The sequence below is a fragment of the Centroberyx gerrardi genome, chromosome 18 (genome assembly GCF_048128805.1).
Source record: "Centroberyx gerrardi isolate f3 chromosome 18, fCenGer3.hap1.cur.20231027, whole genome shotgun sequence".
Classification (NCBI taxonomy): domain Eukaryota; kingdom Metazoa; phylum Chordata; class Actinopteri; order Beryciformes; family Berycidae; genus Centroberyx; species Centroberyx gerrardi.
In genome coordinates this window covers 873,545-1,125,835 of record NC_136014.1, presented here as the reverse complement: position 1 = coordinate 1,125,835, position 252,291 = coordinate 873,545, and the positions used below count along the sequence as shown (strand labels likewise).

Below are 252,291 nucleotides of genomic sequence, written 5' to 3'. Positions count from 1 at the left end.
CTAAGACGGAGTCGGAGACGATATTTTTCTGAGGGTCCTAATTTTATATGGCAAACTCAAGCCATATGGAATATGCATTAATGGATTTTGGCAGAAACTCAGCCTGAGGCAACTGGTGCGTGAGAACAGAAACAGTCTTTATGTGGGGGAAAAGGGAAAGATGATGACAAAACTGAAGTTCCTCCCAGTCCAGGGTATCAACACAAGGCAGGCGGGGCAGGTGCTCAATGGGTCTGGGAAACACAGGGGGGAAAAGACACTTTTTCCATTCAAAGTCTGTTCGTCCACAATCCTAAACCAGGGTCTAGTACAGTCCATGTTCTAATATCCGTTATTAACAACACGACAGCTTTCTCACACACGCTTTTGCTCTCACCGCTTACCACACTAAGAGAGTCAGGCTCCTAGACGACCTCCACCTTTTCTCTCTGGCCCTGGCACTCTCCAGTCGGCCTTCTATGTCAGCCGGTCTGATTAGTTGATTGCTATCAGCCGTTGTCTCCCTCCACGTCTGCAGCATCTGCACGTGGAAGTACTGTATTTGCCCTCCCACACTATGCCCAGGGGTCTCCTTGTGGAGCTTTTCCCCTCTACTGCTCCACAGGATGTATAGATAGGTTATCCTGTAGGATTATTTGGTTGAAAGCATCCTACACCAACAGCAACCCCAAAACCATTGGAACCTACTTTGTGGAAGCAATAGAGCACCTCAGAGGTTACCGAGGCTTTTATGTACTGACAGGCACCCCAAATGTCTTACTCCACACATCTGCATATCAACTGGTATTATTATCTATTACACAAAAATAATATTTTTTGCTACTATCATTGCTAAAATCTAATAACCAAGCCAAGCTATCAAGCCAAGAACACTTTTAAAATGCATTTAACATACATTCAAACAGCATTATAGGAAATTATCAAATTTTAGTTTTGATTATCACGTGGGTGTGTAGCACATTAAGGCCCCGTGTCCACCAAAGACCTGTAAAAAAAAGTGCTGGCGCTGTTTTTTAATTATTTCCTATTGAAAAGTTGCGCTTTCAGCACTTACGACCCAAAACAGGCACCTCACCTCTTTTTAGCGCTGAGCGCCGTGAGCGCTGGACCTGTTCTCAAGTTGAAACAATTTCAACTTTGTCTGAAACACACTGTTCATCCATGTCACTTCAGAGTTCTACCAACCAATGAGGATGAAGCAGGGGCGGGACCAAGAGCCAGCATCTTGCCGTTTTGTAGCTAACATTGTAGCTAATACTCTCTGAGAAAAGTTGAGGTGCTGTCTTCACAACATGTAGCCTATACCTAGGTATTTTACAAATATCCCTCTCTGTATTTTACACTGTCTTTGATCTGAATACCATGGATGACCTTATCATGGGTCATAAAAACAGACTCGCATTTAGAGTTAGGACCAGCCCAGAGGCATCACAGAAACACTTTATAACAAGAGCTGTAGGGATTTGATCCTTGTTTTTTTAAAAACAGTGTTACTTATAGTTAAGCAGCCTGTCATCCTGCAGAGAACTCTCCGTACCAATGTGGGTGAGGACTGTGTGACCTTAACTACAAGTGCGATAACCTGAAAGCTAAATCATCCCATTTCCAGTCCTAAGGACGGTGAAAGGATCAGCCTTGTCAATAAACCATAAAACACCAATAGCCTACTCATCCCTGTTTCTGGTAAGCCTTAAGGCACCAGGATGTCTATTATAAGACACATTGGAATGTGCTCAAAATCATATGAAATCTTAGATAAAGACTCATGGGACCTTTGGGGATCACATTGGGCTTCATTCACAAAATGTGGCTTTATTTTTTCTTACTTTTGTTCTGAGGAAACATGCCTATGAAAACCAACATGGGATTAAGAAAACCTGTGTAGATAAATGTTTTTTGTGTATCCTAGGTGTATGTGATGATGAATGTCACTTGTGAATTTAGACGCGTGCTTGTTGATGCTGATTAGCATAGGTGGATGCCCTTGAAACTTCATAAAAGGCCTACTGACTTGAGGGTCATGTGCAAATGGAAAGCACTACTGGAAATGAGAAAGGAGAAAGAGACCCAAGAAGAAAAACTCAAATTCTGAAATAGAAACTGTTGTCGGGAGTGGGAGAAAAAAAAATATATAATTTTTTTAAAGTGTAAGCAATGGAGTGATAGCACACAGTCGGCGGTCCAGCAGCAGCAACTAGTATTTTGCTCTTTGGTTTTCTAGCAGTCCACCAGCAGTAAATCGCTTATCAGACAGATACCCACTGGAATGCCAAAAGACCTCCACTGGTAGTCCAATTGGTCCACTGCCCATATTTATCCTATTAACGTTATCCAACATTATAATATGTTCAGCATTTCTACACAATTACTCCAAAAAATTGAAGTTAAATTTTAACAATGTTCAACTGTTATTGCATCCATTTTGTCATTATTATTCAAATATAGCACAAAGCAAATTTTCTCATGGAATGATTTGTTTCTTCATTTTCACAAAATCATTGAAAAGTATAACATTTAAAATGTATACAAACTACATATAAATACAGCAAAATGCAATATCAATTATAACATATATAGTATATACAGTATATTAAAATAAAAACAAAGATAACAGATTGATGACATGAACTATAATATAAAGATACAGTATATATATAAACAAATATACAAATAAATTAATACAAGCGATATGGAGTTAGACTATGGAGTTAGAACAGTGACAGTATTATTGGAATTGAAAAAAAAAATCTTGGCATTGAAAAAAACAAAAAAACAAAAACAAACTGAATGTAACACACTTGGACTTTTTTGGACCATGCACTCAATCTCTTTTTCAAAGTTTTTTTCTATTTTTCTTTTTTTTCAATGACAGTTTTCTTGTCACTCTTTTGACGGCGAGGGGAGGTGTTTTCAGTGGAGGGGCGGAGGAGTGTGATTTGCATCTAATCTGCATATTTTGGCAAGAATGCTGATGTTCATTTTTGGGGGTTGAACGAGAAACAAGCCTGGTTGGTGGTGACTTTTAGACAAGCTCCGCTCTCAGCTGGGCTGGTCAGTAGATGCATCAGTGCTCTGCCCCATGAGCCCCCTTTCCACTGAAGGCCAAAAGCCCAAGAACTTTGGCCCAGGAACTCTAGCCTGGAACTTAAGCACTCGGGCTAAACTTGTTCAAGTGTTTCCACTTGTAGGAGACAAGCCCCTCTGTTTCCAGAGCAGGAAGACATCCACATTCCTGAAGTGGCACAGAGACCGCCTGCTGTGGCAAACATGCACCACCCCCCACCGGAGAGACCGCATCCGCACCTGGGCAAGGCGCCGGTTACAACAACCTCACGTCACACCAAATGAGCAGGGTCTCATACAGCTGACCCGGTTTTCACCCCAAGTGAGACCAAATTAATTGGTCCTTTCACCTCTTCAGTCCAGCTAAAATCAACAATGCCGGGTCTCCTGATCAGCTGATGACTGATAAGCAATCAGCCATCCCAGCATGACTAAAGATAACGAGTCACCAGACACTCAACACTGGCAATAAAAAGCTGCCATAAAACACTTTGACATGCGCACTCCGTGTGACCGCAGGACCCTCAGGAATCCCATCATTGAAACAAAGGACTGCAAACTATATGAACTGAAATACAACATTCTTAACTTCTTTTCCATACAGGAACATGATTATTTTATGTTGTCTTACTCTGTGGGTGTGATAGTCAACATCTTGTCCTATTTGTAAGTTCATAAAGTTAGAATTTATTAAGTTAATGAACAAAACACTATTACTTCACCAATCTTGACACTACAGGTCCCAAGTTTGGTATCAACTTGTTTATTTTGATCATGACTTGTCAAATCTGCCACCAGAAAGGTACTATGACCAAGTGTACAACTTTGGTCTTTGTATATTTAGGCATTAAGCCCACACCAGGTACTAAAAAAATTATGCAGATTAACCTTCAACCTATTATTCACAATATCCAGGGCCTTTTACAAAATTGGATCAAATTAACGATATCCCTATTGGGTAGAATTAACTTAGTAAAAATGATTATAGCTCCTAAAATTAACTACATTACCTATATGCTGCCACTTACCTTTCCACCATCACTCTTAAAAGAGTACAACAAATGTGTGGAATCTTTTGTCTGGCAGGGGAAGAACCCCCTCTTTAATCGTACAAAGCTCTACACAGCTAAGTATCAAGGGGGACTTTCCCTTCCCAGAATAGATTGGTATCATTGGTCCTTCTCACTCTCACAGCTACCTGACAAAGCCCCTGCTTGGGTTAGAATCGAAGAGGAGCTACTCGACCCCTTCCCAATACAGGCCCTTCTACTAGGTCGACCAATACCCCACCAAAACCCAGTTCTGGAATTTTTAAGGGAAAGTTGGAAAATGGCCCATCAATATACAAAAAGTAACCCTTGGCTTACAGCGAAGGCCTCTATTTGGCACAATAAAAAACTCAGAATAGCTAATAACTCCTTCTGCTGGCCCGATTGGGTTAATGCAGGGATTTTGTTTTTAGAGAATCTATGAGGATGGTCATATGGTCTCCTTCAATTATTTGAAGCGAAACTACAATCTGTTACAAACAGACTTTTGGAAATACTTACAGCTTAGATACTGCCTCGTTTCAATGATTAAGACCGAACCTAACCCATCGACGCGTATCCAAGACCTGTTAGTAGCTGTCTCTCATAGAAAAGGCGGCACATCAATATTCTGTGACTATATTAGAGGTGTTAATGCACCTAATCTAGGTGTATTTAAAATTATGTGGGAGAAGGATACAGGGAGAGAGAATAAAGAGGAATTATGGAATGAGGCTGTGTCCTGCTGGCATACCTCAGCCCGAGAAGCTCAATCACAACTAATCAACTTTAAAATTCTTAACCAATGCTATTGGAACCCAAGCAAAATGGCTAGGCTCAAACTAAGAGATAATGACACCTGCTGGCGCTGTACTAATGAAGTGGGAACAGTGATACACGTTTTATGAATGCGAGAGGGTAAAGGAATTCTGGGAGAAAATAATATCCTTTGTAAATAAGGTACTTAACCTGTCATTAATTAAAGATCCCGCACTGTGCATGCTAGGTATCTTACCTGAGAATCTAATCATACTCCGGCGACAGGAATTATGGTGTCCTTTAGCCATGCTCTCTGGCTGCAGAATTATTTTAAGATAGTGGAAGTCAACAACGTCCTCCCCATTTGAGCATTGGCTAGAGCTTATGTCTAATATTGCTAGTTATGAGCAAATGAGCAAGTAGCATTCAGAGTTTCAGGGAGACATGAAAACATGGAGTCCTTTTTTTTTTTTCCCTTTGATGTATGTATTTATGTGTATGTATGTGTGTGTGTATCTATCTGTGTATATGCATATATGGATATATGTGTGTATGTATGTATATATATATATGCATGTTTATATGCATATTTGCATATTAATTATCCTTTTTTTTTTTCCTTTAGTGTCTATGTGAGGTTAGGGATGGAGTGTATGAGGGAGGGGGGTGAGGCCTTTGTGTGCAAATAAAAAATGTATGTAAAATGTATTAAAAATATATATATATATTACAAAAAAATAAAAAAAATAAAAAAATAAAAGATCAAGAGTTTCTCCACTCACCCGGTCCAGTCCGTCCAACTTGGCTCCAAAGACTCTCTCTCACCATCCAAGTCCAGCAACTCGGCCACAGCAGACTCCAGGACGCAAGCAAGTATCACAGCACTCCATTCTACTTTGCTATAACCTCCTGGTGCACTGTTAGAGGTCCGTTTATCAATTGGCATAGCCTCCAAAGCTCCGTTATTTTGAACTACTTACTCAACTTTTTGTTTCTCAGGGAACGATCTATAGGCCTGGTTATCTCAGTCTGTCCATATTCTGATGTCATTTTCATTCTAAAACTTTCCCAATGTTATACTGCTTGTTGACATTTTCCCTTGCCCTCTTGTCTAGACTGTGTTGTGTTTTTCCCTTTTGTGTTGTTTCCTGTAGTACTGTTTAGTTGTAGTTGTAGATATAACGGTAGAAATAAATGTGTCTGATACTAAAAGTAACCTGTTCTGTGTTTGTTTGCTCACAATATCAATCCCTAAACTGGAAAAGATCTGTGCTGCCCTTTTATAAACAATTAGTCTGTAGCAGTAATAATAATAATCAGTTTCAGTTTCAGTTCAGTTTATTGTCATTCCTCTCCTTACAGGTTATGCAAAAAGCAGGAACGAAATATAGTGCCCCCGGGGCCATAGTGCAACATAAAAACAGTAAATTAAAACAAAGCAATAAAAACAAGCATAGGACAATGAAACATAAAAGCAGTAGATTAAACGAAGCAATATAAACAATCATAGAACAATAGGAGCAGCAAATTTAGGAACTACACTTAAGATTAAAGCAGGGACGGACTGGGACAAGAAAATGGCCCTGGACTTTTTGACCAGACCGGCCCACATCCAGCCTGCTAATATTCCATCATCCCCACCCCAGTGACGCATACATGAATACAGCAAGACTTAGTGTCACTACTTATAAGTATATACAGTATGATGATCAATATTGTTAATTTAGTGTTAACCAAAAGTATAATATTGTATTTTAATTGAGATGAACTATTAATATTGAAATTTCAATAATAATTATTTAATTGTTAGTTAATATTTCCAATTGATAGTTAACTTTATGAGACTGATATGAGACAGATTTTTAGACATTGTAGGAATATTTATCTTACAATTTGTGCCACTTTATGAAAATTGACATTCCCTACAAAAAGTAACACAAGTTGTATTCTATTCTACTCCATTTTATTCAGCATGAAGAAGGATGTCATTTTCACACATCTGTGTGTCTTGTTTTGGGACAATGCACACTTTGGCTAACCCAACCCCTCATTTTGTATGCCTCAGCTTCACGGGCCTTCATTTTTTTATTCCTCAATTTCTCTGCCCCACCTTTTCGTTTTTCGGAAGGTTCCTTTCCGTTTTGTTAAGTTTTTCTCCAAAATACTACTGTCTGATCACGCTGATCAGCTCATCTGACGCTCCGTTCGTGAGGGGTGGGGGCATCGCTCACTCACCGCTCTCTCTCTCTCACTCTCTCTCTCTCTCTCTCGCATCTCTCTCTCTCTCTCTCTCTCTCGTTTATGAAATAGGCGGCTCAAAGTGCCGTGGCCACCGACCCATAAAGCGAGCGGCCCACCGGGAATTGTCCCGGTCCTCCCGATGGCCAGTCCGCCACTGGATTAAAGTGTAGAAACATCAGAGTGTCCGAGTGCTAGAGTGCTGAGGTGCTTATGTAAGCCTATGCCCCTCCCTCCTCCCTGCAGTCAGGTGGGACAGTTCAGGAGACAAACAGCCTGTGGAAAAAAGCTGTTTTTGAACCTGGTGGTTCTGGACTTGATACTCCTCAGCCTTCTTCCAGAAGGCAGCGGGTCGAATAGACCTTGAAAGGGGTGAGAGGAGTCCTTCATGATGCTGCAGGCTTTTCTTTTACACCTTTCTGTGTAAATGTCCTTGATGGCAGGGAAACTGGTCCCAGTGATGTGCTGGGCCATCTTCACAACCCACTGCAGGGCCTTCCTGTCTGCAGCTGAACAGTTCCCATGCCAAACAGTGATGCAGCAAGTCAGTATGGACTCTATGGTACATCTGTAGAACCTGGAGAGAATGTATGTGCACAGACCAGCTCTCTTTAGCCTTCTTAGGAAGTACAGGCGTTGCTAAGCCTTCTTCACTAAGGAGGAGGTGTTCTGGCTCCAAGAGAGATTGTCTGTGATGTGCACCCCCAAGAACTTAAAACTATGTACTATCTCCACAGTCTTACCATCGACCTGTAGGGGGGGGTGAGTTGCTCCAGCCCTCCTGAAGTCGACAATCATCTCCTTCATCTTGTCGACATTCAGAGAAAGGTTGTTGTCTCTGCACCAGATCTCAAACTGTCTCACCTCGTCCCTGTAGGTGGATTCGTCGTTGTTGGTGATGAGCCCCACGACTGTGGTATCATCAGCATACTTGATGATGTGGTTTATTATATTATTATTATTATTATAATCATAACAATAAAAGTTATAACTATAATAACAACTTAACCTCTTGTGTTTTGCCAACCTAGAGGGCTTTTCCCTTGTGTTATTATCCGTCCCTTTATAGAAATTGGTTCGCTAGACGAATAATTGTCTATTTGGGATATGTCTAATAACTCATAATTTCCCTTATAAAATAATATAATCTGTGAGCTATGATTTCCTACACACTGAACAACATCATCCCTGCGTAACCACAACAACTAACTTACACAACTGCTTGTCATCAAACATGGCAGACAAGGCTGCTGTCAATTTTACAGTATATGCGTTAACAATTACTTTGTGAGAAGTTTTAAAAAAGAGAAAAAGGTTGCAAGATGAGGCCAACATCAAACAAGAAAGAAAACAGTGTCATCGCTAGGCAACAATTTAAACGCCTACTGAAGGCACGCAGGCAATGGCAGTTTTTTCCTTTAACGTTTGTTCCTTTGAATGTTAGTCCTTTACTACTGTGTGTGTCAAACTTGCAAAGCGAGTGATAGTAATTGGGGTATAGACAGCTAAATAAGGCCAATACTGGTATTAATATATGGTATGTGTCTAAAACAAAAGATGTTTTCAACTCGTAACAGTCTTACATAAACAAAAGCATGTGGCAGACCAGCCTCATTTGAGACACAGGGCAGAATTAACATGCACACTGGGGCGTAATTACCACTGGGGACGGGGGGGACATGTCCCCCCATCTTTTCAAAATCCCGTTTGTGTCCCCCCCCCCACTTTTTTAACCGCAAAAATCGTGCTTAATACGCTACTGTTTGGCCAGCCGTCAGATTCTGGCTGAGAATGTGAATTGAGCTACTGATTGTAAGGCCCTGATATACTCCAAAAAAATTGCCACGGACGAGTAGCGGCCACAGACAGCCTGCCTACGCGGTTCTATAGTACATTTTGGCGTCTGTGGACCAGTGTTGCCAACTTGGCGACTTTGTCGCTAGACTTAGCGACTTTTCAGACCCCCCTGGTGACTTTATTTCTCAAAAGCGACTAGCAACAAATCTGGCGACTTTTTCTGACCATGGGAAACAATGTTAATGTGTTGAATCCCAAAGCATTTGGCAATAAATTGGTATGGCTGATACCGGTTTGCTCTACTTGCTTGTCTAATCCAGAGAGGTCTGATGATCACAGCGCTTCCCATACACAGTGTAGCCCCCTCCCTCCGCTGAGAGCAGGGACTGTAGGATAGGGTCCACTTGTAACTGCTACCGGCGTACGCCGAAACTGGCCCGGGTGGGCGGAGTCAGCACTTATATTAAAACGGGCTACGCTGTGGCGTGCATAACAAGTGCAGCATTATATATTGATATGCAAATTATCGTATGACATCATCTGGCGACTTATAGCGACTTTCTGAGCAGCCAATAGCTACTTTCCTTGGAAAAGAGTTGGCAACGCTGCTGTGGACGTGGATGTGTTCCACGCATGCGCACTTGAAAAATTGTTCACTGCATGAGGCAAAAGACATATTTTGAGTGACACTGTGAAAAGGTAGAACCAAAGCCTATCTAATCTCAGGTATAACCAATACTCATAATAAAGATAACTACACACTAGACTTACATAAAAAAGCTAACACATTCATTGGCAGTGCTCATGTGACTTCTAAAAAACTTCTAAAAAAAAAGTTTCATATTCTTTGATACATTTTGTATATATTTGTTGTGATTGAAGTTGCAAATTACACATTATCTATCGATAGTGCCACAATAATGTACCATAGACCTGTCAGTCCTATTCTTCAAAATATAGATATATATACATAATTGAATAACTCAACATGTGAAGTTCAGTAAAGTTGTGGGTTAAACAATACAGAAAGTAAGACAGTTTTTCTTATGCATATTTAGTACTATTCTGGCAGAATTTTGCATAATGACCAATTAAATTATTTCCCGGATTTTGTATTGGTTACCGTAGTCTCTAAATGTATGTAGAAATGCAGGAAATGGGATTGGACAATAAAACGGGGAGTCTGGGGGTACTCCCCCAGACTTTTATTGTGTCCCCCCCGCTTCTCAAACCAAAGTTACGCCCTTGCATGCACATATATCTTACTACTCGTAAAAAGGAAATATGCAAAGCTCACCTGACTCCAACGGTAGTTGGCTCGAGTGCGTTTTTTTAAACATCAGACCCGTTTTCGCTACCATACTCTCACTATTGGCTATCCAGTAGGCTACGAATCAATCAAACGTCCTCTCAACCCTGTGACCGCTAGGTGGCCGATAGAGAAAGTATAGTAGAGAGACAGATGGGGCTAATCTGAAAATGCTATCCAATTTAATACAATTACAATCTTTACGTTTTTACATTAAGTTATTATATAATTTTTTTTAGCTCCTATTATTTGTAATGTTTATCTAACAGCTAGATGCTCATTAACGTAGGTACGGCTACGAACGTTACTAAGCACCCCTGGTTGAAAAAAAAAAAAAAGATTGTGCTGACGTCTAAGCACCTGGCTAACAACTTTAGCCCTGAGGATTTGGAAGGGGCTTCCTGGACAAGCCCAGTTTTGGCCTAGGCCCAGTGGAAAGGGGTCAGGAACTCTGGAACTAAGTTCAAGCACCAGGTTTGGCCCTCAGTGGAAAGGGGGCTATTGTTACGGCCTGGAAGCTATAGGCCCTGACACACCAGGCCGACGGTCGGCCGTCGGCCAATGTCGGGCTGTTGGTAAGCGTCTGTGTCCCTAGTTTTTGCGGTGCACCGTCGGCACTAGTCGGACCCCTGTCGGCGGCTTTTCGGCCGATTGAGCATGTTGAATCGGCGGCGGAGCCCGTCGGTGAGAGAGATCACTCTGATTGGCACGAGAAGAGAAGCGGAAGTGATGAAAGCAAAAGCAAACGACGAAGTCACAAGCCACAACCAAAAGACCAAGGGCTGACAACGCCAGTGCCATTTGCAACTTCTTATCAGACATATTCTCGATTAGAAGTAGCGAAACCGTCTGTGATGAGCGAGAGTGGTGTGAAAATGGTAAGCAAACGCTGCTTTGTTTACGGTTTGTATATCTGCAGTCCTAGGTCTTCCGGTTTCCCTTTTTGAATGACGAATACAGATTTCCCCTCACGCAGGCGCAGAACGTACGTGCTAGTTGGCCGTCGGCTGTAGTCTTTGCGGTGTGTTCAAGTGCAACTTTTTGGACCAGACGCAGGCGACGTGAGGCGACGCAACAGTCAGCCTTCGTCGCCGCTGGTTCTTTGACGTCGGTTTGGTGTGTCAGGGCCTTATGAGAGAGTGGGCTGCTCTCACTATTTGACCCATGTGGCCGGTGGAGAGGGGCTTCAGGGAGATGCTAAACCGGGAAAAAAGCCTGGCCGGCAGTGACTAGTTGGCGAGCTCTGCTCTCAGTTGCGGTTGGTACAGTGGTGTAGTCTACGTGATACGCAGGTATACGCCGTATACCCACTAAGAAGGCTTCAGGATTTCCTTATACCCACTTAAAAATGCGCAAGGATACGTAACAATATAGTTTTGTGACAGAACTTTCGCTTCAGTGATTTTGTTTTGCAAATACCGGGTAGAGTATAACTGCAATAAAATAAGTTTTGCAGGGGAAGGCATCTCCTCCATTCACACTTCCATTCATAAAATTCACCCTCACTCTGTCTGTGTTTCTGTCGCCTCTCACCATCCACACTCCATTGTGAGCGCTGTCTACAGAGATCTGCCCGCACAGAGTGCGGGGTAAATTCAAGTTAGTAGTCAGAGCGGGCCGTTTATTTTACGTGAGCCAGCTTTAAAGCCCGGCTTTGGGTGCATCGAGGTACATGCCGGGACACAAATCGAACTCACCTGTCGCTGCTTGCTATGTGTGTCTGTTTGGTAGGGGGCTCTGCCAATCTGTCATCGTGTAGTTTGAGTCGAACTAAAGGAATCGGTCCTAGTCTAGGTCAGAGAAGGCAAGGTAGGCTACAGCCAGGAAACACAATGTCAGGAAAAGACAAGACAGGTTATGGATCTTCTTCACGTTTTCAAAAGAGAAAGAAAGGTAAGATATGTTATAGGTTAGTTTAATCAAGTGATTGATTATCCATATCTGGAAAGACAGCAAAAATCAGGCAGCTGTGTGGTGGCGAGTTGACTAACATAGGCGGCCAGATGGACACTGGAGTGTTAGCTTGGAGTGACACTTGGTTGATAGCTTCATGGTTAGATGCCTACAAGCTACAGCAGTTTTTTTTTAGCTCAACATCTTCAATATAATATTGGATCACTGTAAACAAAATGTTACTATTTCTCTCCAGTCAGCTGGTTAGTCAGTTAGTTACTGAATCCTCCCATTCAGGTCTACTTATGTGGGCTGCTGAACATTAAATGCAAAAACTAATTCTCTTCACATGAAACATCTATATTATTTTCAACTTAAGACATTGTTTCCCTTAAACGTGAGAAAATGTTTCAAAATGTAATTTTTAATTTGTGCCTCCAGCCATCCTCCAGCCATTCAGAATGGATTAGGCTTTTCATGGTGATCTTTGATGTGGCATTGAAAATATCAGCTTCCTAACAGAAGGACATCACAGGTTAAATAATTTACTTCTTAAAATGAGTTATGCTAAAAGTTAAGTTTCCATACGTAACAAACAAACCAAAGTAGCTCACTATTAGGTTGTAGTAATATAGTGATATAGGTAGTGAAATATATAGAAATATAACTTTTGATTAAATATAACTCACTGGATTACGATTGGATTGGATCTTTTTTTTACAGTAAAGAGACAGATGAGCACATAGCCTATAGTATATCATATATATTTAAAGTTTTATATATTAATTGATAACTGTGTCTCTGTTCATTTTTTGCAAAACCTGAAATGAACAAGAGAGAGGAGACAGAGACAAAGAGAGATGAGGGGAGGAGACAAATAAGTGTCAAGAGAAGAATTCAGGAGGCAGGCCTGAGGAGAGAGACAGACAGACTACAATATACTGTATCACTGTTGGCCTGTACAGACTGCTGCTCAAACTGTTTACTATGCTGCTTCATTTACACCCATGTTCATGTCAAATTACACCAGATTGATGCATTTTGCTGCTTAAATTTTAAAAATTTTCTCCGGGGGGGGGGGGGGGGGATGCCCCCGGACCCCCCTACTATAGTTCTGTGACTTCCTCTGGGCTGAGCCCCAGATGTTCTGAAATCCTAACAACGCCCCTGAGAATCACTATTCTATTCTATTGTAGCATATACTAAAGGAGATATGCGTTTGTGAGTGCGGTGGTGCTTATGGGGTGTCGCTCCGGGACGTGTGTACGAGGCTGGGAGGGAATCATCACAGTATACCCACTACAATAAACTAGACTACACCACTGGGTTGGTAGATACATTGGGGCTTGAGCCCACTGCTCTCACTACTCAACCCATGTGGCTGGTGGAGAGGGGACAGGCTGATGGAGCTTGGAACAATACGCTATTAGGACAGCTAATGAAATCTACCCCACGGCAAATCATTATAAAGAGGCGGGGCATAAAAACCTTGACTCCCTTAAAGCCACAGTGTTGGAGGTGGTGCCAGACAGGACAGTCCTAAACAGACTGAAGTGTTACCAAAGAGAGACTTTGGGATGGTTAGGGTTAGGGTTGAGAGACAAGAGTCCCTTCTTGTAATCAATGTAGACTTTAGCCCTTTTTTGTACATTAATGTGTCATTGTTTTTGGATTTGTATATGTTATTTGGATTTCCATGTTGTATATCCCTCTCTTTTTTTGTTGGGGGATGTCACATGCATTTCCTACTGAATATACAGTAGCTTAGACAGGCAGACAAGACAATTGGAGACTGATTGTCTAAGTATATACACCTGTGTTTGTAGCCGCCTGTATGTTTCATTGTTCTCTACACCCTGAAGAAGGCCGGGTGGGGCCGCAACACTTTTTCTAACATTTTAACATGAACTAGCCAAGAATAATAAAGGCTTTTATACAGAGGAGAGTGCCTTGGATTGTTTATTCTTTTTTCCTCTACATATGGACTCCCCATATTTCCAATGAGCACCTCCAGTTTGAAGCCCATGCAGCGTTCCTCGTCTAGTTTATTGTAGTGGGTATACTGTGATGATTCCCTCCCAGCCTCGTACACACGTCCCGGAGTGACACCCCATAAGCACCACCGCACTCACAAACGCATAAAGTATGTGACTGTGTACCGGAGCATAGAACATGCCACCACGGGGAAAAGCCCTGCTGAACTGCTCTCCAATCGAAAAATAAGGGGAAAGTTACCAGACCTCTGTGAATCATACACAACAGCACTGGAGGTACATGATAGAGATGCAGAGCAAAAAGGAAAGGCAAAATTATATGCTGATGAACGAAGGGGAGCTCAGTACTCAAAGGTGGACATTGGAGACACAGTACTCGTACAGCAGGACAAAGTGGACAAGTTCACCACACAGTTCAATGCAACACCACACAAAGTTGTGAGTAAAACAGGAAATCAAGTTGTGGTCGAATCTCCAACAGGAGCATGCTATTGGAGGAACAGGCCTAAGGAAATACACAGTACACAGGAGGAAACACCGGGATCTGAGGACAGTGTACTTGACGCGGACACACACGCACAGACTAATGTCACTCAGACATCACACCAGGACACTCAAATATCAGACATGCCAATGGCCAGACCTCAGAGGGATAAAAGGGCACCGGAAAGACTTTGTGATTTTGTATTGAAGTGAACTGAATATATTGTGTGGATGTATTGTGAAATAGTTGTCTATTGTTGAAAAGACACAAGCTAAGAAAAACAGCTGCTATAGAAAGCAAAACAATAAGATAATAGCCACTTATGTACGGTACAGTGCAGAGTTTGTTTAAGTGGATAAGTTTATTTCCAAGAAAAGGAGGGATGTCATGTATTGGGTTAGATAGGTCACATGTCTAAAGAAACAGGAAGGATCTGAAAAGGAAAAACAGAGATCGCCAGGAGGCATGTTGCGGTACGACCCGCTGTTTGGACAATAAAGCAAGTAAAAGCAGAAGCTCCATGTCATGATTTAATTCAGGATGCACTATCTAATTAAGTATTAAGATAGGCACACAACAATGTCAACAAATATTTAGCCAAAAAGCCAATGAAAAAACGTTGCACGGACGGTTCAAACTTTAGTCCCACCTGCAAAGGCGCTGATTGGCTCGATTGTTTCTCCGAGCTAGAACAAGCCCTTGACTAGAGCAACACCAGACTCTCTTGGTGCATTCCATTGTACTCGGAACTCTGAGAAAAACGACTTCCAACACGGAAAAAAGTGCAACAGAACGGTTGTTTAAGTCGGAATTCCCAGTCGGAACTTCGGGAAAGATTCTTTCCGCCCGAGCATCAATCTGTACTTAATAAAACTTGATTTTACTTGATATGTAGTTTTTGTGTTATGAAAACGTTTTGTAACAACTTTGTAGTTTCCATTTGTAACGTAATTCAGTTGACTTGTGCTTCGTTAGTAGATAGAAGTCTTTGCTGTATGAACTCGCCTGCTAACGTAACTAGAGCTGTCAGATAGCTACCATTAACGTTAGTGGGCAAAGGCTGTTGCGTCCATGTTTTCCCGAGAAGACGCACTACCCCCTACCTGCCAGGGACGGTCAGCTAGGGGTGTGGTTCTCAGTGGTTCTGGTGGGTCGGGTCTGGCTACAATTTGACATCCATGACATGCCTTACAATATCTCTCAGCTGCTTTATCCATGCCAGGCCACCAAACCTTGGTTCTGAGGTGTTGTTTGGTTCCTACTATTCCCAAGCGTCCTTCATGAGCTAGTATAAGTGCTCGTGCCTGTAGATTTTGTGGCAGCACTATGCGATTTCCCCGTAGAACTATGTATCCCACTACACACAGTTCATTCGAAATTGGTGCATATGGTTTACAGTTCTCAAAGTGTCCATTTGTGATTGCCTTACGTACCTCCACTAATTCTGGGTCAGTAGCAGAGGCTTCCTCCACCGCTCGGGTAGTAAGTGCTTTGGGTGTAGCACTTATTGCTACAAATCTCACATATTCCTCCGATTCATGTTTGTGTATCTCCTTTTGTGCTGTATCCCCCAGCAGCCGTGATAGTGGGTCTGCTATGTTCTGTTTGCCAGGCACGTGCACCACTTTGAAGTTATACGGCTGCAGTCTGAGGACCCATCGCTCTATGCGTGCACATGGTTTAGATCGGTGACTGTATATAACTTCCAATGGCTTATGGTCTGTGACTAGATCAAACTTCATGCCATACACATATGGATGTAGCCTCTCACAAGCCCACACCAGAGCTAAGGCTTCACGCTCTGTCTGAGAGTACCTCCTCTCACAGTCTGTCACTGAAAAGAGCGGCCGGATACGTCAATCACTAGTGATTGGTTAAGGGGAAATCAACCCCCCCTCTCAATGGCTCTGGTACTAAACTGACAGAAGCTCCACCCACTTGGCTCACCTGTTGGAAATAATTAAGCGCATCTTGAAACACCTCTTGAACTCCCCCACATCAGATCGACATTGGTGCGTCCCAAACTGTTAAAAGTCCTCTGAACCGAAGAGCTGGGCGGGCGGCAGTACTGGGCATGGCAGGAGCAGGAGCAGGAGCAGGAGCAGGAGCAGGAGCAGGAGCAGGAGCAGGAGCAGGAGCAGGAGCAGGAGCAGGAGCAGGAGCAGGAGCAGGAGCAGGAGCAGGAGCAGGAGCAGGAGCAGGAGCAGGAGCAGGAGCAGGAGCAGGAGCAGGAGCAGGAGCAGGAGCAGGAGCAGGAGCAGGAGCAGGAGCAGGAGCAGGAGCAGGAGCAGGAGCAGGAGCGAGTGGCTGGGAGGATGAGCTGCAGCAAAAACTCTCCCTGATGTCGACCTCCAACCATGGCACAGAGGAGAGTCAGCTGTGGGATACAGGAGAAGGTCTGGACACTGGGATCCTGGACGTCAGCGATGAACTTCTCGTTCTCATTTTACGTAGACTGGATCCGACATCGCTGCTGAGAGTCGGGTCCACCTGCCGCACCTTGTTCCGGGTCTGTTCCTGCAACTCTCTGTGGACCAAACATTTCCAGGTAGGTCACTTCTGGTCACTGCAAGGCCAGGATGGCTAGAGACGCTTGTGTGGACGATGCATTTGATTCAGTTGGAAAACAGCCATCAAACTACTTTTTATTTAATGGTATTTCCGTCTTCATGTTTGATGCAGACGTGTGCAAACATTAAACTATCTAGCAGATAGCTAGGTGATAACTGAATTTCATAGTAATCGATAAAGTAACTCTACAAAAGATATTTGAAATATTATTTTAGTTATGAAGCTACTTTGATAACATAACTGAATTTCCCGTCATAGTGATCGATAAAGGAAGTCTGCAAGCAATTTTTTTTTTTTTTTCTGTGGGAAGGTGAGAGCTGGTGTATCAGTAGCCTAATTAGCTTTAGGGGTAGAAAAATGATGATGGAAAAATGTACAGGTTTGATATAGCCTAAATGCCTATAGGTCAGGTCAGACCCCTAATTTTTTTCACACATAGCCTAGTAGATATGGGCTTATAGAAAATATAAAAATCTTAAATGACAGCACAGTTAATAATGGGAAAATCACATTGATTGCATAAAGCTTAATCTTTCAGACGCCTTGTGCTAGAGGTCAAAAAACAACAAAGTGGAAGAGCAAAACTTCTGCACACTTAGATCCATGCAAGTGTCTTTATTGAACCAAGCTTTCGGTCAAGTAGACCTTCTTCAGGGCATACAATACACACCATGAACTTGGCAAGGATATACAAGAGTCCCAGCAGTGTAATCAGTAGTATGCAGAACACCTGTGCTGCACCATTCTTGTGGCACCCAACATGTCACAGAGGGAAGTGTAGTTCTTTGTTTTCAATTTGTAGTCCTTTTAGATATCCATCCTAGTGCACAGATTAAAAAACTCAGATGCACATTAGCAGGATAAGATGCATATAATTCTATAAGAAGGGTGTGGGGCTACATCAAAGAGCACAGCGTGAAAACAAATATAATAGTAAGCAATCAGGTAATAATAAAAATATGTACAAATATACAATTAAGGGGGAAGAAACTGTACAAACATCAGGTGAGGCCAATCACAGAGTACAGTTACTAAACCCCTAAATAGATGACTTGACCTCAAGAATACTCCCTATTATATCATACCTTACCTGACTTGAATTTGAGTACGCCTTTCCCAAAAACCTAAATAAAAGCGTATACACCATGAACACTACGTCTGAATACATGCATTTACTAACTAGTGAAAAGACCTGAGCACATTAAGATATATATATATATATATATATATATATATATTTTTTTTTTTTTTCTTTGCTCTGAAATAAACACTGGGGACATTCCCACTATTGTGCCAATGTCCTGTTTAGCTTTACCAAGTGATTTTTATTGTCTGTATGGAAACTGCACATCCATTACCATGTATGGTTTGTTAGGGCCACTACAGAAACGTTTTTATGTATGGGTGAAATGACGATTAAAAATGCAACGCAACCCATTTAAATATCAAAGGTGAGTGTGCAGGATGTTCTGTTTTCCACAAAGCAATTTGAAATTAATGCAATAAAGCCCTCCCCCACAGTGAAAACATCCCTAACCTAACCATGTAAATGTCTAGTGCTATTCCAAGTTGAGATTTTTGTTTTTAATTATTAGCTTATTAAAAAGTTAAAAGATTTTTCTTGACACGCTTTGGGGATGCATCCATCGAGTTACAACTATCAGGGAAAAAAAAACAGCCCTGCAAATTTGACCAAACTGGCCCACCACAACTGACCCACAGATACTCCATCCACTGGCCTGCTTCTCACAACATGGACAAATGCTGAACAAAGTAGTATTAGAGAACAAAGTATTGTTACAAACTTTTTTTTTAAATTTGTTTTTTAGAATTTTTAATTCAAAATATAAGAAAAACATCACTTTGACCATCAATTGTTGACAAGGTTTCCATTCTCTCTGCGAAACAGCATATCTCAGCAACTTGGGGATCACAGAAAATCCCAACTCTCCCTGTCATATTTACCCTCATGCACGATCAACGCGTAATTCTGCAATTTCCTACAGGCACCTGAAGGCAGCATAATAATTTTCTTAGGTCAGTTTGGTCACAAATGTATGCACATTGTCAGCTCAGCATATGAAAGATGGAATGTTCCAATTAAAAATGTAAAGTTGGCAGAGGGAGAAAGATGGACTCATGACAATCACCGCAGAAAGCTTACCTGTGTGCAAAGTTTTAAGATGTAGCCTAATTCTACTTTGACTGTTCTTGGAACAGCCACAAATGCAATGAAACATAAGGAAGAACAGCAGCGCCCTTATTGATACCCTGTTTGCTGTTAGTAGATCAGAAAATAAGATTTTTGTGTCCGCTATTTGATTTGTGCTTGTGCAAACATTTAGTTGATCCAAGCTAGGGATGTTAATGATTAATCGATGAGCGATTTAAATGCACAGTCTAGTAGCATTGTACTCAATCTCCTGTCCTGAAAACGTTACTGGAAAAAAAATTCAATTTTCTTTGCATGCGTTGGTAACTGTATTTGTAAAGAGCAACTTGATACTTTTTAATCTGAGAATTCTAACACTGCTCAACACTCAGAAATTTGAGTGCAGTGCAGAGACTTAATTGCATATTCCCTCTGATCACCAGTTGGGTTCCATTGGACACAAGGTAAAGACAAGGAATTACCCCTAAACAAAGTAGGAATTTTCAACCTGTGGGAAACCTGTGGGGTCTGTTGTCAGGAGTCAGGATTTATTTTTCAAGTTACTATAGGCCTCAGCTGTTAGACAGCTTTTAATAGAAAAATGTATGTTTATTCTGCATGTTTGGCCTCATGTTTAATGTTTACATCCTCTAATTAAGCCTATAGGTTCTGCAGAATTATTAATTTTGAATCTTGCTTTGTTGATTAACTTGAGTAGGTCTAAAGACGGGTAGAAAAACACGCATTTTGTGTTTTCTATGTTTAAAAGCTGTTTTTTGTTTTTTTACATAAAAGCCCATAGTCTTTCTGCCCATGATGCCTTTCATACTCGGTGTTGCCCCATACAGGCATCGTTTGGGGTTCCCTTTGCCTCCGCCACCTGCTTGATCCAGGCCAAGGATTCCTTTCGCCTGGTGTTCATGTGGAAGACACTGTTTACAAACCTGCACTGTAACCAGTTGCTCCAGGAGAAACTGTTCGCCCAGATCTCATTTCCACCACAGCGGTACTGGATCCAGTGGCTTGTCCTGGAGGAGACTGTCCCGCTGCCTGCCGTCAAGCTGCCCGCCACCGACATCCAGACACTCTGGGGTTTGGAGATGGAGGTACTAGAGGCAAAAGTTCAAGGTATGGTCCGACCGATGGGTTATGGTAAATTGAGATCGTAGTTGTAAGAGAACCTGCTGTCCAAACACTTTGTGACGCACATCTTTTCATTTAGGTGTATTGAGAGTGTTAATTCAAGTTAATTTATTTTGGTATAAGTTGGGATCAGCCTTAGCCAAGGTCCAAAATTTACTTTTTGGCCCATCTTTTTTTTTTTTTTTTACCAGCCATAAAACCGCATCATGCAATATTTGTTCTTAGTATGCAAATTCATGTTAAGCCTTACAACTTTTATTCAAATCTTTTTCAATGAAAAATCAACACTAAATAAACAGGCATTACTTTGTTGCACTTTTAACTCTACTACTCTTCTACTTTTCCAGTGCCACACACAGGGCTCATGTACTGTTCAGACGCCACCTCTCGCTGAAACGCAGATCCCCTCCGTACTTTTCTCGTTTACCTCTTTGTTTTAATTTTTTCTTTTGGTGATTTAACACCGGCTATGTGTCGCCACATCTGTAAGGTAACAAAGTGTAACTAACGCTAGGTGTTTTAGGACTAAAAAGATAGACGGACGTTGGTACCGTAGAAGTCCAGTGTTTCCCCTATGGATATTCTACTGTGGCGGGCTGCCACGGTAAGATCATGACATGCCATGCTAAAAGTATTTTCAAAATTTAGTTTTGGCTCACTTGGTAGGCTAAGCCGCTGTTTGAACCAGTGTTTCTAGGCACCACTGCTGAAAATGTGCAAGGTTTTTTTTTTTTTTTTTTAATCAAATGTAGCCCATTTCTGCCGAGATGCACCTCCATGGTCAAAATGACAAATGGCAACGTGTAGTTGCTGACAGAGCGAGAGAAGCACACAGACACACTGCTGCCTGTAGTGTTTCTATAATCATTCAGTCACTGATTAACTGCTGCCTATAGTGTTTCTCCCCCGGACCATGCCGCCGCTGCAAGAAACAATTCTTGGGGAAACACTGAAGTCTGCGTAATCGCGCTACAGAACAACAGCCAATCTTTTGTTAGTAGGCTGCTTTTACTCTTTGATTTGCTAATGTTATGATAGGTATGGCACAGTGATGGTCATATTAGTCTCAGCTGGTCTAAGCACATAAACACAGCAATGTAAACCTGGCAGTGTGTTGTGATTCCAAATAATTTACCGGCCAACTGGCTAGTGATCCCATGTTATTTTTCCGCCAAACCCAAAATTTACTCTCATTTGGTGGTTGGTGTTAATTTCGGGACCCTGGCCTTAGCCTATTCTCTAAATGACTTGCATGTGTGAAGTAGTCCAATCTCACTAACAAAAGACAAAACAACAGCAAATTGGCATGATCAATGAGTTTCAGTGATGATGGAGGTGTCAGTCTGATAGAAAAATGTAACCAAATGCCAGTTTGTGAAGAACTTTGTTTGGAGAAGGTGGCCCTGAGGCTACAGTAAATGGATTGTGTAGCACATTCCGCACACAACAAACTTATTCTTGTTATTGTTGTTATCTTAAACTTTAATGTTGCTAAGCGTATCAGCACACATGCATACCTTGCAGAACATCACATAAGACATTTACTGAATAGTGAGGGTTGACTTGTCAATTCAGCATGCATACGATCTGTAAAATATCAGTTCAATAAATGTCAACTTTTATATAACTAGTTCTCTTGTTACTGTTATCTGTACAGTTTGAAATTAACCCAATGCCCTTGCTTTACAAAGTATAATCGGCTAATTGGTGATTTCATGGCCATTATTATGAATGTATAGCAGATGCTGCTCTGTTTGACAGATGAAAAGGAGGGGAGTGATGTTCTGAAGTTTGAATGGAAGGAGCTATATGCTCTAGCTGTGGAACAACATGGAAGTGTTGGGAAGATCTTTCAATATGTCCTCAACCAGCAAGAGAGCAGTGGTAAGTCATTGGAATACATCGACACTGATACCCAAAGACAGACATACAAAATTGAATGGTTTTAGTTCCACGTCAACCCAAAAATCATGTGTTCCTGAGTGCTGAAGAGACTGACACCCTGTAAGAACAGCTAACCGCATATTTGCTCAACAGCTAACAGCTCAACTACATCAGACGCATTTCTGTTCCGTCGGAATGGTCGGATCAGATACACAGCCATTTACATACAGCCTGCTCCAGTGGCTGCATACGCAGCAGATCTGAAACAACTGGATCAGAGCCGCAACTCTGAAGATGTGCATGGCTTCTATTTTTGTCGGGTCTACGCAGCAGTCTGTTGTTTATTTGAGGCATATAAATGTGTATAAATGCCAAGAATTTGCTTAGCATAGTCATTCGACACCATATCGTACCCTACTCATACCCTATATGGTACGAGTTGTTTATGGAACAATAAGTAAAACTAGATAATTGTGTTCACTTACCCATAGGTAAAATGTAGATGCAACACAGCAGACCATGGCGGAACAAGAACGGACCTGGTGTAGCAGCTTAAAATGCCATGCTGCAACTGGGCCGCAACAAGTTCAGATAAGCAAATGTCACGTATGCAGTGTAGTTTAGGTGTAACTAAATCAATATAGGGCTCATTATTCAGACGGTAATGACTGATTACTCATTTCAAAATTAATATTATTTTACACTCTCTATATTATGTTGCACTCCCAAAATTAGTGATTATATCCTTTCTTTCCTTAAAAAATCTGAAAAACTCAATGGCCTGATTATCAGATAGTAGCCAAATGGCATTGATGTCTAATGGTCCTTTCATCCTTTTGTTAAAGTCAAAAGTAGTGAGAAGACTTTTTCATCTAGGCTAGCTTATACTATGTTATTAGTAGCATAAGCCCACCTATTGCATCACTCATTCTTGTTTTATTTAAAAAAAAAAAAAAAAAAAATGCTGGGGGGGGGGCACCCACATACAGACACACAAACTCGCTCAATTATGTGCTCATGTCGGGGATACGCATGGTAGGGAAAACTCTGGTAAATACACAATGACAATCGCTCAAACGCTTTGTTAGCTTATTATTTCTTACAAAAATGATAATGAGTGTGCCTTTGTGACGCCACAAAGTTACGGAAGTCCAAACAGCTCATTTAGAGGCTCGCTTTTCTAATATGTATTGTGTGTATTTAGTTGGCGACCGTGCATTTTGATACTTTCACGATGTTCAGACAGCACATCCAACTCCTTTATAATCAAAGAGGCAAGGGAAATCCTGTTTTACACGATATGGGACCTTTTAAAAGTGAATATTTTCCCACAAAAAAGTCAACACAGAGCTTTCCACTGCCCGAAATCTTTCTCAGTCTGAGTATACATGTAAACACAAACAAAAAATAAATTGGCACTCCTCAGATAAGGCAGAATGTATCTGGCAGACACACATTATGGTTTCACATTATGTGAAGAAAATGGACAGAACAACAAGTCTGTCCCCGCTTCAGTGTTGAACTTAAACATCAATAAAATAAACCAAACATAAACTGTTTTTCAACTCTAACACTGTTGGTCCCTTCAGATTAGGCAAAATGTATCCAGATGGCATACATTACAGATTGAGATTATGTGCTAGGAATACAAGCCTGTCCAGTGATGCTGGCTTTAGTGCTGACCTATTGCAGGTTACTACATTGTCGCCAGTGCTCAATACCCTCTGAGAGGGGGCACTAGTGACAGGAATGCAGAGGTATTTTTTGGCCAGTTGGCTGACTTTGGGAAAGTTGACCTCATGCAGCTTCCACTAAGTGAGGGGGTCACTCTTGCTGTCTGCTTTTGGAACCTGCAACTAGGCGTTTAGCTCGGCCTCAATCACATCTGTCTTGTCGTGTTGGTTTGTGCTGTCTTGAGAAAGCATCCAAGGGTTATCTTTGCTTTCTTTGCATCAGTTTTGATTTGTGCCTGCAATAGTCAAGGAAGGTGATTCTTTATCATTTTACAGGAAAATTATAAAATATAATATTGATAAATATATCAATACATATTATACAAAATATCAATTGGTAAACAATATAAAATGTTGCAGTGTCTGGAGTTGGCGGTAAACCGCAGTGGGGCGTTACTTTTTCACCGCGGTTTGAAAATTTCAATACCCTCACAGCCCTAATACCAACTACTGAGCTGCTATGTTGCCTAGTTCCCATTGCTGTGAGTTAGTATCTGTCATGGTTCTTTTGTCATATTTTTGGTCATGTCTTTGCCACTTCCATCCGTTCCTCTTCTTGTTTCTTCAATGCTGCGTGAGAAGAGCACTGACTCAAACGCATCGCCAGCTATGTGTGCATGAAGCCAGTGTAGTGCTCCACAGCAAGCAACATGACTAAGCTTTGCTATTTTTGCATCTTAGTATATTTCAGAAAATTTGGGAGCCCTTTTGTGTTCCACCTCTTTTTGTACCTTTTTGATCTATATAGTTCCAAAGAATCTAGCGTAACATAACTAACATGAGTCAATGAGGACAACTTTTTGTTCAATATCCTAATCTGATGAAATTACTCAAAAGACCCTCAGGTGCGGAACTGTTTAACAGTGTGCACAATGTGTTAGATATGCAGTCAGCATATCTCGGGTCTGTGAGAGAGCCTCGCATAACTTACTAGTGTTTTCCACTCATATATTAACCAGGAAATGTACATTTGCCAGATTTAGAGTGTCATAGCTTTGATGTGGTGGTGGCAGTTTGGACAGAGCAGGGATGAGTGTGCGTATGCAACGCAAAAGCACTTATCAGTTTGAGGAATCTTGTTGTTACACCTTCTGTTTCTCTTTCCCTCCTAGACCATACAGAACTGGAGGCTATGTTCTGCCAGTACACACAGTGCCGTTTCCAGTGGATTTTTTCTTACTGGCTCTTCAGACAGCCAGCCCCCTTCAATCGCCAACTGCGTACCCTCTTCCTACAGTGGCGTAAACACAGCAAGCGGAGGGTGGCCAACTGGGGTGGGACACTGTGTGATGTCAGGTACCTGGCTTTGCTCCACCCAATCACAGCAGACTATTGGAGAGGAAAATTGGCTAGTGGAGATGAGACTGTGGGTGAGTCAGTAAATTTTTACGTTTACTCTTGTCTGCGGAAATGGTGCATAGGAGACACAAGTGAAACAGTACTGGTACTGTGACACAGTTTATGTTTAAATCAGACTTCTGGGCTTTGCCCCCCTTGGAGTGTTCAAAACGCACTCTGGCCAAGATGAGGTGCAGCAGAGCATTCAAAATGGTTACAGCAGTACTGAATGCAGGGTTTTCCACACATAGATTTATCTTCCTCACAGTACAACTGGAGTTGTTTATGGAACAAAATACAAAACTAGCTAACTGTGTTCATTTACCCATATGTAAAATGTAGATGGGCTCACCACACAACGGCCAGACTGCGGATGGAACAAGAATGGACGACCTAACAATGATAGGCCATTGCGGTCGCAAAAAAGTCAAAGTGTTACTGTTCCAATTTTCTGTTTTTATTTTTGTACTTGAATTGAAAGCTCACATGGTCCTTTTTATATGCTTAGTACATTTTGTTACCCCTGGACATGATCAGGGAACACAGAACAGAAGACTCTGAGCTGCTTCTTCTTTCATGTCACCTATACTCGCTCTCTCTCGCTGTCTCTCAGGCATTCAGGTGGTGGAGAGCTATTTTTCTATGTGCAAGTCTCTGGTGGCCTGGATCCTGGGGCGTGATTGGGGCAAGCTGAAACGCAGGAAGGTAACACACACCATCTCCTACCTTGTCCATATGGTCTCTTATATATTTCTTAATACTATTACTTACTTTAGTAGGAATCATACTTTGGTAGCAAGCTCGCTAAATTGGGATTAATGTTAGCAAATGTGTTACAGCTACATGTACTAAATTAATATAGTTCAGTCAGAGACACCTATGTCAAAGGAATTTGGACCATTTATTGCAACTGGTTATACGGTTGTATTTGGCAGAAAAGGCTCTGCTCCTGAGGATGCTCCCTAATGAATCCAAGCAGCGTGCATGAGATTCTGTGGGGAGCACAATTAACCCCCAAGGCATAGTAGACATACTGTACATCATTTAATATATGAAAGCCATAACATACAACCAGACATTATTCAGAGATAGCTTGCACAACATCCTATGTACAATAGCAGGAGGAGGTTGGAGAGGTGGAGGGAGTTTTGCCGCCAAATCTGGTCCATAGCAGCAGTGGCATGAATATAATCTGACAGCTCACACTTTCACTCTGCTGTTTATAGACCACCTCATTGACTTGTATGAATGTGATTGGTAATTGACAGTCAGCTGATACTGATCAGCTGGAGTGTAATTTTAGTGATGCCCACTATATTACACAACAGCGAACCCTGGGAGTCTCCGAGAGTCTTGTGCCTGGGACAAATAACTTGCTTCCTAACACAAGTTTATTCCAGTTCCATTATTATCGTTATTCAGCTTGCATTATGACAAGTTCACGTCATAATACAATGCATTATGCAAATCTGTACACATTATTTGTCTTCTCTCTGCTGTCCGAAGGGCAGGGTGTCGTCTTTGCGATAGCTGATGTAAAATACTACCACTAAGGGACTCAAGGGGTCGTTTAGCCAAGTGCTTTGTAATATTATATAATCAAGTAGTGGCTACACCGTTATTTCCTTTGAGCATTAGGTTATTAGATGGCTGTAGATGCTGACATTAACTATAACTTTGTGTGGTCTATTGGCGTGTTTACTTGGCTGGTGGAGGGGATTGAAAAGTCTAGCCTTTCTAGTGGTTAATTGATTGAACAGCAGAAAGGTGGCTGTACAGGACTATAAGCATAATGCACGTTATTAGTGGTTTTAATAGGCAAAACGTGCAACAAACCAGAAGAGTGAGGCCAAAAATGGAATATATTTTACAGTGGCTGTCCATTGAATGCAAGTTTTCAGCACTTATTACACTTATGTTAATAAAACAGTCAGACACATGGCAAAGACTACACCATGGGCCTCATGTATAAAAGTCTGCGTAGACTTCACACTGAAACATGGCGTACGCACAAAACTTGACAAGTACATACACACAGAAATTTTCAGATGTATAAAACCTTGCATACGTGGATCTCTGCACCTCGGCAATACAGTCCCTGATGTGCGTTAACACCTACTTGAAGCGAGCCTAACGAGAGAGAGACACTCATTCACACATACAACGCAGCGGTATAGAGGGTTTTTATGCAAATTGAAAAAAGTGGCTGTATCTATTTCCTAAGTGGCTTTTTTAGAATTACAAAAACAGTTATTTATTTGTCATATTCAGGAAAAATGTATGGAAGGAGGAAGAAATTGCATTTCTAGTGTTAAACATTATAAATAACTATTATGGTTATTATCAATGGAAATAATTCTGTTTTTTCATGGACCACTTCATAGATGGAGCACAGTGAATTGTGAGACTGTGATTTTAGTGAGAGTTTCACTACTTTGCCATTTGGCTTTGCCAACTGACAAAACCAGAAACATGTGCATACACATGGTCTAAAGTTTGCGGGACGGCACGCACAACTTTATTTTTATGTATATTGCGACGTGTGCGTAAAACCTGGCATATGCAACCTTTTTGTGTGTTTATACATGAGGCCCCAGGTGATTTCACTAATTAGCACACCTTCAATCAGAGAAGGGGAACAAATCGGTGAAATCACCTGGTGTAGTCTTTGGTTGAAACGAAAACCTGCACACTCTCTGCCTTCCATGGCACATTGAGAGCCCTGGTACAGAGGGAGAACAGGGGTGAGGGGTGGATGAGGGGTCTGTCTTGAGTAATCGGTCTCCTTAAAAGCTTGTGCAGCTTGACAGAGGGGTGAAATCTGAAATCTATAAAAGCACTAAGCTTTAGGGTTTGATCAAGAGAGATGTAAAAAAGAAAAAGTTTTATGCCATTCAAATCCTGTGAAATACTGCTTTTGACTTTAGCTTCTGTGCAAATCAGATCTGTTAAGACAGTAATGGGCTATTGTTAGGATGCCTGAGTTGCAAGTGGGTCCATAGCCCACCTCAGCACCCTCTAGACCCAGGCCAGATTGTACATTACACACTGTTCATCCACTAACATTTGTCTGTCCACAAAGACAATCTTTACAGCTATTCAAGATTTAACAAAAACAGAATGCCCAATGGAGTGAGAAAAGTATCCTAGTTATCTTCTAGTTATCATTCTCCTGAATTCTGTGTCCTATGAACTGCTCAATTCCCAGGTGTATGAGGACACACTAGATGGAGTGTACCTCCTACTTCGCCAAGAGCTCCAGGAGGGGCTGGTGGACCACCACAGGTTGTGGCAAGTGGCCAAAGTTCAGATGGCCCGGGTCTGCACCCTGGAGGAAACCGCTGGCAACTATGTCAACTGGAAGATGATTGAGAACCTACCCTACTACAAGTAAATCTTTAATATAAAAACCTCATTGCCCCATTTACTGTCTAAATGCAAGGGTGCATTCACAGCAAGCAAGCCTTAAAACAGTTTAGTTTGTTGGCCAGGTAAGAACAATGACATTTGAACTCGGGTGGCACCAAATAACCACAATGAGATGACAAAAATGTGTGCCTCGGTTCTCTTCCAAGAGAACTGCAGTGCGATTTTGTTATGAGTGAGAACATAAGCCGAACAACCCACAGCTAACCCTAGTATGCAAGATTTTATGGATATAAGGTACGGTGGCCAAGAGAGACACACTGCAAATTAAAGAATGTGTTGCGAATCGAGAAAACATGCATCAACCTGACAACACATGCACTACATTGTAGAAATGCGCTGCAAATTTCTTAGATGCGATGCAAATTCAGAAAATGCATGCAAATACAGAAACGCTGCAAACACAACATTAGTGTTTAAGGGAGGTTTAAGACATGTTCCAAACAATAACAACATTAAGAAAACTTAAACTTAAAAAGGCAATCGTTTACAATATAATAAATTAATTTTGGTGATCAGCAGACATTGATATTTAACTGTTTAAAAAGGGTAGTTGAATAGAAAATTGAAGTCAGCTTGCAGATCACAAACTCTGACTTTGCCCTTCTGTGATTTCTGACTGCTTGCTAGTTTACAGGCAGAAAAATGTATGTATGTTTCTTGTGTTGGTGTTTCAATGTATCTGTATGTTTCATCTGTACTGGCTGTGGAAACAAATTTTGACTGGAATGAACCCAATCATGCCAATACAGCTCAGTTAGCTAATTTGTGAGGACAAATTTGGTACACACTCAAATTTTTTTTTTTAACATTTTTTTGGTTTATGTTTTTGTTTGTTGAAATCAACCAACCAACTAAAAAGTACATAAGCACTTAGTTGCATTCAAACAAAGAGATTTACTGGAAATACTTAAATATATCAGTGCTCTTTTCATTGTTTTTTCAATACTGTTAATTTATTGTTAATTTTTACTCACTTAGCATTTAAATCTTGCTTATGGCTTATTTTACATTCTAATGATTTCATTTTAATTTTACAATGCTGTGTAGTAAATTGGTTAATGCTGATAATTGTATGTGTGTGCACTTCAGGCTCTACATGGTATCAGGGAACCCCATTTACCTCAGCCACCTTCAGAACTTTCTTCAGAGGAAGCGTCTGGTCCACAACTGGATCCATCTAGAAGACAATGGTTGGCTTCGAAATCTGCTGCCTGACGAGCTGTACACACTGCTGGAGTACCACAGCAAGATCAGCCAAGGTGTGTGTGTGTGTGTGTGTGTGTGTGTGTGTGTGTGTGTGTGTGTCTCAGACACCTTTTTCAGTTGTCTCCTTGTACCCACCATAAGCCAGAACACTAAGACTCAGCTGGACAATCCTCTTACAAAGTTGGCCATTAAATCTATGTAGATTGGTAAATCCTCAGTCCCTGATGGTTTCCCATTGAGTTTTTTAAAACCTTCTCTAACATATTAGTGAAACCTATGGTTGACATGTTAATGATGCTCTTGATAATGGTATATTGCTCCTATCCCTCTGCCAAGCCTCCATCTCAAGGCCGGATACAGCAGGGGGATGCTGGGTCGACGCCCGTACTATGAATACGGGCGTCACCAACAGCTTCTGGGGTGTGTGTCTGTGGATGTCCTTTACACCTAGCAATGCATTCTGGTAGCGGCACGGTGTGTTTCGAGAGAAGGCGCGTGACATTGGCCGCTCTACATTTGCATCTTGTTGAGGTCTAGGCTACTTTATGCAAATCAGGGGCGTCCAGCGTGACTCGCCGCCTCTGGAAACGTGTGTACAAACTTTTAACCTAGCCATTAAAATGAAGACAGATTCAGCAATTGCATGGCTTATTTCTCACCTCAAATGTTTTCAGAAACACATTTTGGTGACCTATTTACGTAATATAAGAGAAAGTTTCCAAACGAGCGCCATGTTTTTCCAGTTTGAAATCCGGCGGCAGACAGCCCAACGAGTGACAGCGTTCGTCCAATTTATTTGTTGTTCTGTAGATAGAGGGACACGCCCATCCCTCGCGTGAAATGACGACCCTGTGGAAACAACGCGATATCACGTATACCGCCATAACTGTGTAGGTCTTGACGCCACATCTCGCACGACTTTCAATGCCAGCCAGCCAATACTGAATAAAGACGAAGACCCACTTTTCTGTGGTAGCTTAGGCCATAAGTTCCCAAACTTTTCAGCCCCCAACCCCCAAAATAACGGTGCCAGAGACTCGCGACCCCCACTATCCCCGGAGGTGGTTGAAGCATACAAACGTTCACGCGCACACACACTAATATAGCCTAACAACCATAATATTAATTTATATAGTAATTTAATTCAGTAACGTTAAACTTACCTAATGAGATGGGTGGGCACTATGCTTGGAGCACAACAAGTCCAGTCTGGGTTTAATTTTGGAGACTGCCACTCTGAGATCATCCTCCACGTTCAGTCGCGATCTGTACTTAGGTGACCATAGGTGGTGATCTTGACCTGATGAAGACCTATCGAATGTTGTAAGATAAATAAATATATAGGAGCATTGGCAGCACTGTGTGGCGTTCTTTCTTAAATACTTTAGCTCTACTACACTACCTGCTAAAAAGTTTATGGGAAGTGCGTATGATCTTATCATCTTCTCTCTTTTTTTTTTTTTTTATCATGATAAACTGAATCAAATCAGAAACTGGCTTTTATAACCGCAATCAGAGCGGTATGTTAATAATTGCAAAGACAGTGTGTGTGAGTCGTATTAAACATTTTCATGTTTCCAATGATAATTAATGCCCTGGGACATAATGTAACTTTATATAATAATTAAAATTTGTTTTCATTAGTTAACATTAATTTCTACTGTCTGACTAGAGCAGGTGGTATTTTTTGTAGCGCTGTGTGCTTTTAAGAATAGCTTTCACAATATGTAAATGATCAAAAGGGGGATGGAAGTACAGGGAAAAGGGTAACGCTAATACCGTCCTGGTATTTCACATTTATGAATGAGAAAACGCCCTACCGTGATCGTATCTGCCGCTAACGTCACGCTAAACCTGCCGGTAAGCTTTATGAATAAGCCCCTATGTGTTTTATTTCAAAGGATTGAAAAGTGGGCTTGAATTGGTCAAAAGTGCAATGCAATTTCAGTCCAGTTGGGAGATTGTTTTTCTTTTTGTTTTAACCTGAAGTCTTAAAATTGTGGTTTCTTCTTGTGCCGGTTTTTCAGAGAGTTCTGGCTGGCCATGAAGACCTACAGTGTGTCTGATAGCTCTACAGTTGTTTGAATTTCACATTATTTCGATTGCAAAAGTCTTATTACATTCTAAATGACAGGTGTGTGTGTGTCTGTCTGTCTGTCTGTCTGTCTGTTTACTATTGTCGTCCTCAGACAGCCTTCATGGTGATGGTGTATTGGCCCAGCTGAGCAGGCTGATCTGGCTCTATCTAAACTCAGGACAACAGCTCTACCTGGAGGCCATTAAAGGTTTGGTGCTGCAGTTTGCCCAGGCTAGCCTGGTCTACTGGGGAGGACCACTAGCCCCACTGCCTGGACAACCTCAGCCTAGGTAGCTAACCAGCCTGCTGCATAGGATTACTGGCAGAACAAGCAGTTCTGGGTCAGCAGCCTCTTCCCATCAGGGTCTGGTCAACAATTCACAACCTGACCTGCATAATATTTCAGAAAATGGCTTGCCGTGGACTTTAGACTGACATACTTCTAAAACACGTTTAACCTTAGTGTGCCCAGGACCCTTTTAAGGCAGGTTGCTATTTGTACCACTTGTACCTGCTGCCTTCTTAAATCCAAATTTTAATCCAAGTAGTCTTGCAGGACTACAGTTTTCACCATAATGTTTTTAGGAAACAGCCATGGAAAGTCAAAGTATTTTTATACAGACATTTTTACTATATTTTTACATTATTGAACCATGCAGTTGTGCAATGCACTACCATGTACTTATTAAGTATGGCTTTTTTTCTTTTCTTTTCTTTATTTTTTAATCTTGCTTGCAGTTCACACAAAGACTTTCTCCAGTGTTCATTTGAATAACTTTTCAGTGTGCTTGAACTTGCTCAGTGCAGATTAATCAGCATTGCCCATTGGATGTCGTATTGCAGTGAATCAATGTAAACTTCACAAAGGTTCTTGGTTATCTAACATCCAAGTTCAGGAGCCTGCAATAGTGCTTTGCCTGTGACTATCCAATAAAGCACATTTCACTTGCTGGAACCAGTTCTATGTGTTTTTTTCCTCTTAGTTGAGACCTTTTTCTCTTAGTTGAGACCTGTTTGTATTCTAAACATGGTATATTACTAGTATTTTGCCACCAATACCCAATAATACTCAAAAAAAAAAAAAAATTAGAAAAATATGTTTTATTTGTCATTTGAAATAACAGATCAAAACCCTTTTTTTAAAATGGAAAAATACATGTTAATACTTTTTAGGAACATCATTGTATATAAATATACCTTTGGCATTCATAAACTCTAGCTGCAAAACTAAAAAGCTTGAAACATGATCAATACTATAAACCAAATAATTATTCCTTTATACAGATTAAGAAGCCATCCAGTGGCTTGTTAAATCATCCACAGACTGACTGACAACACAGACAGAGAACCAGCCATGACAACCAAATACTTTCCCTTTTTATATTCTACAACACTTCTACCGTTAAATCCACTCAACTGTTATCCACCACATGAATCATGCAGACAAAGAAACTTGATGGATTTCATTTGATGGATCAGGTCTGATGATGGAGGGTTAAAATCTGATTTGTGTGTAAACTGCCACTGGTTACGCGGAAGGCAAAATCTATCCAACACGTACTGTTTCAGTTTGGTCACTATGCACATTCACACTAGTTTTCTAGCAAGGGGTTCTTTGTCTCCAAGATTCATTGGACCCTAGGCTGTTGCATCCCATAATTTACAGTGCATTTACAGTAAGTACATTCTTCAGGTTTCCACGGAGACCACTCTGTCCTGTGTAGTTACCTGAGTGTATGTGTATGCATTGTTTGTGCCTATGGCTTAGCATTTGCATCAGTCTCGCTCAATGTACAGTTCATGTTTCACACTGGGCTTATACAACTGACCGATAAATTCATATACTTAATTTAGTCAGATACAGTATGTTAAATATTCATATTCACAGTAATGTTAATGTTTTTCCACCACTGGTGTGATGAAAAATCTACTGTACATCCTCAGTGTGTCTTGGACAACGTTAAAACTATATTACAACATTCCCATTGTTGAGACATACAAACACTGACATTGACCTGTTGACTCACAACGGAGCAAATATTTTGATGCCAAGATGCTGTTGGGAACCCAGGCTGAAGTGAGGAGCTTCATTACAATTAACGAATAGTTAATGACTCAACTCTTAATTGCAGACATGAGTTGTGTAGCCGACTGCATAGCTTATGAAAGGCACAGAAGAACAATACCTTACCATACTCTATCGGCCGATTAGTCAACATGAGCTGCTGGTATGTAAGATTGCATAGATAAAAGCACATTATATTTTTAACATTTCACATCCCTCTCAGCCCCTTTTTTTGCTAGTCTTAATGTGTCTTAAATAGTCCATCTTATACATGTAACATTGGTAAGACAGTGCAGATACTGGGCAGGCTAATCATGCTATGCTAGAGTTTGTTCTAAGCACGACACCAAACCAAGTCTACAGTAGAACATATTAAGAAACATGCAAAATATACTTAAATCAGGATCAAAATTAGTATTGTCAATTTAAACACAATACTGATATAAATGTAGCAAAGAACGTAGCACATTCACCATATCATAGCAAACACACAAATATGTAATGTTATAGTTGTCATGACTGGCTCTTATTCAGTTCAGCTCAGTTCCCTCAGATTCTGAGCCTGTATCCATGACGTATTAGAGAACACATGACCATAATAAATCAATTGTCACTACTGTTCCTATTTAACTTTCTGTATATAGGAGCAGTTTTCCTGTTGAGGTGAAACAAAACACCCAAACACTTGAATAGAGGTGCATTGTGAGGCATCAAAAACACATTATCAGCATCTTGTCAGCATATAGTGCAATAACTATTCTTACATTATAATCACCACAGAAATGTACATGCATTATAATACATTGACATGCATCATAATGCATTATGAATCTGGTCTGACTTATAGGATTATTAGCTGTATACTCATACTGTATTCGAATTATGATGCTTTTATTATGTGCTTTAAATGTACTTGTGATGCCGTATGAGAAACAATTTAAGTTTTGACAAAAAGACAACAGGGAAATGTTCACTAATCTCACTCCATAAACTCATCTGACTCTGTATTAAGATAATTTTGGGAAACCCATACAGAATTACAATGTATTTGTTCATTGTTGATTACATTAGACTGATACATTTGGGTAACCCTTCCAGGTCCTTTATTAAGGTCCGTCTAATATTTATTGGTAATGATGTCCTGGAGCTCTGCATGCTGTCCACACAGATACTGAAAACTGGCTTAACAAATGACACACAAAGTTATGATTTCACCAAAGAAATAAATTCTATTTATCTGCTATGAGAATAACTCCTGAACTGTTCTTTTGGTTTGACAGACACCTGAATATTACCTGACACGTCATGATTGAATTAATTATATGCTAATTAATTATCAGTGACTCCTAAAGAACCTGGTTAACAGCACAACTGGAAAGTTAATATTGCTTAAAAAGACAAAAATATTCAGGTGGATGATACAAGTTTGTCTCTTATTTTTTCTGCCTCTGTATTTTACCAGGTTTAAATTTTTCTAACATCAAAAATTGGCCACATGTTTTACACTGTATTTTACATTAGCTCATTCATACACACAGGAACCAGAAAGATGGAATTATGGGAGGAGAGGTGTGATCAGTCACTTTGAGAAGGGAAGTGCTGCTCAGGTGAGGTTGACCTGTTTTGATTTCTGAATGTAGCATACGCTCCAATTGAATCTGAATATGAACATACACAATTTGTGATACGTATCAGTTGCACCACGTCCGGTCTGAATGTGAATTTGCTAATTTGAAGTAATTCTTTGCATATTTGGGCAAACAGAATGGCAAAATAAGCCAGCATTATTTATTGAAACTTGTCTGTTCAGTCAATGATATTATTTAAATCATTTTTTGATCATGGCAAATCAATCTACAGAATTAAATGCGGAAATAGGCTGGCCTAATGTATAATTTCGCTCTATTTGGTTATACTTGTAGCGGCTAATAATGTAATAACTTACAGGTATTGTAATAACTTGTTACAATGTCATAAAATGTCCTTAAGTTAAAATGGGGTAAAACCTGTCAATGCAATAAATCACTAGATGATGTAATAACATCTTCACCCTGACACTGTAATAACTGAACCAAGTTACACCCCTTATAATAATTATCAGTTATCCATATTATCAGGAAAAAATATTATAAACTCAGGTTGTATTGCATTTTTGACTCATTCAGAGGGACATTGTATTACAGTTTGAGTTATTATATTATCTCACTGTTATAAGTTTCTACAAGGCTTCAAACATAAAAATGCATCGTATGAGAAGCGAACGAGACGGAACTTAAACTACAGTATTGTAGTGTGGAAATAAATCTACCTCCATTAAAACCATTACCTCCTATTACATGGACTGGTTACAAGGCGTTGCCAAATATGAGCGTCTTTCAAGCTGGATCAAATTAGAGCATTAAGAGATTCATAAATCAAATGGAAAAAGTTCCTTGCAGTGCTGAATCTGTGATCATTTCTGACTGCTTCATAAATGAGGGTGGATGTCTTGATGGAACAGATATGAAAAGGAACCTTGGTTTCAGATGCAAGTAGCTGATTGGTGGAATCAGCTGTCACTCAAAGAGGCACTTTGACATAGCAGCAGTTCAGTCGTTTTCCTACTGGCCAATGGGGTTGGGAGGCGGGACATACTTGTGTTCTGACTTTTTGTACATAAAAAAATATACTCACAATCCCTTTTTTTTAAGAGCAGACAAACCATGACCATCGTAAAAGCTGATTCTACAACAAACTGGAAGCCTCACTGATGACTTCCTCACAACTCAAACTCTGACATACATAAAGAAGCCTGCTTCACGTAAACTTGATTCACAGCTTGGGCCTACAATCTGAAATCCCTTCAACGTAGAGCTGCAGTAAAATAAAACAACTCTACTTCTCTGTACCTAATTGTTAAGAAATACCTTTATAAAACAGTTTTTTTTTTCTGGTTATCAATTAAGCTTACTGAGGCCTCAAAAGTGAAGAGGACTCAGCGGAGATAGGGAGAAGAAGAGATGGGGGCAAGAAGAGTTAAAAAAAAAAATCCAGGGTCAGAGCAGCGGTATCAGAGCTGGAGGGTGATGGGCATCACTGGGTGACACAGTTGTCTCCCATATCCTGAGCGTAGCGGTCTGAGATGCTTTTCCTCAACTCGTCGATGTCTCTCCTCAGCTGCCCAACCTCCAGCAGCTTGGCTCTCAGCTCGTCCTCCACCACCACCACCCTGCTGTCGTTCTCCTCAGCAGATATACTCATCGCTAGAGTGAAAGAGGCAAGTTATCACTAAGTAAGGGGAAATATACAGTGAGCCCTAACCCTAACCCTACAAGGGTGAATCAAGACCCTGAAGTGAACTGAACTTACAATTCTGGTGAGATTGCCATTAAGCATCGAACCAGCAATGAAAAGTTTTGCATTCTCTGAATAAATTAAAACTAATACTGGAAAAATCTTTCTAACCTTGGTTAGCCAAGTGTTGTCTACTGTAACCAAGCAGTGACGTCTTTTTGGCACAAAGTGGCACCAGTTAATTTGATTAGAAATCAACAAAAACAACCAGACTTCTTGACTGTGAACTAATGGGATTAGATGTGAAACAGTGGTCTGTTATTCAGAAATAAGACTTCAGAATGCCTTCATTGGCCAATAAGAATTGACTATTCGACAGAGCTGTATAGTAAATGAAAAGCAAGGAATCAGTAAACATGTTGTCCCCCACTAATGATGCAGTCCCCCTCTGTGCCAATCAGAAACACCTTGTTCTGACCTGTAATCGTAATTTTGAAAATATTGCAACATAGTGGTGAGATGCATCATTCTCCTATTCTCCTGTTCTCGATATTGTATAACAGAGGGATGAATGAACAGAAAGAGACCAACCCATAATCCCCGCCACTTTGTTCATTCATTTGGGTTTGTTCATTTGTTCAGTTGGTTCTTTCAATCGGTTAGGGTTTGTCCATTGTTTCCTTTGATTGGTTTGTCGATTCATTTTTGTGTGTTTGTATGTATGTTCAGTTGGTTTGTTCGATTGGTTGGTATATTTGTTTGTTCATCTGACAATAAAAACATGTGCCAGGAGGTCAGGTTGGTCACCGGGCAAAGAGACAATCATTACAGAGAGAACAAGGTAGAGGTAGAGGATGTTTATGTGTGTGTGTTTAAATTTAATCAGAGGACAGGCTAGCCAGCACATATTTTCAGCTGTTTTATAACTAACACACACACAGCCTGCCTGTGCCTATGTTCAAAGCCTTGCACAAACAGTGTCTAATATTCAATACAGGAAATACAATATCCTGGTGTGTGTGTGTGTGTTATCCACATACATTTGATGCCCAGCAGCAGGGCCAGGTTGGGCTCTTTGCCCTGCGCCCTCTGAGCCAGGATGCTGCACAGAGCCTGGAGGTCCAGCAGACACAGCGACATCTCCTTCAGTAGACAGCCAGCCTCCGGCATCTCCACCTGGGATACGGGATGTGCCAACACACCCTCGTCCGCCTGCTGCTGGTTCTTAGTGGGAGACACAGAGGGAGTTTCCATTAACTTAGGGAAACAAGCTCCAGGAGTGGACACGATGAACCAACAGACCAGTACACCATGATTCTCTGACCATTTTTCGAAGTAATTTTTATATCCACCTCTTCCACTAGTGCTGGACAAGGATTAAACTGCAAAGCTCAGAGCAGGGACTAGTCTAAGACTTTCTGTGCATAAATATTGAGACTGACTTATTTTGAAGTAGGAAAGTAGGCCCAACTGTCAGAGTGTTAAGTTATACTGTAGCTATTTCATACACGATGGCAAATCTTTGGAGACCAATGCAGATGTCAAAAGACAGATGTACTAATCCACAAATGGTGACAATAGAGGACATCAGGCTATGCTGTGTGAGTGCGGGTATGTCACTGGGGTTATTAAGTGGGCACCTCCCATCACAGATGCTTCCTTGAATTTGCTGAATGCCCATGACACCTCTAGAAGGCTCAACAGTGATTTCTGGCATCCCAGAGCCCCCCCCCTCGACAAATGCTCTCAACACCACATACAGCTAAAGTCGCTTCCACTACCCTGGACCTACACTTATCCCTAGTTCTCAACATTACTCAATAATTTCTGAACTTGCTATTGATTTTGACAACAGGCAAATGGGACGGCTGACACCTCTGGTTTGGAATGGCCCACTTAGAAGTTCAGAAACTGAAACGTATCAGCAATTATGTAATGGAGAGCTGATTCGCCTGGCTTGAGACAGCCCAATCAGCAGATCAGAATCCTCAGCAAGGATCATCAATTGTATCAGGAAACCAACATATCAACACTAAAGAATAAATATACCAATAATCTAGAAAAAGACATAAAAATTACAGAGAATATCTTTAAAACCAATATGTCTGATGCCAATCTGAGAAAGCTCACTCAGTTACAGTATAAGTACAACACTTTTATCTTAAAAAAAAAAAAAAAAAAGTAGGGGTGGGAAAATAAATTTTAATGTTTAACACGTTAAAAAAATTGACGCAGCATTGTTTTTTTTCCCACGGCGCAGCTGAGGACAGAGGGAATCTTTGGCTGCAAGATGCAGTGTCTCCAATAAATAGGCAAAATAAAAAGTATGTATAGAAATTGATCTAAATCAATGTCTAATGCCCTGATGTCACATCATGTCATGTCTGTCATTTGGCGATGACCAGTAGACCAGCAGCATCAATTCAGAGTCTCTCGTTGTGGAAACAAATTGAAACTTAACATTCCACAATCTGTTGGTTTTTAGCAGGATCTGGGCTTGTTTTCCCACAGCAGCATGAAGAGGCATTTTCAGGTCAGGCAAGTAATCAGTCTGCCATCCACACTTTGTTAATAGGCCTCTAGAGGACACCGTGGGCCTGTACAAGATCTGTTCTGTTTTTTTTCAGTTTGTTTTTGCTCCGTTTTGTTTACTTCCTGTAGTGGCTGACCAGCTAAGCCATCCTGGCTAATGATGGAGAAGGACAGGATGGGTTGTTTTAGGCAGAAAGTCTCAGCTGGCACTTGTAGCTTTTGTTATCATTTCAGTTAGTGCATATAGACTACAAGATTTAGTCTTAAGAAAAAACAAGACTAAGAGTCTAACAGCCCCGCGACGTAGAATTTTGTGGAAGCATCTCTGCCGGGAATCGAAACTCGGGTCTCCCGCTTGAGAGTCTGCAGTCTGTGGTGAACAGAGTGATTGACCAACCGATAATACCATCCATAGAGCCCCTGCTGTCGCGGGGCTAAAAACAAAAGGCACATTTAGGATACCTGGGACACCCGCAGCAGTCTCATCTTCCTCTAATGCCATATCGGTGTCACCCTGTTTTTCTAACACAGTGCCACTAAGTAGGGTTTTCCCCGTTATCAAAGTGAGATGTCTGTCAAGAGGAGAGAGCTCTGGTGTCCCCTTGCCCCCTCCAGTGGCTCTGACACTCAGTCACTCAGCAGCAATGCGCTTCTATGCACAGTCTTGGCTTTGTTAGAACAAATTTGAAAGTAACATGTTCCAACCCCCCCCCCCCCGACAGACAGACAGGCAGACAGACGTGGATGAGGAAACAGGCTTGACTGATACCTCTTGGAAGGTTCTGGATAGGGTGGCGAGGTCATCCTCCTTTTCCAACAGTTGAGACTGTAGCTGCTGAGAAAGGCTTCTCTCCTTCTGCAACCTCCTCTCGGTGGCCTACCACAGCACAACCACGTAATAATTAAGCCTGATTTATGTGTCACGTGCATGTGGGCAGACAAAGTAGGGTTTTCTCCATCAACGAGGATGACATCCATTGCCCAAACTACAACCAAATATGAACTTTGCCAATTCTAAATCTCCCTATACAAACTCCTTTGCAGCTGAAATGACTTTGGACTAAATCAACAAGGAAATTATGACAATTGTGCACTGTCAAGAGAATATCTTGCTATGGCAATATTTTGTCAGCCAGAGGTTGTCTTAGTGTGTAGATCTGGTTATTACCATGAGTTCCTGGGTCAGTCTCTCAATCTGCTTCTTCTGATACTCGACCAGCTGATGGAGAGCAGAGAGGGCATGTTAATGGCAATGCTGTGTGTGTGTGTGTGTGTGTGTGTGCGTGTGTGTGTGTGTCTGCGTGTGTTTGTATAGCCTGCTACCTTGCTGCTGTCATCTTGCTGCTCCAGTAGTCGAGTGTTTTCCACCTCTAGCTGCTTCAGCTCCAGCATGGGCAGCCTCACCCCGTCCTCCAAACACTGCTGCACCTTCTGCTGCAGGCTTTACACAGGGAGACAGAGAGAAAGAGAGACACAGAGAGTGAGAGATACATCTGAGACCATTTTAAGCAACTCTGCAGTCCAATGTAGAAAAAAGTAGAGACATTACGAAAACTAACCATGGACCATGGACATGACTTCATGTTGAAGCTAACAGTAACTAGTTATGAGGGACAGGAGACAGCAGTAGTTCATCATGTACCTGTGTACAGCTGCTACCAGCTCCTTCTCCCTCTTGGACTGGGTCTCAATCAGGTCCTCTTTCTCCTTCATCAGCGTGCATCCTTCCTCTAGACTCTTTTCTAGCCGAGACACTGTTTTTTCCAGATCCTTGGCTTTCTGCTGTACCTCCTCCAGCTGAACGCACATACAGACACAGACACACACACATTATCAGTATGGCCACTAAGAATATCATAGAATCAGCTTACAACTGTACTATAAAAGAACAAAATTAATCAAAAACAATAAATCAATATTTTCTGGGATTACCGGAGGTTTTTTCAGCAGTATTCTGTTTTACTGGTCAATGCTCATCCTTGTTACTTTAGCTGGAATTGTGACATAAAACATACAAAATCTGCAGCAAAACCAATTATATGACTCTCTACTTCCAATCTTCAATCTCATTTTGTTTGCAGTGTGAACCAGGACATTCACGTCTTTCATAACATTATTTTTTTTATATGATGACCTGTTTCAGTTGCCAAGTTGTGTCTGCGATTTGGTATTTTGTTAAGTATTTTACTGAGACAAGCTATTCTACTGGATTATGATTTCTTACCAGAGATTTATAACAGCTAAGATTAGGGTTTATTTAGATTTTTTTAAGCCAATTACAAATGTATCTGGTTTTATTTATTTATGAATTTGGTAGTATATACCTTTGGAAATTAGTTATCTGGAAGTGAAGTTGTTCTAGGGGGTGAGTAACTAGTGATGTGCTAGTAGTGTCTTGTACTGGTAACATGGTTAGACAGGTTTAAATGTTCCTCAAACTTTATTGCTATGATAATAATAATATAATATCTGTCTTACTTTCTCAGGTGTGTAATGAACAAGTACAAAACATCTACAAAAGGGAACAAAGCCCAGGGCCTGATATTTACTGACCACTGGTGGCAATGGGAGGTATTGCACCATTCACAACCACCAGTATGAATGTCATTACTATCATTAAGTTGATGGCTGGTCAATCCAGTTAACACTATGCTACTTACACAGCAGGAAACACACTGCTGTCTTCTTCTAAATGGTAAGGAATGGATGGAAGTCAAAACCCAACTGACTTCCTAACCCTCCTTTCCTCCTCTTTCCTCTCCTCCCTCACCTTTCCACCTGTCCCGCCTTTTCTCCTCTGCCGCCCTTCCTTCCTTTCCATCTCCTCCTGCTCCTTTCATTTTTCCCTCCATTCCTCCTCATTTTCATATAGTTAGTAAACAACAATATGTAAATTGATTATAATCTGATCATCAAAAAAAAAAGTAAAAAGTGAGGGGAAGTGAGATCTACCAGGTGTGTGTGTGTGTGTGTGTACCTGCTGGGCCTGGGCCTGCACCTCGTCCAGCGTCGGCAAGTCGGCCAGGTATTTCTCCAGTGTTTCGATGCGTTGCTGTTTCTCTTGGTTCTGCTCACTCTCTCTCTGGCATTTCTTCTTCAGACTACTGATGTAGCGATCCCTTGTCTTCATCTGTAGACAACGAGCCTCATATGAGTAATATAGTGACATTAAATATTATTATGGTGTTGAATATAATCACCTATTGTTTGCCTACCAAGAATGCCCTGTGGCGATGGAACTGAATAGGAATTGATACTGGTTTAGAAAGAGAGATGCTAAACCGAGTCTACCAAATGTAGTGTTGTTGAATCTTTGTCTGGAGGACTAGTCCGGTGGCTTTGTATGGAGCCTAGCCTGGCTGTCCAGTAGGAAAAAAAGTATTACGTGGTAAAGTATTAACTCTGTGCACACACATTATATTGTGTGCATATGATATATGAAATGTGCACTTAATTTGCATCAAAAGTGTGTGAATGGATGTACATCATATGCATGTAATAAGTTAATATATACTGTAGATCCTTTTCTGAGATGTGGTGTTGGAGAGCTGTAACACCATGTTCACACAGCAAGTAACATGATCAACAAGAGAAAGAGAAAAATTGGCCACAGCTAAAATTTTCACGGTCATCAGCCATCAACATCCAATCTGCTTCGCATGCTTTCTGGTTTCCCTACTGATGTGATTTTGTTCCATCAAGAATAGTTCTGCCTAGCACATGCACAATGGACAGCCATTCAAATTTCCCCAGTGTAGCTGCATGAGACCACTACATAGATGTAATCAGAGCCTCTTGCACTGACCCATCAACAAAGTCACTTGCAGTGTGTACACTCTGTCCATATTGAGCAATAATAATCCTTTGTAGCAGGGGTTGGCAACAGGCGGCCCGCGGGCCATGACTGGCCCACCAGCAATATTTTTTGGCCCCCCATAGATTTTAGAATTCTTTAAATTTTTCTGCCAACTATGAGAGTCCCCAATATAATGTCCAAATAAAGAATTACCCCCACTTAAAAAATGCTCAAGTTATAGGCTATTAAATTTATGATGAGGCTGGATGACGGCTGCGTTTCACTGAACAGGCAGGCGGCACGACCATGTGGTGCTGATACTGTAAGTACTATCAATAGCTGTGGACAGCGCCCGCCCGGTGCTGAAAATTAAATGATTTAACGGTAACAACAATAATGACATTTTCTTCATGAAATAAGAATGCAATTTAATAGTTTGATCCAACTTATATTTCAGCAAAACAGAAGCACAAGAACTAAATGCAAATCGCAGGAGAGAGCAATTCGCTCCTGTGGCTGGGTGCCACATGTCCTGACCGCAGTCACAGCCGGAGAAGGGCGTTTTGTAAAAATAGCCACAAAACTCAAATATCTCTTTTTCTAGGTCTATATTACTTACAAAACCACATTATGCTTTGCAGTCTGTATATTTTTAGCAAACGCTATTAAAGGAGGAGAAAAATAAATGACAAAAATAAATTCACAACGCCCAGGCCGTGTAGTGTTAATGTGAAAAATTGCATCTCTCGTCGGTCACAGTTTTCTGGATATCCAGTGAGATTGATGTTAAGTTTGATGCGCAGGCAATTCTCCACGTTTTTGTTTGTCAGCCTTTTCCTCTCACGTGTCTTGCATTCATGGAGGAGAATGCAGGGACCAAAATATTTTATAATTTTCCATCTAGCAGAATGTTTCTAATAAAAAAAAAAAAACATAATCCAATCAGAGATTCCAATCACTATCCCTTTACTCCCATTGACACACACCTCATCATAGCCTAGTGATAACACGGGTAACTTTTTTAAATCCAATGTCTTAAATTGAGCTTTTGTTTCTAGTTATGTTCTGGCCCGCCATCTAATAACCTAGAAAAAATTGTCCCGAGGCCAAATTTACTTGCGGACCCCTGCTTTATAGTCTATAACATCCCTCCAGTCTGCATATTGACAATGGTAGACCCAATCAGCAATAGTTTCTTACTGACAATAACTTGCCAATAAAATGCCTTGATAACCCATCCTCTGAGTTTTTTTCCCCTTTTCTCCCTACTTTCTCCAAATGTTGTCATTGCCAATTCCTAGTGTGCTCCCAAATGGATGGAAACTCCGGTGACTGTTGTACCTTCTCCTCCAGTTTCCTGATGTCTTCAGTGTATTTCTGTGTGTTCTGTTTGAGGAACTCATTCAGATGGAGGACTTCCAGTTCAGCCGCTGCCAGTTTCCTGCCGAGCTCCTCATTATCACAGCATGGATGCCCTGGTGGGGCTCCCGCTGCCGAATCCTATTAGATAACCAGAGCTTTTGCTTTAACTTTGATAATTATTTAAACATTTTCCATATATGTGTCAGTTTGTCTATGAATTTATATGCAGATATCTGTGAAGTATATCACTCATAGGTATCTGCTTAGTGTTACCTTAGTTTTGAGGATGTAGGGGTCATCAGAGCGTCCCCTCTGGCTCTGAAGGACCTGCTGTGCTCTGAGGTCGTTCTCTCTGATCCGGGCATGGAGCTGCAGGATCTGCTGCTTTTGTCTGGAAGACAGAAACCATTGCTGGCTACAATCACTGTGATCTGCTTTTCCCTAGCACAAAAAACATGTTTATGTTACAAATACATGATAAGAAAAGTAAAGAATATGATGCCTGCTGAATAACTGTTCATGGTCATAAGGAAGGAGGATAGAGTCATATATATGTTTAGAATCACATACGGTATCAAAGAAGGGACGACCTTTGTGTTAATCAGCTAGAAGAAATATGGACACAAGTACAGCTGCCACATCAATCACCTATTCTCATTTGTTGTATTTATAGACCGCCAAATTCTAAGATTTATTATTAAGATTTACTGTATGTTGCTGTAGACAAAGCTACAGATGAGAACAAAAAAATCTTGATCCTGGCAGATTTAAATATTAGTTAGAAAATTTTTAATTTATTGTCGTAAATAGTAAAAAAAAAATTTGTTTTTTTTTTGTTTTAAGGATTATTGTCATTTTACTGAAAATGTTTTTAGGTTGTTTGTGTGATGTTTGTGAGTGTGGGTATGAGTGTGTGTGTGTGTGTTGTTGTGTTCTTGTTTTTGATTAAAAATATGATTTTATTGTACTGGACTCTTGGAAGAATAGCCCTCTTGGCTAAAAGAGATCCTAATAAAATCAAATCAAATCAATCAAAACCACCGATGATCTTCGGCACTCCCTATTTTCATACCATTTCACCTGCCGGTGGTGCCTTATGTGTTACGCCATTTCTGCAGCGTGCTCTCGCACACATGCGTGACTGAAACTCAAATCTCTTAGCAGACTATATAATAAATACAAGGTTGCAGTTACGATTTTTGACTGTTAGTTTTGCATGCCTATCACCACAAATTAACAATCATTTTACTTCAAAACACATTAAAAACTGAAAAGTATTAAAGTATTTGATTTCCGTACCATTTACTACGAGTCAGAACTCGTCATTCATCCAACGCACCAAGCAGCTCTTGTTTAAATAAAAGGCACCTGCCTGAATTCCCTCTTAGGAGAAAGGGCCCATTAAGCCTACATAACCAACATATGCCTGCATCTGTCGGTCTTGTCATCTTTTCTCGTGTCACACTGCAGCCACTCTGTCGTGTTCTCGTTGAACACAGAGTCCTTTGGGAGAGAACAGTGTGTGCGGCCTCTACTATTTTCATCATGCTCCAGCATGCTGTCTGTGTGCCCCTAGTGTGCCCTCCCTGATGCAGATGAAAGACAAATGAGTGACCACCACCTGCGCGCACACAGAGATGACTGCCTGAAAAGTCAAAAGACGGTAAGAAGAGTCATTAGCCTTCACTTCAAAATAGGAGGGAGGAGGCTGCTGTGAATTTGATAAGGGACATGCAGAAACCACAACATCTCCTGCATGATCTGTTGCCACCAACGCGAGGCAGCTGTACTGCCAGAACATTAAGAAACCAAAACAAACTGGCGGAGTTCAGGGCCAAAACAAACCTACTGAAAAATTCAACTCTGCATACTGCAGTTAGGCTAATTAATCAAGCATCTTAAAAGAGCTTGTCAATTTTTTTTTTTTTTTTTTTTAATGAAGCAGGTGATGAGAATTTTGTTTGTGTATTCTTGCCTCTTTTTTGATAAACTGTGTAGGAAGTAACTATTTCAATTTGTTTACTTATTTATGTTTTTGTTTTATCACTTTGAACAGCTCTCTAGAGGCTACATTGTCATGTTTTAAAATATAGTCTGAGCTCCACTTATTCCTAGTAATCTTGTATGTAAACATATTTCTATTTTTATTTTTTTTTACCTTGTCTTGTTTCACATGTACAAATGTGTCCTTTTTATGTCCATGTTTTATGATCTTAATGTTATTGATAGATTTTTTCAATATACCCTACTGCAAGCATGAATTAATAAAGTCAAAGTCAAAGTCATAGCCTACATGATGTTTACTGTCGTTGACATGAAGTCTGTTGAATGAAATCGAGCAGTGGTACTAGGCGCCAGGTTGTTATTACCACCAAGTTAGCCAGTCAAGTCGATAACATTAGATAGTCAGGCAGCTTGTCTACAAAGCTAGCTTACTTCAAATAATTTTAAACTAAAACTACAGCTAGCTACTCTAGGTAGACATCAGTCACCAAGTTTGTGGTACTGATAATGATGATGAAGAAGAAATATGAGTAGTATGTATTAGGGAAGAAAGAAAGAAAGAAAGAAAGAAAGAAAGAAAGAAAGAAAGAAAGAAAGAAAGAAAGAAAGGAAAGAAGCTGAATTGTTCTAGACAGGACATCAAATTAGTAAAATGGTCTTTGAATGTATTTGCTATCAGAAATGATTAAGTGTGCCTCAATAATTTGTGGTTTATAATTTAAGTGCTCCACAATAACTGCTAAATTAAGTGCACTTCTCAAATTTTACTTCACCAGTGAGAGGTGCTAAAATGGAAATGTGACCAAATGTGACTCTCACTCATTAAAGTTCCCATATTGTGGAAAACGGGATTTCAGTTCAGTTTCAGTTTTCAGAGTGCTATCTAAACATCGTGAAAGCAACAAAACGCACTGTCGGCAACTAGAGTTGTCACGGTGGTGCCATTTTGACACCAGTGTTGTTTCCCTGCGGTGTCTCATGTTTCACTCTTGAAACGGTTAACAATTCAGAACAGAGGGTCGTTAATATTAATGAGCCTTAAAGACACAGCGACAAAAACAGCCTGTTCTTGGTAAGGCTCAGAGAGATGCTGGAAAACTAACGTGTAAAAATGGATTGAGAGTGTTTTTGGTACATGACACCAAACACACAGCTTTTAATGGACCTCAAGACATAAAATAAAACACTGGAAAGTGTAAAATATGGGACCTTTAAATCAAGTGATATTCCAGATATCATAGCAGGGACCGCAATTCTGACCCTGACTGTTTAACAGAATGTCTAGGATTTCTAGAGGCCTTTTGATCAGTATTAGTCAAAATATCCAATATTGTCCTGCTGTATATTTGGCCTGGTTGTGATGCCATTGTAAAATATATGTGAGCAGCTGTAAAGACACACCTCAGTTATTCCATGTATTCCGGCAGTGACTGGGCCCTGGCTGTCATAAAGTCAGTGTGACCATTTGTGAAGTAACTTGCTAAGTTGTTATGAGTTGTTATGAGTTGTGCAGCTGTCTGTTGCACATCATGTTCTTTCCTTCATGCATATTAAATGACACAGTCACTCCAGCCACTCCAGTGTGTGTACGTCCAGCAGTACCTATCTATCTCCAGTTCCCTCTGTCTCAGCAGCCCCTCTTTAATCTTCACCAGAGTGTTGACAGGTAGGGAAGTCCCCGACAGCATCTGTAAACACACACACACACACACACACAGAGGTTAGCTCACACACAATGGGTCTCAATTATCACTCATTTTGTAAATATGTGTGTTTCCTCGTACAATTTTACGAACTAACAACTGCCGCCGTATTTGTCAAATGTTCGAGTCACATGATGTCCATTGTATTCATGTGCCTATGTTCCCAATCATTTGTAAATGGAAAGCGCGTTCACAAGGCCTTAATTATCATGAATTAACATTGGCGCCAGCTCAGAAATGCAACATAAGGTATAGGAGAACACCCACATTTACAATCTTCCGGACCAAAATGGCATCGAAGAAAGTGAAAAAGAAGAACTTCAGCGGTGCAGAAACTGAGGTAATACTCACTGTCTTGAAAAAAACAAATACTATTCTGCAGCAGGAGCAGTGGGATTATGGCTCCACAAAAAATTGACATATGGAAGGAGGCTGGTACATCCTCGTAGAGAACCATGCAAGAAGTTAATAGAAAGTGGTTTGATTTAAAATTGTTCACTACAAAGTGCATTGCTGCCAACCAAAGGAATGTCAAGGTCATGGGAGGAGGCCATGACCTTGACAAAGTGCATTGTTGCCAACCAAAGGAATGTCAAGTTCATGGGAGGAGGCCAGGGAATAACTGCTGGTGCACCCTCCCAAACCACTGATTGCATCGTTGCCATCATTGGGGATGTGTCAGTCTCTGGCACTGTTCCAGATGGGAAAAGCGACATCATGCCCAGCACTGAAACTATCCACCAGCCGAGGGGCTCAAGGGAACAGATGACATCGGATTGTGATTGACCAGTACACAAAATATCTCCACCCCCCTATCTGCTTCTCCCTTCCCTCTGAGTCCAGATTATTGGGGGATTTGCAGTGTTTTAGCCCTTTAAATAGTCTCTCCAATTGCGCAATATCGATCAGTCATTTTTTGAAATCGCATCTAGGCCTACAACAAATTCATGTTGGTTTCTTTAAACTATTGCTTTCTTTCTGGCTTTCTTCTATGTAATAATTTGAGAGAAAGTATAAGTATACGTTCAAAGCAGCCAATTTACTGTCCATTAATAAAAGTGAAAGACTTGAGATAAAAGACAAACTGTGGCGTTTGGATGTACAAACAAAACAAACAAAACTTTGATAAATCCTGATTCCATGTGTAAAGGTGGATACAAAGTATTTATAAACAAATTTGTTCAGAAATTGCATGATAAATGAGGCCCATTGTGCATAAACACAAGTTTATTACCACTAACATAAAGACCAGTATCTTCTTGCGCGGAGCATCATTGTAGTCACTGTCATATCAACACTACCATCATCATCATCACCATCATCACACCGAATGGGGAATTGCGCTTGCGGTGACCAGCGGCAGGTGTTCATGGTGTCCGTGTTTGTTTTTCAGACTATTATTTAAAAAAAATAAAAAAATCAACACGGAAACACGGAAAGGCCAGCATTCGCCAGTGTACCAGGGAGCAACAGCGATATAATTACATTCATCGCCTGCCTTCTATGATCCTGGCAAAAGTACAGTCTGTCTTGTCAATCATCTCTAATAGTACAGAGAAGCCTGTCTAATGAAAACCTGGCTTACTTACATGGACACGGATTCGGATCTGGATATTAATGGATTTGGCGCTCCTCTTCACTTGGATCGGGACAGTGAGGTAATGGGAACTTGCAGGGAGGGTTTGTATGCCTGTACATTCATCGCAGATGTTGTAATAATGTCACTGTGCGTGAGCAGCTGTGTCTGCTCGATATTGGGTTATTGTCTGTATCAATTTGACTTTTTTTACCTCCCGAGGGAATCCCCCAATTATTAATTATCGTAGTGTACATACATCCTATGGCTGATGCCAAATCTGCTGCTGACACCATTTTTAAAGTGACACAAAAACTGTAGTCAAGATCACCTGAGGCCCCAAACATTCAACGCAATCTCATAAAATAGCATGAATTAGACACCTCATTTTCACCCGTTTATCACATGAAAAGATTAGCCAACAGTTACATTTAGGCAAGTAAAACAACTATTTAAAATTAGGGTAAAGGTTATGGGTAGGTTTAGACAACTAAAACAATTTGGTTACGGTTAGGGAAAGGAAATAAAATGAAATGAAGTCCTTGTAAGAAAATTTTGAGGGCTGGGTTGTTTTCTACTGAAGTAACAGTGAGTTCCAGTGTTTTCTGTCCTGAAAGCCACAACCCCAGGAGACTCATGACTGTGTTTGTCCCTTCTGTCTCTGAGGGAACGAAAGGCTGAACAGAGTCCTGCTGCTCCGAAAGGAGTTTGACCCGGAGGAATTATGTTAATAAACCTACAACAGTTGTTTTCAACCTGCTGATCAGCATTCCCTTGTTGATGTTGAGATGTTGATGCTGATAATACTACATACATCAGTACCCTAACACTAAATACCTAAATTCAATCACTTCATCGGATTTGGCAAAAATGGTAGTTACCATCAGACCCACCAGACACATACCAGACACAATTCAATGATTAGGCTAGATGAACATTTTATTATGGCTGTGGTCATCTCATTATTACAATAGTTGTCAAAAGGGCTATTAACGTACTTTTAGTGTTTGAGTCGGGCTTAGGTTAAAAAGATATTGTTAAAATACTATTATTATTATTTATTTAGCTGGACAATCTGGAGACAGTGGCAGAGAGGAGGATGAGGGGAAAGATCAGCGGCATACTGGAGAACCCCTTCTACCGTCTCTACGACGAGCTCAACCTGCACAATAACTTGGCTCCTGGACCATCCCCCCTCCAAAGATCCCAGACCCTCACCCCCATCCAACCTGCACAGTAACTTGGACCCCTCCCCCCTCCCTCCCTTTGTCTTTTTTCCCCCTAACTAGCACTAACAACCTAACAACTTGAACTTGACTATGCTGCACAAGGATATTACATTCTCCGGAATATATCCATAGACTTATCCGTTATCCGGAATTCTGCCATCATTTTTATTTGCATCTTTATTTGCATTTACCTGCATTTATTTGCACTGTCTGCACTGCACTGTCTCTATTGTTGTATATTGTTGTATATTATGTACATTACCTTATTATCTTATTTTAGTACCTATTTCGTCTATTACCTTGCTGTACTCGAATCATATCATACTTGGCATTTCCTTGGCATTGTCCGCCACTTGCTGCTGTGACACCTGAATGTCCCTAAGGGGGATCAATAAAGTGCTATCTTATCTTATCTTATTTACAAACAATTAAAGTTGCAATAAGCGATTTTCCGACCATTAGAGGGTGACAGAGACCTCAATACATTTGTAAGTAAAGCACAGCAAAGCTACGGCACTACACAGGCCTGTATGGACAAACCTAGCAAAGCACCGTGCATAAAGGCTAATAGTTAAGACATACCTACCTCTTTATTTTACAGTCCATGGTACCTATGGAGAAGTGTCGCCAGTTACCAGTCTCACTTTTGCCAGAACTTTCTCCCACTGAAGGTTACATGTCCCACAATGACAAGTTTACTCGCTCGCTTCATCGATTCCGCCATTACGAGAATTATTTTCAGGAATGGGAGGGGGTGAGAGCCGCCTTTAAAACTCCTGAATGGACCGGGAGGAGCTTTGTTCCAGAGCGGAATGTGACCACAAGCTTTAGAAAAGAGGTGAAAACAGCAACACACCTGGCCCGCGTGTGTGGATATTAGTTTATATCATTATGTCTCAATGAAATCTCCACATAGTACACATTAGTTTCAGGATTGGTTATAAGGTCTGATATCGCCTATTGCAGGTTTAAAAGGAAATTGAAGAATTCACAAGTTTTATCTCTATAGGTGACCAGTAGGAATTGCAACTACACTGAGAGCTCTCTGTCAAACCTTATGGTGGCCTGTGATGGACAGAAATAATATAGTCACATTTTCACAATGTAGAGCAGTAACCTAGTTAATTACAGGAGGGACCAAACTAGCATCTAGTGAAGAGGTAATGTATTACCATACAAAATACTGGAATAATAATATTGCTTTGTCATTTGCCGTTTTGGCTTTACAATGAGGTTTTTTAGCCATCGAAACCGAATTATGTTGCAATGTCAGTCGCTCGCTTGTACCACAGTTGTAATTACCAGTAGGTGGGGGGTGTGGTGAGCACCCAGTGCGTGCGGTGTACCCACTGGAGTTTTGAAAGCCAAAGTGAGTTTTGAAAGCCATAAATCTCAGCACCTGGCCAAGTAATGGTTGACTCACTGGTATTGATCAAAAACCCCATCATCCCCCCACAGATATATTATGGTCATTTTGTTCTTTGGGCCAGTAAAAAGCTTATTTATTGCACCTTTAAATCCATGTTTTAGTCTGGTCCTTGATAAGATTCATATGGGCAACTGCTGACTGCTGGTATATGGCAATATGTTTTCTGTGCTGAGCAGAATAACACAACAATACAGTAGCCTTCCATTGACTACCGCCCCTACTCTCCGCCCCTCAGTGCTTCCTCCCATAAACTTTAGCAACTTTGTTCCCTGCAGCAGAACAGACTGCACTGGGCTGGGAGCTTCAACAACATTGACTTTCATCACATCTCCAAAGCAGGTAAGAGCTACAATACATTACTCACCACCTACAATATGGAAAGGGGAATACCATGCAATTAATATATGTGATAGTGTAGCTTGAGACTTCCCATTTAGTATTTCTGAACAAGTATCAACTATCTCACAAAGCTAGACAGAAAACCAATACTGTAAGTCTCAAGAAAATCCCACTGGATGGTCAATTCACTTTCCTCGTCCATCTTCTGTAATTCATTCTCAATGGAAGTGCACATTGCTATCACAATTTAGGGTATAAACTGTTCTGTCTATCTGGCAATAAAGTAAATAGGTAAATCCTCACTAATAAAATCTAAATTATGACATAGGAAATACATATGGGGGGATATAAAAGGAAGTGTTTCTGAAAATGTACATTACTCCTTTTAGTCTCCAAAAAATAGAATTTAATGACAAAGATTTTTTTGTTTACTGAAGGACAGAAGCCAGTCCCATAGAAATCAACCCAGTTCCGCTGTCAGACTTTCAGTATGCTTATCATATTATAATAACAAACTGGAAAGACCTCTATGACATACAGCACAAAATTGGTAGAACAGGAGTTAATACAAGAAAGTAAAACTAAGATAAGGGGAAGCAGCTATATACAGTGTTTGAAATTGATAAAAAAAAGCTGAGGGTTTTGTATGTATGTATTTATAAATGAGCAGTGCCCTGTGTATACACACAAACACACACACTTACAGTGACAGCCCTGACCTATAAATATCATAAATATTTGCATCCAGACAAGCCTTGATATTTGCAGGGGTTTAAATCACATGGCTGCAATACAAAAGAGACTATGTGAAGGGCTGCTAGAGCTACTACCTTTACTATCAGCCTCTCTCACCTCAATCGAAAGCATACACAACAATAACTGATCCTGATCAACTCAAAGCAGCCTGAGCCAGAAACAGTACAGTAATGTCTGCTCTTCTCTAAAGTAGATTAAAATAATTGTGTACAGCAGCAATTGTTATCCAAAAATGTCAAATACAGCCTTCAGCTTTCAGAAGGCCAATATCAGGGAGGAAAGTATGAATGGATTTCCAGGAATAGGACCTGTTCAACTTGTGCTGTTCAACCCAACATGTTCATTGGGGCCAAAGATAGAAGGGCTTAGGTGTTGGCGGGTCACTTGATGCCCTTGTCCAGTTTGTATGACTGAAAATTTAAGGAATAACAAATGACTTTAGTCAGGGAATGTTGGGACTGGAAATGTATCAAACACCAGAATCATCCAGTTCAGCCACAAAGGACCACATGGTCTGCTTGGCCTTGAATTTATAATGAATTTATAATGCTCACTGTGGCCAATAACCCCGCCCCCAGCATACACACACACACACACACACACGCCCCCTCACACACACACACACACACACACACACACAACTCCTTAATGCCTGCCATCATGGAAAGTCCAGACCAGAAGCCAAGCCTAATCTTTGCCTTCTAGAGTCTATAGGCTTGACTTTGATAGACAGATTTCTCCCTGGATATCTCCCTGTATGATTGTTCAATGTCGCTACAAAACAGAAAAAAAGGGTTTTCAGCTGCTCAGAGTTTTACAGTCTCGCAGCGTTGCTTTTGCTTGTCTGTTGGCCTCTGGGTTCAGTAGGATTTTGTCTGTTGGTCTCTGGGTCCAGGAGGGTCTTGTCTATTGGTCTCTTGGGTTATTGGGTTATTTTTGTATTCATATACCAAATCTCATGACTGTATTCCCATAATTATATATACTGTACATTGTATAATAAATGCCTATACAATAAGCTCTCACACATACTGACATTCAACAGACATACTAAACTTCCCATCTACACATATCCTGTCTTAGTTTTCTGACAAAGTAAACAATAATATAAAAATAAAAACAAAGAAAGAAAATCACCGAAATATTTGGCCAACAAACTCACAAATAAACAATTGTATAGGCACAATAGATGCCTATACAATAAGTTTAGCCTATCATTATCTAAATCCCCAGATAATCCCATCTTGTGTTCAAATACCCATGTTCTTTTTTCAGTAATCCAGTAATTATTACTATTAATGTGTATTTATATTATAGATTTAGTGCTGTCTTGATTTTTCCCGTCTACATTTGAAAATTGGGTTTTGATTCCAAATATAATGACAAATTCTTTCAATAATATATATCTCTGCAATTTCAACTTTCCAAATTTGCCTAGTGCAGCTTTAATGATGCTATGAAGTGCAACCACAGGACAGAAGGCTACATAGTGACATGTTTAGTATCACCAGGGGGAAGGGCTCATAAACCAACTCATCACTCCCCGGCACAATGGAAAATGTGTGTGTGTGTGTGTGTGTGTGTGTGTCCCTATACCCATACCCACTTGACTCCAAGAACCACTGGAGCCTGTGGTGTGGACAGATTCTCCATAGCCACTTGTCAGCAAAGCCAGTGTGTGTCTGTTAATCAAACCCCCATCATGTGATCATGGTGAAATCTCTGGTGGGCCATCAATTGGTCACTGATATTCACTACCCTCTTTACCAGCAGTGTTCTCTGTACTTCAAACCAAATGGATGATGTACCACATGCTCAGACTAATTACCATTAGGGATGGGATGATATAACGAAATTCAATATATTGCAGTACAAAACTCTGACAATATGTATCGTAGGGCAAAAAAATTAATTGTGATATTAGCTACATTTTATTCTGCTGTAGTAATCACAAATGAGATGGCTTGCTCATCACAATTTCACAAGCCCTCCATCCAAATTATATTATTTGCACTTTGTAATGACATTTTTAAATTGCTGTTTACATTCTAGCAAGCCAATGCCATTGCTAGAAAGATTTGTGGCTCTGAAATAAACATAAATCTGCACAGTCATACTTTGTTGCCATTGAACTTTTATTATTATTTTTATTATTATTACATCGTATCGTGGTTGTATTGAATCGTGAACCCCATGTCCCGTATTGAATCGTATTATCTCACATCGCCCCATTCCTAATTATCATCCTTTTGAAATCTATGGTTGGGGAGTGTGTGAAAGGACAATAAAGAGAAAGTATTATTATGGTCTACTTTCGGTAGGCTCAATAGACAGATTTCGCCCCCGGATATCTCCCTGTATGATTGTTGAACTTCGGTGCAAAATAGAAAAAAGCCCCTGCTCTTTGATTTTGAGGGGCTGACAGAAAACCTGACATTTACCATTGATGTTTTAGATAGCTGAAAATTTTTCTGCTGTCAAACTCCATTGTTGCGCTGGAAATATCTGGACGTGGCATCAAGTTGGCTAGGTTTGGGCTATTATCCACGGGAGTAAGAAAAGTACACCACCAAACAACAAAAATGGATGCAGAAATGCAAGGTACACTGCCAATAGCTATATTACAGTGTTTTAGGCTGGATTTTTCCTTTAAAAAAGGTACACAGTGGGTGAACTGTGAGTCATGTAATTCAACCGATTCTGAGCGGCAGTGTACTGGATAGTACACTGGTGGGAAACAGTAGTGTTGCACGTGAAGTGATGCGTTTTACGTAACATCCGCGTACTATGTCAGTAGACGCTAATGCTAACTATCGCAGCCGCGTTAGCTTTTGTGGGTAGTATTCTTCAACGGCAGACTTACATCAGTGAGCTACGAGCTAATGGAAAATGCTACTGCCAATGAACTAGACTAAACACAAATCAAGTATCATAATCGGAGTATGGAGTTGTATTAAACCAGACGGCAAATGCAGACTATAAACGACGCAATTACAACCCACACACACTGGACAGGAGGAACGGTTTCTTTCCCTTCTGTAGCCCAAAGGGCTCAGTTTAATCAGTTCAAAGTATTGCGAATATTTCCCAGTGCTGAAATTTATTGTTGTGTCCATTCTGAAAGCTAGTCGGAGGGGAGCCTACAACCTCCGCTGCGCGCCAACGCAGCCTACTACATACTCTGCTTTTAATAATATTTTTGTCTTCTTAATTTGCAAATTTTAACCATTTGAAAGGAAAAGTAACGAAATGCAAGTTTGAGAAAGTAACTAATAACTTATTACATACATTGAAAAATGAACGTGTTAAGTTACTCAACTTGGATAACATGTTACCGCCAACACTGGCCAATTGTTTTTGTTAGGCATACTTATCTCTCCATTAGTCTCTCTATTTGTGTGCCACCCTCCTTTCTCATCTGAAGAGGATAGCTCAGTAGAATTAAAGTGAACTACAAGCCACCCACCTCATCCCAGGCCTACAGCCAGAGGTCAGGGTAAGAATAGCCTCTAGTGCACAGGGTGGGGGTGATGGAACAGGGGCTATGTGGCAGATCAAAGCTGTCAACATACTGTCATTTAGAAAGCCTGCTGTCAGCCATTCTGCTCTCACACACACTGACAATCAACAGACAGACTAAACTTCACATCGCCACATTTCCAATAAACCCTTTGAGGCCAGTGTAACTTGGGTCAGTTCAAGAGAGTTGATCTACCCCGAGACAACCAAGCTGCAGATAAAGCAATAATTGTCTTCCAAGCACATCATCCTTGACCTCAGAACAAGTCCTGATTATACCATCTCAATTCACACTGGACAGGAGGTCAAATCTGTATAGTATGTTTAATGTAATTTTCTCTCTATCTGAACTCCCCTCCACTATTTTCTCCTTTCACAGAGCACTGGAATCTGCATCCTTACCGCCTCTTACCACTCCCACTCTATCCTCTACCCACCTGTTTTCACCATTAGAGTGTGCTGTTGCAGCATCACTCTGTGACTACTACAGGCTGTAGTGGCTACCTCTGGACAAAACAATATCAGCCACATACATTAGTACAGCCCTACATCCAGCCTTGGGCCAGTTGGAGGCTACGTTCTGGACCAAAGTGAAGATTCAATCTTGCACTGCTCACCACAAAGCTCAGCCTGGTCCTGGCCCATGGAGAAGGTGCAGCTGCTGACCCGCTCGGCCATGCGCCGGGCCTCACAGGCCGTGGAGGTTCCTCCTCAAGCTAAGCAGAACATGCAGGAGCTGTTTGTCAACTTCTGCCTCATCCTCATCTGCCTCCTCCTCATCTATATCATTGTTCTCCTCATGTAAGGACAGGGAGGAGAGGGGGAACTGGGAAAAAGGGGCTAAGAACTCTATTTTTTAAACAAAGATTACTTACAAACTAGATTATATTGTAGCAGTTTTAAAGGTGCATTAAATTAGGGTTAGGGTTATCGATTAATTTTATTAACCTCTATCAGTGACCAATAGGAATTACAACAACACAGACAAAACTTATCTCACAAGTCTCTGGCACAGATTCCCATCCCTCCTACCCCCTTGAGCTAAGGTGGCCTGTAGTGACACAAAGACAGTCACATTTTCACAATAGAGAGGAGTACACTAGCTAATTAGAGCAGACATCCAACAGAAATGTCTAATGAAGAGGTAATATATCACCATGCAAAATACTGGAATAATAATACTGCTTTGTCAATTTGGCTTGAGAACAAGGCTTTATAGCCTTGAATTTCCTATTGGGAGGGGAGGTGTCCAAAACAGAGTACAGGCTGAAAAGTGAGTTTTGAACAACAGAAATCTCAGCACGTGGCCTAGTAATCATTGAGTCATTGGTATTGATCAACAAAAACCCCCGCAGATATATTATGGTCATTTTGTGCTATGGGGCTGTAAAAATCTTACTTATTTTACCTTTAAATTTAAAGAATGAGTGAAAGTGATTTTCAGCAACAATAACTGTTTGACTGATTGAGATGCATGATTGTACAAGCATTACCATAGAAACACCACAGGATAAAGTGAAGGAGCTGGAATGTAAATGCTATTGATGGAAGTTATGGTATTAATCAATGCTGTATAACTTGTAATGCCCACTGGAGGGATGAGATCCACTCATTATAATGTGCACTATGACAGTCGTACATACAGTGAACACTGATGAAATAAACTAATGATGGAAACTAACAAGAATCTTTGTTTTATCATTTGTAGGCATAGATGAATGTGTTTGTGTGTGCGTGTGTATGTCTAAATCACAGTCTTCCTGCCCTGTGTCCTCCTAGAAGACCAATGTAACTGAATCAATTCCAACAAACATCATCTGTGAAATGTCAAACTGAGTGCAATGGAATAAAATCATCATCCAGGGCCTATATATGATCATTTTCTCAGTGTAATCTCCAGCCGAGGCTCCTGGCTCACAGAACAGCCAGAAATCCACCAGCCAGCCCTCAGGGTGTCCATCAGTAGCCAGACCTTGAGGCACCTTTCCAGGCCTATGTGATCTGACTACCCAAAAGAAAATCACCCCCCACCCGAAGGTAACAGGAAGTTCCCAGCCTGCACAAGATCATATATAGAACAACCTCTGACCTGACCTGACCTATGACATCACAGGGTCCCAACTGGGCCCCCTTATTATTATTAAACCTTTATTTAACCAGGTGAGTCCCATTGAGGTTACAAGATCTCTTTTTCGAGGGAGTCCTGGCCAAGATAGCAGCAATACAGAATTTCAAACAACATACAAGCAAACATTAAAAGCACATAAAACAAAACATACAGTAGCAACTCACAGAATCATATGCCTAAAAGACAGACAGGAGGAAACGGGTCTAGCTAAGGAAGCAATTACAAATTCCAATTGAACTCCCCTCCCCTATGATGCAGTTTGATGGATTGCAGAATTAATGCAGAACTGATCAATACTGCACTGGTTGTCTGTAGGAAACCTTTAATCTGAATTGATTCTAATAAGACTTTGATCAGATTCCACTAGTGTGGATGAATATCTATTAATTTGTTATTTATATGTAATATTAATTTTAAAGAAATAAAGAAATATTTTTGCATGAAAATGGTGAAATTTAAAGATATTGAATATCAGTACAAAATACCTGCTATTTACGATCTTGGTTTAGCATTCAGCCAGATTGTACAGCTTCTGTGTGTCACCAGATGTTCAGGATGAGAAAAGCAGAAAAACATGCCTACTGCAACAAAACAGGTAAACCTCAGGATTAAATTGAAAAGCTACTCCAACGGTAAAAAAACAAAATTAATTATCTCACACAGCAATTTGATGCAACTACTACCAACTAATTGTGCACAAAAACTTATAAAAAAAAAACTTGATTAATTAGGGCTGACGGGGAAAAATCTTACAAGACAGAAGTTAACAGACAGAAATAAACTTGCTGAGCTGGGATCATTAAATATGTATGACTGCCGCAGTGCTGTTGAGCTGACTAGCAAGCGCTTTAGATTATATTCTCTATTATATACTGTACACTGAGTGATGCCAGCCTTTGTTAAAGTATATGAATGAAACATAGATGAGAGGCACAACATGAGGAACATGCGCTGTCTTTGTTTTCCTGTCATAAGCTTTTAAAATATAACATGTACAGGGCATCGGGTTAACCCTAACCCTGGGCTCCAATCTGGCCCAGGACCTTTGTTGCATGTCATCCCTCTCTCACGTGTACAGCATTCTTTGGAAATCATTTTCAAAAATATAGCCACAAGCAGCGATTGTAGGGGTCTAAGCATAAAAAGGAAACAGAAACAAGCACATTGTATAGTTAGCAATCAGCAGTATGGTTCCGATTTTTCAAAATAATAGCTGTTTTAGTAAACTCACTCAGGCAGGCTCATACCACCACCTAATGCAGAGATGATATTATGTGAATACTGCAGCCTGTGATTAAAAGCTTCACACATAATAGAACTCTAATAGAACTCCACATTTATCAATTTCATGATATCGTTACAGTATTATTCATTACTTTAATGAAGATTGATCAAACTATGTAGAACATTTGACACTGTCAATTCATTAGACATTTTGATCTACTGTACACTTGTACTGTATACTTTTTGAGATATCATTACAATTTTTTATCTTTACTAATGGCATAAATCACATGTTTTTTTTCAGCACTTTATAATCTAAGAGGGCAGTGCTATGGGATTATAGTTTAATTTTGCTATAAAGGTCAACTTTTGTGAAGATTGCGCTTTGTGTTCAAGTTATGGCTCATTTAATTCCTGTAATAATCCTAAAAAATTCAATAGAGTTCCCAGCACTATGTGCTTGGACACCTAATAACCCAGCACTACATGATTGGACCCCTAATAACCCACTACAGATCACATGTGCTTTACCAAAATACTGTATGTTTGGCAATGTTCACTGCTTATAGACTGGACTATACATGCAATATGGCACATCAGACAGTAGGGTGAGACATAAACACATGTAGGGGGAGCGATAATATAATACTTCCAAGAGGGGGAGACACACATGAATGATCCTACAAGCTACTTCCTTTCTTCCTTTCATCTCTCCTTCCATCATTCCTTACTCTACCTAGTTCCTTCCTTCCTTCCTTCCTCTCACTCCTTTTTCCTACCTCTCCTTCCTTACTTAGCCTCCCTCCATTCTTATTTTCCCTCCCACTTTCATTCCTTCCTCTCCCTCCTCACATCCTTCCTTCCTCCTTTTCCCACCTCCTTGTTAATCGTTTCTCACCTGGTTGAGCTCTGCTTCTTGCCGTAGCCTCTCTCTCTGCTGTGGCTCCTGTTGCCATGACAACAACACACCTCCACCGCAGCCCTCTGCTCCAGTCCCACCAGTCCGACCCAGTCCACCTCCCTGTTCCAGTGTGGGCCTGTACTCCATCTGCTCGCTCAGCCACATCTGGGTGCGGACAGCAGGCTGGATGGGGGAGCCTCCGCCGGCCTGGTGACCCAACGACAGGCCTCGTTGGTTGTGTAAGCCGAGGCCGGAACCCCCCCCTGCCCCCGGAGGCAGCCTGCTCTCTGGTAAGGCACTGTAGCTCAGGTCCAAACTGTTGGGTTTCATAGGGGAGGACAGGGCTGAGGACCGGAATGAGTCTGTTCCCAGACCAGCGGGTTTAGTACTCAGGTTGTAGCGGTAGCAGGGCTCAGCGCCAGGCGAGCGCAGCAACAAGCCTTGGGAGAGCAAGGAGGAAGAGGATGAAGGTAGATAGGGGTCCATGGTTGAGCCAAGAGGGTCCTGTTTGTACCCATATAACAGTCCTCTATCTAGGGAGCCATGTGGGTCTGGGTTGCTCTGATACCCTGACTCCCTAGTGGAGCTCTTATCGGCCCCGGCTGAGAGCCTGGTGAGGGAGGACCACCTCCGGATCGGCCGGGGGTCCTTCATGTCCAGACAGCCTTGTGCACTCAGAGGAGACATGGCTGGCATCAGCAGTTGGCAGGAGCTGCTCCAGGGACTGGTGCTGCTGGGGGAAGCCGGCATGCTGAGCCTGGCAGAGCCTGAGGAGGATGGAGAGGGCATGATGTGGGCTGTGGGGAGGCCACCACTGACCCCCAGACTCTGGCCAGTGCGATGCTGGGTCAACGGCTGGAAGGATGAAGGGGTACTTGAGCTGGACTGGTCTAGGGAAGGACAGACAGATCATTAGAAGCAGAATAATCTGAAACAATAAGGCACACAATATACACACATGTATATTGGTTAACATACAATATTTTATGTGAAAATGTGGTTGTATCTTTCTTTGAAAATAAAACTATAGTTTTGAAAATAAAACTGTAATAAATCATTCAAAGAAAAGAGAGATGCAAATACATATAATAAGGTGCACAAACAAAGGAGAAAGATGATAAGAGAGCAGCATAAGGAGCATTTGCACTTTGTCTAGAATGGAATCTATAATAAGTGTGCTTGCTGTAGGCAAAGCACACTATTAGTATTGTCTTTTTTCTGGCAGACATTTTTTTGGCACCTTTCTTCGTCTACAGTTTTTACGTTACATAGACATATCATACATCAAAATGTGCGTTCTATGTCGGGCGAGTATGCGTGTATTTTTCTAAGAGATCTGTCTCGAGGTTTCGGAGATATTAACTATAAATCTAAGCTGATACTTATATCTGATCTGGCAACCCTTAATGGCAGCACAAGTTCTGCTACAGGAATATGGTATGGCTATGGTTGCAGTTCTGCTGAACTAGCCTATTCTTTTTGGCTGAAGCATATAGTAAATTGCTTTACCTTGCAATAAAATAATTAAATATTAATATGAAAACAATAAAATCAATATTTTGTGTCAAATGGTTTATGTATTATAGCTGAGTGTCAAGTGGGATAATGTACTCCGCTTGGTGTCAGGGTCTTGATTCACCCTGTTGTGGCTTATTTTGTGATAATGACCGGCTCACTGTATATTATCCCTTACTGATAGCACACACATTAGGCTACATAAAATGCTAACACATTTTAGCTAATTTAGCTTTCATCACAGTAGCCTATATGAGTATTAACAGTCAGAAATGTGTGTGTTTGTGTGTCTGTCTGTCGACATACTAAACTAAACTCCGACAAAACCAAAACCAAAATAATCCTCATTGGCTTCAAGTCCACATCCGATACAGCCAGAAACCTCTGCCTCTCCATTGATTATACGACAGTCACACCTTCCCTACAAGTAAAGAACCTTGGAGTCATCCTGCGTTCTGCACTTTCATTTGAACCCCACATGAACAAAACCAGACAGTTGGCTGTTTTTCGCCTCCAAGACATAGCCCGGATCCGTTCATACCTCAAATCCTGTGATGCAGAACGTCTAATCCATGCCTTCATCACTTCAAGGTTGGATTATTGTAACGTGCACCTCGCTGGCCTCCCTTCCCATCTCCTCAACAAACTGCAACAAGTACAAAATTCTGTGGCTCGACACCTGACATCCACCTCACTCCAATCCTCACAGACCTCCACTGGCTTCCTGTACATTATAGGATAATCTTCAAAATGATGCTCCTCACCTTCAAGGCCCTGCACGACTCCGTTCCAGACTATATATCAGAACTCATCTCTCCCTACTGCCTTTCTCATTCTCTTCGATCCTCTAGCTCTATACTTCTGGCTCTCCCCAACACAAGGCTCCGCTCCTTGGGAGACAGAGCCTTTAAGGTAATAAGATACACACACACACACATACACACACACACAAAATGAAAATTTAAATAAATATTACCATGATTAAATATTCCACAAATAAAATAGTACTGTAATGTTTCTCTTAAATTATACTCTTAAATCACTGTTCCTATTATAGTTATGAGGCTCCTGCTACTTTTTCAAAATAAATTATACAGTATCACTCAAGATTTATTCCATTTATTTTGATTATCAAATTGGCAATGCTATTACTAGGAGGCATCAGGAGGAGAACTGATGATGGTTTGGACTCTACCTGTTTAAACCAAAAGGGACATCAACATATTCACATAAATAGCACTTAATGGGTAATGAGGACTAAATGACAATTACTATTTTTAGCAATGAGCCCTAACACTGATTGACCTTTGTGTTCCTAATCTTAGAGGAAGCCTCAGACTTATTGTCAACATACAGATAAGTGTCTAGCTGAGCAATATTCCAGCTGATATTATGCCATGGTTTTTTTTTACTATTTATTTATTTTATTTTAATTTATTTTTTATTCATTTATTCATATTTATAATTATTTATTTATTTACACCTGCTCGTGGTTTAAAATTCAAGAACAGTAAGTGACCCTGTCCAGAAATAGACAAAAACCATAGATTCAAAGCCTTCAGAGTGGTAAAAATATGAGTCTTTCACATCATGATCTGTCTCCATATTTTATGGTGATATATAGTATATAGTATATCATAGTATAGTGAAAATAATGTACTAGGGAAGTAGGTCATAATGCCTTGTTTTTATCATTATCAAAGCCAAATTGTTGCTATATTGTCTCATGTCCGTAGGTTGCATTGCCTCCCTGCCTGATACACATTATCAATATGTAGCAGTACATTTCTCACTTAGGAACATTATGAGCTGCTACAAATGCAGCATGCTAGCGTTCCTGCCATGTTAGCTCTCCTGTCTAGTTATCCTGTCTCGCGCTTTTCGTTCACTTCCGGATACCCTGATAATTGTCTATGCACTGCTTACCATAAGGTGAAAAAATAGACAGCAATTGTTGTCTAATACTCAACAAAAAACTAAAAAGACTAACATAATAATGACAATACAAATAATAATAATAATGCATTTTATTTGCACTGCACTTTTAAATAAAAAATGAAATCTGTAATGAAAAAACACTAAGTTAGTCAGAACTGATGTATTCCAGGACAAAAAAAAGCATTCATTAAAGGGTATTTCCCAATGCCCTTCAATTGCACTTCATGCAGTACTGTGGTAAAATGCAATAGGTGCATGCACTTCAAATAATGTGTTTTTCATACTGAAATGTCCTTCACATCATATACTGTACATTGGGAAAACCTCACAAGCCTTGAAACCCCACATTGGTGAGTATACCATCAGATTTAGTAGAGGCACAAATCTCCAAAAAAGGCTTTAGTTTTTGAGATACCCCTACCCGAGGTAGAACAAAGCACAACCATGTTTTTTCATAACTTTAATATAGTTTTTGAAATGGATGGTTGTATAAAAATATTTTACTGCAAAATCTGTTTATTTGGTTGATCCTCCCCAAAACCGAAAATAGTGAAAATTTAGGCTTCTCCAAAAGGGACAGCGTCTGCCTTATCACATGTATCTCTGGAAATAATGATCAGAATGTCACAAAATTTGGACTGGATCTTCACAGACAGTTATTGCATACAATAAAGCAAAGATTTATCAATACCTTTGTCCATCTTTGAAATTTATACGCTTAAACACACATGAATTTTAGGCGGAAATTGAATAGGAAATTAAAAATCCAAAAGGTATGTATATATATGTCTGTCATTACTAAAGTAAGGAGACCAATCACCAAAAAATGTCATTTATATGTACCAAAGACTGTTATCTTATCATAAAAGTAGGTTATTTGACTATTCACTTCACCCTTTGATGTCACTAGCCCCATACATTTATTCTTTCTATATATTTTAATGTTTTCTTTGAATAACACTGACAATATACTGTATGATGATAATATGAGCCAACACACAATATTTTCCAAATGATTTAACTGAAACATTTGACTGAATGAATTGGAAAAATCAAAGATGAATCATAAATTAATAATCAATTATATACAGTATAGAAATACACTGGGGTCCTCCATATTATATATAGCCTAATGTTGTTTTTCCATTCAAATCAGTGATATAAAGATGACATTTAGCCTACTATTTATCATTCCTACTTTTAAGATTTACCTAGTTTCTCCATAGGATACATTAAATGTAGTGATATTCTTCATACTATCCTAAGTAGGATACAATTAACATAAAGGTTACAGGGCTTTAGTTTTAGCTGGTGTCAGTGACCTCTGTCTACAGTGTCCTATACATTTGAGAAGAGTAAGACTGCTAAAAGTGTGTCTGCTTTATTGACATACTCACAAAAAAGGTGGAATCCTTCCAGAGAAGAAAAAAGGTAAGATCTGCTTTTAAGTATTGAAAACCACAGAAAAAGGAAAATGTTCCCATGGATTAGCAACTAACAGTAAGCGAATTAGCTAGCTAGTTGGTTCCCAGCTGACGGTATATCAACAGTAAACCATAGTAGTTGTAGACTGTGTGCATTAGTGATGCGCGGATTGCAGTTATATCCGCGGGCACTGCGGTTAATCCGCGGATCGGGCGGGTCGGGTCATAAAAATTAACATTCTGATTAATAGCGGATGGGTTGCGGGTGGGTGAAATAATACATCATTAATGAGAAAAATATTAATTCATTAAATACCTGCAGCGATCCCACCGCAGCAGAAACGATAAGTGCGTCTCCCCATTAAGAGAGACGCTGTGTAGACACTAATAACAATTATTTCTATTATACAAGAGAGAAACGGGACCGCAGCATAAATATGAAACTGTATTGGAAAAGCACAGTTCACCATGGAAACGTTTAATTACTGAAAGCACTAGCAGCCTCTCTAATCTTTAAAGTAAATCGTTAAAGAAAACACTCATACATCAATACAACGAACACACAATAAAGAAATCACATAGAAAGCTTGCGCTGCTCGACATAATTTAAAAGGCAATATAGAGGTGGAGTGAAATGTCCATGCGGGTGCGGGACAGGTGCGGGTCTATAAATCGTAGAAAATAATTTGTTCGGGTGGGTGGCGGGTGGATGATTTATGCGTACATGCGGATTCAGATGGCGTCAGAGCTGATCCGCGCATCACTAGTGTGCATTCTAAATGTCTCCAATGATGTGCTATATTTTATGATACTTATCAGGGAAACATCAGGAATTTAACAGCCAAATCTTTGATCAATTCACCCACATAACTAATCATGTAATGGCAAAGAAAATGACAGATTATGGATATCTGGCTAAGTCTCATGAAAAACACTTTGAGTGAAGATGAGAGCCGTCAGTTATCGTTATCCTCCAAGGTTAGTAGTAGTTACCTAGCTATAACTAGCCAGGACTATCAGCACATATATTCATGTCTATAGTCAAGCTCTCCCATCATTGATAGCCAGATACTCACCAACTACCATCTAGTGCAGACCTGTCTCAGGATACTTTCATTTTAAATGTTGGTGCAGTGCTACTGTAAAAGGCCATTCTGTTTTAGAGAGGTTACACTCAGCTTTATTGTTGGCTTTAAATTTGAAATATTTACAGACTTTGTTTTGAAAGTCACAGTCTAAATATTTGTAATGTTGCTTAATTGATTTTGTCAATTATTTTGACTAATCGTTGCAGCCCTAATGTGCATGGCCATTGGCTACATGCCAGATTCACAACCCACTCCAAACAATAATCTCTGCTTTGGTACATGTTTGACATTGATTTTGGATTCAAAAGCAAAAGGAGTGAAATGAACTTAGTTAAAGTAATGTCATCTTAAGCTTTGAATTTAGACACCTGACTAGACACAACCCGGAAGTGAAATCTGATGGAACTGTGCCCATTTGCTACTATTTATATATTTGTTTACATTTACCTCCAGTTCACCTCACTACAGAACAAAGAGTCTTGTAATTATGTAAGCTATTTCAGTGTTCTGAAGTACACAGAAGGGGAAGGAATGGAAATAGTACATTCAGAATTTGGCTAAATTTGGTCCATATCAATCTATATCAATAAGGCACATAATCATACTGTGCATCACAATACTAAAAAGATACTGTACAGTTCGTATCAATTCACTGCAAATTTCATATATACTGTAGGCCTATATAGTATTGATCCTGTGTGAAGTGTCAAATCATATCATATTGTGACTCATAGTATTGAAATCAAATCTTATTGTGAGGTCCTTGACTATACCCGATAGCCACACTACCATGTTACTACAACCTTGCTTCAGATGTTACGTTGGGCAGACCTTTAATGGTATCACTTGGTGCAACTTTTTCTCCTAGATGGGTAAGCGCAAATTGCATTACCCAATGTTTGGTATCTAGACTATTGCTGTCGGGGAAACTAGTCTATCCCTACTACCTAGATATAATACCTCATACCTCAGTTGTGCAGGGCTGAGCCTGATGAAGGCAAAGGCTAGTTGGTTTGTAGCGTGTTTCGATTATGTACAAAGCTAACCATACTAATGTATGAAGTGGTTTGTCTGTCACACATACGGTCGTTACTGAACTTTACTACATTTTCTGGCATTTTGACACCGGCTCCTTTTCACACGACGGCGTGCCGTTACATTTACAGAACAGGCTGCCTGTGTGAAAGGGGCTATGTACTGTTTCGATGTGCCATAGCAAAATTATTAGCCTTGATGATAATGATCTCAAGCTCACAAGCCCTAGAGTGTAACCCATGCAGATCCCCAGCTATTTCCAGGTTTCACTTTAGCTGAGTTGCACTTTGCACCATGTGTCTAGTAATGTTATTACAGAAGTCATGCTACATGGCCATGAGTACTTTCTGCATGTCCTGTTGTAAATATACTACTGCTAACTGACTGGTGTTGTTAGAAGTTATCGCATTAGTGTTGAACCGTTTAAGAATTGATTAGGCTACATTTGTTTTGCTAGGTGAGGGGGTGTGTATGCAGCACTGTTAAGAGGGAGGCAGGGTCCTGGGAGCAGGGTGGAGGCTGGTTCTTCCTTTTTGATTTAGATTCATCGTTCAATTTTGCGCCTGCAGGGAGTGCTACAGTATTTTGCATACATCTTACACAGTGTACCTTAAGCACCCTTAAAGGGTAACTTCGGTATTTTTTAACCTGGACCCTATTTCCCCATCTTTTTGTGTCTAAGTGACTAAAGGGGACAACAATTTTTGAAATTGGTCCAGTATTGAGCGAGATCGCATCGCTGGCAGCCGCGAAACGAGCTGTAATGTAATCCGACGGGGCAAATCGCACCGTCAATGTACGTCCACTAAAAGTGCTTGTTTTTGCCACTGTCCAAGTCTCGCGAGAGTTGGGTTGTTGCAGGAAGTTACACACAGACCGGATCAAGCGAAAGGTAAAGAAAAACGTTTCATTTCTCTGTAGGGTCCTTTCCATAATGTTGTCAGACACTTATAATAACAATCTGAGCCTGTCAGTGGCAAAAACAAGCACTTTTAGTGGACGTACATTGACGGTTCACATTTGCCCCGTCGGATTACATTGCAGCTCGTTTCGCGGCTGCCAGCTGACGCGATCTCGCTCAATACTGGACCAATTTCAAAAATTGTTGTCCCCATTAGTTACTTAGACACAAAAGGTTGGGAAAATAGGGTCCAGGTTGAAAAATACAAGTTACACCTTAAATCCATCAAAGTGCACCTTTTTTTAACAGCTTGTTTTATTATGTGAAACTTTGTTTAATTTAATTATTAAGTACATTTTACAGATATGGTAAGAGCATAAAAATGCATATTTTCCAAGGAAAATGTTGTTGACATGCGTTCATTTGCAGAAGCAAATATGTTCAAATGCTTGCATTTACACAAGGTATCAAAAATGTATTTAGTTATTAGTATTGAATTCAAAGTCATGGGAAATTTCAAACATTACTCAACCCTGGCCAGAACCAATGCATTGTTTTCTCTCAGATCCAACGACAGCATATTCCTCACCTAATTTCTTAATTCATTAATTACAGGCAATACAGTATCTTACTGGACAACATATTCATGTGTGTGTGATGCAGTCTCCAGATCATTTCCTGTTGACCGTCTAGAGGGGGCCAGGTTGATGACCTCCAAGATCGTCCTGGCTCAAACCGCGTTAGCCCGATGTGTCTTCTCTAGCTACTTGTATGTATTGCACGCCTCTTTGCCTGTCTGATAACCTGTAGTTTTCTTGCCCTGGATTGCTGGGCTGCATAAATGGGATTGCCTAGGCTTTGCTAACCAGGCAGTGGGTGATTGGTGGCCAGTGCACAGGTGGGGATGTATGTATCCCTCTAGGGAGTGAGGCACGAACAGCCTGCAAACAGACCCAGCCCGCTATACTAATAATAACAGAACTGGAATAAACTTACGTATGTTAGGAGGCAGGTTATTTTTCTCACAGCACAAGAGTGTTCAGCAGGAGTCAAGCTGCAGGTCAGTCAGTCGATTAGTCAGTTAAACGGCTCTCTCTCACCTCATATTGAGTGATGCTTGCTTGCCCAGTGTTATAGACTTGTGAGGATTTGCAACTATGGTGGCTAATCTGTGTGTAACAAAAAAAAAATGCCGGTGAATATTTTAGTTACAACTAGATTGAGTTAGCAATGCGGAACATTATTATTATTATTATGTGCAATGCTAAGGAAACGGCGCTCTTTCTCTTTGTTCAACAGTTTTGCGTAACAGCCATGGAATTTATAAAGTTTGGCCAATGGCACTAATGGCACTAATGGCCATGACGCTAACAGAGATTACAATACTTGTAAATGTTAAATTATCATTTCATTTATTGTTATCGAGGTAGATGTGACAATATTGTGATATGGATTTCAGGTCATGTTACCCATTCCTCTGTTAGCATAATACCTCAAGTTGTGTTTCTAAACTGTTGTAAAAGCTCTCTCAGGGTAGGGGTCTGTTTTATAACATGTCTTTTACCCTAGTATGTTCTTATGTCCTCTATTAAAGCCTGGTAAAGAAACTAGTTTTGCGAAGGCCCTATTGGTGGTTAAAGCTTATTCTGGTCTCATGCATCTGGATTTATTTGATGTGTTGGTGGTAAGTGGATTGGGCTGTTTTGTTGGCATCTGGTCACTACATTGCAGTAGTTAGGGGTTCAAGCCCATAGGGCTGAAAACTTGTTTTTGTCTTAGGTTTGTCTCCTGTTAAAAGTTAATCACTTGAGTCAAGTGGTCTCATTTAATAGTCCTTCGCTTTCTTTTTTTTACAAAGGATATGATGCAACTATCTTTGTGCTACTTTGGGAGAGCACTCTTGGAGAAACGTGTGTGTTCGTGAACTGTGGTTCATTAGGAGTGAGAAGGTAGTCTGAACCAACTACTGGAAACAACCCCAAAACATGTAGTTTTATGGGTAGAAGGAGATGGGCGCTAACATCTGAAACCCAGCAGTTACTCATGCTTGGAAAGCATAGCATAACTGGAATCAGATGTGTTTTGATGCAATGTTGGTGCCATACTGATATCACCACGGGAAAAAATAAAATTTTACACAGCGAAAAAATCTCTAATAAATTAGAGTAAAACAGTATGACATGCAACAACTGTGTGATTGGCAACCATTATATAGACATATAGCTACCATTGGCAACCATTATATAGACATATAGCATATTATATTGACATATAGCATTATATAGACCATTATATAGACATTATATAGACATATATATACATACCTTTTGGATTTTTAATTTCCTATTCAATTTCCGCCTATAATTCATGTGTGTTTAAGCGTATAAATTTCAAAGATGGACAAAGGTATTGATGAAATATTTGATTTATTGTATGCAATAACTGTCTGTGAACATCCAATCCAAATTTGGTGACATTCTGATCATTATTTCCAGAGATACATGTGATAAGGCAGACGCTGTCCCTTTTGGAGAAGCCTAAATTTTCACTATTTTCGGTTTTGGGGAGGATCCAAACATCAACCAAATAAACAAATTTTGCAGTAAAATATTTTTATACAACCATCCATTTCAAAAACTAGACATATTAAAGTTATGAAAAAACATGGTTGTGCTTTGTTCTACCTCGGGTAGGGGTATCTCAACTTTTAGGGGCCTTAGTTCCTCTACTAATTACAGGATATCACTAATCTAGTAGAGGTCCCACAGGTGGGACCTCTACTAGATTACTCTACTAGATTAGATCAAATAAAATACAAATAAGATTAGATTAGATTAGATGTTAATAATCCCTGTCAGAAAACTGGATTCCTGCAGCAGCAAACAGTAACAGGATACAGCAAAGAAGAATAGGATATAAATAAGAATAGAGTAGATGGGGGTTGTAGAAACAGGGTTGTAGTACACAACAGACAAGTCCACAGTGGGACAAAGTGATATTCCGCAAGGTTCTTTGTATTTTAATGTATTTAAATTCGGCAACAACTTTGGTAAAAAGTGTTAATTGCATTTCCCAGGTAACACATGTCAACAATGTCTCTAGTACTTTGTCATTGCTGGACTGCTACACTATGGAGATATACAGTATATTTATAACAAATCAAACCAAGACTGCGAAATGGTTCAATCGAGCAGGGAGCAGTCCAATGTGAGCGGGGAGTGCTCTTTTTCAAAACTGGCCCTGGTCAAAAACAGACTGAGGTCAACAATGGATCAAAAGAGACTGATTTATTTAACATGGGTCTTTGATTTCACACAATAATTTATGTGAAAGCTACATAGTTGTATAGAGTATGTGGCTAGTTATAGTTGATTGAGAAGCATTTTGAGTTGTTAACAATCCCCTGAAAGCGAAAATGCTTGGTGTTATGTACAGTTTTTGAAGATGACACTGAGAATGTCAAATGATATATATTTAAGCATTCACTGCATATATTGTGATGTTAGGTTGACACAAACAAGATCCATCATGTTGATTTTTTTTGGGACATTTTAATTCTTATTTGATCAGCTCACACCGATATCAGCTGATGGCGATAGGTGGAGTTAATAGATTTTTTATTTATTCATTTATTATTATTTTTCCTCCTACTCTTTAATTTTCATTTATATATTTACTTTTTTCTTCTAAGCCATTATACTTTTCACTCACGCACACACACACACACACACACACGCACTGACACACACCTCACTCAAACATGGCCCACAGATACACTGTTAAACCCCCCCAGTCTACCCTTCCCCTTTCCTCCCCTGTTCTTCCCTCCCCTGAAGATCCCTGTGGAGACTCCCTGGGTGCGGTGGTGTACACTGTACACTGTACAACACTGTATATCTAATACCTTACAACCACAGCAACAAAACAATAACAATTATTTAAGCAGTACGATCTGCAGTGGGCAGGCTCCCTCCTTCGGGTCTGGGGGCTGCCCAGAGCGGAATCAGCTATTAACACTGCCCCCACCAATCACAATATGGTAACAAGCACTCCCCTCTATTATTATTAGGGGGAAAAAAAGAATAATAATAATAATAATAATAGAATATAATAATAATTAATATAATAATAAAGAATAAAAAAAAGAATAATAATGGGAGATTTCCTGATCTCTAATGCATGGCCCCTCGGGCCTCTGCGCACTGCGGCCGTGTCCTCTGGGCTCGCCCTGCGGGGGCACTCGCTACATGCGGGGCGTGGAGTTGGCCTATCTGGCAATGGCCGTGACCCAGGGTGACCCTCTCAAATGTCAAATGTTCAGTTGTTATTATTTGTTACTGTTTCTTGCACAGTTAAATGAATAAAAAACAAAACAAAAAAAAACATTAGGCAAGTTAGGCAGATGTCCCTCCACTTGGAAATTAGGAATTAGAATTATTATTTTTTTTAAATCAACATTTAGTAAAAATCGAATATTTAATTTTCAATCTCTCAATCTTTTCAATCTAATATTTAATTAAAGACTAAGTAAAATATCTGCTCTGTCTGCATTTAGATAGCATAGTTGCATTTGGATTGCTACACCCCCTTTCCAACCCAAGTGGTATATTCCAACCTGCGCTAAAAATAGCCTGCACTACGTACCACAGACATGGGACAATGCATGGAGTGACAGCAGCATAATTGTTTGAACCATGAAACAACAGCTAACATTGCACAATTTATGGGCAAAGAAAAGTTAAAAAAAACAGCACAGGTGTGTTTCTCTGAAGACCTTAACTGTGTAACCACCAGAGGTGAATGGCAAAAATTACGTGACCTACATTTATCTAACTAGCTAACAACTGTTGTTTTTTTTAGAGTAAGCTTAGGTTGGCTAACGTTCCATTTTGTGTTCTGTGTGCCGAAGGTCTCTCTCTTTCTCTCTGAAACTGTGTTTAACATTTGGCAAGCAATCTAGCAAAGCTATAGTGAGATGTTTTCAACAGATTATTGAAGATGATAGCCTACTGTTAGCACAGCAGAGCAACAGCAACAGGAACTATGATATTCAAAAAAAATATATAATGTTTTCATGTAACTGGCTTATTTGTCATTTTGTGCATTATAGCCGTAGTATAGTATGAATTATGTTAGTTTACCAAAAAATAAATTAAGCCTTTGTAGACACCTCTCCTGTGTTTATAGCATCTCTTTAAATGAATTGGGTTATTTAATGTAGCACTGAGAATCAAGCATCACAGTATACGGGTTCGAATCCAGCCCGCGGTCATTTGCTGCATGTCGTCCCCTCTCTCTCTCCCATACCTTCCTGTCTCTCTCTCACACTATCTCTGTCAATAAAGCATAAAATGCCTAAAATAAATCTTAAAAAAAAAAAAAGCATCACAGTATACAAACCAAATGTATAAAAATATATATGTAAAATTGCAGGAAATGGCGTGTTTAAAAAAAAAAAACAATTCTGCAAATTTGACCCACTACAACTGACCAGCAGATACTCTACCTACCGCCCTGCTTCTCACAATATGGACACATATAGAACAAAGCATTATTAGAGATATAGCCTAATGTTTCAGAATCTTTAAAATGAAGTTGGGATTTTATATATGGGGTGATATATTTTCATTATGGATTAAAAAACATTACAGTTGTTGACATGGTTTCCATGCTCTCTGCTCATAAACGTCATATTACGGGATCATAGAAAATCCAGACTTTCACTGTCATATTTACCCCTTCGTTTCTATCATTCATGTGCACTCAAATCGTGATTCTGATATTTCCGATAGCACCTTGAGGGCGGCATAATGTTCTTTTGTTAGCTTCACTCGGCCGCAAATTTATGCACAACACAATCACTCTGTCATGCTCAGTTTAGCATATAAAAACTAGAATACCGTACCAATACCGATTTACCAAGTATCAGTTGGCAGGAGGGGAGAAAGATGGACTCTGGATGGATTTTTTTTTCGTATCGGTTTCGTATCAGTTGCTGATTCACCGCTGACCCCACCGGTCGACTGGCCATCATAAAGAGTTGCAAAACCTGCTAAATGTAACGTAAACTGATAACAAGATAGTCAGCCTCAGGAACATAATTGAATGCACTTAGCTGCCATTGAAAAAACAATGTCAAAACACAGAAAAAATGTAATCTGTTTTTAGCTTCTCTAGAGACACTGAGCATCTGACCCTCTAGGCCACCCTGCCTCTGATATCTTCACCTTGCTGCCCTCTGGTGTATGATATCGTACTATTAAATGCTTAACAAGCTGTTTCAGGAATATATTTTTTAAGTGCTACACGCATTTTAAACAATAGATCTAATGGTTAAATTGCCATTCCCCTGCACTTTTTGGACTGTTTTATGATATACTTACTGCTTTCCCATCATCGTTTCTGTCTATTTGCACTTTGTTTGCATGTATGGATGTACTGTACTTTCATGTCCTATATGTCATGAGCTCTGCACTTTTTAAATTCCAATGTGGCTGGTCCACAAATGGTAAATAAACTTCAACTTCAACTGTAGGTACACGGACCATAAACATTTAATCTAGTGTTTCAACAGATTTTCAATCTACTGCCTAGAGCGAGGCCAAAACATCCTCCATGTTGTACAGGATGTAAACTCATGTTGCTTCTGCCTCACAGTGAACATCCGATTAGATCCCTCTGACCTATATTTATCTCCAATCCTTAACCAGATATATGACCCAGACACTGGGCTGCACTGGGTTGCACACACATACAGACAGAGACACACACACACACACACATACACACACACACACACAGACACACACACACACAAACACAGTTCTCCACCAGAATTTGAACCAAAAATACATTTAATCAACAAGCAGCCTACATTTACATGAACCAGTGTACAAGTTTAAGGCAGCGATGATCTAGACAGATGTTTTGTGTTTTTTGCTTGAGGTTTATGCTACTGAATACATGAACTACATAAAAATATCCCTTTTCTTCCACCACAAATACACAAAAAGGGCAATACTTTAATTTGGAACATACATTTACAGATTTTTAACCTGGAGATCCAGCTCAGATGTCTCATATGTGGGACAGGAAATGTGACTTGGATGCAGCCAGATCCCCCAGGCCTTAGCTCAGTCTAAACCATGATGAGCTCCAATGAACTAAAATGAGGTCATGCTATTGCCTTAGCTCTACCAGTAAATACAATACACTGAGAGGAGAGGAGAGGAGAGGAAAATGACTTTCAACCTTACCATCGACCCCAACAATGGATTCAGCCGTTCTCAAAACATTGAACAGATTGGTCAATTTTTATGAAAATTGGCACATCAATAGATGTCAGTCCAAGAAATGCATGTACTCATTTAGAGGGCAATACAACAATTGCTCTAGTGCCACTATCAGTCCAAAGTTCAACTAAGTTTTTTACCTGTAACTCTTGAACTGTTTTGCATATCAACAAACTTCTTTTTTCCCTGAGTTCCTTGGGTCAAAACAAGTCCAACCAATCGGAAATTGGCCATATCTCCGCAATGCTTTGGCCAATCATGATCAAAATTGGTCAGTTCATAGACAAGTCCCTAATGTATGTGTGTGCACATTTACATCAACCCTCTAGTGCCACCATCAGGTTATAGTCAAGGTCACTTTATGGCCTGTAACTCTTGAACCATTTCACATATCGACAAACTTCGATATGACCCTGAGTTCCATGGGTCAAGATAAGCCCATCAAATATAGTGTGGTCAATTTCAACCAATTAATATCTATTGTTTTATTTTATATTTGGAAACAAATTTTGGCAGGTTCGTAAAAGCAAAAGGACAAATTTGTGGAAAAATTGACAATTTGACTTTGTTTTCTGTAGTGTAAACAGGCTTGCTGGCAAAACTAGTTGAATTCTTCACATACCCCACTGTGTTAACATCTGCTGTTGGTCTAAAATATCACGATTGTTTGTGTTACCTTGTGGGAAAGCATTGTAGTATGTAGTTGCACACCAGTGATATTTGTACTGTTATTGAAATTGCACTTTTTTTATAATTTGTAATTTATTATTTCTGAATTCACATTTGATTTGGCCAATCCTGCTTATTGACCCCTCATAGAAGTGTGTGTGTGTGTGAGTGTGTGTGTGTGTGTGTGTGTGTGAGTGTGTGTGTGTGTGAAATATACACTCACCGGCCACTTCATTAGGTACACCTTACTAATACTGGGTAGGTATCAGCTTTCAGCTCAGTGTCAACCGGCTACCAAAGTGACATCTGCCCCAAGGTTAGACGTGTTGCATTCTGAGATGCTTTTCTGCTCACCACAGTTGTAAAGAGGTTATCTGAGTTACTGTTGCCTTTCTATCAGCTCGAACCAGTCTGGCCATTCTCCTCTGACCTCTGCCATCAACAAGGCATTTTCGCCCAGAGAACTGCCGCTCACTGGATATTTTCTCTTTTTCGGACCATTCTCTGTAAACCCTAGAGATGGTTGTGCGTGAAAATCCCAGTAGATCAGCAGTTTCTGAATTACTCAAACCAGCCCGTCTGGCACCAACAACCATGCCACGTTCAAAGTCACTTAAATCACCTTTCTTCCCAATTCTGATGCTTGGTTTGAACTTCAGCAGATCGTCTTGACCATGTCTACATGCCTAAATGCATTGAGTTGCTGCCACGTGATTGGCTGATTAGATATTTGTGTTAACAAGCAGTTGAACAGATGTACCTAATGAAGTGGCCGGTGAGTGTATTTAAATACAATATAATAATATATGGTATATTCTACGTAATTATGAATAGACTTACATGTGAGTGTGCCTTGAGATTTGAGTTTGACCTTTGGTGTGTCTAACCCTAACCCCAAAAAGATTGAAAACCACTGAGCTTGACAACTCAGACCAATACTGTTCCAGTTGTAAGCAGACTGCTTCGAAATTCGCACTTTGTGCTGTTTCTCCAGTCTCGGGAACATAACGTTCAACTAGTGTACAATTTGGAGACAATCATATGCAGCACTGGTTTCAATGGCATCCATGCACTTTTTAAGGACTAACCTAAACTAATAAAGAAAGGTAAACTGACTCACCACACGGCTCATGTCAATGCTTTCACTTTCTATGTGTTTGTCTGGTTAGGACTCTTAGGAAATCTACTGGCCCAATTGTGCAACGCAAAAGGTTAGTCTACTGGCCTGGACCTCTGCATTCAAACAAGCTCAGGTGCTCTTAGATAGGGATAGAACATTTAAAAAAATGTTTTTAAAATGTTCTAGCCCGTTATAATTTTTAAAATTTTAATCCAATTTTAATAAAGGCTTTTTAAAGTTAAAACCTTCATGAGTGCCTTCCCATTTTTTTTTCATCATTTCAATTTCAATTTGTGGATTGTTTTCCTAATCCTGGCTTTGGGTAAAATGGTAAAACAATGTTTTAAAAACATTTCACGGGATTGCAAAGCATGATAGTTGCCTACCAAAAGTAACCTACATAGTTGCCTCATAATGAGCAGAGATCACATTTGTTTGTGATCTTATTACCTCAAACTACAAGCATCCATTGATTCAAATTTGTTTGGAATAAATAGAAGAAAAATTGGATAGTTTGCATGAGCAGTAATAGCCACCATGACTGAACAGAAACAAGCGGTACCTACAGAAACTCTAACTTCATCAACAGAAAATCCAAGGAATCACTTGTTATTGACAACTGATCTCTGGGAAATGTAGTGCAAAAACAACACAGCAATAACCACTTAGCACGAAAAATGGCAACAAAATAAAACAACAAAAACAAAACAAGAAACTCACAGGTTATCACTTACTGAATGGTCTGACTACAATGTACTCCAAAATCTTACTTTAACTGCCTTTAAAAGGCATACTGAGTAGGATTTTGCTGCCTGTGGCTTGTAAACACAACTTTCAAAAAAACGGTAAAAACCTGTAAAAAAAGTACAGCGAGGCAAAACGCCAAGCAGACGAGGCTTGTTCCAAAACGAGAGTGAATCTGGGGTTGGCTTTCACCAGTTGGAGAATATTTAAGGAGAGGATGGAGATGAAGAACGACACGGAGTTGGCCTGTTTTCTGTTGGACAGGTAGGTGCCGGTTAGCTTAGCTATCAGCTTTTCTACTACAACAAAGCTACGCTAACAATACACACTAGCTCTGACCAGTTGCTCTGTTTTAGAGTTCGAGACTGCTACCGCAGCCAGCATGGCTTTTAGTTATAAAACAATTTAGCAGTGGTTTTGGTTGCAGGCAGACACACCTGCTGCAAAAAGGTTGACGCCCAGAAACGTCCCTGACTGATTAGAAAAACAAATTAGAAAATCCAGGCAGAAGGCAGGGTCTCTGCAAACGCACACACTGTCACAGACTAACAATGGACCATAAGTAATGATTGAGTAGGATAATTTTTGGATGAGTTTATGCTATTTCAAGGGGGAGAATCCTGCTCAGTATGTCTTTAAGGAAGGAAAGATTGGAAAGCAACTGAGAAAGGATGAAAGGGGAGAACTATGTAAATGAGGTGTAAAAAAGGGAGAGGAAGTGAGGGCTGGTTTAACTATGTGGTGTCTGGTGCTTTGGAGGTAATGTGAGGTGAAGCAGCCTTGTTAAACTCAGACTCTCTAGTTAACCCAAGGGTGTGTACAGTAGGGTTTCAGGGTATAGCAGTACTATAAAAGTACCGAAATGTCAAAATTTTAAACTATACCAGCATTTTGCAAAATACTTTCTTTTCCAAAGGATGGCGTTCAGAAAGACTAAAGAATAAAGCCTTCATGGATTCAAGGGAACGGTGACATGGTGGGCGTGCCTAGTGGCCTGTGTCTGTGTGAGAGACCCGTCTCCAACTTATGGCAGTATTTTGTCTACAAAACCAGTGATAAAGGCGAACCTGAAGATTTTACTGCAACCGTTTGCGAAAGATGTTTAAAAGTTTGTGTCGCCAAGGAGTCAACACACCTAATTTAGCGAAACATCTGTCTAACAACTATCCCGATCTCTCCAAGGAATTCTAAGCCCGACAGGTGTGATAATAACAGATAGATACACAACAAGAGTAGATTAAGGTATTTTACACATAAGTTAATTCAGACCCTTTTCCCCCAGTCCCTGACTAACACAAACTGTATACAAACACAAATACAATAATGTACCGTGTAAAGAATTTTGATATATCTTTAGTAGTCAATATGAGAATTTATTAATGCTTCATAGGTGCCAGAAAATAATAAAATAGAAGTGCACCAGATGGCACAAATGAACACAAAGGGCTTATCTAATACACGCAGCTATGCAATGGTTTCAAGCTTGTAAGCTCTTTCTCAGGCAGGCTGAGGAAGAGGCAGGCTGTGTTTTGTGTGTCAGATATTTTATTAATAAATAGTAAATCAGTGATTTACTATCAATTTGGTACTGAGGTACCAAAGATCGCATCAGTAGCAAAGTCAGATTTTTGGTATCGAAACAACCCTGGTGTACAGTGATCTGCCCTAAACTCCAAACCAGACATATCATTACAGCCAGACAGACAGATAGCTACTGGAAGAAGAGGGAATAGGTCCTGGTTATACATTTGATATCATCCACAGTCCATAAAGACACAAATAAGAACAGGTTAGAGAGCAAACATCTTCCTTGAAAGCATGACATTTTGAAAGAAACTACCATACCAGTTAGGAGGAGGGGAGGAAGAGAGCGGTAGCCAGACCCACTTGGCTGGTAAGTCTTTTCTAAACCTTTGGCTGTAGTTCATTCCACTGTGCCTGCAGCCATACTAATACACACTGTAGCCATATGAACATGCCTTCGGTGTTCCTACCATAAGGGATAATGTACAGCGATTATCACAAAATAAGCCGCGACACCAAGCAGAGGTTTGCTGTACATTATCCCATTTATTACATGGCTGCTTACCAAAGATATCAGGGTTTCCCACACATAGACAACTTTGTGGCAGCCCGTCACAATATCAGCATTGACCGCCACAATGGTATTTTTCACTATTTAATTGTAGAACTGCGTGTAGCGCATTGATTTGCTCAGCCCCTAATTGCTCCGCACACTAGGGATGGGAATTGATAAGATTTTATTGATACCAATGCCATTATGGATTCTGCTTATCGGTCCGGTTCTTTATCGGTTCCCTTATCGATTCCCTTTCAATTTTCTGTGTGGAAAAAAAAAGTAGGCCTACACAGGTTTTCAGCGTCAACACAGCTGTTTTATTATCTCTTGAGTCTGAACACAGTGTAGAATGTCTGCCTAATAACATTTGAACATGTTAAAATAAATTACAATGCTCCTTTTCTTAAAATGATATAACTTGGAAAACAAATAAGATGGTTATGGTTACCCTAAGATGTTTCAACATATTGCTGGTGTTTCCACCCTTAAGGCTGCGTTCACACATAGCGTTTTTTCCCCAACCGCCAGCGCCCTTTTCTCATTAAAAGCAATGGGAAGTGGCCCGCGGACCCGTCTGTGCGCCTCCCATTGCACACGTGGGCATGAGGGATATATTACGGGGATATTTTTTTTCCATGTCAAGAGGACGGCTGGCTGAATTCCCGAGAAGAAGAACTAACAGTTAACGTTACTCGGAATACAGCTGGGTTTCCGAGATTAGCACACGGTCTAGCTGCTAGTCAGTGTTACGTTAATATTACCTTTTTAACTCTGAATGTTTGCTCCCTCATTCCAGATGAAAATTGAAAAATATTTCCAAAGAACGAAAAGGACTTGTCCTGAGGAGGAGCAGGGACAGTCTGGACCAGAGGTGCTGCTAAGCAGTAAAACAGAGTAGATAATGTCACAATGTTAAAGGCTAGTAATTATATCCCCGAAATGAGTTTCGGGGATATTATGGATTCACCCCACCCGCTGCCGTGTCCGCCGTCTTGTCCGCCACCGCGTCCGCCGCAGATCCTTCGTGTGAACGCGATAACTTGACCCTTAGAGGAAGAACTCAATTGATTTTGATATGTTTATGATTATTATAACTATTATTAATTAACTGATTAAATTAATCTCTATGCTATTTGGACCCATATTTCACCAATGGTGCATTATATTGTATTGAAATTTGTCAAGAGAATTGTTCAGGGAATTATGGAGATTTGTGTGAAATTTGCACTTTCTGTGATTATTATTAATAAATAAATTAATTATTTTTTGTACTGGTACTTTTTTTGTTATTATTATTGTTTTTCTCTTTGGGCTGAATTTCCTGTGAGATGGTAAATGCTAGAGCCATGAAACTTTGCACCATGGTCTAGTATGGCTTCAATTAGACCCACAAGAAATATGACCCCATCGGCCTGATGGTGGCGCTATAATTAAAGGTCAAAAATAAAAAGTTTGAAGGGCTGTATCTCCCACACAGTTTGTCCGATTTACATGAAACTTGGTACACATGTTCACATATAATGAATGAATATGTGTGCAAAGCCAATCAAATATTGACCATATTTGAATCCATAATTGCCTGAACAATTCTCTTGACAAATTTCAATACAATATAATGCACCATTGGTGAAATATGGGTCCAAATAGCATGGAGATGAATTTACTCAGTTAATTAATAATAGTTATAATAATCATAAACATATCAAATCAATAGAGTTCTTCCTCTAGGGGTCATCAATGTCCATACCAAATTTGAAAAGATTCTTATAAAAACTGTTCAAGTTATCGCGTTCACACGAAGGATCGGCGGCGGACGCTGCGGCAGGTGGGATTAGAGTTGTCACGGTGGTGCCATTTTGACACCGGTGTCGTTTCCCTCCTCAACATCGGCCACACCGGTTATACCTCCTGTCGCCACTAGAGGGTCTAAGCGCTATCAAAGTCAGCGTCACTACAATGAAAGTGAAACTTAAAATTTCTCTCCAAACTCACATTAACGGCATTTGTAAACGGTAACACTTTTTAATCAGCGATTTATAACACTGCTCAACACTCATGTAGTTCATGTGAGTGCAGTGCAGATTCTGGCATATTACCCTTCTTTAGGCTACCATTGGATTGTACTGGACACATTACTGTCACTAGGTAAGGACAAATAATTCATCCTATTCATCCTAATCTGTCATATTAGTGATCAGATTTAGTGATCAGTATGTTGTTAGTATGTCCATTTATCATTTTGTAGCCTAACTTGAACATGGAAACTCTGAATATGTGCTTTTACTTTACAAAACACAAAATAACGGTATTCCCGGTGTGGGGCTAATGCCACCGGTGTGGACTCCAAGATTGTATGCCACCGGTAACACCGCCCACCACGACAACCCTAGGTGGGGTGAATCCATAATATTCCCGAAACGTATAAGTGTGAAACGCCTACCCAAAAGACATCTCAACGTTGCACTACTGCCGAGCCCTCCACTGAGCCCTCACCCTCTAAAGACATAATTTGTGTTTTTTAAGTGATTTTTGTGAGAAAAATCTACTGACTTGGAAAGAGAGAGAAGATAGAACAGAATAGAACAGAATAGAATAGAATCCTACCTTCCACACTGTCGGAGCAGGAAGTGCCGATGCCGGTGTCGCCACTGTCGGATGTCGTGCTGTGGCGACGGCCACGATTACTGTTCCCGGGACCTGGGGGGTTGCCATGCCAGGTTGAGTCATAGCCAGGCACCCATCCTGAAGAACTGGTGCTACTGGTACCTAAAACAACAGCAGCAAGGCTATCAGTAGTGATTTGGTTGGGTGTCATAGAAATACATGAGCAAACCCTTCTGTTCACTTTATTATTCAGTAGGCAGTTCAGGCACTGGCAACAGTCACCTAACCCTAAAGAAGCAGCATTCATAAGTTACATTGTGGGGAAGGGAGGCCCTTGTTTTCACACACATTTTCTTTTTTTCAACCTTCATGAAGCCCATTCCAGTGCCATTTCAAGTGATTGCATGACAATTGGGGACTAGTTCACCTGGTTCAGTTCACCAAAGAGTAGGTCAGCCCATATCATATAGTGCAATCTCTGCTGCATACATTACATGCATTATAAAAAATATTTACATACCACCATAAGATAATAAGATACTAGACTTGAAATTAGATAGGCCTACACCACTCTAATGATGGGCTTATGCCCACCCAGGATTTAGCATATCTCTAACCCAGTTCCATCCTCAGCAGGGAACAGGCTAATAAATATCGTCAGTGGGTGTTCTACCAACATCTCTTGTTTTATCACTGCCAGAGTCAGCAAACACAGTGTACAAATAGCAAAGCAGAGCCATAGGAACAGCTGGCATATGGGATTGTTGGAAGTATAGGCTGTTATTATTGTTAGAGCCCCTCATCTGCCTGAAATAAATAGCCTCCACACACTAGACATGCAACACACTGGCAGAACAGTAAGAGGCAAAACACAGGGAGTTGCTTGCACATAAACGTGTGCATGGACACACACACAAATATATTGATGTATATTGATATTGATGTAAGACCAGTGCCACATTCCTTGTACGTTGCTTAATTAATCCAGGCTATGATGATGTCAGCCAGTTCATACTGTCTTGCTAATGCTCATACGGCTAACTTGGTTCCTTGAATACAGGAGGAGGATTGATTTGTCAAACTTCAATATAGTTATCTTGGACAGTCAGTATACAGGCAAAGCAATAGGTGTCACTTCCGACTTCACTGAAAATACAGTTAGGAAGAGTCAATGAGAGTGTCACATTCAGATCAGGCTTATCTGTTTAGGCAAAGCAGTGTCATATTTAAAGTCTTGGTAAGTTACGGATAGCGGCGTGAAATCCAGACATGTCTTTGTTTAGTATGTGCTCGCACATGCATAGTATGGTGGAATGTGACCATGTCATGTGAGCAATGAATATTCATGAGGTTTCTTCATGATTAAATAATACCTATTATTATAAATATCACAAAATATATATAATAATTATTCATTCACATTGTCATTTTAGACAGTTCCCACGTGCAAGAGAATTTCCTCACTCCTACAGGTTTCCACTTTAGCAGACAAGGGTTTTCTATTAGTGGTGTAACACCAAACTTGGGTCACAGTTTGGTTTGTTTCTTGGTTCAAAAAAATAAATAAAAAATAAAATAGCTTATTGAACTCTGCTGACATGATCTCAGCAGTGTTAGCTGACTGCATGTAAAACAACACAAATAAATTAGTGTGGAACACACACACACACACACACCTTTGTTTCTTAAAGGGAGAGAAAACCAAACTCGGACTGCAAGCAGTCATGGACGGGGCCAGCAGAGGTACCGTAAGAGGTTGATGGTTTGAAGAGAGGAGGCGTCTCACTATGACTGAAGCAACCAGCAAGGTGCATAAGATCTGTCCATCCATATTAAGGCAGATTTCAAACTAGTGTCAAATATTCAGTTTTCAAGATAAAATTCTGAGAATTTGCGTACTTTATCTAGATAACATAGAGATGTCTGTAATTTATTACACGGATTGAATGCTCCATAAGCGAAAAACTGATGCTTAAATTCTGAAATTTTGTAAGTTTCATCTACAAAGACAGAAAAACGTTTTCTATCCCACAATGCTATGATGCTCTGAAGTGATTTTTATCACTAATTTGTGCAAAGTATGTGGGACTAGTTAGATTTAATTAGCTTACAGTTTTTAATAAAAACAGAGTGGTGGACTTCATAATTTAGTATAGGTACCAGTGTATGAAAGTTTTGTCTTGTTTGGGCCGATAACCTCAGAAAATTACAGAGCTGCAGCATGTATTGTTGAATTTTTATGATTTTTTCAAGTTTTAAAATTTAGACTGCTGCTGTAGCGCCACCATCTGGACTATTTGCCCTATACTTTAGTGAGTGTTGTTTGGCATGGAACTGGAGCTATGTGCCAAGTTTGACGAGTTTTCATGCATGGGAAGGCAGCTTTAGTAAGAAAGATAGAATAATAATACATACAATCACAATAGGGACCGGCAGCAGAGCTGACTGAGCTCAAATAATAATTCACCTCTATGCAATAATTTCATTTTCAAGTATGTCCACATTCTCAGGTGAGATGACAGCACTTTGAGCACCAACAGTGTGTCCTGCTGTTGAAAATACCCTCTCACTGGGGAGAGTGTAACACCGAAATCCGGTCGGAGGAAACTTATGCCGATGGAAAGAAGAAAATAGTACATTTAGCAATAATTGTAGTGGGGAGTAGTGTAGTTCGATGATTAATTTTGTTGTTCATGTAAATAATACTGAATAGATTTTTGTGAAATTACACCAAGCAAGATGTGTTGATGCTTACTACAATATATTTCAAAATCAAAGCCATATGCCCCCATATACTGAATTATGTCAACTTCGGCTCCCTATAGATATGGTCTCTTGACTTAGCCAAATGTAAAGGGAGTTACAGTAGTCTAAGCCAGGTGATATAAAAGCATGAATAACCTTCTCCACTTCATAAAAATTTTATTGAATTGTAACTGAAATGCCATGATAATTGTTCAATCACATTTAAAAATGTCTAACTGCAGTGTGAGTGTTATTGTATTGAAAGGATATGTTTTAATCGCTTTTTGGGTTCAAATGTTGGAGCTTGCTTTGGCCCTTGAGTGTTTAATAGAGAGCAATGCGACGGAAGAACGTAAAGCTCTATAGTGACGTAAGTGACGAACTTTTGAACACAATCAATCGTCATGATGGCAAAAACTAGGAAAAGGCCCTGGTTGAAAATAACCGGAATTATCGTTTCAGGGTTAGGGTTTAGGGTTAGGGTTAAGGGAATGATGCGTTTCATTGCTCCATTTTTAAAATTATACTGACTGGCATTAGGGGGATGCTACAATGTTTGTTTACTTGTTGGAATTTGCTGAAACTTGGGGGAATGATTAATCTCACCACTGCGCTCTCACATTTTCAAAATTACACTGATCTGCCCAAGGAGGGCCACTGTATCATTTGTTCGCTCATCCATGTGTTATTGGTAATATCTCAGACACCACTGATTGAATTTTGACAAAACTTTGGGAAATTATGCATCTCATCACTGCATTCTAGCATTCAAAATTACACTGACTGGGACAAGGGGGAACTACAATTGCAGCTCAAAATAAAGTGACATATTTGTTACTGATTGGCCCAGGCGGAGACATCATCATTCGTGGGAGACGACGTATATTTACTGTTGCCTTGTTTAATGTTGGCTACCTAGTTGAATCGTACATCTGGAGCTGAGAGGACCAAATAAAATAATTTTGGATTTGCTATCATTGAGTTGTAAGAAGACTTTGTTTGTTTGACTTTGCATGTGACTTGGTATAAACAATCAGCACGTGACGGCTAATACCCAGTATTAATTACTTCTTCTGGTGGTCAGGAAGAATGAATTAGAACACAGCCAGCAATTTTCAACTAGCGACAAAATTATAAGCAAAGTAGCGGATTTTAGCTCCATGTCAAAGAACACTGCACTGCACTGCAATGATATGTGTTCTCACCACAGAGCCAGCATAAATTATCGTTTGGGTTTGTAGTTGTTATTACAAACCTATCACGCTATCCTATGTTTATACTTTTCTTGAAGGGTTAGGGTTAGGATTAGGAATAACCCCTGTGTGAAGCTGCACTTTCAAATATCATCCTCAGGGTGCTTGCTTTGATTGGTCAGGAACCACTTCACACAAGGACTGGAAAATCAGTGGTTGGGGGACTGCACAGATCACATACCTGCCTCTATACTGACGTCAAATAAAGCAGATTTTGTTGAGCAATTCAGAGAGTCTGGTGTTGCCCTACTCAACGGCTTGTTCTAGCTCAGAGAAACAATCCAGCCGATCAGTGCCTTTGCATATTGTCTTTGTATTTTTGTCAAAATTGACCGACATTCTTGGTAAAGTTGGTAAATATGCTGGCTAACCATGGATGTAGTGGCTAACTGGCTGCCCAGCATCAGTGTTGACTGAACATAACGTCAGAGCGGCCAGATACGTCAGTTACTAGTGGTTGGTTAGGGGAAAATCAACCCCCCCACGCAGAAAATGGCTAACTAAGAGACAAACTCAGGCTACTACGAAGCACCAAGGATTTTAAATAAAATAGGCGTGGTTTGTGAAAATGAGCAAAACAGAGGAGTGACAAACGTAAATGCTAGCACATCAGAAGGCTGGGACCAAGCTATGTCCATTGATCTTAAGGTAATTGAAAAGTATTTAACAATAATTAAGACTAGATTGGTACTTCGTACTGGCAAATACTAAAAGTTTAGCACTCAAAATTTGCACTTTATTAAATCGGAAGTACAATAAGTGCTTACATTTTACATTGGGGGTCACCATGCTTGGCCCATAAACATATAGGACAGTGTCCAAAGATTCAGAAAGTGACTCTAATGGGATTCTATGTCCTAACAGTCATTCTTTCAATCAGTAAGTTAATACAGGTCCAATCTGTCCCTATAGTAAGCCAGTTATTGGACATATAGTGGTACGAGCCCAGAATGTAGAATTAACATGGTCTGGGTGTCCAGCTGGCTGATGCACCGGGTCAGGGAACCACTATTACTACTTACAACTGAGTACTGTCAAATCTAAGCACACGCTTTACTGTCTGTATTTCCCTTTCTCTTTTCATGTTATGGTGTCACATATAAAAAAAAAACTCTAGTTCTATAGCTGCTTCACCTAATTAATGACACTAAAGCCAAGGACCAGAGTGTCCTCTTAGCTGGAAACTTGCCCTATTTTCAAAGTATAATCCAGTTAGACAGGAGTCATTTAGCTTGTCCTATTTTAGTGATTAAGTGAAGGGAGGGGGAGAGGAAGAGAAGAGCAGAAAGAGGAGAGAATCCCTTGTTCTATCCCTCTGTAGTAAGTACAATGTCATGCTCCCATCCATCCATCCATCCATCCATTTTCCAGCCGCTTATCTGGGTTGGAGATGCAGTGGCAACAGGGCAAGTAGAGCAGGTGCCCCAGGGTTTCCCAAATATAGGCTTTACCTGGGTGGCCCGCCCAGGAAGATTTGTTCCTACCCAGGAAGATTTTTTTTTAAGTGTTTTTTAATTTTAATGTCAAGTTTGTCAAATTGATGTCACAGCTGGTGCTGCATTTTGAGATGCACAGACCAGTACACCATCAGCTCCTCCACTCCTTTCTCACTGTGTCGTTTGTGACATAGCCATTCCCGCTCTCATTGTGGACCTATAAAACGCACACAGACTGAGAGAAGAGCGAGACACGGTTTGGTATCCTTTGCTGTTTTTTGAGTCGATAACACCAATTTTAGCTGTCTTGTATTGTATTAACTTCTCAAAAGACAGCAGTTTTTAAGCAACCTTCTATGTGCTGGGTGTAGAGTTGTCCTTTTCGGGGGCAAAGTTGTGCATTTAACTACTATCTGTTTCGGTGAGACCTGTTTACCTCCCCAGAGAATTTCCCCAAATATTTGTCACTGTAGTCTACATTCACACCAAAGTCGATGCAAAATCTGCTGCCAACACAATATTTTTGGTTTAACAGCTGCAACATACCTCACCTGACGCCCCTAATATCAAACTTGGGGATTTAATCACTGCAATCTTAGAAAACTCTTAGTAGCTTCCATCAGTATGTCACCTGTACTATATGATTCAACAAGATATTGGACCTCTGTTATGGCTCCATCAAGCGGGCATACAAGTCAGTCGCGGCACCCCCGCTCGGATCCTCTGACCACAGTACTGTCCATCTACTGCCTACGTATAGGTCTGTGCTAAAGAGGGAAAAGCCCCTGAAAAGAGAAGTGAGAGTCTGGATTGATGACAGCTCCCTCACTCAGCAGGGATGTTTTGATTGCACTGACTCGTCTATGTTTAAAGAATCATCTGAGAATATTGATGAACTGACAGATAGGTATTGATGGTTTTAATACAGATAAACAGCTAGCAGATGGGTTGAACAATTTTTTTCTTCATTTTGATTGTCCTGATTTTACTGAAAATGTATCCGCTGCTGCTCGCCCTGAAATAGACTTTAGTGTTCAGAATGTAACAAATATTTTTAGACAGACAAAGACTAGCAAAAGCCCAGGCCCAGATAATGTGTGTGGAAACATACTGAAGACCTGTGCAGAGCAGCTTGGTCCGAGTTTTCATTTTATTTTTTTGAAATCATTTGCTCTGCAAAAAGTACCTAAAATGTGGAAGCATGCAACTATTGTCCCTGTTGCCAAAAAAACAAATCCCAGACATGATGAATGATTACCAGGTGCACAAACATCTGTTATAATTAAATCATTTGAGAAACAGATTCGAAAAAATCTTCTAGCACAGGTGGAGAACGTAATCGATCTATTTCAGTTTGCTTATAGAGCAGGGAGAGGGGTGGAAGATGCTACTCTTACACTGCTCCATCTTCTGTACCAGCATCTGGAAGGTCCCTAACCCTAATCCTCCTCCCTCTCTGCTCCCTCCCTCCATCCTGTAACTCCTCTCCAACCGAGGCTCATGCCTCGGCTAACCCTAACCCAACTTAATAAATTCAAATCTTTTATACAAAACACAGTTCTGCCAGCTAAAAACTAAAACATTCGCCAGCAAAAATATTTTTTGTCAGCATAGATTAGTCAGTATGGTAATAGAAACACATTGGTTGAGCTAGGTTCATTCTAAATAGAGAGAGCAAGTGGCAGCTGCAGCATTGGCCAAACTTGATAAATTCAAAATCTTTTATGCAAATCACTGTTCTGCTAGCTCAATCTAGTTCTAACTAAAACATCCACTACCAAAAATCATTTTTGTAAGCATAGATTAGTCAGTACAGTTCCTGAAACACATTGGTCAAGCTAGGTTCATTCTAAATAGAGAGAGCGAGCGGCGGCTGCAGCATTGGCCAAATTTGATAAATTCAAAATCTTTCATGCAAAACACAGATCTGTTAGCACAATCTAGTTGTAACTAAAACATTCAAAAATATTTTTTGTCAGCATAGATTAGTCAGTACACACACCTAGGTCAAGCTTGGTTCATTCTGTATTAGAGCGGCGTCTGGGCGAACTTGATAAATTCCAAACCTTTTACACAAAACACAGGTCTGCTAACTCAGTCTACTTGTCACTGAAATATTCACCAGCAAAAACACTTTTTTTTACACATAGAATACACAACAACAAAATTATTATTATTTTTCAATACGGGACGATCCCGTATTATACGGGACGGGTGGCAACGCTATTCTCAAATGTAACCTTATTAGACAAGTAGACAGGCAGGAGTAGTGGAGGCGAGTGGAGCAGGAGAGCAGAGTGAAGCAGGAGAGAGGGCAGAAAGTGAGGAGAGTGGAGTATGTTCTAAAGTTTGTTTTGCAGTCAAGTGTCACTTTATTTCATATTTTTTAATTACCTATTGATATTCACTCCGACCGCCGGCGTACTACACACGCACCACCCAGGTACAACAAAACCCTTTCCCCCGCTGCTATAAAAAATCCTAGAGGAAACACTGAACAAGTATATTCCAGTTCAAGTATTCAGTTTGGATTATGGCTGTTTCACCTCATCTCTTCTGTGAATATATTAGTTTTCTCTCTGCAGTTTGCAGGGCAGGCAGGACTAGACTGTGCACATGTGACTGACAGGTATGGGCGGGACGCCTCCTTGTGGAACAGCTGTTCTGATTGGTTGTTAATGCCCGGTCCTCCTAAGATTTTGGAGTGGCTGATTACAGGGCCTGGGACAGCCACAGAGACCAGATATTTTTTTTTTTCTCAGAGCATTTGATTTATTAATAGCTACCGGGATGTAAAGAGAATTTCAACAAATATAACCAAAATGCTTCTAAAATAAATTGCCTACCCTAGCTTTAATACAACCACTCCATACCAAATACCAAAGAAATGTGAGAATTAAGTCTTCTTGAAAAAGAATTCATAGTTTGTGCAAAGTAAATGCACTATTAAAATACGTCCAGAAGATAAACTTTATGATTGAAAACATGATTAGCTCACATAGTTAAGATAGTTACCTAAAAACTACAAAAATGCCTCATGTTTGGTACCATTTTAGACGGTCACAGTGGTCTTGCACATAATGTGTTACATAAATAATAGCAGTGATGTTTTGATAAAAAGATATCAGCATTATAATGGTAGCATAAGATACTTTCAACATTGGTTCCAATTACAGAAAGTTGAGAAGTGGCCCCAGGTAAGATGGCTGCAATATGGTCCCATTCCAGAATAGAAATTCTCTATGACAGGTCCCCTGTACTGTTTTATCTCAACCGGCACCAACCAACAATGGAACCACTTCTGTGGTGAGTAAAAGCAGAGAGATTGATAGTCTAGTCCGTTTAGTTATGTAAAATTTAATTATTCAGGATTATGAAATGTAATGTTACTTATTATGTTAGTACATTATGTTTGCTAGGTTCTTGGTTGCCCCATCACCCTCTTACCCCGACTCAACAAAGACAGTGAAACCACAGCCCCATTACAGCTAGGTAATGCTAAATTAATTTAACACATTTCAATATAATCGCGATGGCAAAAATTGCTACTGAAGGCAATGGCATCATCTGTATGTTATAAAGTGATTGTTAAAAATGTTCTTGTCCTGAATAATTGACATGGCTGGATAAAACGCATCAAAAACAAAAACCCACGTGGAGTGAGTTTTTTTTTTGTTTGTTTGTTTTTTGTGAGAATAGTTTGTGAAGCTGAAACGCCCATATGCCGGTCTTTAAGCCCTGGGTTAAACAAACAAAACCAAATAATTTTACTTTGCATTTTTGTTGTCAATACCCTGATGTTGATTTCGGTCTTGAGTAGACTATTTGATGTTGAGAGATCTTTAACACTGTCCTTTGGTGGTCCTATTGTTGGTGTGACAAGATATGTTGGTAGATCTTCATTGTTTGTGTGATTTTATATGGCATTATTCGGCTGGCTTTTTGTCGTCACTGGTACTCGTTGGTTACAGCAAACAAACGCAGTGTCTCTCCTCTCTTGAGTCAGTATAATTCAGTGATTCAATATCTCTGTGGTACGATTGCATCATCAATTTTCCTTGTGGGAATATTGTGTGGCCCCACCCAATTTTAATGCCAAAATTGCCAGTGCTTAGATACATTGATTCCATAGGATTGTTCCACCTACTATACCTACTGCAGTCATAGGCCTACGTGTGGCAATGACAAATGACTTCCACACACCTGGAAGCTCCCATATTTACCTCAATTCTATGTGCAATAGTCTCTGTAAAGACCACGTTTAGAGACTGAACCTACAATGAACTGGAATATGGCAGGCTATATATTACAAAACTGCAGAATTGCTTAAATCATTTTGTGAGGCACAATTATTAGGGGTTGGAACCCTATTGTATTGGCTGGAATTCTTCTTCTTACTTCTTTTTCTCTGCTGAAAGTGTCTGCAGCTCAAAAACCATAAGTTCTACAGCAACAATGTTTGGCAGTTGGGCTCCTTTTACACAAAATTGACCATAACATAACATAACATAACATAACATAACATAACATAACATAACATAACATAACATAACATAACATAACATAAAGCATTTTAAGTTATACCACTAGTGGGCACTATAAATGCAAAGTTTATATCTCATAATTGACAGCATAGATTAGGTTTAAATGCTCAAGGATCATGTCAAAGTCGAAATTTGGTTGTGACTGATTAAAGTGGGCGTTGCTTATTACATAATAACCAAATCTCAATAGATTCAAATTAAAATCAAAACTTCAAAAATTAATTAAAAAATCAGCTGTATGTCCTAGAGAGCTGAAAGTTTCAGTACGTCGGCTGAGGTGAGATAAAACTTTTGTACACTGGTACCTACCCCCGATTCTGTAGTCACCCCTCTCTGTTTATAGCAAAAACTGACTGTGATCCCACAATGTTGTCCTCCTAAACTGCACATTACAAAAAAACAACATGATTTTTGAAATCGTTACACCTTAATTAGTAAACAAACAAAAAGTTAGATGTAGCCTAACTAATTAGGCTACATTTAAAGGCAATGCCTCAGCAGAACAACAAAAAAAGGAGAAAAGGCCACAGGCAAATTTTCCACCATCGATGGGAATGACAAAGAAGCCAAGGTTTTGAATAAAGCTGTGCTGAAGTGAAGACATACCTAAAATCCTAAGTGCAAACATTAGCCTAAATAGTCAAAATCTGAAAAGAAATGGCTCAAACATACAGATCTCAATCCATGTAAGACCCACATAATGGTACACAGTCTGGACCTGGTCTGGTCTTATATTCTGTTGTCAAACGAGCCTAATTCAAGCAAACTCCTGCTGTGTGCTCTGTGCAATTTGATAGACTGCTGGGGTAGAATTCAAAGCCAACTTTACATCACATTTAGGGTGTTATGGAGCAAACGGTCCTATCAGCCCCATCACTGCACTCTGCCAGACTTGGTTTAAAACTTGATAACATCTAAGAGTTTGTATGTATAGAAACCTACCTATGGGCAGAAATATGTGTCACTAGAAACTGAAATTGAATTATTTATATTTGAATTTGAATTGCTCAACTTGAATAATTGCATTAAAAAACTGAATTTGAATCACATAATTTTAATTTGTATTGTTTAACTTGAATAATTGCATTGAAAAACTGAATCTGAATAGCATAATTTGAAATTGAATTAATTTGCTCTGAAACTGTATTCAGTTCTCACAATTCAAATTCAGTTCTCGTAATTCAAATTCAGTTCTTGCAATTCAATTTCAGTTTACTGAGACACACATCCTGGTCGTTGAGGATGAGCAATCGAGTGCAAATTCACAGAACTCCTTTTCGGCCAATCAGCACCTACTGTATGTTTTTGACCATTTCCTTCACTCCCATTGATCCATGGACTTGATACACGTTGAAGAACGTTTCTTTCGATCATGGATGAGGCTGGGACTGATGGTGTTCAGCTCGGAGTATCATGTCCAGAGAACTGAAGGGATCTGGAATTTTCGGGCCAAAAACGTGAAAAGGAGTTCTGTGAATCTGCACTCGATTGCTCTTCCTCAACGACCAGGATGTGTGTCTCAGTAAACTGAAATTGAATTGCAAGAACTGAATTTGAATTACGAGAACTGAATTTGAATTGTGAGAACTGAATACAGTTGAATTCAATTTCATAATATTACATTCAGTTTCATGTTTATTGGAATTCAGTTTCAAACTAATGAATGCAATTTCAAATTATGCTATTCAGATTCAGTTTTTCAATGCAATTATTCAAGTTAAACAATACAAATTCAAATTATGTGATTCAAATTCAGTTTTTTAATGCAGTTATTCAAGTTGAGCAATTCAAATTCAAATATAAATGATTCAATTTCAGTTTCTAGTGACACATATCTGCCCATACCTGCCTGTCTATCTGTCTGAATGCCTCATTTCTTCAAAGTTCACTACCCTACTTGCCTAGCATCATGTCTTGCTGAGATTTCTAACATAACTGCCTGTGAGCTGGAGGATAGGGACTCTTGTCTCTCTGCCCAACCAGCTTCTTGTCAATACAAATGACACTTTATGATGGCTGCTGCTTGCTTGTCTTCTACAAGGTCATCTGTTTCTTTCAGATAACATACTGCTGTAAACATACTGTTTTTCTCCTGAGATTACAGTTGCTAATGAGTGTAAAAGTTGCCAAAAGCAAACAGCTTGAATATTTTAGAGCACATCAATGAATTGACAATGTGAAGATTAGTCAATGATGGGGTGTCCTGGGGGCTCAATTGGCGTGTACCATGTACCTGTGACGTCCTGGATTTGACTCCGGCCTGACAACATTGTCACATCATCCCCCAATCTTTCCTGTCTCTCTCTACTGTGAACTATCTAATAAAAAATAATCTTAAAGAGTTCAGGTTAAGGTTAATGAGAACAGTTGTTGGAGAGATTGCAGTAGTCCGATGTACTGTTAATATCTACTGCCAAGACACTAGTCTAAGTCTATATACTGGGTAAACTACAGAATCTGTCTATCTGCAGAATTGGCTGGGGTTAGAATACATGTACATATGTGTGTCTCCTCAGCAAATGTTCCAGTGTTAATAAGTGCTGAATTTTCGTAATAATTATTTTGAATTGATGTGTTGATTGGAGAGTTGTTTGTCCACTCATAGAGCTGATATGGCTCTGGAGCAGCTGTTCAAAACTATTTATGGTGTTAAACTCTGATGGTGGAGACCTATAGAAACAATGGCAGTGTTGATTAAATCTAATCAGTTAAATTTACACTCACACCGATTTTTCTGTGGTTTTCTGCGGTACATACACACACACACACACACACACACACACACACACACACACACACACACACAAACACACACACAGAAAGAGTCTTCACAGTTTTTTTAAACTATGATTTTTATAAACAAACTATAGAATATCACTAGTGGTATATCTGTATAGGCCTATTGGTGTATATATGTGTAAAGCTGCTACTGAAGCTGGCTCTTGTTCTAAAATTTTGCACAATACGATATCAGATGACAAAACAAGGGAAAGCTCAGTCCCACCTCCCTAAATGACACTGCAACTCTGCCTCTCTGATTGACTATTGGTATGCAAAGCACGCCCAATGTAATTGAGGCAAATACGCTTATCAAGCATATCAGATTAGTTATGAGCATCCTACCTGCTGTGTTCCCATTTCTGTTAGATCAGATCTGTCAGCTTGCTGGCAGCAAGGCAAACTGGCTGCTGAACAGACCACTGGTCTCAATAACATTTTACTACTGTAGAGAAGCCTAACCCGGGATACACTTCGTCTTCACATGCCAACACGGTCAATACTACATGTAAATTTAACCCATCTTTCGTCTTTGCAACAGCAGCATGACATTCTCATTGCTTATCTATGGTCTTGTTCGTTGTTCTGGGCCTTAAAAACAGAACGAGGGTTTTCCAGTAGCTTAGCATCATCCCGTTAGTCTCACCGGACCGTTATATGGTCGTCTGGACTGGCTACAACCCAGCTGCTCTATCGATTTACTTCGTGATCAAACCTCACCTGTTTTATAAGATTCATATCCATCTTCAAAAGCACTTCTGCCCCACATTGTTTGTGATTTCATAAAACTCCAACAGGGATAAATGGCAGTCAGACCAGAGCAGGAAAAAAACGAGGCCAAAATGTGATCTTACAAAGATGGAGAGAAGTCCTCAAGGGTTCCGCATGATTTCATGGCATCTTACAATAAAAACACTGAAACGTATTTCCAAATTTCTCATAGCCTATCTAATAAAAAACGTCCTCTATCCCAAATCCGATCCATAAATTGAGTGTGAATGCACTGTGGTTGTGGAAGGATGTGATCTCAGCAGACTCCTCCTCCAGGCTTAGACCGCAGTACTGCTGCCAGACCATACACTGCATGATGCTGCGTTCAAGGCGTATCGAAGAAACGGAACTCGTTGGACCGTCCTCATCCAATTACTTTTTTTAATTTATGAACTTAAAATCAGCCACAGACGAACTGCAGCAGGTATTGCTCCCTTTTCGTAAGTAGAGTTGATTGTATTATACGGAAGCGTATTGCATTCACCTGGAAAAAAAAAATCAGAACCAGTTTTTCCGAGTTAATGAGATAATTATCTCATAATTCAGAGAAAATTTCTCGTAATTCTGAGAAAAGATCTCGTAATTCTGAAATAATTATTTCATAATATTATTAATTCATTTCATAATATTATTTCATAATTGTGTGATAATTATCTCAATAAAACAGAGCGGAGATGTTAATGCGTGCTTGTAGAGGTGCGTTTCATAGAAGGCCAACATGACAATTAAACAGCTAGCTGTTTCCATCCAGTTTAATTTCCGTTTTGGTTTGAGACATTGGGAGATACTAGCGTCTGTCGGTAATACAGGTGGCATGGTCATTAGTTTGTTGACTTTGTACAGGCACCGTGGGACTTACGGGATGCTCAGGCGGAAAGCCCACTCTGAACTGCCTGACATCTGATACTTTACACTCGCCAGAATAACCAGAAATAAGACTTCCGGTTTGAGCGTTTAGCCTTCAAAAAAGCGCGAACATGTAGAAATAGATTTAAAGCAATGTATTTGTATTTACGCGTGACACCAAATAAGTGAATACACAGATTCAAATATCAGTATATATGTCATAAAAATAATGAAAAAAATCATATGTGGCATTTTTATTTATAAAGGGTGCATATTACACTGACTAAATTGGACACAGGGCAGCTTTCATTGTTACTGCACAAGATATATGCCAAAACGCTCCTACACAACTGTATTTTAGGAGCACCCCGGTGGATCAACTACTAGAGTGCATAGCATTAAGTCAAAGTCCTTCCTGCAGCAGCACGGTTTTGAATCCGGCCCTTGCCCTTTGATGCATGTCATCCCCTCTCTCTGCAAGTTTCTCTCTGCACCAAGTTTTGTGTGAATTGGATGAATGGCCTAGGAGGAGTTGTGAAAAAAGTGTTTCTTAAAGAATTAAAAATGGCAGAAAATTCAATATGGTGGACATTGAAAGTGATACATGAATTGGACTCAGCACGTTCCAAAGAATCTATGGACAAGAATTGTCTCTGTACAACACAGGATTCAGAAGTTATTGGCCAAAACGTAAAGTTGCTTGTTATAGCACCACCATTTGGCCAATGTGCGTGGGCTGCCTTGCCTGAGTAGTGGGGGGGCCATAGGATCCCACCTGCCAGATATGGTTGCTGTAGGACTTGCAGTTTCTAAGCTGCAGACACTTTTAGCTGAGAAAAAGAAGAAAGAAAGAAAAAGAAGAATTCCAGCAAATACAATAGGGTTCCAGCACTACGTGCTTGGACCCACACAAATGGAAAAACCTCTTTCTACCACCTCAGGAACATCTCCAAACTCCATCCCACGCTTAACCTGTCAGATGCGGAGAAACTTGTCCATGCCTTTGTCTCCTAAAGGCTGGACTATTGCAACCCACTTCTGATTGGGTCTCCTAGCAGGAGCCTCCAGAAGCTCCAATACATCCAAAACAACGCTGCCAGGATCCTGACGAGAGTGCGAAAACATGACCATATCACACCCATCCTACACTCAATACACTGGCTCCCGGTCCCCTTCAGGATCGAATACAAAATATTTCTGCTAACGCATCATTGCATCTATGGAAATGCCCCTCCCTAACTCAAGGAACTGCTCACACCCCAAACCTTCACCTGTAACCTGCGATCCAGCAACAACCACCTTCTCCGTCCTCCCAGGACCGAGCTCCACACCATGGGGGATCGGGCCTTCTGATCCGCTGCACATCGTCTTTGGAATACTCTCCCTGACCACCTGAGGGCACTTATTTCTTTGTTTTCATGCGTTGTCTGTAAACTTTTGTTTTTAATAAGGCCTTTCCTTTGTGTTGCTTTTAATGATCTTTGCTGTTCTGTTTTTATGCACTTATTTACTGTGTAGCACTTTGAAATGTACTTGTAATGGAAAGTGCATTACACATAAAATGTATTCTTATTATTATTGCTGTGACGTCAGGTGTAGTCATGTCGGCAAACTCAGGTAAGATAGATCTTGCCCGAATTTCCAACTGGGAACTCCGACTTGAATGACCGTTCTGTTGCACTATTCCGTGTCGGAAGTCGTTTTTCTCAGAGTTACGAGTACAATGGAGCATTACGCCCGATGCATCAGTTCCAATCGGTGAATCGTCACACCCCTATTAACAATGGATCTGACATTCCCACCTCAGCTACAAAAGAGTCCATTCAGTTCATTAATGCATTGATTTATGATGTACAAGAATAGTTTGATTTTACTCAATTTTATTTACCAATCTACACAATGAGAGGTTGGGTATACAGTGATCAAAGGTTTCACTCTGACAACCATTTCCCCACTACACATATACCATCAGTTTGGGGTGTGTGACCCAGGAAGTGAGTCAACTGTGAATTTCAGTAGGTTTGATCAGCTCTGGTGAATCACTGGGCTAAGGCACATGATGTTAGTTTGGATCCAGCTCATGACCTATGTAGCTTGTCATTTTTTCTCTCTCTTTTTCTTAATACTATCTTAATAGTCTCTGTCTTTTGTCAATTTTCTAAGGAAGGAAAAGTGAGAATCCACCAGATTATTCTCTGTTGAGAGTGTGATGTTTTTGAGAGCAAAGGTCAAATATGTTTTAGTATCAAAAGTTAAAGCTACACTAAGCGATTTTTTTCTGACCACTAGAGGGTAACAGCAACTGCAACACATTTTGTAAACAGGCAGCAAAGCTACTGGGCATAAAGGCTAAGGCTAAAATAAACGTACCTATGGAGAAATATTGCCAGTTATCAGTCTCGCTTTGCCAGATTTTAGGTAGGTAGCACGTTCACTAGTTGAAAACGTTTACTCGCTCGCTTTATTGATTCGTCTTTTCTCGGGCCGACTTTGACAACATGCTTTAGGAAAGAGGTGAAAACAACAACACAGCTGGCCCACATGTGTGGCTATTTGTTTAGCTATTTTAGGCATTAAGTGCCGAAACGTCGATTAAATTCATACTTTTGCATCGGAGTTACGAGTGTGCGGCTTCTCCTTTCTTTTGATGTTTATGCCCTGCAAGCCAGCACCTCAACAACATAGGTGTGCGTTTTTTTCTTTTCTTCCTGGCTATTTGTTTATATCATTACATCTCATGGAAAAAATTAAGAAGTTTGTGGGCCTGGGCACTTCTTTAAAGTAAGTTTACTGATCATCAAATGATCAAAGTATATAGTGTCCTCTAAAACGGTTTGTGAAACCATTAAATTGTCCAAATTATTTCATTATTTGTTCAAAAAGTTATAGCCTAATCTTAAAAAGAAATTTGGCAACGACAGTGCAGCTCCACCAACCCTTGGTTAGGTTCTATGTAACCTTAAATTCTTGTTTAGCATTTTATTGTCAATGTGGACCTGGGGGTGTATGCGTGTATGTGTGTGTGTGTGTGTGTGCGTATTTACAATAACAGTCAGGTGGCTGATTGTGTTAGTTTACAACTACCTCAGCTGGTTCACGTTTTAAATATTTGGTGGGTCGTTTGTGAACAAATGGTTCTTTTTGAACAACTCTCTTTGGTGAACGTAGGGACAGGAACGTAGCTAGGAATTCTGGGCCCCCTGAAAGAATATTGTTCTGGGCCCCCCTTTTTTAAATTAAATAAATATATATTTTTTATATAAAGGGCATATTTAATCCAGTGAATTAATACTCATCTTGAATATAGAGGTCAAATCCATTTCCCCCGCTGCTCAATCTGTGTTCTCCTTCCTTTTACACATGCCATTCTCGTCTGGCTCTGCAAATGACTAACAGCATAATGCTGAAATACAACAAGTACTAAATCAAGACAAGAGAGATTATTCCATATATATGCAATTGGTAGGTTGCTAACTAACAACCCAAAAACTCACAAACAAACCTACACAGCCAACAATTGAAGTCCTCAATTTCATCTTCAGTAGCATTGGATTATAAATCGAATTAAAGCTGCAAGCAGCGATGATCGGGCCCTCGCACCTTTGCGCACGTCGGGGTGTGCCGCAGCGTCGTTACTGGACATTGACCGGTCGACGCGGCTTTGAATTTTCAGTATAAAACATGTCATTTCCTTTTGCCAGTAGGTGGCGCTATGACTATGATTCAAAATTGGCCTGTAGATGTCTTCAGGCCAGGACTCTCATCAAACATGTGAAGTTTGGGGCAGATGTGACCATGTACAGTGGAGTTACAAACCACTTCCTGTGTTGCCAGTAGGTGGAGCTATGACTACGATTAAAAATTGGCCTGAAGATGTCTTCAGGCCGGGACTCTTATCAAAGATGTGAAGTTTGGGGCAGATTTGAGCATGTACAGCGGAGTTACAAACCACTTCCTGTGTTGGCAGTAGATGGCGCTATGACTATAACTGAATATTGGCATGTAGATGTCTTCAGGCCGGGACTCTCATCAAACGTGTGAAGTTTGGGGCAGATTTGACCATGTACAGTCGAATTACATACCACTTCCTGTTTCGTGGCGAAACATGGAAATTCGAGGCCTCGCCACGCCCACGCCGTTGGACAAAAACTCAAGCTTTTACCAGCTTTTCATCGTCAAGGTCTGTTATATACGCTGAGCAAATTTGAGGTGGATCCGATTAACCTCCTAGGAGGAGTTTGTTAAAGTATGACCCGTGTACATGGCCAAAAATGCACAAAATTGGCACAGTAAATTAAAAATGGCTGACTTCCTTTTGAGTGTAGGTCATGGCACCTATTGACGTTTTTTGTAAGTCTGGACATGATACATGTGCCTACCAAATTTGGTACATGTAGGTGAAACGTAGTGCGATGAGTATTTTTTTGAAATTTTGTAGGGGGCGCTATTGAGCCATTGTGCCACACCCATGCGCAAGACCCGTAAAATATGTAATTTTTCAGCACTTCTGAGGTATGTGCAAAGTTTGGTGAGTTTTGGAGCAGCTTTAGCCCCTCAAAAATGCGATTCATTGGGGGGAAAAAGAAAAAGAATTAAAGCTGCAAGCAGCGATGATCGGGCCCTCGCACTTCGCGCACGTCGGGGTGTGCCGCAGCCGCGGCATCGTTACTGGACACTGACCTGTCGACGCGGCTCAGAATTTTCAGTATATAACGTGTCATTTCCTGTGTTGCCAGCAGGTGGCGCTATGACCATAACTGAATATTGGCATGTCGATGTCTTCAGCCCGGGACTCTCATCAAATATGTGAAGTTTGGTGCAGATTTGAGCATGTACAGTGGAGTTACAAACCACTTCCTGTGTTGCCAGTAGGTGGCACTATGACTATAACTGAATATTGGCCTGTGGATGTGTTCAGGCTGGGACACTCATCAAACATGTGAAGTTTGGGGCAGATGTGACCATGTACAGTGGAGTTACAAAGCACTTCCTGTATTGCCAGCAGGTGGCGCTATGACTATAAATTAATATTGCCATGTCGATGTCTTGAGGCCATGACACTTAGCAAACATGTGAAGTTTGGGGCAGATGTGACCACGTACAGCCGAGTTACAAAGCACTTCCTGTGTTGCCAGTAGGTGGCGCTATGACAGTGATTGAAAATCGGCATGTAGAAATGTTGAGGCCGGGACACTTATCAAACATGTGAAGTTTGGGGCAGATGTGAGCATGTACGGTGGAGTTACAGGCACTTCCTGTTTCATGGCGAAACATGGAAATTCGACGCCAGGCCACGCCCACACCGTTGGAGGAAAACTCAAGCTTTTAATAACTTTTGATCGTCAAGGTCTGTTATGTACGCTGAGCAAGTTTGAGATGGATCCGATGAACCGTCTAGGAGGAGTTCGTTAAAGTATGACCCCTGTAAATGGCCAAAAACGCACAAAAATGGCACAATCAATTCAAAATGGCTGACTTCCTGTTGGGTTTAGGTCATGGCACGTATTGATGTTTTTTGTAGGTCTGGACATGATACATGTGCCTACCAAATTTGGTACATGTAGGTGAAACGTAGAGCGATGAGTATTTTTTTGAAATTTTGTAGGGGGCGCTATTGAGCCATTTAGCCAAACCCATGCGCAAGACCCATAAAATATGTAATTTTTCACCACTTCTGACGTGTGTGCAAAGTTTCGCAACTTTCCGAGCACGTTTAGCCCCTCAAAAATGCGTTTTTTTTTTACAAAGAAAAATAATAATAATTCCTTGAAATACAATAGGTCCTCGCACCGGATGGTGCTCGGGCCCTAATAATTCCTTGTATTACAATAGGTCCTCGCACCGGTCGGTGCTCGGGCCCTAATAATAATAATTCCTTGCATTACAATAGGTCCTCGCACCGGTCGGTGCTCGGGCCCTAATAATTCCTTGCATTTCAATAGGTCCTCGCACCAGTCGGTGCTCGGGCCCTAATAATTCCTTGCATTTCAATAGGTCCTCGCACCGGTCGGTGCTCGGGCCCTAATAATAATTCCTTGCATTACAATAGGTCCTCGCACCGGTCGGTGCTCGGGCCCTAATTAAAGCTGCAAGCAGCGATGATCGGGCCGTCGCACTTTGCGCACGTCGGGGTGTGCCGCAGTCGCGGCGGCGTTACTGGGCACTGACCGGTCGACGCGGCTCTGAATTTTCAGTATAAAACATGTCATTTCCTTTTGCCAGTAGGTGGCACTATGACTATGATTTAAAATCGGCTGGTAGATGTCTTCAGGCCGGGACTCTCATCAAACGTGTGAAGTTTGGGGCAGATTTGAGCATGTACAGCTGAGTTACAAGCCACTTCCTGTGTTGCCAGTAGGTGGCGCTATGACTATTACAGAATATTGGCATGTAGATGTCTTGAGGCCGGGACTGTCATCAAACATGTGAAGTTTGGGGCAGATTTGACCATGTACAGTGGAGTTACAAACCACTTCCTGTTTTGCAAGTAGGTCGCACTATGACCATAATTGAATATTGGCCTGTAGATGTGCTCAGGCCGGGACACTTATCAAACATGTGAAGTTTGGGGCAGATGTGACCATGTACAGTGGAGTGACATACCACTTCCTTTGTTGCCAGTAGGTGGCACTATGAGCATGAGTAAATATTGGCCTGTAGATGTCTTCAGGCCGGGTCTGTCATCAAACATGTGAAGTTTGGGGCAGATTTGACCACGTACAGCCAAATTACAAACCACTTCCTGTTTTGCCAGTAGGTGGCGCTATAACCATGAGTGAATATTGGCCTGTAGATGTGCTCAGGCCGGGACACTTATCAAACATGTGAAGTTTGGGGCAGATTTGACCATGTACAGTGGAGTTACAAAGCACTTCCTGTGTTGCCAGTAGGTGGTGCTATGACTGTAATGGAATATTGGCTTGTAGATGTGCTCAGGCCGGGACACTTATCAAACATGTGAAGTTTGGGCCAGATTTGACCACGTACAGCCGACTTACAAACCACTTCCTGTGTTGGCAGTAGGTGACGCTATGACTATGATTCAAAATTGGCCTATAGATGTCTTCAGGCCGGGACTCTCATCAAACATGTGAAGTTTGGGGCAGATTTGACCATGTACAGTGGAGTTACAAACCACTTCCTGTTTTGCCAGTAGGTGGCGCTATGACTATAACTGAATATTGCTATGTCGATGTCTTGAGGCCATGACACTTAGCAAACATGTGAAGTTTGGGGCAGATTTGACCATGTACAGTCGAGTTACATAGCACTTCCTGTTTCGTGGCGAAACATGGAAATTCAACGCCTCGCCATGACCACGCCGTTGGACAAAAACTCAAGCTTATCATAACTTTTAATCGTCAAGGTCTGTTATGTACGCTGAGCAAGTTTGAGATGGATCCGATGAACCGTCTAGGAGGAGTTCGTTAAAGTATGACCCCTGTAAATGGCCAAAAACGCACAAAAATGGCACAATCAATTCAAAATGGCTGACTTCCTGTTGGGTTTAGGTCATGGCACGTATTGATGTTTTTTTTAAGTCTGGACATGATACATGTGCCTACAAAATTTGGTACATGTAGGTGAAACGTACGGCGAGGGGTATTTAGTTGAAATTTTGTAGGGGGCGCTATTGAGCCATTTTGCCACACCCATGCGCAAGACCCATAAAATATTAGATTTTTCAGCACTTGTGAGGCATGTGCAAAGTTTGGTGAGCTTTCGAGCAGCTTTAGCCCCTCAAAAATGCGATTCACTGGAGAGAATAATAATAATAATAATAATAATAATAATAATAATAATTCCTTGAAATACAATAGGGCTTCGCACCGGTCGGTGCTCGGGCCCTAATAATAATAATAATAATTCCTTGAAATACAATAGGGCTTCGCACCGGTCGGTGCTCGGGCCCTAATTAAAGCTGCAAGCAGCGATGATCGGGCCGTCGCACTTTGCGCACGTCGGGGTGTGCCGCAGTCACGGCGGCGTTACTGGGCACTGACCGGTCGACGCGGCTCTGAATTTTCAGTATAAAACATGTCATTTCCTTTTGCCAGTAGGTGGCGCTATGACTATGATTTAAAATGGGCCTGTAGATGTCTTCAGGCCAGGACTGTCATCAAACGTGTGAAGTTTGGGGCAGATTTGACCACGTACGGCGGAGTTACAGAGCACTTCCTGTGTTGCCAGTAGGTGGCGCTATGACTATGATTGAAAATTGGCCTGTAGATGTGCTCAGGCCGGGACACTTATCAAACGTGTGAAGTTTGGGGCAGATTTGACCACGTACGGCGGAGTTACAGAGCACTTCCTGTGTTGCCAGTAGGTGGCGCTATGACTATGATTGAAAATTGGCCTGTAGATGTCTTCAGGGGGGGACTCTGATCAAACGTGTGAAGTTTGGGGCAGATTTGACCACGTACAGCCGAGTTCCAAACCACTCCCTGTGTTGCCAGTAGGTGGCGCTATGACCATAAGTAAATATTGGCCTGTAGATGTGTTCAGGCCGCGACACTTATCAAACATGTGAAGTTTGGGGCACAGTTGACCATGTACAGTGGAGTTACAAACCACTTCCTGTTTTGTGGCGAAACACGGAAATTTGAGGCCTTGCCACGCCCACGCCGTTGGACGAAAACTCAAGCTTTTACCAACTTTTCATCGTCAAGGTCTTTTATATCCGCTGAGCAAGTTTGAGGTGGATCCGATTAACCTCCTAGGAGGAGTTCGTTAAAGTATGACCCCTGTAAATGGACAAAAATGCACAAAAATGCCACAATAAATGCAAAATGGCTGACTTCCTGTTGGGTTTAGCGAGGGGTACTTTTTACAAATTTTGTAGGGGGCGCTATTGAGCCATTTTGCCACACCCATGTGCAAGACCCATAAAATATATAATTTTTCACCACTTCTGAGGCATGTGCAAAGTTTCGTAACTATCTGAGCACCTTTAGCCCCTCAAAAATGCGATTCATTCGGCAGAAAAATAATAATAATTCCTTGCATTTCAATAGGGCTTCGCACCGGTCGGTGCTCGGGCCCTAATAATAATAATTCCTTGCATTACAATAGGGCTTCGCACCGGTCGGTGCTCGGGCCCTAATAATAATAATTCCTTGCATTTCAATAGGGCTTCGCACCGGTCGGTGCTCGGGCCCTAACTATCTCTATATTAATAACTACTGAAAAAGAAATACAGCAGGGGCCACATCAGGGTCTGCTGGAGATCCTACAGTGCATTAGAGATTTTTCACTTGTATCTTGCTTTTGCATCTCGGCTCAAAACTCAAATGCATGTTGTAAAGAGTAATTGATCTACAATTGGCTATTAATATTGACATTAACAGCAACTGTCAAAGTATCCCACATTGCCTTATCAAAGCCATAGCTGACAGATAGTTGGAAAAGGCCACAGTTTTGAGGGCAATCAAGCGCTCAAAACAATGAAGACAAGTCCCAAAATTGACTAAGTCAACCAAAACAGCAGATACTGTCACACTGACCAAAGAAAACACTAAGAGCAGCTGTCAATACTGCAGTGAGCCTTTGTGTTATATGGATCTTTGGTTGATAGTATAAAATATGTGTACTGTAGATAATATGCTTATTTGACTTTTGCTTGCAAAACAGCATGGACCTCTTGTTTTAGTTTTTGCATGATTACAAGATACACAAAACAAAATAGTCATAGAAACAAAGACTGTTTCCTATCAAATGCCAATTATCAAATTTGTTCCGTTATTATTCATAAATGTGTTATTCTCACTTTCATCCCTGAAATAGGGAACTACAGAACAAATCGCGTGTCCATTTTGACTCATTAAGGAATGCAACATCTTGCTCTTCAGCAGTGATGATTCCATATTATACGGGAGGGGTGACAGCCTTGCCGGTAGTTGACAAGTTAGTTAACTTAGCAAACGTTAGCCAGCCAACCTAACCAGCATGTCTTAGTTAGCCTCTGTCTGCTAATATTGCTTGATAAACTCACCTTTCTTAGAAAAGAATTAGGTCATGAACTGTGCCCTTGCACTGCTCCTGGCCTCCTCTTACTCCTTTTCGTTTCTTTTTTGACTTCCCGATTTATGTTTTTTGCCTGACATGATGCTGTCTGACCCGTGGCGCCGACCCTGACTTCACTTCTGCCCTCTATCAGTTTCTGAACGTACAGCAGAGGACTGAACCAGTTTTTTGGAGGAGGGGGGGGCATGGATTGGAAAATTTAAACTACTTTAATCACATATTGCATAATTTGTGGGTTTATTGTTTTTTATTCTGAAGTAGGCTATCAAATGCCTTTGCAGGATCTATAGAATACATTAATTCATGCATCCTTCTGTAATTGTTGTGGGCCATCTCCAGCTGTGGGCCCCTAGAATCGCCACCACGTTTCACCCCACTACGACGGTGCTGCGTAGGGAACCAATTGTTTTCAGTGATTTTTTTGTATGGAAGCCCTGAAAGGCAAAACATTTTTGCGATGAATTTCAGTGCGGTGAAGTTTATCTCATTCAGGCGAGCTACTACTTAATTCGGACGACTTAATAAGTCATTTGGACGAGTTACTAAGTTGTCCAGACGAGTTATTACATCTTTTGGACAAGTTATTAGCACATTTTTTTTCTTTTGTTTTGGGGAGTAAACAAACTTTTAATGAACATATTGGACATTTTTGTTATTCAGCTTACTACTACGTTTATTTGATGTCACTTTTTCCCTCGATGTCAACCTGCCTGTTTTGCACTGGTGTGATCCCGTGTTGCTCAAGTGTCTCCATTTAAAATCAAACCTCAGATTTCTTTCATAAGTTAGATAGGGGAGACCGGAGATGATTGTAACGTATTTTGTCTCAGTGAGAGTTTTAGTGTTAGATCTCTCAAATTTTGACACAAAGTGCCCACATGTGTCTGCTATATAGCTAAATAGCAATCACTTTAACTTCTATTATAATATCACAGACTTCATGAATTGATGTCAAATACAAGGAGTTCCATTGTTACATCCTACCCCAATACTGGGGTAAATTGTAACACTAGCTGGGGGAAGTTGTAACAAGAGGAAAGAAGCAAAAATTGAGCCCACACTATACAATTTGCATTAGAACAGCTCTAATGAAAAATGTATGATATTAAAGAACAACATGACTGTCAGCCACTGTGTGTGTGTGTGTGTGTGTGTGCGTGTGTGTCTTTGACTAAACTGATCCTTTTGAACTAAAGCATTTTAACATCTTTTAACTGCGCATGCATGTATGGGTTGTCTTTTGAACTTAAATCTTAAGTCAATTAAAACTTAATTGACTTGAAATGTGGTGTTCCATCACATGACTGTTTAATCTGAGTCACAGTAACACTTTTTTCAACAGTGTTACAACTGTCCCCACCCCTGTCAGCCATTATATTTCTAGCTGTTGTAGAGGTTTGAGGTGGTTTGAGATTAGCATGGATGGAATGCATCAGATTTTACTTACTTAGATTTTACTTTTACTTAGACTACTGTTTAATCTAATACAAGTTTTATCATTTTAACACTATCAAAAAATTACTTTCTTACCTCAAAATCTGTTTTTTGGCTGTAAAATGTGCAGCTTTGCTTACACAGCCATGAAACTGCACATGTAAGATCAGGAAGTGGGTGTGTACAGTAGTAATCATATGACTCTAGCTTATCCCTGATTGGTGGAACTGGTGCTGTTACAACTAACCCCATTGTTAGAGCCATTTCTTTTCTTTACCTTTTTTATTTGAATAGTGTAGAGGAATAGCATCACCTGGTGGCCAAGTCCCTGTTTTCACCAGACAAACAGCCCATTGTTACTTTTTTCAGTATACCAACATGTTCTGGTTGTTCTTAATAATTAAAATTAATTGTCATTGCTACAGCTAGTTGAAATCTTTAATACGACAGACCTAATATAGGGTCAAATTACAACGAAGACTAGTGGACTTTTTTCATCACATTAGTATATTATAGCTTTAGGATTAAATAACTGAACGAAGATCCAAATGAGAACCAAACAAATGGCTGTTTTTAGTGAACCAAGCCAAAAGGGCTGGCTCCTTGAGAAGACTTGGAATGCCCATCACTAACCTGCACTACCAGCTGTCAAATGGCAATGACTGATAATATGTGTATGATATTAATTATGGACAATGGTAAAGCAGTCAATGAGGCATAGTGGATGAGTCTGCACTATAGGGATCAAGTGCTTGTAAGGTGTACACTTGATGGTGACATTACTGTTTAAATGAGGCCAGTGTAGCATTTCAGTGTTAGAATCAGTGCTGTTGTGTGTTATCAGCACAGAGCAGACTGCTGCTGCTCTCTTCCTGTCTCTACACCAGGAAACCACACACACACACACACATACAAACACAGGAACATTATCCTGCACGTACATAAATACACGTACATGTGCTCTATAAAATAGAACAGGTTAGCTGTCCATTTTCTGGTAAATTGTTTGACTAGACAGACTGGTCATATGTGAATAAATGAATGAGATTAAATTAATAATTTTAACTATAGATAATAGTGTGCTACTGTGAGTGTGCTACGATTGGTCCAAATTTTGTTAGGCAGGAGTCATGTGGAAAAGTTGAGAAAAGTACATCTGTAAAAGTGTATGGTGATAAGATTCTCTTTCCAAATCAATTATCTAGCCACCAATTATCTAGCCACCTTAACAGAGGTCGTAACATGAAAGACAGAATCAAAATATTCAGAGCCAACCACTGCCTGGACACCTGCCTGATTTTCCTCTCAGGAGGAAGTGCCCTTTAAGCCTATATAACCAACATATGCCTGCATCTGTGGGTCATTTCTCATGCCGCTGTGCCGTGCTCTCGTTGAACACAGACAGAGTGTATGGGAGAGAACAGTGTATGCAGCGTGCACGCTCTCTGCAGTTTTAATAATGCCCAGCATAATGCCACTGTGCACCTGGTGTGCCACCCTGACGCAGACGAAAGGCAACTGAGTGATCACCTAGGAATGGGTATCCTTTGAATTTTTTTTTGGCATTTGGATTTTGATACCGGTGCCAAATCAATACCTTTTTCGAGAGGTAATCACCTTAATTGCAGGTAGTAGGCTACAAAGTGTGAGTAAGTGCAACGCTTTTATTTTCAAGTTCAGCTTTCATGCGCAATATACAGTATGTTTACACAGGGGGAAGATTTTTGCTAGTACAGACACACAGAAAATCTATTTTTTTTATCAGTAGATGACATGGTTTACCTGATAAAATATATATATATATCTCTATATGTATAATGTAACCCTAACCCTGCCATAGCAAACATCCAAACTTTCCGAGTCCGATTTGGCTTAGAAAACCTAGTCCTAGTCCATATAAAATTATATTTTATTGTGGGTCTTGTTTTGTTTCTTTTTTAAATAAAACACCCTGTTTATTCAGTTTTTCAATAGACATCATCTGTTTATGGAATTTAGTAAGCCTTGATAAAATATATTGGGATTTCCACAATGTCACCTAGGGCAGCAAAAAGGCCAGAGCCGGGCCTGGATCAACAACCCAATCAACCCCCAACATGTTACGGTCATTTTGTGCTATAGGGTAGTAAAAGTCTGATTTATTGCACTTCTAACTAATTCAAAAGATTCCACATTCCCTACACTGACATTCCAATGTCTATAATCTAAAAGGCTTGTCTATCTGCAAAACTGACTGAGCTGTGCATGTAAATATCTTAATGTATTTATCAATACACAGGATATGATGTTACTATCCCTTGTGCCACAATCCAAGGTGAGCATTCATATAGAGGCCCAATTCAGAGTTTAACAGAATGATACCATACAAATGAGTACCATAGAAAACATCAGGCTATGCCATCATAAATCTACAGCACAAGCAGCAACATTCATCAGCTACCTACTCTAGCTTCAGGGTGAGTGAGTCATTGGGGTTATCAAGTGCGGGCCTTCCTTCCTTCACCGATGTTTTGTTAACTTAGGCCCATGACACCTCAAGAAGGCTCAACAGTGTATTCCAGCGTACGTTCTTGCTTAGTATGAGTCCAATCCTCATGAAAATGAAATGATGTATTCAGTGGACATTGTAGATGACCTGTATGCAGTTTCATCATGATATCTAAAAAAAAAAAAACATTTTTGACAAAAAGACGTCAGTGGCGAATTGGATCGTTTTCAATGTCTATATTTCCTTAATAGTTTGACTAATCTTAGTAAAAGTTATTTTCAAAAATTGTGTATATAATGTTCTTTGATTTTCAGAATTTTATCTTCAATACTGAATTCATGACAATTATTTGAATTATGCCCTTATTGTCAAGCAAGCCTTCGTTCAGTGGCCGGGCCATGGGCTGTCCAGTGGATGGCAGCAGTTAGAGACCAGCCAAAATGCAGTTATGATAGACTGAGGCATATGTTCATCACTGAGATGAGCCAGTTGGATTTAGTAATGATTTGATAGCCCTAGGTTGCCACAAGTTGCTGTATTTACAGTATAATCTTTTTCTACTGCATATAATTTTTACTTCTGCTAATAGGTTCATTGTATGATGCCTGCTGATTACTCACTATGCTAATCTTTCATGCCAATAGACTATTCTGATATACTAATGCTAATACAGCCTATGATGATCTTATGATCTACAAGTTTCTCCAACAGTTTAAAGACATTATTTAGGTGTAACAGTTTCCATTTTTGTCCTCCTTTTTTCTCGTATTTTCTTCATGACTAAATGGCTAAGCTGTTCCCGGCTGTTTGCTGCTATACTTACATTTTGTTTCACTACATAATTGGCAATTACATAATTGTTATATTACAGGTCTCTACAGAGTTAAGCCCTAACCCTATTGTTAGAATGGGGTGAACTTACTTAAACACACAAGTACACAAACTCATACACATGCAGATTTACAGTTAGTTACGTATACCTCTATCAAACCTCATAATAATACATCATCACGACTCTAAAGATTTCTTACTCTCAAGATGCCACATTGGAACGAGGTGCAGACCAACCCCCATGTACGGACTCATCTAAGTGTTTGGTAAATAATATAAAACCAAAAGTGAGAAACTTACTCTTGTTTTTCTTCATGTGCTCTTCAGAAATATAATGCAGAAGTGGAAGCAGAAGAAGGAAGTGTCTTTCAGGTTGATCCGTTAACTCTGAAACTGCTGTGTAGTGACAGGAACTCTACCCACCCACCAACCAGACTGAATTGTGGCCTAATCTTTGAAACGAGCATGATCATATATCATATATCATATATCTAACGTCTGTTTACAGTGTAACAATTCACAGTTAAAAGCCATAACAAAATACCTTTGGTTCAACATCTCAGGCTTCCTTTCTGTAGGTAGCTTGTAAAAATGTTAGCCTTCAGCTACATCTCAATCAGTTTGAAGTTAAGTCCAACAGTCCTTGAAAGATTCAGTCACTCTGTTAATGGGATGTTTTATCAGAACATACTACTCCAACAGTTATTAAATGGGAAAAGGTGAGCACAGGATGAGCTTTACCACAGCTGCCACTTGTCAAAATGTTTCTAACAAAGTTGTGTCAGCACTGGGACCATGTACGGAATGGGATTATACTACCATACCACATGTGCTATAGAATTACATGTTGCATGTAGTGTGTAGTAAGTAGTATCCCATTCCGAACGCAGCCCAGTTTTGTTCGGCATCTATCACCTATCAGATTCTCCTATCACAATAATAATAAAAAATATTTCAATATCGATATTTAACAATACCTGTTGTAGCAGTTTGACTAAATTTAACTGGTGTGCCAGCCAGAACAGAGTCTGACAAAAGATTGACTGTTTAGTCAGGGTCGTGCCAATAGTCAAACCCCCCAAAGGATGCATGTACATGGAAGCATATTCCGGACAATATTAAAATTCAAATAAAAATAATTTCATTTTCAGTGATGTAGTGGTGATAGGTATTGATGGTGTCTGATATCAATATAATTTAAGAGTTATCTTCAATGAGAATTAAGAACGGGGCACCAGATAACAGACAGCATCAACTCTCATCTGAAGGACTGAATTCTCGGCATGTTTGAATTTAAACCCACACAAGGAGCACAGGAGATGACTTTATGTAAAATAATATATTTATTGCTAAACTAAAGCACACTCAATAATCAGGTAAATACAAGTGAATATGGTACAGCATATACATGAGGTATACCTATGACTGAATTGTGATGAATCAATGGCAGTCAATGGTATGAGGTCCAGAGGGAGATGAAGCACACTGAGGCCAGGAGTCTGAGAGGAGTCTCAGACCGAAAGGTGTTGGAGGTTGAAGATCCGACGACAGTTCAGTTGGTCTCAGCAGGCCGCAACAGGGTGAAGCACGCAGGCTGCTGGACAGGGTTGTGGGTCTCTCAAGGCTAACGCCGACCCACTCTCGAAGTTCTGATTCTTCAGAGTTAAACTCAGCAGGCTAGCTGATAGCGGTTGTAGCAGACAGGACACACAAACACACATATTGGCTTGTGTGTATTTGTGTGGCAGATAGGCAAGGCAGCAGTGGCGTGCACAGACTCTCTAAGGGGCAGGGGCAAAAAATGAAAAAGGGGCACCTCTTCCGCCCACACCAACCTGAAGCCACCTGGGTTTGGGGGGCATAAGTCCATGCTGATATAGCCCCCCAACTGGGTTGGAGTGAATATTAATTTAGGCTGACTTACGTCACACACAAACACACACACACACACACACTCTCTTTCTCTCTCACTCTCTCTCTCACACACACACACACACATATACACACCTTTCGCAAGAGTGTGTCTTTCAGTGCCATTGGCACTTTCTGAGAAGGCACTTTTTCATTTCTGTGTTGTTAGGGCCGTTCAGTGTTGTTAGGTTTGGCCACATAAATGACTTTATATAATAAATACACAAAGACAAATGTATTTCTTTGGAGTTTCTCTGCACTCCATTTGATGAACAAACCAAACCCTCCCTCCTTTCCAGGTTAACCCTAACACATCACATAAACACCAGTGAATAGGTTAAAATAACTGATGATTAATCAAATCACGGGTTTGAATTTGGGGAAAAAACTGAAAAAATATGGTGAAAATTGTCTAAAAAAAACCTCTCCTGTATCAGAGTGGATTCAAAGCAAAATCCTCCTATTGACAGTGTTTTTGAAAATATGAATGACCTCTATGTGGTCGATGCTGATGTCCCTCTCAATGGACAGTGGGAGCAGATCTGAGAGCTTGCCTTCACCACAGCTGTTACAGAGCTTGTCTTTTACCAGCTTAAGCTTTGAAAAACAGCGTTCCACTGAAGCAGCTGTAATAGGACTATAGCTGCTAGCTGGCACCTTTATTTGCCATAGTAACATTAGCTTCAACTCAAGCTAGATGCCTAATTTAAACTTCAAAGCTAGCTATCAATAACTTACCAAAACGATCAATAAAGTACGAGATTGATTATAAGATAGCTAGAGAAAATAACACAGAGCTAGCTGGCAAATATATATAGATGCTGCCTGGATGTTGCAGGATGCAATTAATCTATTTTCCTTGACTGCTGTGTTAATTTTAAGTCTATTTCTAGGCTATAGTCAACTTCTCTAATCTAAACCACTGTCTATTTTTGAATATGCAAAATCATTTTATATCAACTTGTAAAGTAAGTAAAAAATCCTTCATTAAAGTCTGACCTAACAACAACATAATTTCAAATCAAAATTGATTGAATAGAATGACATAGGCCTAGAAGTCTGCTAAATGAAAACAATTATTAAGATACTTTTATAATGACATCATCAAAAAAACTCACTTCAGCACTCATAACAAAAAGGGCAGGGGCAGTCGCCCCCCCGTTTGCATTTTAATTTTCAAGTTTAGGTATGCACATTGTCAGCCAAAATTAAAATGCAAAGCCAAAGTCCATTTCACATTTCATTTTCTCGCCCTCTATGACAGAACCCTGTCATTATTTGAATGAAAATGAAAAACACAATTTGAAATAGCAGTTTACTATTGTAATTGCATGATCCATGACAAAAAGGAAATGATAATTCAATTCTCCATTTAACATTTTGTTTTCATATTTTTGTAGGTTTTGTGGCACAAGGGTGACAAATCAAATTCAATGGCATTAGCGCCCTTTACCCCTTAGAATGTTTCACCCATTTAAAATGGAACATGTAAAATGAAACATTTCATTTTGAAATAAATGTTTATTACTTTATGCTACATATAACAGTTTGTCTTGGATCATCTCTTAAATAAGTCTTATCTGTCATCACATAGTAGTCCATTGCCCTCAAATTACTTTTCTCCATACCTTGGTTATTACATTTTACAAGCAATTAATTATGTTTTTCCAATCACAAATATCAATATTGTGTTACTAACAGTGTTTTTAATTATACAAGCCATGAGTAGTTCCAATGAAAGGTGACCTGTGTAGTGTTTAATCTGTGTAGCCTATGTAGTCCAAAAATGACAAATCTCTGTTTAAATGTAGAGAGGAACTTTCAACAAAATGATTACAGCAATTCTTATCACAGAAAAACATTGTACAGATTTTGTTACTTACTTATGTGTTTTTTGTGCAAAAATAAGTTTTTTCAGTCAACATTTGACTGTTGTGGATTTCTAGAAATTACGCTCTTATTCTGAAAAAATCGTACCGGAAGTCTTATTCTTATTTCAGATGGCGGAACACAACCATTCGAATCGAGCTACGCATGTGGCTGGCGGAACCCGAACAAGCTCACAGAAATTACAGAAATCGTTCTGGCGGAACACAAGCATAAGAAAGCTGGCTAAAACAAAATCCCTTTCTCCGTTCACCAGCCGCCGTTAAAAGACAAGAAGAAGAAGAAGAAGAGGAGGAAGAAGAAGAAGTATGCCATTCCGTTTGTATTATAATTATGTTGCAGTTAGCTAGGGCGCGTAGTGTTATGGAAATAATTTTGTCTGACTGTTAGATGTTAGCTATCGCTAATTAGTTTAAGCTAACATTGAATGTTAGCTTAAACTAACTAGCAAACGTCAGTCAATGCTAGCAGTTAGCGGGGTAATTTAGTTTATAAGTAGCATGAACTACGGTCTAAACGGGTTGTAGTTCTTGTGCCAATTCATTAAGTTGCTGAAAATTGCTGAGTTCTGCAGGTTGCATTCACTATAACTAGACTCTGTGGGCCAAATGTAATCTCACTAGTGAGCCGCGGGCCAAAATATACAAGAATGTTACAGATAATTTTGAAATGCAAACTTTCATATAATTGTTTTCAGTATTCTCAATGACTACAACAGTTCTCCCAAAAATCATGTTTATTCAACTTTTTTAATGTTGTCACCTGGAAAAAAAATGATGTGGAAAAAAATAGTAAACCGTGCCCTCGGATGCTCGGATTCGCTATCAGGGGCTGCGGTCTAATGCAAACTGAGCATAGGTTACGCTACAACATTAACTTCACTTTGATCATTTTACAACAGCAGCGTAACGTTCATAGATCGCCTCTATGGGTTTAACATATTGTTGACAGTTCAAAACATATAAGCATATTAGCAAGTTATGGCATAAGATGGAACATGCTTAATAAGCAACGGTAACTTGCTTGATGATCTGCGTCCCTTGTCGGTCATGATCGTTTGTTTTCGTGAACGGCCGAATGGTGCGTCGTTGCTGCCGCAAAGAATTGTGGGACGGCATTATCTCCTTTCCTTTCGTAAAGGATGGTCCAGTGTATCCTATGCTAAAGGAGCTAAGTAAGGAAGCATTGAAGCACCTTTCCTTAGCATGTAGAGAATTTGAACAGCTCTTATCATGGCTGCCACTTAGGTACTTCCGGGTCATTTCACTCAGTTAGGAACCTTCCTGAGCAAAAAAGACCATTCGACCGCAGCCCAGGTCCTTGTTGAGGTCTACAAGCGTTACTACTAGCCAGAATAACCAGAAAGCAAGAGTTCCGGTGTGGGCATTTAGCCTTCAAAATAAAAGCGCAAGAGTTTAAACGTGCAGAACAAATTAATTTGTATTTAATCGTCAAATCCAATAAATGAGGACCCAGATTAATATTTGATGTCATAATAATAATGGAAAAATGCCATAATAAGTGCCATTTACAACTATAAAGGCTACATATATTACACTGTGCAGAAGACATACAGAACAGACTAGATTGGACACTGCACAGTTCACCTTTCATTGCTACTGCAGAAGTTCTATGTCAAAACACTCCTACAGACCTGTACTTTCAGTACACACTAATAGGCTTGAGTGATATCCAAAATTTAATTTCACAATATTGTCCTGCCAAAATATCGCGTTTTTTTGGGGGGGCATTTTATTTCAAGAAGAAGAAGAAGAAGAAGAAGAAGAAGAAGAAGAACCTTTATTTGGTCATCAGCACATCCACACACAACACATGCAGTGGAGTGGCGACACCTTACACACGCGCACACACATGCAGTGGAGCGGCGACACCTTACACACGCACACACATGCAGGAATGGCGGCCGACGAAATTTGTTCTCTGCATTTATCCCATCTGTGGTTGACCTTCCTCCAGGGGGCAGCCAGGAGCAGTGGGCAGCCATTATTTGCGGCGCCCGGGGACAAATTCCAGATGTCCATATCTTGGTCAGGAGACAGGACAGGAGCGTTTCTGCATGTTTTTAATGGGGGTTCTTTCTGATGTTATATGGAGGAAACCCCATGTGAGCACGGGGAGAACATGCAAACTCCACACAGAAAGGCTTTTAACGAGATAACCCACCTGAGCACTGGGCAGTTCTTCCAAATTACATCCAATTTCTAGGCTGTTAATAAAAATAATAATTATTATTATTACCAAATGCCTATAAATTTGATCTTACTATTCAAGCATTGGAGGAAACAATGGCCATTAGGTGTAATTTGCTCTTTCCTGCCATTTCCTGAAAAATGGGCTGATTGTTGAATAGGAAACCCACCTGAATTGACAGGACAAACTTTTCACTTAAAGTATGATTATTTTTGTTTTTTATCCGCCCACAAGTAGATTATAAGTGTATAAGTTTAAAAGCTTGCACAATTGTGATCTAGGCAACACATGGTGCCATGGCCGGGAGGGGTGGGTAACCTGTGCCATCTGTGTTTGTGATGAGAATATTATTATTATTAGTCAGTATAAGCACCTACTTCATTCTACTATTATACAGTGTCACAGTATGGCTGACTTTGAGGGCCTGCCATGATTTTTCTTAAACAGCTTGGGCCTAAATGTTAGTGTGTTGTGAAAGTACAGGTCTGTAGGAGTGTTTTGACATATCATTTGTGCAGTAGCAATGAAAGGTGACCTGTGCAGTGTCCAATCTAGTGTAATTATAGTTGTAAATGGCACATATTATGGCATTTTCCATTAAAAATATTAATATTAATCAGGGTCCTCATTTATTGAATTTGATAATTAAATACAAATTAATTGGTTTAAAACTGTATTTCTGCACATTTAAACTCTTGTGCTTTTATTTTGAAGGCTAAAAGCCCAAACCGGAAGTATTGTCTTCCGGTTATTCTGGCTAGTGTAACGCATCTAGAGCTCATCAAGGACCTGGATAGCAAATCCGAGGGCATGGATTCCTGATCTGAGGGCAGGCTTTACAAATCTGAGCTCACAATTTACTAATCCGAAGGTACAGTTTACTAATCCGTGGTTACGGTTTATGGGAAAAAAAGCAAAACTAGATAACTGTGTTCACTTACCCATAGATAAAATGTAGATGGGCTCAACACAACGGGCAGACCGCAGACGGAAGTTAAGCGCGACATATTCAAGATATCTTATATAAATGTATAATAATGAAAAGTATATATAAAAAGTCACTATAAGTTGGCAGATGACATCATACTTTGCATATCAGTGTAACCTACAGTCCCCGCTCCCAGCGGAGGGAGGGGGGCTACCTGTGTGGGAAGCGTTGTGATCATCAGACGCTGTGATCATCATCTCTGGATTAGACGAGTGAGCAAACTGGCATCAGCCATACCAATTTATTGCCAAATGCTTTGGGATTCAACACATTAACATTGTTCCCCATGGTCAGAAAAAGTTGCCAGATTTGTCACTAGTATAAATGCCTTATTTTATATTTTAATTAATTTGTCACGGTATCCACGGTATTGCAAAATCCATATTTTGTCAGAACGTCACTATAACAGCGGTATATCGGCCACCCCTAACCTGCGTTACATTAATATGTCAACTGAGTAATTGCAGCCTGCACCACACAGTTGGCATTTTGCTTACGTGTTACCAAATGTAACCCACGTGGGTCCCAGAAGATGTAGGCCTATCGGCAGCGTTCGTCATGACGAACTCCGACAGCGAGGGGAAGGCTGCGCTTGTTTTTAACACCGGGGGGTCAAACAGCATGGCAGTTATGAGGGTTTGACTTTGAGACCTTATTATAGCCTCCCCTATGGGCACACTCTGTCACTAGATAGTGAAAGGCCTAACATCTTTATGTGCCGAAATAGAAAGGTTACCAATGTAGCAATGTGTCAACATATGGGCAGAACAGAAAAAAAAATTATAATAGGAATTCCTGCAATTACAGTAGGGTTTCATGACTACGTAGTGAACCCCTAATCATCTAAAACTGTTTAAATATAGAATCCTGTCCAGTCCATTGTTAACCACTTGTAATTTCCTTCTTTCCAGATGATCAGATGAAATACCCAACTCTCCAGCATGTCAATAAGCCCAGAACAGGAGGCCTTGATTGGTCGGGTGTTTGAGGCCTACGTGACAGAGCACCATCATGGTGACATCCTGCAGATTATCACTGATGCTAAGGAGGACACCCATCACCCCGTTGTTGTCAATGCCATGACATTGTTTGAAGATAATATGGAGGTGATGGCAACTACTTTTTTCCGTTTTTCATAAATCATCATAAATCAAGATTTCAGCTCGATTTCCATTGGATTATCCAGGTGCCTGCTTATACATGCTGTACATGCTGCATTATAGCCTAGATTCTGTTATAGCAATAATACCCGAGAGGGTTTTTTTGATGTGCTGTGATTATATGTGTGACGGTGATACGGCTAGTTACAAGGCACCGTACCGTTGGCATTACCAAAGCATCCACAATCGCAGTGAACTACATTCTCAAGCAGGGCTCTACCGATTATTAAATTTTAGTTGACGATTATTTGTCTCACAAATAATCGCGATTAACCATTTAATTACCTTTTATTTTTTTACAAATATGACAGTATAAGGGCTCAGCTAAACGGGGTGCTTTTCTGTTCCATCTGTTTGTTTTGGAAGGGTATGCAGCTATTTACTTCACTGCAGCTGCTCAGCTAATCTGGCTCTGTTCCAGATTGGCACGCAGCAAGTTGCCAATTGGTGTTGGAGTCGACACCGGTGTCGACTAGGGCTGGGACGATATGGCAAAAATATCATATCGCAATATTTTTCACAATATTGACGCTATGACGATATTGACGGTATTTGTTTTTTTTATTTGTTTTTCCAATACAAATGCGATGAGAAATGCAACAGCAAGGCAGGTTTTCGATTAAAATTGTGAACTATTTGTACTTGCTTAAATAAAAACAGCTAAAATATACTGAAGAAAAATAAGGATCAGTCAAAAATGCTTTATTAAATTTCACAATTTTTATTAGGAACATGAACACTGAACCATGAGAAACATTAAGATTTAAAAAACTGCATAGTAGAAAATATAGGACCTGTAGGCCTAAATCTTGATATACAAAATATCCAAGCAAAACCTTTTCAAGTTATCTCTCTAATACTACCGTCCCTTGCAGTTTGAGGGCTTTTATTTTACAACTTTAATTTTGCTGCTTAACTTGATGCCCACTCACTGGGTTCAGAGATATCAAACGCAAGGCAGAGTCCAGTTTGGGATGAAGTTGGGATATGATTGGCATGCTTGGTAATTGATGACATATGTGGTTTCGATAGTGAATGTTCCGTATCACAAACAAACTGAATGAATGATGACGTGGCGTATGAATTTGGCAGAGCGCCAGGATACTGTGCGTCGGCCGTATAGGATTTAGCAGACATTGATCTGACCGTATTTCCTATTGCAAATGATTGTAATGACTCAACTTACATTGACAAGAACGCAAAAAGACAGACATCAGTTGTTAAACTGAAGACCCAGATTCAGTCGAGGCTGTCAGACGTGACAACCTCTTCCTCCATTCACAGCGATCTCCTGGGTGTGTGTTATGCGCGCCCAGGGCATCCAAGCTGCTTATAAGGATTGCGCAATTGGGAAGGACAAGGGAGGAGAGTGTGTGATGGCCCCGGAAAAAGGAGACTTGTAGGGAATTCTTCACACAAATATTGCAATTATTTCCTATCAAACATTGTTGGACAAAATGGACTACTTGGACAGCGTCCACGGCATTTGTTTTTTTACTTTTTGTCGGTAGTAATTAGAGTAGTCTCCAGACCCGGTACTGGAATCTGGAGTGGAAGAGGTTTCAAAAGTGGGTTTTCTTTGTTCAGAGAAGAGATGAAAGTAAAACACAATTAGGCCTGCTTCACTCAGATTGTTTAACCTAACTGACTTAACGGAAAGTGTTGAGTAAATTGACTTTCTGTCTTACTGATTATTGTAGCGTAACTGGGTGGAGGCCATGAATATAGGTTTTCTCATAATTGCAGGTACAATATAAAGACGAAAAGACATCAGTAATAATCTTTAATATTTATAAAAATGAAAAACATCTCTATAACGAAAACTAGGAATTGGCATATCAAAAATGAATTTGTATGCAGGCAGCTGCGGTGCGTGCTTAACATAAAGAAGACATCAAGATCATTGAAATAAATGTAAGCTACTCGTTTTATTTTACTCAGCCACACAATTTCTCTGATTTCTCTTGTTTTGTTCGCTGCTTACATCCTGGTGCAGCTGGAGAGCCGGCTGAAGGCTTGGCGGCGTGTTTTTGCTTTAGTAAGTAAGCAAGTCGAGTTTCACAGCAGATGAGGTCGAGTCGCAAGTCCTGATTTTCGCGACTCGAGTCTGACTCGAGTCCAAGTCTCAAGTTTACAGCTCTGGACGAAAACGCATACCTTCACATGAATCAATACTGGTATACCTTTTAAATACCGCCCAGCCCTAGTGTTGACTCCAACACTGTATTCCACCGGGACAACTGCCCACCGCAACAACCCGGTAATATGTACATACTTTTAGTACATAGAATCTATATTTGCACTAACTATATGGTATGTGTTCATCCCTAACTATCTCTGGCTACAGGTTGGTGACTATTTCAACGCCTATCCCAGTGAAGTCCTGGCTATATTTGATGAAGCACTACACAGAGCAGCCGTGGAAGTGTCACAGAGGTCTTCATACAAGGAATCTGGAGGACAACGAAAAGGAGGGCAGAAAGTGAAACACGTTCTTCATGTCCGCATCACAGGTTAGAGAGTCAACTGGGACTGATGAGCAAATGTTAAATGATATTGCTCAGAACTAGAGAAGCATATTTTTGTAGTTTTGTAGACTTCACTGTCGTACACAGACCAATGACTGTAGTGCAAGAAGAAAAAATAGCCTTTTATGTCTTGTTCTATGAGTATTTAAGGTATTTCAGATAAAGGGTAATTTATGCTTCTGCAGTGAACCTATGGCGAAGCTATGGCGTAGCTGTAGCTACTTGTAGGACACCTCATCTCTGAATTATAAAGACTACCAGATGTCACTGAATTTGTGGTGAGAAATATCCCAGAACATGAACTTCAGAGAATGTAAACATTACTACTTCCTTCAGTTATTACGTCCGTGTTAAAGGATGCCACTGGCATCTACCGTTTTGGTTGTCTATGCCCATATCACCAACGCAGAACTACAGGGATTAAAGTTCTCTGTCGCCACCATGGATTTCCGTCTTTTTGAGATCGATCCATTATCTTTTTGTCATGAGGCGGTTTTGATTTTTGGTACATGAAAATACCGACTTGAATGCCTCTCTATTCCTCTCGACTCGCCAAACCAATCACATAGTCTGTTGACAAATGGCTCCTCAATGAAGCGTAATTCAAAATGTCAGTGAAAAAGGTGTAGACTTTATAACATGTGAGACTATATATCGAGGGCTTGGAGTACGTTATAGTAGATTTTACAGGAGAGCCAAAACAAATTTTGATTAAACTTGGATCAGCTGCCATTACCACATACTAAGCACAATATTTTAACTTTTTATGTTATCAGATTGAGCATTACTATAAAAACAATACTGCTACAGTTTAAGTTGAATTATATTTGTTAACTTTTTTAAAAATGGCAAAAGAGTGAAATACGGCACAAACATTGTCCCAATACAGCCATGCAGAATATGGGCATATGTAAGTAAACAATTGTAGAACACATTCATTTTAATACAAATCTAGCAATTACACTTCAATCAGTACTGAAATATAAAACAAGATCAGAATGAATATCTTTATCTTGAAGTAATGCTCAGCAACTTTCACCAAGGCCTTTAAAATTGTAGGCTACATGGAACATATCAAATTGATTGATACATTTTTTCTGTTAAAAACTTTTAATAAACCTTTTTAATAAACCTCTATAGACATAAGAAACTACTTTTGATTCTAAACTACTTTTTTTTTCTTTTGCTAATATAATACATTTTTGTATGTGTCCCAGGACACATCACTTATTAATGTGTCCTGGGACACATTCAAAGACCTGTAAAACTCCTCATAACACTGAAGGATAACTTCAGCTACCAGAGGTCTTACTATCAGAGCTCATCTCGACCAATTCACACTCCTAACATTATAAAATAACATTTTGAATCTATAGGCCTAAGTATTTCAAGGGAATATTAACATATTTACATTCATCTAATATTGACCTAGAATATTAATTAGGATATGAATAGGATACTAAAAATGATGTGATCATGCTACCATGCTAGTATTACTTACGTCAGCATGCATTTTGAGTTGACCTAAGTGCTGTTAGAATCCTCTACCCACAATGCTTGTTCAGTGTCAAAAGTGGGGTTTTGCTTGGTGTCAAAAGGGCGTAAGTGCAGTTACGCCCTTTTGGCGGTGGGGGGGGGGGGGGGGGGTTATGGGTGACGGACGAATCTCCTTAACGATTCCTACAGTGTCTTTCTGTCACGCTCATATGAGTGAACTGCATTGAGCAAAAAATTCTACTCAACTGTCAGGACCTGTTGCGAGGACCTCACATTACGTCACTCGTTACGTGGTTGTTGCTGGACCGTGGCTGACACAGCAGCAAACGCTCTCTCTCTACACTGCCAGCCGCCCCTCTCGACAGCCCCCCTCTCCCCCCCTCCAGCTCCAGTCTAACCCCCTGCCTGGCTGTACCCCCCAAGTTGTTCATTGTGAACCATTTTGTTGTAACATTGGTCCATCATGCCTTCAACAACATGTGTACTGATGCATGTACCGATTTACCCAGGGCCACCAAAAAAAAACTATCTGTGCAGCATAAAAGGTTTAAAGTTTTATCCACAGTGTTTCCCACACATAGACTTTACTTGGGTGGGCCGCCCAGGTATGTTAATGGCCGCCAAAGTATATTTGGCGACCCGTTTTAGCGTTTTTTATTTTTATTTTTTTATCCGTGCGAGAGAACGATCCCCCTTGCTCTACCTATCCAGGGTTTCCCACACAGAAAACTTTATCAGCACTGACCGCCACAAATTATATATTTTTTTCACTATTTAATTGTAGAACTGTAGCGCATTGATTCGCTCAGCCCCTAATTGCTCCACGCTCTCTCTCTCTCTGTCTCTCGCTCTCTCTCTTGCTTGCTCTCTCTGTTGCTCCCCCCCTCTCTCTCTGTGTTGCTCGGTCTCTGTCTCTCTCTCTCTCTCTCTCTCTCTCTCTCTCTCTCTCTCTCTCTCTCTCTCTCGTGCTCACTCGCTCTCTCCCCGGACCCGTCTGTTCGCCTCCCACTGCACACGCGTGAGGGATATTTTTTTTCCATGCCAAGAAGACGGCCGACTGAATTCCCGAAAAGAAGAACTAACAGTTAACGTTACTTGGAATACAGCTGAGTTTCCCAGATTAGCACGCTGTATAGCCTAGCTGCTAGTCAGTACTGATAACGTTAATATTAACTTTTTAACTCTGACTCTGAATGTTTGCTCCCTCAATCCAGATTAATAGTATTGAAAAATATTTTCAAAGACGGAAAAGGACTCGTCCTGAGGAGGAGCAGGGACAGTCTGAACCAGAGGAGCTGCTGAGCAGTAAAACAGAGCAGATAATGTAACAATGTTAAAGGCTGTAATTTAACGATGTAAAGATTAAAGATGTCAGTTTCGGTTAATTTTGCTTTCGATAGGCCGACATCCATTAACCGGTAACTAACCGTTAAGTTTATTAATAAACTTAACGGTTAGTTTATTAATAATGAACGTGTCGCATGTCCAAATTGCACCAAATCCGACACTGCATGTCCTTGGTCCCCAGCAATACACCCGCCAAGTGTGAAGTAGATCGGACGAACGGTTCTCGAGATATGCGAAGGACACACACACTCACACACTCACTCAGACTCACAGACAGACAGAGATTCCTTGCTTTAGTAGATAGATGAGCTTTGGCGTCACATTTCGAAGCGCTGTCCATTTGCTGTAATTTGCATATAAATATCTGCACTTGTCATGCATGTGTAGCCCGTTTTAATATTAAGTGCTGACTCCGCCCACCCGGGCCAGTTTCGGCATACGCCGGTAGCAATTACAAGTGGACCCTATCCTACAGTTCCTGCTCTCAGTGGAGGGAGGGAGCTACGCTGTGTGTGGGAAGCGCTGTGATCGTCAGACCTCTCTGGATTAGATAAGCAAGTAGAGCAAACCGGCATCAGCTGAACCAATTTATTGCCAAATGCTTTGGGATTCAACACTTTAACATTGCTTCCCATGGTCAGAAAAAGTCGCCAGATTTGTCGCTAGTCACTTTTGAGAAATAAAGTCGCCAGGGGGTCTGAAAAGTCGCTAAGTCTAGCGACAAAGTCGCCAAGTTGGCAACACTGGTGTATGCAAATTAACCTATACACCGACATGCGTAACCGGTCAAAAATATTCTCGGTCGTTAACCGATTAACGGTTAACCATTGACATCCCTAGTAAAGATACAGGTGAGACTGACAGAGAGATGCAGCAGGGCAGAAAAGCAGATTTCTCTGTAAAAGGAGCCTCATTTCTATTCTTCTGTACTTTGTAGACAAAAGCAAGCAACAAACAGAACATTGTAGCACTGTTTATATTTTTAATTTATGTTATCTTTGACACAAAGTACTTTAGATATATACAGGTTAGTTATCTGTTTGACAAATGGAACCATTTAAAATGGAGTACATTAGATAATTTTTCAGCCATCCAGGTAATGGGATCCTTTATTGATATTAGCCTATATATTGACAATATAAGAGAATACAAGAATAAAAAGGCACTCAACCCGCCCCCCCCTTTGCATTTTTTTTTTAGACTTCGGGTAGCTCTCTTTCTCACCATACATGTGTTTGCATCCCTGTAATTAAAACTTATGGGTCATGATTTCAGTTGTGTCCTTTTGGCACTGAAAAGATCTCACTGAGACCTTTCAGTTGATATATAATACTCATATTCGCCCAAAATCGCACTTTGGCTCCAAGCCCTCGATATGTTATAGTGTTATAAAAAGAAACGAGGGAGAAACTTGATTCCCTTATGGAAGACACAGTTTGATCCCTCCATGCCAGAGATGTTTCGCTCACTTTGCAGATGGTAGGCTACCCAAACAAGGCAGACAAAAACAGGATTGTTCTTTATTGGCACTACAACAGCAGTTTGACATCAGTCTAAAAAATTTGTGAAAATCGCTTTCTCCATTTTTGCCTGACGAAGGTCTAAGTACCGAAACGTTGCCAATAAATGTTTTAATTGCAAGTACAGACAGTGTGCGGGAATCTCTTTCTATGTTCCGCCGACTTCCCAGTACTCTCCTACGCACCTGTCTCTCTGTATAGGTGTGCGAACAACCACAGTTTCCTGAAAATCGCTTTATCAGTAGCACCCATGTGTGTTTGTTTATTTAGGCGGAGACGCAAAGTGAAAGTAAAACCAGCGCACCACCTAATCTCCGACCAAATGAAAGATGAAGGAAAATTGTCTAAAAAGGGGGCAGCCTCTATTGTGTGCACATGGTTTGGCTATAAAAACAGGACATTATCATCTTGACAACAGCCCTGTTATTCCCAGGGCTGGAAACACCAGCAACCTATTTTACCACCTGAAGACCAAACATGTTTTATCGAAAGTTTAGGTGAGTGTTCCAAATACAAAAGTGTTAAAATACTTCAGTGTTATACCTGCAGTTAGGGCTTGGCGGTATGGCCTAAAAATAAAATCTCAGATTTTTTCACACCTACACCGGATTTACTATTTTCTTTTTCTTGTATACAAACTAAAAAAGACAAAGGCATTATTCAAATAAGTTTTGTTTTCATTTTAACAGTATCTACAAACAAGATGTTTAAGAATAGCAAGAAAACACTTCTTGAAGGCTCTTTTGTGCAAAAAGACATCTCGGAAGTGGCTTAGAACTGGAATTGTTCCCCGAGTGCTGCTCAGTGGCTGCCCACTGCTCCTAATAGTTAGTATGGGTAAAGTGCAAAGAATGAATTTCCCCATGGGAATCAATAAAGTGGAAACAAATAACTTAACAAATTTTTAAAATAAAAAATTGATGCCGCTAATGTTACCTGCTTTTTAGCAGGCGTTTGGGGGCTGCCGCTAGTTTGTGCATCTCGCAGTGCCACACACTTCTCCCACTCGGCTGCAGCCTCTGTCGGAGATGCTGGAATAAATTTGTTGCGGTGCTGCCTTTAGTTGCCACAGATTTTAGACAAACTTTACAATGGACAGTGGTTCGCTTGATGTCGGACATTGCAAAACCGAACCGCTTCCAAATGACTGAGGAGACACTGTCTTTTTTGGAAACGAGCTGCTCACTTGTAGAAGTGTGTGCTGCCGTCTTGATACTGTGTTTGTGTCTGAGGGGAAATCTCGGTGGGAGTTCTTGTCAACTGCCGAAGCTCAGGGAAGCGGTGGGGCTTGATTGACAGAGAGTGGTTCCGTGCCGTATTTACCCTGGTTAAAGTGAAACTCGATTTTCATTTTTACACATTGTCCTGAACCATAAATTTGAATTAATTGATCAAATCGATTTATCGCCCAGCCCTACCTGCAGTGTTAAACCTCAGGCAAATAAAAGGCATTTTGACGGCTTTCTTGTACTTAAAGGAATAGTTCGCCTAAAATGAAAATTCAGTCACCCTCTATCTACTCACCCTCATGCCAGTTGAAACACAGGTGAAGTTTGTTTGTCCATATAACACACCCGGAGCTTGCCAGCACAACTTTGTTGCAGCGTTCTTCAAAAAAAGTGAAGTCTTTGCGGCTGATCTTTAGAGTTTCGAAAAGAGCACAAAAAGAAACAAAAATATCCATAGAATTAATCCATACAGCTCATGCAGCATAATCCAAATCTCCTGAAGCCAACAATCGCACAGTGAGTGGAAAAGACCGATATTTACGCCATTATGGTTGCGATGTTGCAACCATGCATGTGAATCTCCTCCACTGTCCTCCTCTTCTCCACTATTCCGCAATGACACCCGGTCATGTAGTGTCACAGGCTTCTCTCTGTTGAACCATCCGGGAAGACCTCTCACTCAGATAATTTTTTAAATATCGGCACTGGGGAGAGAAGCTAGGAAACAGACCAAAGACAGAAAAGTTGGGTCCGAGTGAAGCTTTTTCAGTTTGTGTGACGTAGGCCTATGGCTAAGAGTATAAATTGAAGTGGAGGAGAGTCACGTGACTGCGCACGTGCAACTGTTTTTCGAAAACAACTGGCTGTAGTGAAGATTTGCTGTAAATAATGGCGTTAATATTGGTCTTTTCCACTCACTGTGTGATTGTTGGTTTCAGGAGATTTGGATTATGCTGCACAAACTGTATGGATTCGGGTGTAGGATGGTTGCGCATAGGAGTCTATAATCCCACATTGCACGTTCAATTGACACCAAATTTGCTCTACTTATGCATCCGGCTGTACTGTACAACTTTGCCAATAGGAACACCTATGTCTTCCACAATGGATTTTCTATAATTTCGGCTTTTTTGAAACACAAACTTTTGACAACTTCTCCTATACCGTTGGTTCCATAGGAGCCTACTCCATAGGGCCAATGGGACTCTGGCCCCCACATATTTTTGTCACTGACAACCACAATTTTTGACCACAATAACTAAGAATATAATTTTAGAAATAACAGTACTTAACAATCTGTATACAGTAAATCAATTGCACCCCCGCGCCTTAATACATTAATAGTATGACCCGGGCCGACAACGTCACCCACCCGCTTGGAAGAGAGCCGCAATACCAGATTGCTGCCCAATAGCCACAATAACAGCAAATAGTCACAAAGTGATTGCAGGCAAACGCTAACGGTAGGAAGCTTATAGACAACATTAGACCTAGGCCCTGCATCTTTGGTCTTTTGGATTCTGATGATTTTTAGGCTATAGTTTGTGTGATGAGAAACAACCCCGCTTGAGTGTGTTATATTGTGATGAAGAGTGCAGCCGTAGACCCCATTATGTTCAATACCGGGAAAAAACAGGGGTGTCATTTATAAAACATTGCGTGCACACAAAACTGGCTTGAAAAGTGTTTACGCCACTCTTCACGCACCTACCTTAACTTGTTTACCTTGATTAGCCTACCTTACCTTGGTTTTGGAGACATTGAAAAATAGCGACTTCGATGGTAAAGTAGTGCAACATGTCAGAAATGCCTTTACACTCAGTTTATTTCTAGTCCTACTAAACATCAAATTAGAAAGCCCTCTAATAATAACATACCATACTAGTGTCTTTGTGGCGTCAGTTTGAAAGCCTATCTGGCTGCTCTGATGGTGTGAATTAGTCTCAGTTAAGTGCATTAGAGTCTTTTAACAGAGCCCCAATTTGTCCCACATAATTTGTGACAAATTCAAGGTGTTCAAGGTTCTTAAACAACGATGCGTTATGGTTTCGGGGCGCATTGGAGATGCCGGTGCTGGGCGTCTCCAATGCGCTCCAATGTGTCTCCATCCTCTTCAGCCTCCACTTCACCACCAGTCGCACCCACTGCGACTGTCTGATCCCCCAAGTCAGAAAATGAGAATAAAACACTTGTTTAGTCTCTTCTTAAGTGTGTTATGCATTGTTTTAGTCAGATAAATCAGATGAATATGAAATGTTGAATGTGTGGTTAGGTTCACTCGGACATCGGTCTCATCTTCCTCTAAAGTCATGTCGGTGTCAATCTGTTTTTCGAACACAATGCCACTAAGTAGGCCAAAAAATCAATATTCCAGCGCACACCAGGATACTAGGATTGACACTTTTTTATTAACAGATTACATTAAAAACAAAAAGGAGCGAACTACGCGTTTCGCATGTTGCTTCATCAGATTTGCTCTGTGCTTGATTGCCATCAGGTGTGTCTTTAAATAATCAGGTGCTGATTAGCGGAGAATCCAACAGGTTCATATTCCCCAATGCAAATGCACTTAAAAAAGTCAACAATAATAGGCAATAGCAAATATAATTCTACCGTACAAAAATAGATATAAGTATTACATTTCCATTTCCATAAGATAATGAGATACAATTAATGTTAGAGTACAAAATACATAGTCTGGCTATTTCATCTCTAATACTACAGAGGATATCGATCCAGAATGCATACATTTCCATAAGATAGAGTGCAAAGTAATATATCAAAAATAATAGAAAAAAGTAGAAAATTATATATTAGATTGAAGAAAGAGGGTACTATACAAAATACATAATACATTTCGCCATGATACATTACAAGTCGGAAGAGGTGAATACTATTACAGAGTAGATATTAAATATACCTGTCTTAATAAGGGTGGGGGGGGGGGCTGTGCCAGAAGGGGTTTAGTGGCTCAACTTTACCTACATATGAGGTCACCTGTAGGCACAGAGAAACAATGTAGGTTAGACATACAAGCACAAGTTACGAAAATGGACTCAAGTCTAATGCCTCATTCAACCCATGTGGCTCCAAGGAGTTGAGAGTATATATCCAATATGCTTCCCTTTTCACTAACTGATTTATAATATTGCCACCCCTAGGGTTAGGAGTGACTCTCTCAATCCCTATGAATTTAAGGGAGGCAGCAGAACCATGGTTTCTTTCTTTGTAGTGCCTCGCAATAGCGTAATCCATGTTTTCATTTCTTATAGCTGCTTTATGTTCGGCTATTCTCAACTTCAGATTACGCTTTGTTTGGCCTACATATATAAAGCCACATGGACACTTCAGCATATAGATGACATGTGTAGACATACAATTAATAAACTCTCTAATTTTATACTTTTTACCTGTGTGAGGGTGGCAAAATTCTTTAGTATCATAAGTGTTAGAGCAATGTGTACATCTGCCACATCTATAATTTCCATATACCTCCTTAGAGAGCCAGTTAGTTTTCATAGGTTCTCTATACATAGATGCCACAATAGAGTCCCTTATATTCTTACCCCTTTTATAACAAAGCCTTGGCATAGAGGCAGAAATATGCTGCAAAGAAGGGTCACATTTTAGTAGACCCCAATGTTTTTTGCTAATGTTCTTAACCCTTCCAGAGATAGTGTTGTATTCAGACACAAAAGAAACTCTGTTGTCTTTAGGTCTATGAGATGAGCAAAATAATTGTTCTCTATTTAGGTCACTAGACTTGTTGATAGCTGTATCCATAACATGGTCCTTGTAACCTCTTTGGACAAATCTTGCCTTCATTTCTCTTGCTTTGACATCAAAATCACTGTCTTTATTACATATATTTTTTAGCCTTACAAACTGCCCATAGGGAATGTTGGCTAGCATTTCCTTAGGATGGTGACTTTGGGCATGTAAGATAATATTTCTGTCAGTATCTTTTCGAAATATAGAGGTATCAAGTTCTCCACTGTCATTCACAGATATCAATAAATCCAAGAAGTGAATTTTCTCTTGACTATACTCCATGGTAAATCTCAATGTAGGGTAAGTATGATTAATGTAGTTACAAAAGCCATGGAGTTCTTCCTCAGTAGATGTAAAACACAAAACCACATCATCAATAAATCTCTTATAGAACAAAATGTTCTTCAAAAAAGGATTATTGTTGAATATGTACCTTTTCTCCCACAGACCCATAAACAAATTAGCATCATTAGGAGCAAAGGGAGACCCCATGCTCGTCCCCTGAGTCTGTAAATAGTAGTTCTTGTTAAACATGAAATAATTAGAACTCAAAATAAATTCAGTAAGAATCATTAAAAATTCAACCGGTAATTCCTCTCTTTGCAGTTCTAAAAAATATTGCATGGCCTCAAGACCGCCTTCATGTGGAATGTTAGTATATAAACTTTCCACGTCAAAAGTTACCAAAAATGAACCCTTGGGTATTTTCACTTCTGACAATAATTTTAAGACATCACCAGTGTCTCCTACATAAGACGGTAAAGTTCTTACAATATCTTTTAATGAAGTGATCAACAAACTTACTCAATGGTTCGGATAAAGAATTGTTCCCTGCAACAATAGGTCTTCCTGGAGGATTCGCAAGTCTCTTATGAATCTTAGGAAGTAAATAGAATGTAGGGGTGACAGGATGCTCTACTGCTCTAAAACTCATATTGAGCCTTTGTAATCCACTTCATCTCTAAGGTTCTATTTAAAATTCTATCTCTGTCAATAGTGAACTGTTCACTCGGGTTGTTAGGTAATAACTTATAAAAAGCATCATTACTCAATTGTGTCTCAGCCTCTGCAACATAATCAGTGGTATTCAACACCACTATGGCACCTCCCTTATCTTCCTTTTTAATAACAATATTATGATTAGACTGTAATTCTTTGAGAGCTTTCTTCTCCAAAAAGCTAACATTAGAAAACTTGGATACAGGATTAGACTTAATTGCAGAGGCAATATCACTTTCCACTAATTTGCTAAAATTTGGCACCCAGGAGAGAAGCACTGCTGTGCACGGGGTATCTTCAGTTTTTTGGCCACTAAGTAGGGTTTCCCCCATTATCAAAGTAAGACGTCTGTCAAGAGGACAGAGCCCCGGTGTTTCCTTGCCCCACCGGTGGCTCTGACACTCGCTGTGCAGCAATGCGCTTCTATGCACAGTTTTATAAATGAGGCCCCTAGTCTTGGCTTTGTTACAACTTTAATGTTCAAAACTCCTAAAAAAATGTTGTAATCAGAATCATGCATGATTCACTTTTTTACAGGTGTGGTCATTTAGCCCAAATGAAGCAAAATTGATGAATTAGCCTATTTATATCATATATACTATATCACTAGGGCTGGGTATCGGTACTCGATACCTTTTAAGGTATCGACCGAAATAACCCAGTACCAAGTAGTATCGAAGCTTCTCCAGTCAAACAATACCTGCATTCAATACTTTTTGTACACAGATCTAGAAAAAAATGACTATTTGTATGGTTTTGCTCGCAGCCAATCACCACAAGCGTTCTTCGATTTAATGCGACGTGTGATTGGCCCACTACTGTAGCAGCTACAACCCATACAGTCTGTGGTGAAGTCGAGCGCGGTGTATGTGACGGAGTTGGCAGTTCAGCGTGCCGAGATGCCACCAAAACGTAAAAAAAAAAGGTATCGAATAAAGTACTGTATTGGTATCGGTATCACTTTAAGGGTACTGGTATTGTAATTTTTTAAATGATACCCAGCCCTATATATCACTTGTTTTTTTTTTATTTTTTTTTTTTAGTTCCATACTTTCACATACCTTGGTATAATTTCATTTTCACTATGATACTACTGATACTACTGTAGACCTAAATCATAAAGTTGCAAGTGCATTATTTTCAATAAAAATGTACTAATAATTAATTACATTTTCAGCAATTCATGTGACTAAATTAATCACTGGATTCGCCTTATTCAAAACAACCACATTAGAGAGCTTAGAATTGCAGACAACACTTAAAAAAACATAACACCAAAACCCATCACCTGTCTGAATTTAGATTTTGCCCCCCCACTTTAATCTAAAGTTAGGCGCCGGTGGTTTCAAGTGGTTCAATTGCCAATCTAAAGATTCGATTTTGTTTTCCTGTTTTGTTTTTATATCTTCTTATATCTTCTTATATCAAGTGGAAAACTCGCACATCCACAGAAGGTTAGTGCAGGTGCGTCGGAGAAAAACAGTAGAATACACAATAGAATAAACTCCCACACTCTGCTACTTGCAATGCAACACCTGTTTATTATAAAGTAATGTTTCGGTCCAGCCAGACCTTCGTCAGACTAGTAAGTGGATCTTGTCATTCGGATGTCTTAAATAGATAAAGCTCCACCCCTCTCTGTGTCCTCAGCTGTGAGGCAATAATTTTTTTGTGATACATTTTTTATTGACATTTTGGTATAAAACAGGGATGTGGTCATAAATTCATTTGGGAACAGAGAGGAGATTATGAAAAACAACAACGAACTTTCAAATTTTCACATCCTCCCATTCAATCTAAATATCAACTCAGATGTCAATCTACTTTAGATCGAAGAATATAATAAATAAAATAAAAAGAGAAGAATGAAGGAAAAGGAAAGGTGGACAAATGAGAAAATAAATAAAAGCAATACCACACCCCCTGCCCTCCTACATCCTTCCCACATCACTCCCTATAAAATGTATTCTCTAATCTGAAAACATCTTTTTCCAATAAATTAGTTTCTTGAAAAAAAGCCACATCTATTTTTTCCCTCTGCAAAAAGTCCATTGTACTTGTGCGTTTATGAGGAATATTTAGGCCCCGCCCATTCGGAGCAGGAGTGAAATACTAGTCATGACTATCTAGCTGGAAAAACAATGTCAGAAAAATGCACGTAAAGTAAAGCAACTACAGTTGTTTAATGTTGGTTGTTTAGATCCATCTGTAGGGCGCTGTCCCACCCACCCACCAACCCCCAATTCCCAATTCTATAACACACTTACCCACCAGCCCAACATCCCCCCATTCCCTCCTGTCCCCCCAGTCCCTAAAAACTGTGAAGCAATCATGACATCAGTAGGGTATAGAGTCAATCAATACAATATCTTATGAAATCCAATAGTCAAAAGTGCAACAAATTATCCCAATAGCCACATATTATATACAGAAATGTACATAATATGTATACAGGGATTAGATACCATTGTAATGGGACATCGGTCGTACTTGACTTTCATAAATCATTACAAGGGTCTAGTCTAGCAACATAGAGGAGGAGACTCCATTCTTGTTACGGCATCACATGCCATAGTATCTCATCATTCAGTCCATTTTGTGATAGGGTTTGTAATTTATATATCCAATATACTTCTCTCTGGTTTAAGATCTGGTGGGTTCACCTTTTCTATACCACAGAACCTGAATGATGAGATGCCATGTTTGCAATCATTGAAATGAACTGCCATTGGGTATTCTCTATCACAAACGTTTTTATAGAAAACTCAATGAGGACCGAAGTTTCAGAAAGAGGTTAACATTTACTTTGAATGTACCCTAACAAATAAAGTGATCTCTAAAGCAAAATTTGAGTATTTGAAGTGTTTACATCCTGTATGTCCGGTTATCTATACACTGCCTAAACTACACTGAACAAAAATATAAACGCAACACTGTTTTTGTCACATTGTTTTTGCTCCCATTTTTCATGAGTTGAAATAAAAGATCTAAGACTTTTTCTATGCACATAAAAGGCTTATTTCTCTCAAATTGTGTTCACAAATTTGTTTAAATCCGTGTTAATGAGCACTTCTCCTTTGCCAAGATAATCCATCCACCTGACAGGTGTGGCATATCAAGATGCTGATTAAACAGCATGATTATTGTACAGGTGTGCCTTGGGCCGGTCACAATAAAAGGCCACTCTAAAATGTGCAGTTTTATCACACAACACAATGCCACAGATGTCACAAGTTTTGAGGGACCGTGCAGTTGGCATGCTGACTGCAGGAATGTCCACCAGAGCTGTTGCCCGTGAATTGAATGTTCATTTCACTACCATAAGCCGTCTCCAATGTCGTTTCCGAGAATTTGGCAGTACATTCAACCGGCCTCACAACCGCAGACCACGTGTAACCATGCCAGCCCAGGACCTCCACATCCTGCTTCTTCATCTGCGAGATTGTCTGAGACCAGCCACCCGGACAGCTGATGCAACAGTTGGTTTGCAAAACCAAAGAATTTCTGCACAAACTGTCAGAAACTCTCAGGGAAGCTCATCTGCATGCTCGTCGTCCTCACCAGGGTCTTGACCTGACTGCAGTTCGTCGTCGTAACCGACTTGAGTGGGCAAATGCTCACCTTCGATGGCGTCTGGCACTTTGGAGAAGTGTTCTCTTCACAGATGAATCCCGGTTTTCACTGTACCGGGCAGATGGCAGACAGCTTGTATGGCGTTGTGTGGGCGAGCGGTTTGCTGATGTCAACGTTGTGAGCAGAGTGCCATGGTGGCGGTGGGGTTATGGTATGGGCAGGCATAGGCTACGGACAATGAACAGAAGGTGCATTTTATTGATGGCAATTTTTATGCACAGAGATACCGTGACGAGATCCTGAGGCCCATTGTCGTTCCATTCATCCACTGCCATCACCTCATGTTGCAGCATGATAATGCACGGCCCCATGTTGCAAGGATCTGTACACAATTCCTGGAAGCTGAAAACATCCCAGTTCTTGCATGGCCTGCATACTCACCAGACATGTCACCCATTGAGCATGTTTGGGATGCTCTGGATCGGCGTGTACGACAGCGTGTTCCAAGTCCTGCCAATATCCAGCAACTTCGCACAGCCATTGAAGAGGAGTGGACCAACATTCCGCAGGCCACAATCAACAACCTGATCAACTCTATGCGAAGGAGATGTGTCGCACTGCATGAGGCAAATGGTGGTCACACCAGATACTGACTGGTTTTCAAAAAATGCATATCTGTAGCCCTAGTTATGTGAGATCCATAGTTCAGTGCCTAACAAATGTATTTTTTTTTAGATAAAACTGCACATTTTAGAGTGGCCTTTTATTGTGACCAGCCCAAGGCACACCTGTGCAATAATCATGCTGTTTAATCAGCATCTTGATATGCCACACCTGTCAGGTGGATGGATTATCTTGGCAAAGGAGAAGTGCTCACTAACACGGATTTAAACAAATTTGTGAACACAATTTGAGAGAAATAAGCCTTTTGTGTGCATAGAAAAAGTCTTAGATCTTTTATTTCAACTCATGAAAAATGGGAGCAAAAACAAAAGTGTTGCGTTTATATTTTTGTTCAGTATACATAAACCCTAAAACAGAATAATTATCCAGGTCGATCAGTAGTAGCGAGGACGAATTCTCTTCTCTTCTGGAACCACCCTCTATATTTGTGGATTCCTTTATCAAGCCATATGTGTTATCTCTTCCTTCCTACATAAGAGAGTTAGACTTCATCAATAAGATCGCAGAAATCAAAGTCTTAAATAATGAGTTTTTTCTGGTTACATTCGATGTCGAATATCTGTATACCAGCATCCCCTACTGGGGGGGTTGGCAGCACTGTCACATTATTTGGAAGACAGATCTAACTAGATCTAAAACGGTTCCTTGAGAAACTGTGTGGGCTTGCTGCAAGCAGCTGGAAGTATAAGAATAGGTGATTCGTTAGACAGGTAGGTAGACAGGGTAGTTAGACAGGTGATTAGTTAGACAGTTGGCTAGTTAGACAGGTTAGTCAGTTAGACAGGTGGTCAGTTAGACAGGTGATTTGTTAGACAGGTAGTTAGACAGGGCAGTTAGAAGGTGATTAGTTAGACATTTGGCTAGTTAGACAGGTAGCCAGTTGGACGGCTCAGTCAGCTAGCAAGTTAGACAGGCAGTTACACAGCTCAATCAGATAGACAGGCTCATATGGCCACGTAATATAATACTGCCATGCTCCAGACTAGTAGCTTTTTTTGCTCCCCCTTGTGGATAGCTGCTGGACTATGCAGACAGCTTGTAGGTCTAGAACAGCGTGCCTTGCATGCAGTATGCAATGGGCCTAAGGCCGGCATAGTCACATTACTCAGCCCTAAAGTCACTGTTAGCTCCAACTCCCAAGTGACAAACAGATGGAGTGGATGCAAATTCATTTTTTGTTTGCCTGAAAATTAGCGATGCACCGATCCGATACTTGGCATCGGTATCGGGCCGATATTGGCCTAAAATGCTGGATCGGACATCGGTGGCAGCTAACGTTATAATCCGATCCGATCCAGAGCAATCAGTTCGAGCCCCCGGAGTAGTAAACGGGCGTAGTCGCCTGCCGTAAAACATGCCTGAGTTTGCACGTGACGCGACACGAGTGAGTGAAGAAGTTGGAAAAAGAAAGCGAGCGTGCAGGCAATGTGCTGATCAGGGCTCTTAACTAACTTTTTTCACCATCCTCCCGGAACCGTCCCGAAATACAATCTAAGCCGTCCCGAAATGACTGTGGGCCGTCCCGAATTTAAAATCTTACGTTTGGTGTAATCATCGATAAAAAGTAATCATATGGATCACTTCATGGCACTTCACACTCTCTCTCTGTGGGCCTGATCTAGGATGTCGGTAATCAAAAGGAGTCTCCTCCCCTCAGAGCTCTTCCTTACCGCCTCAGTGGCTACCAGCTTGCCTGTCACCTCCCGCCGGCTGCCACTCCCTCCGTTCAGCCCCTTTGCCGACCGGGCCAATCCTGCCTTTATCCGCTTCATTTTCCGTTTCATCATTAAACATTTCCTCCAATTCAACAAAAAGTCTCCCTCAGCCTCAGCCATTTTTCTCGTATCGTAAGTTGCTTGTTCATATCGTAAGTTGCTAGTTAGCTTCGTGAGTTTAGCTTTGTCATGTCCGTTACATTACATTACATTAATACTAGCAAGCTTAACGCTGCCTACCTCATTGACTTGGGTTGAATTCCCCGTTGCAGCTGCGGCTGTCGTGAGGTCAGAGGCTGGCGGTTCAGGGTCTGGCTCTGCTGTGCGTTTTCCTGATGTTTGCTTTCTTGATGTAACGTTAACGTTAAAAAATTGCAGTATCCCACTACGGGACGCCATTGCCATTGTGTATCACTCTGACAGTCAATACCGGCGGTGACAGGCGTCTGACAGGATTTCGCGGGTCTAGATAACGCTACTTAGTAACGTTTGTGCGCGTGTGTATGTGTGTATGTTGTCAAGAAGGTTTAATAAGAACTGTGTGTGCTACACAAAACGTGCAGTCAGTTTCATTTTCATCGCCGTTCATTGTAACGTAACGTAACGTTAGCAGTTTTTTTTTTTTCAACTCTCGTCCCAAATTCGTCCCAAAATTAATTTACATCCTCCCCGATCCTATTTTTATCGGCCCCGGGACGACGGGAGGTCCTTAAGCTCGAGCCCTGGTGCTGATGTAAACATGTCAGCGGTTGGGAATTATTTTAGCCACAAAGGGATGCTAGATGGCTATGCCATTACTAGCGTCCCAAAGATCTTTATCCAACTCACTTTACCAAGAACTTCATCTGGCGACGCCTTCCAAACGCCTGCTCCTTAGCTCAAACTTACATCGAGTGTCCTTGGGCTTAGTATCATGTACACGCCACCATAAAGGTTTCAATTAAGTCTTCCGTTTTCACAAAACGAAGCTTTTAGGAGATGGGGGCTAAAGCTAATGCTACCGCGCTGATGACGCTGACGCGACCTGTGCGTGTGTCAGCGTCAGTGACTGTCAACACTGTCAGTGAACGGAGGAACAGGCTGACAGCAGAGAGAGGTGAGATGCTTCTGTTTCTGAAGAAAAACCTGCCTCTTGTCCTTAAGTGATTAAAACTAGACTAGACTTGGCACACACTGGATGTTATGCCCAGAAAAAGCCTATGTGTAGCAGTATTTTTTCTGTCAGTTATTCACACTAAAGAAGAGGAAAAAAAATATAAGCAAAGGCTGTATGGTTGTTTCAATATTGTTTTGTAGCAGTATGCACTGGTCAGTTTATTGCTCTTTTGCACTTTTGTGAGTTTTTTTGCACTGTATCCCTATATTGCAGCAATCTTTTATATATCCTAGGAACTGTCATTCCTATTTTGGTCAGTTCTTTTGCCCTGCTGCTTTTCTTTTTTTTAACAATAAAATTATTGTTCCCATGTTATTTACATGTTGTATGCAGCTGTGTAATTACAGAAGAAAAAAAGGGGTCAATATCGGATCGGTACTCGGTATTGGTTGATACTCAAAATTCTGGTATCGTTATCGGATCGGCAGTAAAAAAACGGTATCGGTGCATCCCTACTGAAAATAAATAAAACTTAAACATCGTCAAATTCCCTGCTCCAATTATTTTAATTATTTTATTATTTTACTTGAGGAATCACTATTTAATTTTTATTGCCTAGTAAGCTCTTGTAGCCTAAATAAAAGTTAAAATGGAAAAATATCATAGGAATGTCTAGAACTACTTATCATTTCATGATGAATATTTATAATTGAAACCAACAGGAATACAGAAAAGAAACAAGGTGACCGGACGGGATAATTCTCAGCTATTGTCTAGACTATAGGCTTCTCCAGCCAAGCAAAGACACCAACAGACCTCATCAGCATGCTGATGTCTGCATCCACAGTAGGGCTGAAAGATGCATCGTAATTTTATTGTTACCGTGATATGAATTTCTGCAATAAACACATCGCAAAGGGCTGCAATAACTGGAAGAGGGTGTAATACTGTTGCTGTAACTTAATAAAGTGACAACAACTAAATCAGTGTTGTTCTTGTGTACTTGCAGTGTTTCTTTACTTCACTGCCAGCCATACGTATGGATGTTTTTTTCCAATTTACCACATTTTCCTGGAGTACTGTTACTAGCTTTGTTTGATGCATACTTGCCGTGATTAGGAGACCAACATTTGATAGAAGAAATAGCCATTTTGAGTCTGTGTAACTGCTGTGACAAAAGAAGCGATCGTTGTTACTCACCAGGCTGATGAAAAATATGCAAAAATATAAAAATATACTGTATACAGTAGGGTTGGGCAATAGGACGAATATATCGGCTATCGGCGATTGGCTGAGTCCATCGCCGGTTGATTTTTTTGGGCGATTTTTGTCATTTTATTTTGCTAATTTAATGGTAAATAATTAACCTGTAAAGCGCAATTCAAAGCGTGTGCGAATATGAACTGGCAGTTGGAGTTAGGCGCCGTTATCCCGTATTTAAACGACATTACGTCTCCACCCTCTCTATCACAGGTGCCTTTTCACTCCGCCTTCCAGAGTGGCGTTTAGTACAACCATAAACATAAACACACTTGATTTCCGACGTGATCCGAAGAACCAGTTATATATACATAAATATATGCGTGTGTGTGACCTCACCGTCACACACTTCTAGCCCGTGATGCTAATTTTCGCTATGTTCAACTCAGATCGGGCAGCGACAAACCCATTTCAGATCCAGTTTTCAAGTCGCTAACACTTTAGCATAATCAAATGCTATTTGGCACTAATTAGCGTTGCAGCTAGCGGACTTTTAGATCGCTAACATTTTTAGCATAAATCAATGGAGTTGAACATAGCGAAAATTAGCATCACGGCTAGCGGACATTTTCTCTAGTTGGCTAACGTTACATACTAGAAGTTGACTCTGTCGCTGTGAGATGTGCGCGACTCACATCTACGGTTGACTCAGATCGGGCAGCGACAGTGTGTACACTTTAGTTTAGTTTTTGATTAAAGTGAAGGGGGTTAGCCCCGAAGTTAGCGACAATGGCTAACCTGACCAGGCTCACTTAAGGTGGACTGACCTTTAAGGTGGACCAGCCATTCTCATTGTAGTGACAATCTCAGCCGCTCTGACACCCGGCGAATATATCGGCAATCGCCGGTTGTTGGGCTGACGGTGGCCGGTAGGAAAATTTTGACATATCGCCCAACCCTAGTATACCGATGTCACTCGTTTCAATTGACCTGATTACCACCGTAATACCGCGGTAATCCCGCGGTAATCCCGCGGTAATCCCGCAGCGGCAGTTAAGGGTTTGAAATTATTTATCCAGGAGTAGTTGCAGTGCGCACCAACAACCACCACGTGGCACATGTGAGCAGTCCAGATGCAGTCTCTCTGTCTCTCACATTTGTGTTATGATATTTAAACCAACCATCCGTTAACACAGTTTAGACTTATCTATCAGACACAGTTTTAATAATCAATAATAATAAAGTTGAAAGTGAACTATTATAAGAGTCTGGCCGCCAGAATGTTATGTTAAAAAATGAAGTGTTGTTTAGTGTTTATCTTTTACAGTGTTTATCTGTAAAATTATTGGAAAGCATTTCTTTATCATATTCCAGAAACAACATTTAATCTGATTTATTGACATTTAATTGAAAGAAACAGTTAAAAACTGTTGAAAAGCTTCACTTTTATTAAGATATTAAGTATTTTACATGAGCAGCCCACCAGTATTTAATATGTACAGATAAGAACAGATGTGTAACGGAGGTTTGGGATTAGGTGTGTTTTCTGTGCTTGTTCATGACATGGAGATGTAGACAGCAAGCTAACTATATTAGCCTTGTTTTTAGCCTACTTGACATGTATTCTACAGGTCTGTCTGGCGTACCCAACTAGTCTGACATTACATGCTATTCATCACTTTTGTATTTCGTTGTGAATTAACTTTATGTTCTTTTAATTTTTTTAATTAAATGATTTTAAATAACTTGCCCTGTACGCGATTTCTAATTCAGTTTCATGACAGTATTGTATGGTGCTGTGTGGTTAACCTGCTTGCATGGTAGTGACTGTGAGTCTAGCTGCCAGTCAGAGTTACACTGTGTTTCTAAACGGAAGCGTTTGTGGCCGCTGTGTAGGGAAGTGAACCAGGTCGACATTTAGTTTTGACAGATAAACGAACTGTATGATGACATCTTGTCAAACTACCATGGCAAAGTGCTGTAAATGCTTGAACAAGGATACAGGGCCAACTCATGATTTTCATTACCTAGTTCTGCTAAGTAACTCAAATAAAATAGCAAGGAACTGAAGCTGCATTTAAATGTCAGAATGTAATGTATTTTCGATTGGATCCATTACGTATGCCTGTTTGAGTCGAAGATAACAGCTCCATCTTGTACATAACTTTCTAAATCCTCTTACAAAAGTTGAATAGGTTATTTACAAATAAAAAACTATATTAGATCTACATGTTATCGCTGAATGAACATTAAGTATTGAGGGGCAGACGAATATGAACTTTAGGAGATTCCTTCTCTCTCTGCTCTCACAGCCGCCCCTCCCCCACCAAACTGTCCGTCTTTTGTTTTGCTTAATGGCCCTACTGCTAGCTGATGCTGAAACAAAGACCTCGGAGAGGGACAAATTCACACCCCTCACCCCAGCCCCGTAGCCAGAACAAATTGAACGGGGGGCAGTCAGTTTTCACAGGGGGACCGGACTTAACATGGTTGGAAACGTATACCTTTACAGGGTAAAAATGCCAATAGGCTACCACTATGTGACAAGAGAACCCCTCATATTAAGATAATGCTTAACAACCCGTACTTTAATACAAAAACACTTCAAACTTGTTAATTATACACTCTTAACAGAAAAAGGCTTCACTCGATGTCTGCATCAGAGCGCATCACAGCATAGCACAAGCATTTTCTAATACAAACTTTTTCACATTTTCAAACGTTGTCCCAGGCTTGGGTACGGGGAGATGGTTAGGCCGTGCGCCTTTACGCAGAGGTGAGGCACACACTGATCCACGTTCACTCATACAGTGGACTAGGAAGGCTAATATAGCTATATAGGCACAAATTAAATTATCGCCTGCCAAACTGAGAGTATGGTAGCGCTTCACAGACAACATGTAAACTATGATCTATTTTCTCCACAGCTGTAGCCAGAACAGCAACTGGTTTCACCTCAAACACACTGCAAGTCGTTGCTCAGGGTCGATTGGCATCGCGTCATGTAAAATCCACTGCATAGGCTTTTTAACCATTGTAATATCAGTATTTTGGTGTATTTTTTTCTATTAACACTAGAAAGGCCATGGGCTGGCATTGAGATTTTAAATTTCAATTTCTGAAACACTGGAAATTCTATGGTCTCGCTTTAAAGGCATTTTCAGAATTAAAAAAAAAAACAAGTATTGTACCGAAATATGTTTTTTTTTTTTTTTTAATTTCCTCCATGCCTATAAGCCTATAAACTCTCTGTGTTCCGTCCGCCTTTCCAAAATAGGATGGACCCAACACTTTCTCCTCTTTTTACTGTTTAAAAGAATGAAGATAACGTTGTGACTGCATTTTCATGTCGCACCGGTGTGAAACAGCTTTTAGCGTTACACTATTTAACTTAAAACAATTACTAGATGTGTACACAAAATGGTCTTTATGAACCCATAATAACGTTTAAGATGTAACAGGAGCATTACCAAACAAACAACAAGGGAGACTTGAATTAAGACGTGGCTCACTGCAGTCAGTCAGTTTCTTCTGCAGTTGCTTCACTTCCGGTGGAGTCAACGAGCGGAAATACGGACAGCGCCACCCTGCCATTGCAACTACATTGTGGTCGGAGGGTGTATTATATAATCCTGTCAGCAGGATTCAAGCACTCTGCGCCACCTAGCATCTACAGTTATCTAGTGCAGCCCCCACGTTTACCGCAGAGGCAGCACCATAGTAACGCGGCGGTAAAGCAGACAAATGAAACGAGTGACATCTGTATATTGTGAGTGAGTGACGGTAGAAGCGACCAATCTGCATTTGATATGAAAATTATAACATTTGCATATCAAAAGCGGGTGGCCACAAAATCTGATAATTGGCATATCAAATGCAGATTGGTTGGAAAAAAACGCTTTTATAAGTTAAATATCTTAGAAACTGTAAGAGTTATCAAAAAGTTGAATACAAGGACAGATCTCCAAAAGGAGCTAAACAGTTTACAGTTTGAATGAAGTTTCTAGCTGGAAGTATGTGGAAGTAGTTCAGTTCAAAAACCGCACAGAGTAATACTAATGACAAGATGGCGGAGAAAACGAATCTTGACTCTGTGAATAGTCACATGACTATATCAACGGCACTGATTGGTCGAAATATAGATTTTAAAAGTTAAATATCTTAAAAACTATAGAGTATGAAAAAGTTGAATACACGCCTCTCATTCCAGTTCCAGCTGAACATTTTAAAGTTTGAATGAAGTTTGTAGGTGAAAGTATGAAGAAGGAGATAGGCGTCAAAGTTTTGGGGAAAAAAATAATAAGTTAGACTAAGAACAACGTAACAACGTTGCTTGCAGCAAGCTCACTAATGACCACCAACTTTTAATTCTTGAATTGGCTGAATACGTACTAAGATATAGGCCTAATTACTTCAAATTCTTCAAGTGGGTGGCACAGCTATGGGGAGCCCCCTAGCACCAAGCTATGCTAATCTGTATTTGGGTCTTTATCCCACGGCGCAGCTGAGGGCATCACGCTGCAAATTCAAGTCAGTCACTCAGTCAGGTAACGCTTAGTGAGATGTCGCTTCGTGAGATGGCCTCTAGAGGCCAGAGTAGGTGGTTCTCTATGCACATCTCTGTGCAGGAAAGAAACGAACAGAAACACGTTGTTGATGGCAAATAGTTAGAAGTAGAACTATAGTAGAAGTCTTCCCAAGAGCCAGTTGTGCAGGCTCAGACCTATTTGCCAGACCACTGGTAACTACATAGAAAAGCTACAGACATGAAACAAAGGTTTATTGAATGTAGTTATCCCCTCCAGTTGCTGGATGAGGCCTTTAAAATGGCCCTAGATAGACCCCGTGAAGAACTCTTGCAAAAGAGTCTTCCCTAAAAGAAGAACCATTCAGTAATGTTCAGCACTACATATACACCTAATGCTCTCAAATTGGGCACTATTGTAAAAAAAATATAATACTGGCATATACTATCATCAGATCCTACAGTGTCAGGCAGCTGACCTCAGAGAGCCTCCACTTATAGAATATAGAAGGGGACGTAATCTAAGGGATAGATTAGTACATGCCAACAGCAAACCTAGGAAGGGTGTCACTCAAACTCTTTTACTCCCACTCCACAATGGTTGCTACAAATGCAGAAGATGTGCACAATGCAACAACATGATAAAATGTGAATACTTCTGTCATCCTCATACTGGCAAAAGATTTCCAATTAATGATGTAATAAAATGCTTTACTTCTCATGTCATCTATATGATAAAGTGTCCTTGTGGTTTGGCATATATTGGGAAAACTTATCATCCTCTAAAAAAGAGAATAAGTGAACATAAGAGCTCTATCAGGAGAAATGATAGAGAGTACCCAGTGGCAGTTAATTTCAATGATTGTAAACATCTCATCATTTAGGTTGTGTGGTATAGAAAAGGCGAACCCACCAGATCAAGGTGGCAGTGTTGAGAAGATCTTAAACCAGAGAGAAGTATATTGGAAATATATATTACAAACTCTATCACCGAACGGACTGAATGATGAGATACCATGGCATGTGATGCTGTAACAAGAATGGTGTCTGCTCCTCTATGTTGCTAGATTAGACCCTTGAAGTTTGCTCATCATTGGTAAAAGTGGACCTGGCCTATGACACTATGGCTTATAACTCAAACAGAAGCCAGAGTGAACACAGTAATTTTTATTATTTTATTTGACAGGGACAGTGCTCAATAAATATATTGTGCCAGATATAGCTGTAAGCTAATTTCCATCCGTAAAGCCAGTACAAAGTTGGATTTTGACACATTTTAACTTGCCATTACATTCTTCTGTTTCAAAACTGAGGCCCTGATGGTTTAACAGCCTAATCTGGTAAAACTGACAGTAATCTAAATCTGGATGCTGCACTGACATGAACCCTGCCATTGCCGCTAGTGGCTATATTTTTCTATTTATTGTTTGTTTGTTTATTTCCTTACTTTTACTACTCTGCACTTTGTTGCTCCTCTTCTGTGTGTCCAGGTCTGCCAGTGTGTCCAGAGCTCACTAGAGACACCATCCCCAGGTCCAGAGATGTAGGTCACTTCCTGTCTGTCACCGGCACAGTTATACGCACCAGTGTTGCCAAGGTAACACCATTGCAGATATTTTTGTCTGTTCAGTTCGTATCATTTTGCTAGATAATTCATCATAACAGCAAATAACTCAGCTAACTTAACTTTTATTCCCTCAATGATGTTTTTCAAACCAAATCACCTGTCTGAAGTATCCTTTCATCAGCAGCTTTTGAAGTAGTTCTTATTGCATAAATTATTTCAGAAAGATTTGTTCTTGTTTCCCCACGAATGAAGTACCAAAATGAGTACACATTTTGGCACAGAATGACTTGATGAATGATTGCTACATCATTTGCCAGAGGGGAACAAAAAACCTGCATCCTATTTGGTCAATATAGGAGTGCCAGAAAAATTCTTCCCCGACCCCTTTATTAAAAAAGACATTCAAGCATGTACCTGGAAAATGGTGCTTTATCATACTCAGTACTGATCATGGAAGTATTATTATTATTATTATTATTATTAGTAAGTATTATCATTATGTACTGATTATGTTGGTAAATGAGGATATGCAGCTTTTTTTCCCATGGCGCAGCCCAGGGCATCACAAGGTAAATTCAGGTCAGGCAGGCAGGCAGTCAGTCAGTCAGGCAGGTAACGCTTAGTGAGATATTGCTTTGTGAGATGGCCTCTAGAGGCCGTCTTTGGCTAAGAAATGGCCTCTCGCCTATGGGCTAAATGCCACATTGAGTTCCGTGCTGATAATGCCATATTGAATTCCATTGAGTCACACCATTCGCCATCAATTTACAGACATCCACATCTTCTGCTGTCCTGCAAACCTTAATGGTAGGTAACGTTATTACCTGTGGTATGTGACGTTGGTGGAATAGGTAGGTCGCACTAGCCGAGCATTGCTCCCACACACACTGAGCCCCACTCTCTGCCATTAATTTACATACATCCACATCTTCCGTGGCCCTATAAACTTTAACGTTGGGTAATGTTATTACCTGTGGTATTTAAGTGGCACAGGATCTGTGCTTGTTTATAATGTATTGGTTATTTTATTTTCTCAAAAAATTAACGTGACCAAAGAAAAATATGGGTTGACAGACAGACATATACTGGGGAGTATATGTCTGTCTGTCAACCCAAATTTTTTTGGTCACCCCATCACACCCACCCCAAAACCAGACACACACCCCCAACCCCACCCATTACACAAACATAAAAAAAAAAGTTCACAGACTTCTTATATACACATACTGTATACTTTTCCTGAATTTCCCCAAGGGGATCAATAAAGTGCTATCATCAGGAATTATTAACAGAGTTTAGAGAGAACCTTTAACATCTGTCTCATCGAAAGGACGTCAAAGGGCATTAGTAGGTCCAGTGTGTATGAGGGGATTTTGAACACTTGGGGTTGGAAACTTTACTCGGAAGATTGGCATAATATAAAAGTAGCATTACAAAATACAGATAAACGTAACAGTTACTAAATTAGTTAACAGTCTTGAGAACAACAACCACAACCACTTTTTGAATTTGGCAGGGAAGTACTAGCTAGTTAGTAAGCTACTAGGCTACCTAGGCTGGGCTCTGGTAGCTAATGGACTAAATATATTAAAATGTAAACATATCCCTCTGGATTCTTGAGTTCCATTTGTTTCAAATATGTTTTTCAGTGGACAATCTGTGAAATGAGAAATCTTGGTTCACAACAGTAGCACAGAGCTGGACTTGCTCTTCCAGGTAGCGTTTCCCACCCTGAGTGTTCAAAATGTGAATAAGGTAAATTCCAAAATACATGCATATACGTTCCAGCTTCATTATTACATTTTCTACAGAGGTGTAAGATAGAGTTGTTAAACTTATTCAGTTTGACAGGTGGAAGGTAATATTTTGAAATGAGTTTATAATTAGTTTCTTTAATTTTTATGCTTGTAGCAGGGGAGGAATACACTTTTTTTTACAGATATAAGCCCAACATTCTTCAGTCAAAGTTGTACCAAGATCTAATTCCCAGATGGCTCTCAAAGGAGAAGAAGCACAGGTTGAGTGATTTGATAAAACTCAAATAAATATGCAAGATTTTACCTACTCCAACTCAGATAACTACTTTAAATTGACCCTTACTTTTTCCTGAAAGGATTTCAGAGAATGAGAATCATTGGAAAGCAAATTAGTAAAAGATTTTAGCCCAATAAACATAAGCCCATAAACGAAAATCTGTTTCACATAGGCTAAAGCTTGAGAGAAGTCAAGGTTAAAAGCAATTGGAGAGTTATTGCAATGTCTGTGATGTTACATCTAGAAATGTTCTACAGTCCTTCCACTCCAAAAAAGTACAGAATTATGGAGATGTTTTATTTAAAGATTGCACATTTTGAAAGTTGTTCACAAAGATAGTAGAAAACAAATCTAAAGGGTCACAGGAGAGCACTTCTAATTGGGTCCACAGTGAATCATATCTTATCAAGATATTGTATGCTTTAACTGTGAGGACCAATAGTATAATTCTAAATTTGGGAGTCCTAGTCCACCTTTAGATTCTAACTTCATTAGGGTTAGAAGCTTTATTTGTGGTGTTTTGTAACACATTTGTTAACAGATTTAAAGAAAGATGGTGGAAGATGGCATCTGAAAAAAATAGGTAAAACCTTGGAAGTATGCTCATCCTGACCACATTAATTTTGCCTATGAGGGAAAGAGCTAAGAAGCACCAGGGGCCGGAGTCACAAAAACTTCTTAAGAAAACAAATCTTCTCAAGTGCCATTTCTTTCTTAACTTTAGTCTTAAGAAAAAAAATAGGAAAAATTGATATTCTCCAAAACAGTTCTTATACATTTTCTTAACTTTCTTCTTATGTTTCTTCCTAAGAAAAAACTTACGAATAAATGGTATTCTTGAAATGAAAGTTCTCAAATTTGTTCTTGATTTTTTTCCTTAACTTTAAGACAACCCTTCACCTGTCTTAAAATTCCTACAGTGAAAATGTAAGCCTCTAATTACATATATTTAAACAAATTTTAGACAAGTAGGTTATAATTCAAAGTCTTCATAGGTTCCTCTACACCTAACATTAAGATTAACATTTATTGTAAAGCTTTATTTGGTGTAGGGCCAAGTAGGCCTCTGTCTCATGTTTATTGAAAATAAACTAGCAAATTTTACAGTTACCAACAGCCACCAATGTTTAAATCTTTTCATATACTTCATCAGTTGTACCTAAATGTGTTGCCCTAAATAGGTTTTCCCCCCAATTGTTTTGTAGATGGAAGCACTTTGGGTTGCCTCCTAGCCTTGTCTCCTAGCCTCAATGGTAGTAAGCCTAAAGTTTATTAACCATAATTAATTCAGACCCTATTTTGAGAAGTTCTTAAGTAGGAAAATTAAAGAAAGCCTAAAGTTTATTAACCATAATTACAACCCCAAATCAGAAAAAGTTGGGATGGTATGTTAAATTAAAATTAAAACTTAAAACAGTGATTTGTAAATTATCTTTGACCTGTATTACATTGAAAACAATACAACAGCACATTATTTGATGTTTTACCTCATGAATTTTATTGTTTTTTCAAAATAAACACTTACTTCAATTTTGATTCTTGCAACATATTTCAAAAAAAGTTGGGACAGTAAAGCATTTACCACTTTGTAATGTTGCCATTCCTTTTCACAACACTTAAAAGACGTTTAGGGACTGAAGACACCAAGTGATGAAGCGTTTCAGGTGTAATTTTGTCCCATTCTTCCTGCAAACAAGTCTTAAGGTGTGCAATAGTCCGGGCTCTTCGTTGTCGCATTTTCAAAATATGCCACACATTCTCTATTGGGGACAGGTCGGGACTGCAGGCAGGCCAGTCCAGCACCCGCACCCTCTTTTTCCGCAGCCATGCCTTTGTAATGTGTGCAGAATGTGGTTTTGCATTGTCTTATTGAAATATGCATGGGTCCCTGGAAAAGATGTCGTCTTGAAGGCAGCATATGTTGCTCCAAAATCTCTATGTACTTTTCAGCAAGTTACCTTTGCCAAGGGCACTGACACAACCCCATACCATGACAGACCCTGGCTTTTGGACTTGTTGCTGGTAACAGTCTGGATGGTCCTCTTCTTTTCATCCATTTCTTCCAAAAAAGACCTGAAATACTGATTCGTCTGACCACAATACACATTTCCACTGTGTGATGGTCCATCCCAGATGCCTCCGAGCCCAGAGAAGTTGAAGGCGCTTCTGGACACGGTTAACATAAGGCTTCCTTTTGGCACAGTAAAGTTTTAACTGGCATTTGTGGATGTAACTACATATTGTAGTGCTTGACAAAGGTTTGCCAAAGTAATCCTGAGCCCATGTGGTTATATCGCTTATAGATGAATGACGGTTCTTGATGCAGTGCCGTCTGAGGGATCGGAGAGCACAGTTATTCAGCTTAGGCTTGCGCCTTTGCCCTTTACGCACTGAAATTCCTCCAGATTCCTTGAATCTTTTAATTATGTTATGCACCGTAGAGGGTGAAATATCCAAATCCCTTCCTATCTTTCTTTGAGGAACATTGTTTTTAAACATTTCAATAATTTTCTCACGTATTTGTTGGCAAACTGGCGATCCTCTGCCCATCTTTGCTCCTAAAGGACTAGACCTTTCCTGGATGCTGCTTTTGTACCAAATCGTGATTACAATCACCTGTTGACATCACCTGTTTCAAATCACATCATTATTTAATTATTTTACCTCATTACTAGCCCTAAATTGCCCCTGTCCCAACTTTTTTTGGAATGTGTTGCAGGCCTGAATGGCAGGAATGGATGCATATTTACAAATTAAATGAAGTTGACCAGACAAAACATGAAATATCTTGTGTTCATACTGTCTGCAATGAAATACAAGTCAAAGTACATTTAGAAATCACTGCTTTCTTTTTTTATTTGCATTTTCCATACCGTCCCAACTTTTTCCGAGTTGGGGTTGTAATTCAGACCCTATTTTGAGAAGATCTTAAGTAGGAAAATTAAAGAAATTCATATGAAATTACACTGTTCCTAAGAAAATATTGAGGAATTGCACTTAACAGCCTTCTTAAGAACTTCCTAAATTTCCTCTTATGTCATTTCTTAAGATCTATCTAGGTTTTAAAGTGATGGAAATAAGACTGCAATGATTATTTGAAAAAAATCGATTAATTAGATTATAAAATATTATTGAGAATTTTTGTAATCAAATCAAAGGTTCTCTGTGGCATTCAAGTGCCGCAGCACAAGGCGGCAAACATACATTTTCAGCATGGCTGAAAATCGGGAGAGCTCTCAACGAGATTGACCTGCTGACTGGAGAGGGTTTTTTTTTTTACAATCTGACACTGTATTTTGCAATTGCAAAATAGCCCGGAAATACCGTTACGCGTTTCAAAATCCAATTGTGATGCGATGCTCTTGTAGTTTAAAATCCAATAGTCCACGTTGGTATGAAGCGTGCACTTGCCCGATTTCCATACAAAAATATGGTTTTAGCCCATTTACTACAAATCAGACATACTTTACATTACTGCCTACCATTTTCTAAATCACACCGTGGGTTTTTTAGATCAATTAATTTATTTTTCCTACATTCCAGGCAGCCACTGGTTTCAGTTAATTTCAGTACAGTATGAAAATCAACTTGCAGAGCCTTGAAACTTGCTTGAGTTAGGTAATCCATCACAGTGAACATTTAGTCGGCTTTATTTTTTTTGTCCAAGTTGCGTTATTGTGGCGTTGAGAGCAGAGACTGTTTTGACAACTTTTTGGTGCATTCAGTACTTCAGAATCAGCTGCCAAACAGCAACCTTTTTAATGCAAGAAAATACTAAATTCATATTATCCTTTTAGGACGTCCATGTTTGCTTGTTGTTTCTCCTCTAGGTTTGATTTTCTGCCAACATAGCTTGTAGTTTTGTGTATTTACAGTGCAAATTTGAACTGAAAGGCTAGACTTGGATTTTTTTTTTAAATAATAGATTATATTCTATAATTATTTGAATATTTGAATTGGTATTTGATTTCATTAGTTGCAGCCCTAGATGGAAAACATGTAGTGTGAGCATTCTCCATACAACTATTCACTTGTCATTACTTTTGTTTCTAGTCAAGTTAGTCTATTTTTGTAGCCTGATATTCAGACTGAATGGCCATTTCTTTACCACTCCATTATTCAGTCTGAGATTGCCTCCATGTTAGCCGTTTTCTGTGTAGGGGGGGTTGATTTTCCCCTAGTGACTGACGTATCCGGCCGCTGTGACATTATTTTCAGTGACACTGATGCTGGGCGTATTTACAAATTTTACCAAGAATGTTTTTGACAAAAATATCTTTGCAAAGTCTTTGCAAAGACAATATGTTGGTTAAGGGGTGATTTTAACAAACATTATTATGTCAAAATGCCAATGAAAAACTGTTGCACGAACGTTTCAAACTTTAGTCCTGCCAAAAGGTGCTGGTTGGCCGATCATTTTTCCGAGCTAGAAATCGCCTTTGAGTAGAGCAACACCAGACTCCCTGAATTACTTGACCAAATCTGAAGAGTGGGCGGGACGCCATTCAGGCGTTTGGAACCAGGCTACTATTGGTATATATGGTGTTTTGGTTTTACCCAGTTGCATATTTTTTGGTTCAGTACAGCCAAGTAAAATGTAGACCTGGCAGGGATGAATGGCTGAGGTTGTCAGAGTTTCATGTAATGTAATCCCATTGATTAGAGCGGAAACCGGTGTAGCCTTGGTGCCAGGTACTGGATCCATGGCCATTGTTGGACCTATCAAATTGAATAAGGCCAATAAGTGACTATCGCCAACTGTGATGGCAACCACCAGTGTGTCTGCTATAAGCACTTGCAATTAAAATAGGATAAAACTGTATACTGTATGCTTTTGTCTTTTATGTGTGTATATATTCAATATAAGTTTATATGTAGATATCACTAGTAGTCAAGCCTAGAAATAATTTATAATAATCAGACACACACAAAACAAATCCCCCATATATTGAATAATGGACTGCCCCTCCTCTCAATTCCAAGAGCAACTGAAAAGTGTTGCAACTGAAAACCTTCTGTTGCTCAACCATTCACACTACAACAATATCGTCGGCGCCAAATATTCAGAGAAAAAATGGAGCATGATTACTTTACCGAGGTGCTTTTATATTACCCGCTCTCTAAAGTAAATAACGAGATAGCCGAAGGATTTGGGTTCATGAATTGCTGCAAAAGAGAGAGGAGCTGTAGAATCAATATTGCTCTTTTACGGCGCTGTAATGACAATATTGTGCTTTGTTTATATGAGAGCTAATGGTAGTCACCAAGTGAAGCAGTTCATTTCTTTACCAGTAGTTGACTCTGAACACCACACTACTGCGGATCAAAGAGGCTAGTCTCCTGTAGCCCATGTTGAGAGAAACACCTGTAACATCACCATGGCTGAACGGGTTTTCAATAAACTACTGGAGGGACATATATTGTTACCTCCCAGTCATAGCCATTAAAAACATGGGGTAATAGCCCTCAGCAGATCAGGTTGACCAAGACATGATGCTATTGGCTAGATAACTAGCAAATACACTAGTTAGTGAAAAAAAACTGAAGATACCCCGTGCACAGCAATGCTTCTCTCCTGGGTGCCAGCTGGTGCAGGGTAAACCACAGTAAACCAAAAAATCAATATTCCAGCGCACACCAGGATATTAGGATTGACACTATTTTATTAACAAATTACATTGAAAACAAAAGGGAGCGAACTACGCGTTTTGCATGTTGCTTCATCAGATTCGCTCTGTGCCTGATTACCATCAGGTGTGTCTTTAAATAATCAGGTGCTGATTAGTGGAGAATCCAAACAGATTCACATTCCACAATGCAAATGCACTTCAAAAAGTTAACAATAATAGGCAATAGCAAATATAATTCTACCGTACAAAAATAGATATTAATATTACATTTCCATAAGATAATGAGATACAATTAATGTTAAGAGTACAAAATACATAGTCTGGCTATTTCATCTCTAATACTACAGAGGATATAGATCCAGAATGCATACATTTCCATAAGATAGAGTGCAAAGTAATATATCAAAAATCAAAAAATATATCAAATAAATAAATATCAAAAAAGTAGAAAATATATATTAGATTGAAGAAAGAGGGCACTATACAAAGTACATAATACATTTCACCAAGATACATTACAAAAGTCGGAAGAGGTGAATACTATTACAGAGTAGATATTAAATATACCTGTCTTAATAAGGGAGGGGAGGGAAAGGGGCTGTGCCAGAAGGGGTTTAGTGGCTCAACTTTACCTACAAGGTCACCTGTAGGCACAGAGAAACAATGTAGGTTAGACATACAAGCACAAGTTACAAAAATGAACTCAAGTCTAATGCCTCATTCAACCCATGTGGCTCCAAGGAGTTGAGAGTATATATCCAATATGCTTCCCTTTTCACTAACTGATTTATAATATTGCCACCCCTAGGGTTAGGAGTGACTCTCTCAATCCCTATAAATTTAAGGGAGGCAGCAGAAACATGGTTTCTTTCTTTGTAGTGCTTCGCAATAGCGTAATCCATGTTTTCATTACTTATAGCTGCTTTATGTTCAGCTATTCTCAATTTCAGATTACGCTTCGTTTGGCCTACATATACAAAGCCACATGGACACTTCAGCATATAGATGACATGTGTCAGACATACAATTAATAAACTCTCTAATTTTATACTTTTTACCTGTGTGAGGGTGGCAAAACTCTTTAGTATCATAAGTGTTAGAGCAATGTGTACATCTACCACATCTATAATTTCCATATACCTCCTTAGAGAGCCAGTTAGTTTTCATAGGTTCTCTATACATAGATGCCACAATAGAGTCCCTTATATTCTTACCCCTTTTATAACAAAACCTTGGCATAGAGGCAGAAATATGCTGCAAAGAAGGGTCACATTTTAGTAGACCCCAATGTTTTTTGCTAATGTTCTTAACCCTTCCAGAGATAGTATTATATTCAGACACAAAAGAAACTCTGTTGTCTTTAGGTCTATGAGATGAGCAAAATAATTGTTCTCTATTTAGGTCACTAGACTTGTTGATAGCTGTATCCAAATACGTTTTAGCCTTACAAACTGCCCATAGGGAATGTTGGCTAGCATTTCCTTAGGATGGTAACTTTGGGCATGTAAGATAACGTTTCTGTCAGTATCTTTTCGAAATATAGAGGTATCAAGTTTTCCACTCTCATTCACAGATATCAATAGATACAAGAAGTGAATTTTCTCTTGACTATACTCCATGGTAAATCTCAATGTAGGGTAAGTATGATTAATGTAGTTACAAAAACCATGGAGTTCTTCCTCAGTAGATGTAAAACACAAAACCACATCATCAATAAATCTCTTATAGAACAAAATGTTCTTCAAAAAAGGATTATTGTTGAATATGTACCTTTTCTCCCACAGACCCATAAACAAATTAGCATAATTAGGAGCAAAGGGAGACCCCATGCTCGTCCCCTGAGTCTGTAAATAGTAGTTCTTGTTAAACATGAAATAATTAGAACTCAAAATAAATTCAGTAAGAATCATTAAAAATTCAACCGGTAATTCCTCTCTTTGCAATTCTAAAAAATATTGCATGGCTTCAAGACCGCCTTCATGTGGAATGTTAGTATATAAACTTTCCACGTCAAAAGTTACCAAAAATGAACCCTTAGGTATTTTCACTGCTGACAATAATTTTAAGACATCACCAGTGTCTCCTACATAAGACGGTAAAGTTCTAACACTATCTTTAATGAAGTGATCAACAAACTTACTCAATGGTTCGGATAAAGAATTGTTCCCTGCAACAATAGGTCTTCCTGGAGGATTCACAAGTCTCTTATGAATCTTAGGAAGTAAATAGAAGGTAGGGTTGACAGGATGCTCTACTTTTAAAAACTCATATTGAGCCTTTGTAATCCACTTCATCTCTAAGGTTCTATTTAAAATTCTATCTCTGTCAGTAGTGAACTGTTCACTCGGGTTGTTAGGTAATAACTTATAAAAAGCATCATTACTCAATTGTGTCTCAGCCTCTGCAACATAATCAGTGGTATTCAACACCACTATGGCACCTCCCTTATCTGCCTTTTTAATAACAATATTAGGATTAGACTGTAATTCTTTGAGAGCTTTCTTCTCCAAAAAGCTAACATTAGAAAACTTGGATACAGGATTAGACTTAATTGCAGAGGCAATATCACTTTCCACTAATTTGCTAAAAGTGGTTAAAGTAGAATTAGGGGTACCTGGTGGTGAGAATGTGGATTTCTTTTTAAATTTACTAAGTGGATTCACATTTTCAGCAATTTGATTGGAGTTACGAAAAAAGTGTCTCAAATGGAGCTGTCTAAAAATTTTTATAACTATGTGGTCTTGACTACCTGTCCACTTTCTCACCTGGTTCTCTCTCTCTCTCTCTCTCTCTCTCTCTCTCTCTCTCTCTCTCTCTCTCTCTCTCTCTCTCTCTCTCTCTCTGTGCTGACTCCATCCTGCTCTCTCTCTCTCTCTGTGCTGACTCTATCCTGCTCTCTCTCCTTCTCTCCCTCTCTATCATCCTCTCTATAACAACCAAACAGAGTATTTATAATCTAATAAGAGGTATAAATTGATCCATATAAATTTATAACATTATTCTAATTGAATATTGGGTTGCAGTCAGGTAACGTCATTTTGACCTTACTCTCTCACCTGAACCTGGCTGTTTTCTTGAAAAAAAAAAATGTGTATATCCATCTATGGAAAAACAGACATTTCCAATGAGTGAGGGTTTGTTCCAATGCTTCAATTCACTGTCCATAAATGTACTGTAAATATACCATAAAGCCCAGTTCTATCAGAATAAGAAACATTGTGACTACTTTAACTAAAATAATAAAGTGCATCAGTTAAAATCTCCCCAAAAGACCACCTGAAGACCTCATGACCTTGAAAAACACTTCAGAAAACTTAATGCTGTGATGCAGTATCAGTAACTTTAGAAAATTGGAGATTTGTGCGATTTTGAAAATTTTGACGATTGGATGACAAGCACTATTTTCTGGCTCAGAAAAACCCACTTAAACCCACTTATCTTCAATGTACCTGGACATCCCATACATTTTCTGAATGGTCTAGGTGTCTAGATTCTGGGTCTAGAGTTTCATGAGGCTGTGATTATCCTAGAGCTCACAATAGGTCATTTTATACAGTAAGGTCAAGTTTTAAAAAATGCTGTCATCACATTGAAATGGTTACTATGAGGCCATATTTCATCACACATGAATGCAATTGGGCTCTTTGGATTCACATGAGTCTCAGCTTTGTAGCCATACCCAATTTCTACAATTCCATGACTGTTTAGGTACCACAGTGTGCAGAAATAGGGAAAGAAAAAAAGGCGAGAATAACATCTTTTCACTGCATGCAGAACACTCGGTCTTTAGGACCCTGGAGCTGAGTGCACCAGCTGGGCGTACGCCTCGGTGTAACGTTACGTCCGACTTAAGGTTAACTTAAGGTTATGACTAGTGCAACATTTAGACTTAAGCCCTGTATGTGTTGCGCCTTGGTGTAACTTTTACGCCTAGTATGGAGCAGGTGTAAATTGGAAAGTCAGACTAGTATCCATGGTAATAATGGAATATCAGAGTTTCCGTTATATACAATTTGCAGCGGCGGGCCGCTGCTGCAAAATTATTGCTGCCGCTGCTTCAGAATTTTAGGAAATGTCATGAAGTCGCAATTACACGACTCTGCAGAGGGCTTTTAATTTGAAACGACGGATACAGGAAGTGGCGACACCCGGCTGAGGCGAGAGGGGGAGAGAGAAAGAAGAGAAAAAGAAAGAGGAGAGAGAAAGGTAGATTAAAAGGCTGCGTTCACACAGCGTTTTTTGATGTGGAAAAAGCACTGCCAGGAGCACTTTTTGTGAGGAGAAATAAAAAGCGGATCACGGCAACGTCACCTGACGTTAGCTGAGCAGCTGCTAGCTCACTAACCAGCTGGTTAGCACTTCTAGCTGACAATACAGTGTTGTGCAACAAGCAAAGGCTTACCAGATATTTCCAATACATGTCCAGTATAATCCACACTGCCTTTATGATCGCTGTTGCGGTAACGGAAATTCACTTATTACAACGTCCAATTTCTCCACCGGCACTTTCACTTTCTCCACATTTGTTGTTGCTATGGGAAACGGCTGGCGTCTTTGTCATTGCGATTGGTTGGCTGAGGGAAAAGCGGTTCACGTCACCCGGCGCTTTTCTGAAAAGTTGAACATTTCTCAACTTTTGAAAGCGCTCCGCTCTGATAAAAAAAAAATGCCGGCTGCAGCGCTTTTCGAGAGCGGCCGCCTTTTGTGCGCCTTGCGGCCGCTTCCCGTTGCTTTTAATGAGAAAAGGGCGCTGGCAGTTGGGGAAAAAATGCTGTGTGAACGCAGCCTTACTTCAATAAACGTCCGTAAAATAATTGCCAACGATGTTTATATAAGCAATGTATTAAAATATTCCTGATTGCATTTTCAGATGAGTTTGTTAAAATATTTCTCCAAGAAGAGAAAGATGCCTGATGTCGATGAGGAAGATAGTCAGGTAACGTTACTTTAACTAGGGAGGGGCTCAAGGTTCTTAGCTATGCCCCGAAGTTTTGAAGGGAAAGAAATGCCTTCTGGTTCTAAAATATGTAACGTTAGTCAAATATTTGTGATGTGAGAGAATTCTAACGTTCCTCATTCTCAAATGTAACCTTATTAGACTAGTAGACAGGCAGGAGTAGTGGAGGCGAGTGGAGCAGGAGAGCAGAGTGAAGCAGGAGAGAGGGCAGAAATTGAGGAGAATGGAGTATGTTCTAAAGTTTGTTTTGCAGTCAAGTGTCAATTTATTTCATGTTTTTTAATTACCTATTGATATTCACTCTGACCACGCGCGCACCACCCAGGTACAACAAAACCCTTTCCCCCCGCTGCTAAAAAAAATCCTAGAGGAAACACTTAATATGAAAAAATAACGGTAATGGTAATGGAAAAAATAATGATCACACAACCAGAAAAGAAAAACAAGGATGGCAGCGCGTCTTGTTTACAGGATAAATAACGAAAGGGCATTAAGACGAGAAAGAGTTGTCTGTGATCGGACAAACCCACTGGACATCTATTCAGACAGTGAGCTGATTGAGAGGTTTCGCTTTGGCAGGCAAGCCCTGTTTGAGCTAATCGAAGGGCTCTCCTCTCAACTACAGCATGTAACGGACAGAAACGCGGCGCTGTCCCCCGCCCTGCAGGTGCTGATTGCGCTCAGATTTTATGCAAACGGTGCCTTTCAAAATACTGTGGGAGATATGATTAATGTACATCGGACAACAGCATGCCGGGTTATTAGAAGAGTGTCCTTGGCTCTCCAACGCCGCCTTAGGCATTATATTCACCTACCCACCCAAGAAGAAGCAGCAAAGACCAAGCAGGACTTCTATTTAAAATCAGGACTACCTGGTATTGTCGGGTGCATTGATGGTACTCACGTTCGTCTCCAAGCCCCCTCTGACTATGAATATTTGTATGTTAATCGAAAGGGTTTCCATTCAATTAATGTACAAATTGTCTGCAACTCGGACATGGCCATTGTCGACCTCGTTGCAAGATGGCCTGGGTCGACTCATGATGCTCGCATTCTCAGAGAGAGTGCCCTTCATCGGGAATTTGAGGCAGGGAGAGTGAATGGTCTTCTCCTCAGAGATAGTGGATACCCACTGAAGCAGTGGCTAATGACACCTGTCATCGCAGCGAGAACTGCAAAAGAGCGCAACTACAACACAAAGCATGCAACGACGAATATTGTTGAGTGCTGCATTGGAGTGCTCAAACGTAGGTTAGTAACTAGTTTATGGGCATAAACACCATTAACAAAAATAAAAAAGACCAGTATGGTATATGCAATGTGTATAGTCTATAGTAGGGCTGCACGATATATCGTTTCAGCATCATCATCGCGATGTGCGCATGCGCAATAGTCACATCGCTGGACGTGCGATGTCAAGTAAGGCAAATTAACTCAAACACGTCATGCTACAACTTTTTTGCTGCTTGATACAAAAGGAAAACTTGCATGGTTCTCATTTTCCATGACTAATCTATAAGAGAAGTCTGTCTGATATAACATAATTTACTCCGATTTAAGGGTTTGTTATAAGAGTAGCGTATGTTACCTTTCCAGCTTTCGCGGCTCCGAACCGTAGTTGGGAAGCCTCTGGTGTTGTGCTAGCCTATTTTAGCTTAGCCTGGCTTGTAGCTGGTAACAAGCTTTTTACTAAGAGTCTGGACCAACTCTGCAGTGGAGAACTGGCACTTTATTTCGGTACAGCAGCGAACATAATGCACGGCCTCTCGGTGACGTTCTAAGCTCTTTTCCCGCTAACTATGGTAACTTTACTCACTTAGCATCCTGCAACTCACTCTGGCTGCGGCTAAAAACACACTCACTTCCTACTACGTCACCCGCGCAGGTTACCCACAAGGCCACCTTCTTAAAGGGGCAAGGCTTGATAGAGCTATTCAAGTCATTTGGTGAAAATTTCTGTATTTTTTCATATCGCAATATATATCGCAGAAGAAAAAAATATTGCAATGTCAGTTTTTTCCAATATCGTGCAGCCCTAGTCTATAGCGTCTATAGTGATGTAGTATTTTTTATTTTTTTTTGCCCTGATATATATGGTAAAGCCCTTTGAGACATGCTTATGATAAAGGGCAATATAAATAAACTTGACTTACACTTGACTGCACTGTCAGTAAAATATTTGTAAAATGAACGCTTATAATCTAACATTGATGTTTCAAATGGTTTAAATTCATTCTCATGTTTTTTTTTGCATTTAATAAACAGCTAGTTGATCTTTTAATTAGCTCACCTTTGTGATCACATATTTTTATTAGGTCTTTTTATAGCCTATTTTATTTAAACAACAAATATATAAACATAAGAAACATAACAACAGTAAAAGCAATCTCATACATCAATAACGTACAGTTCATTACAATTCGGCTCTGAATTATAGCCTACCTATAAATATAAATTATATTTATACTATTATTATTATTATTACTAATACTATTATTATTATTATTAATTATACTATTAAATGGCCTAGGTCTATCATATTTAGAGCTGAATTTGGCATAGAAATGTTACGCATATTTCATGACATCGTGAACAAACATTTGGAGAACTATCAACATGAAATTGAGGAGGAGAAAGCAAATAGAAAACAAAAAAAAATCTATTGTTTTCACTAAAGAATGGTGAATGACACATTGTCTTGTTCTGAGAAGTTATATCTGTGCTGCTGTCTCTCAAGAAGTTTAATTTCCAGTTTTAGTTTTTCCTTTTCGAGCTCCAACTTCTCATGTTCTGCTTTGAGTTTGGCAGTCTCGGTCTCCACACGAAGGATATCCTTTTCCACAAGGATGCGCTGCAGCTCCGCGAAATCCTTCTTTCGTTTTGGGGGTGTGGGCGTAGAGCTATTTTGGGATTCCTCCTGCGTCATCGTTTGGGGTGCGGGACATGCTGTGGGGCTTTCCTCTTCTCTCGGGAGGTCGTTTGAGTCTGTAAAATCGCAACATTGCATTTTAAGGTTATTTGTAGCACTTAATTGTAACAATGTAGGCCTAGCCTATAGCTGTAGGAATAAAGTAATTTCTTAGGGTATCGTTACTCTATTAATGACCTACCACTCATACTGACAGCTGTCACATCATGATCTGCGCTGTCCGAGTCATCCACTTCAACCGTTGGGGCTGACAGCTCTGAACTATCAATGCCATTCAATCCTGTAAAAGCGGGGGAATCTTCTCCAAAAATATCAATGATGATCCTGCTATAAATAGACGTTTTTGGTGAAGGACCTCCCCCTGTCGGCGGGTTTTTAAGAGCTGATGAATCCTTTTTGGCTTTTGATAAAAGATCTTTCCATTTCTTCCTGACCTCTTCAACTGTCCGCAGTCCGCCATCGCATTCGTTATTGATTGCACTGGTGATCGATTTCCATGCTGATAGTTTTTGTTTGTTTGTGTTGGTGCTGTTAAATTTAGCTGTGAGAACATTTCTATGCTCTGCATACAACTCTATAAGTTTTCTTATTTCTCTATCAATAAAATTTAGTTTCCTTTTCTTTGGGTTTGCGTTATCCATATCTTCCAGTTAGAGTGCGCTTTGGATAGAAGTGTGTTGCTTGGCAACAATCATCGCTTCGCATGTATTCACGTGGACGCGCAGGTGCAGCTACGACCGTGGTCAGTCAGGCTTGGTGCACTTGGTGTAAATTCAAATCACAAAGTCGGACGTAGCTAAGACCGGCGTAAGAGTTAAGACCTACTTTTTTCCGCCCAGCTGGTGCACTCGGCTCCAGGAGCTCATATATCCTATGTAGCGGACATATGTCAGACATGGCTGTAAAGCTAAGACTCTTGCGGTTCTAATTAGCCCAATTTCATTCAGATATCTTGATGTGAGAGGTCAAGGGACCCCTAGCATAGCATGGCTGGTACCTACATAATCCTCTGGATGTTGCTAATACCGGAAGCTCCGCTCTAGCTTAAAAACTGAGCTCGCGAGAGCTCGTCAAACACGGACTGCGCCGTGGACCCGGTACCAGCGGGTCTGTCGGGCTTAATTATTATTATTTTTTAGGGGTGCTGAGATTAAATTTAGGTGTGCTTGAGCACCCCTAAAAAGAGTCTAAAATCGCCAGTGGTCCTCTAGTCCAGGTCTTCTTCTTCTCACTCTGGTTACTCGTCCAATTATACACCGATCCACTCCTGTAATCCTCCGCATCACGTTCAAATTTCTTAATTTTATAAGCTTTCAGTTCATTTTCAAAAGAAATCAGTTCCTCTGTTAACTTCTTGTCAGTGGCTATTAAATTGTCTTCGCCAACTTTGCTTTTCATCTCTTCTTTGATTCCTTGTATCTCATTCTTTACTTCTGTGATTTCTTGTTTCGTTTGCTCTATTATCAGCAGTGTCAAATCGAATGAGCACTTATTTAGGACTTGCTCCCATTTCTGTAGGAAATCAGGATTCTTATTCCCCAGTGTAGGCATCTTTTTAATTCTTAAGCCTCTGGGAATCTGTTTTGCTCGCCAATATTCAGACAGTGTGATGTTATGCCATTTAAGGTGAATTTCTTTCCTCGCTAGATAGTCCATTTTTGCCTTGAGATCGTTTACTGTAGTGTTTTCTGTGGCTCGATGATGACCAACAGACAGTGATTGCTTGGCGATAATCGTTTGTTCCTCGGTTTCACTGAAAGACAGGCATTGTGCTGTTTTTGGCTGAGCTTGCTCAAGTCCAAGTTCTCGCTGTTCCATCTTCTCCGTGCGTGCAGCAAAGGGCAAAGAAGCGAGGCACTACAAAGAAAGAAACCATGGTTCTGCTGCCTCCCTTAAATTTATAGGGATTGAAAGAGTCACTCCTAACCCTAGGGGTGGCAATATTATAAATCAGTTAGTGAAAAGGGAAGCATATTGGATATATACTCTCAACTCCTTGGAGCCACATGGGTTGAATGAGGCATTAGACTTGAGTTCATTTTTGTAACTTGTGCTTGTATGTCTAACCTACATTGTTTCTCTGTGCCTACAGGTGACCTTGTAGGTAAAATTGAGCCACTAAACCCCTTCTGGCACAGCCCCTTTCCCTCCCCTCCCTTATTAAGACAGGTTTATTTAATATCTACTCTGTAATAGTATTCACCTCTTCCAACTTTTGTAATGTATCTTGGTGAAATGTATTTTGTATAGTACCCTCTTTCTTCAATCTAATATATATTTTCTACTTTTTTCTATTATTTTTGATATATTACTTTGCACTCTATCTTATGGAAATGTATGCATTCTGGATCTATATCCTCTGTAGTATTAGAGATGAAATAGCCAGACTGTGTATTTTGTACTCTTAACATTAATTGTATCTCATTATCTTATGGAAATGTAATATTTATATCTATTTTTGTACGGTAGAATTATATTTGCTATTGCCTATTATTGTTAACTTTTTGACGTGCATTTGCATTGGGGAATGTGAATCTGTTTGGATTCTCCGCTAATCAGCACCTGATTATTTAAAGACACACAATTTGCAATCAGGCACAGAGCGAATCTGATGAAGCAACATGCGAAACGCGTAGTTCGCTCCCTTTTGTTTTTAATGTAATTTGTTAATAAAATAGTGTCAATCCTAATATCCTGGTGTGCGCTGGAATATAGATTTTTTGGTTTACTACACTAGTTAGTGAGTTAACTAGCTTCCAAGTTAGTAAACATGCCTTACCGCTAATCCCAAGAGTTCTTCTGATCCTGACCGGTATATCATGTTTCATTTTTAGAGGCGATGGTCTTTGTCAAATAGCGCCGGGTTCCTCTGGACTTATGTAATCAGTTCCTACGCCATCACTGCAGTGAACTACTGAATTCTCCCACCCGCTTGAAAATGTTTCATCATTGTCTCTATATCTGAAAAAACGCTCTGAGATGGAACCAAGAATATAATTATAGTTATAGTTCTGGATGTTTTTATAGTTGTAGTTGTAGTGTGAACACAGACATTCTATTTACTTTCAATTATTTAAATCTTTTTATAGTTATCTTTATAGTTATCGTTCTAGATGTGAATGGGCCTTTAGCTTTTGTCAGTTGGGGTGGTCAACAGGCTAGCTCACCAGGTTATACTGGGGCAAGATATCCCTATACTGCTAGAGTTAGTCCACTCTTGTCAACCTGTAAATGTGGTTATCAGGTCTCAGAGAGCTCAGGTCCAAGGGAACGGTGAGGTTAAGGCTTAGGTACATCATGAGTCTGAGACCCAAGTACAGGGTCAAGAGGTAGCCCTGTGTCAACCCTGTACAGATCAGGAGACAATGGGCCTCATGCAAGAACATTTTCGTATTCTTATCTTAAATTTCTCTTACTTTTTTCGTGAGGTGGACTCGTACGAGTGTGCCATGTCAGATTCACCAAACTGTCGTAAATTACCTGCGTAAACATGATGAATGCCACCTGTTCCTAATGAACACAAGAATTGTGAATTAGCATAATTGACGCCCCAATAATGCTATATAAGGTTTGGCGTCTGGCACCATTTTTCAGGAAGCTTCATTCATAAAAATGACACAGAAGATTTGATTTTGATTTTTGATTTTATTTTATTAAGGATCCCCATTAGCTGGTGCCATAGCAACCAGGTAGTCTAGAAATCAGAACTCAACACACAATAGATAATAAACCAGCCAACAAATGACACAATAATCAGAAATATGATGAGAAATCACTAATTACAAATAAAACTAACAAATAGGACACCTGAGATGGCATACAAAACAAAACAAAACCAAACAAAACATACAAACAAAACAGCCAGCAAAACAAATTACAGTCTTAGATAAAATAATGCGTCTCTGACCCCTTTTTTGGCAGCAGAATCATCAAGAAGAAGATGTTGGAGAAAAAAGAGGTAAAGTGAGGAACAGCCACATCTACAATGCCCTTAACACAAGTAAATCGTGCATAACCAAAATGTAACATAGGCTATTTGTGATGTGGCTGTATTTGTGCACGCAGAGCAGAAATGCTCCCTCGTGAGGATGCTTTTCCGCTCGCGGATACTGTTCTCTGCGCTCGCAGAGCAGAAATGCTCCCTCGTGAGGATGGTTTTCCGCTTGCGGATACTGTTCTGTGCGCTCGTATCACGTGCACGCGCCTGGTTTTTATGTGCGCGGGTTGTGAGACTAATTAAACGCCATAGCTAAGAGGAGTCTCCGTTACACAGACCGGTGAAAGAATACCTGCCATTATTGTCGATGTTGCACTTGCATGACGAACCTCGACCTGCTGCAGCATGTGATGATAATAGGCCTATGCATAACTCTAATGGTAAGACCTAAAACCATTTCTCTTTTTAAAATTTAGATTCACTTGCACTTAAACACATTAACATTATCAACTGGAGTAAAATAGACATATAGCCTAGAAATCAGATTTATCTCCATCTATAATGTATTTTCCCCAATACAATCTAAACTTGCCTTTGTCTCGCTTGAGTGTTTGTCAAATAACCTGGTAATTATTAGTGTTTTTATGTTTTCTCTTTGTATTGAGTGCATTTATACTAACCCGCAGGGATATTGTTGAGATTGTATGAGGCTCTGGTAAATTAAATTAGCTACTACCTTCTTTTGAAAAAGCCAACAGTGCTCCCTTGCAATTTTTTCTGTGACTATAACCACTGTCAGACAGGATAATCTCAACATGATTACACAGTACGAAGTGTAATTAGGGCCCGAGCACCGACCGTTGTGAGGCCCTATTGTAATGCAAGGAATTATTATTATTTTTCCCCCAAATGAATTGCATTTTTGAGGGGCTAAAGGTGCTCAAAAAGTTGCGCAACTTTGCACATGCGTCAGAAGTGGTGAAAAATTACATATATTTTATGGGTCTTGCACATGGGTGTGGCAAAATGGCCGAATAGCGCCCCCTACAAAATTTCAACGAAGTAGCCCTCGCGGTACGTTTCACCTACATGTACGAAATTTTGTAGGCACATGTATCATGTCCAGACTTAAAAAAAGCGTTAATAGGTGCCATGACCTAAATCCAACAGGAAGTCTGCCATTTTGAATTTATTGTGGCATTTTTGTGCAGCAGCAGGTTAATTGGATCCACCTCAAACTTGCGCAGCGTATATAACAGACCTTGACGATGAAAAGTTGTTAAAAGCTTGAGTTTTCGTCGAACGGCGTGGGCGTGGCGAGGCGTCGAATTTCCATGTTTCGCCACGAAACAGGAAGTGGTTTTTAACTCGACTGTACATGGTCAAATCTGCCCCAAACTTCACATGTTTGATAAGTGTCCTGGCCTGAAGACATCTACATGCCAATATTCAGTTATAGTCATAGCGCCACCTACTGGCAACAGGAAATGCCATGTTTTATACTTTGATGTACTCCTCCTAGCGGGTTGACCAGATCCACCTCAAATGTGGTCAGAAAAGCCTTAAGACCTTGATGATGCTTCATTATGAAGATTGGGAGTTTTCTTGACGCGGCGAATTTCGATGTTTCGCCATGAAACAGGAAGTTGTGTTAACTTGAGTGTACATTGTCCAATCTGCACCAAATTTCACATCCTGGACAAGAGTCCAGGCCTGAAGACATTACATGTCAATATTCAGTTGTAGTCATAGCGCCACCTACTGGCAACACCGGAAGTGGTTTGTAACTCGACTGTACATGGTCAAATCTGCCCTAAACTTCACATGTTTGATAAGAGTCCCGGCCTGAAGACATCTACATGACAATATTCAGTTATAGTCATAGCGCGACCTACTGGCAACACAGGAAGTGGTTTGTGACTCGGCTGTACATGGTCAAATCTGCCCCAAACTTCACATGTTTGATGAGAGTCCCGGCCTGAAGACATCTACAGGCCAATTTTGAATCATAGTCATAGCGCCACCTACTGGCAAAAGGAAATGACATGTTTTATACTGAAAATTCAGAGCCGCGTTGGCCGGTCGGTGTCCAGTAACGACACTGCGACTGCGGCACACCCCGAAGTGCGCAAAGGTGCGACGGCCCGATCATCGCTTTAATTTATATATTGAAACTCAAAATGTCTTCAAAGTAATGAAAGAGATACAATCCATTAGTCAACAAAAAAAGCTGATGACGCTGCAGGACAGAGCGCCTCGGGTTCCTTTGTGCCGGCGGCCATCAGACTATTCAACTTCAACACCATCAGTGACCCCTGTGCCAGTCAGCTCTGACCATCTCCCACCCCACCCCACCCACCCTCTAACCCATAATCTGCACAATAACTTGGACCCTTGCCCCTGACCCCCCACCCAACCTGTACTACTAACACTTGATCTGGACTATGTTGCACATGGATATTATGCACCTCTTGACAATATCCTTGGACTCAATCCACACATTTATTCCACAGGACTTGATGATCATCACCACTTAGACACTTGACACTATTAATAGTTTTATATTTTTATCTTCATAGTTTCATGGTTTTCTATTAATTTATATTGCCTTATAACTTTCCTGTACTATTTGTATTACCTTTCCTGCACTGCCTTGGCATTGTTCTGCCAATTGCTGCTGTGACACCCGAATTTGCCCTAGGGGATCAATAAAGTGCAATCTTAATTTTAATCTTAAACCAGTCTTCTCCAAATTTGGCATGCAGCATCTCTGTTATCAAAAGATTGTTGTTACTCCGAATTGTTTGGCTGCTATAAACAAATACATTTTGGGGTGTGGGACTTATTTCACAAAATGAACAATAACTTGTAAATGCAAAGTCCGATGCTCATGAAGCTTGACCCACCTCATCAACAGGCATGTATGCATTGGCCTGCAAAATTTCAGGAAATTTGGCCTGTTGTGGGACCACAGCAGAAAAATACCAATAAAAAACAGTTCGCCCCATAATGTTCAAATTTGGAATGCCCTGTCTTGGACAAAGGTTGTAACAGGATCTATGAGGTCATCAAAAAACTTGAGTCATCAGTCAATCAAATTTCATCACCCTCTAAATACTCTTTTGTTAGCTCAGTCTTCTTGAAATACGAATTAGTAAACTGCATACGGGTTAGTAAACCGTGCCCACAGATTAGTAAGCCATGCGCATGGATTTGTAATATGTACATTGAAACGGTCAAAGAGGGACTTTTAGGCCTATAGCCTATACAGTGAGCCATAATAGCCATTATGCACAGCTTGGCATGTATATAGTGAGCCATGATAGCCATTAGGCACCCAGAAAGTGTTACTGTTTACAAATACCATTAACACGTGAGTTTGGAGAGGAGTTTTAAGTTTCACTTTCATTGTAGTCACTCTGACTTTGATAACACTTAGAACCTCTAGTGGCGACAGGCGGTATAACCGGTATGGCTGGTGTTGAGGAGGGAAACATCGGTGTCAAAATGGCACCACCATGACAACTAACAAGTAGGTCTAATTTATGATCCGATGTGTGTTCTTCTTATTCCCAAATTACTCTCCGATTTGGTGACAATATGAAAACTATTTACTCGCTATAAATCATGCTTGTAGAAAAAGCATGTTAAGGCATACATCTATAAATGTTACATGCAACTCTATGGGCCACTGTGGTGTCCCTCTTTGACATTATCAATGTACAGCATACATATTACAAATCCGTGTGCACAGATTACTAATTCAAGGGCATGGTTTAGGAATCGGTGCGCACGGATTACTAATCCGTAGGTAGGGATTTCCACAATTAATTTTTTTTAATCAGGTGACCCCTGGGGGACTCCGTAGCTATCCAAGTACCAGATTTAAAAATGTTGTCAGTAGGGGGCTCTACAGTAAAGACATTTGTAATTCTTGAACCAATGGAAGTTAATCAAAATTCTTTTTTTTCCATGATTTTCTGGTCATGCTGAATATACAGTATATATATATATATACGTGGTCTTTTTGCTCCCTTCAATTTTTTTTCTGTCCACCAGTTTGAATTTTTTGATAAACCTATTTTTACAAACTCCTACACCCAAATTTGGCTAAAACATTTTAGCACTCCAAATGGTTTGACTTCTGTAAGCCAATCAGTTTTGGGGTGTGGTACCTATCCCACAAAATGAGCTATACATCTTGTACACAAAACAGCTATCTTATCTCTCTACTGTAAAACTATCAAACAGAAATAATCCAAAATAATATCCTGATATCCCAAGTTTTAAAAATTACAACTGAGGTGATTAACTAACTAAGTTTTGCTATTTCCAGCATTATATCAGTATTACTGTTTTTTTGGTCAAAACTTGGCTACAAACACTTGTTCAAACTTCTAGCTACCACAGTGCTGTGCTATGTTCTATTTGCTGATATGATACTGATTTATAGCAGCAGTGTGTGGTTGGCTTGCGATTAGATGCTTATTATTTACAGATATTGCCCCAAAATTAAATTGCCTCAGAGTTTTCCAGGGCACATAATAAAGTCCTTGCAGGAAAGTACAATTTGTTGTATATGCATGTGGGAAAAAAAGGCATTAAGCATTTTTGGAGTGCCTTGGATCTCCTTCTGCTTGACAAGCATAGTCAGCTGCCTTGACAAAAGATCTCCCTGCCTTGACTGTAAAACCCCCAAAAATCCAATTCATTTTCGTTGAGCCCAGGGTCTAACCACACTATATGCTGGCCAAAAGTGACGTTGTGACCAATGAGGAGCATATATTTTGGAAGCGCGCATTCAAACTGTGTGAGTAAATGTTACAACTTAAGCTAACGTTAAAAACATATCAGCATACCTGGTATTTAGCTCCGTTTGCAAGTAAGTACGTCCATTAAGTAAGTCTGTTAGCAACCTCTACTGTTTCTATGACCATGACTTCGTACTGCCTTCATCACTGCATTTATTGGTATACTTCACTAGCCTACAAGTAAAGGGCTTTTTACATGGGACACGATAGTCGCCTGGGGCCTCATGTATAAACGTTGCGCACGTACAAAAAGGTTGTGCACGCCGGTTTTCACGCACACGTCGGGATGTATAAAAATAAACTTGACGTGAGAATGTGCAGGCCGTCCCGCAAACTTTAGACCGTGCGTACGCACATTTGTCTGGCTTTGTCAGTTGGCGACGCCAAACTACAAAGTACTGAAACACTCCAAATGTTTCAAAATAACGTTTTCACTCAATTCACTGTGATATGTCTATGAAGTAGTCTATGAAAAACCAGAATTATTTCCACTGATACACCATAATAGTTTGGTTATTTATGTGGATAATGTTTAACATTAGAAAGACCAAAACCTATCTGACATTGTTATTTTCAAATTTTAATTTCTCCAACACTGGAGGAAAATGCTATTTTTTCCTCCTTCCATAACTTTTCCTAAATGTGAGTGTTTTAAATGAGTTAAAAAAGCCACTTATGAAATGGATACATTTCATAAGTCTATATCGCCGTGTTGGTTTGTGTGAATGCACGTCTCTCTTTCCTCTGGCTCGCTTCAAGTAGGTCTAACTTATTGAGAGCAATGAAAACCTAGTGAAACTAATTTCCCACAGATGATAGCAGGCCCTACTCACTGTGCCAAAACCAAGATCCCCAGTAAACTGGACAGTTTTCTTTGTTTATGTGACATGGAGATGTTGACGCACGTCAGGGACTGTACAGTTGCCGAGGCGCACAGAGATCCATGACGCACAGGAGGCGAGGCGCACAGATCCAACTCTCCTGGGAAGAAAATGCAGTGTTGGGTGGGCAAATGCACTCGGAATAAGTCCTGGAACAACTGTGTGATGTCCAATCGATTTGTGTGTAGTACCTACTCACACAAACCACCGAAGCTGTGCGCTGACTGCGGGATTGAATGGTAAGAAAGGAAAGGCCACCCGTGCGTAAAACAAAAAAAAAATTGGTGTCGAAAAAAAGCCACAAATGGAAAAGCACATTGCCATATTTGGAGCAGCAGAGTGGCGAACACTGGACATGTCACATTATATGGTTTTGTTTTTAATCTTTGAATCAGTTCAATTGTGCAATTTTACCTTTATTTTTTTTTGTAATGAACATTTTATTGAAAACTTAAACCCAGAAATAAGACAGCCAGGGATCGATTCACTTAATCGGAGAACCATCAAAACTAAATGCCCACTCATAAAATAAGAAAATACAAAAAACAAAAACAAAAGAACAAACAAAACAAAACACAGACCACCACACTGACACCTTCTCCAGGATAAGCACAACAGTCCATTGATGACATTGAATTACCAAGTTGACCACTAAGTTACAGATAGCCAGTTGGCGAAAGGGCCCCACGTAAACACGTATTGATCAAGCTTATTCAGTAGAGAGTATGTCACTCTCTCATAAGCAGCTAACTGTGCCATTGTTGTGGACCATTCTTCGTAATGAGGCGGGCGTTTCTTCCTCCAGTGTCTCAGTAGTGTCCATTTGGCTGTTGTAAGAGCCAAAATAATCCATCTCTTTTCGAAGGAGGAGAAGTCAGAGTCCTGGAGCTCAGTGGTTGAGCCCAAGATAGACAGTTTTGCAGAGATTTGGAACTTTTTGTTTAGAACTTCAAATATAATCTCTTGGATATTATTCCACCAGTCCTTAAGTGTTGGACATGTCCAAAGTATATGTAGTATAGAGGCACCATTTCCTCCACATCTCCAGCAAGAATCTACAGGTATTAGGTTCCATTTATATAGTTGTTGTGGTGTCCGATGCCATCTGTGTATTATTTTCAGTTGAATAAACCTATTGCCCAATTCCTTGTATACTGTATTAATGTTATTCAAACATGACTTCCAATCCGCAGGAGATATGTCCACAGCCAGGTCCCCTGTCCAGTGTTCCTTGACCTTGAGCAAGGGGTCACTTAATTGTTCCTGTAGTAAATGATAGATCTTGGGAGCGATGCCCCTACATGATAATGATCTAATCAGCAGTTCTTCAATCGGGCTGCCCGTGGGGCGGGTAAGAGGGCTTCCTAACCATTTAGACAAGGCACTTTGCATTTGGACATATCTCCAAAATTGATTACGTGGTAATTTATATTTATCTACCATTTGGTTGAAGCTTAGGAAGTGCTTAGTGTGGTTATCAAATAAATGCAAAACGTAGGTAATCCCAGCTTTTCGCCATAGTGTCCAATTAACTGTTTTGTCCCCAATTAAAATTCGCTTATTATTCCATAAAGGTGCTCGAGTGGATTTGAAATAGTCCAGCTCAAACGGCCAGCTCTATGCACTTTGTGCCACATTGATTTAGCGTTGGTGATAATAGGATGATCCTTCTGTTGTAGCGACTTTGTGCCAAATAGCTCGGACCAGGGAGATAGCCCACCGCTAACTACAGTCTTTATCTGGAACCAGCTTGGATTATCTCTTGCCTCATTATCTGGCAACCATGTTCTCATATACCTTATATTGATAGCCCAGTAGTACCATTTAAAATTGGGAAGAGAAAATCCCCCTTACTTCGTATGAGCTTGTAATTTCTTCATTCCTAAACGGTGCTGTGAGTTGCCCCAAAGAAAATCTAAAATAAGAGTATCAAAATCTCTGAAGTAGGAGTCGGGAATATTCAGAGGAAGGTGGGATAGTATGTAATAAATCACAGGTGCAGTCATCATTTCAACGGAATGAATTTTCCCCCAAAGCGAAAGATGAATTTTGGTCCACCTACCAAATTCAGATTTCATTTTCTGTAGTAGTGGATTGATACTTTCTCGGTCATATCTTTGTAATCAGGAGTTATTTGAATACCCAGGTATTTGATGCCTTTTGAAGACCAACGAAAGACCAACAGGGTAAATGGGCAATAACCCGATATATCATAGCTTCTGATTTATCCCAGTTAATACGATATCCAGATAATAGTGTGAATTCCTCAATACAGTTTAACAAGGTGGGTATAGATTTTTCTGGTTGCGTTAGTAATAGTAACATATCATCCGCGTACAGTAAAATTTTATGACTACTGCCCACTGTGATCCCATGAATATCTGTATTATTCCTCAGCCTCTGTGCTAAGGGCTCTAAGGCAAGTACAAACAAACCTGGGCTTAAGGGACAGCCTTGTCTTGTGGATCTGTGCAACTGGAATAGATCAGATATAAGACCATTTGTTAAAACACAAGCGTAGGGGGTGTCATATAAGGTTTTAATCCATGTAATGAAGTTTTTCCCAAAGCCAAATCTTTCAAGTGTTTCAAAGAGGTAACTCCATTCAACACAATCAAAGGCTTTGGCGGCATCTAACAACAAAGCGATTGGATGGACGGTTGGATGGACAGAGTCGTGTGCAAGGTACTGTAAGTTGACTAGTCGTCTAATATTATCAGAACTATAGCGATTTGGGATAAAGCCTGTTTGGTCCATGTGGATTATGTTTCCAATAACTTTTGACAAACGGTTTGCAAAAACCTTTGCTAAGATCTTTTGATCGCAGTTAAGTAAAGAAATAGGCCGATAGCCACTAGGATCTAAAGCATCTTTTCCTTTTTTGTGAATGAGAGATATAACTGCGGCGTGCATGGATTGTGGCAAGGTGCCAGCTGTAAATGCATCGTTATAAACCTCAAGCAACAAAGGACTGAGAATATCTTCAAATGTTCTGTAAAAATCGGCAGGAAGTCCATCTAGCCCGGGGGATTTGTTTAGTGGCATGTTTTTAATCGCCTGAGAGATCTCCTCTATTTTTAATGGTGCCTCCAAGAAGTCTCTGTCACTGTCAGAAAGTTGTGGAAGATTAAGATCAGCAAAAAAGCTGTCAAACTTTTGTTTGTCTAAGTCACACTGTGATGAGTAAAGAGTGTTATAGAATGATGTGAATCTATCATTTATCTGCTTAGAGGAGGTAGAGATATTTCCATCTGGCTGCCGTATACCAGCTATATGGTTCATACTGTTTTGTTGTTTTAAACGGTAGGCCAGAAGCCGACCAGGCCTTTCACCCATTTCCCAGTACGTCTCATTGGTTCGGAATAAGGCATACTCTGCTTTCTTATGATATAATTTATTTAATTGATATTTAGTGGCAATTATCTTGTTTTGTGTTGGCCTGTCCTTGGTTTGAGAGTATGAAGTTTCAAGTATTTTAAGTTCGCTCTCCAATTCAGTGAATTTCTCATTAGCTGACTTCTTAAAGGAAGCATAGGAAATGATTCTCCCTCTCCAATAGGCTTTCAGAGTATCCCACCAGATGGCAAGGGCACTGTCCTGCTTTTAATTTCCTCAAAAAGCAAAGTTTCATTTCTAATCATCTTGAGGAATATTCTGTCTTTCAGTAAGGATACATTTAAACGCCACCTCCGGCTTTTAGGTGTCTGTGAGAATTTAGTTAGGCAAAGGAAAACTGGAGCATGGTCTGAAATTACTATATTACCTATATTAGAGCTAACAGAACAGTCCACTAATGACTGCGAGATTAGAAAATAATTGATTCTGGTGTAAACATTATGGGGGGGAGAAAAAAATGAGCAATCTCTTCTATCTGGATGCATCAATCTCCAGATGTCTTGTAGACCCAGATCAGAGGCTAACTGTCTAATGGCAACAGCTGATCTACTCTCTGTATTACGTCTAGGTAGGGACCTATCAAGATCCTGATCTAGTATTTGATTAAAATCACCACCTAATATTATCTGAATGTTCCCTAGTTCCAAGAGAAGTTGTGATAGGTTATGAAAAAACTCTGGCCTATCTGAATTAGGCGCATAAATATTACAGAGAGCAACTGGTGTGTCCAGTAATTGCCCATGTACTATTACATAGCGGCCTTCCGAGTCAGTTAACACTTCCGTTTCATTAAAATTAACTGTCTTATTGATCAAAATGGAGACCCCTCTACTTTTGCCCGTTCCTGGGCTTGAAAAAACCTTCCCCACCCAAGAGCACCTCAGCTTTAGGGATTCTTTCTTATTTTTTTTAACAACGTTGTTAAGTCCCTTAAGGTTCCAACTGGCCATTTTTAGGTCAATTATATTGGCCATGGAATAGCAAAGTGATCGTACATCGTGTATGTATTTTTGTATACACACTCACCGGCCACTTCATTAGGTACATCTGTTCAACTGCTTGTTAACACAAATATCTAATCAGCCAATCACATGGCAGAAACTCAATGCATTTAGGCATGTAGACATGGTCAAGATGATCTGCTGAATTTCAAACCAAGCATCAGAATGGGGAAGAAAGGTGATTTAAGTGACTTTGAACGTGGCATGGTTGTTGGTGCCAGACGGGCTGGTTTGAGTAATTCAGAAACTGCTGATCTACTGGGATTTTCACGCACAACCATCTCTAGGGTTTACAGAGAATGGTCCGAAAAAGAGAAAATATCCAGTGAGCGGCAGTTCTTGTTGATGGCAGAGGTCAGAGGAGAACGGCCAGACTGGTTAGAGCTGATAAAAAGGCAACAGTAACTCAGATAACCTCTTTACAACTGTGGTGAGCAGAAAAGCATCTCAGAATGCAACACGTCGAACCTTGGGGCAGATGTCACTTTGGTAGCCGGTTGACACTGAGCTGAAAGCTGATACCTACCCAGTATTAGTAAGGTGTACCTAATAAGTGGCTGGTGAGTGTATATATTATTAACGAAATGGTCCAGTGTGGTGGTGAACAAGTCTTGCAAATATAAAAATCTAAGACATGAGAGAACAAACTATGTACAGACCCAGCCAAATTCCGAGGCCTGGGACATGAAAACTTAAACCAAGTCATAGACTCTAAAACTGGAAAACCTGAAAAGGTCACCCGAACTCGACTTTCCGTCAACCTACCAGTATACATCTGTAGTACCCCCTATCAGCCGTATTAGGTGGGGAGTAATAAAACTTAAATGTGGTCTTTGTCGACCTCTACTGGATAGCAGCTATTATAGCGACAGATTTTATCTAGGGAAAATCTGACTTTCTGCTTAGATCAGTAAGTAAAATAAGCAAAAATAAAGAGCAGAAATAAAACATTAACAGGCTCCATTAATATGTACCAGTACAGATTACTAATGTTTAAGATAGAGAAAGGAGCCCACCAGTAGTTATTCATTTACCCCACAGGTTATGTCCTTAAATCAGCTCTCTTGGTAATCTTCTTCCTGATGAACTCCGATGCTTCCTCAGGCGAGTTGAATCGATGACGTGCTCCATTGTGTTTAATCTCCAGAGTGGTGGGGAAGTGGAGTGAATACTCTACTCCCCTGTTCCTCAAATCAGTCTTGACTTGTTTGAAGGAGACCCTCTGATCCGTGATTTGCTTGGAGTAATCCGGGAAAAACATGATCTTAGCTCCTTGCCAGAAGATCTGTCCCTTCTCCCTGGCTGCTCGAAGTATCTCCTCTTTCACTTGGTAGCGGAGCATGTTGACCTTGACGGACCGCGGTCGGTCCCCCTCTCTCTGGTCTCGCCTCGGCGGGCCGGTGGGAACTCGATGCGCTCGCTGTATCTCCACTGATGGGAACTGGCGCTCCAGCATGACTGGAATCTCATGCTGTAGAAACTGAATCATGTAATTTCCTTCTTTCAACTCCGGTATTCCCAGGATTTTAACTTTGCAGCGTCGTCCTCTATTATCCAAATCATTGATGTGGTCTCGTAGCTTTTGCATTTCTTCTTGGATAGCATCGATTTGTTGTTTGGATGTGTCAGCGGCACTTTCCAGCGCAGCGACCCGTCCTTCAGCCTCCTCCATGCGGGAGCCCAATGTATCAATTCTCCCCTCGATGTCCTCTACAGTAGCCTTAATTTCTTTTGTGTCATGTTCAATATTCTGTGTGGACACGCGAATTGCTCTTATCTCTGAGGCAAGAAAACTCAGTGTGGGCTCACCGACGGTCGCACACGGTGCAGCTAGTGCATCTTCTGGTAGCCTGCTAACGAAGGCGTCCATTTTCTTGCTAGCTTTAGCCGGTTGCGTCGGTGGTAAATCTTTGAGAAGCTGAGACTTCCGGATTTCTCGATTAGGCATTGGTATTTTGACTCCGAAGAGATGATAAGCTATTCTTGTTAACCACTAACTATCTTGTGCGAAAAGACAGAGGTAATTATCGGTAACTTTATTTTCTGGTGTCAGGTTCACGGAACAACTTTTTACGCTGCCATCTCCGTCGAGAGCCCACGTGATCCCAATTTTACCTTTATTTACAAAAACACTGCATGCGTAAAAGCACATTGGAAATATTTGGAGAGGGGAGCACTGAACACAGGCACATTCACCATCGTTTTTGACAAGAAGGTGACGAGAGGGGCGTATTTATAGTCATTTGCATAGTTAATTCATTTCCTGTGGGAAATGTTGACACTGACATTTGGGAAGCACATGCAGGGTCAAAACTTACTTGGTACTGGTGTATCTGTGTTCTTGACTGCAAGGACTCGCACTACAATCACTATAATTGCCTCCGCCAATGGACGGGGTTGTTTTTGCCCTATTCTGTCTGTCTGACTGTTGGCAGGATATCTCAAAAGGTTATGAATTGATTTGCATTAAACTTTGTGGAAAGGTTGGTCATGGGGCAAGGAAGGACTGATCAACATTTCATACCAATTGGCCAAAGGGGGTGTGGCTTCTCACAAAAAGGCATATAACTTACAGATTCACGTAAAACATCAACCTGTTATCCTATCAGCAGACATAAGAAGAGGCAAACCTTCTCATGTCCCATTTCAAGTATATTTATGAATATGTGTGCATCTCCTGATGTGAAAGTTGGTTATTGGTCATGGAAGAAATTGTTATCTTTTGGTGAAATTCCAACTACTAGTTGGCATATCTTGACAATTGCATAGCGTTGCCAGGGGTATACGCTCTACTGAATGCTATCTAATTTAAAATACAAAAACGCAAGTTCTTGTGCATTTAAAAGCTAAGTCTCAATTCAAACCATCATGCCTACACAGTGTGAGTGTGTTTGTGTCTGTATGTCCATCGTCACCATGGATCTTTTTTTTTTCCGCATATAACCAGAGGACCCTTATTTATCCAAAGAGCACCAATTCCACAATTTTTAACATTGGAAGCTAAGAAGCATTCCAGCCTCTTGTTTTTTGTTCATACATTTGTGTTGGCAGTGCACTCCCAAACAAGCAGCAGATAATGTACACAGGGGAAGCACACATAAAGAAGCAGTAATGCTGATCAATTATAGTCCATTAGAACCACCACAGGACACCACAGGACAATCACATTTAATGCTCTGACACTTTCTTTACAATAAATATGGACTGCAAGTCATCAGTATTACTGCCCCTCCATGTGTGCTTCCCTTGCATTTATCAATACATAGGATATGATTTTACTATCCCTTGTGCCATAATCCAAGGTGACCATTCATATAGAGAACAGAATGATATACCATGCAGTTGAGTACCATAGAAAACATCAGGCTATACTGTCATAAATCTACAGGACCATAAGACGGGTAGCAACATCACCAACTTCATATTGTAGCCTTCAGGGTAAGTGAGTCAGTGTAGGCAAGTCATTGGGGTTATCAAGTGGGCACCTTCCCTCACTGATGTTTTGTTCAGTTAGGCCCACAACACCTCATTCGAGTGTCCTGGAACCACCCCCCTCTTTACCCATTCACAACAGATTCAAATCCACTGCCCCACTGCTACCTACCACTTTGTCTTTAGTAATACTACCTTAGCATCTACACTGCGGACTCTGCTAGTTTGTTCTCTACCTGTACAGACTCTGAATTCACAACCCCACTAAATGCATTTCCATGCTACATTTGCCTACCAAACACACTTTATGCTGGCTCTAAGTAGGGCTGAAACGATTCCTCGAGAAACTCGAGTAACTCGATTACTAAAAATCATCGATGCAAATTCTTTGCATCGAAGCTTCGTTTAATCCATATAACTATATACACACTCAGTGTTTCGCACGGATGATTATTACTGTTGCACAACACGCTGGAGAAAGAGAGAGAAAATAGCGAGGGGCGAAGAGAAGAGACAGGCCAGAGAAAACAACAAAGTGTCCAAAGTTTCGGATCCAGTGTTGCCAACTTGGCGACTTTGTCGCTAGATTTAGCGACTTTTCAGACCCCCCTGGCGACTTTATTTCTCAAAAGCGACTAGCGACAAATCTGCCGACTTTTTCTGACCATGGGAAGCAATGTTAATGTGTTGAATCCCAAAGCATTTGGCAATAAATTGGTTCGGCTGATGCCGGTTTTCTCTACTTGCTTGTCTAATCCAGAGAGGTCTGACGGTCACAGCGCTTCCCACACACAGCGTAGCTCCTTCCCTCCGCTGAGAGCAGGGACTGTAGGATAGGGTCCACTTGTAATTGCTACCGGCGTACGCCGAAACTGGCCCGGGTGGGCGGAGTCAGCACTTAATATTAAAACGGGATGAGATGAAGGCTAGTAAAGAATGCACGTTAATTATGGCTATATGTAATGGCTAGTTAAGAACGTAAATCAATATGGTGGCTAGTTATGATGTCCCTAAGTTAGCTAAGTTTTGCTCAAGAAAATAACCACAGAAAATAAAATGCTGCAGTCAATTTGTGAAAGCCTGAGCTTCATTCATGTTATTATTATGATAGTCACACACACATACACACACACACACACACACACACACACACACACACACCTACTCCCCTCACAGTGATGCATAAAATACCCCAGAAAGCAAAATATCAGGTGGTGTAAGTAGCAATTGGAGCCTAAAATGCACCAGTCCAATACAGCAGGTATAATCAGTTTAGTTTGATTGCAGTGAGTAGGGTCAGCAGGTGTAGGGCAACCCTTCAACATAGTAAATAAATGTACATTAGCCAGTCTTATGAACTTGTATGATATTTAGGCCTAGTAATAAATATCAATAATAATAATTATTTCACCTCGCTTTCAGTAAATCACAGTGTCGTATGGACAGCTTCGTGCGGACAGCTTTTCTCTTTTGTATATTTACTATTGCTCTTTAATAAAGCAAAAGTATTTCTTATCCGATTACTCGATTAATCGATGGAATAATCGGTAGAATACTCGATTACTAAAATAATCGATAGCTGCAGCCCTAGCTCTAAGTATTACTACCAAACTAATGTTAATACAAGTTTACCCGGTAGTTCTTCCAAACCAGCCTAAACCAGTGTATGTGTGTTCATTTCTCAATGAAAAATAATGGACTATCTGCTTTTGTTGTGTGGGTAAACGATGACAGCACAATGTCTGGTTACATGTGCACTGATGGTTACATGTGAGTGTTGCCATGACTACTGTAAGAACTTTTGTCACAGTAAAAACAATAATGATGTTACAAACAATAATTAGGTTGAGTTTTACTTGAAATCAGTAACAAAAATGTGTAGCCCATATTTATTAATGAAATACTCTCCACCTCTCATAGGTCCTGGAGTACGAGCGCGATTACATGTGCGCAAAGTGTCGGCATGTTTTTAGCATGCAAACTGACTTCGACCAGTTCCATACCTTTGTCCCACCCACGGCCTGCCCCAATCCCGATGGCTGTAGCTCCTACAAGTTCACCTGTCTGTCTGGAGGATCTAAGCCTGGTGCCTGCAGGGACTTCCAGGAGATCAAGATACAAGAGCAAGTAATAAATGCCTCTGATTTCAATTCAATTCTATTCACAGCAAGGAATTCTGTATGTGATGCTCATTTTTTTTGGCTATGATCCTCTGCCTACTTTGGTCAAAATGCTATTGCTGTAAGTAAGATTGTGTTCTTAGTCTGGTTAAATGAGGGTTAAAAATAAATCCTCCCCTCCCCCCAGGCCCAGAGGCTGTTAGTGGGCAGTATTCCTCGCTCTATGGTGGTCGTCTTGGAAGATGACCTGGTGGACATTTGCAAATCTGGTAAGAGCTGTAAATGATAAGGTTTTACATTTTCTTCATAATGAAGTCCCAATCAATTCACACAATCACTTTGAGACACACCAGGGTGACTAGTGCCGTAACCAATTGTTTGATGCCATTAAAGGAGTGGTTTGCCGCTGTTCACTTGATTTCTTACAATGCCGTGGCTCTACAGAGATCATCAAAACTTTTCAGATCCAGAGACATGCCGTTCCCCCGAGACTTTCACTGCTACAAAAACCACTACAATACCCAGCGTGCATCGCTCAAGTTTTTTCCCCGAGCCCCGAGTTTATCTAGCTATAAATTCCTTGTTTACATAAATGCCACCTGGCGCTCATCGCTAGTTGTCTGCAAATGCAAACCGAAATAAACAGAAACAAAATTGCAACAAGAGTACACAGGCCAGCAAAAAACAGGATATGAATTCCCATTTCCTTTTGCCTTTATAGGTTAACACTACATTACGGTTTGCTAGTTAAATGTTTAATTATATAGTTAATTTATCATTGATTAACCACTAATTGATATACTAGTTAGCTACTCACTACCTCATAGTCACTATTACAGTATTACAGTTTTTCACAATTGCTTACACACATTTTCTGAAACTAAGGCTAATTTTCACAAAACTCTAAACACAAAACACAAAACCACTAACACAAAATGCAAAACTCAAAATGCAAAATGACACAACCATCATATGAATACATCTCATTAACATCCGACTACACTGATGTGCTCAACGGAAAACACTATTATGAATATCTTATCAGTAGACTTATGTCTTTTGCATGTTCAGAGTTAGACTTATGCACAGCGGCCTGTTGTAAAAGGCTGTTACAGTAATGTATATACCGTAAAACTTTTTAAAAATTAAAAGCCGAGTCCCAATTAAACGCCGAGTCCTTTTTACTGGCCGGGTGTGGCTACACGTTTTGACAAATAAAGGCCGGTCTCAATTAGAAGCTGGTTGCCATTGACGCTGCAAAGCAGTTTTTTTTTTTTTTTACTTGCATTCAAACATCATTCACATGCTTGCTGATCGCCATGGCGGCACAGAGAAAAAAGTACGACCTGAAATTCAAGCTGTCAGTTGTCAAATTTGCTGAACAAAACTCAGGAGAAGCAGCAGCAAGACATTTCTCCGTTGAAAAGTACAAGCTCTTGCAACTTTTTTTGGCTTTCATCCTTTCTAAGGTAGGCTACCGGTATTTTGATACGGGGCTCTCTCTCTCGCTCTCTCTCTCTCTCAGTGCGCTGTCTCTCGGAGCGAGATCAAATGAATGATTCGTAATTGATATGTTATTCGATAGCCTAATTTTATGCAAGTAAACAATTTGATAGTATTTCCCATCTTTGCTGAGCAAGAGTTTTGTGCGAAAGGAATTAAAGGCCTGTCCCATATAGACGCCTGTCCCAAATATAGGCCAGTTGAGTTCAGTGTTTGAAGCAAGTAAAAGCCCGGGCTATTAATTGAAGTTTTACGGTATATACACAAATATTGTTACGTCCAAATACTTTGTCAATCACAAATACTTTATTTCAACACTTGAATATGTGTTGGATATGTGAAGTGTTCTACATACAAAACACATTGCAGTAGGAGAAAAACAGAAAAAAAGGTTTTCTGTAAAAAAACAAAAAAGGATTTAAAAAATGAGGCTGCATCCTGCCTCCTATTTGGGTCGGACAGCACCTCATCTACATCACAAGCCATGTTCACCCAGACTGGTTGTCTCTCAGTTCTGCAGAAGATCTAAAAACAAGATGTGATTGGTTATGGTCCAGGAATATTTCTACAGTATTTTTCAATATGAAATGACACATTACTGTAACATTGGCCAACCATCACATGCCTACTGATGTGTAGGACTACTGCTACTACAGTAGGGCTGTGCCGATTATGAAATAAAAAAACAAAAACACTGGCTCTTTGTTAATTAAAAGATCTGTGAAGAGATATGAATAAAACGTGATGTTAAAATCACTCTTACACTATAACTTATACTATAACACTAGTATAAAATGTAAAATATAAAACATAAAATCACTTGTATAAAATCACTCATAAAATGTAAAAGGACTTGCAACTGAGCCATAATAACAACCCTCGCCTTGACTCATCCTGTCCTGCACTCTGATCCTCTCCATCATCAGTCCCTTCCAATCCTTGTGGTTGTGCCTGTCGTGCGCTACTTTCAGACCTGACAAATTTACCACATCTCGTTAGTATGAATGGGTCCACACAAACTCTCTTGTTAAAGAAATCGCTGATTCTACGAGCCATATCTGCAAAAAAACATATTCTTTTATCCAATGAACAACAAGCTACTTTCTATCACCATGAAACAAAGTTTATGAAAGCTGTTGAAGATACACGCGTCACTGAGAGAGGACTAAAAAACAAACGGCGATAGGCTTCGATTGAATAAACGGGTGGAGACGGGAAACCGTTTGACACTTGGTGCGACAAATTAAGGGAACCGGGTGTTTGTTCTGTACTGTGTGCTCAAAGAGGCTACAGCACTAGCAGAAAGAAAGTGCTCTTTTGACATGAGGTCAATCCCAGACACAACGCCGCTGTGTGTGCACTCCGGTATCTGACCACATTGCCGGGAGTGATAGTTACAGCTGCCGCTCCAGCAGCAATGACAGACCGGAACGTGGTCTGTCTTTCACAATTTACAATCGTCATTCAGCATAAAAATGTGGCATTGCTTTGGCTGTTCTCTATGGAGCCCCCCAGGGGTCACCTCACCTGGTAAGAAAAAAGTAATTTGTGTGGAAATCCATACGGGCACTGATTGGTAAACCGCGCCTGGCTCCGTGCGCACAGAATACTAAACCGAGCGCATGGATTAGTAAATCGTGCCCTCGAATTAGTAATCAGCGCACACGGAGTCCTAAACCATGCCCCCGGATTAGTAGACTGTGCACACGGATTTGTAATATGTATATTGATAATGTCAAACAGGGACACCACAGTGGCCCACAGAGTTGCATATAAAATTTATAGATGTATGCATTAACATGCTTTTTCTACAAGCATGATTTATAGGGAGTAAATAGGATTCATATTGTAACCAAAACACACATCGGATCATAAATTAGACCTACTGGTGTGATCAATCAGTGGTTATGGTTCACATATAGGCCTAGGTGCCTGATGGCTATTATAGCTCACTATATGTATGCCAAACGGTGTGTAATGGTTATGGCTCACTGTCTATAGGCCTAAAAGTCCTTCTTTGATGTTATCAACGTACATGGTTTACTAATCCGTGGGCACTTTAGGAGTAAATCGTAAGAAAACCGTGCCCACTGATTTCCACATCATTTTTTTTTGTACCAGGTAGGTACCAGGTAGGTGTATCACTAGGTTTATTGATTAATAATGCTGTATGTTGAATATTCATTCATTCAGCACAGAAATGTGTCAATTGCTTTCGTTGTTGATCAGATGGTGACTCGGCTGACGGGAACAAAATGGAACCACCAAGATTCAATGCAACAACGGGACATTGCATACAAATGACGCTATAGTCTATAGTACAGTTTATAGTATAGTAGTGTGCAGTACCGCCTATATACAGTAGTCTATAGTACTGGGCAGGTAGAAACAGCTGGAAATGAACACCTGTGTGTCTTAATTGATCATGCAAACACACACAGTCCATCTCAAACTGTAAAGATGTTTTCTGTTCTTCAGTTCATTCACACAAGTATCAATTTGGCATTCTTAGATTTGATAATCACCTATAGTGTCTTTTTTTGTGTGAGTGTTTTTGACTGAGGTGTGATGATTTCTCGTTTTTCACTTGATGGTGGCAGTGTACAGTATTTTGCTCATGGTGTTGCTGACAATGATAATTTGATTGTATGTGGTGTTCCCAGGAGATGATGTGACAGTGTACGGGGTGATGCGCCAACGCTGGAAGCCCTTCTATGACGATACTCGCTGTGATGTGGAACTGGTCCTCAAAGCTAACAACATAGAAGTTAACAACCAGCAGGCTACTGCTGCTCTATTGATGGAGGACATCCAGAAAGACTTTAAGGACTTCTGGCACAGCTACCAACATGACCCAATTGCAGGTATGGAAGAATTTGCCTCACAGCAAATTCCGGTAACAGGACGGTTGTCTCAGCAAAAAACAAAAATCTCCTCAAAGCTGTATTATCACTAAGATCAACAAATCTAAGGACCAACCAAGCATTTGCTTATTTGTCACTGCCACATGGTGGCGGAATTTGCGGAATTGAATGAATACATTCGGGATCAGCAATGGATTTAATCCATCACTGGAGGAAATTCCCTTGCTGATTTTAAATTACCTTGGTCTTCGGTAATTTAAAATGTAACCTAGTGCAAGACACTGCAATGGGGAAGCACACAGCACCTACGCTCTTTAAATTTTGTTTATAGATTGTTGATATCTAATGTAGTTTTGAAGATATTCTTATATTCTTAAAGTTGTGAAGGAGTCATGGCCTATAAGCTAAATTGTTATAACTTTGTGATAGATGGTCCAATCGTCATGAAACTTGGACAACATGTTCACATATAATGAATGAACATGTGTGCAAAGCCATTCAAATATTGACCAATAGGGGCGCCACAAAGGCTAGAAAACTGTATCTACTAATCCAATTGGTGAAATTGTCATTAGTGAAAGTGGGTGTGGCCTATGACATTTTGGCGTATAACTCAAACAGAATTTCGCCAATCGCTATGGTAATCATGTTCCAACCTTTATGTGGAACATGCACACCAATTTCCATATAGCTCCGACCAGATTTTGCCCAACAGCAGCATTTTGAGTGTACAGCTAAACACAGTAAAGCCAATACGAAGTTGGATATTGACACCTTTTAACTTGCTATTACATTCTTCAGTATCAGAACGTAATAGCCGTGTGCCTGAAGGCTCAACAGCCTAGTATGACAAAACTAACAGTAATCTTAATGCAAACTTCCACGTTTCAGCTCTGGCTGCTGTACTGGCATGAACCCAGCCATCGCCGCTAGCGCCTATATTTGATTAGTTAAATTTATTTTTGAGTGTTAAAAAAATAGTTAAGGTACATACCCTTTATTATTGGGGAGACAATCCCTAGAGGATTCTATCTTCTCTATCTAACTTTAGATTAGCCCAGAAGGAAAAATTTTATTATTTGGCAAAATAAAAATAGATGGGACATACAACCAATATAATTGGGAAGATTAACCCTGGAGTCTTATTGTGTGATTATTGAATGGCTTTTTATTACATTTGACTTAATGGGGTCTTCAAGGATTGGGGAATTTCGGGGATATACCCTTGCTGTCAGCCCCCGACAGCATCCTAGTTCAAACTATAAAAATGCCCCTTCCTTGCACATTGAACAGCTATGTTTCAATTCAGGTCATCACACATGCGTGTGTGTGCGGCGTAGGTGAACACACACGCATGAACACACACTCATAGTGTTTATTGTCCCTTCTCCCTCCATTACTTTCCTTCTTCCTTCTTCATTTCTCTGCCCACTCTTTAGGCAGGAACCAGATCTTGTTGAGCCTGTGCCCGCAGGTATTTGGCATGTATGTAGTTAAGCTGGCGGTGGCCATGGTGTTGGCTGGTGGGGTGCAGAGAATAGATCCTTCTGGAACCAAGATCAGGGGTCAGTATTCTAGCAATTCTGTTTCACATTTGGTTAAATTTACCGTCTGATAACAAGGACACCTTTGATACCAATAATATAATAATTATCTAATATCGACTTATAATATTGAATATACTGTTTTCTGAATCTCAGTTAACTTCTGTAAAGCCATTGTCTTGGAAGCTGCCACAGATATTTGCTGTATTGTGCTTTATGGAAACATTGTCTCAGTGTCAGGTTGATGTTATCCTCTACAGGTGAGTCTCATATGTTGCTGGTAGGGGACCCAGGCACAGGGAAGTCTCAGTTCCTGAAGTATGCAGCTAAGATCACACCTCGTTCTGTACTCACAGCTGGAATTGGGTCGACAAGTGCAGGTACACCCTCTTCAGACTAAACTCACACGTTGAAAGTTTTACTATGCAGTGCCCCATATTTTTCATGAATTTATTTTCAAATTTATTATGTCTCAAGATAAGTGACTGGCTTCATGGTGTTTTTCAAATAAACAATTGAGCTTATGTTGCTTATGTGTGAATTGATTTGAAATTCTCACACTCAGAACAATCAAATACTGGGGCCTAAGTATCAGCTCCCCTTATTCAAATGAGCTAAGCCTGCTGTGTGGAGGATTTCCAAAGAGTGTAATTTCAAATGCTGCAGACCTGCCAAACCATGGAGAAAGAGCCCACACCATTGGGCACTTCGATATAAGTAAAATTCCTCCAAAACTGTAAAAGCAATATCCTTACCCTTTCATGGCTTTGGAATAATAATATAATAGTATATAATATATATATATATATATATATATATATATATATATATATATATATATATATATATACATATTACATATATATATATATACACTCACCGAGCACTTTATTAGGAACACCTGTACACCTGCTTATTCATGCAATTATCCATTCAGCCAATCATGTGGCAGCAGTGCAATGCATAAGATCATGCAGATACAGGTCAGCAGCTTCAGTTAATGTTCACATCAAACATCAGAATGGGGAAAAAATGTGATCTCAGTGACTTTGACTGTCTCTAGAGTCTACACAGAATGGTGTAAAAAACAAAAAACATCCAGTGAGCGGCAGTTCTGCGGACGGAAACGCCTTGTTGATGAGAGAGGTCAGAGGAGAATGGCCAGACTAGTTGGAGCTGACAGAAAGGCTACAGTAACTCAGATAACCACTCTTTACAACTGTGATGAGCAGAAAAGCATCTCAGAATGCACAACATGTCGAACCTTGAGGCGGATGTCACTTTGACACTGAGCTGAAAGCTGATACCTACCCAGTATTAATAAGGTGTTCCTAATAAAGTGCTCGGTGAGTGTGTGTATATACAGTATATATGTATGTATATACATCTGTGTGTGTATATATATATATATATATATATATATGTATGTATATATATATATATATATAATACACACACACACATATATATGTATATATACATATATATATGTGTGTGTGTGTGTGTGTGTGTGTATAGCACACACGAGTAGCCTATGAAAAAAAATCCAAAAACAGTCCAATCCCGACTGTTGCCACCCCCTACCATTATCTGAAATGAGTTGAACTACTGAGCCTAATGCTTAAGATAAATAAAAAATTACTATTATTTATGTATTATTATATAAATTGATATTATTATTATTATTATTATTATTACGATTATTATTTATTTATTTAATTACTAAATATCCTGCGTATATTTACATAGCCTAGTGTTAAGTGCTGTGGCTTGTTGGGGAGCTCTGCGAAAACACCATAGAAAACACTATAGATGGTCATATCTCCATTATATCACCACAGAAGCACAAATATATTAAATGATCAACTTACCAGGGTCTTCACTATTGTTGATGAATCCATCTGTAATGCAAGTTTTAAATGCAACACATTGTAGGATGATGGTCTCTCTGGTTTTGAATTATCACTTTCCTTTTGAAAATTGCGTCTGTTATTGAATTACCACAAAAGTAAACAAGGATACATGTTTAGGTTTGTTTATTTAATTTATTTATCCCTATGTCATTATTTGAGAGAGAGAGATCTAGGTCCCCTAGGCTTTCCTAATTATTGCCTGATCACAAGTCACGACTCTTGCTGAGAAAACAAATAAACATGTCAGCTTTTGAGAGTTTGTGAAGAAAGGGAGAAGATGGAAGACATAATGTTAATGTTTGCAAAGGTCATAATGCTAATGTTTTGCAAAGGTCATAGGTTACACAGCTTATTTTTATGCAATAAATGCAGCTTATTAAGTCATCCTCTCCTTGTGATCACTTTGTTTTAAGTCTTGAATATACCAAGCGAACAAAAATTTGAACGCAAATATAAATTGCAGACCGCCTGCTGCGCCATCTGACCGAAGCTGACCGCGCCAATATGCCATCCCGCGCGCCTCGTCTGTTTAGGGTTTTTTCGGTGCGTACCACCAGGCCTGAAAAAAATTCTAGGGGAAACACTGAACACATAGTTCTATCGCTCACATTGGGTTGAAAATAGGAAAGAATGTGTTTCTTCTTTCTCGACATTTTCACAACACAACCTGTCAGCTCTGCGGCTCAGAGTAAACTGTCGGAAAGCCGGAAAACTTTGGTCATAAAACGAACCGAGCCAGTAGTTTCAGCTCCTAAAACAGGTACAACCACCGGTACTGCTCTGTATTTATTTTTTCAGAACCGGAATGCGCGTTACTTCGTCAATTTCACTCCTGGAACGGTGTATCGGTGTGTTCCGGCCCATTCCTCTGCCAAGAGACTCGAGGCCATCTCTTAGTCGGAGACACCCTCTAGAGGCCATCTCACAAAGCGACATCTCACTAAGCGTTACCTGACTGAGTGACTGCCTGACCTGAATTTGCCGCGTGATGCCCTCAGCAACGAAATGCGCACATGCAGAGTGGGGCAGAAACTGGCAGAAAGGAAAACAGCTCCATAGAGAGACATAACCAAGGAGGTTCTATATTACGGAGAACAGTAGACACACACGGGAACACACTTGTTAAAAGGTTGTGTTCTAAATAAGAGAAGAAGAAAGAAAGTTGATTAGAGTTAGGGTTAGGTACAAGGCACAATGCATGGTACAAGCCCATCCAACAAAATAGAATAAAAATAGAAGCTTTAAAGTTTCCAAGCATATTTACTACAGTTGACTCTGTTGCAGTTCCTGAACATAATAACCCTTTCAGGAGTAGTGGATGCCTTTGATTCTTGACCTTTTTAATGGATTTTTGAAACCCGGCCTACTCTTCTGTGGAATGCATGGAACAATCCCATCCAACCTCCCTCCAGGTCTAGGGAGATCTCTGAGAACTACCAATTTTCTCTGAATGCCTGGACACTGACCACCTTTGGGGAACAATAATATTATTTTCATTATCTTTAGATTAATTCCTGTAACTAGTTTTCCCTGACATGGCAAGTATTCTCAGATACACCACCAGTTTCCTCTACAGTATGAAGACCAAGGGCCCCTCCCTGGACCACTCCCTCAAAGAGTGCCTGATGAGCCTTGGAGTTTTACAACTCAGGCCTCGGCCAAGAGGGAGAAAAGGAGGTGTCAATTTTCAAAAGAAAATTGAAGCCATTTATGGATACAGAACCATCAAACCACACTATATAACAAGGACTGTGAGTAACCGTTTCCTTAAAACCATCCAGTGCACTGGTACATGTCAGAAACAGGGTTCTAATCTCACAAGAGTGCCAAAGGTTTTTATGTGCAACCCCAGGTCTCTGATAAATAAACTGGATGAGTTTCAATCAACCATCCTCTCTAACAAAGTTGATGTGGCAGCTGTCACTGAAACTTCTCAGATGCCCACTCCCCATCCATGCTTGATGTTGATGGTTATAATGTGTTCTCCAAGCATAGAATGTCAAGGATAGGTGGTGGTGTGGCTATATATGTGAAAGACTCAATCCCCTGTAGACAGCTCACTGAGTTCCAAGTGCCAGTTGAACTGGAGTGCTTATGGGTGTGGATAAGACCTCATCGCCTGCCCAGACCCCTATCTGCCATTGTTCTCTGTGGTGTCTACTCCCCCCCCAAATACACCTCACCAAGAACTGCTAATTGATCACCTCCAAAATACCATTGATGATATTCGCACTAAATATCCTGACATTGGCCATGTCCTGCTTGGGGATTTTAATAGACTCGATCTGTCTGACCTGTGTAGAGGCAGCCTACTGTCACAGGTAGTCAAAGACAACACGAGAGGCAATGCCATCCTCGACATGATTGTGATCAACATAGACGATCTCTATATGCGCCCCTCCATCCTTCCACCAATAGGATGCAGTGATCATAATTCTGTTCTGTGGACCCCCAAAGCTGCTCCATCTAAAGACAAAGTGAAGAAGAAACAGACCAGACCCCTTAGAGATTGTGACATGTTTAACTTTGGAAAATGGGCCATGATACATTCTTGGTCTGAAAAGGACCACAATGGAAATAAGCCTTTGGGCTTTATTGTGTTTTTATCCTTTTGATGATTTCTGTATCTGGGGCATCCCTGGCTAGAGGGGCCACTTGTATTTTAATGATCAATAAAGAATTTCAATCAATCAATCAATCAAGTATATGAAGCCAAAGACGCAACCACCAGGGCTGATGCTTTCTACCAGACACTTACCAGTGTGTTGGATGTTTTTCCCAATCAAAATGGTGAGAGTCCACCCAACTGACAAACCTTGGGTTTCACCTGGCATTAAGCATCTGATTGGATTGCGACAAAAGGCTTTTTCCAACCAAAACACAAAACTGTGGAAACACTACAGAAACAAAATGCAACGGGCCCTTGCCTCTGCTAGGAAGACCTACTACTCCAACAATGTTGCTCAACTGAAGTCTACCAACCCCAGACAATGGCACCAAGAGGCCATGGCGAATGTGAAGAGAGCTGAGCCAGTAATTAGTGTACCTGGATCTGTTACTGAGGACACTGAGACAACTGCAAATATTATAAACACACAGTTTGCTGAGATATCATGTGCTTTGCCAGTACTCAATACCACCCAGCTACCATCCTTTCTCCCCTCTCCTCACCAGCTGCCCACCATCCTAGTATGGGATGTCTACAAAAGCCTCCAGGCTGTCAAAGTCAGCAAAGCACCTGGCCCGGATTTAATCCCCCAGAAAATCTTGAAGGAGTTTGCTTGTGAAATTAGTGCTCCTCTAAACTCCTCCTTTAAGGAGGGCTGCATCCCTAAACAGTGGAAAGAGGCAGTGGTTATCCCCATCCCCAGAGCCTCCCCCGCACTGTTAGAGCTGTTAAGACCTATTTCCTTGACCTCCCAGTTTGCAAGCTTTGCTGAAAACTTTGCTCTCCAGTGGGTTCTCAAGAACATCTCATTTGACCCCAGACAGTTTGGGAGTTTTAAGGGCAAATCCACCACCCATGCCCTTGTCAACCTAGTTGACTGTCTGTTTAAAAACACAGACAAACCTGGCTCTGTCTGTTCGCTGGTAGCTACTGATTTTAGTAAGGCCTTTGACCGGGTTAACCATAACATTATAATCAACAAGATCCTGAACTCTCTTTGGACCCATCCTTGGACCCACCCAAGGAACTCTCCTTGGACCCATCCTCTTCCTTGCTCTAATTGACAACACTGCCCTTGGTGCCCCCAACCCAATGTGGAAGTACGTTAATGACATCAATTTACTGGAGTCCAGACAGTGGCAGCAGCCCTCTTCCATGCAGAATCTGCTCAATGAGCTAAATATCTGGTCCACCCAAAACAACATGCTCCTTAAAGGAATAGTTCACCCAAAAATGAAAATTCAGTCATTATCTACTCACCCCCATGCCGATGGAAAGTCGGGTGAAGTTTCTTATTCCACAAAACAGTCCTGGAGCTTCACAGCAAAACAGCGTTGCAGCATTCTCCTAAACAACCGAAGTTGCTGGGGACCTGTTTTAAAAAAACAACCGAAAAAAACACATAAAATGGCTCCATACAGCTCGTCCGGCGTAATCCAAGTCTCCGGCAGCCCCGAGATCCCAAGTTGACTTGAAAAGACGTAATTTACACCCTTTTTTTAGCCAAAATCTTCACTGTAGCCGCTGAGCTCAAAGCCGCGTTCACGTTAGCGCGCACCTCGTCTGAAGTGGGTGTACGAGCTCAAAGGCGTGTACATGCGCCTTGCCTTGGTTAGCCAGTTAGCATTTTGTGACCTTTGATCACAGTTGCGCAGTTGTCTGACAACAGAAACAGAAAGATATGTCGTTTTATATATCGCCGCTATTGAAAGAAGCTACAACGGTTAGGTAACAGATCAAAGACCGAAATGTAATGTTAGATCCGACAGAGGCACTTGTTGCTGCAACATCAGCAGAGCTCTCTCTGTTGTGTGTGACGCTAGCTTCTGGGTAGCAGTGTAAACACGGAGGTATGGAGAGATCGCAAGTTCTCGTTGATCTCGTCTAGCGCCGCATGTACGCACCTTTGAGCTTGTGCACCCACTTCAGACGGGGTCCATGCTAACGTGAACGCAGCTTTGAGCTCAGCGGCTACAGTGAAGATTTCGGCTAAAAAAACGGTGTATCTTACGTCTTTTCAAGTCAACTTGTGATCTTGGGGCTTCCGGATACTTGGATTACGCCGGACGAGCTGTATGGAGCCATTTTATGGGTTGTTTTTTTATGTTTTAAGACAGGTCCCCAGCAACTTCGGTTGTTTAGGAGAATGCTGCAACGCTGTTTTGCTGTAAAGTTTTGTGGAATAAGAAACTTCACCCGACTTTCCATCGGCATGGGGGTGAGTAGATAATGATTGCATTTTCATTTTTGGGTGAACTATTACTTTAAAGAAATGTGTCACTATGCGCATATCATTCAGTAAAAATCCACCACCAGCACCACCTCTTTCTATTAACAACATCCTCCTGTCTGTCCTGCCTAAAATCTGTGCTGGGATTCTCCATCCAGCACAACCTCAGGTGGAGTGACCAGGTAAACACCATGACGGCAAGTGCTAGCAGGAAGCTTTTCCTCCTCAAGCGCATCTAGCGTTTCTCCGTCACTCATGCTGACCTAGGAGCCATTTATATCGGCTACATTAGACCAGTGCTGGAGTATGCAGTCCCTGCTTGGCATCCTGGTCTCACCCAAGCCTTGTCCATCCAATTGGGCATGTCGCATTATCCTGAGAGCATCTTACACCAGCTACCAGCAAGTCCTAAACACCCTAGGCATCTCCCTTCTTGAGAATAGGAGGGAGCAGATCTGCCTGAAATTTGCTCATTCACTGCAATCCTCCCAGTCCTTTGACTGGCTCCCCCCATCTAGACAACAAATACCTGGACGTACCACCCGCAATGGTCACAAACTTAACAACCTGCTGGCAAGAACAGGTCATTACTACAATTCTCCCATCCCCTACCACACATCAACAAACATACATCATAGTTTTCACTCCTCTCACTTTCCCTTCTTTTCCCCCACACTACTGATATTACTACAGCATTCCAATGTCCCTTCTTCATAGGATTTGCACTAGATCTGGCCTGACTACTCTGTTTACATTTCATTGTAGATTGTATATGCTACTACTTTCATAATTATTGAAAATGTATTTTTATCTCCCTGCTGTTTTAATACACTATATGTATGTACATTGGTGTGTAATTTCAGTCTGTAAATGACTGCGAAGCACTAATAAAAGCTACTACTACTACCTACATCAAGCATTTGAGTTAAGCTATTTTGTCTGTTAAAAAATAAGCACATATCTTTGACAGGCCGACAGCGCGTGTTGAGCTCAGTTCAATTCCATGCATTGTCACACCAATTAAACTACCTAATTCCACTAACGTTACTTAAATACCACAAGGTAATGATGCTACCCACCGTTAACGTTTGTAGGGCAACAGATTACGAGTTATCTGGTTACTGTTTATTTTTTTTCAACCCGCAACCACCCAATCCAACACATGTAGCCTATCCGCCCGACACATTTTCATACACATAAAACAACAACCCGAAAAAAAGATTCAGGAAGCCAGGTAATTTTCCAAAGACTTGTGTAATTAAGGCTATACTTAATGCTTAATGTGTGCAGAATGTAGCCTAATGTATGGATGGTGAGAGAAACCAGCTTAAAAACACCCACAATTTCATTGGAATTTAGTCTATAATTACATTGTGTGTGTGTGTAATGTGTGTGTAGCCCATTTAACCCGCAAAGTTAATGTGACAGTCCCATTACAGTCATTATCATATTTTTTGTTGTTTCTGTCTGTATCAGGTAAGAGTGCACCAAAAATTTATATTAGAAATTGTTTTAATTAAGAATCATGAGAGAGAATCTTGATCTCAATTCTAAGCAAGAAAATCGAGATTCTTATTCTATCCAGAATCGTGCAGCCCTGTTACTGTGTGGGTACTTGATGAAAATCTCCCTATTTGCCAGAACCAATAAACTGTACCTTTTCACAGACCAACAGTTTTTATTCTGAAACACCAGCTATTGTTTTTCTTGGGCTAGTTGTTCCATGGGATAATTAGTCATATATGGATTACTGTGATAAACACTGTAAAGGCAGGACTATAAAATGTTCTGCGGGATTTAAGCTTTCACCACTGAAACTCAAGAATCAAGAACTGACATCTGGTGATGTAACGATGAATAACTTTAGGCAACCAGTTGGCTACTGGCCAAAATTTTATCTCAACTTGAACATACCAGAATAACTTGGGAAACAAAGACACACACTTGGTCCAATTTACTTAATTTTCTGCAAAATAATCAAACACCATATATTATAACCTATCATCTTAGGGCTTAATGAGGCACATAGCATTAATTCAGTAAAGAAAAAAGTGGGAAACGGCACATCATTCAGAACAACTTATGTCAGGTGCTGGAACACTTTGAAGTTAAATTGTGCTGTTACGCTGTTGTAAGTACATTATTTATTAGGGAGATTTTCATCAAGTGCCTACATAGTCATATTGTGTACTAACTACTTCTCCATAGGTTAGTACACAGGGTAGTACACTGGAATAAGGCCATAGTAAAGTGTTACCGATTTAGTTACTGTTAATCGTATTGTTTATTGCCTACTATATAACCGCAACTGGGTTCGAATTCGGCCTTTGTTGCCTTTGTCTCTTAGCCTGGTAAGACCATCCTGATCACGTGACCTCACATTCTGTTTCGCTCCACGGATCAGTCTGGACTTCTAGCCGCCCACATCGATTTCCTGAAATTACAATGTAACCGGACCAATCAGGGACTGCGTCGTAGTTGATGACGTGAAATACAGGCCGCCGCTGGCAAAACAGTAATATGGTCTCCCGACGCAACAAGCGGTAACGTTAACGTTAGTAGAGTAAACACAGCCATTAGTGCAGTTATTGTAGAAATAGACTCAATAACAACAATTAAACAAGAACAAGAGTATGCACTAGCGGAGTTTCTCGGCGGAAAAGACGTTTTCGCCGTTCTTCCGAGTGGATTTGAATTTGGATTCGCTGATTGGCTGAAGGAGTTTGTCTGTCAAGGCAAGTACTCCTGCCCACTGAAATCGATGTGGGCGGCTAGAAGTCCAGACTGATCTGTGGAGCGAAACAGAATGTGAGGTCACGTGATCAGGATGGTCTTACCTGGCTATTTGTCTCTACTGTCAACTATTAAATGAAAGCAAAAATGACCAAAAATAATCTTAAAAAAGTCATAGAATAAGCCCTCTTAGATAAAAATCTAAGCTATCAGTTTATGGGGGACAGGGGAGTTGTTTTGCTTTGGAAAAAAGTGGTGCAGGTTAACTTTGCAGAACTTGGATACATAAACTTAATGCGAAAATGTCATTGTCATGTTCATTTGGTGTAGGTCTGACAGTAGCAGCAGTAAAGGATGGAGGTGATTGGCATCTTGAGGCAGGAGCGCTTGTGTTGTCAGATGGTGGTTTGTGCTGCATTGATGAATTCAACAGCATCAAGGAGCATGACCGCACCAGCATCCATGAAGCTATGGAGCAACAGACTATTAGTGTGGCCAAAGCTGGGTAGGACAACCTTGCATACACATCCACACAGCCATAGGATCATAGTGTACTCAAAGGAAACACTCATACATGCAGTTTGAAATTGATTTTAAATCTAATCTTGCAGAAACATAGTGCACTCACTATATTCTTTGTTTGTAGGGTAAGCTAGATAATTAGTAAGTATGGACATTAACATAAAGATTCAGTCGATTCTCTTACCTCTATCCTTTTTTTTTTTTCATTCTCTTTCCTCCGTACAGTATGGTTTGTAAGCTGAACACTCGTAGCACCATTCTGGCGGCCACCAACCCTAAAGGCCAGTATGATCCCAATGTGCCGGTGTCTGTGAATGTGGCTCTTGCCAGCCCTTTGCTTAGCCGCTTTGACCTGGTTCTGGTTCTACTGGACACCAAAAACCCAGAGTGGGATTCCATCATCTCCTCCTTCATTCTGGAGGAGAAAGGTAGGAACTCTTTGTGCCTCTTTAGGGGTATATAATACTTGAAAAATAAATGGTTTGTTTGGTTGGGGGATTCATAAGGTCATTCTTTTTTAACCTTACTTGTTATTCATGTTCACATTGGAGGTCTTCCGGGTTGGTTCTTTCCCCTGACAACCCGAGGATCCAAAATTTTAAAATTACCTGGGTGCGGCTCAGGTCCAATTTGATTGTCTTGGGTCTCTGAAGCTACAAATGTCATTTTTGATCAGACTCGATATGACAGTCTGAGCAGCTATCCACTGGTGCGCACTGTAATGGTCAATTTTATGCTGTGCCCCTTTACAGTGAATGAACCGTTACAGTACCTCAATAAGCTTATTAATTACAAGAAATAAAAGCATTGCTGTCACTGATCTCACTTTCAGTCACCGAGTTATAAAATAATCATTGAGCACATCTTTAAGATCAGAGCTACTGGTAATGTTGCCCATATTGTGGAAAAGTAATCAACATCAGACATCTTTCACAGCTGTCAGCTTTGTGGAAAGTTTTGACTACTGGAGGTCCAATACTCATCATTCCCCTTCTCCAGAAAACATACCTTGCCTTAACTTACCTCCCCTACAGTGAGTTAAACACAGCTGTTTGGTCTAAGTGTGTTAATTTTGACATCATTTAAACCAATCAGATACGTTTATTACAGCGAGCAGAGGAAGAAGGAAGTTGAATCAAATGACATGCAACTTGTAAGATTGACCGGTCCGGCATTGTAGAAAGCCATTGTTATCTGTATTAATTCCTGGACACTGCGAATTGTCTGCTCCTTTCACGCTCTGATCATGTATCACCAGAATGTAGCCCAGACTTTGACTGGGGAAGTCATAGTTTTTCTAGGTGACTATTTTGTCCCATGTTAAACGGTTAAAGGCAGGATTTTCCCCCTTTAAATAGCATAAACTCATCCAAAAAATATCCTACTCAATCTTTACTTATGGCCCATTGGTAGTATGTGACAGTGTGTGTGTGTGTGTCTGCAGAGACCCTGCCTTCTGCCTTGATTTTCTCATTTCTGAATGTTGTGGACGTTTCTGGGCGTCAACCTTTTGGCAGCAGGTGTGTCCGCCTGCAACCAAAACCACTGCTAAATCGTTTTATATCTAAAAGCTACGCTGTGTACGGTAGCGGTCCGAACTCTAAAACAGAGCAACTGGTCAGAGCTAGTGTGTATCATGAGCTGGCAGCTAGCTACCGTTAGCGTAGCTTCGTTGTAGTAGAAAAGCTGATGGCTAAGGTAACCGGTATCTACCTGTCCAACAGAAAACAGGCCAACTCTGCGTCGCCCTTTATCCCCATCCTCTCCTTCAATACTCTCCAACTGGTGAAAGCCAACAGATTCACTCTCGTTTTGGAACAAGCCTTGTCTGCTTGCCATTTTGCTTCGCTGTACTTATTTACTGGTTTTTACCAATCTGGCAACCGCAGGGAGGAGGGGTCAACTTTGAAAGTTATGTTTACAAGCCACAAGCAGCAAAATCCTACTCAGTATGCACCATATTGACCAAGCAGTCAGAGTTCACAGAAATCCAGTATGTGATACTGATTTTCAACAACTAATGTGCACTAATTTGTTTATGTTTAATATGTCATGGTGATTATAGCGGGACATTAGGCAGCTCAAGTGTTGGGTCCTTTCACAAATACACAGCTTCCGCATAAGTTGTTTGGGGCTGACTTTAACACTGATATAGGCCCCACTGTACATTGTAAATGTAATCATAGCTACATGTTGACTATTTGCCATGTTAAGTTGTCAATCAGCCAGATATTGATAATTAAATGATAATCACACTACTAGGAGAGCATGCGCGATGTGAGAGGTCGGAAGGGCTAAGGGCTCCTGACGGCGTGTCAAACAATGGATTAAAACTCATTAAAAAGTTCCATTTATCAACTTATTTCTCCACGTCCTAAAGTGAGAACAACTATGAGTCGAATAGGTGAAATTTCCTGGCGATAACGAACTTGGGTAATTGCACGCAGTCGATGCTTACGAGGCAACAAGCAAAAATGCCAACCTCAGGATCCAGCTACAATGCCAGATTCGACGAAATAGAATCGAAATTGGACAAACTACTGGAACTAAACTCCTCAACTAACACACTGTTGAACTCTGTAGTTCAGAGAGTGGATGCTTTCGATACAAGAATGGAGACCCTGATGGGTGAAATGCACGAGCAGGGAGTTAAGTTAGACTCTCAGGAAAATCGAGTCTCTGAACTGGAGAAGAAACTACAGCAGGCTACCGACTATATTGATCAGCTTGAAAACCGACACCGTCAAAACAATTTGAGACTTCTGAACGTGCCGGAGAGAGAAGAAAAGGATACGCCAATGATTACCTTTTTGGTTAAAATCCTTGAGGAGAAATGGAGCCTAACGCTTAAGGAAGATGACTTTGAAAGAGCGTACCGCGTTGGGCCAATTAAGGACAATGCAAAATACCCTCGGGCTATCATATTCAAGCTACATCATTATCAGAAGAAACTGCAGATTCTGAAACTGTCCAGAGGGAGACAAGAGGGGTGTAATTTCAGAGTGGTGACAGACATGTCTGTACAGCTTCGTTCGAGGAGGACTGAGTTTTGGCCGTTAAGAGAACAACTACACCGGCTGGATATCAAGACCTATATACGACACCCGGCTACTCTATGTGTGGAGGACGGAGGGAAAGTGATGAGCTTCAGATCCCTAGAAGAGGCCAAAGGGGAATTGAAACGAAAATACCCATCCATTAACTGACTGATTTCATAATGGGATTTCAAGGATTGAGGCAAGACAACGGTCGGTAAGAGTATATATCTTATATGAACTGATAAGATTATACTATACGGGGCCATGCTAAAGTAAATGGATGGGGTTTACCTGAACTTTGGCCAAAATGTAACTACAAATTCAAGTAAAGTATCAAAGGAACTGATAATGACAATTGACACAGTAATCTGATCTAATGGAATTAAGGGAGATGCATTGAAAAACTACTTTACAATATGAAACATGGAACTATGGACTGATTAACGCACACACAGACTTCAGTAATTTTGTAAGGTGAAATGTTGCCGCTCCTTGGCGTTGTTTCCTTTCTCTTCATTTGCCTCTGTTTGTAAAGGGCATTTATAATATAAAAGAAATCTTTGATGAGAAACAGCTAAGGAGGAGCTGGCTGGATGAGTGGGTGGATGGGGATGGGGCGGGGGGGCATCTGAGGATTCGTATGGTATTGGAGGGTGGCCAATCTGACGGGAATAGACGGGTTGGGGCTTCCTCCTCTCGTAGTCCCGTTCTCTCTCTCTCTCTTCTTTCTCTCTCTCTCTCCCCCTCTCCCGCCTTCTCTCTTTCTCTGTCTCTCTCCTGTTCTCCCACTTTCTCATTTTTGCTTTTAGAGAATGTAACCCCACTAAGAAATCTATATTCTCACTAGTTATCCCTTTATCCGTTTATAGGTTTCCCTTTCTTTTTTTTTTTGGTTTTTTTTTTTTGGTTGGATTGAAGTGTGAAATGGATAACTAGAAACAAGGATTTGTTGAACGCTTAATAAATACATTGACTCAAAACATTAGCCTACATTGAAATTGTAGTTTATTTATTTATTTACTTAGTCATTTACTTTTTAATCTTTTTTTGTCCTGCTTCTGCTGGAAGAGTGGGCTACTTTTGGCAAAATTAAATCTCTCAAATGTCAAACAAGAATAGTTGAGAAGTAAATAGATTTCCTTTTTTATTGTCTTAAGATAAACAGACGTAACCCCTTTAGAGGGACCTCCGTTTTTTTTTGTTGTTGTTTTTTTCTCTCTCTGTTTTTTTTTTTATGTCTTGATTGTCCCTATAAGACCAGTAGTATCAGACCAGTAGTGTCTTAAATTAGTCATGGTAAATTTTCTGTTAATTCTGTAATATGTGGGGCTACAATTTAAGTTTATTCTGTATGAATGAGGAGAATGAGGAGAGACAGGTGTGCTTGTACGTATGTATGTGTGTACCTGTAGGTTGGAGTGTGTGGGTGTGTGTGTGGGTGTGAGCATGTATCTAGACCATTGCTTTGCACGCCAAGATAGAGTAGGGGTTATAGCTCTAATAAAGCATGTTCCTAAAAGATAGATATGGGGGGGGGGGGGGGGGGGGGAATAGGTTTGGGGTTGTGGTGTTTTGTGTTTGTAATATGTGTCTACATGTTTGTGTATGTGTGGGTGTTTTTAAGTTCTAAGGTGTTTCCTTATGAGTTTGTGTTAGGTTCCCTTGTTTCCAGCTGGTGTAATCTCTGCAGCTCTATCTCTAAAGCTATTACTCTTGACTCTAATATAGAATATGGCTTATAAAAATCCTGTACAAACTCTTCCGATTACTTTCCAAGTCGCAACCTGGAATGTGAATGGATTACAGCAAGGCATAAAAAAACATAAAGTCTTATATCATTTGGGGAAACTGTCCTCCGACATTGTTTTTCTACAGGAACTTCACTTCAAAGCAGGGCAAATAGAATACCTTAAGAGGCAATGGGTGGGGGAGGCCTTTGAAGCTGCATTTACTTCTAGGAGTAGAGGTGTGGGAATATTAATTACTTAACAAGAAGTTTCCATTTAAGTTGGTCTCCCAACACGCAGATATCTATGGTAGATTCCTAATAGTTAAATGTGAAATGTTTGGAGAACTTTACACTCTTATTAATGTCTACAATCCTCCCACCTCAGTTATGTGTTTTTTAAGTAAAATTCAAACTGTGTTAGACAGTTCACCAACAGGAGTGATCATAATAGGGGGACACCTGAACAATATATTTAGTTCTTATGATAGCTCAACCAAAAACAGGAAAATTAAACCACCAAAAAAACTCTTGAAATTTCTTTCTGTTAATGAACTGCAGGATATATGGAGAACTCTACATCCTAATACAATAGATTACACATATTTTTCTCACCCTCAAAATAGTTATAGTCAAATAGATTACTTATTTATATCTAAGACAGGCCTGGACAGGGTACTATCGAGTAAAATTAACGACATTATAATATTGGATCATGCCATAGTCACCCCGAAACAAAATACATTGTCTCATAGGATATGGAGAATGAATAGGAAATATTTAATGGATAATACATTTCTGAAGCATATTAAAAGACATATTGATTTATTTATCCAAACCAATGTAGATGGGGGGGACCTTCAAGACAGACCAGAAATTGGTATAATTTGGGATGCATTCAAGGCATACATAAGAGGAATAATGTTAGGGTTTGCAGCAAAAAGGAAAGCAGACCTGGATAATGAAATAAATAAACTGAGGGAACACATAAATATCTTACAGAAAAAACATAAGATACAAGTCAATAGTAGAACGTTAACCGAATTACAGGAATTGAAATTAAAACTGGACAGCTTATTACTCAAAAAAGCTAATGACTTCAGACATAACTCCAACAAACTTAATTATATTTCTGCTAATAAATCGGGTAAACATCTAACCTCATTAGTCAAAAAGGTTCTAAAGAGACAACCCATATCTCTAAAAAATAAAACATTAGATTTGGTCTATAGAAATAATCAGATCATTAATGAAGAATTTAAATTGTTTTATGAGAACCTATATACATCAGAAATAAAAGAACATGACCCTCTTCCCTTTCTTAAAGTCACTTAATTTGAAACGCTTATCAGTGGAGCAAAAAGAAGAACTTAATTAGGACCTTACCTGTACAGAAATTAAATCTGCTATTAATAATTTTCCTTTAAAAAAAAGCTCCAGGAATGGATGGCCTCCCAATAGAATTTTATTTACAATTTTGGTCAAGCATAAATCCCCTTTTTATAGAAGTAGTAAACTCTGCTTAAAAAAATCACACGCTCCCACAAACAATGTACCTAGCAATTATTTCTGTAATACCGAAGCCAGGCAGAGATTGTGATAGGCCCTCTGATTTCAGACCTATTAGTTTAATCAACTGTGATAAAAAAAAATTATTACTAAAGTCATAAATAACAGACTAGCACAAATCTTACCAAATATTATTCATCATAATCAAACCAGATTTATACAAAACAGAGATTTAAAAGCCAATACTAGAACATGTCTATCTTTAATACAGTATGCAAAGAAGTATAAGAAGGATTTAACATTAACGGCGGTTGATGCAGAAAAAGCTTTTGACCGAGTTGAATGGTCTTATCTGTATAAAGTGCTAGAGGTTTATGACTTTCCAGTGAAATGTATTAATATGGTAAAAACAATCTACAAATCACCAAAGGCACAAGTATATACAAATGGAATTCTTTCTGAACCCTTTCCCTTAAGTAGAGGCACAGCTCAAGGATGCCCTTTATCGCCCTCCCTGTTTGCATTAGCAATCGAACCATTGGCTCAAAAAATTAGACAGACAGAAAAAATAAGTGGCATTACAATTGGTAAGAAGGAATACAAACTTAGTTTATTTGCTGATGACTTATTACTCTATTTAAGTAATGTAAACACTTCCATTCCATATGTAATTGAAATTATGACAGAATTTTCGCAGCTATCAGGTTATAAAATGAATGAAGGAAAAACAGAATTAATGGTAATTGACAAAAGTATAAATAATTTGGAAAATATAAAACAATTTAAAGTGCAAACAAGGAATATGAAATACCTCGGAGAAAATTATTGTATTATCCTCGAGAGGAGGGAGGCCTAAACCTTCCTAATTTGGAGCTTTATCATAACGCAGCTCAAATGTTTTATATCGACCATATAATTAACAATACAAATGAGGAACCGTGGATGGATATTGAAAATCATCAGTTACAGCCTAATAGTTTTGTTCTAGCTCTTTTCTCCAAGCAAACAATCCAAACAGTAAATTTTGTAATTAATAGTACATTTAATGCTTGGAAAAAAAAAAAAAAAATACTAGGTCAAGAAATAGAAATCCCCAAACATATACAAATTTGGAATAACCCATCAATAACTATTCAAAACGCCCAACTACACTGGGAGACGTGGATAAACTGTGGAATTCAGAAATTATCGGATATTATAAACCATAACTCCGTACTCTCATTTCAGGAACTAAAGAATAAATATAAACTAAAAGACATAGAATTTTTTAAGTATTTGCAATTGAAAAACTGGATAACAGATAACTTTGACCTCAGAAATAGAATTTCAACTGAGATAGGGGAAATTCTAAATAAAAGGGATAAAAAGAGACGATTAGTAGGTGCTGTATACAATTAGAACTGCTACAGAATATATATAACAAATGGAATAAAGATCTTGGTATGGTAGATGCAAAAAAGAAATGGAAGGAATGTTTACAACTTACATATAAAATTACCACTAATGAAAATTTACGTCTAATACAGTATAAATTAATGACAAGAATATACTATAGTAGAGACAAAATTCATAAGTTTGACACCAGCTCCTCTGATAGATGTTTAAAATGTGGCACGCAGAGTGACTCCCTCATACATGCCTTTTGGTATTGTGAGAAAATTGGAAAGACTTGGGAGAACATTGAAAGATGGATTTCAAGAACTTGTAATTGTAAAGTAGCATTTTCACCAATGATTTGTCTCTTTCAGAATGTTGGGAATATAAGATACCCAACTGGATGGCAAATTCTTTTTTCGTCATTAGTTTATAAGAAGCTAATATTGCAAAACTGGAAAAATAAAGAAGCACCTACACTTCAAAAATGGAAAACATTAATGAAATATTACTTGAGTATTGAAAGGACAATGTCGGAGGACAGCAACAAAGAGAAACAATTTCACAAGATATGGAGCTCAATTACGAAGCTCTGTAGATAGTGGAGCCGCAAAATCACAATCACCCAGCATCCATAAAATTTAAGGAACCCTGTTTTCGTTTTTATTTTGTTTTGTTGTGTGTTGTGTGTGTGTGTTTGCGTGTGTGTGTTTGCGTGGGTGTGTGTGTGTGTGTGTGTGTGTGTGTGTGTGTGTGTGTGTACATGTGTGTTTGCGTGTATGTGTGATAAGTGCGCATATGTTTGTGTGGGTGGCGATGCTATATTACCTGTGATGACAACCATAGGTGACTGTATGATATTTGTGGATGAGCAACTCAAACAGGGTCAAATCATGAAATTTGATTTTTTGAAGAAATGATGATTATGTAACATGTTGAAGATTGAATGTATTGTATTCAGACCCTTACTCACTCAATAAAAAAAAATTTAAAAAAAATTAAAAAAAAGATAATCACACTACATCACCAGATATGATAGAATAATTTTGAATGGTGATCTAAACATTCACATAAATAATATGTCTGATTCGAAGGCTATGGAATTCATCAACCTACTGGACAGTTTAGAACTCACTCAACATGTCACTGAGGCTACACACCAACATGGTAACACACTCGACCTGGTCGTGACGAAAGGAGTAACGATTGACAATGTATCAGTGTCTAATGTCTCTGTTTCCGACCACTACTGTGTGTTCTTTGATGCTCATTTGATTGTAACCAGGAACATGAAAGAAATTGTTGCTCAAAAGCGGTTCCTAGATGCAACAGCAGAACTTGAGTTCTCAGAGCTTGTGAGAGAACTGGACTCATGTCATCTAAACTGCTCAGTACATGAAATGGTTGATGCTTTCAATAACAATCTGAGTAATACACTGAACAAAGTGGCCCCACTCAAGGTCAAAAAGAGGTTAAGTGGCAAAATATCACCATGGATAAATAACTCTGTCCGTGAGCTCAAGAGAACATGTAGAGCAGCAGAAAGGAAGTGGAGAAAATCTGGACTTGAGGTCCATCATAGCATTTATAAAGAATCCTTAACTGCATATAACAATGCTGTACGTGCTGCAAGAAAAGTCCATTTCTCAAAGATCATTACAGAGAGCGGGAGTGATCCTAGAATACTGTTTTCCACCATTGACCAACTGCTGAATCCTGCCCCTGTCTCTGACATTTTAAGCCAAGCCTCTGATGCAAAATGTGAGGAATTTGCTAACTTTTTTAAAAACAAAATCACAACTATCAGGGCTAGTATCGCTTCAGGTGCTGGTAATTTCAATAACCAACCTTGTAAAAGTCAAACATCCATGAGGGCATTTCCTAGTATTTCTGTTGCAGAACTTAATAAGATTGTAATAGAGAGTAAATCTTCCACCTGCTCTCTTGACGCTGTCCCCACTACATTTTTTAAGAGGGTTTTCAATAGTGTTTCAAACTCTGCTCTGAAAATCATTAATACATCACTTGAGACTGGGGTTTTTCCTGATGCCTTTAAAACCGCTGTTGTGAAACCGCTGTTGAAGAAATCACATTTGGACTGTGGGGTCCTAAGTAACTACAGGCCCATATCAAACCTTCCTTTTTTAAGTAAGGTACTTGAAAAAGTGGTTTCTAACCAAATTAACAACTTTTTAAATGAAAACAACATTCTGGAGAAGTTTCAGTCAGGTTTCAGAGCCAACCACAGCACAGAAACTGCTCTCACCAAAATAGTCAATGATTTGCGACTTAGCACTAATGCCAACAGGGTGTCAGTTCTGGTTCTTTTGGACTTGAGTGCAGCATTTGACACCATCGACCACAATATTCTCATAGATCGTCTCGAGAACAGGGTTGGTCTCTCTGAATGTGTCCTAAACTGGTTCAGAACTTACATTACAGGGAGAAAATTTTTCATCTGTCTTGGAGATCATGTATCAGAGAAACATGATCTAACTTCTGGTGTTGCACAAGGAAGCTGTCTTGGTCCCCTGCTTTTCTCACTGTACATGCTTCCATTAGGTGATATTATCAGAGAACATAATGTCAATTTCCATAGCTATGCTGATGATACACAACTATACATTTCTGTAGAGCCAAATCATGCAGATGCCTTAAGCTCCCTCACTACTTGTCTATTGGCTATCAATGATTGGATGAACACAAATTTCTTAAAACTGAATGAAGATAAGACAGAAATACTTTTGGTCGGCCCCAAAGCCAAAAGAGAAGAACTCTCCACAAGACTTGGGAACCTGAATCCCTCGATCAAATCAGAAGTAACAAGCCTGGGTGTTATCTTAGATTCTGATCTAAGTTTTAATTCCCATATAAACAAGGTGACCAGAACAGCATTCTTTCATCTTAGAAATATTGCCAAGGTGCGGCCCTTCCTAACCCAGAAAGATGCTGAAAAGCTAACTCACGCGTTTGTTACAAGTAGACTGGACTACTGCAACGCCCTTTTTACCGGCCTCCCAAAAAAGTCTATTGAGAGGCTTCAGCTTATCCAAAACTCTGCAGCTAGGCTTTTAACAAAAACAAGGAAGCGAGAGCATATCACTCCGGTTCTAGCTACATTGCACTGGCTCCCAGTGTCCTTTAGAATTGATTTTAAAGTTCTTTTACTTGTATACAAAGCTCTCAATGCCTTAGGACCGGCCTACATTACAGAATCCCTGCTGTTCTACATTCCATCAAGAGCCCTCAGGTCTTCTACTGCTGGTTTGTTAGAAGTACAAAACCCCACTCAAAAGAAGATTGGGGATGCAGCCTTTTTTAACTATGCTCCTAAACTGTGGAACACTCTCCCAAAGAATATTAGAGAGGCGGGCTCTGTAAGCATTTTCAAACGACTGCTAAAAACTTATCTTTTCAGCTTAGCTTTTAAGTAGCCTTCATTTTAACTGTTTCTGTTCAGGATCCCAACAGAGCTGACACGGGCAAGTACAAATTTTCATTGGTCTTGTCCGGGTAATGCTTACTTGCACAAGTGAACACTATATGTGGGGGGGACAGAGCTTTACCCTGTATGATTCTCATCCATCTGTGGATGGTGAGGTTTTTGACCAAGAGGAGAATCTATGATTCTCGTCTGCCTTAGGCAGTGAGATCTGACGTAAATATCGGATCAAGAGTAGAATCAGATGGATTCTCATCCATCTGTGGATGGGGAGGTTTTTGACCAAGAGGAGAATCTATGATTCTCGTCTGCCTGAGGCAGTGAGATCTGACGTAAATATCGGATCAAGAGTAGAATCAGGAAGGACAGGGGAAAAGTAAATGAAAGAAAAACATATGGGTTCACTCACAATGTGCATCTAAAAGTGGGAGTATTTGTTGTGTTCTTCTATCTTTCTATTTTACTTGATTTGATTCTTTTAATGCAATGCATCTTGCTTGTTCTTTTATATGAATTTTATCTTTTTAATCTGTCTTTTATCTGCCTTTTATTGATGTAAAGCACTTTGAGCTGCATGTTGTGTATGAAAGGTGCTATACAAATAAAGGTTATTATTATTATTACATAAAATCTAAGATTGGTTTATTTTGCTGGTGTCCAGCCTACTGTGCCACTAAAATCTGATTCATTAGCTATTATGCAAATCTCTCAAAGTTGACTCACAACGGAGCAGAATTTGAGCACTGACTTGGCACAGTAGAGGGCGCTGTTGTCCGCTGCGCCAGTGACTTTTCAGTGACCACACGTGCCTGTTACTAATTTAGCATGCAGGGGGTAGAGTCATGGGTGGAGTTTAGCCAAAAGGAAAAACCCACAGACTTTTAGGGGAAATCCAAAATAGATACGGCCGCCGGAGAAGAAAACAGACATTAATGTAAGTAGAGTAGACAATTAGGACCTCGCTCATATGTTACAGAATATAGTGTAAAAACAGTTTGTTTAGTTAGAGTTAATGCTCTGCCAGAAATGTAGAACTGAATTGACTCCTCCACCTGCTGCTGGTTAGCCTCTTAGCTTTGTATACAAAATTACTATTAAGATATTTGTGTTTGATAAGCTACAAGTATTATTACTCCAATAAACATTTTATTGTTATGCTCTGTCTGGACAGGATTAGTTTTACTTGGGAAGGAGAAGTATTTAACGGTCCATGTCAGTCATTGCAGTCACAATTTCACAAACATTTCTCAATTCGGCGTCTTTTACCTATCGTTTTTATTTATGAATTTTGACCCAGTGTAATTAGTTGTTTTGTTTCTTTTAGTTGTCCGTCTCTCGGAAGAGAAACGCTGTTCAATCAATGCTTCTGTGTACACCGGCTCTGTACAGGCATGTGTTTCAGCACCGTCACACGTGCGTCACAGCGTCTGGTCGTAACCGCCATGTACAACATTTTAATAGTAGTATTTTGGTGTATGGGCTGAAGTAACTGGACGTTGAGCATTTTTATTTAAATTTATCAAACACTGGAAATGCTATGGTCTTATCGTTCAATGGCTTTAAAGGCCTGGGGCCAGTTGCACAAAACATCTTAAGTTAAGATTTTCCTTAAAGTCCGAGTTAAGGTTTCCTTAAAATAAAATTGGTTGCACAAAACACCCTTAAGTCTTCTCCTTAGGGTTTCCTTAAAATATTCACTTAAGTATTTAAGGTTTTCTCCTTATCTTGGTCTTATACTTAAGGAGTCCCTTAAAGTTAGATAAACCGTTGCACAAAAGACCTTAGCAACCAAAGTAAGGAAAAAAACGTAAGGTACAACTGACTCCATCTTAACCGCAACATGGCTGAGTTTATGGCGATAAATGAAGAAAATGAACGCATCCTGAGAAGAGTGTTCCGCGACCGGGAGAACCCAATGGATACGCTTAACGATGAGCAATTGATTTTACACTATAGATTTGACCGGCAGTCAATTCATGATTTGTCCGGCCGTCTCGAGTTGGATCACTCTACTTTCCGCAGCACCGTGGTGAAGTTCCCGTCAAAACAAGAGGAGGATGAGATAGCGGCGCACTTCTTTAATATTGCCGGCTTCCCAAAAGTGTGCGGGGTGATAGACGGGACCCGCATCAGGATTCAAGCGCCCGTACAATATGAAGATCAATTTGTTAACAGAAAAAAATCAACATTCAATCAATGTCCAGTTAGTTTGCAATCATGAAAATAAAATAACCAACGTTGTAGCACAATGGCCTGGCAGTACCCATGACACTCGGATACTGGATGAGAGCATCCTCGCAAGAGTTTGAGGAGGGGAGGCATAAAGGCATCCTTCTTGGGGACAGTGGCTATCCATGTCGTTTATGGCTAATGACACCATTCAGAAATCCTGCCAACAGATCTCAGGCAAGTGGTCTAATTGTATCCAAATTGTAACATACAGTAGGCCTACCTTGTTCAGCTGCATGCTTGACCTCAATTTATAATTGATTAAATGTAATTGATAATAATTGATAGTACCATGCGGTCCCCTCTCTCTCTCTGTCTCCCCACACAACAGGAGAACTACAACTTCAGTTTATGCAAGACACAGGCAATTATCGAGCGGGTCAACGGGCAGTTGAAACGCCGCTTCCACTGCATGCATGCTGAGCTTCGTGTGGATCCGGGCAGAGCATGCAAGATCATTCTTGCATGTGTAGTGCTGTTCAACTTATCGAAGGACTTCGCAGTAGATGAGGAGGATGAGCAGCATGAGACCACTGAAGAGGCCGAGGAGGATGGGGAGGAAGGAATTGAAAACAATGGCTACACTGTGCGAGAGACCATAGTAAACAATTTCTTCAGCTAAAAGAAATAATAGGCTATAATAAAGAATGATTCCACGAATTATTGTAATTAAGTAATTTTATTTGTTATTGAAACGTATATGCCCAGACATTATAAATATTTAATGATTAATATTTAATTTAGGCCTATTAAATTATTTGTTATGAAGTGGATACATGGCCTATCTATTCTTAGTTTAGTTTGGTTTATTTCGGTCTTTTTTCAACTTATAGACAACTCAAATACAAATACAACTCAAATACACATGTAAATAAATAATAAATAAATAATATACATCTTTCCTTTGCATTTGTTCTAATCTTTGTTTTTGTAGCCTAAACCTCTTCAAGATCAGCCACAGTAAATGTGATTGTTTCTTCAGAGAGCTTGCTCATTTTATGTTGCAGTAAAATATTCTGCATGTCCAAATTGTTTTTCTCTACGGCCAAGTTCTCAATTTGAAGCTCTAATTTCTTTTTTTGGAGAAGCAAAACTTCCTTTTGGAGTGCCAGAAGAGATGGACCGTCTCCGTTGTTTCTGTAATGAAAAAAGAGGGGACAAGCGATAATGCAACTTAAGCGGCGTGCAAAAAGGTCACACAAGACGGTAACTAGTAAAGTTTTTAAATGTATGTGAACTTTAACTGCACTGCAATAAGAAACATAATTGAATACTTCGTTAGAGTAAAAAATAATCTTTATTTTACAGTATGTTTGGATTGAGATTTAGCGAAAATTTTATTGATAGGAAAAAATAACAATAACTTCTTACTTTGACGCTTTTGGTGTCTTTGGAGGGTTCACTGGGCTGCGAGGCCTGACAGTCGATGTGCTTGCAACATCACTTTCCTCCCTCATTTCCTCATCTGGTTTTAGTGGTTAACTATACAGTCATGCTATTAATAGTAATGTCATTAATTAGCCTTAAACTGAACTGTTACCTTTCCAAATGACCACTGCTCTCCCCTCCGCCAGTAATTCCTACCACGGTAGGTGAGTCGCAACCAATGATGTCCGCTACCATCACTGCCTCATTTGAAAGAGGGTTTGGAGGTGGACCCCCACCTGGAAAATTACATTTTGTATGGAATAAATTCTGTTAATAAATTAGTTATTTTATAGCACATTAGGTTACAGTCTAAACGAGAAGGTTATGTCATTAAGCCTGCTTCATGTTAGCTAGGCTATAACGTTACCTAAAGTTACCGTTACAGTCTAATGTTAGTTTATATAAGCTTAAATACTTTAATGTGTAATGAAATCAACAATAAATAAATAACTCGTTAGAAGAAGATGCCATCTTTATTGTGAACGACTTCTGTAGGCCTACAGACATTTCTTTCACTGTCAGCCATATAACAGTTAGTCTAACGTTAACGGTTACTTAAAGTAAGCTGTAAGTGTACTTTAAGTTAAACGTTAAAGTTATTCTTACCAGTTTTGTTGGATTCCCTCCTGTAATTAGTGATCTCTTTTTTTGGCCAGAACAGACAAGTTGTCGTATTTTTTTTGGATCTCTTGGATGGACCTCTTCACCAGACTTCTTGAATGAATTTTCGTTGCAATTTCCTCCCACTTTTGTTGTTTTCTGTTTGCTGTTATTTGCGGATAAAATTTACTTTTTAGTATGTGCTTTCTGTTATTGTATTCCTCCAGAAGTATAATCTTTTCTTCCTCTGACCAATTTGGTTTTCTTGTCTTCTTTTCTTCTGCCATTTTTTAACAATCTATAGGCCAACTTTGTGAGACGGTAGGTGAGGCGATAACAGGTATCACAAGCGCAAGTGCAAGCAAAGAAACGGTCTCCATAGAAACTGTAGAATTTTACCGTTGCAAAATCTCTTTCAATGCAGTAAATGCCTTAACGTTTTTCCTTAACTAAGGAAACCTTCTAAGGGATTCTGTGCAACACCCTTAAGTAAGTCCCTCAGCTAACGAGAAATTAAGCCTAAAGTGTCATACTTAAGGAGAAAACTTAAGATGTTTTGTGCAACCGGCCCCTGCAGTTTAAGAATTCTACAAAATGAGGATTGTAAATCAATTTTATTTGCCAGTACAACGGGCTACACCTGTTAATAGACAGGTGTGAAAGTCTCTACCTCTCCTCCTCCTTTTTCCATTGACCAAGTGAGCACCATCAAAACTCCATGTAAAATAATTTCACATAATCACTCGCATACCTTTAGAACAAAAGTGTGATGAGGTGCACAGAGCTCCCGGACATGAAACGTGGGATAGCGTATATTCATGGTTTCCGTTATTTATATATGTCGGCTTTTGGCCGGTACAACGTGCAGTTGACCGACAAAATTGTCAACCAAAATTTCCAGCGGAAAATATGACAAATCAATAAATCAATCAATAGCCTAATTAAATGATATCACTTAACCTATAAAACTTGTTGCTGGCACAGTGGTTACCATGGCATTTATAGAGACATTTCTTCCATACTTCACACAGAACAAATAGGCCTACCGGGTCAGGTTGGGCTTTTCTCCTGCTTTCTCCTAGGTTATGAGGTGGGTCAGTAGATTACAAAGTAACTTGCGCTGACAGCTAATTAGAATTATTAGATGAGAATGTTAATGCATAATGGCTACCATGGTTAGCATTGCATTTGCCCCTGCGTTTGCCCAACTTTAGGCTACTTTACACTGAATAAATACTGGTTCTGCTCTAGCTTTTTTACTAGGTGGAGTGGTTGGGTCAATGCCGGGATAACTAGCCCCCCTTTTTACCGGCATGTCATTTTCACACAGAACTTTTATTTTCTGTTTTCGGCTTTTTGCTGTTATAAATGCTCTGTGTAAAGATTACTCTAAAAAGAACAAAAAATTCAATTCATTACTCCAAACAGCATAATCGCAGTTTGCTGTGAAGCGAAACGATTGCACTGAGTCCAACTGTAGCAAGTCGAGGCTGCCTTCAAATGCTGTCAGAAATATTGCAATTACAGGTAGAGCGTGCTTAAATGACCCAATAAAATGGCAAATACAAATGGGAAATTTTACATGATAACCAAGATGCCAAGATGTGATTGTTGAATATTTAGGTGTCACGTATATACAAAGCCAATATACTATTTATTCATTATTAAAATATATGTTACAATCTTCTCCCCATCTTCTCTTCTCTTCTCGCAGGACAAAGTAGCTAAGCTCTGTACCACTTGGTTTGTAAAATAGTCAGCAAAAACAACTACTTTTGTGTCAAGCTCCATTTTGTTATTTCCCCCTAAAAAGTGCTTGAATACACAATGAGTTGTAATTACGATTGTCAAACTTGGAAGTAAGAGCTTATGAGGAGCACCTGAAGGCAAGAGTCTTCTATCAGATCTGACAGCCAAACTTTGGCTCAACTGTTGATAAAATGCATTTATTGGATTGGATGGTTTATAATGATTATTGCTGTTTAAATTTATTCTAGCCTAATTAAAACATGTGTCTGATAAATGTTCTACTCGTCTAGAATCCTGAAATCCATATTGACCAGTAAAACAAAAAAAATGTCTAGCGGAAACCCTGCGTATATTGTGTATATACACAGTATATATACAGTATATTGTTTATATACAAACATGAATATCGACAGTTACTTATCAGAAACAGACTTTTTTCAGATGAACCATGCCAAGGAACTGCTTCAGAGAAATCCTGTGAGAGTGTGGGTCAGAGAAATATGAGTAGAGGAGAGAGGCAAGTGTATAAAAAGCACATTCCGAGAAGGATTTAATGGACAGAACTCTATTGTTATCCATACTGGTTATTTCCTATTATTTTATACTATATAACACTGCTCAAGGTGAGATAAGTGCAAGTCCAAGAAGACATTCAGTTGTTACATTTTTTTTAATATTATCTCTTGACTCAGTATCTGACGCTGATCTCACTGTTAGATATACGCCCTGTAACTTGAAACAATAAATGTAGTGTTTGAGTAACGTGTCAAATTGATTTGTTTACCCAACTGTATTTTATTTCAGTGTGTTTTTATAATCGTAAAGTTATGAAGTTAAGAATAGATGAATAGTTTTGTCAAGAATATGTGAAATAATATATTAAATTTATGTCATATTGCCAACCTCTACATGACCCTGACCCTTGATCCTGAAGGGCTTTGTCATTGGTGAGAGTGCAGGATGTAACAGTCCTCTATCTTCATCCTAGGAGTGCTCGGTGTGTCTTCTTACCTGTGGTCCATGGAGAAGATGAAGGCTTATTTCTGTGTGATCAAACGCTTGCAGCCACAGGTATCTGACGAGGCTAACAGCGTCCTGGCCTGTTACTACCAGCTGCAGAGACAGAGTAATGGCCGCAACGCAGCCCGCACCACCATCCGCATGCTCGAGAGCCTCAGCAGACTGGCCGAAGGTATGCATAGGAAGTTTACCTCATCTTAATTCAGTGATTTTAAGTCAGTTTTAAGTCAGTAAATTTTAAGTTAGTTCACCTCAACGCTTGTGTATCAGTTGTTCCATTCTTATACATATACAGTACATGCTATGCCTTCTGTTGTTTTGATGGCACACAAACATACATATTTCAATGTGGACACCAGTAGCTCTGTACCAGTCACACAAAAGTAATGTATTTTTCCTGTGAAGCCCATGCCAGGCTGATGTATAGAGAGACAGTAACCATAGAGGATGCTGTGATGGCTGTTTCTGTCATGGAGTGCTCAATGCAGGTGAGGGAAAACAGAACACACTCACATACAGGGGCTTTTAGGTTGATCTGATGAATACCTGACAAAGGTTGCATGACCACACAAGTATTATACACATTGTTTTTATTAGGATTATTACAACCTGCTTTCGGCTATATTTAATCTTCTTTTCATCCGCTAAAAGTATCTGGAGCCCAGAAACTGTAAGACCCACAGCAACCAAACTTGGCAGATAGGTTTGAAATCTCAGCTGCTACTCAGGTGACAAAAAATCATCCAGTTGGCCAGTTGGTAGCGCTACAACAAGCAGATTTACCTTTTGGCCAATAACTTCTGAACCAATCTTTTTTCTATATATTCCTTGGATCAAGCCCAATCAAGTGCACATAGTGTAGTCAATTTCTGCCGTATTGGATTTTCTGCTATTTAAAATTTTCTGAAAAACCTATTTTTTCAAACTCCCCCTACAGCGTTGATCCAATCTTCCCCAAATTTGGTATGCAGCATCTTTGGACTCGCATGGCTAAAAATGATCAAAAGATTGTTGCTGCTACAATTTGTTTAGCTGCCATAGGCCAATCAGTTTTGGTGCGTGGCACCTATTTCACAAAATGAGCCACAACTTGTGAACACAAAATGCAATCTTCACAAAAAGCTGACCTATGTAGTGTACACAGTTGAAAATATCAAATTTGGAAGGTATGACAATATAAGGTTTTGATGAAGGTATCAATTTACACCTGCTGGGGCACCACCTCTTTAGAGGAAAGAAAACAGACATTTACTTTTGAAAATTGTGAGATATTTTCATTTGAGGGATTACTTTTCTCTGCAAAGAAGGAAACACAGAACAACCGACTCTGTATTAAATGAAGATATTTACCTACCTACTAGACAAATAAGATGATCAATGAAATGGGTGAAATATGGGACAAATGAACAGATGATAAACCAGAACAAAATACTGAAGTTATAGTCTGAATAATAAAATGAAAATGAAATGAAAATTAGGAATAATAATTGCGAACAGTAAATGTACTTATGTAAGTTTGAGTCGATGAACCATCAACTCTGAGCAGAAAGACATGGAAGATATTTCAGCCTGCTTATTCCGTTGAGATGACCACTGGTCGAGAAAGCTAGCTTTCCAAAAATCACAGAGGACGGACAGACAAACTCAGTGAGTCAGTTTGCCTAGCAACGGTAAGCGGGTGTCTGGTAGATGGGCTCTTCTGCAAGGAGGTCTGCGATAGGTGGCGGTCCAATGCAGTTGTCAGATGAGAGAGTTGACATGGAGCTTCTAACTTAAGCGGAAATTCTAGTCAGATAGAAATGGGCATGGCCTATATGGATAGATGCATAATGAGTGATGCTGTCCAACACACAAACACAGATCCAGATAGGGCTGCACGATTAATCGTATTCAAATCGCGGTCTCGATTCATACCTCTATGCGATCTCATTCCTAAATGACAACGATTCTGCCACATGTTCATTAGGGATATCCATTGCATCAAACCAAGCGCTCCTAACAAATAACGTGACAAAATGTGCACATGCAGAATGGGCAGAAACCGGCAGAAAAGAAAACAAATCCAGAGAGATATAACGGAGAACAGACACACAAAGGAAAACACTTGTTCAAAGGTTGTATGTTCAGTGTTGGATTCATCAAGCAGTTGAATTTAAGCTATTTTGTCTGGTAAAAAACAAGCACATATCTTAGACAGGCCAACAGCACGTGTTCAACTAAATTCAATTCAGTGCATTGAAGCATTGTCACACGGTTATCAATTAAACTACCTAATTCCACTAACGTTGATTAAATACAAGGCAAATATGGAGTCAGATTTGCCTTAACCTCTTTGACCTCTTCACTTGCACTTGAATGTACCACACATTTGTGGATCAGAGGACTGCACCTCAACAAATAAATGCGACTGAATCCACACGCGATTTCTGAATGCAGATTTGACAACCTGTAAATAAATGCAAAAAAAAATACTCACATGTGTTTTGGAAAAATAAACTTCAAACTTGGAAATATATACAGTATGTGGAATTGTTTCACATTTATTCATGTTGGGTTGGCATTTATTTGTAGAATTGTTTGACATTTATTCAAATTGAGTGGTATTTGTTTATGGACAGGAAAATACATTTGTGATCATTCTTGTATATTTATGAGTCATACATTTGTGAAACTTGTGTGCATTTAATTCTTTTTAAGACTTCGACTTCTGAAAATTCTGACTCCATAGGTAAAGATGTTACCTTAACGTTACGTTAAAGTTTGTAGGGCAGCAGAAGACGAGTTATCAGGTTACTGTTTACATCCTTTTACTAACACATGCGAGTTCAGAGCAAATTGTGGAATGCTAAGTTTCACTTTTGTTTTCACACCGAGTTGGATTGAGTAAAATGCTGCTGGTCTGTGCTTCTCCACATGACAAACATAACGTGATGTGACATCAGGCGCATTAGGGATCGATTTAGATCAATATCATATATAGACCAACTTTTTATTTTGTGGCAAAGCCACACATGAGCCTCTGTATGAGAAACACTGCATCTCACAGCTAAAGACGCAGTGTTTCTCATACAGAGGCTCATGTGTATGAGAAACACTGCATCTCACAGCTAAAGACGCCCTCTAGTGGCCATCTGCCGAAGCATAGATGGCTGAATGATAAAAGTTCATGTGACAGTCCCATAACAGTCACTATCACATTTTGTGTTGTTTCTGTCTGTATCAGGCAAAAGAGTGCAGTAAAATTTTTATTAAAATTGTTTTGCTTAAGAATCATGAGAGAAAATTGTGATCTCAGTTCTAAGCAAGAAAATCAAGATTCTCATTTTATCCAGAATCTTGCAGCCCTAGGTCCAGAGCAATAATCTCAAATAGCTGAATCCAAAAAGCAATTAAAACACATCTTTTCAACACAATAATGCTGTAAAATCAACCATGAACAAACTACAGCAGATATTTCTCTGTTCTTCGTAAGTGTGGTTGATTGTATTACTGTGAATATATATTATATTATATTATATTATATTATATTATATACACTCACTGGCCAAAATAATTGGAACACTAGTTCTCCATAAAACATAAAAGAGCTGTTACATGTTTGTTAAGCAAAACCAGCACCCCCTATTCTTAAAGGATAAGGCTGGTGTTTTTTAATGCATTGCTTACCGTCAACGAATCCTATGAAAATAACAAAATCAACAATGCGTTTGCTCTACTCCCATTACTTTCTGACTTCCCACATACCGTTTTTAGCCTTCAACCCGGAAGTCATTGGCTCCAATTGTAAGCTAAAAACCTTGAAATACAGCTCACAAAGACATAGTTTCAATTTTAAAAATCGCTAACTGTTACCACGAAAAGTCAGGCTGTTGTAGTTATTACCAAATCAAATTCAAATGGGAACAAATTCTTCATTACCCCGGGGACTATTTTCGGTGCTACGGAACTACTTTCCTGAGATCACAAACGTGTCTACAGCCGGCTTATTAAGTTGTTTGAGGAAAAAATCGAGTGGCCCGGTGCATCGCGATGATGAAATATGCTGCCCAGAGCAACGGCATGGCTCTTTGACATGTTTTTAATCGTTTTTTTAATACAATGGAGTTCTATGGCTGCTGGGACATGGCTTCATTGGGCACCGGCTACATGGACGAGACTTGTTGGCAAAACAAAATCATTGCTGATTTTGATATTTTCATAGGATTTGTTGATGGTAAGCAATGCATTAAACAACACCAGCCTTATCCTTTAATCTGATTGTTTTAAGAGTTTCAATTCATGTGCAATTTTTAGATTATGGCTAGGTTTTTTGATGAGCATGACAATTAAAGTGACTTGCAAACATATTATCAAATAATAATTTATGAATCAAATGCTGATATTTTGCCAATACTAAGTGAGTATAAATATGCTGAATGTTTGTGCCTCATGTCATGTACAAGTGTTGGATTATGGCACAATTATTATAATCTTTTTTTGTTGTTTAGTAATCCATACTGAGCAGAGGTACAACTCCACTCTTCAACGACAAGACTTTCTGTATTAGCTGAAGATAATGATTGTGATTCATCAAAAACCAAGCCATAATCTAAAAGTTGCACATGAATTTAAAGTTACAAAGTGGTGTAGATAGATCAGATCAGCATAGATCAGATGAAGAAGAGATTCAGATCAGATTAAGTTTTGCTAAACAAACGTGACAGCTCTTTTATGTATTATAGAAAACTGGTGTTCCAGTTATTTTGGCCAGTGAGTGATGCCAGGTGGGAAATATACCAAAAATTCCCACATATCCTACTTATAATTACCACTAGTTACAATAACAAATCTAATGCAATATACACAAGTTTTAGGCAATGGATAATCGAACATGCAGGAAGGTCCCAGGATGTGTTTTAATCACTGGAGATTACCGCTTTGGTTCTCTGTGTGTGTATTGGACAGCAGCGCTCCCGGCGTCCTGGAGGTATGTAAAGATCTACAGTGAAGTAGGTCATGAAATTCTGAACACAATCGCCATGATGGCAAAAACTAGAAAAATAAGACCCACGTTGAAAATAACCGTGATTATCCTTTAACTTTCTGAGTTTGTCCAAATCTATATAGCATATCAATACATGAAACTTGGTGAACATTAGAATACGTTGAATAACCATGTGTACAACGACGTTATAAGATCGAGCAATAGGGGGCACCAAAAAAACAAAAATTGATATCCCTGTTTTGGGTTGACATATTGTAATGAAATTTGATATGCATGATCTAGGGCCAAGTAGACAAAAGACAAAGATTGGTTTGGATTTATGCATGTGGGCCTGACCTATGACATTATGGCTTATAACTCAAAGACAAATTCACCTATTGCTATGAAACTTAGTAACTTAGTAATGATGTTTGAACCCCCATTTGGAACTTGCTTACCAATTTTCATGCAGATCTGATCAAAGTTGGTTGATCTGGCCAAGGTTGGCAGGTGTACTGGCTTGAATCTCACCATTGCCACTCGCGGCTTTATGTTTTTTAATTTTTATTTGTCTTTTGAATTGTTGTGTGTCACACCTCTTCTACATCAATCATGCATTTCATATATAGATAGATAGATAGAACCATTCTCAAAGTCTTTCCATTCACATTAACACACAAGTTACAATCAACATTACTACATCCTACACATGGCCCTCATCCCAACTCTCCACCATGATACTAGTGTTTGATATGCTACGGCAGCCTGTAACTATATGGTGTATTCCTGCTCTTAGGGAGGTGCTCTGCTGGGAGATGTAAATGCCTTACATACCTCATTTCCTGTTGATCCCGGTCAGCAGTATCAAACTCAGTGTCGTATAGTGCTGGAAGGGCTGAGGTTGCCCCAACTCCTTAAAAAGGAGATGGACAGACTCGCCAGGTGAGTAACTCCGAGAAGTTCTTCTTTTTTTCTGAACATTCAAGAACACAATGACATCTCAAAGCAGAAAGACAGACTCACGAGGTGTATGCTCACTAACTGTACCAGTCTTGTCAATTCAAGTCAACTTTATTCATTTTATACAAAACAAAGTGCTTTACAGAAATAGTGACAAACAGAAAAAACCAACAGGGCAACATATACACAGACACAAGCACAATTCAGGCACAGTTAAAAGCCACAGAGTAATAATTAGATTTTAGGGGAGTCTTAAAGTTCTCAGTGGATTCAGCCAATCTGGGGAAGGAAATTCCATAGATTTGGGGCAGCTACAGCAAAGGCTCAATCACCTTATCATTTTGATTTAGTACATGGGACAGTTAAGAGACCTTGACCAGTAGACGGGATCTATATGTACGGTATGGACACAGCATTTCAGAAATGTACAGAGATCTTTTTAAGAACCTAGCTGCAGTATTCTAGTACGGCTGTACTAACTGTAGGTGGGCGAGACACCTTTGATTCATACCAGTGTACAAAGAGTTAGAATAATCAAGATGGGAGGATATAAAAGTATGTAGCCTACAATGAAGGGCCTGATGTTGGATATGATTCTTAGTTGGTAGATGCTGGATTTCACAACGAGTTTAAGATTATTAAAATTAGGGTTCGACCAATTTATAGGTTTACTAATACATCAGGCCGATATCGGATATCAGTGTGTCCATGTATTTCCTCTCCGATATGAAAGATGTTATCCTCTAGCTTCCTTATATGAAAGAGGTTACTCAATTTGCCTCCTGGCCTCAATATCAACAAGCTGCAGCCATGGAGAACAGGAACAGTTTTAGAAGACACATGCACAGAGTCACTGTGAAGTATTGCAACTCTGGAGGGGAAATAATGTAATTATATTCCCACCTCAATAAAGGCTGATTTTAAAAACAATGAAGTAGTTGTAGTGTTTTGTAATACTGCATACGACTGTATACAACTGTAGCCTACAGTCATGCTTTTCTTAACGCAAACAAAAAAATAAATACAATAACAGCCCTTTGAGAGGAGACTGAGTTTTATGAAGGCAAAGACCGCAAAAACAATAATAAAACTACTAATAATACCGGCAACATTTCTTTCTCAGCGACAGTTTAATGTATTAAACTGTGCACCACAGTTTAATACATTAATGGGAAACCCTGATATAATTCATAAGTTCTTACAATTAATACTTAACGAATATGGAAGGGGAAATGACAATGCAGCGGGCAATGGCAAACCCAAAGGTTACCGAGTTTTCAGCAGGCCTAGAGGATAGCATCATGGCCATCCATGCAGATATCAAGGCAATGCGCTCAGATGTAAAGAGTGGGCTATGTAATTTTCAAGACACACTTAGGAACGATATGAAGAGGGAACTGTCAGATATCAGGGACGAAATACAACAACGCGAAGTGAAGACTTGAAGAGGAGGGGGTTCTCTATCGACCAAGATAGGCCGACCAAACCAGCTCCAGCTGAGAAAATATACTGTAGAAACTTGCCTGCTGGGAGACAGCAGGTAGACGTTGGAGTAGACGTTTTTAGCTGCTAGTAAGAAAGCTATAGCACGTAAGCGGCTACAGAAAGAACCTCTAACAAAGACTGATTGGGTAGAACTTGTAAATGATATTCATGACATGGAGAGACTGACCTTTTCCTTAAGACTACGTAATGACAAATTTGTAGAATAGTGGATCTTGTATGTGTACTCATGAGCTATGTGTGACCCATTTTATCATCTTAATGTGTAACAATTTAATCTGTATACCATGATTGTAATTAACCCTAGTGACCAACTGTTGTTTTTTTCTAAATAAAAACAAAAATGTGGCATTGCTTTGGCTGTTCTCTATGGAGCCCTGTTAGACCCGCAAACATAACAACATCCCACAAACGTAATAAACCACAAACATAATACAAATCTGCAGCTTTTAATGTAATAATCCCACTAACGTAATAAGTTTCCCACAAACGTAATAGCAGTTGCCTACCACAAACGTAATACGTCATTTCCCGCAAACGTAATAACTATTACGTTTGCAGGGATTTGTTACGTTTGCGGGAAGGTGAAAATCTTCAGCTTTCAAAATTGTAATAACTTCCCACAAATGTAATAAATCACTAATATAATCAAAATCTGCAGCTTACACAAGTTGCTAACTCTAAATGTCTTCAACAGCCAATGACATTTTCTTCCCACATATTCTTGTCCTTTCTTGACTGTTTAGACTGATCAAGTGTTGTTGCAATTAAACCCCATCATATTAATTCCAGATTTATTTCAAGTTTTATTACAAAGCCAAGTGTAAAAAATCTCAGGAGAGGCAAAAACAGTATCATGTCACTCTAGCAATGAAAGATTTACAACCAATCATACTTAACCCTATACAAAAGTTTCAGTACAAACTCACCTGCTATACAATTAAACTATGCACAAGTAAAGAATGTAAAGTATTGATTGTCAGTAACAGCTGGATATTATTTATCCCCATTAAAGGGATACTCCACCCAGAACATGATTCTACCTCATTTTCATTCCTGTTTGGAGCCAGTAAACTCATTTTTTAGAATCGTTTTTTCTTTATAAAGATATGTTTAACTTCTACATGCTAACGCTTTGCTAACAATGAATAGAATCTTTAATATTCAATCTTTAGAAAGAATTAACGATTCTAAAAACTGTCTGGATTACTCTATTGGTTCCAAAAGAGAGTGAAAATGAGGTAGAATTATGTTTTGGGTGGAGTATCCCTTTAAACACAATAGTAGCCTATGTTTGAACCATTTAAATAAAATATGTCTGCATATCAAAAGTCAAAAACTTGAATATGTATTTTGAACAGTCTTTCATTCTTTGAAATAATGAAAAGGAAACATTTCTCAAGTTTTAAGACTGAAAATTAAAGGCTTGCAAACGATTAATAACTGACATCAGGTGAGCTTAAATTAATGTCAGTGAATGCAGGAAAGAATCTGAATTCCCCTGTGCCTAACTGAAAATTTCCCAGACAAAAGAAAAGGATAAATTATATGTTACATTTACTTTAAATAAAAGTTAAGTGTCATCCAAGCTCTCATCCACCTATTATTGTTTGAAAGAATTATTTGATAGTTGCGTAAAACCACAGTTCTGACCAGTTTTGACCAGCTTGTACAGTTTCATAACACTAATAACTCGTGATTTTTGTAATTCTCTGAACAGTTGTCGCTCGCCCGTGTCACTTGCCGTTAGGACACGGTGTTAGTGATTGTAGCTGTTTTAGTAGCGCTTATAGTGATGAGCGAAGTGACGATAGCTCATCATTTTATAGCTATCAATCAAAAAAAAAGAAATCAAAAAAATTAAATTCCTTTCGGGTCTGAAGTCTTAGTCTAGTCAATGAATGAGTCTTCTGTTATTCATGGTCACGCAAGTCGCAAGTCATCAAATTTGAGACTGAGATACCACAGAGGCTGAACTTTCTAATCAAGGCAATGAAGACCACAGTGATGAAGCGGATGCAGGCCTTTCTGATCATGCTTTTGGCATTTCTGAAGAAGCTACCCTGACACTTCCAGAAGAAATTATGTCCATGATTATAAGACACACCCTGGATGTGGACATGTCCATGATTGGCACATTCAATAGAGTGTCTCCACTGTTCAGAGAATGAACTGGAAGACACCTTCCCAGGATCTATATCAGACATCCGTTGTCTGAACATCTTGATATAGACAAAAATCATGACACAGATATCAGTGTTCTGAAACTGTACAAAGCAGCAGGTCGGAACAGCGGTTTAGCGCAACGTGTCAAAGAACTTTTCTCAAACAATAATAAGTGGATGAGAGCTTGGATGACTCTGACACACTTAACTTTTGGGCACTACAAGGTGAAAGACTTTTTTTTGGAAGTAAATGTAACATGTTATTTATCCTTTTATTTTATCTTGGAAATTTTCTGTTAGATACGGGGGAATTCAGATTAATTTAGTCAATCGTTTGCAAGCCTTTAATTTTGAAAGTTTTGAGAAATGTTTTGTTTTCGTTATTTCAAAGGTTGAAAGATGTATGTATGTATGTATGTATGTATGTATGTATGTTCAAAATACATATGTTGGCTTACGATATGCAGACATCTTTTATTTACATGGTTCAAACATAGGCTACTATTGTGTTTAGTGAGGATAAATAATATCCAGTTGTTACTGACCTTGTTACTAAAACAATACTTTGCGTTGTTTACTTGTAAATATTTTAATTGTTGAGCAAATTCATACTGAAGCTTTTGTATAGGGTTACTATGATTGGTTATAAACCTTTACAATGTTTTTGCCCATCCTGTGTTTTTTTGCACTTGTCTTTGTAGTAAAACCTTGAAGAAATCTGGAATAAATATGATTGGGATTTATTGCTCATTTGTATACACAACACTTGATCAGTCTAAACAGTCAAGAACCTAAAGGACAAGAATATGTGGGAAGAAAATGTCATTGGCTGTTGAAGACATTTAGAGTTAGCAACTTGTGTAAGCTGCAGATTTTGATTATATTAGTGATTTATTACATTTGTGGGAAGTTATTACAATTTTGAAAGCTGAAGATTTTCACCTTCCCGCAAACTTAACAAATCCCTGCGGGAAATGACGTATTACATTTGTGGTAGGCAACTGCTATTACGTTTGTGGGAAACTTATTACGTTAGTGGGATTATTACATTAAAAGCTGCAGATTTGTATTACGTTTGTGGTTTATTATGTTTGTGGGATGTTGTTACGTTTGCAGGTCTAACAAGCCCCCAGGGGTCACCTGGTAAGAAAAAAAAAATTAATGTGGAAATCCATACAGGCACCGATTGGTAAACCATGCACATGGATTCCTAAACCGTGCGCACGGAAGAGTAAACCATGTGCATGTATTAGTAAACCATGCCCTTGAATTAGTAATCAGTGCCCGCAGATTAGTAAACTGTCTGGCAGAAAATATGACAAATCAATCAATAGCCTAATTGAATGATATCACATGAACTATAAAACTTGTCGCTGTCATCGTGGTTAGCATGGCTTTTGTACAGACATTTTTCCATACTTTACACAGAACAAGGTCAGGTTGGGCTTTTTCTCCTGCTTTTCTCCTCGGTCGTGAGGTAGGTCAGTAGATTACAAAGTAACTCACGCGGACAGCTGATAGAATATTATGCGTAATGGTTACCATGGTTACCATGGAATTTGCACCTGCGTTTGCCTAGTTTGAGACTACTTTACACTGAATAAATCCCAGTTCTGCTCCGGCTTTTTTACTAGGTGGAGAGGTTGAGTCAGTACCGGGATAACTAGCCCTCCTTTTTACCGGCATGTCATCTTCACACAGAATTTGTATTTTTAGCTTTATGTGGGTACAAATTCTTTGTGTAACGACGGCTCCAAAAAATGACCATAAGATTACTCCAAACAGCATAATCCCAGTGCTCTGAAATGAAACGATTGCACTGTGAGTCCAGAAGTCCAATATTTACTTCATTATCTCCTAGATTTTACACACTTCCACATCGCCACACAGTCACAACTGTAGCAAGCTGATGCTGCCTTCAAATGCTGTCAGAAATATTGCAATTGCATTTAGAGCACGCTTAAATGACCCAATAAAATGGTAAATACAAGTGGCAAAGATTAATTTTACATGATAACCAAGCAAAGATGTGGCATTCTCACTCTTTGTTGAACATTTACACTACCAGTTAAAAGACACCTCACTGAATGTACTGTTTTTCATTTTCTTAAAGCCATTGTGATCTAAAGGCTTATGCTTAAATGCTTGAAATTTGTTTCTTAGACAAATATAAATAGTGAAGTTGATGCCTATTAATTAATTTCTTTCCAAAGCCTTTGCCTTTCCAACAAGGCAAAGGGTGGCTACTTTATAGAATCTAAAATATAAGATAGTTTTGATTTGTTTAACACTTATCCATTTGTGTTATTTCACAGTTTTGATGTCTTTACTAATATTCTAAAATGTGGAAAATAGTAAAAATAAAGAAAAATGTTTCAAAACTTTTGACTGGTAGTGTAGGTGTCACGTATATACAACAATTTGTAGCCAATAAACTATTTATTTATTATTAAAATATAAGTTTCCAAAGCCGATGGGAATATTCTCCTCTTCATTCCGTCGTGGCAGCACAAAGTAGCCAAGCTTTGTACCACTTTGTTTTTGCTGACTATTTCGAAACCGCTATTTTTGTGTGAGGGTCCATTTTGTTACTTCTCTCTTAAAAGTACTTGAATACACAATGACTTGTAATTACGATTATCAAAATCAGAATTACAAGCTTATGGGAGCACCTGAAGGCAGCAAGACTTCCATCAGATCTGATCATTTGGTTTGTATTGTTTAAAACGTATGTCCGGTAAATGTTCTACTTGTCTGGAATCCTGACATCTTACCGGCTGTTAAAAAAAAAATGTCTAGCAGAAAACCTGGACACCACAGTGGCACGGAGTTGCATACAACATTTATAGATGTATGCATTAACATGCTTTTTCTACAAGCATGATTTACAGGGAGTAAATAGGTTTCATGTTGTCACCAAAACGCACATCGGATCATAAATTAGACCTACATGTGTGATCAATCAGTGGTTATGGTTCACATATAGGTCTAGGTGCTTAATGGCTATTATAGCTCACTATACTGTATGTATGCCAAGTGGTACGTAATGGCTATGGCTCACTGTATAAAAGTCCCTCTTTGACTTGAAGTAAACTGTGCCCACTGATTTCCACATAATTTTCTTTTACCAGGTGACCCCTGGGGGGCTCCATAGTTCTCCTTATTGCACTAGGTTTATAGATATATAGCACTTGTTTTCGTTGTTCTTGTTATTGGACTACTTTTATAGAGAAATAAATAGTGCAGTATGCTGACTACTCATTAAATCCCTCCCTTTATAGACTGGATGGTTGCTAATTTACAATAGTTAATATAAAAATGGGGAGTAGTGAATAAACAAAAATTTGACTTCAACTGAAGTAGGACAGCTGTCAGAGACACAAGTGTCGTTGCATGTTCTCAACAGCGTCACTGTAGTGATGCGTAAGATTAGCATTTGCTAGCTTGATATGCTATGTAGCCAGCTTGTTATCGTAGCAAACTTACCCTAATAATCAAAAATGTAATTTTCGGATAACAGCCATATCCTTTGATCTTCTTTGCACATTCCTCTATGAACCGACTAATGTCGCCACTTGAGAGAGCTGGGAGATCGTTAAGACAAGTTGTAGTTGTAGACAAGTTCCATTTTGAAGACGACTAGCCCAGACCGGATCCAATGTTACCTGGTTATGACATCACTTCCTGTTAACATATCGCAGTGTGAAAAGGCTCAATGGGGGCACTTTGAGGTTTACTTGTAATGAAAAGTGCATTAAAAATAAAATGTATTATTATTTATTATTATTTTTCATTTAGATCTCATTATGTAAGTTGTAGATTCCAGACACAATGCATGTTATGGTTAACTCATCAATCTTTATTTTCTGTAGATACTGATTAGCTTGACATTTTCAACTAGTTCTCTGACAAGAGGGGAACAAGCACTGCTTTATTTTACAGCCCGCACACCTTGTACTTAGTCCATAACTACAAGGAACAAGCACCAGTAACATTTGTTTTGTCCCCTGTAATTATGTTATTGTACCCTGTAATTATGTTTTAAGTATGCGGTAATTACGAAAATAGTTACACCATAACTACCTTATAAGTCTCTCATAATTACAAAATTGTTACCCCTTAATTCCTGGACTTCTTGTTTTGTTACCCTGTAACTACAGCATTATTATTTTATTTGTACCCCATAATTACAAACTAGTAACACTGTAATTAGTGGGCTGTAAAATAAAGCATTACCAAATTATTTTAGTAATGTTTATTTTTTTCTAGTAAGGACTTATATGCTTTGTCTGCATATGTTTGTGTGTGAAATATGACGTCAGACTGTTGACAATACTGTTTACAATACCAATGAAGGTAGAAGAAGAGAGAAAAAAGTGGCACTTTTATTTAGCATTTGCAAAATCTCTCTTTCTTTGTTAATTTTGTTTATTCAAACATTTCATTAAAAAGGGATTTAATCTAGTAATAGTTTTCTTGATTTTTGTTGTTTTTTGGAGAGGGGTTTTTGCATGAAAATGTTCTAATTTAAAGATATTGAATATGGGCACAAAATATTGACTATCGACAGCTTCAGTTAAAAAGTATGGGCCGTAAAATCAGTCGAACCCTAATTAAAATAGCACAGTGTCTTGTATCTGTATAAAAACACATCATTTGTTACCTTTAGCAGAGTAAACTCAATACTGTGGAGTACCCTAAAAGCACATTGACATTTTTCGAATGTATTATTTTGTATTATTCAAGAATGAGGAGTTTTGATAAGAACTTGTAACTCTGTCTGTCTTTTCTGCTGACTGACACTATCATTACCTCTGGCGTCTCTTGCATTCTGCTTCAGCTCAATTTCTGTCTTTTCCCTCCCTTCCTCTTTCTCCCTCACCACCTACCTCACCATCCTTTTTCTGTTTTGTTTCTCCATTTGTATTAGCAATTATAAGTTTAGTATGTCAAGCACTTTGAAGCTACCAACCAAACGTAATGTGTTGCTGATCATCGTCTGTATTTGTATGTCCCCTAGGCTGAAGAGCAATATCCCAGGCTCTTGTACTACAGTTCCAGAGACACCCCAGTCTGATCATCCAACCGATAACCACCAGCATCAACTCACAGACATGAACTGCATCAGCAAACCACACCACCATAACATCACCACACCTCACCTCACGGCAGATGAGGGCACGGTGGAGAGTGGCTTGGACTGGTTCCACTCAATGACCGTCAGCCCATCGGTATTGTCCACAGACATCACCTCACCAACCTTAACAACACAACAAAATGTCAGGAGACAACCAAACAACGCAGATTCCAGTTGGTCAGAAATATCCACAGCACCCAACAAACTGAACAGTCAAACTGCAAAGGAAATTATTGTGGAGCATCCTGTTGAGCTGCCACTAAGTGACAATGGGTCAATATTATTTATTTCAGATCAGGGCCCTTGTAAAACAGTCGCCCCTGTTTCAGAAGAAGAGAGGAGAAAACATTATGAAGATAGAAAAATTATAGAAAAAAACTCTAAAACTCCAGAGAAAAGAAAGCAACGTGAGACAGACAGACAGAAAGATAGTAATACAATTTCACTATCATCAGATCCAGAGTCAGCAGGTTCTGTATTGCAAAAAGTCTCCAAGAAGCTGAGAGACAAACGACTCAGGGAGCTGGAGATGAATCATCACCAGTGGGACAAAGAGGGAGGACAAATGGGAGTGGTAGGAATTAAAATCAGGAAAGATGTGATAGATGCTTTAGAGCAGGCATTCTCCTCAGATGCCCCTTTAGCCTCCCATGCTAGCAGCACACCATCAGCAGGAAAGAATTGCACCTCAAAGAACAGAGTTCAGAAGGATCTCTCCTCTGGGGAAGAAGGTAGACTTGAGAGTGAAGACTGGAGGGATGGGACGGGGAATGGGACTAAGAAAGCTGGTGCTGGGGATTGCAACATTGCAGCTGAAACTGAAACAGGGAGAGGCCTGCATGCAAAGTTCTCAGGCTTCACATTCAAGCCAAGGGAGAAGATGAGCAACATTAGACCTCTGATCCACAACCAGGACCCTCATACCAGCTCAGGTTTAAACACAGACAGCACATATCTCTACACTGACAGCAGCAGAAAAGCCCCAAATCGCAAACACAAGCCAGTCAGTCATAACTCAGCCGTCTCACTGACAGCAACATGTAGACCAGAGAAGGGTAAGAGTGAGAAAAGTCAGCAGCATTACCAAAATTCACCTTTAGGTGGCAGCAGGAAAAATCAGGTTAGATTTGTCAGTGAGGAGAGAGAGAGTGGGTCTCACTGTGGCAGTGCTCCTGATGTAGGAGGTAAGATAAGGGAAGCCAATCGTTTAAGTAAGAATGCTTTTTCCTTTGGAATGGAGGATTCAGGACAAAGAAGAAAAGGAGTACGCAGTATAAACAGGAGTGATGATACAGAACAGAAACATCAACAAGTAACAACCAAACTCAGTAACACGGAGGAGACTAGACTAGATACCTTTGCTTACATCCATCCTCCTAATCCAAGCACTTACATTGATCATCCCGTAACTGCCACATCAGACCAGACTAAGTCCATTGTGGCCTCCTTGACCCTGGCCAAACTCTCAAGATTTTCTTTCATGGCTTCCACAGAGCCTAAGCCTGCAGCTGAAGGAGAAAAAACCATATCCACCACTCCCTCTGAAGTCCAAAAAAGTACATCTAATTCAGGTAGTGCTGAACGCTCAAGTTCTAGAGAAGAGAAAACTATAAATTCCCCTGAACCGAGTGCTTTCACACCCATTAAATATTACAAAACTCCCTTAGCCCTTGAAGGACAACAAGGCAAGTCTCTAGCCACATTGGACAAAGTAATGGGAGCACTGCCACCCCCACACACACAGAGCTCAGAGCTCACATCAGGATGCCAATACCAAGTGACACCAGGGAGAAAGTCACCAACTAAAACTCTGTCTAAGTGGAGTGCAATGTGGACAGTCACTGAACATGGACACACAGCATTACAAAACAATAAGACACAGCCTAGTTGTGCTGCCAAACACAGTAACACTGGTAAAATGATAATGGTTAATGATGGCACCAGTGACTATGAAATGACTGTCAACCTTAAAAAGAGGAAGTGTTTTGAGCAAGGCCCTCCACCAAGTGGTGGTGGTCTTGGTTCCAAGGGCCCGTCTGGACTGTCTCTATTCAGCTCTGAAGACTTAAGTGATGATGTTCTCAATATTGAGTGGGACGAATAGGTTGGGAAGAAAGCTAAAGTCTAACACAAAGTATATATTGTCATAGTGTGTGTGGATAAATAAAAAATGATTCCATGTGTTGTGTTTGTACTTAACTTTTACTCATGTCAACAGCATACATATAATGAAAGAAGACAACAAATATCTCACCATATGTTTTGTTCTGGGGCACAGAGCAATGTAAATACAAATATAGCTGCAAGCGGAGATTCTTTGGTTCAAGCACTCACAGCATTTTAGACCAATTTCAGCTGTATTTTGTAGGGCACCCCCACATGCAACAACTGCAGCCAAACTTGCCATTTTGACTGATGCTTACGCCTAGAGCATGCATGCATTTACCAGTATAGGAAATACAAATTCATGGCATTTTTGGTTCTGGTTTTTGGATATCCTGTACAAGTATAGAAGTATAAATGATATAAAGTATTGTCAAAATTGAGGATCATCAATAGCGACCCTTGAAACAGATGTATACTTACGAAAAAAGGAACAAACAAACAACCAAACAAAAACGGGGGGGGGGGGGGGGGGGGGGGGTGATTAGGGACACACCTTAGCCACACAGGTACTAATATTTATCACCAATCCATGTAAGCTTAGCTATTCATTGGGCCATTAATGGTTAGTGTAAGTACAACAGTGAGAGTGGCAAGCCTCAATTAGAGCCTCAAGCCTGATCAGATCAACTCGTGTATCAATATCAATCTCCGGTATCAATATCTATCCGGTATCAATATGACCATACAACAATTGGTGCCGTGACCCGGATATGCTTGCTATTTCTTAATTGTTTGTGGCCAGGGTTCGAGCAAATAAGTACTGAAAAGCTCGGTTCTCTGAAGACATACTGTACAGATGGCTGTTCGTGTAAATATGACCATTAGGGGTGCATAGAGGGCTATTCCTATGTTCCGAGAGGGCGATTGATTGTTGTATCGGCAATAGTGGGTTGTTCCATGGCGAAGTCCGTTATGTATCCATTGGCCCTCATTTATCAATCTAACATAGAAACCAGCGCAGATCCGAGCGCAGAAATCGTCTTACGACAGGGTTCACGTGTGATTCATGAAACGTTCGTATCTCACCAATCACAGCGTAAGAATGATCGGGCGTTGATAAATGTGGTGGCTGAAAACAAAATAAATATCACGCCCCTAGATATTCTCGGTTTAGAGGCCTCGCCCCTAGAGTTTACGACATGGAGATGCGTAATACGTCCAAGAAGAGAAATTTCTCCGACCTCGAAATAGAAACTCTAACGTCGCAAGTCCAATTGAATCAATTAGTTCTATTTGGCAGCCTGAAAAGTGGCATCAAAGGAAGTCGGAAAAATGCAGTATGGAAAGAAATCACTGCTGCGGTCAACAGCGTTGCCGTCGACAATCGAACTCCAGCTGAGGTTTGAATATTTCATTTATACATCCGTGATATGTATAGCCCATATATATAATAGTAATATAATAGCAAACAATTTTAAAATACCTATTTATGTTGGGGATAGGCTATATGACACATAGTCGATGTAGGCCTTTACAAAATAGTGTGGCGGACTCTGTAGACATTATTCACCATAATCTGTGGTTTGGGTATGTTTAACACGCAGTTATATTGTGTGCTTCTCAGGGTTAAGGAGACATGGTCCCTTTAAGAAAGTCTGGTTTTCTGAGTCTGACGTCAGCTTGACGTATGTTGTGTTTTTGAGCGCGAAGTAAATTGTCTTGCTCTGTGGGTTAAAAAATAAATGACACACGAGTTGGTGTAGTCAACAAGAGCAGTTGTCCGTCTCTGCATTCCTTCCACTTCTACACTGGTGACCCCGACGTTACTCTGCTGGACGTTTCCAGTGACAGCTCTTAATGAACATGGCGACTAACGCAGTTTCCCTCAAACTACCGGAGTTCTGGGAATCGTCGGCCTCGGCCTGGTTCGCCCAGACGGAAGCGCAGTTCGCATTTCAGGAGATCACCGCGGACGCCACAAGATACTTCTACGTGGTGTCGGCCCTCGGGAGTTCAACTGCATCCTGAGTGGTGAACCTCCTCAAAACTCCCCCGCTGCAGGATAAATATGAGACACTCAAAACCCATCTGTTGAGAGTTTTTGAACTTTCCAACGCCGAGCGGGCTAACCGGCTCTTCTCTCTGCGAGGCCTCGGCGACAGCAAGCCGTCTGAGCTCATGAACAGGATGCTGAATCTCCTGGGTGGGCACAAACCCGATTTCCTCTTCGTCCACCTGTTCCTGCGACAGCTGCCTTCCCAGGTACGGGCTGCCCTGGCCAACACCGCCATCACTGACTGCCGTGCTCTGGCCGAGGAGGCTGATAAATTTTTCCTGGCTGGTCAACAACACTGCGCGGCCGCGCTGCTTCCTGCCCCAGCTCTTTCACCACTGCCTGGAGGCACAACGGTCGGCGCCATAGCAACAGCTCCTCGTTGGCGGCAGGACCCCAGCCTGTGTTTTTACCACGCAAAGTTTGGGCCCAAAGCCAAGCGGTGCCGATCGCCATGCAGCTTCAGCGTGGCGGGAAAGCTGGTGGCGGCCAGGTTCGTCTGGCACGGGCTCAAAAAAGACGTGAGAGACTGGGCTGTCACCTGCATGGAGTGCCAGCACTCTAAAGTGCACCGCCACACCAAAGCCCTCCTGGCGCAGTTCCCGGTGCCCGAAAGGAGGTTCGACTACGTCAACATGGACCTGGTGGGCCCCCTTCCCCCCTCCCACGGTTTCACTTACCTCCTCACCATGGTGGACAGGACCACTCGATGGCCAGAAGCCGCCCCGCTGTCGTTGTCGACATCCACCGAGGTGGCATGGGCGTTTATCGGGTCCTGGGTCTCCCGGTTTGGCACCCCATCTGACCGAGGCCCACAGTTTACATCCGAGCTCTGGAACACGGTCGCAGAGGGCCTGGGGGTGAAGCTCCACCGCACCACCACGTACCACCCACAGGCCAATGGGTTGTGCGAGCGGTTTCATCGCTCCATGAAGGCCGCTCTTCGGGCCAGCCTCAAGGACAGCAGCTGGGTCGACAGGCTCCCGTGGGTCATGCTGGGCCTCAGGACCGCCCCTAAAGAGGACCTCCAGTCCTCATCTGCCGAACTGGTTTACGGCCAGCCGCTGCGGGTCCCAGGGGATTTCGTCCCTAACACCACGGCTCCCTGGACTGCAGCCCGCCAACGGGCCACGCTCCGGGATAATGCCAGTGTTTTCGCACTGGTCCCCACTTCACATCACTGCCTCCCACGGTCTCACGTCCCCACAAGTCTGCAGTCGGCAGGGTACGTTTTCATCCGCCACGTCGGCCACCGTGGGCCCCTGCCACCTCCCTACGACGGCCCGTTCCGCGTCCTGGAGGATGTCGGCGGCAAGCCGGAGCACGTTTCTGTGGACCGCCTCAAACCAGCTTACCTGTACTTGGACCAACCCGTTGGCCTGGCCCTACCCCCGCGGCAGGGGCGCCCCCCTGCCCTGCCTCCACCCCCCACCCTGCCCCCACGCCGCCGCAGGGTCCCCAAGGCTCCTCCTGCAGGCGCCCCGCTCCCGTTCTGCGGAGCCGTTGTAGCCGGGTCATCCGTCCCCCTCCACGTTGACTTTCTCTGTTATGGTGAATTCTGGGGGGACGTATGTGGCGGACTCTATAGACATTATTCACCATAATCTGTGGTTTGGGTATGTTTAACACACGCAGTTATATTGTGTGCTTCTCAGGGTTAAGGAGACACGGTCCCTTAAGAAAGTCTGGTTTTCTGAGTCTGATGTCAGCTCGATGTATGTTGTGTTTTTGAGCGCAAAGTAAATTGTCTTGCTCTGTGGGTTAAAAAATAAATGACACAGGAGTTGGTGTAGTCAACGAGAGAAGTTGTCCGTCACTGCATTCCTGCCACTTCTACAATAGAATATTTTGCCATAGGCTACATATTTTTAAGTGATGTGGCTGCATATGCTTAGATGCCAGTCAGAATATATGGTCTAATAACAATTCTCCGACTCAGCCAGATTTACTATGCTGCACTGCAAGTCCACACTGACTCGAAAACTTGCGTACACGAGTTGAGACTTGACGTGAGATTTGATCGTAGCCTCCACTCACGTCCAAATTGATAAATGCCGAGCTTTGCGTGGAAATGACCATACGCCCAGTTTTCTGTCGTACGTTCGTTTCGTAAATGAGGGCCATTGTGTTTTGTAAAAAATGTTGGCTGTGAGATTGGCAGTGGAAAGTCATATGCTATAATCATAACCAAATGTCCCTTTAAAAGGGGTTGTGAGATTGATGGTAGAGAGTCATTAGCTATAACTGTAATGTTGTAGTCAGTGGTAGACATTTGTTGTATTTTGTGGTTAATTTAATTTGTTGTTCATCTAAATTGTAAGTTAAACACCGCTGTACACTATTGGGCTTTATAGGATTAATATTAATATATATACAAGGGATAAGTAGAGATGGTTTAAAACCTTTGTAGGTTTGGTATAAACTAGTTATTGGTGTTTTATCATGTTGAACTGAGACAGTTTGACAGATGATGTGTAGTCTGGCTGTGTTGACATTCCAGAGATTACAGCAGACTTGTACTGGAGTTGTGAGAGAGAAAGATTTGTTGTAATATGTGCTGACTTGAGAATTACATCATGTTTAAGCAAAAGAATAAATCAAATCAAAAGGCTTCATCAGAGCCAGATGGCATACTCCAAGAATTGATTAAGGAGTGTAAGGGACATCTAGATGTAGTCAAAATTTCTAGACAAATGACAGAAAGATGGGGTGAGGACATTTGGCCTTACAGGGGAACCACAGACCCCGAACAAATTCAAAAAGGAATGACAAAATGGTCAGAAGAGAGATCAGGGAAATTCAAGTCAAAAGCTAGCAGCATCTTACAGATGGCTAGACAGAAAGCTGAAATGATCAGACAGAAAGACGAAATCCAAACACTAGAATCTAAGGTCAGGTCATTACAGGACACTTGTGGGAAACAGCAGTCAACAGAAACTCAAAGCTGAAGTTAAAGCTGCATCACAAAACCTAAATCTGTGCATGTTCTGTACCCCACGCAAGAGATTGAAAATGGGGTAAATGCCATCCAACTACCATTCTACAATGAAGGGGAAGATTCTGATGTAGAATATTATATATCAGGACAGCTCAGCAGCAGGGGGGAGAACAGGCAACAGGCCACAGTGTTAAGTCAGATGATATGCAACCAGGACCAAACACACCTACAGCACAGCATTCTAGAGAATTGAAGAATTTGACTATTGGGCAAAATCTGGGTGATTAAATTGTAATTGGTGTAAGACAAAAAACTCCAGCTAAAATACTGCTGTTAGGGCTTTTCCGAGCAATGAGGGCGGATCTCAGGTTGTGTGGAAAGGTTTGAATCCCACCGAAGCACAGTCTATAATAACAAATATCAGGCATCCAAAAGAAAATATTGTAGGTTGCTGATTTAATGAGAATGTGCAGTGCATATAATCTGCATCCAAAAGACAGTGCTTTCTCTGTTACTTGATAGAACCAGATATATGGGAACATGATGCTGATCTTGATTATAATGTTTTGGTAGGACTGTGTCTGTTAGGCCTACATATGCTTTCTGCCATGCATGCTCAGATTGCTCAGAACTCAGAGAGGCAGGCTCTGTAAGCATTTTCAAGCGACAACTAAAAATGTATCCTTTCAGCTTAGCCTTTAATTAGCCTTCATTTTAACTGTTCTTTTATCTTTCTATTTTACTTGATTTGATTCTTTTAACCTTTTATCTGCCTTCTATTGATGTAAAGCACTTTGAGCTGCATGTTTTCTATGAAGGTGCAATACAAATAAAGGTTATTATTATTATTATTAACTTTATACATTCCTGATCAAGCAGAATTTAAGGTTAAGATCAGAGCTTTGCTGCCTGCTGATGATACTGTGCTAAACTCTCTTAATGTCCCTGAATGCTTGTGGGCTGCAGCGCTGATGGCTAGTGGGATTGAAATTGTCTGATGAACATTACTGTTTAGCAGTAGTTGAACACTCTTCTGCTCCTCGCGCTGACCTGTCCGACACTCCATTACAAAACCTTGATTCTATAGACCGAATCACCGTGACGTCACACTAACAACAACAGTCACTTCCGGGTAGATAACTGGCGATTGATTTGAATTGTGGAGATATTGGCAAACTTGTTTATTTCTGTTGTCATTTTCAGCCGTAACTGTAACGTTTAAAGATATATACCGTAGTTAAACACGGTGGTCCGACCTATCTGACGTTTCTGCTGTGCTTATTTTATGTACTGTGTTAGCGTCTTTGATATACCAAATCTACCCAACAGCGACATCTCACCGCCGGTCGGACTAACTGCTAGTTTTGGGTAAACTCAAGCTGTCATTTTCTTTAGTCTGTGGCCCAACAGGTAAATTATCTGAAATCTGAAAAACCCGAACCCTTCTCCACTCTTTATCATTATCTGGCACCCCCATACACAACAAGACTTAACCATTTTCTCTTTATCTCAGTTCTTCCTCGCCCCCATTTGCTCCACGCCATTAAATTGTATGCAGGAGTTTTCTATCCGGAAGTTATTGTAAACAAACATTGTGATTGGTTCTTATGGCTCTTCCTTTGTGAACCGCGAGACACAGATTAGACATTCTGTTTATGCTGTTGTCACTGATTTTGATGTCCTTGAGAGTGGTGCTTTGCCTTCCTCCTATTCTGCACAAATGGCTGAATTGTCTGCTTTGATACGTGCCTGTACATTAGCTTCTAGACATTCTGCCAATATTTATACAGACAGTCGTTACTCTTATGGTGCAGTGCATGATTTTGGGATGCTGTGGAAAAACAGAGGATTTTTCACTGCTGCTGGGTCCCCTATAAAACATTCTGTACTGTTGATGCATTGTTGCAAGCCTGTCTCCTGCCCTCCTCCCTTGCCATTATAAAATGTAAGGCTCACACTTCTGCTAAGGATTTGGTCTCTAGAGGCAATGCCAGAGCTGACGAAGCTGCTAAGTTAGCTGCAGTGCAGCCTCTTCCTCAGGATATCTCTACTCGAGCTGTTGTTTTGTACTCAGCTACAGACATTACTGACATGCAGCAAAATGCTTCTGATGAGGAAAAATGGTGTTGGGCTGGTGGAAATTGGAAATTGTTTGATGATGGTGTGTGGCGTCACATGGACGGACGTCCTGTTGCTCCACGCGCTCTCCTGCTTTATTTGGCCTCCATGTATCACTCTCTTTCACATATGGGCCAAGGGGGGATGGTTAAGGCATGTAAAAAAGAATGGTGTACAATTGGGTTTGACAAAATTGCACGTGACTATGTAAATAATTGTATGTCAGAAACACAACACTGGCCCACCAGTAGCCAGGACAATGGAAACTCAGCCCCCACCTGAAGGCCCCTTTCTAAACATGCAGGTGGATTTCACAGGACCTCTAGAGCCATGTAAGGGCTACAAATATGTACTTGTGATAATTGATCATTTCTCTAGATTGGTTGAGGCCTACCCATGTAGAGATAAAACAGCAAAGACTGTGGTAAAACATCTGCTTCAGGACTTCATTCCTCGCTGGGGAGTGGTGCAACGAATTGACTCTGACCAGGGAGGAGAATTAACTGCAAAGGTCATGGAGGAAGTTTGTAGAGTGTTAGACATTGAGTGGTGCTACCACTGTACTTATCATTCGCCGTCATCTGGCAAGGTTGAGAGAGCTAATGCCACACTGAAAAACAGACTGGTTAAAACTTGTGTACAGACAGGGCTCAAATGGGTGGATGCACTGCCTATTGCTTTGATGAGTATGCGAGCAAATATGTGCAGGAGCCCTGGACTCAGCCCGCATGAGTTCATCACAGGACGGCCTATGCACTCATTTGCCTCTCCATGCACTGACTTGAAAGCTGCTGATGTACATGTTATGAGTGACACTTTGCTTACATACTGTCAGAGACTAACCGAGGCTCTGAGCTCTATGCATTCACAGGTCAAGGCCCACCAGAGGACTCCTGGAGCGGAGGCACAACACAACCTGCAGCCTGGAGACTGGGTTGTGGTGAGGAGATTCAACTCCCAGACATTGGAGCCAAGGTGGGACGGACCCTTTCCTGTACTGCTCCTCACGACCTGTGCTGTTAAGGTGAAAGGAAAGGATTCCTGGATACGCATCAGCCATGTACGTCAGGTGCCTGTGTGGCATGTTGAAATCCTCTGATTTATATTTATCTCTGCTTCAGCAGACACCACCAATCATTTCCTTAAATTTACTTGGGAAAGCAGTTAGTTTTAGAATTTAGAACGCAGGCAGGTGCCGTTAATAGTGAGTTCGCGCTGGTCCTTCAGTTGGCGATTACCAGTAGAGGCAACTGTATGTACCAGCCGTGCCAGCCGACTCACTTTTGTATTTATAATTATTTTTCAGGTGAGTCAGGTGTCACCGAGCACTTAAATGCGTCCACTGTAATGTGTGTGAGCTAGCGGAGCTATTGTTTCTGTTCTTGGTTGTCCGTTGTGTATTTTTTGGGGTAATCTACTTTTAATTAACTTTACATTTAACTAACGTTAGTTCGCTACCGCGAACGAACACTATAACGGTCATATTAACCATTTAAACGATATTTGCAGTTACATGTTAGGTTGTGTTAACTCACATACATGTGTTCTTTGTTTGGGAGTGTGTATGTTATGTTGTCAGATGCTTTTACCTTGAAGGGGAGCCGGAATGTGGGTGTGTTTTGACTTGCAATGGCTAACGGTAACATCAGCTGTAGTAGTAGCGTTTACAGTCGCCATGGCAACGGCGCACCAAGGCAGATGCCAGTTGTAAATATAGGTTAATTAGTTTTATGAATGAAAGTGCAGAAATACATGACTTATTAATTGTAGAAAGGGTAGTACATTACAGAATGATAATTTTTTAATACTTTATGCTTGGAATAGATAGGTTAGTGTGATTAAGAACTATTATATGAATCTAATGTAACTTAATTATAATTTTCTATTGATGTTGATTATTTTGATTATTATTTTGTATTATGAATCCCAGTGTTTTGTACATAATTGATTAATCAGTTGGCGATTACCAGTAGAGGCAACTGTATGTACCAGCCGTGCCAGCCGACTTTATAATTATTTTTTAGAATAAACATCTTCTTTTAAAATATGCCACTGAATCCAGTCCACGATTCATGAGTGCAACACCTGCTCCAGCTGATGGTGTTCATCCTCCTCCACATGGAATGGATGGGGAGAACCGACAACGGAAGCATCGGAGCTAGTAAGGCCCCTCGGAAGGACAACAGACCTCCTGCGACCCTCTTTGGAAAAGACCCAAAAGCAGATGAGTACAATTATATAACTACAGTATGAACATTACTTTGAAATGTCCTGTTAAGGATAGTAACTGCTGCCTTGTGTTATATGGTTTCTCTCCAGGCAATCCTGGGGCCCCACCACCACTGACAGCTCAGGACATTATGAAGGGTCCAGTTGCCCACTCTGCTGACACCTGCCCCCATACCAATGGTTCCACCCAGGCTGTGTTCAACCTCACCCAAGGCTCCTCTACTCCTCTGCACTACTTCAATTCCAGCTCACAGGAATTGATCATCACTGCCAACAAGCGCAATCTACAGGAGGGAACGCTATGGCGTGCAAAACCCAACTACTACCCTAAGTTGGAGTGTACGCCTAAGGTATCGGCATGTGCAGCTGCGGTACCTATCTCTGTGGTCAACCGTCCAGACAGAGGATACTGGCTAGCACTGACACACTGTGCATGGGATGCTTTTGTTGACTGGTGGAACGCACAGCCTACACATGACTATCAGCCTGCTGGGTAAGGACTGTGAGCGGCCTCCTTTCGCTCCTGTAAAGGCTGAGGGTTATGATGACATTGACTGTTATGACCTGTTCCCCACACATGAGCAGGAACAAAGGTCATATAACAATTTACGTATGAATGTGACTGAATACAACAATACACATTATGTTATAGCATGGGGTGCAGATTGTAGGTTTGACTGGTCCCGGTGGTGGGAAGCTCCCTGGGTGAAGCCTGTCATTACACATATCAAACACATCACACACGCAAGATCTGCGGTTGTGAGGCAGCCCGTCTCACATGGTTGCCCGAAAGTATCACCTCCGCCTTCCTTGTGTTTGGTCGCAACAGGCCCACGAAAAACGCTCTACACACATTCAATCAAGGTTCCTGTGTGGGGGGCGTTCAAGGCTAGTTCTATGGGCTAGAGAAAAGGTGGAAGGTGCTTTGGGTGAAATTTTGACTGAGCCGACCAAAACTCCCAGTGTAAACAAATTGGCTACACCTAAAACACAACGCAGAGCTAAGAATGCTAGGAGTAAGGTTAGATCCAAAAGAAGTTTCAGTTTATCTGATGTTGCTGGGGTGTTTGGCTCACTAAATTCACTTGGTAACACTGTAGCTTTGGGAGTTGAATGGTACTCGAGGCACAAGTTCCTGAATTTCCCCACGGGGATTAATAAAGTAATATCTTATCTTACGTTCAAAACCTAGGTAATGCAGTCTACAAGAGTGGTGTAGGAGGGTCAGCAATTTCTGATTCTGTGTTACGTTATGTGTTATGTGGATGGTGCTGTTATTCATGAGAATATGATTAAAGCTAATCTAGATCTGAGAACTAAAGTCATGCAGACACTATTACGTGGCCTGAATGAAACTAGAGTATCACTTGTGAATCTGGCCTCCTGTACCGCTGCTTTTAATGTTTTTTATTCTGAACTGCAGAGATCTTCAACTTTGTGGGGTAAACCATGTCCTCATGTGTCTTTTACAGCTGTTTCTGTGTTGAAAGACACATTTCCTGATGTTGCTGAAGGTGACTGGAGAGACATGAGTTTGATTTCAAATCCTGTCTTAATGGGCAGTTGGCCCTGGTGGACTATTTCTTTAAATGTGTTAGTGCCTAAGGGGATTAATAGAGGTAATGGTTGGCATAGTGTTCTGCCTGTGCCAGTTGACAATGTCACTCTGATCTCTCCCGTCACCTACTCCAATGGTACACACTATTTTAATGTGTCCTGTGTTGATACGGGTGATACTGTCTATTGTTCTGTTAATGAAAGTGGATTGTTCTTGCTTGATAATTTGGTGTACAATGGTATCTGGGTGTGGAAAAACCCAGAGACAAAGGTGACACCTTTGGGGAATGGTACATATTGTGTGAGTTCAATGTCAAAGTCTCTGTACAATATCACCACACATTGTGAGGTCCCTCTGAGCTATTGTTTTACACCTGACGCTGTCATGTTTGTCAAGGGATGGTCTATCATCCCTGTGGTCAGTCAGACTGTTTCTCTGTCAAACACAATGACACAATCATGGAAGATGAGCAGTGGAAGACATGAGTCAGCAACGATAGCAATAATAAAGGGGCGACAATATAACTATCTGGAAAACTGACTTAGATGAATCTTTGAATAACGGACTAGTTACTACATAACTACAAGAAGCCATAATGAAGTGTGTGATATGTGTGTGAAGTGTGAATGTAATTGAATAGCTATGTGTGATGTATGATATGATGCCCAGCGGACAATGATCAGTACATATGACACCAGCGGAGGTCCGGAGGGAGATGAATAGGGCTGCCCCCGACCAAAGATTTTCCTAGTCGACTAGTAGTCGTTAGTTCAAGCCATTAGTCGACTAGTCGTTGCACGTTTATGATATTAATTTAATTATTTAAATATATATTTTTTGAAAAAACACACCCAAGTCGCGGCTACTCGCGGTCAGAAACACCGGTGAAATACACTCTGGTTCACGGGAAAAACACACCCAAGTCGCGGCTTCTCACGGTCAGAAACACCGGTGAAATACACTCTGGTTCACGGGAAAAAACACACCCAAGTCGTGGCTTCTCGCGGTCAGAAACACTGGTGAAATACACTGTGGTTCACCCAAAAAAAACACACAATAGGCGTAGGCTATCAGTCGCTTGCTTTGAGCCCTGCTGCTGCACAGAGCGCTGTTTATTCAAATTTTATTAAAATTGAACGTGTCACGTGTCCAAATGGCACCAGATCCGACACTGCACGTCCTTGGGTCCCCAGCAATACACCCGCCAAGTGTGAAGTAGATCGGACGAACGGTTGTCGAGATACGCAAAGGACACACACACACACACACACACACACATACACACACACACACACACACACATACATACAGACAGACAGACAGACAGACAGAGATTCCTTGCTTTGTAGTTTGATGGCATCAAAATCTCACTCCAGCCAGGTACCCAAAGTTGGCAACCCTGGTCTAATAACTTTTTAACGACAAGGCGCAGCTCCCGAATGGAGTTTGAGGGGGGGTTTTTTGGGGGTTTTTTTCTGCGACTAACTGACCAATGAAAACTTGGTCGACTAAGACTCTTCTCATCGACTAACGTTTGGTTGACTATTAGGGGGCAGCCCTAGAGATGAAGCACGCGAGGCCGGGAGTCTGTGAGGAGTCTCGGCTCGACGAGGTGCTGGAGGTTGAAGATCCGACGTCTGTTCAGTTGATCTCAGCAGGCCGCAACAGAGTGAAACACGCAGGCTGGAGCACGCAGGCTGCTGGACAGCCCACTCAGGTTCCGATGATTCTTCAGAGTTAAACGCAGCAGGATAGCTGATAGCGAGGTTGTAGCAGGCAGGACACACAGACACACGTGCTGGTGTGTGTGTGCGTATTTGTCAGGCAGACAGGCAAGGCAACAAGGCTCTCTTCACTGTTTCGGATGAAACAGGCTTTCCACTTGGCTTGTGATGATGATGCAGTTGAGTCCGTCTTTGGAGACAAACTTTGGAACAAACTTGTCGTCAGACTCCATTAGCACACATGTCACGACCACGTAAAGTGCATGAAATCCGCATTGGAAATGTGTGTGTTTGGTTTTGTTGTGATCAGTTGAGGGGTGTGTGCGTGGGCTGGTATGTCTAGTGTTACAGCTCATTACATATGCATGAAGCCCTAATTTTGGTTCCCAGATCTATCCAATATAATTGACCGTCGTAACATTAACATTATTAAACTTAGCACAAATTCCTGAACACTTTAATATCAAACATGGCTATCTAAGCCCCATGTAAAGATAAAGAAATTAAATAATGCAAATAACTATTATATAAAACATCACAGTTACACATAAAATTAGACATATACATTAGAGTCCACCACAATGTGATACCCAAGGTTTCATGAGTCTGTATCAAAGATTTCTCCTGATGTTGGACACATTCCAATGTGTCTCATCTCAGACTCTCTGTCTCTTTGGGGATTAACAAAGACAGGGCTGAGTGTTGGAGTTGGAGTATGGTTATTTATCAGGTCTGTTCCTTGATACCAGCTCTTAGGGGTGGAAATGAGGTAATTTACGTTGAGGTCAGTGCCCTTTCCTTTTGATCTCACAGTCTTCCCCCACCATACTGATCTGTTATCAGGGAGGAGGCTCACACCAAATGCACAGGGCCTTTCCAGATGTGAGATGACAATGATGATGTGGGTGCAGTTACTACATAAGGTACTGTCGTAGTCCCATTCCCTCAGGGTGTGTTGGTCACAAGCTCCAGGTCACAACGGATGACCTGTACAGCTGAGAATATTGTTAGTCCTTTACAGGACTAAAGGGGGGAATAGTGAAGGTAGCCACTGGTTAAACTTAAACCTCATTGAAGGTAGTTATTGATTAAATCCTAGTCTTAGTTTGTAGAATTATTGATTTGTTTTTAATTGATTACATTCTAGGTTTAAATGTTTATCTTTCTGAGTTTAAGTTATTTATATCGTTTATTATAATCATTGGGTTTGACTAAATTTAAAATCTAAAATAACAAAATTCTAAAATCCTTTTAGGTCATATTGAATTACTAAAATTCCACTGAATGGGATCATTGATTATTGAGTGTTTTTGAGTGATTGTAGATTGTATTGCCTCATTTAGGATTTTTCCCTCTTTCAGTCATCTTGAGGGTTTTTGTCCTAAATGTATGGCTAGTGTAGTTACCCACTGTGCCTTTTACTCTTCCCTGGTCAATGATGGGAGGAGATGTTTGGCCGGTGTGGAACTTTATGTCCTGTGACCTCCGTCTGTGTAAGCATAAGGTTTTTTTTTTTTTAGATTAATACTATCAGTCCCTTGGCTGATGGACGGAACTCACAGAACATACTGGAAAGGATAGTCAGTTGGTATCCTCTTGTGTTATATGTTATGGGCATATTAATGGTGATCTGGTGATTATTGTTATGACTATGTTATAGATTGATTGTTGTTGATTGATTGTTGTTGATTATGTTACGTATGCACATATATATACATATCACCTTCATCACTTTTGTGTAGATCCAATTGAATTAACATACTTGTGTTAAAAATGTTAATTAGGGGGGATTGTGGAATTGTTTATGGTACTTACACCATGTTCCTGTTAGCTGACCAAAGTTGACCTGATTTCGGGATGTGCTTAATGTTCCTAGTACAAGGACATTCGGCTCCAGGCGTCAATTGTTACGTCAGCTATCAGGCATATGGAGACATGCAGGAGCCATGTCTTACCACTTTATCTGTCATGTACATAATTGACCACTATATAGATCACAGGTCTCTCAGTCAGTTGGTAGACATTAAATGTCTACCAACTGATCAGATCGACTCCTGTCTGTTCCTGTGCTCCGGTATCAATATCACCATACAACAATACATCCCTGTCCATCTAATTGTACACCTATACATTCATATTTTCATCAAATTATTACTTTGGTATTACTTTTTTATTACCTCAAGGAATTTCCCCTATGCATTAACATATTACTTTTACTAGACACATTGAGGGTCTAAGTTTTATTTCTTTACTTAAGGTTATTGAGATCAATTTCTCTAGCTCCCCCCAGGGTTTGATAATTTCATTGCATTCTCAAAAGGAATGCATCAAAGAATCCTTGTATATTTTACACTTTTAGCATTTATCGGAACTGTTACTGTCAAATTTCTAAATTCTGTCTCTAGTATAATATATCAGTGTCAAGAGTTTAAACTGTAATGATAGGTCAAAAATTTAAAATGCCATAGGAAAAACTTTTTTTTTCACAATATTCAAAATGGAGGAAAATTGTCATGCTGGACTGAGCTTTTTAAAGCCAGGACAGCTGGATCATGTCACCAAGTTGGGTGTCAATCGGACTTGCATTCTGTGAGATACAGCCTTTTAGAATTTCAAAATGTCACTACAGTGCCCCTTTTGGCCAATTTGGTATGTATGTTTCAAATGACTTTCCAGATAAGACTGCCAAATTTGGTACTGATTGTGCAAGTACACCGCAATCTATAAGCTATTAAATTATGGAGATTTTTTCCTATCTTTATGCAAGAGCGTGGTCTTTCAATTTGAGAGCATGACTTATTGATTTCACGTTCAGATTTTGTAATGCTTTCCTTCAAACCTTGCCCTCGCACTCAAATATGTCCTGCTTGCACTTAGATTTGCTCTGCTTCTGCTCAAACTGTATGCTTGCACTCAGATGATGTTGCTTGCACACAGATTTCCTGCGCTCCAGCTTCAGCCCTTCTCCTCGCACTCAGCCTGCTTCTGTGCGCTCGTGAAACTTCTGCTCTCGGATTTCTGCTCTGCTCTCGGATTTCTGCTCTGCTCTTGGATTTTTTTGTGCAACAACCCTGTCAAAATTCCCCAACCAATAGAATGCCAGGTGTAGTGTTGACCAATGAAATGATCCCTGCCTCGTTGCGGGCGCGTTCGCTTTACTTCTTAGAGCGTCCCGTACGGGCGGTTACTGTTGAACCGGGTTCATCCACTCCCGCCCTCCGGGGCTTTATTAAATACGACTTTTGGAATAAAAGGACAGTTAATGTATATACCAGCACCCGTACTTTTTCTCTTACTATAATAGCTACATAAAATAGTAGCCGTGTAGCACACCGGCCTCCCGTCGGTGTGCTAGAGGAGAAAACGACGTCACCTTCATGACTCAGGAGCGGGAGTCTTGCGGATCACTGGCCAATATGGACCGCCAAAGTCAAGGACCTCAAGTAAGTTTTTTATTTTAATGGTGCTATTACTTCCTTCAAATTGAATTGGTTAAGTCATATTTGCGGCACAAGAATGCATCCATGATAATATGCTTGGCTTTCAAGTGTTGTACGTTATGGGAACATTGTTGCTAGGCAACTAACAACAAAATGGACACTGCCGTGTTTCTTTTTTTCCTGTATTTTAGTGTTTAGGAATGGGGAAAGTACCAACAGCAAAAGTAACCAGCTAACACATTAAGACAGTAGAAAACAAAAGTAAATTCACTGAGCTACTACATTTTAAAAACGTAATTGGTGTGTTGTGTATATATCCTTCTCTTCAAATGATGTTTACCGTTGCTGTGTCAAACTCTGCTCTATCAGAAAGGTTTCACATATTGGAAATACGGTAAACACGTCCCCACTTGCAGGTATCATATTCATATCTGTAACATATCTACAATTAAATCAGTTACATTGCAGACATTAAGCACTAGCTTTCCAGTTGAACAACGAGGGGTCTGTTACTGTTAAAGCTGAGGAAATCCTTAAATTAAATTGTGGGGACGTGTTTACGCATATTATCATGGATGCATTCTTGTGCCGCAAATATGACTTAACCAATTCAATTTGAAGGAAGTAATAGCACCATTAAAATAAAAAACTTACTTGAGGTCCTTGACTTTGGCGGTCCATATTGGCCAGTGATCCGCAAGACTCCCGCTCCTGAGTCATGAAGGTGACGTCGTTTTCTCCTCTAGCACACCGACGGGAGGCCGGTGTGCTACACGGCTACTATTTTATGTAGCTATTATAGTAAGAGAAAAAGTACGGGTGCTGGTATATACATTAACTGTCCTTTTATTCCAAAAGTCGTATTTAATAAAGCCCCGGAGGGCGGGAGTGGATGAACCCGGTTCAACAGTAACCGCCCGTACGGGACGCTCTAAGAAGTAAAGCGAACGCGCCCGCAACGAGGCAGGGATCATTTCATTGGTCAACACTACACCTGGCATTCTATTGGTTGGGGAATTTTGACAGGGTTGTTGCACAAAAAAATCCAAGAGCAGAGCAGAAATCCGAGAGCAGAGCAGAAATCCGAGAGCAGAAGTTTCACGAGCGCACAGAAGCAGGCTGAGTGTGAGGAGAAGGGCTGAAGCTGGAGCGCAGGAAATCTGTGTGCAAGCAACATTATCTGAGTGCAAGCATACAGTTTGAGCAGAAGCAGAGCAAATCTAAGTGCAAGCAGGACATATTTGAGTGCGAGGGCAAGGTTTGAAGGAAAGCATTA

At 40.2% G+C, this 252,291-nt stretch overlaps 4 protein-coding genes across 5 annotated transcripts; 3 read left to right on the top strand and 1 right to left on the bottom strand.

Moving 5' to 3' along the window:
- Positions 1-16,318: 16,318 nt before the first annotated feature.
- LOC139917267 (uncharacterized) lies at positions 16,319-32,392 on the top strand. The gene is made up of 9 exons (XM_078290058.1): positions 16,319-16,376; positions 16,815-17,113; positions 20,137-20,416; positions 22,193-22,312; positions 25,161-25,418; positions 26,000-26,091; positions 28,595-28,776; positions 29,905-30,074; positions 32,211-32,392. The coding sequence occupies exons 1-9, from the start codon at positions 16,319-16,321 to the stop codon at positions 32,390-32,392; spliced, it is 1,641 nt and encodes a 546-aa protein (XP_078146184.1).
- Positions 32,393-36,358: 3,966 nt separating this feature from the next.
- Positions 36,359-97,948, bottom strand: cep85l (centrosomal protein 85L). Its single transcript, XM_071906357.2, has 13 exons — positions 97,821-97,948; positions 84,345-84,506; positions 61,932-62,824; positions 48,733-48,818; positions 45,400-45,517; positions 45,106-45,264; positions 42,946-43,098; positions 41,611-41,765; positions 41,292-41,409; positions 41,137-41,187; positions 40,738-40,845; positions 38,477-38,660; positions 36,359-37,405 (listed from the first exon to the last, which is right to left on the bottom strand). The coding sequence occupies exons 1-13, from the start codon at positions 97,882-97,884 to the stop codon at positions 37,236-37,238; spliced, it is 2,421 nt and encodes an 806-aa protein (XP_071762458.1). The 5' UTR covers positions 97,885-97,948; the 3' UTR covers positions 36,359-37,235.
- pln1 (phospholamban 1) lies at positions 53,350-59,027 on the top strand. The gene is made up of 2 exons (XM_071906358.2): positions 53,350-53,406; positions 58,061-59,027. The coding sequence occupies exon 2, from the start codon at positions 58,325-58,327 to the stop codon at positions 58,484-58,486; it is 162 nt and encodes a 53-aa protein (XP_071762459.1). The 5' UTR covers positions 53,350-53,406; positions 58,061-58,324; the 3' UTR covers positions 58,487-59,027.
- A 19,511-nt stretch (positions 97,949-117,459) lies between the features above and the next one.
- mcm9 (minichromosome maintenance 9 homologous recombination repair factor) lies at positions 117,460-235,030 on the top strand. Of its 2 annotated transcripts, none has more exons than XM_078289852.1 (15): positions 117,460-117,597; positions 121,402-121,596; positions 123,998-124,163; positions 148,825-148,931; positions 183,830-184,036; positions 184,217-184,298; positions 188,196-188,396; positions 189,836-189,961; positions 190,201-190,320; positions 199,815-199,989; positions 200,232-200,434; positions 218,090-218,293; positions 218,527-218,609; positions 223,881-224,026; positions 232,733-235,030. In XM_078289852.1, the coding sequence occupies exons 2-15, from the start codon at positions 121,432-121,434 to the stop codon at positions 234,951-234,953; spliced, it is 4,206 nt and encodes a 1,401-aa protein (XP_078145978.1). In that variant the 5' UTR covers positions 117,460-117,597; positions 121,402-121,431; the 3' UTR covers positions 234,954-235,030. The 2 variants fall into 2 exon arrangements, with proteins under 2 accessions (XP_078145978.1, XP_078145979.1); XM_078289853.1 differs by having other exon boundaries at positions 117,460-117,609.
- The last annotated feature ends 17,261 nt before the right edge of the window (positions 235,031-252,291 follow it).

Bases quoted from the DNA above. Each gene is read 5' to 3' on its own strand.
- LOC139917267 (XM_078290058.1), top strand. From the start codon at position 16,319: ATGGATGTAGCCTCTCACAAGCCCACACCAGAGCTAAGGCTTCACGCT. The intron at 17,114-20,136 runs GTAGGTCACTTC...TGCCCCATACAG, and splicing joins TGTGGACCAAACATTTCCAG to GCATCGTTTGGGGTTCCCTT. The intron at 28,777-29,904 runs GTAAATCTTTAA...TGTGCACTTCAG, and splicing joins GAGAACCTACCCTACTACAA to GCTCTACATGGTATCAGGGA.
- pln1 (XM_071906358.2), top strand. From the start codon at position 58,325: ATGGAGAAGGTGCAGCTGCTGACCCGCTCGGCCATGCGCCGGGCCTCA.
- cep85l (XM_071906357.2), bottom strand. From the start codon at position 97,884: ATGAAATCACAAACAATGTGGGGCAGAAGTGCTTTTGAAGATGGATAT. The intron at 43,099-45,105 runs GTACAACAGTCA...CGTTGTCTACAG, and splicing joins TCAGGAAACTGGAGGAGAAG to ATGAAGACAAGGGATCGCTA. The intron at 37,406-38,476 runs GTATGTGGATAA...CTTTCACTCTAG, and splicing joins CCTGCTGCTGGGCATCAAAT to CGATGAGTATATCTGCTGAG.
- mcm9 (XM_078289852.1), top strand. From the start codon at position 121,432: ATGTCAATAAGCCCAGAACAGGAGGCCTTGATTGGTCGGGTGTTTGAG. The intron at 148,932-183,829 runs GTAACACCATTG...CACCTCTCATAG, and splicing joins TACGCACCAGTGTTGCCAAG to GTCCTGGAGTACGAGCGCGA. The intron at 190,321-199,814 runs GTACACCCTCTT...CATTTGGTGTAG, and splicing joins AATTGGGTCGACAAGTGCAG to GTCTGACAGTAGCAGCAGTA.